Source organism: Aspergillus brunneoviolaceus (assembly GCF_003184695.1).
Source record: "Aspergillus brunneoviolaceus CBS 621.78 unplaced genomic scaffold BO95scaffold_30, whole genome shotgun sequence".
NCBI classification, from domain to species: Eukaryota; Fungi; Ascomycota; class Eurotiomycetes; order Eurotiales; family Aspergillaceae; genus Aspergillus; species Aspergillus brunneoviolaceus.
The window spans coordinates 1-255,707 of record NW_020290760.1 but is presented as its reverse complement, the minus strand read 5'-3'; the positions used below and the strand labels follow the sequence as shown (position 1 = coordinate 255,707).

At 50.9% G+C, this 255,707-nt stretch overlaps 92 protein-coding genes and 1 non-coding gene across 93 annotated transcripts in view, besides 1 other annotated feature; 42 read left to right on the top strand and 51 right to left on the bottom strand.

Moving 5' to 3' along the window:
• The window catches only part of BO95DRAFT_481829 (LipA and NB-ARC domain protein), a 4,305-nt gene extending 3,205 nt beyond the window's left edge, over positions 1-1,100 (bottom strand). The window contains exons 1-3 of the mRNA XM_025590225.1: positions 486-1,100; positions 377-416; positions 38-302 (exon numbers count right to left, since the gene is read on the bottom strand). Coding sequence (XP_025442744.1) covers positions 38-302; positions 377-416; positions 486-1,019 — 839 coding nt within the window. The 5' untranslated portion in view covers positions 1,020-1,100. The remainder of the gene's footprint in view (positions 1-37; positions 303-376; positions 417-485) is intronic.
• A 397-nt stretch (positions 1,101-1,497) lies between these two features.
• On the bottom strand, positions 1,498-4,189 carry BO95DRAFT_473204 (Zn(II)2Cys6 transcription factor). The gene is made up of 4 exons (XM_025589711.1): positions 3,999-4,189; positions 3,873-3,909; positions 2,149-3,823; positions 1,498-2,101 (listed from the first exon to the last, which is right to left on the bottom strand). The coding sequence occupies exons 1-4, from the start codon at positions 4,082-4,084 to the stop codon at positions 1,950-1,952; spliced, it is 1,950 nt and encodes a 649-aa protein (XP_025442743.1). The 5' UTR covers positions 4,085-4,189; the 3' UTR covers positions 1,498-1,949.
• Positions 4,190-4,589: 400 nt separating this feature from the next.
• BO95DRAFT_481827 (class II fructose-bisphosphate aldolase) lies at positions 4,590-5,649 on the top strand (the record flags this gene model as incomplete). The annotated part of the gene is made up of 4 exons (XM_025590224.1): positions 4,590-4,672; positions 4,721-5,100; positions 5,141-5,270; positions 5,318-5,649. 4 exons carry the CDS (start codon positions 4,590-4,592, stop codon positions 5,637-5,639), a joined length of 915 nt encoding a protein of 304 aa, XP_025442742.1. The 3' UTR covers positions 5,640-5,649.
• BO95DRAFT_120290 (arabinan endo-1,5-alpha-L-arabinosidase) lies at positions 5,543-6,936 on the bottom strand. Its single transcript, XM_025580437.1, has 4 exons — positions 6,647-6,936; positions 6,056-6,532; positions 5,923-6,008; positions 5,543-5,877 (listed from the first exon to the last, which is right to left on the bottom strand). The coding sequence occupies exons 1-4, from the start codon at positions 6,911-6,913 to the stop codon at positions 5,742-5,744; spliced, it is 966 nt and encodes a 321-aa protein (XP_025442741.1). The 5' UTR covers positions 6,914-6,936; the 3' UTR covers positions 5,543-5,741.
• A 2,579-nt stretch (positions 6,937-9,515) lies between these two features.
• BO95DRAFT_412649 (transcription factor domain-containing protein) lies at positions 9,516-12,484 on the bottom strand (the record flags this gene model as incomplete). Its single annotated transcript, XM_025584252.1, has 4 exons — positions 9,516-10,892; positions 10,958-11,741; positions 11,800-12,024; positions 12,306-12,484. The coding sequence occupies 4 exons, from the start codon at positions 12,482-12,484 to the stop codon at positions 9,633-9,635; spliced, it is 2,448 nt and encodes an 815-aa protein (XP_025442740.1). The 3' UTR covers positions 9,516-9,632.
• A 405-nt stretch (positions 12,485-12,889) lies between these two features.
• Positions 12,890-15,285, bottom strand: BO95DRAFT_514067 (putative copper amine oxidase). The gene is made up of 4 exons (XM_025591651.1): positions 14,816-15,285; positions 14,181-14,757; positions 13,159-14,129; positions 12,890-13,107 (listed from the first exon to the last, which is right to left on the bottom strand). Exons 1-4 carry the CDS (start codon positions 15,151-15,153, stop codon positions 12,972-12,974), a joined length of 2,022 nt encoding a protein of 673 aa, XP_025442739.1. The 5' UTR covers positions 15,154-15,285; the 3' UTR covers positions 12,890-12,971.
• A 495-nt stretch (positions 15,286-15,780) lies between these two features.
• BO95DRAFT_362108 (family 31 glycosyltransferase) lies at positions 15,781-17,279 on the bottom strand (the record flags this gene model as incomplete). The annotated part of the gene is made up of 2 exons (XM_025582563.1): positions 15,781-16,143; positions 16,197-17,279. 2 exons carry the CDS (start codon positions 17,277-17,279, stop codon positions 15,781-15,783), a joined length of 1,446 nt encoding a protein of 481 aa, XP_025442738.1.
• A 2,977-nt stretch (positions 17,280-20,256) lies between these two features.
• BO95DRAFT_463270 (uncharacterized protein) lies at positions 20,257-22,020 on the bottom strand (the record flags this gene model as incomplete). The annotated part of the gene is made up of 4 exons (XM_025588977.1): positions 20,257-20,968; positions 21,023-21,138; positions 21,190-21,491; positions 21,546-22,020. The coding sequence occupies 4 exons, from the start codon at positions 22,018-22,020 to the stop codon at positions 20,257-20,259; spliced, it is 1,605 nt and encodes a 534-aa protein (XP_025442737.1).
• A 660-nt stretch (positions 22,021-22,680) lies between these two features.
• On the top strand, positions 22,681-24,513 carry BO95DRAFT_120097 (histidine phosphatase family protein). The gene is made up of 3 exons (XM_025580436.1): positions 22,681-23,179; positions 23,235-24,145; positions 24,222-24,513. Exons 1-3 carry the CDS (start codon positions 22,826-22,828, stop codon positions 24,379-24,381), a joined length of 1,425 nt encoding a protein of 474 aa, XP_025442736.1. The 5' UTR covers positions 22,681-22,825; the 3' UTR covers positions 24,382-24,513.
• Positions 24,514-26,121: 1,608 nt separating this feature from the next.
• BO95DRAFT_442332 (uncharacterized protein) lies at positions 26,122-26,681 on the top strand. Its single transcript, XM_025586396.1, has one exon. It carries the CDS (start codon positions 26,160-26,162, stop codon positions 26,418-26,420), a length of 261 nt encoding a protein of 86 aa, XP_025442735.1. The 5' UTR covers positions 26,122-26,159; the 3' UTR covers positions 26,421-26,681.
• Positions 26,682-27,861: 1,180 nt separating this feature from the next.
• BO95DRAFT_431470 (GIY-YIG nuclease family protein) lies at positions 27,862-29,365 on the top strand (the record flags this gene model as incomplete). Its single annotated transcript, XM_025585009.1, has 2 exons — positions 27,862-28,783; positions 28,851-29,365. 2 exons carry the CDS (start codon positions 27,862-27,864, stop codon positions 29,363-29,365), a joined length of 1,437 nt encoding a protein of 478 aa, XP_025442734.1.
• A 3,898-nt stretch (positions 29,366-33,263) lies between these two features.
• BO95DRAFT_473197 (putative MFS multidrug transporter) lies at positions 33,264-35,645 on the bottom strand. Its single transcript, XM_025589710.1, has 6 exons — positions 35,288-35,645; positions 35,143-35,237; positions 34,763-35,086; positions 34,554-34,712; positions 33,643-34,502; positions 33,264-33,364 (listed from the first exon to the last, which is right to left on the bottom strand). Exons 1-6 carry the CDS (start codon positions 35,439-35,441, stop codon positions 33,346-33,348), a joined length of 1,611 nt encoding a protein of 536 aa, XP_025442733.1. The 5' UTR covers positions 35,442-35,645; the 3' UTR covers positions 33,264-33,345.
• Positions 35,646-36,771: 1,126 nt separating this feature from the next.
• BO95DRAFT_495585 (fasciclin domain-containing protein) lies at positions 36,772-38,391 on the bottom strand (the record flags this gene model as incomplete). Its single annotated transcript, XM_025590833.1, has 3 exons — positions 37,833-38,391; positions 37,167-37,761; positions 36,772-37,088 (listed from the first exon to the last, which is right to left on the bottom strand). Exons 1-3 carry the CDS (start codon positions 38,052-38,054, stop codon positions 36,772-36,774), a joined length of 1,134 nt encoding a protein of 377 aa, XP_025442732.1. The 5' UTR covers positions 38,055-38,391.
• A 305-nt stretch (positions 38,392-38,696) lies between these two features.
• Positions 38,697-42,046, bottom strand: BO95DRAFT_481817 (uncharacterized protein; the record flags this gene model as incomplete). Its single annotated transcript, XM_025590223.1, has 4 exons — positions 38,697-40,156; positions 40,256-41,313; positions 41,697-41,867; positions 41,915-42,046. The coding sequence occupies 4 exons, from the start codon at positions 42,044-42,046 to the stop codon at positions 38,866-38,868; spliced, it is 2,652 nt and encodes an 883-aa protein (XP_025442731.1). The 3' UTR covers positions 38,697-38,865.
• Positions 42,047-43,286: 1,240 nt separating this feature from the next.
• BO95DRAFT_514058 (M24 family metallopeptidase) lies at positions 43,287-44,183 on the top strand. The gene has a single exon (XM_025591650.1). It carries the CDS (start codon positions 43,411-43,413, stop codon positions 44,116-44,118), a length of 708 nt encoding a protein of 235 aa, XP_025442730.1. The 5' UTR covers positions 43,287-43,410; the 3' UTR covers positions 44,119-44,183.
• On the bottom strand, positions 43,930-45,339 carry BO95DRAFT_119856 (uncharacterized protein). The gene is made up of 2 exons (XM_025580435.1): positions 45,032-45,339; positions 43,930-44,972 (listed from the first exon to the last, which is right to left on the bottom strand). Exons 1-2 carry the CDS (start codon positions 45,062-45,064, stop codon positions 44,289-44,291), a joined length of 717 nt encoding a protein of 238 aa, XP_025442729.1. The 5' UTR covers positions 45,065-45,339; the 3' UTR covers positions 43,930-44,288.
• Positions 45,340-45,874: 535 nt separating this feature from the next.
• On the top strand, positions 45,875-46,569 carry BO95DRAFT_388225 (uncharacterized protein). The gene is made up of 2 exons (XM_025583554.1): positions 45,875-46,435; positions 46,495-46,569. Exons 1-2 carry the CDS (start codon positions 46,198-46,200, stop codon positions 46,530-46,532), a joined length of 276 nt encoding a protein of 91 aa, XP_025442728.1. The 5' UTR covers positions 45,875-46,197; the 3' UTR covers positions 46,533-46,569.
• A 314-nt stretch (positions 46,570-46,883) lies between these two features.
• BO95DRAFT_442326 (NAD(P)/FAD-dependent oxidoreductase) lies at positions 46,884-48,808 on the top strand. The gene has a single exon (XM_025586395.1). It carries the CDS (start codon positions 47,298-47,300, stop codon positions 48,633-48,635), a length of 1,338 nt encoding a protein of 445 aa, XP_025442727.1. The 5' UTR covers positions 46,884-47,297; the 3' UTR covers positions 48,636-48,808.
• Positions 48,809-49,630: 822 nt separating this feature from the next.
• Positions 49,631-50,742, top strand: BO95DRAFT_452804 (NAD(P)-binding protein; the record flags this gene model as incomplete). Its single annotated transcript, XM_025588176.1, has 2 exons — positions 49,631-50,012; positions 50,075-50,742. The coding sequence occupies 2 exons, from the start codon at positions 49,631-49,633 to the stop codon at positions 50,740-50,742; spliced, it is 1,050 nt and encodes a 349-aa protein (XP_025442726.1).
• Positions 50,743-50,894: 152 nt separating this feature from the next.
• BO95DRAFT_495579 (cytochrome P450) lies at positions 50,895-52,733 on the bottom strand (the record flags this gene model as incomplete). Its single annotated transcript, XM_025590832.1, has 2 exons — positions 51,387-52,733; positions 50,895-51,319 (listed from the first exon to the last, which is right to left on the bottom strand). Exons 1-2 carry the CDS (start codon positions 52,492-52,494, stop codon positions 50,895-50,897), a joined length of 1,533 nt encoding a protein of 510 aa, XP_025442725.1. The 5' UTR covers positions 52,495-52,733.
• A 24,175-nt stretch (positions 52,734-76,908) lies between these two features.
• BO95DRAFT_388217 (lipase family protein) lies at positions 76,909-78,052 on the top strand (the record flags this gene model as incomplete). The annotated part of the gene is made up of 4 exons (XM_025583553.1): positions 76,909-76,990; positions 77,043-77,208; positions 77,265-77,601; positions 77,662-78,052. The coding sequence occupies 4 exons, from the start codon at positions 76,909-76,911 to the stop codon at positions 77,965-77,967; spliced, it is 891 nt and encodes a 296-aa protein (XP_025442724.1). The 3' UTR covers positions 77,968-78,052.
• A 2,117-nt stretch (positions 78,053-80,169) lies between these two features.
• On the top strand, positions 80,170-80,508 carry BO95DRAFT_335933 (uncharacterized protein; the record flags this gene model as incomplete). Its single annotated transcript, XM_025581936.1, has 1 exon — positions 80,170-80,508. A coding segment is annotated over one exon (339 nt), but the record flags the coding sequence as incomplete, so codon positions are not given.
• A 1,367-nt stretch (positions 80,509-81,875) lies between these two features.
• Positions 81,876-84,634, top strand: BO95DRAFT_119655 (isochorismatase family protein family). The gene has a single exon (XM_025580434.1). The coding sequence runs from the start codon at positions 82,036-82,038 to the stop codon at positions 84,520-84,522; it is 2,487 nt and encodes an 828-aa protein (XP_025442722.1). The 5' UTR covers positions 81,876-82,035; the 3' UTR covers positions 84,523-84,634.
• A 38-nt stretch (positions 84,635-84,672) lies between these two features.
• On the bottom strand, positions 84,673-85,473 carry BO95DRAFT_361790 (rhamnogalacturonan acetylesterase RgaE; the record flags this gene model as incomplete). The annotated part of the gene is made up of 2 exons (XM_025582540.1): positions 84,673-85,310; positions 85,359-85,473. 2 exons carry the CDS (start codon positions 85,471-85,473, stop codon positions 84,673-84,675), a joined length of 753 nt encoding a protein of 250 aa, XP_025442721.1.
• Positions 85,474-87,550: 2,077 nt separating this feature from the next.
• BO95DRAFT_442324 (enoyl-CoA hydratase/isomerase family protein) lies at positions 87,551-88,695 on the bottom strand. Its single transcript, XM_025586394.1, has 2 exons — positions 87,894-88,695; positions 87,551-87,822 (listed from the first exon to the last, which is right to left on the bottom strand). The coding sequence occupies exons 1-2, from the start codon at positions 88,516-88,518 to the stop codon at positions 87,713-87,715; spliced, it is 735 nt and encodes a 244-aa protein (XP_025442720.1). The 5' UTR covers positions 88,519-88,695; the 3' UTR covers positions 87,551-87,712.
• Positions 88,696-89,401: 706 nt separating this feature from the next.
• On the top strand, positions 89,402-91,927 carry BO95DRAFT_514050 (Zn(II)2Cys6 transcription factor; the record flags this gene model as incomplete). Its single annotated transcript, XM_025591649.1, has 3 exons — positions 89,402-89,447; positions 89,503-89,849; positions 89,922-91,927. 3 exons carry the CDS (start codon positions 89,402-89,404, stop codon positions 91,620-91,622), a joined length of 2,094 nt encoding a protein of 697 aa, XP_025442719.1. The 3' UTR covers positions 91,623-91,927.
• A 179-nt stretch (positions 91,928-92,106) lies between these two features.
• On the bottom strand, positions 92,107-93,682 carry BO95DRAFT_514049 (isoflavone reductase family protein; the record flags this gene model as incomplete). The annotated part of the gene is made up of 4 exons (XM_025591648.1): positions 93,249-93,682; positions 92,893-93,174; positions 92,485-92,814; positions 92,107-92,412 (listed from the first exon to the last, which is right to left on the bottom strand). The coding sequence occupies exons 1-4, from the start codon at positions 93,339-93,341 to the stop codon at positions 92,107-92,109; spliced, it is 1,011 nt and encodes a 336-aa protein (XP_025442718.1). The 5' UTR covers positions 93,342-93,682.
• A 2,118-nt stretch (positions 93,683-95,800) lies between these two features.
• Positions 95,801-99,934, top strand: BO95DRAFT_495558 (ABC transporter ATP-binding protein; the record flags this gene model as incomplete). Its single annotated transcript, XM_025590831.1, has 4 exons — positions 95,801-96,274; positions 96,325-97,725; positions 97,768-98,659; positions 98,698-99,934. 4 exons carry the CDS (start codon positions 95,801-95,803, stop codon positions 99,912-99,914), a joined length of 3,984 nt encoding a protein of 1,327 aa, XP_025442717.1. The 3' UTR covers positions 99,915-99,934.
• Positions 99,935-102,751: 2,817 nt separating this feature from the next.
• On the top strand, positions 102,752-103,843 carry BO95DRAFT_495551 (O-methyltransferase; the record flags this gene model as incomplete). The annotated part of the gene is made up of 1 exon (XM_025590830.1): positions 102,752-103,843. One exon carries the CDS (start codon positions 102,752-102,754, stop codon positions 103,841-103,843), a length of 1,092 nt encoding a protein of 363 aa, XP_025442716.1.
• Positions 103,844-106,327: 2,484 nt separating this feature from the next.
• Positions 106,328-107,509, bottom strand: BO95DRAFT_495549 (Ldh family oxidoreductase; the record flags this gene model as incomplete). The annotated part of the gene is made up of 1 exon (XM_025590829.1): positions 106,328-107,509. Exon 1 carries the CDS (start codon positions 107,417-107,419, stop codon positions 106,328-106,330), a length of 1,092 nt encoding a protein of 363 aa, XP_025442715.1. The 5' UTR covers positions 107,420-107,509.
• A 1,498-nt stretch (positions 107,510-109,007) lies between these two features.
• BO95DRAFT_335754 (fungal specific transcription factor domain-containing protein) lies at positions 109,008-110,695 on the bottom strand (the record flags this gene model as incomplete). Its single annotated transcript, XM_025581934.1, has 4 exons — positions 109,008-109,306; positions 109,391-109,755; positions 109,808-110,394; positions 110,447-110,695. Coding segments are annotated over 4 exons (1,500 nt in total), but the record flags the coding sequence as incomplete, so codon positions are not given.
• Positions 110,696-114,138: 3,443 nt separating this feature from the next.
• Positions 114,139-115,212, bottom strand: BO95DRAFT_514048 (enoyl-CoA hydratase/isomerase family protein). The gene is made up of 2 exons (XM_025591647.1): positions 114,783-115,212; positions 114,139-114,683 (listed from the first exon to the last, which is right to left on the bottom strand). Exons 1-2 carry the CDS (start codon positions 115,163-115,165, stop codon positions 114,242-114,244), a joined length of 825 nt encoding a protein of 274 aa, XP_025442713.1. The 5' UTR covers positions 115,166-115,212; the 3' UTR covers positions 114,139-114,241.
• A 708-nt stretch (positions 115,213-115,920) lies between these two features.
• BO95DRAFT_473184 (FAD-binding oxidoreductase) lies at positions 115,921-117,723 on the bottom strand (the record flags this gene model as incomplete). Its single annotated transcript, XM_025589709.1, has 3 exons — positions 117,430-117,723; positions 116,457-117,376; positions 115,921-116,401 (listed from the first exon to the last, which is right to left on the bottom strand). The coding sequence occupies exons 1-3, from the start codon at positions 117,457-117,459 to the stop codon at positions 115,921-115,923; spliced, it is 1,431 nt and encodes a 476-aa protein (XP_025442712.1). The 5' UTR covers positions 117,460-117,723.
• Positions 117,724-117,953: 230 nt separating this feature from the next.
• On the top strand, positions 117,954-118,406 carry BO95DRAFT_442317 (uncharacterized protein). The gene is made up of 2 exons (XM_025586393.1): positions 117,954-118,077; positions 118,128-118,406. Exons 1-2 carry the CDS (start codon positions 118,037-118,039, stop codon positions 118,294-118,296), a joined length of 210 nt encoding a protein of 69 aa, XP_025442711.1. The 5' UTR covers positions 117,954-118,036; the 3' UTR covers positions 118,297-118,406.
• Positions 118,407-119,143: 737 nt separating this feature from the next.
• On the top strand, positions 119,144-120,654 carry BO95DRAFT_119559 (uncharacterized protein). The gene has a single exon (XM_025580433.1). It carries the CDS (start codon positions 119,232-119,234, stop codon positions 120,432-120,434), a length of 1,203 nt encoding a protein of 400 aa, XP_025442710.1. The 5' UTR covers positions 119,144-119,231; the 3' UTR covers positions 120,435-120,654.
• A 222-nt stretch (positions 120,655-120,876) lies between these two features.
• Positions 120,877-122,708, top strand: BO95DRAFT_442315 (uncharacterized protein). The gene has a single exon (XM_025586392.1). The coding sequence runs from the start codon at positions 121,255-121,257 to the stop codon at positions 122,527-122,529; it is 1,275 nt and encodes a 424-aa protein (XP_025442709.1). The 5' UTR covers positions 120,877-121,254; the 3' UTR covers positions 122,530-122,708.
• A 1,176-nt stretch (positions 122,709-123,884) lies between these two features.
• On the bottom strand, positions 123,885-124,473 carry BO95DRAFT_119541 (uncharacterized protein). Its single transcript, XM_025580432.1, has one exon. It carries the CDS (start codon positions 124,291-124,293, stop codon positions 123,961-123,963), a length of 333 nt encoding a protein of 110 aa, XP_025442708.1. The 5' UTR covers positions 124,294-124,473; the 3' UTR covers positions 123,885-123,960.
• A 3,433-nt stretch (positions 124,474-127,906) lies between these two features.
• BO95DRAFT_473181 (uncharacterized protein) lies at positions 127,907-129,203 on the bottom strand (the record flags this gene model as incomplete). Its single annotated transcript, XM_025589708.1, has 3 exons — positions 127,907-128,049; positions 128,071-128,577; positions 128,645-129,203. The coding sequence occupies 3 exons, from the start codon at positions 129,201-129,203 to the stop codon at positions 127,907-127,909; spliced, it is 1,209 nt and encodes a 402-aa protein (XP_025442707.1).
• Positions 129,204-130,174: 971 nt separating this feature from the next.
• BO95DRAFT_361900 (uncharacterized protein) lies at positions 130,175-131,401 on the bottom strand (the record flags this gene model as incomplete). The annotated part of the gene is made up of 4 exons (XM_025582550.1): positions 130,175-130,750; positions 130,808-131,005; positions 131,065-131,172; positions 131,225-131,401. 4 exons carry the CDS (start codon positions 131,399-131,401, stop codon positions 130,175-130,177), a joined length of 1,059 nt encoding a protein of 352 aa, XP_025442706.1.
• A 951-nt stretch (positions 131,402-132,352) lies between these two features.
• BO95DRAFT_361802 (chitin synthase) lies at positions 132,353-135,308 on the top strand (the record flags this gene model as incomplete). Its single annotated transcript, XM_025582542.1, has 7 exons — positions 132,353-132,674; positions 132,754-133,115; positions 133,181-133,850; positions 133,917-134,099; positions 134,154-134,337; positions 134,411-135,071; positions 135,171-135,308. The coding sequence occupies 7 exons, from the start codon at positions 132,353-132,355 to the stop codon at positions 135,306-135,308; spliced, it is 2,520 nt and encodes an 839-aa protein (XP_025442705.1).
• A 591-nt stretch (positions 135,309-135,899) lies between these two features.
• Positions 135,900-137,738, bottom strand: BO95DRAFT_431440 (uncharacterized protein; the record flags this gene model as incomplete). The annotated part of the gene is made up of 4 exons (XM_025585008.1): positions 135,900-136,307; positions 136,558-137,292; positions 137,464-137,530; positions 137,668-137,738. The coding sequence occupies 4 exons, from the start codon at positions 137,736-137,738 to the stop codon at positions 135,900-135,902; spliced, it is 1,281 nt and encodes a 426-aa protein (XP_025442704.1).
• Positions 137,739-138,045: 307 nt separating this feature from the next.
• On the bottom strand, positions 138,046-139,176 carry BO95DRAFT_463232 (oxidase ustYa family protein; the record flags this gene model as incomplete). Its single annotated transcript, XM_025588976.1, has 6 exons — positions 138,046-138,209; positions 138,276-138,363; positions 138,422-138,452; positions 138,524-138,605; positions 138,677-138,838; positions 138,912-139,176. 6 exons carry the CDS (start codon positions 139,174-139,176, stop codon positions 138,046-138,048), a joined length of 792 nt encoding a protein of 263 aa, XP_025442703.1.
• Positions 139,177-140,417: 1,241 nt separating this feature from the next.
• BO95DRAFT_327610 (uncharacterized protein) lies at positions 140,418-140,767 on the top strand (the record flags this gene model as incomplete). The annotated part of the gene is made up of 2 exons (XM_025581874.1): positions 140,418-140,474; positions 140,546-140,767. Coding segments are annotated over 2 exons (279 nt in total), but the record flags the coding sequence as incomplete, so codon positions are not given.
• A 249-nt stretch (positions 140,768-141,016) lies between these two features.
• BO95DRAFT_463230 (oxidase ustYa family protein) lies at positions 141,017-141,721 on the bottom strand (the record flags this gene model as incomplete). The annotated part of the gene is made up of 4 exons (XM_025588975.1): positions 141,017-141,173; positions 141,226-141,262; positions 141,318-141,408; positions 141,464-141,721. 4 exons carry the CDS (start codon positions 141,719-141,721, stop codon positions 141,017-141,019), a joined length of 543 nt encoding a protein of 180 aa, XP_025442701.1.
• A 545-nt stretch (positions 141,722-142,266) lies between these two features.
• On the bottom strand, positions 142,267-142,953 carry BO95DRAFT_362066 (oxidase ustYa family protein; the record flags this gene model as incomplete). Its single annotated transcript, XM_025582559.1, has 3 exons — positions 142,267-142,575; positions 142,644-142,777; positions 142,839-142,953. 3 exons carry the CDS (start codon positions 142,951-142,953, stop codon positions 142,267-142,269), a joined length of 558 nt encoding a protein of 185 aa, XP_025442700.1.
• An 850-nt stretch (positions 142,954-143,803) lies between these two features.
• On the top strand, positions 143,804-145,196 carry BO95DRAFT_463228 (uncharacterized protein; the record flags this gene model as incomplete). The annotated part of the gene is made up of 3 exons (XM_025588974.1): positions 143,804-143,878; positions 143,936-144,139; positions 144,192-145,196. 3 exons carry the CDS (start codon positions 143,804-143,806, stop codon positions 145,194-145,196), a joined length of 1,284 nt encoding a protein of 427 aa, XP_025442699.1.
• A 43-nt stretch (positions 145,197-145,239) lies between these two features.
• BO95DRAFT_514042 (amidase) lies at positions 145,240-147,131 on the bottom strand. The gene is made up of 4 exons (XM_025591646.1): positions 146,102-147,131; positions 145,924-146,050; positions 145,754-145,873; positions 145,240-145,697 (listed from the first exon to the last, which is right to left on the bottom strand). Exons 1-4 carry the CDS (start codon positions 146,987-146,989, stop codon positions 145,333-145,335), a joined length of 1,500 nt encoding a protein of 499 aa, XP_025442698.1. The 5' UTR covers positions 146,990-147,131; the 3' UTR covers positions 145,240-145,332.
• A 794-nt stretch (positions 147,132-147,925) lies between these two features.
• Positions 147,926-148,378, top strand: BO95DRAFT_431433 (uncharacterized protein; the record flags this gene model as incomplete). Its single annotated transcript, XM_025585007.1, has 1 exon — positions 147,926-148,378. The coding sequence occupies one exon, from the start codon at positions 147,926-147,928 to the stop codon at positions 148,376-148,378; it is 453 nt and encodes a 150-aa protein (XP_025442697.1).
• Positions 148,379-148,758: 380 nt separating this feature from the next.
• BO95DRAFT_361828 (uncharacterized protein) lies at positions 148,759-150,160 on the bottom strand (the record flags this gene model as incomplete). The annotated part of the gene is made up of 2 exons (XM_025582546.1): positions 148,759-149,359; positions 149,460-150,160. Coding segments are annotated over 2 exons (1,302 nt in total), but the record flags the coding sequence as incomplete, so codon positions are not given.
• A 965-nt stretch (positions 150,161-151,125) lies between these two features.
• Positions 151,126-151,971, top strand: BO95DRAFT_361969 (oxidase ustYa family protein; the record flags this gene model as incomplete). Its single annotated transcript, XM_025582553.1, has 4 exons — positions 151,126-151,270; positions 151,335-151,465; positions 151,525-151,600; positions 151,658-151,971. The coding sequence occupies 4 exons, from the start codon at positions 151,126-151,128 to the stop codon at positions 151,969-151,971; spliced, it is 666 nt and encodes a 221-aa protein (XP_025442695.1).
• A 676-nt stretch (positions 151,972-152,647) lies between these two features.
• Positions 152,648-153,552, top strand: BO95DRAFT_361817 (oxidase ustYa family protein; the record flags this gene model as incomplete). The annotated part of the gene is made up of 3 exons (XM_025582545.1): positions 152,648-152,984; positions 153,041-153,189; positions 153,253-153,552. The coding sequence occupies 3 exons, from the start codon at positions 152,648-152,650 to the stop codon at positions 153,550-153,552; spliced, it is 786 nt and encodes a 261-aa protein (XP_025442694.1).
• Positions 153,553-154,430: 878 nt separating this feature from the next.
• BO95DRAFT_361814 (uncharacterized protein) lies at positions 154,431-154,947 on the top strand (the record flags this gene model as incomplete). The annotated part of the gene is made up of 2 exons (XM_025582544.1): positions 154,431-154,565; positions 154,672-154,947. 2 exons carry the CDS (start codon positions 154,431-154,433, stop codon positions 154,945-154,947), a joined length of 411 nt encoding a protein of 136 aa, XP_025442693.1.
• Positions 154,948-157,003: 2,056 nt separating this feature from the next.
• Positions 157,004-157,076, bottom strand: BO95DRAFT_t128. Its single transcript has one exon. It is a non-coding gene; the product is annotated as a tRNA-Lys (tRNA).
• A 363-nt stretch (positions 157,077-157,439) lies between these two features.
• Positions 157,440-159,701, top strand: BO95DRAFT_412583 (uncharacterized protein). The gene is made up of 4 exons (XM_025584251.1): positions 157,440-158,749; positions 158,798-159,072; positions 159,166-159,419; positions 159,515-159,701. The coding sequence occupies exons 1-4, from the start codon at positions 157,489-157,491 to the stop codon at positions 159,597-159,599; spliced, it is 1,875 nt and encodes a 624-aa protein (XP_025442692.1). The 5' UTR covers positions 157,440-157,488; the 3' UTR covers positions 159,600-159,701.
• A 1,257-nt stretch (positions 159,702-160,958) lies between these two features.
• Positions 160,959-161,313, top strand: BO95DRAFT_361895 (uncharacterized protein; the record flags this gene model as incomplete). Its single annotated transcript, XM_025582549.1, has 2 exons — positions 160,959-161,087; positions 161,176-161,313. The coding sequence occupies 2 exons, from the start codon at positions 160,959-160,961 to the stop codon at positions 161,311-161,313; spliced, it is 267 nt and encodes an 88-aa protein (XP_025442691.1).
• A 1,184-nt stretch (positions 161,314-162,497) lies between these two features.
• On the top strand, positions 162,498-164,701 carry BO95DRAFT_495510 (uncharacterized protein; the record flags this gene model as incomplete). The annotated part of the gene is made up of 1 exon (XM_025590828.1): positions 162,498-164,701. The coding sequence occupies one exon, from the start codon at positions 162,498-162,500 to the stop codon at positions 164,277-164,279; it is 1,782 nt and encodes a 593-aa protein (XP_025442690.1). The 3' UTR covers positions 164,280-164,701.
• A 49-nt stretch (positions 164,702-164,750) lies between these two features.
• On the bottom strand, positions 164,751-166,664 carry BO95DRAFT_119501 (uncharacterized protein). Its single transcript, XM_025580431.1, has one exon. It carries the CDS (start codon positions 166,432-166,434, stop codon positions 164,833-164,835), a length of 1,602 nt encoding a protein of 533 aa, XP_025442689.1. The 5' UTR covers positions 166,435-166,664; the 3' UTR covers positions 164,751-164,832.
• Positions 166,665-167,439: 775 nt separating this feature from the next.
• On the bottom strand, positions 167,440-169,309 carry BO95DRAFT_361838 (MFS general substrate transporter; the record flags this gene model as incomplete). Its single annotated transcript, XM_025582547.1, has 9 exons — positions 167,440-167,532; positions 167,589-167,705; positions 167,759-167,845; positions 167,914-168,029; positions 168,086-168,211; positions 168,262-168,662; positions 168,716-168,810; positions 168,864-169,058; positions 169,115-169,309. 9 exons carry the CDS (start codon positions 169,307-169,309, stop codon positions 167,440-167,442), a joined length of 1,425 nt encoding a protein of 474 aa, XP_025442688.1.
• A 1,268-nt stretch (positions 169,310-170,577) lies between these two features.
• BO95DRAFT_412582 (uncharacterized protein) lies at positions 170,578-173,132 on the bottom strand. Its single transcript, XM_025584250.1, has 5 exons — positions 173,018-173,132; positions 172,861-172,964; positions 172,128-172,785; positions 171,335-172,068; positions 170,578-171,278 (listed from the first exon to the last, which is right to left on the bottom strand). The coding sequence occupies exons 1-5, from the start codon at positions 173,087-173,089 to the stop codon at positions 171,062-171,064; spliced, it is 1,785 nt and encodes a 594-aa protein (XP_025442687.1). The 5' UTR covers positions 173,090-173,132; the 3' UTR covers positions 170,578-171,061.
• A 921-nt stretch (positions 173,133-174,053) lies between these two features.
• Positions 174,054-175,481, top strand: BO95DRAFT_495509 (intradiol ring-cleavage dioxygenase; the record flags this gene model as incomplete). The annotated part of the gene is made up of 5 exons (XM_025590827.1): positions 174,054-174,300; positions 174,356-174,511; positions 174,576-174,718; positions 174,787-174,952; positions 175,039-175,481. 5 exons carry the CDS (start codon positions 174,054-174,056, stop codon positions 175,479-175,481), a joined length of 1,155 nt encoding a protein of 384 aa, XP_025442686.1.
• A 347-nt stretch (positions 175,482-175,828) lies between these two features.
• Positions 175,829-177,550, bottom strand: BO95DRAFT_388176 (uncharacterized protein). The gene is made up of 3 exons (XM_025583552.1): positions 177,415-177,550; positions 176,514-177,327; positions 175,829-176,430 (listed from the first exon to the last, which is right to left on the bottom strand). Exons 1-3 carry the CDS (start codon positions 177,484-177,486, stop codon positions 175,934-175,936), a joined length of 1,383 nt encoding a protein of 460 aa, XP_025442685.1. The 5' UTR covers positions 177,487-177,550; the 3' UTR covers positions 175,829-175,933.
• A 790-nt stretch (positions 177,551-178,340) lies between these two features.
• BO95DRAFT_495503 (glycoside hydrolase family 131 protein) lies at positions 178,341-179,785 on the bottom strand (the record flags this gene model as incomplete). Its single annotated transcript, XM_025590826.1, has 4 exons — positions 179,556-179,785; positions 179,368-179,504; positions 178,536-179,309; positions 178,341-178,427 (listed from the first exon to the last, which is right to left on the bottom strand). The coding sequence occupies exons 1-4, from the start codon at positions 179,662-179,664 to the stop codon at positions 178,341-178,343; spliced, it is 1,107 nt and encodes a 368-aa protein (XP_025442684.1). The 5' UTR covers positions 179,665-179,785.
• A 340-nt stretch (positions 179,786-180,125) lies between these two features.
• BO95DRAFT_495498 (S53 family peptidase) lies at positions 180,126-182,058 on the bottom strand (the record flags this gene model as incomplete). Its single annotated transcript, XM_025590825.1, has 5 exons — positions 180,126-180,456; positions 180,514-180,814; positions 180,864-180,957; positions 181,003-181,135; positions 181,190-182,058. 5 exons carry the CDS (start codon positions 182,056-182,058, stop codon positions 180,126-180,128), a joined length of 1,728 nt encoding a protein of 575 aa, XP_025442683.1.
• A 3,535-nt stretch (positions 182,059-185,593) lies between these two features.
• On the top strand, positions 185,594-189,071 carry BO95DRAFT_495497 (pyridoxal phosphate-dependent decarboxylase family protein; the record flags this gene model as incomplete). The annotated part of the gene is made up of 6 exons (XM_025590824.1): positions 185,594-185,779; positions 185,830-186,229; positions 186,285-186,647; positions 186,706-187,246; positions 187,318-187,426; positions 187,479-189,071. 6 exons carry the CDS (start codon positions 185,594-185,596, stop codon positions 189,069-189,071), a joined length of 3,192 nt encoding a protein of 1,063 aa, XP_025442682.1.
• Positions 189,072-189,796: 725 nt separating this feature from the next.
• On the bottom strand, positions 189,797-191,185 carry BO95DRAFT_463211 (putative O-methyltransferase; the record flags this gene model as incomplete). Its single annotated transcript, XM_025588973.1, has 3 exons — positions 189,797-190,306; positions 190,367-190,885; positions 190,955-191,185. 3 exons carry the CDS (start codon positions 191,183-191,185, stop codon positions 189,797-189,799), a joined length of 1,260 nt encoding a protein of 419 aa, XP_025442681.1.
• A 1,185-nt stretch (positions 191,186-192,370) lies between these two features.
• BO95DRAFT_495489 (monocarboxylate permease) lies at positions 192,371-193,657 on the top strand (the record flags this gene model as incomplete). The annotated part of the gene is made up of 1 exon (XM_025590823.1): positions 192,371-193,657. The coding sequence occupies one exon, from the start codon at positions 192,371-192,373 to the stop codon at positions 193,655-193,657; it is 1,287 nt and encodes a 428-aa protein (XP_025442680.1).
• Positions 193,658-193,788: 131 nt separating this feature from the next.
• Positions 193,789-195,027, bottom strand: BO95DRAFT_412573 (uncharacterized protein). The gene is made up of 2 exons (XM_025584249.1): positions 194,770-195,027; positions 193,789-194,707 (listed from the first exon to the last, which is right to left on the bottom strand). Exons 1-2 carry the CDS (start codon positions 194,975-194,977, stop codon positions 193,884-193,886), a joined length of 1,032 nt encoding a protein of 343 aa, XP_025442679.1. The 5' UTR covers positions 194,978-195,027; the 3' UTR covers positions 193,789-193,883.
• Positions 195,028-195,186: 159 nt separating this feature from the next.
• BO95DRAFT_452775 (cysteine hydrolase family protein) lies at positions 195,187-196,052 on the bottom strand (the record flags this gene model as incomplete). The annotated part of the gene is made up of 5 exons (XM_025588175.1): positions 195,187-195,205; positions 195,312-195,377; positions 195,431-195,451; positions 195,518-195,637; positions 195,700-196,052. The coding sequence occupies 5 exons, from the start codon at positions 196,050-196,052 to the stop codon at positions 195,187-195,189; spliced, it is 579 nt and encodes a 192-aa protein (XP_025442678.1).
• A 590-nt stretch (positions 196,053-196,642) lies between these two features.
• BO95DRAFT_442309 (S-(hydroxymethyl)glutathione synthase) lies at positions 196,643-197,594 on the bottom strand. Its single transcript, XM_025586391.1, has one exon. The coding sequence runs from the start codon at positions 197,447-197,449 to the stop codon at positions 196,874-196,876; it is 576 nt and encodes a 191-aa protein (XP_025442677.1). The 5' UTR covers positions 197,450-197,594; the 3' UTR covers positions 196,643-196,873.
• A 354-nt stretch (positions 197,595-197,948) lies between these two features.
• BO95DRAFT_495485 (uncharacterized protein) lies at positions 197,949-199,676 on the bottom strand (the record flags this gene model as incomplete). The annotated part of the gene is made up of 3 exons (XM_025590822.1): positions 199,061-199,676; positions 198,966-199,002; positions 197,949-198,910 (listed from the first exon to the last, which is right to left on the bottom strand). Exons 1-3 carry the CDS (start codon positions 199,268-199,270, stop codon positions 197,949-197,951), a joined length of 1,209 nt encoding a protein of 402 aa, XP_025442676.1. The 5' UTR covers positions 199,271-199,676.
• A 668-nt stretch (positions 199,677-200,344) lies between these two features.
• On the bottom strand, positions 200,345-201,394 carry BO95DRAFT_442308 (glutathione S-transferase family protein). The gene has a single exon (XM_025586390.1). It carries the CDS (start codon positions 201,192-201,194, stop codon positions 200,496-200,498), a length of 699 nt encoding a protein of 232 aa, XP_025442675.1. The 5' UTR covers positions 201,195-201,394; the 3' UTR covers positions 200,345-200,495.
• A 78-nt stretch (positions 201,395-201,472) lies between these two features.
• Positions 201,473-202,833, bottom strand: BO95DRAFT_412563 (MIP aquaporin). The gene is made up of 2 exons (XM_025584248.1): positions 202,021-202,833; positions 201,473-201,961 (listed from the first exon to the last, which is right to left on the bottom strand). Exons 1-2 carry the CDS (start codon positions 202,645-202,647, stop codon positions 201,728-201,730), a joined length of 861 nt encoding a protein of 286 aa, XP_025442674.1. The 5' UTR covers positions 202,648-202,833; the 3' UTR covers positions 201,473-201,727.
• A 238-nt stretch (positions 202,834-203,071) lies between these two features.
• Positions 203,072-204,841, top strand: BO95DRAFT_412562 (glycoside hydrolase family 16 protein). The gene is made up of 2 exons (XM_025584247.1): positions 203,072-204,282; positions 204,340-204,841. Exons 1-2 carry the CDS (start codon positions 203,489-203,491, stop codon positions 204,623-204,625), a joined length of 1,080 nt encoding a protein of 359 aa, XP_025442673.1. The 5' UTR covers positions 203,072-203,488; the 3' UTR covers positions 204,626-204,841.
• On the bottom strand, positions 204,342-206,818 carry BO95DRAFT_412559 (uncharacterized protein). The gene is made up of 5 exons (XM_025584246.1): positions 206,708-206,818; positions 206,563-206,642; positions 205,901-206,510; positions 205,143-205,846; positions 204,342-205,078 (listed from the first exon to the last, which is right to left on the bottom strand). The coding sequence occupies exons 1-5, from the start codon at positions 206,789-206,791 to the stop codon at positions 204,823-204,825; spliced, it is 1,734 nt and encodes a 577-aa protein (XP_025442672.1). The 5' UTR covers positions 206,792-206,818; the 3' UTR covers positions 204,342-204,822.
• Positions 206,819-206,998: 180 nt separating this feature from the next.
• BO95DRAFT_495484 (uncharacterized protein) lies at positions 206,999-208,252 on the top strand (the record flags this gene model as incomplete). The annotated part of the gene is made up of 4 exons (XM_025590821.1): positions 206,999-207,053; positions 207,117-207,193; positions 207,291-207,859; positions 207,883-208,252. 4 exons carry the CDS (start codon positions 206,999-207,001, stop codon positions 208,250-208,252), a joined length of 1,071 nt encoding a protein of 356 aa, XP_025442671.1.
• A 634-nt stretch (positions 208,253-208,886) lies between these two features.
• Positions 208,887-210,128, bottom strand: BO95DRAFT_431407 (putative transsulfuration enzyme family protein; the record flags this gene model as incomplete). Its single annotated transcript, XM_025585006.1, has 2 exons — positions 208,887-209,921; positions 209,976-210,128. The coding sequence occupies 2 exons, from the start codon at positions 210,126-210,128 to the stop codon at positions 208,887-208,889; spliced, it is 1,188 nt and encodes a 395-aa protein (XP_025442670.1).
• Positions 210,129-210,387: 259 nt separating this feature from the next.
• Positions 210,388-212,083, bottom strand: BO95DRAFT_463198 (Zn(II)2Cys6 transcription factor; the record flags this gene model as incomplete). Its single annotated transcript, XM_025588971.1, has 4 exons — positions 210,388-211,093; positions 211,143-211,599; positions 211,654-211,734; positions 211,813-212,083. The coding sequence occupies 4 exons, from the start codon at positions 212,081-212,083 to the stop codon at positions 210,388-210,390; spliced, it is 1,515 nt and encodes a 504-aa protein (XP_025442669.1).
• A 1,564-nt stretch (positions 212,084-213,647) lies between these two features.
• On the top strand, positions 213,648-215,684 carry BO95DRAFT_473169 (putative serine peptidase; the record flags this gene model as incomplete). The annotated part of the gene is made up of 9 exons (XM_025589707.1): positions 213,648-214,005; positions 214,056-214,213; positions 214,270-214,392; positions 214,442-214,614; positions 214,677-214,764; positions 214,818-214,923; positions 214,976-215,135; positions 215,176-215,394; positions 215,449-215,684. The coding sequence occupies 9 exons, from the start codon at positions 213,648-213,650 to the stop codon at positions 215,663-215,665; spliced, it is 1,602 nt and encodes a 533-aa protein (XP_025442668.1). The 3' UTR covers positions 215,666-215,684.
• Positions 215,685-216,082: 398 nt separating this feature from the next.
• Positions 216,083-216,880, top strand: BO95DRAFT_473168 (nuclear transport factor 2 family protein; the record flags this gene model as incomplete). The annotated part of the gene is made up of 2 exons (XM_025589706.1): positions 216,083-216,272; positions 216,357-216,880. The coding sequence occupies 2 exons, from the start codon at positions 216,083-216,085 to the stop codon at positions 216,878-216,880; spliced, it is 714 nt and encodes a 237-aa protein (XP_025442667.1).
• Positions 216,881-217,036: 156 nt separating this feature from the next.
• BO95DRAFT_495483 (putative extracellular exo-polygalacturonase) lies at positions 217,037-218,317 on the bottom strand (the record flags this gene model as incomplete). The annotated part of the gene is made up of 2 exons (XM_025590820.1): positions 217,037-217,844; positions 217,905-218,317. The coding sequence occupies 2 exons, from the start codon at positions 218,315-218,317 to the stop codon at positions 217,037-217,039; spliced, it is 1,221 nt and encodes a 406-aa protein (XP_025442666.1).
• A 955-nt stretch (positions 218,318-219,272) lies between these two features.
• Positions 219,273-220,377, top strand: pmeA (putative pectin methylesterase; the record flags this gene model as incomplete). The annotated part of the gene is made up of 3 exons (XM_025590819.1): positions 219,273-219,715; positions 219,779-219,891; positions 219,948-220,377. 3 exons carry the CDS (start codon positions 219,273-219,275, stop codon positions 220,373-220,375), a joined length of 984 nt encoding a protein of 327 aa, XP_025442665.1.
• An 841-nt stretch (positions 220,378-221,218) lies between these two features.
• On the top strand, positions 221,219-221,644 carry BO95DRAFT_431401 (uncharacterized protein; the record flags this gene model as incomplete). Its single annotated transcript, XM_025585005.1, has 1 exon — positions 221,219-221,644. The coding sequence occupies one exon, from the start codon at positions 221,219-221,221 to the stop codon at positions 221,642-221,644; it is 426 nt and encodes a 141-aa protein (XP_025442664.1).
• Positions 221,645-222,360: 716 nt separating this feature from the next.
• On the top strand, positions 222,361-222,891 carry BO95DRAFT_431400 (uncharacterized protein; the record flags this gene model as incomplete). The annotated part of the gene is made up of 1 exon (XM_025585004.1): positions 222,361-222,891. The coding sequence occupies one exon, from the start codon at positions 222,361-222,363 to the stop codon at positions 222,889-222,891; it is 531 nt and encodes a 176-aa protein (XP_025442663.1).
• Positions 222,892-223,970: 1,079 nt separating this feature from the next.
• BO95DRAFT_452764 (rhamnosidase B precursor) lies at positions 223,971-225,997 on the top strand (the record flags this gene model as incomplete). Its single annotated transcript, XM_025588174.1, has 4 exons — positions 223,971-224,069; positions 224,091-224,975; positions 225,199-225,498; positions 225,563-225,997. 4 exons carry the CDS (start codon positions 223,971-223,973, stop codon positions 225,995-225,997), a joined length of 1,719 nt encoding a protein of 572 aa, XP_025442662.1.
• A 1,015-nt stretch (positions 225,998-227,012) lies between these two features.
• BO95DRAFT_481786 (P-loop containing nucleoside triphosphate hydrolase protein) lies at positions 227,013-232,088 on the top strand (the record flags this gene model as incomplete). Its single annotated transcript, XM_025590222.1, has 15 exons — positions 227,013-227,272; positions 227,331-227,555; positions 227,623-228,451; positions 228,518-228,667; positions 228,721-229,502; positions 229,529-229,691; positions 229,746-230,081; positions 230,134-230,257; positions 230,310-230,381; positions 230,429-230,479; positions 230,537-230,601; positions 230,654-230,693; positions 230,743-230,868; positions 230,937-231,343; positions 231,400-232,088. Exons 1-15 carry the CDS (start codon positions 227,048-227,050, stop codon positions 232,086-232,088), a joined length of 4,284 nt encoding a protein of 1,427 aa, XP_025442661.1. The 5' UTR covers positions 227,013-227,047.
• Positions 232,089-232,628: 540 nt separating this feature from the next.
• On the top strand, positions 232,629-234,921 carry BO95DRAFT_481785 (acetoacetyl-CoA synthase; the record flags this gene model as incomplete). The annotated part of the gene is made up of 5 exons (XM_025590221.1): positions 232,629-232,739; positions 232,789-233,804; positions 233,866-234,320; positions 234,369-234,709; positions 234,762-234,921. The coding sequence occupies 5 exons, from the start codon at positions 232,629-232,631 to the stop codon at positions 234,918-234,920; spliced, it is 2,082 nt and encodes a 693-aa protein (XP_025442660.1).
• A 3,730-nt stretch (positions 234,922-238,651) lies between these two features.
• BO95DRAFT_388137 (MFS general substrate transporter) lies at positions 238,652-240,434 on the bottom strand (the record flags this gene model as incomplete). The annotated part of the gene is made up of 3 exons (XM_025583551.1): positions 238,652-239,455; positions 239,514-239,882; positions 239,943-240,434. Coding segments are annotated over 3 exons (1,528 nt in total), but the record flags the coding sequence as incomplete, so codon positions are not given.
• A 590-nt stretch (positions 240,435-241,024) lies between these two features.
• BO95DRAFT_452760 (glycoside hydrolase family 95 protein) lies at positions 241,025-243,526 on the bottom strand (the record flags this gene model as incomplete). The annotated part of the gene is made up of 3 exons (XM_025588173.1): positions 241,025-242,712; positions 242,757-242,989; positions 243,048-243,526. 3 exons carry the CDS (start codon positions 243,524-243,526, stop codon positions 241,025-241,027), a joined length of 2,400 nt encoding a protein of 799 aa, XP_025442658.1.
• Positions 243,527-243,733: 207 nt separating this feature from the next.
• On the bottom strand, positions 243,734-245,628 carry BO95DRAFT_119185 (Zn(II)2Cys6 transcription factor; the record flags this gene model as incomplete). Its single annotated transcript, XM_025580430.1, has 2 exons — positions 243,734-245,424; positions 245,505-245,628. The coding sequence occupies 2 exons, from the start codon at positions 245,623-245,625 to the stop codon at positions 243,941-243,943; spliced, it is 1,605 nt and encodes a 534-aa protein (XP_025442657.1). The 3' UTR covers positions 243,734-243,940.
• A 229-nt stretch (positions 245,629-245,857) lies between these two features.
• Positions 245,858-246,705, bottom strand: BO95DRAFT_412533 (uncharacterized protein; the record flags this gene model as incomplete). Its single annotated transcript, XM_025584245.1, has 3 exons — positions 245,858-246,270; positions 246,333-246,528; positions 246,577-246,705. 3 exons carry the CDS (start codon positions 246,703-246,705, stop codon positions 245,858-245,860), a joined length of 738 nt encoding a protein of 245 aa, XP_025442656.1.
• Positions 246,706-248,493: 1,788 nt separating this feature from the next.
• On the top strand, positions 248,494-250,910 carry BO95DRAFT_473162 (uncharacterized protein; the record flags this gene model as incomplete). The annotated part of the gene is made up of 4 exons (XM_025589705.1): positions 248,494-248,638; positions 248,666-249,107; positions 249,181-250,107; positions 250,163-250,910. 4 exons carry the CDS (start codon positions 248,494-248,496, stop codon positions 250,908-250,910), a joined length of 2,262 nt encoding a protein of 753 aa, XP_025442655.1.
• Positions 250,911-250,998: 88 nt separating this feature from the next.
• On the bottom strand, positions 250,999-251,643 carry BO95DRAFT_361809 (DUF899-domain-containing protein; the record flags this gene model as incomplete). Its single annotated transcript, XM_025582543.1, has 1 exon — positions 250,999-251,643. One exon carries the CDS (start codon positions 251,641-251,643, stop codon positions 250,999-251,001), a length of 645 nt encoding a protein of 214 aa, XP_025442654.1.
• A 519-nt stretch (positions 251,644-252,162) lies between these two features.
• Positions 252,163-252,411: a sequence feature (Protein overlapping with rRNA (BO95DRAFT_362010, RAH46132.1) was converted to a misc_feature.).
• A 328-nt stretch (positions 252,412-252,739) lies between these two features.
• BO95DRAFT_463183 (uncharacterized protein) lies at positions 252,740-253,194 on the top strand (the record flags this gene model as incomplete). Its single annotated transcript, XM_025588970.1, has 2 exons — positions 252,740-253,042; positions 253,111-253,194. The coding sequence occupies 2 exons, from the start codon at positions 252,740-252,742 to the stop codon at positions 253,192-253,194; spliced, it is 387 nt and encodes a 128-aa protein (XP_025442652.1).
• Positions 253,195-255,707: the final 2,513 nt, after the last annotated feature.

The window sequence follows — 255,707 nt, the reverse complement described above, 5'->3', positions numbered from 1 at the left end:
CCCTCCCCCTCCCAATCTCACCCCCCCGAACACCTACCAGGCCCCAACCACCCCCGCAACAGGAATGTCAATCCCCGTCGTGTATGAACTGCAATCACTCAACAGATAGACATAGGCGCCGCCCAGCTCGCGCGGGTCGGCCAGCCGCGGCATGCCCCCGTAGTTCTCCATCTTTTGAGGCCAGTCCGGCGCCGTCTCCACGTAGTAGGTCATGGCGGTGCGCACGAACCCGGGCGAGACACTGTTGACCCGGATGCCGTGGGGGCTCCATTCCATCGCGAGGGTGTGGCACATGTTGCGCACTGCCCCCACCCACACATATTCCCGAATTAGCTGGAGTGGACTTGACGACGGGATCTGGATTGAGGGAACTCACCGGCAGCTTTGGTAGCGCCGTAGGGCGCGGACGGGGCGGCCTGCAAACTCAGTTAGTACAGTACACTTATCTTTTTCGATGACGGGGGGGGGGGGGGGGGTAGATGTACGCGATTCGGTCGATAAGAGGTCATACTGGCCGTCATGACGATGGACCCCTTGATGCCCAGCTCGATGAACTTGCGGGCCGCGATCTGGGCGCAGAAGTAGGATCCGTACACGTTCAGCCCAAACAGCCGCTCCACCTCTTCCCTGTTGAACTGCAACGCAGGCTGATGCTGCGTCATGCCCGCGTTGGCCACGAGCCCATCGATGCGGCCCGTCTCCGCCACGATGCGATCGATCGCCGCCTCCACGCTCGTCTGGGAGGTCACATCCGCCCCGAGGCAGTGGAAGTTCGGGTAGCGCTGTTGCAGCGCCCGGGTCTCCTCCTCGGGTTCCATCCGATCCAGCGAGTAGACGTGCTGGGCCGCGTTGGCGAGGCATACTTCCGCGATGCCGAGGCCGATGCCGCGGTTGGCGCCGGTGATGGCGATGACTTTGCCGGAGAGGGTGATCTGCCAGTTGAAGTCGGCGGGAGGCATCGTGCTGACGAAGGGTGGGGCCTCGTCGCGAGAGGAATTGGTGTTGGAGGAGCATGCCATGATGGTATGATTCTGCGAATCGGTCAGTCGTGAGAGGGTGATAAGTAATGGCTGTTCGAGTAGGGAATAGATTTAAAGTACTGTACCTGTAGGACCGGGATGACATCTAAGATCTGGAATCAGCTAATGCGCTAACATGGTGGTCCGACCTTTCATAAATATCCCTAGACGTGGCGACATCAGCACCACAGTCGACTATACAGTATGGCATGTCACATCCAGGATTTGACGTCACGTCGACTGGGTCCTTGTTCACGTAGCTCTGGCTCGGTCCAAAAATGGGGCCGTGGCCGTAGCCGTAGGGCGGAGAACGCAATGCATACTACCTAGTTAGTAGCTTGAACCCCCGCGATCGCGGATCGACTCCGGGACTGCGGCCGCCTCGGCTCGAGGCAGAAACCCCCACGATCTCTAGCCCTACGAAAAACCCGCTACCATGGATACAGTGACTTCAGTGACTTGATGCTACTGATTTTTCCTTTGGTCTATCCCGTATGTTGTGCGTCAAACAAGAGGTCTCACTTCAAGATGTTTCAGTCCATGACGTCCACCCCCATGACCAACGCGCGACTATGTTCAATACGGGTCTCTCCCTTTCATCATACATCATAGCTCATTCTATTATACAATGGATCATGGGCACAAACTTTCATCCGCAGGACCACGTAACACCTGCGCGGTCAGTGTCGGCACAGATGGTCTCGGTCTCAAGCCGAGTTTGGCCCGGAGATCTCAAAAATGGGTTCGGGAAGAAGGTCAGATCAGCCACGATCAGATAACCAGAACCCACTGTTTAATTCCATTCCCTGGCGTGATGGGTCTTCCTCTGGTATGACGGCGTGTCTATCGCAAGCCATGTGGGGGAGTGGATAGCCGAGGATCGGCCTTGGTGATCAATTAGGGAGATTGCCGAGGTCCAACCCGAAAATTTCATCCCACGGACCCAGCCAGGCTTTCTTTGGCGTACTCCGCCTCGACGGTATCCCGAAGCGAATAACTGGGCCAGCACACTAGCCGCTCGAATTTATCGATCAATTCCAGTAGTGCGGCTCGTTCATCAGGGGCGTGAACGCTCATTCCCGCTACATGAGTCAGTGAGTCGCCCTTCGCACCTGGGAGGGGAGCTTACCCCCAAATAAGCATTGCAGCGCCGTCAGTCCACCGGCAAGTTCGTCCTCCGCTACGGTCCGCGCAATGCCGCAAATGGTGTTCACAGCGGTCGTCAGGATCTTTTGTGCCGCCCGGTAGTCCTGGAAGTCACCGGTCGGGGGGCGATTGGAAATCACAAGGATTCTAGCGAGGCTATGGATTTGCAAAGCAGCCGCGTACGGGGGAGGATGGACCCATATGGGTGGGAAGACATCCGTGTACTGTACAGTGGGAAGGGGGTCAAATTCCGCCGGCAGGCAATCCTGCCATTCCTGCAGCATACAGAGGAGCTCGTTACCTCTTTCCAGCCGGCTCTGTATGTCATTCGACACCGTTTCTTCCTGAGAAGCGTAGTTGATGCATTGGGCAAGCAGATAAGATGCAAAGCAAGCTAGCTCCGGGGCGGTCCGGGAGGAGATGGGCCGCTCGGGTTTCCAGAAACTGAACAGACGCCGCCGTTGACGCATGGCCACCCAGGCATCTTGTCGCAGCCAAATCCACCAGATCGCTTGGCGCAGGCCACCGCAATCGCCGTTGTTGTTTTGGAATCTTTGTATCCAAAACACCCCCTTCAGATGTCGTTCCCAGTCACTGTTGGATCCATCCACCATTTCGTACGTGCTGATCAGCAAGGCAGTCGATATCAGCTCGCGGCTGGACGCGTAGCTCGGGTACTGCATCGCTTTGTTGAGGTAATTCAAGGTTTCATAGTAATACTGGACGGCCAGGTGGCGATCCACGGCCGGGAAATCCGCAAAGCTCTTCGACGATCCAGGCATAACAAAACCGGCACCCCGTCCTTGGTCTTTTCTAGCATGCCAAATTGACAGGTGGCGGGCTGAAAGAGCCAGAAGGGCTTTCATCAACCCCGTGTTCCTTACAGCAAGCTGAGGGACTATCGATGCTGTGTGGCGCCCGGGGTCGTAGAAGTCGAACCAGCGGCTTACATTCCGCACGAAGTGGCTAAAGAGCAGGTGCTCCAATTCTGTCAACTCGATTGGAGCCGGGGTGGACCATGACGAAGGGTGATCGGGGCGGACGGGCTGCTGGTTGGTGGTTGACGTGGGTAGGCGATTCTCCAGCTCGGGGTCGCGTCTGAAAGCTGCAGCCTGAAAACTCTCACACTCCCTCTTGGAGCGTGGAAGGAAGTTGGTTAAGGATACGGCTCCGGCGAGATGGTCCCCTGGGGCAGGAGACAGGACCAGACTGCGATCCGCATTGACGGCATCGTTGGCCAATAACTCGAACCAGCTGAGAGGGGCCAGTCTCGAGGAGACAGAGGAATCTGTTGCAGGAGACGGTGCTAAATCGTGGGTCGAGGGTGGCGAAGTGAGATAAATACTCTGATGGGATGGAAAGGCCGGTGTCAGTGTCTGGCTGGTCGAGACACCTGGCGATGCTGGTATGGAGGCGGAACGAGCCAAGGGCCGTGTTTCGGGTGCGGGAGGTTGATGCTGACAAGCATCGACCAGGACTTGCAGCGGCTCATGCACTTGGCTTCGCACCGGCAGATGCTCTATTGAGGGAGGTTTATGGATGGCGAGAGCAGGAGTAGTGATTGGCCCAGAGCCAGGAGCTTGAGGATGACTCGTGGTGCCAGTGCCATAGACACAGTCACGCTTGCCTTTGGCACACGGACCGCATTGTGGGCGAGCCTGCGTTCATGTCAGCACAAGCAGACTGTAGATTGGTCGGAAGACGAACCTCGTCGCATTTGACATGACGCTTTTTGCAGATCAGACTTTTACCATCAGTACAGTCGGTCGGACAGGCGGCAAGGATTGAGAAACAGTGCTCAGACGGATCGGAAGGATTATTGGGGAGACTGACCATCCAGTGGTGGCCCGCAATCCACGGCCCCGGGATTTTCGCGGCTTCCGAATGCCACGCGAACTCCCTTGCGTAGCATCGGCCATGTTGCCTCACTCACATCATCCGGGAAGCATGAGCGGCAATATGCAGCGTTTGCGCTACCGTATACAAAAATAATAATCAAGGGCAAACAGGGGGTGGAAGCTGGAACAATTTGGGGGTGGGCTGCGGTGACAGATCGCGTCGAGGTTCAACGATTGCCGACTCACGCGGGAGTGGAGCCAGCGAAAAAAAGCCGAACAGGAATCCACCTTTCGTCAGCCAATGCAGTGGTTGGAATTCGCTCAGTGGAAGCCCACGGAAGGGGTAGGGGACTGACTCGTATCGAGGCAGGGGTGGACCATGGTAGGGGTGCATGCACGATGTCATGCGGTCGGGGGGGTTGCTAGGTTAGCAGTGACCGACTGACTAAGTGTGGCTGCAAATAGTTAAGCATAAATTTAAAATGGTTCATACCGCCTACTGTGCGACGCACTGGACAGGGACAATGAGCATTGTTGGTCCCGGCGAAAATCTGCCGGTCATCGAGGGCGATCACCACCAACCAAAATGACTTGGCAAGGGAAGAATCGAACGCTGCAGATCTTGGCATCGGCTGAGAAGGGTCGCTACGGTGTCCTGGCGGCCATTGTGTGAGTGGTGCGGGATACATATTCCGGGCAGGAGGCTCACCATGCCAGCTACAACGTTGAGCACATTACAGCGTTTGTGCGGGCGGCCGAGAATCGCAGATCACCGCTGATTCTGCAGTTGTTTCCTTCATCGCTTGAGCAAACTCCGTCGCTGATTTACGCGGCCGCCGCTGCAGCAAGAAGCGCCTCGGTGCCGGTCTCGGTCCATCTCGACCATGCGCAGAATTTTGAGCAGATCCGTTACGTCGCGGATAACCTTCCATTCGATTCCATCATGGTGGACATGAGTCATCACGAGAAGGAAGAGAACCTCGCCAAGACCAGAGCGCTGCGAGAATATTGTCACGGGCGGGGAATCGCGGTCGAGGCCGAGACCGGGCGCATCGAAGGAGGAGAGGATGGGATAGTGGGAACGGACGACCTAGAGGGTACCTTTTCAGGTTGGATTGTTATTCCATGCTAATGCAGCTGTAGGAATTCTTACCACCTCAGAAGATGTGGAACAGTTCATCGATGCGGGCGTTGATTTTCTGGCTCCCAGCGTGGGAAACCTGCATGGAGATTACGGGCCACGAGGGCCAGAGTTGGACATGAATCGGTCAGTCGCTGAGAGGGATGATTGGCGTTCTGGACTGACTCGTGCAGGCTCCGCCAAGTGTGTCGAGCGTTGAACGGACGGGCACGACTCGTCCTGCACGGAACGAACGACTTTCCCCCGGAGCTGTGTCGGGCATGCGTTGAGGTGGGAGTAAGCAAGTTCAATGTCAACAAGCTGTTGTTGGCTCCCTGGCATGAGCATCTTCGCAAGAATGCACACAAGCCGTTGACGCAGTTGATTGGGGAGGGGATCGAATTGTTGACGAGAGAGATGGAGAAGTGGATGGATGTGGTGGGAAGCAGCGGCATGGCTGAAACAAGCGCGACGGCGACGCCTCAGGCAGGGACAAGGGTTTTGCTTCCACACTGATCTACTCGTCAAATTGGCACTTATAACCAGAGCTAAACTATTTACATCTGCAGTTCCACCTATTTACAATCATATTCACCCCGTAGTTTACCTAGTAGTCACCTACACAACAGGCCAGCCACTCGAGAAGTCAATGGTGTTCCACCCAAACAGCTTCTGGTCATCGGCGTAACCAATGGTGGTGTCGACATAGTGGTAGTAGAGCACAGGGCCGTAGGTCGGGTCGTCATACACGCCCCTATTCCAGTTAGCGATTTTCTTGTGTCTGTCAGGGGAGTCTTACTGTCCACCCGGTCCGTAGACGGTGCCGTGACTGGCGAGCACAATCGTGCCACCACTTTCCGTGCAAGCATTGCCATTCTTGTCCACCTACGCGGGTCAGCTTCGTCTCAAAGTGGTTTCCGTCGACAACTTACAAATCCGCCGGTCGCGCTGGTGGAGCGGCAGACCATGATCTTGTACTCCTCGCCCTGGGCCGGGCGGGAGGTGTCGTAGCCGCAGCAGGTGCCCGACGAGAAGAAGAGGTAGTAGTAGCTGCCGTACTTGAACAGGTAGGAGCCCTCCTCCGAGTGGGTGCCCGTCGCGTTGTAGGCGATGTTGTAGGAGGCCGAGCCGGCCGTCTTGAGGGGCGAGGCCATCTTGACCTGGTAGATATCGCCCCAGAAGGAGCCGAACTGGAGGTAGTATGAGCTGCCGTCCACGAGGAGGTTGCCGTCGATGGCGTTGTAGTTCTTAGAGGACGAGGAGGCGACGCCCACGGACCCGTGGTCGGTCCAGGTGTTCAGCTCCATCGTGGTGGACGAGGCCACTCCAATGGCAGAGTCCTGGGAGCCAAAGGTCGAGACGGAGTAGAGGCAGTAGTAGGTTCCATCGACGTAGCTAAGATCGGGGGCCTGCGCTGGTTAGCATGGATACATTGTGCAGTGTGCAGTGTACAGTCATGCAGTCATGCAGTCATGCAGTCATGCAGTCATACACTAGGACACTGATTCACGGAGGCGACGTACCCAGAGGTCAGTGTTGCCGGACAGGTCGATCTTAGATCCGGCAGGCACCACGGATCCAATGGCGGTCCACGGACCGTTGATGGAGGAGGCAGAGGCATAGGAAATCTCGTTGCCGGTCGAGAAACGGAAGTATTTGCCGTCCGACTCGCGGACGATCAAGGCTGGGTCATGGACGTTGCAGGAACCGGAGCAGGAGCCGGGGTTGGCGTAGCCATGAGCCAGGCCTGCCAGGAGCGGCACCGACAATGCAGTGAGGAGGGAGTACATGGTGTTTAAGCGTCTGAGATGTGACGATCGTTTCGTGCTTTGTTTCGGCCATTTTGGATGTTATATAGGTTGTCGATTGTTCGGTGTTCAGGGGTGTCGCCGTGCCGCCGGATCGGTGCGGCGTGTGTAGACGGGTGCAATAGTTGAGACGTTTGCAGATACGGACCTGGCTCCGTGATACTTTGGAGGTTTCAAAACGCGTAGAGGAAATAGCAAAATCCCGGAGGGATGCTGCAGGTGACTGGTGGAGAAGTGGTGCTGATGGCAAGTGACGAGCGACTAGCGAATGCCGGCACTGCTTAGTGTGTGGGGTAACCCGGAGTAGTGGCAGTCTAAATTACACACAGCCTTGCTCCCATGTCTACAGAATTCTGCAGGACTCTGGGGTATTTTACTGAATTACTGTGACATGAGTCTGAAAAACAAAAATCTACATCCACAATACTACAACACTCAGCACGAAAGTGCTATTGAGAACTTATACGCCTCTACAAATTGCTCGCATTGACGGTCGTAGGGGTCCGTGTGCCGGCATTTTATCCATTTTCGGAAGCATCCGTGCAGATTCGAGTCAGCAAACTTCACTGATGAAACACTTGGACCGACTATTGTGCTGTCAAACTCACCGGATGTTCCATCTTTAAATAGTTGCTGTGGGCTATAGTTCTCAACATGAAGCTGCCGAAAGATTGACAGGATGGGAGGCACCCGAAAGATTAAGCATCCAACTAATTCCGAGAATTATTTGCACGACTGAAATGGCCTTGTAACTACGGGCTTAAGGCACTACAAGAGATCGGAATCCTGATTCTACCACCTGGGACATCAGCTTGGTAGCTTGCAACCGAGTTCAACAGATAGTGGAAATAAAGGGGTTTGTCACAACAACGTGCCTGTCGGATGGATGGATATGGCACCAAATGTGTCCGCAGAGGCATGAAACAGGAGTATGCGCCACAAGCGCAGACGGCAGGTATCGTAGCCATATCATGCATTCGCTGTCCGAGCACACGTTGGCTGTCATCCTGCAGAGCTGTGCATGCGCACGTGCCTAGAAATGCCCGATGATATCATCAGCTTATACCTCGCGGAGTTTCCGAGATCGACAACTCGGTTGATGGTGACTGGTCATCCCACCGGGACAAGCATTGGGCAGAAGAGAGTTCAAGATTGAGTTCCACCAGTTGTCGGCTTACAGAGTGAAGTGTGGGGTGCAGCAGTATGGCTGTAGTAGTTAGGTACGTAGCTGCAGCTCCGGCGGAGTCTGGCTCTGAGCATACCTAGTAGGGAGGGGGGTGCGCAGATATACCTCGGGTATATTGATTCCATGAATCAATCTAGATTCCAGTCCTTCAGACTCTCTTAGGCCGGATGACAAGCGTACCTGGGATATTTTTCCCATTCCACAGGAAAAAACAGGCCCGTGGCTCTGGTCTTGAAGACATAGCGGACTAGTATTCTCCGTTTGACACACATTTCTGAAATGCTGAAGAAAATGATATTGTTGTCGAGAGTATGAACGGAAAGAAAAAAAGATTGATATCTGGGAAATCCGGGAACGACTAGGTAGATTTGACTTGGCGACATTTCATATACTTCTTGGAGACTGCAACAAGCTTCCTACGAGGTTTTGGTCGTCGGGTGGCTCGTGATCAGCCCTCGGTCATGGTACGCGAAGCACGTCAAATTCGTGGGGTTAGGCCTATGAGATTGAAGACATATATAAGAAAGAAGCATTTATATAAGGAAAGGGTTATGCGAGGAACTACGTGAGCAAGGTGGTTTGTGCGAACGAGGACTGCGCGAGGATTGCTCAGAGCAAGGCTGTTTATACAAGCATGGCCGTTGTGCGAGGAATCGTATAAGGATTCCTGCAAGCAAGACTGTTGATGCGAGCGAGGAACTGTGAGGACCCGCGTAAGCATCCCCGCAAGCGAGGCCATTGATGCGAGCGAGAAGCCGCATGAGGGATTCTGCAAGCAAGACCGTTGATGCGAGCAGGGAATCATGTAAGGACTCCTGCAAGCGAGGCTGTTCCTACGAGGAACTGCAAAAAACCGTGAGAATTCCTGGGAGTCCTGGAGGTAAGGCTGTTCCTGCGAGGAACTGTGAAGAACCGCGTAAGAATCCCTGCGAGCAAGGCTGTTCCTACGAGCGAGGAACTGTGAGGAACCACAGGAGGATTTCTGGGAGTAAGGCTGTCCCAGCAGGGGACTTTCAGAGATCCTGTGAGGATTCCTGAGAGTAAGACTGTTCCTGCGAGGGACTGTCAGAAACTGTGCGAGGATTCTGCGATCAAGGCTGTTCCTGCGAGCGAGGAACTGTGAGGAAGCGGATGAGGATTCCGACCTCCAGCTGCAAGCAAGCCTGTTCTTAAGTTGTAGAGCCAGGCCTCGCGGGAAAAGAAGCGGTAGATAGCGGCAGAAACAAAAAGCAGCTTATACAATTTCTGCTCGACAGCCAATCAGCGGGCTTTAAAGTCTTAGTACTACGGTAGGCAGGCTACTGTAGCCCAGGATCAGCACATACCTGCTTCGCCACCATCTGGCTATTCGAAATTTGATACTTACACAGACTGTGCAAACAATCGCGACATAAAATTCAGATATCCTGGGGGCAGAGCCCCCGGATCTCCCTCTGTCTCACAATTCCTAATTGATGCAAAGAATCTAAGTGGAATGGCAGATACCCTCCCGAACAGAAGGGTCTACTGAAAAGGTCACAAAAGATCCGCCATCACCCTTGTCAAGGCCTCATCCTCTGCCGCCAACTCGCCGCCCAACCCCTCCGCCAACACGGCCACGCCCTCGCCACCCGCTTGCACCCTCGGGTCAAAGTACAGCCCACCCGCCATCTCAAAGAAAGTCGTCAGATCCTCGCACCCGTTATCCCCGGCGGGCGCAGGATCCGTCGACGTTGCGGCCAACGACCACAGTCCATTCGACGAGCTCTGCATGGGTTGAGAGGGCGGTTGCGTTCGCGTCAGGCCTCCTGTCGCTGTTCGCGAGGGGTGGATGGTGTACCCTTGTGCATATTGCCCTGGAATCTCTCTGCGGGTGTCTGCGGACTGGTGGGGCTTCGCCTCCTTCCCCAGGTTCAAGCGGATAACCTTCAAGCTGCGAATGATCTTCTGCAGGCGACGTGAGGTGCGGGCTCTCGTCGACGAGCGCCGGACCATCTCGACCGCTTTGTAGAATTCCGGACGACACACCTGGGAGAACCGCGCGGGGCCGTGCAGCACCGCTAAAAACAGCGCGGCCAGGGCCGAGATGAGGAAGTAGTTGAACGGCTCCGGGCGCTGGTAGTAGATCTCCGACACACGACTAAAATAGTCCAGCATGTGGACGGTGCTCTTGGCCGTCTCGACGGCGATGGAGGCGCCCGCGACGCTGTCTTCGATGCTCTCGCCGCTCAGCAGGTACTGGCGGTAGACGAGGATGCGCAGCTGATTGGCCTGCAGCGCCAGCAGGACCTGAAGGGTCATCATGCTGTCCGCGTGGGTCGGCGAGTCGCCGCGCGCCGTGGAGCGGTGGGCCGGGTCGAAGCGCAGCTCCGGTGGGATGGACTGGATCCATTGCTGCACCTGGAAATCGAGGTAGGCGCAGTAATCGGTGGTGGCGGCGCGGGGCCGCGTACGCCAGCCCATAACTAACCCCCAGATCTTGGAGCTCAGACGCGCGTAGGAGATCATGCACGTCAGGTACGGGGTGGTCGTGCCGGGCTCGGGCAGGTTGGTGTCCATGTCGGCGTCCTGGATGGCGAAGGGGAGCCCCGTGCCGAACGACCACTTGCGGTCCAGCACGTAGATGCACCAGAACAGGCGGCTGGCCCAAGTGCGGTGCAGCTCCCCGGGAAAAACACCGCCGGTCTTTTGCCAGGTCTCCTGGCAGTGTAGGCCTAGTTGCATGGAGCCGCGCACGGCGAGTCCGATTGTGCGCCAGGCGATGACTTCGTCGTCGCGGTAGGAGTGGAAGATTGACTGCCCCAATGCCCAGCATCAGCATACCCTGCCCTAGCCCTCTCGAGGGAAATCAAGTAACTCACGAGTAAAGCCAAAATCAACAACTCCTTCATATCGACCTCCGGCACCTTCATGCGCATCCCGAACTGATCCTCCACGCGATCGGCCAACAGCGCCGCGCGCTCACTCCTCCCATGCGACTCCGCCAACAGCGCCGTGGCCAGAAGAATCTTCAACACCTCCGCGTCGCGCGCAAAGAACCAATCATCCTCCGCAGCGCCTCCTGCCCCCAAAGCTGGCGACTTCGACAGCCCATCGTCGCGATAGTAATCCACCACATATGCGCGAACGCTATCCAGATCCACGCACGGGTAGATCAGCCCCACCGTATGCTCGTAGACCGTCACCAGCCGTAACGCCTCCGTCAACCCCAGACACCGTAGCGGATCGCCCTCGCCATCAGCAACGGGGATGGGACTCGGCGCGGCGGTGGATTCTAGATCCTCACCCTCATCTTCATCTTCATCCTCATCCTCATCCTCGACCTCAACCTCGCCCCCATGCGGCCGCTTTCTGTCTGCAATCCCAAACTCCGCACTCGTCGGACCGACATACGTCGGCGATTTAGGCCGGTTCATGATCCGATGAAGGCCCGCGCTGGCCGAGGTGGAGGAGATGGTCGAGACGGCGGTTGGGATGTGATTGGCGGGGGTTGTCACGGCAGGACCACCACCAGCACCACTACTAGCAGCAGCTCCCCCAGTCCCCTGCCCCTCCAACACCCTCATCCTCCCCACCAAAGCCCGCATCTCTCGCTGCAGCGCCTCAATCTGTGCATCCACCGTGCGCAACCTCGTCGACAGGATCCTACCCGAGTCAGTATCAGCAACCCACAACCACCACGCGAACCAAACAATCAACACACCGATCCGTGATACCATCCTCCTCCCTAGGTCTCGGCGTATTCGGCAACGAAGTATACGCCCCCGTCCCAGACCCAATAACATGCATCGAATGAGCCGCATGCAAGGATGGCGCCGCATGCACGGCGTGCACGCTGGGCGTATAGACGCAGCGCACCTGGTCGCGCGTGCAGCGCGAGCAGACGGTCTCGCCGCTGCATTTGAGTTTGCGGCGTTTACACTCGTTGCTATCCTTTAATTAGCCATAGTCTGGTATGGTTTGATTTGTGGGGAACTGGAAGAGGTGAGGGGTGGGAGGTGGCTGTGATGGCATAGTAAAGAAGAGTGGAAGAGTGTATTCAGTTTGGGGGTGTGTGTGTGTGTGTGTGTGTGTGTGTGTGTGTGCGCGCGTTAGGGGCAAGGCAAGCAAGTATGCGTATGTGTTGTGCAGTAAAGTACATGCTACCCTTGGTCAACAGGAAAAAAGAACGAGAAAATCAAAATCGAAGAAGACAAAGAAGAAACCCACCAAGCAACCGACGTATATTTAGCCCGCTTCTTACTCCGAGGGGGTTCCGGGGACTGTTGGCTGTGGTCTTTCCTTTCTCCCACCCCTCCTCCTGCTCCTCCTCCTTCTCCTCCTCCTCGGTCTAGTTCTCGCTTAGCATGCTGGTGCTGCGGGTGCTGCTGGTGCTGCTCGGTATCCATCGGATGGCTCAATCTCTTTCCAATAGTATCTATTTCGCTATGACGCTGTAGCGTTGATCTCACAAAACTCAAAACGAAGATGCCGAATTCCGAGTAGTATGCAGCAGGGTCTTGCATGCAATCTAGATGAGAAGTGTTAGGGTGTGGAAGAAATGTTCGGAAAGCGATTCGAGGCGCGGGCGACGGGACCGCGGAATGGAAATTTTGCCTGCCCGCTTTCATTCCGAGCAAATCCGAGGCAGGCGGGAGAGCTTGCTTCATTCGCATTCTTTTCTCAATGCCGCAAACAAACGAGGATCAATTTAAGTTGCTCACAAAAATCGAGGCTCTAGGCAGCAATCTTATCTCCGCCCTGCTTTGATCGAAACTACTAACTACGTACTAGGAAACCTCTTGGAAACGTGCCAGTAAACCAACTTAATTAGATACACAAATACACAAATGCAATATATATACAGTTCGTATCATAATTCATGCACACCCCACCCTAAATGTGAGCCTTGCGGCAACATTCCTTATCCACAATGCGCGACGAGACATTGCGATCCGAGGGCACGTCCAGTGAGGGGTTGGCTGTGAAAAAATCCGCAGGGCGGATCATCAGCTGGAAAATCTCGACCGGCCTGTCATTCGTTAGTATCCACAATCCCCCAACATGTTTAGATCAAACTTACATCACGGGCCAGTCCTCAACGCGTGGGTTGTGGGTAATGCCAAACGTGCTCCAGACAACCACATCGGTGTCCTTGACCGAGTCGCCCCGCTTGACCGCGTCGGAAACACCCTCAATCTCCTCCTGACTCTGCAGGGTGTACCGGCCTCCAGCGTACAGCTCTCCATCTCGGTACTTGGTGATCCAGACGTGGTGCTGCGCGAATTGCGCCCGCCGAGCCTGGATCGAGTTCGGGTCCGCCAACAGCCGCTGCGTCGCCAGAGGGATGAACTTGTAGCCCACCGGCTTCTGGCTGATGGGGTTGATCTTGTGAGGGTTGACCATCTTAATCGTGCGGTTCAGGTCCGGAGCTGCGTCCAGCCAGCCCGCCCGCTCCACCGTCTCGTTGGTGACTTTGTAGTAGTTACCCATGGGGTTGGTGGCCTCGTTCATGGGCACCGGGTGTGACTCCTCGACCTGCACCGAGTTGTTGTTTCCGTCAATGGCCGGGTCGATGCGGACACAGAAAATGTGCTGGTGATTCTGCGCCAACACGCCGCCGCTGACCACGTTGCCGTAGTCGCTCGTCTTGCCAGCATCGATGTTCACCACATTCAGGATACCCGTCGCGCGAGATTCGACGGTGATGCCGCCGGACTGGTCGAACTTGTAGGCGAAAATGTACTCGTAGTTGGCCAGTGTGATAATAAACTGCACCACCAGCTCGCGGTGACGGGTGACCACAGCGCGACCCGTGCGCCAGTTGGAGTGCTTCCAGCCGATGCCGTTGTCCTGCTCGTGCAAGCAAATGGCATTGGGCAGCTTCTGCGCCTTACCATCCGCACCAGTCATGACCGCATCAAAGTACTTGATCACACCCAGACAGTCGCAGCCAATGGAAAGGTTGTTGGCCATGTTGCCACCACCACCGTCGCCAAAGTCGAAGGCCTGTTTGCGGTGGAAGGGAGGTCTGGGATCGGCATACGGCACAGTCTATCGCAGTCAGCATGTGGAAAATCTTCAGCATCCAGCCAATCGACTCACCATCTCACTGATACTCAGACGGTGCATGACACTGCGACCATCGTACCAGACATCGTGGATGGTGGCACCCTCGCGAGGGTTAAAGGCGACGCGGAACCGCCACTTCTGCCACTCGACCAATGACTCGTTGGTGATCTTGAAAGAAGGACCCTCCGGCTGCACCACATTCAACGGCTTGAGGTCCTTGCGCATGCCGCCAGGGACCAGCTCTGGCACGTAGTCGGAATCCTTGCAGTGGCCGATGATGTCACGCTTGAAAGTCTGTTGGGTGAGGCCGTCGCCCTTGCCACCAGTGGCCGGACGATCGACCCGGATGATCTCCTGGGTCAGCGCATCCATCACCGGGATCAACGGCAGTGGGTAGGAGTAAAAATTGGCATCGGGGTTATTCGTGCTCTTGTTGGTCGCAAAGCACAACCCCTGGAAGTAGCGGCGCGGCTCATCGGTGTAGTCCAATCCACCATAGGGCCAGGGCTCGATTGTCACCTCGAAGCCAGCAGGCAGATCGAAGTCCTCGAGGGCTTTCTGGAAGAGAGGGGAGGCAAAACAACGCTCGACAAGGGTATCAAATTCGCTCCTGGCAACAAAAGGCGGTTAGCATGGCCCACCAGCAGGACAACCGCCAAGAGTCTTACAGAGTCAACGAGGCATGGTGCTTCTTGCCCACAATCTTGTGCTTGATCCGCTGACGCGCGCCCACGTCCACGACGGACTCGTTGAAGGAAGGAATGTGATCGGAACCAATGACATCGTACTGACACAAGGCCAGACGAGCCGGACGAGGAGAGGTCGGGCTCAAGCGACCGGAGTGTTCGAGGGCGAGGAACTCCAGGAGTTCAGTTTTGGGGGGTTCCGATAAGTAGATCTCCCGGAAATCAATGACTGTGTTGGGGTGCTGGGCAAGAATGACATCGCGGGCGATGTTGGTCTCCTCCTCGGAGAGGATGGCCAACGGATGGGGAGTAAAGACCATGATGTGAGTTATGTGTGATGAAGAAGACGGAAGAGAGTGAGTGTGAGAAGAGGAAGCGAAAGGGAAGCTCGAGACAGCAGAGAATGCGGGGAAGCTGGAGGGATTTATGAATTGTAGGAGTACTTCTTGTCGGCGCATCTCCTTCCCAGTTCGGAACCCGCTGTGAGACCTTCAGTGCAGTTGAAATGCAGTACTAGGTACTCCACTTGCACTGCACTGCATCGGAACCTCGGAAATGGCGGAATGACAGCCAATAGTCCGCGGAACCGCACCGTGCTATACTGACTGGTCCGATGTCGCCTGGCAAAGGCGATAAGCGAACAACCGCAGACGATAAGATATGCAATGCACCGCGCAACTTTGTCCCCTTCCGGTCAAGTGGCAAGTGGCGCGCGGTGCGATAAGTTCTTACCCCCCTCCCTTGCTGATTATCCCCTCGAAATTGGTCAATTCGTCGGACAAATTGATTGATTAGTGTGCGGTAGGTATCAAATTAGATTATCGTAAGATGTACACATGTGCAGTGCTGAGGTATCAGTTCATATTTACATTCGTCAAAGCCGTGAGAAACCCCATCCCAGAAATGTCCCAACGCCGTTGCCTCCCTGATAAGACTCTCCCCACCATTCAAAACTTGCGTGTCGTGCTTGGCTTCACCCACAGTGGCCTCTCGCACTGATGGGTATTGCGCCAGTGCTGGATCTTCTCCAGGTCCCATCCCGAGGACAGCCGGGTGTTGGCGTCCCCCAACAACTTCTTCGCCCCCAGTCGCACAGTCCGCACGAAGACGCAGTGTCCGGTCGAGTCATACGTGAAGCTGAGACAATCCGGGTGATCGTGGCACGCAGCCCGACACGCATCGAAGGAGGCATGGCCGGGGGACTCGGGAGGCTCCTGCCAGCCACCCCAATCCCCGTTATCCCAGTCGAGACGTTCATCGAAGGTGCCCAGTTTCAGGTACTCGAGCAAGTCGGCATACAGGAGAGGTCCCTTTCAGGCAGAGATTAGCCAAGATCTCAATCGGAGAGGAGGCGCATACGTACACTGCGATCGCGTTGATTTTCAAAGTGCATCAACCCAGCCATGTCCGAAATCAGGGTCTTGTGCATGCTGATGACGGGCTGGCACCAGTGCACATCATCGAACGGAATGCCATGCAACGGATGGGGGTTGAACATGGGCCAGAATCCCGAGAGCTCGACACCCTTCTCGTGCAGAGCCCAGCCGAGGATCGAATCCCCACAACAGTCCGCCTTGACCAGATCTTCATATTGCTCGCTGAGGGGCGGCTGTGTATACTCTCCGTGTGTTCCAGTCTCTCGTGCCACCAATTTCTTCACCGCCGCCGTGGAAACCACGAAGCCGGATCCGCCGTAGGCGAAGTAGGAGATTTCGTCGTGGTCCAGTGGTCGGCCTGGGGACGGGGATCCCATATACAACGGAACGGAGGGGTTGAATTGATCGAGCAGACGGAACATGTTGTCCCAGACGACATAGGTGTCGGATTCGATGAAGACAAACCAGTCGGCGGTCGGGTTGATCTCATGCGCCCGCTCCACCATGGGCAGGAACTTGAACCGGTCGAGTCGCCACCCCTGGGGACCAGCCACCGACTTCAGTCTTCCATTCTGCAGTGTATCGTACGCCTCAAAGTCGGACACGTTCGCTCGGAAGGACTCGGGTAACGTGGCCAACACGTCGTGCACATGGTGGCCTTGCAGCTCCGACTCCCGGTCGGAAACCACAATCAGGTTGGAAATACACCGCGTGACGGTCGACAAATGAGCGTTAACGCGGTCCTGCGGCTCCGAAGCGCCAATCTTCAGGACGATCTGAATGCGCGGGAGCAGATAGGTCGGGAACGAATCGCAGATATGGTCGTCGTCGACTTTGTAATTCTGTGTGCGCGAGAAGCGTGTCGTAGTCTCCCAATCCCAGTATCCAGGCTCTTTGTGATGACGATCCAGGCGATAGAGCGATCTCGGGTCGAAGGGACCGTTTCCCAGCTCGACTTTGAAAATGGAGGCGCCAATGACGAAGAGTAGGATCAGCGCGAGGAGGTTGGCGGGTTTGCGGGCAAACATTGTCGGGTAAGGGCGCCGTCGGTGGCCGGTTTCTCGCCCCATGGCGAGATTTGTGTTTATGTTCCGGGACGAGCGCGGGGAAGAGGTGCTGATTAGATTTTAGGACTCGCTAATAATGCTCGAAGATGTCAGGAAGACATGGCAGTGCAAGAAGTCAAGGCAGCCCAGGGTGAATGCGACGATCGAGTGGAGACGGGCTGCGGCGCTGAAAAATGACGACAGTCGGAAAAGAAAGGCGGGCCAGTCCCAAAGCGAACGGAAAGTGATAGGCGGGCAGGCAAGCGATGGGCAGGCGATGGGCAGGCGATGGGCAGGCGATGGGAGAGAGTTTATGTTCTCTCTCCAACGCGGCCCAGAGGCGTTGATAGTGGAGAGGGGGAGGACCCTGGGTCAGTCTGGTCCCAGCCGGTAATGAAGGTTAATATCAAGTTATCAACAAAGAGATCCACCCGGGCTGAAGTCCGGCAAACCGTGTGGCAAACCAGAGTTGCTGAACTGCTGCCATTTCCACGCTATATTTAGTCGACTTATGGATATCGGGGATAGTTTCGTGCTTGCTTGTGTCTGGTGATGACCAGGCGCCCCCCAGATATGAGATGGTTGAATGTATGGCGGGAAGCTAGATGATGGTGCGTTGGTGTGAGTGGATGGTGGCTGATGATGATGATGGAAGACAACAGCCGGTGGAAGACGGCAGAAACCCACCGCCAGGTCAAGGTCGATCGGTGCAGAGCCAAGCATATACATTGATTGGCTGGCTAGCATCCACCGGTAGAGCCACTTTTCTGTTGGCGGCCAATCTCTAGCGGTCTGCAATCTGAAGGTGAGATTGCGACAATCGCAAATGACGAATCCCTGGCTTGTCGTCGCTTCCATGGTCCATGGTTCAACCCCAGTCAAGGGGCTTTTCGGTTGGCAACTTGGAGATTTGCACCATCCCTTAGTGCATCGTCATTGTTATCTTCTGCTTAGAACTGATCCTATCCATGATGGCAATTTTCGGTTCCTCCCCAGACAATCCCCCAACTACCACCGTTCTCCCTGAAAGGCGCTTTCAACATTCACAACTGAACAAACCATCATGCGGAAAGGGGGTCATGGCAAGCAAATTGAGGTGATAAGATTACAGGGAAGGCTGACGCGATCTGGATCCGCATCGAACAATCCCTGCCTGCCAGGTGCCTGCTGTCACTTCCAATTCTGGGCCTCCTTTCCGAACGAGCGAGCCTAATTAATTTATTCTTAGATCACTCCCTGCAACCTTCGTTTCCCTCCAGTTCCACCTGTCTCTCCCTACAACGGGAAAACCCCTCCCAATCCCCCTTCCCATCGACCTCCCGCGTTGCAGAAAGGTGGAGAATGAAACAGTCTCTGTCTGAAGCAATGAGCATCGCACTGAGATAAGGGAAAAAGAAAGTGGGACACAAGTTAGTGATCTGACATGCACAGTACTTGTACCTAAGTAGAAGGATATATCGACAGTCCCCGCCGGAGGCAAGAAGAAAAAACCCTCACGGGTCTCAATTACCCCTTTTTCGTCCCAGAATGCCCGTCTATGCCCGGAGCATCTAGCTCATTGCTGCATCCAATCCGCAACCGCTCTGATACAGTACTATTCCTTTTGTGACTAGAAGTAATCTCTACGCAATTCAGGGTCTCCTCGAAATAACTCTGGCGTGGCGCAACCCAGAAGACAGTGTCGTGGTTTGGAAGCCATCGCCCTTCAGACCTCTTGTCAGTAACTAAGGTTGTTGAACTAGAAGTGAAAGATGTACCGTACATACCTTCTGTCCATGATGTTCTCGAATGCCCTGTCCGATGGGTTTGATCAATTAGATCGTGGAAATCGGTGGTGCGCCAGGTGAAATTGCGCGAGCCATACAAAGCCATTGGACGGTCGCATTTCAACTGCTAGCGCATAAGAGCCTCCGCCTAAACCCGACCAGACGCTCGTAAGCACTAAAGGTAGGAAGTGCGCAGGAAGTCCGCGCTATCTGCACCGACAGTCGGAGTAGTACCCAAGTTGGGTCCGCGGGAAGAAACATTCGACCAAGTCAGCGCACGCTGGCCACGTTGTAGCAAACACTGACAACCACCCAAAGGCACCGGTCGGATGCGTAGTAAGAGATTTTGGTAGGCTCTCGAGGCCTCACTGGCTTTCCGGCGGTGGCCGGAAGTTGAGTGTTGTTGCGCGACTAGGCAAAAAACCGCACCGCACTAGAGAGCAGCACACCGCGATCCCGCCATCAATCCTTTTCCAGTAAGCGCCTGGTCGGACAAACGTTGGACTGACTCCGCAAAGCAGGAGAACAAACGCCGAGAATCCGCGCACTCCTCCGACACCTCGACGAGCGAAAGTCAGTGACCGAGGGACGACTCGGTTCCCGTGTATCCTTAGATCGCAAGCTCGTCAAGGTAAACATCCTGTTGTTCTTATCTCCAAGGTACCGGTAATATCGCAGAGGAGGAGATATGAAAGCTTGGAACTTTGGAATTCTGCGAAGTCAACGACGGAGACGCTTAAAAGTCGTCAATTGCTGACAGCTAGGGGCAGAATTGGCCCCCAACATGCCAGACATCAATTGAAACCACCCACCTTCCGGTGCTATGTTGCTCAAGGAGTATGGTCGTGAGTTGCTGTGAAAAGAAATTCCACATCCTGAGTTGGGGGATAGCGAGCCGCTAGATCTGCTTTGGCTTCGGATTCATCTCGCGACCAGACACTCGAAACCGAGAGGAAAAATATGCTGTGGTCAAGATAGTAGCTAAGAGAGCTAGCTGTTAGCGGGACTGGTTGGATTGCCACTTCCATTGGAGAGCCAGGTGAGCGCAAGAAATCGATCATACGTCGCTAGGCAATCGGTCGGCGTGGCTATTTTAGCGGCTGCAGCGCAGAACTGGAGTTCAGTTCTGGAGGGGTTGTAGAATCTGGAGGGTTCGTAGAATGAAGTCGGTGCTTTAGCTCTATACGGTCTTCGAATAGCTTCAGCTGTCCGTCTCATCGACGGTGGCTTGATTGTCATTGCGGATAGAATTCTTGCTCCTGACGCTGCTGAACGGCGTTCCAGAGATCCCGAGCCATCGTGTCTGCTGGCCGGTAAATGAAACAGAAGCCTTCCAGCAGGACCAATGCGGCATCCCAGTTGTACACGGCCAGTTGGCCGGCGGTGATGGAGAGGTAGGTCTTGAACCATGCGGATGTTTGGTGGCCCATTGAGGCGAGGCCTCCCACAAACAGAATCCAAAATAGGAGATCCGGCGCCGTTCTCTGCAGGAGGTGGAGTGTCGTGTACAGACTGTGTTGTAGCTCTTCAGACACGAATTTCATGCATGGCAACCCTTGAAAGGTCCAAAGTCGCAGAGCGAGGTAGATCCGCATCGCAATGCGCAGCGTATCCTGAAAGTCCGACGGGGTGAGAACGTAGGTCGTGGCGAGAAGCTCATATGCAGTCAGGAGGGCGAAGTTGTTCTCCGATGATTTTGACAAGGATGACTGCGCGTAGTTGTAGTGCACCATCAATTGTCGAAAGTGTTGGAGAAGGAGCCTGAGGCTGGGGTCCAGTCCCGCAGACCAGGGCGAGGCGAAGAAACGGTTACCAAAGTACGAGTGGTCTCGAAGATCCTCCTCGGACTTGACAGCGAAGACCTCTTGAAGAACTCTCTGCTTCCATTCTTCGGACATGGGGAACGCTGGTTCCGAGCTGGTGAGAAGTCCATACACATGTACCGCACTGAAGTCGGGTAGAGTCAGCAATACGGTCAGGTTCCACAACAGGAAGCCTTACGAATAAAAAAGCGAGACCATCGCATGGTCCAGGCCCTCAATACCACCAAGTAGATCGACCAGTCTCTTGAGCCCTTGAACATGAGCGTCTGCAGCCTGTTGGTTTCCGTCGGCCGCCTAGATAACTAAGAATCAGTAGCGTTCCGGATAAGGGTCATCAAGACTGACCTCAACACATATTAATGGGGCCACGACAAACGCGGTCGTCTCCAGAGCAGCAGTTTCCGACTCGTTCAAAATCTGGCGCACAAACTCATATGCCTTGACGCGAAAGAGAAGGGCGTGCTGGGTGGACTGCTGGGCGGCTACCGAGACGCCGCCTGCAATCGTTTCAGACGCGGACTTGTGGATGGCACTGGTGGTGAGAAGGATGAACAGGAATGCGGGCTGATTCATGGCCTGTTGCCACCACCAGAGACATAACTCCTCTGAGCCAAAGGGAAAACATGTGCGTGCACAAGAAGTGGAGACTTGCGGTAGTTAGGAAACCTCCATTCCATTTAGTGTGGGAGCAGGAGACATACAATGGTAGAAGTACGGTTGCAGACTGTCGCGCAAGGAGACCGGGAGCGACAAAATGGCATCCAGACTCCTTCCTTGCAGGGTTGGTTTCAGAAAGGTATCGTAAGGTAGACGAAGAGAGAGCAGAGCCTTGTCATCCGAGGCGGGAGTGGAAGAGTCGCTCAAGTCGGAGGTGGCGGGCGATATCGGTGGGCCTGACTGGAAGCGCGGCAGGGTGACTGTCAACTTCTGCATGGATTCCTCGGATGGGGACTGAGAATCTTCGTTTTTGATGAAGACGGGTTGCTCCTGACCCTGGGGAAGAAGTTGCGGTTTGTCTACATGATCCACTAAGAGGAAGGGTGGCGGTTGTTGCTGATGGGGATAGAGAGGCAGATAGTAGGGAGGAGGTGGCCTTTGGCCGATGGTCTGCTGAGGCTGAGTAGCCGGAGTCGCAGAGGATGAAGCAGGTGGAGGGGATAGATGGCTCCCATCCATGATTTGTTGGTAAGGGAGGCTGTGAACAAAGTCCATCAGTCCGTCAGTCCGTCAGTCCGTCAATCAATCCCTTCAAGCATCTAAGAAGGCCTGCCATCGTTCGTTGCTTTCTTTTTTCCTTTGCTTATCTTGCACCACGTGACTACCCACCATACCGTACCATACCAGATCGAGGCAGATTGGGGCGGGGTTCGTTGTAGGTTAACTAGAGTTGCGCGTGCAGTGCAGTCAGTCAGTCAGTCAGTCAGTCAGCCAGTAAGTAACGTTACGGAGTGTTCGGACTGGAGTTGGAATCGTCCGGCCCGTTCCTCACCTTCACCCGCCAACTGTGCCCGGCGCCCGCAGTGACAGTGCTCAGTTCCACTTCCCTTTTCCCTTCCCTTTCCCTTTCCCTTTCCCTTTCCCTCTCCCTCTCCCTCTCCCTCTCCCCTCTTTTTCCTTCTCCCTTCCCTCTCTCTTCTACCCTCTTCCATTCATCACCCCATGCATGGTCCGTGGGTAAACTAGCGTTCATCGCTAACAGCCGATGATATTCATTTCCAAGACCTAGCCTATCTGATAACTTACATCATGGACGTGCGGAATCCGATCTCCATCTCCTCGGCTACCGCCATGCCCACGTGGGGAATCGCGGTTTGGGAGTGGCAGCTCACTATCGATCCCCGCAACGCGCGCAACCTCCACCCTCAGAATCCGACCCCTTGGTGAATTCCCTCGCCAACAGCCGCCTGGTGAAGGGCTCTGAGGGACTCTGGTGGACGTGCTATAAAAAGCTACCATTTGCGCCCGTATCGACGGCGCGGCCATGTCTATCAGCATTTATGAAGGACTCAGCGACATGATCTCCCTTCTGTTTACCCTCTTGACCTCCTCGGTCGCCGCGCGCGACACTTTCTATCCACCACTCAATCACACCACCTTCATAACCAATACCTCGCTGGGAACCTATGGGGGTATCTACTCCGCGCCCGCCGATCAGGCCAGTCCGCCGTCTGCTGAGGAGGTCTACAATTATTGCTCAATGCCTCACCCCCACGCCGATACCTACACTTTACCACCTCCCATCGCCAATGGGTCCGTGTCTGGTCGCTTGGTCTACCTCGAATACTTGCAGCGACACCAACGCCGGACTCCCTACAATATTCTTCCGGGCGGCGAGGTCGGTGGCTCCACCTTGATACTTCTAGGTGCAGTAGTTGACTGACTCGGTGTAGAACCAAGCATACAACTGCAACAACGTGCAGCCCTTCCTCTACCTTGCGCCGACGTCTGGAAACCCCTCTCCACTCCCCGTATACGCGCGGTCATACTCCGATCCGACGAACCCGTTCTTGGACAGCTACGTCAATGGATCCTGCCAATATCCACAACTCACGGTCGGAGGCTTCTTGGACGGTTACCAACACGGTCGCGATCTTCGGGAAGTGTACCTGGAGCGATTGCAGCTCATCCCGTCGGCCCCAAACGAGGATAATGGCAGAAAGGTGTGGCTCCGCAGCAGTAGCTCCGCCCTGACGCAGGAATCTGCGGGCGGGGTGCTGAGAGGGATATGGCCGGATTACCATGGGTCCTTGCCGCTGCACCAGCAGGCATCCAGCATCGACACTGTCGACCAGGGGTTTTCTTGTTCCGCGCGGAGCGATCTGCTGTCCGCCATTGAGTCGACCCCCGTTTGGGAAGAGCATCTGTCGGTCACGGCGTCGCTTCGCACCAAGCTAGCCGACATGTTCGATGCCAACACTTCGAGCTGGACCTCCACCTTCGATCACTTTGCCGACAACTTCCAAGGCCGACTGTGCAACGGCTACCAACTACCATGTAGCCTTCAGGATGAGTCCCAATGCGTGACCCAACAGCAGGCGGACGAGGTTTTTCGGGCCGGTGACTGGGAGTGGAACTACTGGTGGAGACATAATGCCAACGCCACGCGGTACATTCAGCTTGTCGAGGGGCTGTTCATTGGCGAGATTGTGCAGCACCTGGAAGCGGTGGCCCAGGGCAGCTCGGCTCTGGTCTACAGCCACAATTTCGTGCATGACGGGGACTTGGGGCCGGTGCTGGGTGCTTTGGGGATCCGAGCGCTGCGCTGGCCGGGGATGGGATCGAACATCGCCATTGAGATCTGGTACGTTAGAGCATGATTCACAAACTAGCTTAGCTTGGATACCCGGGGCTGCAGCGAATGCTAACCATTAGAATAGGGAGACGGCCAACTCGGAGCATTACGCCCGCGTCTTGTACAGTGGGCGGGCTATCGAGACCATCCACGGCACGCTGGACTGGATCCCGTTGGCCTCTTTGATTGAAATTTTGAGGCCGTTCATCCCTGACGACATCATCACCTTGTGCGAGGCAGTTTGACCGGCCATCTGATGTTCTTTATTCGCAGTTCTAGACGTCAGGAATGGTAGCGAGTGTATAGTCGAACAACGAAATTTACATGGTTTCATCTTCATTGTTCGTCATTTGTTTGACAGGAGACTTTCCCGGTTTGCTCTACGCGAGATCCTGTCCACTACTGACTCAAAGCCTCACTTGAGATGACTTGGTCCATCAACTTGCTATCATGTGGTCCGAGAATCGGCAATTCCTATACTGACAGGTCATTCCTGCAAATCAAACTACATGTACTGGACATACCCAAAGGATGTTCAGATCAAGAACCCTATTATTTCACCGACAAGACTCTTCAATTGTATAACCAGGGTCTCATTATTATTACCATCCATAACCCCAGGGATAACTCAAGACCATCATAAATATCATCAACATCAGGAAGTAGGTCATCACCACCCAAGTCAAACGCAATCAAACCCAGCCCTCCTCACCCACCCACCAACCGCGCACAACCCCGCCTCAACTGCGCCCAATGCTCCACATGCAACGACCCATACAGAAAATACCCGCGGTCCTCGCGATCCTTACTCATCAGGATCCAGTCATGGACACTCAGCCCTATAAACCCCCAGAGATCGATCAAGCCGACAGCCATGCTCGCGTAATACGGCCTGGTCCGGGCCCGCCGCCGAAGCAGAGACTGTACCACGGTAGCTGGGAAGACGACGAGACGAGAGTGTTCGGGTGGTTCGGGTGCCGCAGGGCCGGCCCGAAGGGCCGCCACGGTCCCATGGCTGTGTGAGCTTGACGGCAGAGCTCCAGGCACTCCGGGGTGCGGACTGTTCTGACGGCGTCGCAGACGCAGGATGCTAGCATCAGGAGTCGATCGTCTTCATCATCCTCCTCCTCGTCGTCATCGCTATCGTCAAGCATGATGGGCTTGTTTGGCCGCGTCGGCAGAGGGATCGAGACTAGCCATGAGGTATTTTGGAGTTGCACGGGTTGGTCGAGGTGTCTGCGGAAGTTGTAGACGAATGCGATCGCTGCCGGGTGCAGGTGGGGGTATGCTTGCAGAGCGGCCTGGGTATTTTGAATAAAACCATCGTGTCAGAAGTTGCTCGCTCTGTGGAGGGAAGGGGGCAGCTTCGCACCTGAGCTATGATGGCCATGACGAGGTCGTGTCGCGTCACCGCGAGCCCCTGCTGGGCTGCACGATCGTGGAGGCGATCGACCGCCGCACCGGGGATGTGCATCGTGCGACGCGCACGAGGCTTGTATGCAAAGGTGGCGCGGACCCGCCAGTGCCAGAGGGCAAAGATGATATTGCCCAGCCATCCAGAGGCCCAGTGCTGGGTTGTCGACTCGTGCAGCCGGCTCCCGAGCGGTTCATTCGCGTAGAGCGCACTGCTCGTCTCCTCGAGTGGCTTGAATACGATCTTGTTCGGTCGCGGTTCTTCCACGATTGGTTCGATGGTCTCGCCCCGCAGGATTGCGGTGTAGGCGGAGAGGATGCATATACCACGCCTAGACCGGCACGAGGACTCATCTTCAGCAGCGGGGGGGATGACAGGAGTCCAAAAGTGTGCAGATCATATGGCAACGGTCAAGATGTGTAACACCACACTCTCCGCAATGAAGCTGACATGTGCAACAGCCCATTGGCTTGTGATAGACCAATTCTTAATCTGTGCATTGCACATACTGGAATATATACAATGGGGGTCTTCTTGCATCAAACCCGTCAAGCACAAGCCGCAAACCCCTCCTCAAAAAAACCCAAACCTCCTGTGGCAACGTCCGATATGCACCCAACCCACCGCCAACAACCAACTTCCTCAAACCAGCCTTCACATACCCCGGCACCTCCCAAACGTCCTCCGTCAACATCCCAACCGGCATCCCCACTCCCCAGATCCTCCGACAGTAGAACGCCAACCCAAACGGCTTCCCCGCCTGCAGAAACCCCTCGATCTGCGCGTCGACCGCCTCGATCGTCTCCGCCGCGCTCAGCGTGCGGGTTCCATGCCGCTCCGTCAGCGCGGCTGCGATCTCGTCACCGGTAGGCCGGAGCTCCGAGAGCGTGAGCGTGCGGTTTTTCAGCTGGTCGAGCGGTGCCCTGATCGGCTTGAGATAACAACTACCGTACTGACCCACCTTCCTTTTGCCAAGAACTATTTCATACTTAAAGAAGCTGTCCAAAGTCTGCTTTGGAGTACGTACCCCACGAGCGATATGCTCACCGATGCACCATCAACTCAAACGAACCAGGTCTTCTTTCAACTTGCTCGATACTCATATATGATCTGTCTCAGCCTTTCTCCATTCTAGTCATTCAAGGTATTTGTACTCTCTTTATCCGAAGGGATCCTTTAGCCTGATATATCCTTTACTTTCCCCGCTTCTAAATGTATCCGGTCATATGACCTACAGACCACCTAAATCGGTGAATACCTAGTGTCATAATGGGTTATCTCGTTATATTTTACTTAACCAAACTGGCTCATAGAGTAATCGGATCAATCTATCACTGTATCCATCCTAGGTAGCCCACTGGGTTGTATATTACTCTTTCCTACTTCAAGCCAAGGTTATCATTTTTGACGGGTTGCGAGCCTGTAAGTGCGCAGTTCGATGGTTGTTATCAGAACAACGGATGCGATTGGACCGGCCCAGTAAGAGCAAACATAAGTAGAATCGCCCCTCCCACTTCCCCGCTTATCAATAGTATCATCCATCATCATGATTATTTACGTGACAGAACGAGAACACAGGCAGAAAAAAAAAGTAGCGACTGCACACATTCCCCGCCAAAGATTAAATGAGGAGAATAATAAGGCTTCCATGGACTCTTAGTAGGCTTTGACCAAAACCCATCGCCTACTCTAGTTAGTGTCTTGAGTACCTTTGCCTTTAATCTTTCCACAGATATCAATTCGATTATCAGTCCAACCTCATCACAATTAATGTTCACCTGCACCTCCCACGCGTCTTTTCACATCCACCTTGATCTTGCCCTTTTCCCAGAATCAGCATCGTGCAGTAGTTCTCTTGAGAAGAAAAAGCAAATAAGACACATCAGGACACTTGGCTTGGCTTAGTAGGAGGAGCTGAATTAAAGTTCGACGGACTTACGACACAGCCCTTCTCCTCCAATTTGATACCCTGATTTCCAGGATCAAGGCTGTATTTCCAGCAGCGGCATGGACATTCCGCCGTGATCCGGCGATATCATTGAAGTAATTGGTACTTTGAGCAAACATTCCAGGCAGACATGTATTCAGTCGCCTGGCCTGGAACCCTGGCTAGCGGCTGGTGGCTTGGAGAGTACAATCAAGAGGAAAGCACAGCTGGTATCAGCGCACCTTTAAAGCCGGAAAATCATCCGTAAAAATTCCCTCGCAAGCACAAAGCGCAGCTTTGCCCGCTCTGTTGCGTCCACAGTAGCTCTAATAAGAGAAAAGGCGCCTCGCGCTGAGTAAAGCATATCCGCGACAAACGGAAAAGATGCATGACAAAACAAACCAGATACCACGACCCTCAAGCCCAGTACCAGGCCCTGCTCTCCCCATCACTCCGCCTTCTTCGCCATTCAAGTCCAAGACCGTCCGTGATAACGGCTTACAAACGCCTCAACAGAGTCGTGCTTCGCGAGTTCGGCGCGATCTCGAGCCCAGAACTCCTCCAACAAGTCCTCACACGCCACCAGACCGACGCCACACCGGAGAACAAGAGGCACGCCGCGCTACCTTTTCAGCAATCGAAACCTTGAAGAAGTGCCTACCTGTTCACCGAAAAGAATGCGCTGCCGTAGCAGAATCGACCAAAACCGCCTGCAAGATCACCTTACCCGCCAGGAATATCTCCCAATTTGATGAAATCCTTGCCCGGATATCAGATAATCTCAAGGGTGGTCTCTCGGAACAGACCTTGAATGACTTGGTAACCCTAGCTCTCTGCCATATTCATAAGGGGAGGCCCCGCTCTACCCTGGACAAGGTATCACGTCTGCTTTTTACAGCGCCCAGCATTGATACACCGAGCTGGTTGGTGGCCAAGGTCATTCAGAGCATTGTCCCCGAGCTTCGCGCCACGTGTCTTTCAAATGGCCACTCGCCGTATGATACCACAAGCATGGTCGGAGGTCGGAACGTGCACATCACACGCGAGATCTTGAAGCGAGTCACTGAACCGGACATCTTTCGGGACGATTTCCAGCTCCGCGCATACCTGGAGGTACTCGGGGAGAGCATGTTCTGTGGCTTGCACAGAGAGGAAGAGGCGCCGGGCCGCGTCGCGGAGTGGTTTTCGGAAATCCGAGTCATTTGCCCCTCCATTGAGTCGAACCCGGCAGTCCATCCCGCAAAGGACTTTCGAGCGGACATCGCGGCCATCAAAAGACTAGAGCACAGGCGGTGCGACTTGACAGGTAACATCAAACATCATCTGCCCCACTGCACATACAGAACTCCTATCACTAACCCGTTTCGGCCCAGGCTATGAAATCTCTCCATTTATACATGAGCCTCCTGGGAAGTCGAAAGGGATTCAGAATATAAAGAACGCGTTGAAGCCAAAATCAGGGCCCGCGAAGGGCCATGTCTACGCATATGAAGTCGAGGGGAATGCTGGCTTGGTTAAGATAGGTTACAGCAAGAACACGGTCCAAGTAAGGCTCGATCAGCACGCCTTGGTCTGCAATCGACTGCCGAAGAAACTCTTTCCTCTTTCCGAGAGCCCCGACAGAGAAGTCGACCATCCTTTGCTCGTCGAGGCATTATGCCATGCCGAGCTGAGCAGATTTCAGACCAAGGTAGACTGTGAGGCATGCTTGCGCAAGCATGAAGAATGGTTTAATGTCTCGCCCGAGTCTGCGATTGTCACCCTTCAGAAGTGGTCAGGTTGGATGGATCGAACCAAGTCTAAATCGAACTGGAGACAAGCCTTGGAAAAGGAGTTGAATCTCAGGGACACTGAGGGATTATTAATGGAGATATATGATAATATCTGATCGGACCATTGCGGATATCTCATTATATGTCTTGTGATAACCTCCATGGCGATGATGAGATTCAAGCATCTGAGAGACAGCCGGGCCACCGTCATCTTGCTTGTTTAGTCTTGGAGGTCTCGTATAAATCAAGCAAAGACTGTTTCTGTATTACACATGCCTTCGGTGGAGTAGAAAGAAAGAAACTTTGTCTGCAGGTTCGTCCCATAAACTGACGCATGCTACGTGACACCTTGTGCCAGGGCTGAAGCTTATCAAGATCTATGACATGCCAGGTCATCTCTGCACATCCTGTTGAACAATGCAGGAGTCTGAGTATCGCCTCAGGCAAACTCCAAAAAAGCTCGTTAGGCCATTCGTGCGCTGGTCGATGTGATCTCAAGGGACTACAGTGGCCTCAGAACCACGAGAAAGGTCTTGCAAGAGCACAAGCCGACACAGAACTTGTCATCCGGCAATCAGACCCCTCACAACCCCATAGTTTCTCCATCCCGTGCGGAGGCCATTAGAATCAAGACTGCCATCAGCAGACACGAGTGATGAAGCTAATACAAGCACTCAAGGTCAAGCTGGCACCGCTGGAAGCGATTTTCGAAAGCGAAACAATGGACAGGTCCGTGTTGCCGCTGTGTATGAAATTATTATGTATCGACATCTGCTAATGCCAAGTAGTCCCGCGCGACACTCCGTTTCGCGTTCTCTCTTTCCGAAGGCTGGGACGAGAAAGATTGGTCATCCATGTCCTGCCTGACACAGATCTCAAAATCCACGAGGAAGTATGGGGGGATGGATATGTTTATATCTATGAGGTCGAGGAAAATGACGGCTACGTCAAAATTGGCTACACCACGAAAGCTGTGACCGCCAGGTCAGGGGAGTTTACTCTCGTCGTCACGACTCAGAGAAACTGATCCGGAGTCCCGAGTCGATCGAGATTCTGTGTCACGCGGGTCTTAAGTTGAAGAGGATGAGGGTTGACTGCGAGGCATACCATCCGCATCAGGAATGGTTTCATGACACCCCTCACAAGGCAATTGATGTTATCGAGAAATGGTCACTCTGGATTGAAAGCAGCCAACATGGAGGGATGCGGTGAGAGTATTAGTACAGGAGAGCTCTGGTATCGAGCAATGTCTGGAACCACTGCTTCGCATTTGACAAGTATTGTCATGCAGCTGGTGGAACCACCAGGGTCCGCATTCGATCATATCATCTATCGAATTTGGTAACAACGGGCCCGAAATCTTGCACTGACTTCGATTCCATGCACGAGAGAAATGTAGTGAAGAGTAATAACGTTGGAACGTGCCTAGAAGGATTTTCCTGGAATAAATTCGTCAATTTGCAGCCAAGAGGCCTGAACCAGCGAGAACATACACTGTTATTCCTACTTTCCGCTCTGGACTAAGAAGCAACTTGGTCCTATCTCCAGTGCGAGTGGCGTTTTGTATGAAAGGGAGTCCCTACGACTTCGTCGAGCGTTAACAGAGTAAGCCCTTGGTAAAAGAGGGTACTTGCGAGATAAAAGTAAGCATGGGCCGAATACTCGCAGGGGAGTGAGTCAGGTTGGAAAGCAAACCGTGGCTTGCTGACAACTGTTTTTCATGAAGAGGTGTCGCCTCCCCACCAACGAGGAGAAGACAGTCAGCAACAAAGCCTGGCGTCTGTACAAGAATGTCCCTGCTCACGAACAGACATTTGACAGTAGATAGTTATTCATTTGAACCTCCCAGAGACCATGTTTCCAATAATTTTGATCAAAGCGACGCGAAATCCTGGTCTTGCCGGCGAATCGTCCGAAACACATCCACCTGACTTCGACGTTACCGAAGGAAGGGGGGAGGAAAACCTCGAGATACGACACCCATGCATATGGAATTCCCATTTGGGCGCCCAACGAACGGACCTGCCCGGTTCCGTGCTGAGAGATCCCGACTCTTTCTGGTGGCTTCCATGCCTTGGGTACGCAAAATCGCTGGCGGGCTGGCTGGCTTCTATCACAATTGGCCAACAGGCGTCCGTTAACCCCAATCAACTGACCTTTGCGCGTGCCGGTGGTTGGGCAGCAATCATCTGCATCTCACAGTACTCTGAGTCATACCCCCGCCACCAACATAACAAGGCTGTTCTGAGCACGAGTAAACCTATTTAAGTGGTCTGTTTTGCCTTCCTTGGATCAAAAAACCTTCACTTTCCAATTTCCCCAACAATTGCCCGGTCATTCGCCCTGGGCGTCTTTTCTTTCATTACTGCCAATCTATAGCGAACAGGGACTGCAATATGTGTTTTAAGTACCTGGGTCGGCAGGGCTTTCGCTGTCAGACGTGCAAGAGTGTCTTGCTGCCCCGGACAGTGGGTAAAGGAAACGATTTGGGCAACGCAGGTCGTAAGTATCTGACATGCTGTGACAAGTACGTTTGGCTCGACCCAATTGGGGTATGGGACTGTATCACGCCTTGCCGGACATGTCGTGGTCCGCGCCGTGTGCAGCTTTGGAGAGAAAACTCTGGCGTGGCTTTAGGATGTGCTTATAAAAGCTGTTACGTTCCCAAGCCCTTATCCGAGGAGAAGGCAGAGCGGCTGATCAGGCGCTGTCTGACCGAGGTAAAGAGAGGCTTGAAGTCTCTAGATTTGAGTCGGGGAATGCTGAGGGGGTTGGAGGAGGCATGTCGCCGTCGCGAGCTGGAGCGACAGTGGATTGAGGCTATCGAGATGCAGGAGTTTCTACGACTGTGATGAAAGTATCGGGAGCACCAGTCGCGGAAGATCCGGTGCAATGGTCCATCCCAAGTCAAAAGGTGAGGGGACCAAAAGCCTTTACGGCTGAGCAAGGTCTTCCGGTGTGTCCGTATCGCGTACGTGGGTCATGGATTGATTGAGGAACGAGGACTGGCACTGGGAATTTGTTATGTCAGATGTGCCTGATGGAAGCACCACCGGTAAGCAGAAAGCCGAAGCTTTGGTTGCATCAGTCGGCTGCAGTGGGATCTCTTGATTGTGATCTGGTTTGGGTAGTTTGATCTTCGGAATATTTCGCGCTTGGAATTTATGCTTTGTTATTGTCTCAACTGTGCCTGTCATCGCTAGCATTCGCGTTTAATTTATTTTTGCTTCTTGGCAGGTGGACGGCTTCAGGCTTCTCCTGCCTTATTCTGAGCTAGGCATGGTAACCAGTGAAATTTAGAATTCGTCAACGGCGATCGGGTATTACTGTTTGAGGATGCGAGTGAGTACCTAACACATTTTGATCCAACAGGCTAGTTGAGTGTAACTTTCCTACCGCAGCCTGATTAACAAGATTGTGTCAGCATAACTGAGTAATCCGGCCACGTGACGCACCGCGTTGCCAAGTTGCTTCCCATGTTGATACGTTAGTTCCAACCACCAACCACCAAGAGAATTGAGATCACGTTCCATACACCTCACCCCTGAGACCTTAAATTGTTGATAGATTGCAAGACCGTCATCAACTACAGATAAAGAAGCGTAGTCGTCAATTTTGCAGCGCTGAGTAGCACTAGTATAAGATATTGTTTCTTGCTGAGTTAAATATTTTCCGTCTTTGCACAAGCATATATGATTTGTCCGAACAGGAATATTCAGGGTTGAGGCTGTGGACTCTATGACAGGCGCTGGAGAAAGAGAGGCGTATTACTTGTGTGAAAAAGTCATCTGTCTGAATTCAAAAACAGGGCTCTTGGTTGTGTCCATCAAAACGAGAAAACAGGATGTCACAGAATGGTTCGCGCCTGACGCCAGTGTAAATGCTGCTTCGATATCATATCGATAGGGTCATATTGCAGGATAACTCTGAAAAGCTTTTTACCGTCAGGGCTCTGAGGGTTGTCCAAATTCCTCATCTAAGAAGGATTTACTATTAAGATTCTTTATATACTACCCCGCCTTCCAAGGTATTACGATTATGCATCAGAGGCGCAAGAAGTCGTCGTTCGCCCCGCGATTTCCGAGGCAACTTCTCATCAACTCCAATCCTGAGTGCTTGGGGGAACATACCGTTCCGGGGGAGAACCCCCGGACCCCCTTCTTTTCAGCTTCCCAGTACCGCAGCCCCAGTCCAGCACAATCTCAAAATCCACGCCCTCTACCCCCATAAGGACTGAGGTTGAGTGACACTGGGATGCTGAAAAGAAAGGGGGGTCCGGGGGTTCTCCCCCGGAACGCTTACCAGCCGCCCATAAGCCGAGTAAGCGCCGCACACCTACACCCGCTCCTGATTGCCCTCCTCGTCATCCACGGCCTTCCACCCGGTCCCATACCCCCTCCACCCGGTCCCCGCCTGCGCGACCGCAGCAACAAGAATCAAGGCACAACTCCCCAAGAACAACCGCTGCAACGCAGCCTGATAGCTCCCCACGGCGACCGCCCTCTCCACGCCACTCAACCCCTTCACCAACGCCGGACTGCCCACCAACTGCCGGACCAACTCCTTCTCCCTGTCCCCGCCGACCCCGTACTCCTTGAACCCCTCCACCAACCCGCGCCTCAACTCCCTGACAAAGAACCCCCCACCGATGGCGGAGCCAAAACTCCCCGCAAAGCCGCGGCTCATGCCCACCAACGCCCCGACCAGGTAATGCACCTCCGGCACGGTGAGATGCAGCAGATGCGAGAGGGTGTAGTTCAGGAGGGCGCCCACCGCGAGTCCGTGGAGGAAGGTGGCCGCCACAAAGCCTGGGACCGGGGCGGTCGGGGTCGCGAGGAGGGCGAGGAGGAGCGCGGCCAGCGCGAAGAGGCTGTAGCCCAGCAGGCTGGAGAGGTAGTAGCTCTGCGATTGGCGGATGTGTAGCCACCCCGCCAGCACGCCGCCTAGGCCGAACCCCGCGTTCGTGGGGACCAGGATTAGTCCTGCGGAGGCCGGGGTCCAGTCGCGCACGACCATTGCGTAGACCGGGCTGTAGAAGAGGACGGCCCAGCGGGCCATCATCGTTAGGAGGCCGGCGAGGCAGGTGAGGAGCACGCTGCGCTGGCGGATGAGGTGCAGCGGGATGATGGGTTGCGTGGCGTAGTGGGATTCGATGGCTAGGAAGAGGGCGGTCGAGACCAGGAAGGCGAGGATCGGGGTGATTTGAATGGTTGAGGAGGCGAGGCTGGCGAGGAGGAGGGTCACGGAGAGGGTCTGCCTTTGTGAGGATTGCGTTGAGGATGGGGATGGCAGGGTTGGACTTACTAGGGTCAACGCGCCCGCGTAGTCGACCTGGGCGAGCTTGCGCAGTAGTGTGCGCCCGTCCTGCTCATCCTGCGCGGCCGCGGGTGGGACGGGGATGGCGAAGAACATGATCGGGGCGAGGAGGAGGGTGATCGGGGCTTGGATCCAGAAGATGAGACGCTGCGTTGCGGTTAGTAGCAGGAACAGCTTCGCCACGAACGCATACCCACCCATCCGTAGACCGTGGTCAGTAGGCCCGAGAGAACGGCCCCGGACGCGATCCCCGTCGTCATGGCCGCGCTGATCAGGCCCAGGAACAGGCCCCTGCGCTTCTTGCTCGTCAGGTCCAGCGTCAGCACCAAGGCCGTCACGCTCTGGCCGCCCGCGCCACAGCCCGCGATGGCTCGTCCGACCAGAAACACGCTCAGATTCGGGGCCGCGGCGGTGACGAACAGACCCAACGCCAGCAGGCTCGAGGTGAAGAAGACGTAGACGCGGGGCGTGAAAATTTGACACAGTCGGCCGGAGAGCGGCGTGATGCTCGAGTAGGCGATCTGGTTGGTCAGCTCCGCATTGACCTGTAGTTGCACAGCTAGACATGAATAAATACCAGAAACACGGAGCTGAACCATGTGGCCACGGAAAAGGCGTCGAACTCGGTGGCAATGGCCGATTGAGCGGTGGTCATCGCGGTGATTTGGGTGGCTGCTCGGTCAGCCTCTGTGTATTCCCTGACAAACGAGTGTGTACTGTACCTTGAATAAACAACAGCAGACCCATGGCCACCATAATCGCCGAGCCCTGGAAGACAGTCACTGGGACGCGGGGCGCATCGGGCACATCTTCCAAACGGCCCAGAAGGGGCGTCTGTTCTGACGGTACGGGTTTCTGTTGAGTAGCGGCGGTCATTGTGATTCTTGTGGACGAAAATATCGGTCCATGAGCGGATTGCGCCTCCGGGACATTTTAACGGCGAGGGGCATCTATGATGTGATCTGCGGAGAAAAATGCGGGATGGACGGATGGGGTCTGTACTGCGTGTAACGAATAAGCATGGTTAATTCGCCCAGCAGAAACAGGCAGAGCGCGTCGCCATATCCTGGCACCGATAAGTGATCGCCGTCCAATGGCAAACGCCCCGAGTCGCTCGGACATGTGTCCCTGGGGTCGGCCCAGGCCGAGAATTGGCAGAGGGCGTTGGAGGAGATAGCAGATCCGACGCATCCGCTTATCTGCCATCATTCTGACAGCTCAGAACCTTGCCGGGAGAGATGGCGAGTCAGCGTGCGTGAAATCATGCTGGTACTCAATAAGTTATCACCAATGATGTCAGCGTTTTGTCATTTGATATGTCTGATGTCCGATCAGGTCTGGCTGGACCCTGGTGCATGGCAGTGGTGGAGAGCCTTGGCGCTGCGGCGAAGGTACTTTTGTGCAACCGGTGACTACACTAGTAACAGAGCGTGATCGAGCCGACTTCTGGGGTTGTGTAGATCGGGTTGATAAAGACCCTGCAGCCCAGTGATCTCGTACGCGAGGAAGCAGTTGTAGGCAGGTCAGTCGAGTCTGATAAGGTGGTGGAAGGGTCAGAAGGGCGGCTTCCCGGCAGATGACTTGCTCTGGGATGCATCACCGCACATGACCAGGACATCCTAGGTATTAAAAGGCTGGGATTAGTACTAGAGAAAGACTGAAGAAGCTCACACATGTCCCGTAGCTCTGACATGATCATCAACATGAAGACGATTCTCATTTCCTTATCGTTGGTGGGTTGTATATTCTCAACTGCCACTGCGAACGCCTTTAGCAGAACCAGTAAGCGCCCTTTTTCTGACGAGCGGCATCTGCTCACAATGCAGCCCTCATGCAAAGACCCGAAGACAAGCACCTCAATGCTTTTGACGCAGACAAGACCCCTATCGGAGGCCTGGAAGATTGTACGTCTCGTTCAGACCCCTTTATCCACGCAGTCGCAGATCCCACTGACCACTGGCCCCAGCCTGCTACGTATGCTCCTCGCCCTGCTCCTCAGCCGTCTGCTGCCACGGGCGATACCCCCAATGCTGCAGCGACGGCGTCTACTGCTACTGCTGTCGAGACTAGTTTCGCTGTCGAGGTTAAGATTCATATGTCACACAATAATAACAATAAGATTAATATCTGGCCCTGCACGACCCCAAACCATGCTAGAAACACTCCCACCCCGTCAGCCCAGACTGCACCGTACAGTATCTCGTAGCTACGCCCACTCCGGCTCCCCAAAGCGATCCACCGGCCCGAAGGCCTGGTACAAAGGATCTAGCCACCGATCCACGATCCACAGAAACCCATTCGCGGCCTTCACTTGCGTCACCAGCCCGGCATTCATCACGAAGACAGCCGCGTCCTCCTCCTCGCGGGTCACCGTGATATTCAGCCCCGTCACATCGCTGGCCACCGACAGCGAGCTCTTGCCCTTGAGCGTGCGACTGTCGAACTGCTCGCCGCCGCTATCGACCCAGCCGTACTGCCACAGCAGCGTGTCGAAGGGGCTTTTATACGGCGAGACCAGCGTATCTTTACCACCACCATTATCAGCACTCATCGGAGTATTCATTGCAGCATCCATCGCAGCATCCAGGAAAGTAAACTTACGAAACACAGGAAGGATGGTGGGCATCAACTCAAACGCCTCATTGCGCGGGACCACGAAGAACTGTTTCTCGGACGACTGGCGCGACAGGCGACGGATCGTGTCCGGGGAGTTGACCGACAGGATCTGCGAAGCGTTAACCAGACGGGCGTCGGATTGCACGAACGCCCCGATGGTCAGATCGGTGGATTCGTACGACGGCGCCGTGGTGCGGTTGCTCGGCCCCCCGCCGTAGACCAGGAACGGGTCGACGAGCTGGTCGATCTCGTGGATCAGCCCATTGTCCGCCGGGAGGTCGGCTTTGACGATCGCGGCTTGGTCGTCGATGCGCACGGTCCCGTTTGCGGAGGTGGTCGCGTCGATGTAGTACCCCTGCACTGTTTTGGTGAGCACCCCCCGGTGGAATTGGGCGGTGGTGTTGGAGAGTTGTAGGGCGGTCGCGATGCCTCCCACGGCGCTGTCGGCGGATACACTGGCGAGTTCGGCGGCGGTTAGGCGGGCTTCGATGATGTGCGTGCGCAGGAGGGCTTCGATGAGGGGGTACGCTGGTTGGGTTAGGAGGATGTCGTAGATCGCTGAGGGGATCTTGGCCCATGCCTGTGAGTACCATGACATTGGGTTAGATTGATAGCATGTGAGAGGCTGGAGAGGGGAGGGGAGGAAGGTACAGCGTTAGTCGGAGCCAGGAAAGTGTAGTTGCGCGTGTCGGTGTCATAGTTGAACCGCTTCGTGAACATCGGGTTGATCTCCACGATGCCCCCCGTCATATTGTACACATGCGCGTACGTGGAGAGCTCGGGAATCTCGAGCAGAGTGTCCATCAGTGGGGCAGCCACTGCAACTTTGGTGAGGATTGCAGCTAGAAATGCGATTGCTGGAAGGGATAGCATGGCTGCTGTAGAGGTGGCAAAAGATGGATGCTTCCAAGGACTGCATCTACATCCGACCCACAAGTCGGACTGATCAGCAGATATAAGATTCCAATCCAGGGGTATGAGAGTCTGACTGTGGAGGGGGTATATCTTCTTCCGTCCAACAACCTATGTTACTGTCATGGGTCCTACTGGTGGGTCACATCCCCGATGCGGCATGAGTGTGCGTTGGTCACATTAGTGGCGTCCTTCTCGGAGCTTAAAGCAAACAAGAGATCTCTCCAGAGAGAAATCTACTTGGCAGCTCTTAGGCGAGGTCTAAAACCGAGCGGGCCTCGGAGATAAAACTAGTTCGCCTCCACATGAAATTAGAGACACCTAAAGATCAAATTCATTCCTCATATGATCCATCCTCTATCTGGGTCTTTTGGGGTTCTCGGCCTTGAACCGATCATAAGATCACCAATGGGCAGTTCGATGTAGCTGACAAAAAGCAAACATCGCAAGCATGTTACGCGTCATCTTATGCTGTCAGACATTAGTGCAGGCCCGATAAAGCAACCTCGCCCGTCGGCTCGCTTAGACGACACCCATCGGACTTCCGATCGCGTCCAAGCCACCAACATTGCTAGAGATACCAAAGGTCCCTGAGACTGTCACCTCCTAGGTTGGCAAGAAAAGAAATCTGAGCCCCAGAGCATGCTTGAGTATCTATTCCTTCTCCTCAAACTCGATCTGGTAGCCTTGTTGGCCCAGAAGCTTCACAGCCAGAGATCCAGCCTCTGACTCGATCATGCTCTCAACCACACTTGCGGCGCACGTCATCATCTCACCGCTGAGTACCTCGTCCTTCTCGGCCAGGAATCTTGTTCAGCTGATGTGTCCCCCCAGCAGCCATGAAAAAATGCCCCACGAGAAACGGCAGCTCGGTCTCGTCCTCGAGGGAGTCGGCCCCATGTACCCTGCGCAGATGGGGATCACACATGTCTCGGACCATACGAAGTAGCCGCCAGCAGTTTCTGTGTAAGGCCAGATAATCGAACGTGAATTCCGGCGCTTCGTTGTGAATCGTGTCTCGCAAGGTCTCAAGTAATTCGACGACGGTGAGTTGACAAGTGGAGCACTTCTTGGTAGGCGGCTTGCCTCTATCGGTGCGAGTGGCACGATGCTTTGAAACAGATCGATCTACTTGTTGATCATTGTTCCATGCAGCCGACTTCGCGAGAATTGTCTCGAGATCGGATTCAGTGAATCCGCTCGGCGTCAATCCTTCACAGTGTCGACTGAAGAACATCCGCGAGACGGGAGCGACAGGCTGCATGCGCCTTGGCCCGGCCTTTGATCCAGGTAGCCTAACGCTATGACGCCGGTTGCGAGCGAATGCTGCCGCGGAAAGGCCGATGGAGAGACTGTATTGCTTAAAATACTCGCTAGGCTGACAAGGCGGGGTACCGACGAAAATCTCATTATGCCAACTCAGGGCAAGTTCCATGTCAGCCCAGTGCCTCGTCAGTAACCCTTCCTGCCGCAAAGCGTTGCAGAGATGGGCCGCGTACATAATCGCCCCCCATGTGCCCTGAAAAGCCATGGCGAAGTCCTGGAAGCGAGCCTTGATATAGTATGTCAGAATCCCACAGAACAACGGGTGCCACTTCATAAGTTTGAAGCACTCAGAGGGCCTCCAGACATGGTTCCTCTCCTTTGCGGTCTGCGTGAAGTCGGAATCCACCCACGCGGAGATGAACTCGAGAAAACGCTTGATCCGTGCGTCATATTGCTCGGGCCACGATACAATGCGGAGGTGCGCAAAGAATTCCTGGCTTAGCTCGAGCCAGCTCTGAATAGATTTGGCTGTGTTGGCGAGATCCGCAAACCCACTTTCCACATCCCCCCCAAGGCAATGGTGAATGTCAAGAAAGATTTGACACGCGAACGCCAGCCAGAGCGGAACCTGGTGCGTGTCGAACATCTTTCGTATCCCCCGCGTGACTTCGTCCTCGTGTGGCTCCGGCTGCCGGAGGAGGAGATGTAGATACACGAATTCGGAGAGTACCTCGTTTATGACCTTCATGTCCTCCTCAAATCTGTCCCTTGCACTTTTCCGCGCCCAGTCGCTCGCCCTGTCGCAGGTGGGAAAGGACCTCTCTTTTCATGGAAGAAAGCTGTGTTTGTCGACGAGAGGATGGAAAGAATTCAGGTAGACAAAGGTGGGTATAAACAGTGACTCGGCAATGTTGTAGGTTCGGAAGTTAAAAGGGTCTCCGGGCCGCTCCCGGTGCATCGGATCCTCGCCGACCATGTCAGTGATCCCCTCAGAGAGACTGATCAACAGTGCGATCGACCCTCCATGTTCATTCAGAAGGGCCTGGATTTCCTCCTCCAAATGTTGGGCGAAGTCGATGGCACAATTTGTCATGAGGGACACCGCCACCAGATCGAACGTACGCAGTTTGTAGCCCTTCCAGGTTCGTGCGATGACGGCTCGGATCTTTCGCAGATCCTGAAGCAGCAGGATAAAGGCAAAGAACACTTCTTCGTAGTCGTGGAGGCGCTCGGCTTCATAGTTGACCTCTGGCTTTTCGGTTGCTGGGGCGGGGATAGCAACATCCGGGGCTTGCAAGAACGCCTCGGACGGCTCATGAACTTCTAGGCCTTCGAATCGATTCGCCAGGTTGTTGGCCTTGTGGTCTGTGACATTGTCAATCGAGGGGTCTTCTACATTCTCATCTGACATTCGAGGCTGTAGAGCCTGCCGGACGTGTTCCAGAATCCCGATAAAATACTCGTGTCGGTAGGAGGATTCTCGCGATTCGAGGTTTGTTGAGAATTTGGCCCGGGCCTTGTTGCCATGCTCGCGTCGCACTGAGATGGCTCGGTCAAGGACCGTCACAAAACTTGCTGGCACGCGAATCACCGGCTTGGTTGATGCAGCGATATATGCGAGGTCGACGAAATCCTTCAAGGCGAGAATGTGTTTAGCAGCTTCGGATGTTGTCGATTGAGAGCCAGTGGATGCAGCTTTGGTGGCAGCCTCGCGAGCCAACTTCCTTGCTTTTCCTTCGAGACGCTTAGAAGGACCTGGAGTTGCAGCCGAGGGTGGGTTGTTGGTTGTAGAGGTTGGATTGGCTGTGGCTCCAAGTTTATCCACAGGGAAGCCACAGCTCTTGGCAGTCGCGACGAGCCATGTCGCTACTGTGTCGGTGTCCGCTTTGTATTGCAGATAACTGCTTTTCATGAAAGTGGAGACCATGTCTGAAGTTGTTTGTTGTCTTTCTTGCTGCAGACAGAAATTTCATCATGCATGATGGAAAGTGATACGTGATGAGTATGTGTGAGTGGAATTGTACTCCCTGTTAATGTAAACATAGATCCGTGAAAGCGGTGTATGCTATTCTGCCAGGATCAATCAGCAGGCGGTAAGCGGTGACACGCGGCGCCAAGCAGTGAATAAGCCACGGCTGCCTCAGGACACAAGGCCCCAGGCACCAGGACACCCGCGGAGATCTTCAGTCGCGCCGCTCCGTTTCATCCCCCAACCACTCTCTCCCTTGGTGCAACACCAGTCTTCTTTAACTTCATCCAATTTCAACACAAACACCGCCATCATGCCACGCGCCGTCCGAGGTAATGACTATCACCTCTTCTGTATCTGGCTCTCACGTCCCAGCTAATCACCCCATCCTCACAGGAGTCCTCATCGAATGCGACCCGTCCGTGAAAGCCATCATCCTGAAATACGACGAAGAGCGCCACGACTACATCGTCGAAGACCTCGATGACGACCGCCACCTCGTGATCAAAGAGAGTCAGCTGCAGAATCTCAAAATCCGACTGGGAAAGGTAGGAGATGTCTTCAATTTTGTGTCGACCTGTCGTACTAATGGTCCTAGGAACTCGACGATAAGGTCATGCAGCCGGAGGAATCGGAGTCGGAGTGATCGTCCACCTGTTTGTACTCGGATATTGGAATGGCGCTTGCGGCTGGTTTGTGATGGTGTGAGGGCGGGCATACTAGGAGGGGAGGGTCGGTTGCGCTTAAGGGTTCCAGTTAGCACCCCACGCCAGATGCTTGTGCTGTGGTGCTTGTCGGAACCAGGATCACTGCAATGTCCCCATGGGAAGCAAAGAATGGGATGGCAGTGGTCGATATGGGAATTTTATACGGTCGGCTCCCTCCGCCGACAGGGACCTGGCACCCGTGAGAGACACCAAGTCCCGGAGCCAGGCTGCACACGAATCCACAACAGCTGGCACTGTTGACTGTCACTTGGATTGCGATGCTTGGAAAGGTCCAGTCTCGCTTACGTCGGTCCCAATCGGCGACAGCTATCTGTGACGGGGGTATATTCGCCATCGCCATCGAAGCATTGATCCTTGCCCCGGGGCTTTTCCCCAATTTGTGATTACCGGAAGATCATTGAAATGAGTGGACAACAAATCGGACGGGTCTCCAGTCATACTGTCAGCTGAAACCTCATCGTCGAGTACCTGATGCACACGCGTTTGCTGGTGGTTCCAATCAGAGAACTTGATTCCCGAGACGATCAGCCAATATCGTGAGCCTCTCACGAAGACAAGCCGTCTATTCACATTCAGCGTTAGCGGTCTATAGTTCAGTACTAGGAACCTATCAATCGCAAGCTGGCAGTGGAAAACACCATAACTGCTTCCATCCGTACTTTGCAACCTTTTCTGATATACTAACACAGTCGTCGACCCAAACTGGAATCTCTCATCAGGAAACAGTGGAGTTTTTCATGGTATGCCAATTTGTCGATGCTGACAGCTGTCGGGAGTCTGTCGATCACTTGACAGAAACGCGGAGCCACGCTAGTCAGTGTGATTGCCTGTCCGACTCTCAGCCGAAAGCTTAGCCTCATTCGCTGTATCTACCGAGGCTTTCAGGATCTACGTAGTGTACAACCACTCTCATGCCGCATTCATTTCCATCATAGAAACAAACCTCATGGACGTTTTGAGACGGCGATCTCGTTACAGAAGGAGTGGAGGAATAACATATCGTATAATATAGGTAAGTTACTGTGTACATCGCAGTCTGTAGTCTAACTCGATATCACGAACCCCACACCACGCACCGCAGCCGGCCCGACTGCCCAATAAGCCAGCCGCCAAAGCCGTGGTAATCACCCCAAGCACCAACCCCGATAAGCCCGGCGATCCGATAACGGCACGCCATCCCATCGTGCGCCCACTTTACCCCACCGCACGTACATCACCGCGCGGCGTATACAAAAACCCCCACACCCACACCCCACCCTAAACAAATTTCTCCCATCATCACCAGGCCAAAAGCCCCCAATCACCAATCCTCCTCTTAGGCAATCATCACCACAAAATCACACGAACGAAGAAAATGACCACCCCGGAGGAAACCCACCGCGCGACCTCCCTCCAAGAAGCCCAAGACCAAGCCCTCACGCTCTTCGCCGCCATCGAACCCCTCATCGTGCCCGGCATCACCGAAAAGGCCCTGAGCGACAGCATCCACCGCCTCGGCGCGGAGCACCACAACGTGCGCACCCACTGGCACAAGCGCCTCGTGCGCAGCGGGCCCAACACCCTGCGCCCCTTCGCCGACAACCCGCCGGACCGGACCCTTCTCGCCGACGACATCCTCGTCATCGACCTAGGCCCGGTGTTCGAAGAGTGGGAGGCGGATTTCGGCCGCACCTACGTTCTCGGCCATGATCCCGCCAAGCTGGCGCTCCGCGATGCACTAGAGGGGATCTGGGTCGCCGTGAAGGAGGAGTTCGATCGGCGGCCGGAGATCACCGGGGCGGAGTTGTATGCGATCGCAGAGCAGAAGGTCAAGGAGGCCGGGGAACGGGAGGGGTGGGGGTGGGTGTTTGGGGCGGAGATCGCGGGTCATATCGTCGGCAGCTTTCCGCATGAGCGCATCCCGAATGATCGCATCAGTCTGTATATTACCCCGGGCAATGGGGAGAGGATGCGGGGGAAGGGAAAGGGGGGGTGGGAGAGGCATTGGATCTTGGAGATTCATGTGCATGATAAGGAGCGCGGGTTTGGGGGGTTTTGTGAGCGGTTGTTGACCGTTGGCTGAACTTGGTTGGTGGAATTTGTGTTGTGCTTGGGCGGTTGGTATGTTATAGATAAAATGGATGAATGAACGGATATATGAACGACCCCTATGAGATGAGCCTCCTTGTATTCTACACTTGCATTGTATTGTCCGTAAAAAAGGTGACCCACCAGAAAGAAGGCGACGGTGGCTCAACCCGAACCATCCCGTCGCGACTGGAAGTCCCGACGAATGCCCGCCACCGACGGCGCCAAATACGCAGGAATCGGGCCGTGCCCTGTAAAGGTGTGGTCGGTGCAGGGATCGACACGCAACCCAGGGCCAGGCGGGAACAGTCCCATCAGATCGAGCTCGTCGAACATCTCCCGAAACTCCGCCTTGACCGCGTCCGAGAATCCGTCCTGGTCGTAGAACCACAGGGCCTCGCGGAACAGGCTCAGGATGGTGCTGTATGGCTTGATCATGTTGCGAGGTTGCAGGTCGACCTGGGAGTCTCCATTCTGGGACGCGGACGGGTGGTCGTTGTACCAGAACATGGCGATGTGCTTCAGCTCGGCGTGCCAGTAGGCCTGCGGCACGCCGGCGCGCGTCGCCAGGTCGCGGCTCAGGTTGATCAGCACCGTCTCCGCCCACGTCCGCTGCGTGTAGGTGACCACGGGGCAGTTCCAGAGCCGGCAGATGATGGGCTCACGCGATTCAATGTAGCAATGGCTGTTTTCGAGCTCGGTCCGGCGAGGCGGGGTGGAGAAGAACCAGAAGAGGTCCTCCTGCGGGTAGAGGAGGATCGTCAGGCCGTAGGCATCGTTAGGAGCGCCCGCACTGCCTGGCGGGGGGAAGGAGGGGATATCCTCATCAAGATTCATTGCATCCGGGTCCTGTGGCTGGGTCAGTTGTGTCTGGTCCACCTCCATCGCATCGGGGTTCGGTTGCTGGCCTTGAGCGCCCGCACCGGCTGGCAGAGCCGCATGGTAATGATCCGCCGAGCTGGGGATCTGGGCCAGTGAGCGGGTCAGCTGGCAGTCATCTCCGTAGGGGCATGCGACCAGCCCATGGCGAGTGAGTACTTCGCAGGCTTGGTCGATGAGGTCTTCGGAAATGAGAAACTTGACGGGCATGTTCGTATGGCGGTTAGTGCTCACCAGCCAATACAGTTCGGCGACGGGGGTGTGAAAGTAGCCATACGGAATGCTCTCCTCTTCAAACCACTTCACCACGTTGTCGTCGGGGGACAGGACCTTAAGTGGGATTGCCATGTTGTAGTCTGGATGCTTATGATGCGTTTATGGTAAGTTTCAACTTCAGGATGGGAGGGCGCTTTCTCTGCGAGAAAGCAGCCTGTCTTGCTTTTATAGATCTGTTCATAAGGTCCCAAGCGATGATCTTCGCTAGCCCTTTGTAGATGTCGGAACTTTCCTTCATTTTTGAATGTGCTCTTTGTCATATTCAGTAGCATGTTGCTGTAACAGTTCTCAGAGTAGGTTTCTATCCATTGATCCATTGATAGCAGATAGGTCAGAAGAAGAAAAACTTTGCGCCGTCAGCATCACTGCAATAGTCGTTCCCCCAAGAATCAAGTACCTCACTAGCCAGAGAGAAAGAACATCCAACAAACAACCACCTTCCTTACACACTGGCCCTCAGCATAGACCCAACCCTGTCCAAGTGCAATGCTTGGCATCACTCTCAGGGCTGGACCCTTAATATCCAACCGACTGCTAAACATCCTCCCCACGACCAATCTCAATTGACATCGCACTCACACACTCAAGACCAGTGAAAATAGCTCAAACCTCGGGCACAGCTCGTACCCTGAGGTAATGTGCCCCCCGTCCTTCTGCAAGGTGTCACCTGGCCTCGTGCCGCACCAATCCCGCCTCCGCATTCACTGCAACCACCCACGGTTCGCCTCTTAAGTCAACCGCATTGATCGCACCACGACGTCATGCAATCCGCTGCATCTTCATTGTTTCGATTTCCCCGCCTTACTTAAATCCCATCCCAACCCCAGATTCTGCACGACTTTATCCAACCCATCCAATGCAGCCTTGGTATACATCCTGAAAAATCATCTATCAACCACGAGCCCACAATCTCAGAAATATGGAATCCAACCCCCGCAAACTCTCCGGATCCTACCACCTCACCGGCGCGGACATTGTCGAATCGATCGACGATCTCGGCTCGGACGGCCGATGGGAGGAGCTGACTGCCAAGCGCGCGGCCCACCAGACCGCGGCCGCCGACATGCCGCAGGGCAGCGAGCGCACCGGCTTCACCAGTAATAAGGTGCCCGATCGGGCGCAGTCGTTCCGGCCGTACGATCCGAAGGGGGCGATGGGTATGCCTGTCTGTCTGCTGTCGTATTGACACTATGGCTAATGTGGGTGGTCGGAATAGGCACCGAGCAGAGCGAGGATATTCATCCTCATGAGTAAACCAAACCGCTGGTGGCCGGGTACGGAGCGTCGCGTTCTGGTGCGTCTAGCATAGGACTCTACAGATCCCGCGCAGGTGGAGATGCTGGTTTGGAAAATTGATGATTGATGATGTAGTATATGTGCGATGTGTGTAGTCAGATTAGTCAGTGAGATGTGAATGCTATTCGAAATCTGAGTTGTGTTGCGCTTGCTGGGTATTGTTCATTCTGCTCGGAAAACCACTTGGTAAATCTCCTGATGCATCCCGCATCCGCCCTGTGGATTGCCCGCGGTCATACGACAAACGCAACACACAAAGATCCATCCCACCACAATATCAATCTTCTAGTAGATCATACTCCACCCGCTCCTTAACCAACTTACACAATGGTCGCACCCTCACCAATCTAGACCCCATCCTTGTCAACCCCAGGGCGTAGACAGGGAACGGATTTCCCAAAGCAGACTAGGGTAACCCTACTTTCCCCGCGGTAAACTCCACACTGGGGTGGAGCAATCCTCGCACCGTCCCCCCGAAATGGGCCAAATCTTCCGAGGCGCCGGAAAACTCCTGCCACCGCCCACGAAAAAGAGGGCGAGTATATAACCGCGCGCTTGAGGCTGGATTCTTTCCCAGTGCAGCCCCCGGTATCTTCAACAGCACAGCATACAATTACCCTGCCACTCCTCAATTGCATTCGCACTTAAACAAACCTAGCACAAAACCGCCACCCGGCCATCACCATCAAGTTCAGCTCCAAGCACCGAAAAGAAATAAAAAAAATGTCCCTCATCATCCTCGGAGGCGGCATCATCGGCCTCTCGACGGCCTACTACGCCTCGCTCGCCGATCCGACCCGCACAATCCAGATCGTCGACTCGGCCTCGGCCCTCTTCCAGTCCGCCTCGGGCTTCTCGGGCGGCTTCATCGCCAAGGACTGGTTCTCGGACGATGTCACCTCGCTCGCCGACCTCTCCTTCCGCCTGCACCAGTCCCTGGCGGATGCGCACGGCGGCCGCAAGAAATGGGGCTACAGCGCTAGCCAGGCGTTCGGCGTGACGATGGACGAGCTCGACGCGCACGGCCGGAAGACCGGCGGGAAGGTGCGCGGGGAGGACTGGTTGCTGTCGGGCACGAGTCGCGCGGAGGTGGCCAAGCAGTTTTCCCCGTCTTCTAGCGTCACCAGCAAGGGCAAAGGGGAGAAGGATGGGCGGTTGGATGGCAAGGGCACGCCGACGTGGATGAATCGCCCGGCGGAGTGCGTGGTGGAGGAGATCTCGAGTGACGCGGGGTGCGCGCAGGTCGACCCCAAGGCGCTGGTGGAGTGGTTGCTGGTGCAGTGTCGGGAGCGCGGGGTGGAGATCCTGCTGGATACCCGCGCGACGGGGTTCAAGGTGGACCGCGAGGGCCGGATCGAGGCGGTGACGGCTGAGCAGCGCATGTCGGTGCACAGCACCCCCGTCGAGATCTCGTTGCCCTGCAAGGATCTCGTCATTGCCGCCGGGTGCTGGACCCCCCGCGTGTTCCAGACGCTGTTCAAGCGCAAGATGGCGGTCGGGATTAATGGGCTCGCCGGGTATAGTGTCATCGTGCGCTCGCCGCGGTATACCCGCTCCGTGGCGCAGAAGGACCATTCGATTTTCTGCGCCCCCGGCCCGCAGTGGGAATTTGCGCCGGAGATGCTCGGCCGGGTGAATCACGAGGGGGTCCCTGAGATTTACATCGCGGGGCTGAATAGTGATCAGATGCCGTTGCCGGAGGTGGCGGGCGAGATTCCGAAGTTGCGGGATCAGAAGCAGGTGGAGCGGTTGCGGGAGGTGGCCCGCCTGTTGACAGGCAGTGATGCATCGACGAAGAGTGATTTGGAGATTGTCAGTGAGGGCTTGTGTTTCAGGCCGGTTTCGACGACAGGCTCTCCGATTATCTCGCCAGTCACGGGGGCTGTGAGCAGCGCTGGAGGCAGGGTGTATGTGGCCAGCGGACACGGCCCGTGGGGCATCACTCTGGCCTTGGGAACGGGTCAGGTCGTTTCCGAGCTCTTGACCGGCAAGACCCCCAGTGCTGATATCAGCAAGTTGGCGCTGAAGCAGGATGTGTCTTTGCTGAGGAGTCAGTTGTAAAGATTTGGTGTCTGTCTTATTAGCGTGTTTTGTTCGTACTGTCTTAGTCTTCTAGACCCTTTGCACTACAACTGTACTCCAGCGCTAGACCAGGGTCGCGCTGATTTATGATAGAATGTCATCGATTTTGAAATGTGATGCACATAGCTCAATTCTCTTAGGCCTAATCAATGGAGCAAGTCGCGTTCGAAAGTAGCTGAATGTACAATACAACTTGGTAATACCCGCAGAATCAAATAATCGGCCGGGTTGAAATTTCGATAAATCTAAGGGTTTAGTATGACAAGGAAGCGCCACGGAGACCTGCTGGCAGGGCTAAAAATAGAGTGTCACTGCGGCCTATGTTTTGGGAAGCAGAAGGTATCCCGACAGAACATCACTGGCCGGCTATAGTTGCGATGAGATGGCTAGTCGGCCTTCCCAGTATTCTATGCACGAAGACCCGTAAGTAGTTTGTTCTGAGAATCAAGTGCGCATCAATAGGTGGGTTCAGAACTGCCTGGTTGCGTAAAGAGCTATATCATTGAATGATGTGATTATTTACAGGAATATTGACATCTTGAAACGCATGACAACCGAGGCACAACCTCAGAGCATTTGATGATCAAGCCCTAGAGTAAGAGCTGACCTGGTCGAGTTGAGATATTGAAGCAGGTCAGACCTAGAAGTCAAAGCCCCTATGCACTAAGAACCGAGGGTGTAACGGTCTATGGGCTGCCGTGATCCACGCCATCCTGGAACCCTGAGCATAGGCTCGGACTCCGACAATAGCAACAGCCACCTGCTATCCTTCCGAGGGCTCACCCAAATAACTAAGTCGCACAAAATGAATAGACCCTTATTCATAGATTTGCAACGGCACCAGCCCTAATCACAACCCCCGACCGAGTTAAAAGGAGCATCCCCTCCCAGGAACCGATGCCCATTACCCTCTGGCATATCACCACGGCTCACATTACAATACTGCTTCACAGCACGAACACCCTCAAATGACGATGCCGACTTCACTGATTACCGGTGGCACAGGCTTCATCGGCCTGCACGTCGTCAAGCTCCTCCTCGAGAAGGGAGAAGCCGTCCACACCACCGTCCGCAGCCTCAAGAACGCCGCCAAATGCAAGCCGCTTCTCGATCTCCAAGCCCAGTATCCAGGCAGACTTTCTCTGTTCGAAGCTGATCTTCTCCGGGATGGCTCCTTCCGCCCCGCGATGGAGCGCTGCAGCGTTGTCTACCACGTTGCATCGCCATTTCTGGCACCCCCTCAGATCAAAAATGGTCTGAAGGAATGCGTTGAGCCCGCTCTGCAGGGCACTCGCAACGTGCTGGAGTCGGTGAACCAATGCGAGAGCGTGCACCGCGTTGTCCTGACCTCTTCAAGTAAGCCAGCCAGCCCCTCCACCTTGTCTGTTTGCCATCTAACACGCAGTAAAACTCGGCAGTCGCAGCAATGTACAGCGACAGCATCGAAGTCACCCAGATGAAAGACAGCACCCTCACCGAAGCCTACTGGAATGACACCGCTACCGAGACCAACAACCCCTACCACTACTCTAAGGTCGCCGCTGAACGGGAAGCCTGGAAGCTGCACGACGGCCAGCTTCACAAACGATGGGATCTCGTTGTCATCAACCCAGGCCTTACCCTGGGGCCCCCTCTCACCACAGAGTCCACCTCGGGTAGCTTGTTCACAATCGAGAACATCTTCTCCGGCCAGAACAGGCAGGGCACACCCGAGCTATACTACCCCGTCGTCGACGTGCGGGACGTCGCGGCAGCCCACGTCAAGGCCGGGACGAGCAAGACGGCCAACGGTCGGTATCTGATTGCGGGCGATCGCACGGTGGGGTTGCTGGAGATGGCGGAGATCGTGCGACCGATCCATAAGGATCCCAAGGTGTTGCCCACACGCAATCTGCCGAAGCTCATGGTTTATCTGGCGGGGCCATTCATCGGGCTGTCGCGGAGCTGGGTGTCGAGGAACATCGGGATTGATTTCAAGGTGGATAATGGTCGGAGTGTGAGAGAGCTGGGAATGGAGTATTTACCCGTCGAGCAGGTCGTAAAGGATCAGTATGAGGCGTGGGTGAGGATGAAAGGGCACCATTAGGGCCAGCTTCGAAGTGTGGTATCACTTCCAAGTCAGGAGAATATCATTCCGTTCTTAGTAAGTATGCACGAACTCTGAAGAGATAGTTCCTAGGAGAGATTTATACTCGCTAGGCTCTATGCCCATATAGCTCCATTAAGCGAAATAGAGAATCAGGCCGGCCTCAAACATACTCTGGTCCCGTTGCGCGAACACACCGTCAGCGTCAACGACTCCTCCCACGGGCCCAGATCCCGACTCTCCAGCCCCTGAAACTCCTGCGCCAGACGAACCGTCACATATGCCACCTCCGTCAACGCATACTGCTGCCCGATGCAGATCCGTGGTCCCCCGTTGAATGGCAGGTACTCCCATCGCGGCTGCAGCCGCCCATCCTCCCACCGTTCCGGCCGGTAGACCTCCGCGTCGTCACCATAGAAGTCCTTCCGCCGATGCATGGCGTACACGTTATACGCGACAATTGTATCCTTGGGTACAAAGACCGGCGAGAGCCCATCCTTACCACCTCCAACCGGCAAAACCGTATCCCTCACCGCGACGCGATCGTTCATCGGGACGACGGGGTGTAGTCGGAGCGCTAGCATCACAAAGCATCAGCATCAGACCACCTTTCCTAACCACCCACCAAAAGGAAGAACACTCACATTCATTAGCACAATACCTCAAATACCTCAACCCCCTCAGCTCCTCATACGAGGGCAACCGCCCCTCCAACTTCGTCACCACCTCCTGCCTCAATTTCGCCCACACCTCGGGATGTTTCGCCAGCATGAAGAACATATTACTCAGCAGACTAGCCGTTGTATCCCTGCCCGCGAGGAGCACATTCATCAACTCATCTAATATCCGACGCTTATCACTCGTCCGTGACGCCAACTCATGCAAGAAGATATACTTCTCGTTCTTCCTGCCACTACCGCCACCACCACCGCCATCCTGAACAGCACGAACCGCCTCCTCAACGAACGGCATCGCAAACTCCCGACAAACGCGATTACACCGCTCCGCTTTCTGATCGTAGTAAAACCGCCCAAACGGCCCCAGGATCGCGCGCACCGTCATCGCCTCCTGGGCATAGTTGAACGCCTCCGCGAAATCCAGCTCGCTGCGCTGCATCTTCAGACTGCCGACCGACTGCCCAAACAGAAAGTCCGTGGCCGAGTCGATCGTGTACCGGAAGAACAAGTCCTGGAGGTCGACGGCCGTGGCCCCGTCGCGGGGGATGTGCGCTAGTAGGGAGGGGATCAGCGATTCGAAGGCAGCGAGGTCGGCGACCTGGTCCTTTGTGAAATTGGGGCGGATGAGCGCGCGCGAGGCGGCCCAGTGCGCGCCGTCGGTGTCGAAGATCCCTTGCCCCAGTAATGACTGGAAGATGGGGAGGCGGTGGGCCAGCCCGTAGTCTTTGAAGCGGGTGGAGAGGATGGTTCTGATGTTCTCGGGCTCGATGGTGACGATTGTGTATTTCAGGAGGCGGCGCGAGGCGAAGGTGTTTCCGTGGAGTTGGAAGCGCTGTGTGATGGATTCCAGGGCTTTGTGGCGCTTCGCGGTGGTGATGCCTCGGTAGATCTCGTCCAGGCCGAGGATGGGGTCTTTGTTGTTGTAGTGGGTGATGGGTTGGCAGCCATGCTGGTGGGCGAATCGGCGGCGGATGTGTGCGCGGTGAATGCGGGTGAGGAGGAGGATGCTGGTCAGGGTGAGGAGGAGGAGACAGAGGACTATGCGGGTAGGCGGGACGTTGAGGAGGGACTCCATGCTGGGCTTGGAATGGTGCCAAGGGGAGGAGGGAGTTATGGTGCTGGGCAGATGAGATGGTGGAAGTACTTATCATTATGACTAGAGCAGGGTTCGGAGACAATTGCTGTCTCGACTGGAGGTCATGCAGGGGGAGTCAGTCGACGCTACGAGGATATGCAGGGATGTCGATTTGGAGTTTCGACGTCGGCCGGGGATGCAGGCCACCGAAGTGAGATGTGATTGACAACCTAAAGGCTACACGCAGACAATGGATCTGTGCTGAACATCATGCCCAACCTCTTGGTTAAGTTCAGATCACCACTACTGCGGGAAGGGCTAACACATACCAGGTTGGAAGTAAACTCCGGACAAACTCATTATCAAGCGCTTTCGTAGGGATCAAGAGGCGGCCTCTTGATCCACATTCAAATATAACTCACTTGACAGAGAGACAAAAGTGAAGGCTCAGTTGGAAAGGTAGGTTACGGAAAATATTCTAATAAAGTCTCGGATTCGGACGTCCGTTTTCTTGGCAGATCAGCTGCGTTCGAAATGTGTAACGTGAGGTACTGAACAGGGTGAGTTGCATCCTCCATTGGCAGAGATTATCTTGTCGCCCGAATGTGACACATTGGGCCAACTGTGATGACCTCGACGTCATAGCAGCAAGGCCATCTCGCATTTCAGTGAAGAAAGCTCGCTCTACCACCCAATTAGCCTGTTCGAGGCTTGTGGTGACTGTGATAAGCACAGATATTCATCATGCGAGCTGGCCCCTGCGAGTATAAATTACTTGGAGTCTATGTGCCGAAGCAATGGGCGTCTGAGGGTTAGGGCTTGAAGAAACCCTGGAGGCATAAGAACACAACTGCATTGCGCCAGCAGCTGGTCTGACAGGTAATACTGGCGATCTTTTATAGTAGGGCAATGTCAAGAAGTATTATTGATATTAGTATTGGTATAAACCACGCTCCTGCAATCGGAATGATTAGCAAGATACAATGCTGTTTGAGTAGAGCTTCTCTAGGATGAGCAACATTAGGTTCGGCGGGATATCTGTAAGCTTTGCCATTGGGATGAAAGGGAGCCTTTCTTGATAGTGATCCACTATGTATGGATGGGGAGGTTGATGGAGATCTGTGTGATCTTAGATTGAGACGAATTGAGAAGTGATAAAGGCCAAGTCACTTGGCTCGTAGCTGGAGACTGTGTTGAGTAGCCTTGGAGAAGTGGTATCAAGACTCGATGAGGTGACTCACATGCAGTTTCTCTACCTTCCGTCGATGACGATGTGCACGACCAAAATGGATGTCATTTTTCTGCATTAGAGCACTATATATACCTGTCCGTATTCACCTTCCGTAACGCTCGTCCGCACCACGCTTTGTAGTATACGCTTTGTATCTGTGCGCTTTGTATCTATAAGCTTTTTGTCTAGGATAAAATCTCCCTTCGATGCAGCTATGCGCTTTTTATCGAAAATTCACTCTTCATTCGACTCATCCGCATAGTGTAGGTGGAGTACAAGCAGCAGCTCGGGGTAGTTCATTCTTCTCGGGGTTTCCGGATTTTTGACATCAGATACGATTAGATTCGCAGCTCACTCGACTGGTTAGGCCTCCAATACTACCTCTGGCTACAAATGACAAGTTGTTGATGCGTTTCAAAAGTCTAAACTAGTGGTCCCGAAATACTCCCCCACCCCCCGGGACAGTGAATCACAACTATACAGAGAGGAGAGAATTATAGACTTCCTACCATTACCAATAGAGAAGCTTGTTGCAGGGAACCAATATGTCAACGCTCAACGCTCTTCTTTTAGATACGTGTATGTATTTGAGCAGTGTATTCTATGTAGTGTAGGTCTATAATCACTAGTACATAGCAGGCCAAGGGGGTCTGTATAGAGCCTTTTCTACTGTTAATAATAGTAGTATTTAGTTATAAAGAGTAATTATTGGTTATTATACAGTTGTGATACAGTTATAATACAGTTATAGTACAGTTAGAATACAGTTGTAGTAGTAAAAAATAGTCTTAAAATAATAAATACTATTATATAATAGAAAGAGTATATTACAGAACTGTATATAACTAGTATTAAAAATAAATTATTTAATAATTAATTTTAATACTAATAGTTATTTTAAATGTTATAGAAGTTTCTTATAGTTTATTTCTATATTAGATTAGTTATCTTTCTATTCTTTAACTGTAGGCTAAGAAATAATAACAGTACTATTAAAATTTTTAAATATATAAAATAGTATTTTAAAATATAAAAATAATAGAAATCTTTATAATACTTTATATAAAGTCAATATTCTATATACACTGTATTAAAACTGTTAAGATTAAAAAAGTATAAACAGACTTCTATAAAAAATCTAATATAAATACTTTTTTAATATTAAAATTAGGGCTTATTAGAGCCTATTTATTTAAATATTTAAAGTAAAAAAATACTAATAAAGAATCTTTTTAAATTACTTATAAAGATTTTACAAAAAGAAATATAGAATATTAATAACTAAGATAGTATATAACCCTACAAGAAAAATAAAATAAAGTAGAATAATATTAAATAAATAATTAACTATAAAGTAGATAAGAACTAATAAATATTAATAAATATAATATAAAGAATATAAAAAATTATAGACTAACTATTTAAAAATTCTAATATAACTCTAAAAAGATAATATTATACTATTATATTAAATTAGAATACTTTAAGAATACTCTATTAAGTATACTAGTAGAAATATCTTAAGAATTTGATTTATTAAACAGACTTTTAGTCTTCTAAAATTAAGTTATTTAGACAGAATATATTTCTTAATTATAAAATTATATTCGTTTAGTAGAATATAATAATTTAAAAACTATAAATATAACTAGTAAAGCTTCGAGATTAATTAAACTTAAATAAAAAAACTATAATTTTAAGTACTATTAAACCCAAGTCGCAGAAACTGTCGAATCTGATTTATTTAAAAAAAATAGATTATAAGATTATATAACAAGACCTGATCTGCCCAGATCTTATAAATTCTAAAAATAAAAATAAAAATAATTAGAGTTAAAATTCTAAATAGTAAAAAAATTATTTTATATCTATTTATATTTCTATTCTTTATTTAGTATATTATAGTTTATTAATAGCCTATACTCTATAATAAATAATAAAAAGTATATTCTAATATAAATATTTAAAACAGCAAGATTTCGGAGCTATTTATCTTTTAAAACTAATAATTTATTTATAAATAGTTAGCCAGTTATTTATATTATAGAAAATAAAATATATTACTATCAGATATAAATCTTTTTAAATCTTAAGATTTAAGTAATAAAATAACTATAATAAGATATTAAAAAGCTTTTCGACTATATATAATAAGTCGGGATATTATTAGAATTAGAATAATATAATATATTAAAGTTGCTAAAATCTCTTAGATAATAACAGCACAAATCCGGATAATATATTTTAATAATAAATTTAGTTTAATTTGCAGATAAAACATTAGAAGTAAAACTAAAATATATTTAAAATATTTTTAATAAAATTAGGTTTTATTAGTCTTATATTATAAGACTAGCAGAAATAGAATAAGTACTTATTTAAGTTTAAATAATATTTATATCTAAAGATATTTAAATACTAGCAGACAAGATTAATAAATAAATCTAATAATTTTCTAAAGTACTGCAGAATATTTCTTTATATTTTTTAGATTTAAAATCCGAAGTATAAAGTTCTAAAGACGGAGACTAAAATTCTTTTAATTTAAATAAAAAATATTATATAGTTAACTAAAAACAAGATCTAATAATAGTGCAAGTAATTTAAATAGTAATAAATAAAATAATAGACTTTTTAAACTAAAAAACTAAATCTATTTAGTAGATAAAAAAAAACTTTCTATATATTTTCGGAATAACTTAATCTTAAAATAATACCGACCGTATAAAAGAGAGTTAAACTTTAAGTTATATCTACTATTTTTTAAATAATAGTAAATATAATACCTAAACTTAATACTATAACTTTAAATATTAGAATTTTTTACTTATTAAAATATATTACTGGTAAATACGATAATAAATATAATAATAATTATATATACTTTATAAAAATATATATAGAATTTTTAAGAAAAAATCCAGATCTTTTTTTAAAATATCTAGATACTATCTTCTATTTTTGTACTATAAAAACCTAGTATTAGAATAAAAAAGTTATCTAAATAATATTATTCCCGGTAAGTTAATTCTGCTGGAATAAGATAAAAAGTCTTTAAAGCTTTATATATATTTTAATATATTTTAAAGTTATTAATAAATAGTAGAAATAGGATTAACCGGATATTAGACTGTTTAGATAACTACTAAAAGTAGCTATATTTATAATATTTAATCTTCAACTCTATTTAAAAAAAATATATCTTAATATATTATCGAAACTTGCGAGTAGGTAGATAAAGTATATAAAAAATAATAATTAAATTATTATCTAAAATAGTCTAATAAAAAAGTATAAAATTAACTTATTTTAAGACTAATAATATTAAGATCTTCAGATATTCTTAATATTCGACTAAAAAATAAAAACAGTTATAATCTGGTTTAGAAAAGCTAAAATAGTTTTTATAAAGCCTAGATAGTTAGTATTATTTTAATACTAGTTATATAATTAGAATAATCTAGTTGCCGGTAGAAGAAAATATTTATTTATTAAATTTTATAAAAATAATCCAACTATATTAAATAAAAATTTTATAGTCTTAGAGTATCTTGCAATTCATCTAAATAAAATTACTTAACAGTAATAAATTTTTATTAAAAAAAGATATATATTTATTAGATATAATTACTAGAGAGAATCTCTATGCACGAGAGTATTAAAGCTTAACTAGATTATTAAAATACTCAGCTATTTTAAAATATAGCTTTTTCTGGCTAAACTAAGATAATAGAATATAGTAGAACAGCTCTAGAAGATTATATATAATCTAAAATTCTTTTAAAATTTTTTTAGTAAGATCTTCTTTAGACAATAACCGAGAAGAGAACTATGTTATTAGATTAATATTAATTTTATATTTTTTAGTTAAAAGAAAAAATAAGAATCTTTTAACAATTTATTTAAAAATATCCAGCTTTTTTAAAAAAATTTAAACTAAAAGATTATTAAATAACTAAAATATTTCTACTAAGCTAGTATAGTTCTCTCAAAAAATCTCTGTACTAAAAACCCAGATTTTAAAAATAAAAAGAAAATCAGATAGAAAGTCTGTAGATAGAATTAGAAACTATTTATAAAAAGCTAATTTAATAGACTTCTATCTATTATAAACTTAAAATAAGAAGAGTATTCTAAAAGAAAATATAATCTATCTTAAAATATATATATTTTTGTTAAATAAATATTATCGGTATTATTAAGAAAGATATTATTAAGAAAGATATTATTAAAAAAAATATTATTAAGAAAAATATTATTAAAAAAGATATTATTAAGAGAGATATTATTAAGAAAAATATTATTAAAAAAGACATTATTAAAAAAGATATTATTAGAGTGGCTAACGGCCAGGTCAGGTCAGGTTAATTGGAATTTTTATACCTGACCGCCAGATTATAGCCAGGTTAAGGAAATTTTTATACCTGACCGCGGTATAGCTAAAAAAGGGACAGTTAACTATCTTAACTATTCTTAGCGCCAAGACCTGCTTGCTATACCTATTTAGACTCTAGCACGGTTAAGATATATCCAGATTAAGCAGTTATTAACCTGACTATCTTAACCGTTGTTTAAAAATATATAGAAACAAGCTTTTAAAATCAGAAAAAAATAACTAAAAGAAATATTAGTATTTTTTTTATCTCTATCTTAAAAAATTAATCAGAGATTTCTGATGGTATTAACAAAATTTAGCTTTTTATAAAATTATAGTTCTTACAGCGAGAAACATATATAAAGATATATAATTATAGTTCGGTTTAAGCTATACACCTTAATTATAATATATAATATCAGAAAAACTGTATATTTACCAATAATCAGACTACTAAAAATAAATATACTGTTTTTATTTTACTATTCTTTTTCTTACTTTAGCTTAAATAGTTTATTATATTCTTATTTCCATCTAAAAAAGCTAAATTATCTGTATAATAAATTAAACTTAAAGAAAAACCCGTATAATACTATCTATATAGTCTTTCTCAGCAACTATACTTTTTAATAATTATCTTATTAAATACCAGATACTGTAAGAATAGTCTACTATTTTTATTTTTTTAATCTAGTTAATCTTTTTTATCCTTTTTACCCAGTTGACCTTTTTAATCTATTTAACCTTTTTAACTCTAAGTATTTTAAAAACCTGCTATTATTTATACTAACCTTACTTTATTTATTTAGTTTAACCGACTTCCCCGCATAATAATAATATACATCCCGAAGTCTTTCTATATTTTTCTTCTTTTTTCTTTCTCTTTTTATACTTAAAATTCTTATATCTTAGCACTAAATAGATTAGTTTTTAATTATTTAAATAGCTCTTACAGATACTACATCTTTTATAAAAGGCTTTATATAAGCCTTTTTCAGATCTTTTCTATAAATATTAGAGCAATCTGACCAATCTAACCAACCTAACCGACTAAAATAAATAAGATGCGGCAGGCACCTTAGCTGTATTTAAAATATAATAAATTATATTTACACAAAAGCACATTTTAAAATAAAACAAACTGCCTTTATAAAATTTTCTACTTTTTTCTTTCTATATCTATTATTTGCAGAGTAGTCTTAGAATTATAAGTTAATTATAATTATCTAACTTATTTTTAAAGAATACTATCGAGCTCTTTTTTTTTATTTCTCAGATATTTACAAATTATAATAATACTTAAACTAAAATAAGCTTTTTAAGCCAGATCTTTTCTCCTTTCTCAAATCTCTAGATTACGCGCGTTGTAAAGAATCGAAAGATTATTTTATATCTAACTTGCAAAGAAAAGTACTCTACTTTTTAGAATTAATAGCAGAAAACAATCTTTTCTAAAGCCCGTACGCAAGCTTGAAAACCGCTATTTTACTTTAGTTGAAAGAAGATATTAACAATATAAAACAGCTTTCAGAAAGATATATTATTTTCTAATAAAATCCCTTACATCTACTATATTACCTGTCTTTATATTTTACAATATCCGGGAATTAAAAACTCAGAAACTAGTTCTATAAGCTACCATCTTTGCAAGAATTATAAAAAGAAAATACTATTAGTAGTATTTAAGCAAATAATTAGTTAGATACTAAATAAAAAGCTATTACAGATATTTATTTATTTTTTTAATATAAATTTTTTTTAATTATTATTTTCTCTAGATCTCTACAGTCTATAATAAACAGAACTTTCAGAATTAAGTTCTACGCTTTATAATTGCCTGTCGCCTACTATTTTAAACTATCGAGCATATTTAATTCAAACAGATAATTAATCTTACAGTTTTATTTTTCTGCTGAAAATCAAGTTCTTCTAATTAAGCGCAGATTAAAGAACGTCTTTTAGAGTTGTTAAAAAATATATATATACAGCTGTTATTAAAGTTCTTAGATACTAGAAGAATATTAGTTATAGTAGACTACTAGACCAGTTCTAATCAGAAAGTATTTTTTACTTTAACTAGATATTTTTTAATAGAAAATATAGATTATTATAAAGTTCTACTGGACTTCCGACCGGTATCTGAATTTTATACTAATAAGAATCTAGCTATAATTATTCTATTAATCTTATATAAACACAACCTATCCTATCGATTATTAAATATAACAACTAATAATACTAGTAACAATAATTTAATATTTAATATAATCTTATCTAAACTCCGGACTCAGCTCAGCTAAAGTATCCAACTTTATAATATTTTACTCAACCCCGATCTTATAATAATTATTTAAAATCAGTATTATATATTCTATTTTACTTATATAATTTAACTTATAGTTAATATTCTTCTGCAGAAACTTCAGATTAAGGTCTTAAACAGTACTGTCGAATATATATAAAAGAATTATAATAAAAGTCTTAAAGCCTCTTCTGGTATTTTAAAAACTCTTAAAAAAATATATTCTAGAAGCTATTTATAAAAGACTAATACAGAAAGCTCCTACTATAGTAGAGACTATCTAAATTAGTCTTTTACAAACGGATTTTAAAGATCTTCTTTTAATAATAACTAATAATACTAATTCTTAATTATAGATTCGGAAAATTATATAATTTGTAAATATAAGCTCTTAATACTATAAAAAGTTTCAGCTTATTTAACAACTTAAATCAGACTCGGTCTACTATCTTTTTCTTAACTATAAAACTTACTGAAACTTAATCTATCTTATAATTCACCGGATATTTAATCTTTGTTAAGTAATTAACAGTTTTATTCAGTACTATAATTATAATAATATTAATTATCTTTACTCTATTATAATTAAGTAAAAATAGATAAAGTATCTTTTTAAGCTTCTATACCTTTTTTTTCTTTTTATATTATATCTATCTAAGAACAGTAGGCCTACTGTTTATAAGATTTATAATATTTATAATAATCTTTTCGATTATCTAAATTACTTAATCAACCGACTGGTAAGAAAGCAGGCACTCTAAAAAAAAAAGATTTTTAAAAACTTGCAGAATATATATTAAAAGTTTTGAAAATACTACTATTATACCTACCAGACAGAAGACTATATCTATATAATTACAACTATTCTAGATCCAATATTAAAGCTTAAAAAGTTTAAAAAGAATATCTAGCTGGATAATAATACTAACTAGTATCTTAAATACCGAACTATTTTTAAAAAAATATTCTATTTCTATCGCAGTTAGAATCTGGTTATTAATATATTATTAACTATCTCCGGGTCACTGTCAGGCCTGGATAAAGTCTTTTATAATATTTTTAAACGCCAGAAACTCTTACCGGCAGCCGAAATATTTAAAAAACTTAAAATATATCTAGATATTAAAGATATATAGCTTATTAAAATATCTTTAATTAAACTAATATTATTCTAAATACTATAGAATATACTAATATTCTTGCTTACTAAAAGTCCCGTTATAATTAGTTTTCTATTCTTTATTAAATAATTAAAGATTTTCTTTCAGTTACTACCAACAGTATTAGTATTAAATATCTATTTAATAGTTTTTAAGATATCTGCTACTATCGCCGGAGCCGTCTCTATTCTGACATAATTAAAATAATAATATTTCAGATATATACCGATTATTTTACTATTAGTAAGAAGTACCAGAATATTCTTAATAATCTTAATCCGGATTCGATCATCTTTATATCTAAAAAATAAAAAAAAAATAAAATAATTACTACCTTCTATATTAGTAAAAATAAGAATATAAATAATCTTAAAAATAATTCAGAAAATAAATTATTATTAAAAATAGAAGAGCTAGCTTTACCTAAATCTTTAAATATTATATATACTTAAATAAAAATAGAGATCCGGCTTTTTCGATTTCTTCGCCACTATAATCATCGTTCTAAACAGTATAAAAAATAGTATAATCTTATCAGTTTATCTAATATTAAATTTTATATTTTTTATACTAGATTCTGTAAATATTTTTTTTAAAATATAGTATACTTCTCGGGACTATAAAAGAAGAGATCGAGCAGGTCGAATAGATTAAATAAATTAAATAGATTAAATAAGTTAAACAGATCGAGCAGATAAGCTAAATCTAGATAATATTACTATACTATAATTAAAAGTATATTATACTTTATATATTATCTGTATAAAAAAAATATATATATTATTAATTAATCTGCGGTTATTAACCTACCTGCTATATCTAATCTTTCTAACCGGCAGATATAAACAGTTAAAGTAATAATTATACCTTAATCTGATTATAACCGTACGGTTAAAATTTTTTTATACCTTAACCTGACCGCCAGGTTATGGTCAGGTTAAGGTTAAGGTATAACGGTCAGGTTAATCCACTCTAGATATTATTAAAAGAGGTATTATTAAGAAAGATATTATTAAAAAAGATATTATTAAAAAAGATATTATTAAGGAATATATTATCAAGAGATATATTATCAAAAAAAATATTATTAAAAAAGATATCTAAATTTATTATATATTAAATTATTAGTAATATATAAAATATTAATAGAAAGAAGGCTTAGTATTAGTCTAATACTAGAATATCTTTACCATCAGATTTCTGTTTATTAAATAAATAGAAAGTCTTAATTTCTAAATAAACAAAAAATTAGTTGAATTATAGATATAATAAAAAAGAAGATATACTTAATAAAACTGTTTAATTAGATATCTCAATTTCTAGACTATTAAACCAGTAAAGAATATAAAAGTCTAATTCTTTTATTTAAGATATATTTTTAGCCGTAAAAAGAATTAATATATAAAGCAACTAAAAAACTTAAAGTAATAAAATAAGAGAAAAAGACTACTAGTAGTATAATATCTACTAAAAAAAAAGAATAGAATTTATAAAAAAATAGAATTAAATTTTTTTTTTTAGTAGACTGTATAATAACAATAATATAAGTTAGATTACTATTATAAAATTAGTAAAGATATATTATTATAAAAATATTAATAAAATATTAAGTTTAAGAATTATAAATATTAATTCAGAGATAGAAAAAATAGATATAAGATATATTTATAAATATCTTATAGTATATTTAAAAAATAGACTTACAATATTATACTATCGATTAAGATTAAGATATATTTATATATTTTAGTATACTAAGTAGTAGTACTAGTAATTAAAAAAATATAAAAATATTTTTAAGTTATTAATTATTACTATTTAGTATTATTAATAAGTAGTATTAAGAATAATTATTATATTCTTTTTAATTATAATATCCAGAAGAAGTCTACTTATTCTGTTTATATATTATAATATGCTTTTCTAAAAACTTATCTTTTCAATATAGAATTAAAAAAAATAATTCTAATATTTTTATAAAATAATTTAAAAGAATTGCTGCAGAAAACTATTAAAAAGATATAAAAACTATCCGTTCTATTTTCTAAATTATAAATATATATCTTATTCTCTGTATAATCCGTGTTCTTTGTATATACTATAATTATAATATAATTATTTATTTTTATACTTTATTTTTCTATACCTAAATTCTTATATTTACGCGAAGATAGAAAGGCAAGAATAAGTATATAATTTTTTATTAGGCTTAATAAAGTAGTAAAATAAAAAGAACTTAAGATTTTCAGTAAAAAACTACTTAATATAAAAACAGCAGATAATATTAGTATTTTTAATTTTAACAGTCTTAAGAATCTGCGGGAGTTTATTAGAAATATACTATTATTAAAAGCCTTCGGAAAAAAAGCAGTAGTAATAAAATATATATAAATAAAACTAAAACAGATACGGTAGTAGACAGCTATATTCTAATAAAAATTTTTAACAATTTTAATACAGTTTATTTTATAAAACTTTTTATATATATTATATAAATATTAAAATATAAGTTATAGCAGAACTAGATACTAAAATTTTTAATCTTAAAAAAATACTTCTTACTAATTTAAAAAAAGATTAAATATTAACTAATATTTACTATTAACTTTTTTGCAGGCGGATATTATAAATATATTATATTAAAACTAATAATCTTATTATTAGTTTTTTTAATTTTATAAAGCTGGATTAGAAAGTACCAGAACTATAATTTAATAATAACAGTATTAGACATAAAAATATATATATAGTACAGTTTGGGCGTGGGATTAGCTTTAATAAATAGATTAATATCCGATAATCTAATATTTTTAGAAATATTCTATTAATTTTAGTTAGAAAATTAATTTAATAATTTAAATTAAAAAGCTGCTTAACAGAGCTATAATTTAATAATAATAATATTAAATATTAAAATATATATATACTAAGTATAGCTTAAGTATAGGATTAGTCTTATTTAATAAACAGATAAATAAAGTTAAATAGTAATATTTTTTTTATAATAAAAAACTAAGTTTAAGAACTGATTAGAAAAAAAATAAAAAAAAAATTAGATATATTCTTTAACAGCTTTTTTAGATTTTAAATTAAGCTTATTTTTTTGTTCTATTTTTTAAACTGTATTAAAGGCCTTATTAGAATTACTAATATTAAAAAGATTATATATAAAAGAATTTACAGTTATTTCTTTATTTAACTTATTATTTATATTAATTTAATTTTAATAACTTCGGATTCGTGTATTTAGAACTGCTCGAAAAAAAAAATCTGTAATAAATAGTTTTTGATACTCTTTATATATATATAAACTATTAAATATCTTTATTAGATACTTACAGTCTTATTTGTATATTTAAGTAATATAATTATATTTTTTTTTTTAATAATTTTAAATATTAATTGCAGCTTGGCATACTGCTTTATTAGATAAGTCTAAATTATAAATTAAAATATACTGTCTAAGAATCTAATTAGTCGATTTATAATAAAAAGATTAGAAATTTTTAGATTTATATTTAAACTATTTTTATTCTAATTCTAAGCAGTTATTAACAGAAATTATTTTTTATATCTAGATAAAAATGTCTGCTGACCAGTAAATTTTATAGATTAAATTAAATATCTAGTATAGTTAATTAAAATTATTATACTATTTAATACAGTTTCTCTGCTTTAAAAATAGACAGTCGAGTTATTTATAAGCTTATTACTCTATAAAATATAAGATTCGGAATTTTTATATTTTAAATAGTTTCTGAATTTATCTTTCTATCTCTCGGTATATTAAATAACTTAGTTTTAATTCTTTAAATATTATCTCTATTAGCTATTAAAATTAGAAATTATTAAAACTTAAAAGAAACTACCAGCAAGTAAATTATATTAACTTAGTTTAAGTTTTAGAATTTTTTAATTATTATTAGTTATAGCTTTTAGGTCTTAGTAGAAAAGTCGGAATCTAAGTAATAAAATCTAACTTAAATTAAAACAAAAACAGAGAATTATTTTGAAAAAAAATAGAATTATAAACAGCCTCAGATATTTAGATATTCTAAACAAAATATTAAAGTTTCTAATTTTTTATTTCTAAAAGTTCAGAAGAGTCTTTCTAATAATTAAAAAAAAATACAGAAACTCTAGACCTAATAATAAATATTTTATTAATTTAAAACTAGATAATACTAAACTTAATTAAGTAGTTCTCCGAAGATTTTTTATTCTCTTAATTTATTATAATATATGCTGGAAAGTAGATTATAATATAATTAAAAAATTTCAAATCTCTGCTGCAGATTTTAAAGACTAATCTTATTATTAAGATTAAGATAATTTGTACGGATTAAGCTTTTTTAAAAATCTTAGAATTTAAGTAAACTTTTTATTAAAAATATAAATAAAAGTAGTCTTTTATCTTTTTATTTTTTATAATAGTAACTAATTTTAAGTATTTTTTAGATTGGATCTTCTTTCTAGTTGTTATAACTAATTAGTACTATATACTATTTAGCTAAATATTATTAAATATTATATATTTATATATATTCTAATTTCTGAGAATTGTCTATATATATAATATTAACTAATAATTATAATTTAAAATCTAAACTAATCTTAGTATAAAATCTAATATTAAAATAAGTAAGATATATTTATTTTATTATATAATAGATTCTGATAGTTAGACTATCTCTTTTTAGTATTTATTTTTTTTTTAAATCTAATCTACTTACTAGTATATTAAGTCAGATTTAAAACACGCCCAGTTAATATTAGAAAATTATTTAAATTCTAATTTTTATATATTATTTTATATTTTATATTTCTAGTTATATAATTTTTTAGATTTTATAATATAATTTTATTTTTTATATTATAAATATATACTTATCCGAGACATATTTTATATATAATAAGTTGCTATATTTTAGAAGCTTACTTCTACTAAAAAAAGTATATATTAGGCTAATATATTTCTCTCCGAATAAATTAATAAACTAAAAGAAACTTAGATTAAGCTAATTTAAATATCTTTTAGAAAGTAATCCGTCTAGATATATTTCTAATAATCTATTTAATATTTTTTTTTTAATACTAGTATTTTTTTTTTTAATATTAATAGTTTTTTTTTTAATAATAGTACTCTCTTCTCCAGCAGCAGCAGTCTTTTTAATATTACTAGTATTCTTTTTTTTAGTATTAGTAGTCTTCTTTTTAATAGCAGTATTTTTTTTTTAAATATTAGTATTTTTTTCTTTAGTATTAGCAGTCTTTGCTCTAGTCTTATTATTTTTTTTTATCTTTCTATATAAATTTTATTTTTTAGTATTTTTAGAGTTTTTAAAAGCTATATCTTTAAGTAAAAAAATAAAAATTTTAAGAACTTATTTAGAATTAGTAATATTATTTTTTTTAAAAAATATTTTATCTTTGAGATATATTATCTTGCTATTTTTTATAATAATTTTAAATATACTAACTAGAGTGGATTAACCTGACCGTTATATCTTAACCTTAATCTAACCATAACCTGGCGGTCAGGTTAAGATACAAAAAAATTTTAACTGTACAGTTACAGTTAGATTAAGATATAATTATTATTTTAACTATTTATACCTGCCGGTCAGAAAAATTAGATATAACAGATAAATTAATAACCGCAGATTAATTAATAATATATATATTTTTTTTATACAGATAATATATAAAGTATAATATACTTTTAATTATAATATAATAATATTATCTAGATTTAGCTTATCTGCTCAATCTATTTAATCTATTTAATCTATTTAATCTATTTAATCTGTTTAATCTACTCGACCTCTTTTTCTGTGGTCCCGAGAGGTATATTATATTTTAAAAAAAATATTTATAAAATCTAGTATAAAAAATATAAAATTTGATATTAAATAAACTAATAAGATTATACTACTCTTTATACTATTCAGAATAATAATTATAATAACAAAAAAATTAAAAAGACCGGGTTTTTATCTCTATCTAAGTATATATAATATTTGAAGACTCAGATAAAGCTAGCTTTTCTATTTTTAATAATAATTTATTTTCTAAATTATCTTTAAGATTATTTATATTCTTATTTTTACTAATATAAAAAATAATAATTATTTTATTCTTCTCTTATTTTTTAGGTGTAAAGATAATCGAATTTAGATTAAGATTATTAAGAATATTCTAATACTTCTTACTAATAGTAAAATAATCAGTATATATTTAAAATATTATTATTTTAATTATATTAGAATAGAGACGGCTTCGGCGATAATAGTAGATATCTTAAGAACTATTAAATAAATATTTAATATTAATATTATTAATAGCAACTAAAAAAAAATCTTTAGCTATTTAATAAAAAATAGAAAACTAATTACAGCGGGACTTTTAGTAAGTAAGAATATTAGTATATTTTATAATATCTAGAATAGTATTAGTTTAATTAAAGATATTTTAATAAGCTATATATCTTTAATATCTAAATATATTTTAAGTTTTTTAAATATCTCAGCTGCCGGTAAGAATCTCTGGTATTTAAAGATATTATAAAAAACTTTATCCAGGCCTGACAGTAACCCGAAGATAGTTAATAATATATTAATAACCGGATTCTAATTATAATAGAAATAAAATATTTTTTTAAAAATAGTTCGGTATTTAAGATACTAGTTAGTATTATTATTCAGCCAGATATTTTTTTTAAATTTTTTAAGCTTTAATATTGGATCTAGAATAATTATAATTATATAAATATAGTCTTTTATCTAATAGATATAATAGTAGTATTTTCGGAGCTTTTAATATACATTCTATAAGCTTTTAAAAATCTTTTTTTTTTAAAATACCTGCTTTCTTACCAGTCGGTTAATTAAATAATCTAGATAATTAAAAAAATTATTATAAATATTATAAACCTTATAAACAGTAGGCCTACTGTTTTCAGATAAATATAATATAAAAAAAAAAAAAAAGTATAAAAGTTTAAAAAAATACTTTATCTATTTCTATTTAATTATAGTAGAATAAAAATAATTAATATTATTATAATCACAGTACTAAATAAAACTATTAATTACTTAACAAAAATTAAATATCCAGTAAATTATAAGATAGATTAAATTTTAGTAAGTTTTATAGTTAAAAAAAAAATAGTAGACCGAGTCTAATTCAAGTTATTAAATAAACTAGAACTTTTTATAGTATTAAAAGCTTGTATTTACAAATTATATAATCTTCTAAATCTATAATTAAGAATTAGTATTATTAATTATTATTAAAAAAAGATCTTTAAAATCTATTTATAAAAAACTAATTTAAATAATTTCTACTATGGTAGAAGCTTTCTGTATTAGTTTTTTATAAATAGCTTTTAAAATATATCTTTTTAAAAGTTCTTAAAATACTAAAAAAGGCTTTAAAATTTTTATTATAATTTTTCTATATATATTCGACAGTACTGTTTAAGATCTTAATCTAAAGTTTCTATAAAAGAATATTAACCACAAGCTAAATTATATAAATAAGACAGAATATATAATACTAGCTTTAAATAATTATTATAAGATCGGAATTAAGTAAAATATTATAAAACTAGATATTTTAACTGAGCTGAGTCCGGAATTCAGATAAGATTATATTAAATATTAAACTATTATTACTAGTATTATTAGTTGTTATATCTAACAACCGATAGAATAGATTATATTTATATAAAACTAATAGAATAATTATAGCTAGATTTTTACTAGTATAAGATCCAGATATTAGTCGAAAGTCTAGTAGAACTTTATAATAATTTATATTTTTTATTAAAAAATATCTAATTAAAATAAAAAATATTTTCTAATTAGAACTGGTCCAGCAGTCTACTATAACTAATATTCTTTTAATATTTAAAAACTTTAATAACAGCTGTATATATATATTTTTTAATAACTCTAAAAAATATTTTTTAATCTGCGCTCGATTAAAAAAACTTAATTTTTAATAGAAAGATAAAACTATAAGATTAATTATCTGTTTAAATTAAATATACTTGATAGTTCGGAATAATAGGCGACAGACAATTATAAAATATAAAACTTAATTCTAAAAGTTCTGTTTATTATAAACTATAGAGACCTAAAAAAAATAATAATTAAAAAAGATTTATATTAAAAGAATAAATAAATATCTATAATAGTTCTTTACTTAGTATCTAATTAATTATTTATTTAGATACTACTAATAGTATTTTTTTTTTATAATTCTTACAAAAATAGTAGCTTATAAAACTAGTTTTTAAGTTTTTAATTCCCGGGTATTATAGAATATAAAAATAGGTAATACAGTAGATATAAGAGATTTTATTAAAGAATAATATATCTTTTTAAAAGCTGTTTTATATTATTAATATCTTCTTCTAACCGAAGTAAAATAGCGGTTTTTAAACTTATATACAGGCTTTAAAAAAGATTATCTTTTACTATTAATTCTAGAAAGTAAAGTACTTTTTTTTATAAATTAGATATAAAATAATCTTCCGATTCTTTGCGACGCGTGTAATCTGAAGATTTAAAAAAAAAAAAAAATCTGGCTTAAAAAGCTTATCTTAATTTAAATATTATTATAGTTTGTAAATATTTAAAAAATAGAAAAAGAGGACTTAATAATATTCTCTAAAAATAAGCTAAATAATTATAATTAACTTATAATTTTAAGACTACTCTGCAAATAATAGATATAAAAAAAAAAAAATAAAAAATTTTATAAAAACAGTTTGTTTTACTTTAAGATATATTTTCGTATAAATATAATCTATTATATTTTAAATATAGTTAAAGCGTTTGCTATATCTTATTTATTTTAGTTAGTTAAATTAATCAGATTAGTCAGATTATTCTAATATTTATAGAAAAGGCCTAAAAAAGACTTATATAAAGTCTTTTATAAAAAATATAGTATCTGTAAAAGCTGTTTAAATAATTAAAAACTAATCTATTTAGTACTAAAATACAAGAATTTTAAGTATAAAGAGAGAAAGAAAAAAGAAAAAAAATATAAAAAAACTTCGGGATATATATTATTATTATATAAAAAAGTCGGTTAAACTAAATAAATAAAATAAAATTAGTATAATTAATAGCAGGTCTCTGGGGTGCTTAAAATCAAAAAAATTAAATAGATTAAAAAGATTAACTGGATAAAAAGAATAAAAAAGATTAACTAGATTAAAAAAATAAAAATAGTAGACTGTCCTTATAGTATCTAATATTTAATAAGATAATTATTGGAAAGTACGGTTGCCGAAAAAAACTATATAAATAATATTATACAGGTTTTTCTTTAAGTTTAATCTATTATATAGATAATTCAGCTCTTTTAAATAGAAATAAGAATATAATAGACTATTTAAGCTGAAGTAAGAAGAAGAATAATAAAATAAAAACAGTATATTTATTTTTAGTAATCCGATTATTAGTAAATATACAGTTTTTCTAATATTATATATTATAATTAAGATATACAGCTTAAACCGAGCTGTAATTATATATTTTTATATATATTTCTTACTGTAAGAACCATAATTTTATAAAAAGCTGAATTTTATTAATATTATTAGAAATCTCTAATTAATTCTTTAAGATAGAGATAAAAAAGATATTAATACTTTTCTTAGTTATTTTTTCTAATTTTAAAAACTTGTTTTTATATATTTTTAAATAATAGTTAAGATAGTCAGGTTAATAACTGCTTAACCTAGATATATCTTAATTATACTAGAATCTAAATAGATATAGCGGGCAGGTCTTGGTATTAAAAATAGTTAAAACAGTTAACTATTTCTTTTTTAGCTATACCGCGGTCAGATATAAAAATTTCCTTAACCTGGCCATAACCTGGCGGTCAGGTATAAAAATTCCAATTAACCTGACCTGACCTGGCCGTTAGCCACTCTAATACTAACATCTTCTTTTTTAAAATCTAGAATTAATATTAAAAATTCTAATAGTTTAATTATTAAACTAGAAAGAGCTTTATTACTCGACCGGTTATTTAGTATTATCTAAAATATACTAAAAATATAATACTTAAAAATATAAATAATCTTTTTTTAATCTAACTACTAAAAATATTCTATAGCTTGTTTTTTTTAGGCGTATAACAGTAGTATATTAAAAAAGTATATATTTTAGTAAAATCTCTAAAAATTAAGACCGGTCGAGTTAAGTTAAAAAAATATAATTAGAATTATATATTTTTTAGACTTTTTTATAAAGTATATAATAATATCAGCTTTTTTTTTTATTATTAGACTATTATAAATTATTTCTATGTTAAATCTAATCTTTTATAAAGTTATTAGAATATAGAGCTTTTTCTCCGGAAACTATATTTATATAATTAACTTCTTCTTTTTGAATTATATTAATATATATAAAATTTTTAATATAATTTGTATTTTTAGTATTTTTTAAATAAGTATAGCTAATTACTTTATATTTACTTATAAATTATTCCTGCTTTTCTACTAAGATTTAGACTATATATAGAATATTTTAACAGTAATAATATTTTTAACTTATTTTTGTTTTTATAAATATTATATTTATCTAGATATCAGCTTGTATTTTTTTTATAAATTAACTATTTTAAAGAAATCTGCCTCTAGAAGAGTCGGCTTAAACAAAATTATATTAAGTTATAAGACTTCTAAAACTAATTAATAAAAATATACTATAATCTATTAGTATTATAGATTTTTTCTATCTAACTGGTTAAGCACTATAATATAGTAATTTTTAATCTAATAAGTTTTATAAGCTTTTTATTTCTTAGAATTAAATTTTATATTAAATATCTTATATATTATAGAAGAAATATTCTTACTAATTATCCAGCTACTTTTAAATAAGATTATAAATATAAGAATTCTTCGGATTATTAAGTATTTTAGAAGAGTATAAAATTGTACTAATTATATCTTTTTATTTAAATCTATATAAATAATATATCTTTTAAGAAAAATCTTACTAAAAATAAGATTTATATAATAAATATTTAAAAATATAATTAAAGTTTTTTTTATAACTGCCGGCTCTATTATCTCAGATATTAAATATTTTTTAAAAAATAATTATAAATATCTAATAAAATTACTATTATAGTTGTTAAAAAAAGATATTACTATAAATAAAAGATTAAAGTTACTTCTAGTCTATTATACAGTTTAAAATATTTCTAATATTTTATTATACAGATTATAGGCCTTATCTAGAATAATAAACCCGAAATAATCTTTAATATTATTAGAATAATTTTTTGAGCAATTTTTTTTATTTTTAAACTTATTTTTATACTTATATATATATTAGGTTTTAATATCTAAAATACTATAACAGCTTTTAAATATATTATAACTATTTAATATAACTATTAAATATTACTTTTATTTAGTAAAGATTTTATAGTCAGCTGTTAGCTTATTATTAATCTATTTAATATTCGTCTAGCTTTATATTTTTCTATAATATATATATAATACTAACTATTTTATAATATTTAAAATCTCGGTCTGCTATTAGTAAATTAAATATAATAATATTAATATTAAAATCGGCTTTTTTAGTTTTTCTGCAGCAAGTTTATCTCTAAACTTAGTTTTTTTTTTTAAAATATATTATATACTTCTAGAAATTAGTTATAAAAGTCTAATACTAAAATCTTTTAAATTACTTACTGTAAAAATAATACTAATAAATTACTATATTTTTTTTAGTTTAACTATATTTACTAGTAATACTTTCTATACTACTTTCTTAATTATAATCTTAATAATAGCCCAGATTCCAACAGATTACCAGAATTTTAATATTATAAATATAATTATATCTAATAAATATAAATACTCCGGATCTTCGATCCCAAGATTTTAGCAGATTTTTAGATAATTTTTTCTTTAATAATTAAAATTATTAATAAATTACTAGATTTACTCCAGCTTCTCAAGCTTTTTAAAAGTAATTTCTATTAGATTATCTTTCTTATTTATTATTAGTAGAGTTTTAAAATCGGATATAACTAAATACTTTAATATTTTAAAAATATTATTTCTAATATTTTTAGCAAACTTCTTAAAATTATTCTTATTCTTATTTTTATTTATCTTTTTAATAAGCTTTTCGGCTTTAATAAGATTTTTTAACTTATTTAAAATTAATACTTGATTTATTTTTACTATCAACCAGAAAAGTTTAGTTAGATTATAAATATTTAATTTATAAAAAAGTTGCAATTATTTTTTTTTATTTAAAGCCTCAGCTTGCTACTAAAACTTATTTTTATTAAGATCTAATTTAGAAACTCCGATTTTTAAATCTTTTATATTATTAAATAGCTCTGTTACTATCTTTTCTGTGTTTATTTTTTTCTTCTTCTTAATATAATAATCTGATTTTCTAGTTTTATACAGATTTATATCTTCTATAAAGATTTTTTATATTAGTCTAATACTTAATATTTTTAGTTATTTTACTTATCTCCAAAATAAATAGTTCCAAAGATAGAGGTTTCTTCTGACTTTTAGTTAATTTAACTAGATAAGTATATTATAATAAGAATAATATAAATTTTTTAAATAGTTTTTTCTTTTTTATTATCGCTTATATTCCGCCGAAAGAAAATATCTTTATAATTTATCTTATTAGTATATTTTACTGTTTATAAAAAATAAATAAAATAGTCAGCTTTATTTTAGTTCTACTTATTTAAAATAAATACTAAAAATTATTATTATCCGTCTATCTTACTACGGACCAGATACTTTTATATTATTTTTAGTAAAACATCTTTTTTTTTTTTTTATATATTTCAAGCAGTTATTTTATAGTTTAATCTAATATAGTTTAACTAATAATAATTTCAGCCAGTTAAGCTATAATTTATATAAAATTAAATATAATATTTTCTGTAATTCTATATATTTTTTTTTAAAATTAAGTTCTGTTGCTTGCTTATTTTTGTTTTTATTACTATTATTTAAATATATATTATCTAGAAGCTTTCTATATATAGTTAATAGGTAAGTTAACTTATTATACAACCCGGCTATATTACTAGATATTATAAAAAGTTACTATATATTATAGAAGATTACTATATATTATAATTAAAAAAAAAATATTATTATATATTATAAAAGATTGCTGGGCGTTGCTTTATAATTTTAAAAACTACTTATAAAAAAATATTAAAATTTTAGTTTTAAAGCTAAAATAAATATTAAAACTTAGTTTTACTTACCTTACTTACAGATAAAAAAAAGTAGATATTAAAAATATTAAGAATATAGACTTTAGAATATGTTTAAAAAGATAAAAAGATTAGTACAGAAGATAAGAAAATAAAAAAAAATTAATAAAAAAAATAAAAAAATAAAAAAAGATTAGTATAAAAAATAAGAAAATAAATAGTAAAAGATATAGAAGTTAAGATATATTATATAAAAAAAAGATTTTAGCCTCTAGTAAATAATTATATATATAAAAAATTAGAAAGACTATATTAAGGAAAAAGTAAATAGTAAAGTAAGATTTTAATAAGATAATACCTATTTTTAATAAGATTTCGATGAGATAATATCTATTTTTAGTAAGATTTAAATAAGATTATACTTATTTATATCTTAGTTTACAGAGTAGAACAGTTATAACAATAGTTTAAATTACTATTATAAATAAATATAAATAAAAAATACAACAGTTAGTATAACTCTAAGATTAAAGTATATTATAATAATAAATAGTATAAAAACTACTTTAGATCTAATAAAAAAGATATAGTTTTAGTATAATCTATTATTTACATAAAGATTAGTACTTCTAGATTTGAAGGGCTTATAATTAGTTAGAATTTTATACAACTTTATTATAACTCTATATAACCGGAGTAAACCGCAGTACAACCACTGTAACTTACCCCCTCGGCCCGCTATGTAGTTAGGATTAAGGCGAAGTCGTTATTAAGGTAACCCGAAAACGTATATATCAGATTTGGATTGAAATCGGGAAAATGATGATGAATCATACAATTAGTTTTCGCAAGCCACTTCAACGAATCTTGTCGAGCTACATAAGCAGACTAAAGTCCATACTCTGACGCTACATTAACCTCATCTGAAAAATTTTAGAAGTCCCTCAAGAGATAAGATGCAATGGATAAGTTGGATCATTGCTGATGACTTCGGAACGGGAGAATTGGTTGATCCGGCCTCATTCCAAGCAAAACATTATGCCTCAGGCACCAAGCCCCTGAAAATTACCTTCGATGTTCGAGGCCAAAACAACCTTCTCTTCAGTATCGCGATCATCGAAAATTGGTGGCGCAGTGTCCATGGGGCCGGTCACTTTCAGGTAAGTATCTTCCTCACAGCGGGAAACATAGCGTCAAGCCCCTGACCCCAAAACACAGTCAGACGGCCAGCGTGCGTCCTTAATTGGGAGAAAATTCGATTATCCTGACTTTTGGAGCGGACTTTAAATTGCAACCTACCCCGTGATCACTTCACTGGTGAATAAGAAGTGTCCGCGAGGACTATAACAATTGTCGTTATAGAAGACTCAGAAGACTCAACCCGCTAGACGCGCCCAATTAAGCCGAACGAGGTGGGTCTTTCGAGAAGAACGACAGTCCGCGCCAAAGACGCTAACTCATAGGGATTTCTTTCTGATTGCTTCTGCAGGATGCACACTCCGGCCCGTTCATGCAGGTCAGTCACGCTGTTCCGGCTGAAGAGCAATCAGGCTTGAACAAGCATCGCGCTTTAGCCTCGAATGCCGGGCGGGTCCATCCGGAAGGGGTTGACACCAATGCTCAAGAAAATTATCCCGTCTACCAGTGCATCTATCTGTTGTAGACGCGTGGCAATTAGCAAAGAAGAAGCAAATGCGCTATGGATATTAGGCCGTGTGCACTCCAGTGGCATTCCCCTTCTCCCGTGGCCTTGCCCTATCTTCCTCCGACGGAGCAACGTTTGTTGGGGGCCGCCCCTAGAGCCCCATCAATTCCACCCCATTGTCAGTCCTTGGCTTCAAGCTAGGAGCAATGGGTATAGCCTTCAATTGTCTTCTTTCTCAATTTGGCCATGGGGTTTGCTTTTCCCCCGCCCTCCCGGAGTGGCTCGTATCACTCGGACTTTCTACGCCAGAACCCCGACGAATTCCCCTCCCGCAAGGGATAAGGGGAAGAATTTCTATAAAAGGATGGCTGATCGCCACTCTCTGTGGTATCCCCAGGATCCAGGCAGATCATCTCCTAACCCAACTTCCCCGTTCTTTCTCTTCCACTCACGATGCTCTACACCCGGGAATTAGGGGTTATCGCGGCTCTCGGCCTGCTGGCCCAGGCTGCCCCCGCGCCGATCGAGCGTCGATGTACGTGCTCGTGTCAATCTAGTCTTATTCCACGATGCTAATGCTGTCATAGCTGTCTCCACCACCCTGCTGGACCAGATGGACCTCTTTGCGCAGTATAGCGCGGCCGCTTACTGTTCGACCAACATCGATTCAGCAAGCACGGCGCTCTCCTGCTCTGCTGACAACTGTCCGCTGGTTGTGGCTGCTGCTCCCACTGTCCTCGACGAGTTCAACGAGTAGGTTTCCTGATCGCATATTTAACTTGGTCGAGTCGACTGACAAACCACCTCAGAACTGCCGAGTTCGGCGACACGGCGGGCTTCGTCGCTGTCGACTCGACAAATAAGGCCATTGTTGTCTCCTTCCGTGGCAGCTCCGATCTCTCTAATTGGATCGCCAACATCGACTTTGGTCTTACAGACGCAAGCAGCATCTGTACTGGCTGCGAGATCCACAGTGGCTTCTGGAAAGCCTGGGAGACAGTTGCCAGCACTATCGCCTCCAAGGTCGAGGCGGCTGTCACCACCTACTCGGATTACGACCTGGTCTTCACCGGCCACAGCTTGGGTGCTGCCCTCGCTGCAATCGGCGCCACTGTCCTCCGCAACGACGGGTACACCGTTGACCTGGTATGTTCCTAACCCTATCTCACCCACATTAGACTCGAACTAAGGACTGATAATGAATAGTACAACTTCGGCCAACCTCGCATCGGCAACCTTGCCCTGGCAGACTACATCACCGACCAAACCAAGGGCAGCAACTACCGCGTCACGCATACGGACGACATCGTCCCCAAGCTCCCGCCGAAGCTTCTCGGCTACCACCACTTCAGCCCGGAGTACTGGATCACCAGCGACACCGACGTGACCGTCACGACCTCGGACATCACCGAGGTGACTGGAGTGGACTCCACCGCAGGCAACGACGGGACGCTCCTGGACAGTGTCTCCGCCCACAAGTTCTACTTCGAGTACATCAGCGCGTGCGATTAGTCGCCCTGCTGCGCCCGGCGATGTGGACCATGGCCGCAGTAAATAGGTATAGGAGTAATAATTGACGCGCTCGCGTCGCATGTACATACTTCATATCTCGGATATAATGTGAATGAACATACGTTACGACATCTGTCTCCTACCATTGCCATCTTCCCAACAGAAGAGAAAAATTTCCAGTGGCAACCGTCCGCCGAAGTACCCCCGACCCACGTTTCGCGGGTTGTCGCAGATTGATAGCCGAAACCACGGCTTGGAGCCTGGTGGGGGACCCACTCTTAATTCTTAACAGTCATAGACTTAAATCGGTTTAACTTAATTGAGGTCTTCGAGAAGAGAAAAAAAGGGGGTAAGTCTCCGTTTGGTTTTGCCCTTGCCCGCAACTTTTGCAAGAACTGCTTCAAAGTTACCAACTGTCTGATCAACTTTGATCGCGAGTCTAACATACTGTGACTTACTCCCACAAGTGCGCTTAACGCTTGGACCCCCACTCTCGGCAAAGCTCTTGCTATTCGACTGCGCTAAGCTTAGCCGATTTGCACCTGCGAGCACCAAAACATGTGAAAATGTGCCCAAGGCCATCACGAAACTTTGCAACGGCCCGGTTTGACAATCTATTAGGGCAACCTGCAGCAGGCGCTAGCAAGGGGGAGGGAACGTTGACACTCTAGTCTAGACTTAGTAGTCTGCAGTCGAACAGAGGGGCACTGCCGGAGATCCGGACCATTAGCCCTAACGGGCAGCTTCGCCGAGCGCTCGCAAAGCCGCCCGCTGGGTTTCTTCACACCTCGCAGTGCCGTACACTTAGTTTAATTTACGCGTAGCCTAAACAGTGGTCTAGTGAGTGTCGATCGGAGGGGTAACGGCCAACACGTGGGAAGTTCTATCAGGACTGATTTGTGGAGAATCTCGGTACTTGCGCTGGGAACCTTGATTTTTGGGGATGGCTCACTTGTCGCGGTTCTTGGCTTGCGAGTCGGTGGTTTCTGAGCCGTGGTGGTGGGCACGTGGTTGGATGGATACTTTCAAAGGAAGCAGGATGAATGAAAGCTTGCGCTTTCACATGCTTGTTGAAGTGTGGGGGGGCGTGTTTTCCTTTTCGGGATGGCAGCGCAGCGTGCAGTAGTGGGATATGATCCTTGTGTTCGTACTCTGTAGAGAGTTTGGAGATAGCTGTGCCCTCGGAGATGGTATTTGATGGTCAGCTCTGTGCCGGGTCCGTGTTGGATCCGTCCTGTTTATGCGGGGTTATTATATGGTTTGAGTGGGACTGGGAGTTCCCTAACCACTGAAGAGCTTGCGCTGCTCGAAGGGAGTGTGGATAGTGGAAGTAGGAAATTGCAGCTTGAGGAGAGGAGGGAGTCATAGGTATCCATAAACGCTGATACCTAAGATATGGATTACTCAAATGTCTACAGGGTCACCCATTCCTGCTGGCGTTATCAGTCGAACCTTGTGATCGATGTTGTCTACATTCGTCCGACGGCCGTCCGCGGGAGCACCGATACAAACAAAGAAGCAAACATCTGGCTTATCATTCGGCAAGGATTATGATAGCGCTCATGACCGACCTCTGCTACTGTTCTACTAGGAAACTAAGGAATGAATGCTCCGAAGGAGCTTGTTTTTGAGCCAAGGTATGCGAGGTTCGTACCTGCGTCCGACCGATTGTATGCATAGAACAATCGACACGACTTCAGCAACGAGTGCGATATTCCCTAGGCACTCAAAAGCTCCATCGCCACCCGGCAAATTATGAAATGTGAGCGACTCAATTGTCTGTCTTCTTCATCCGAGCTCTAGTGGTGGTCATCTGCGACTAGATAAATGCGCCACAGAGCTACTTGTGGTTTTCACGACCAAGATGAACTCGAGAGTCGCAGTCGCGACATACTTCCATGTTCGAAAAGCGCAGTTTCGTTGTCCTTATCCTTAAAATTTTTTCAAGATGTGCTCATCGTCATCATGAGTGCATCACAGTTCTGCATCAACGGTACTGCTACCGTAGCCAAGTCTATCGATGTCGGAAGAGTGACGCCGAGGATGACTCTTGCGACCGCGCTTCAAAGCTATACTTCCCAGCACTCGTTGGCCACGAGGAGACTTTGTCTCATACATTACCGAGTCATCTCATCGCTATAATCACTCTGAACGACGAAAGCCATGGCAGAAACTACACCTCACCGGATTTTCTGCTTCCCAGAGCTGGTGAAGCAAATCCTCCTCCAAATGGATATGCAGACTTTACTCGTCACAACACGAGTATGCTACCTCTGGCACGACCTGATCAACAAATCGCGAGCCATCCAAACCGCATTGTTCTTCCAGCCGGCCGAAAACACCCCCAGAGGCGAGCCACGCACCGCCAACCCGCTTATCATCGAGAAAATCTGGCCCGAATACTTCAGTCGATGCTCGGGTCCCTTTCATAAGGAATATTACGAACGCCCCGAGGCCAGTTGGAGAAGGATGCTCCTCCATCAGCCTCCAACGACGAAACTGTGCTTTCTGGACTACGCGAGAGACCTGGCCTGCCCCATCACTCCCTTTGAGGCTGGGTATCGGTGCAACTTACGGTGCCCGCGCGTTGGGTTTCCTCGCCTGCAAGACCTGCAGGAGGAGTTAGAGGCCCGCGTGCTGAGGACATTTGACGAGCGGATGATCTTCGTCGAGGGGTCGCCCCTGTATTCTCAGTGTCGTCCGTGGGGTATCATTCAGCCGAGACCTAGCTTCGATGCGACCGCAGCAGGTGCGTGCGAGACGTGCGATCTGGTGACCTTTCGGGATGCTTCACGCGTGGTCGGGGGTGTCTCGGAGTGGGATGGGCAACTGGTAGAAGCCACTGCAGGATCACTTTTTTGGATCGCCTTTCCTACGCTCTTCTTTTGCCTCGAGAACCGCCGACCGGATTGGTCCCTAAAGAACTATCATCACTACGTCGGCTTGGATGAGGTTCCGATCTTTCCTTGTGCGGAGGGTTGGCGACGGTATTGTGACACTATCGAAAGATGCCATAAGGTGGAGCAGAATGGCTGAAGAGAATCGCGCAAGGAACCTAGGGTGTGTGAGGTGTTCGAGGAGATTAAATGCGTGGAATAATACTTGCTCACAAAAGAGGCAGCAAGTTTGAGACGAACGCGACATGGTATAGTAGAGGGTATGATTGTAGCCTTACTCGTCTTTACTTGGCCTTGTGAGTATCACTCAGGAAGATTTCAATGATTTAGTGCTACTTCAATTACTCCGTTCGTCGCACTTTGATCAGCATGAGAATACTTGGCATCGAACGCAACGATGTTGCGGTAGATTGTTTCGCTAGCGAGAGAAACGGTCTGATTACTCGGTACTGGCGTTGATATGGTCGTCGTTTCAAGTTATTATGAGTTTCTTTCGAAAGAGAAAAACATAGTACACACCTTCCACTCTTAGCCCTGTTCCGTCATACAGACGAGTTAGGTAGTTATTTGGAAATTCAAATTTCATTGCCTATTGTCCTCAACTATCTCGTGTCGCGTTGGTACCTACCTTGACATTGTGGCTTGTGACTATCAGTAAACTCTTTTTCACCTTGCTCTATTCGACAAGATTGTCCGGGGTAGCTCTTTTTCACAAGTCAATAAGCCTCACCTTCATCCGAGCCGAGTACCAACACTAGAGACTGGGGGACATGCTGGTGTTTGCTATGTTTGTTGCATTTGTCTTGTTGGGTGTATTTGGCTCGTGTGTCTTGTTTGGTCTGTTTGACGATTGCTGTTTGTTGTTTGCTTCAAGGTTCGCTACACCGCTTCTCTATTCGGCCGACACATCGGAAAAGTAATCCTGCTTAATGCCTCAGCAGTCAGGTGTCGACGGGATTCTTCGCTCGTTGGATTTCCCCCTCCGCATCATTTCTCTTCCTGACATTCATTCCTCCACTCTCTACCGTATTATCACCATTCTCAACCCCGCCTTCTACAATCCCCGCATCTGACCCACGATAATTCTTTTTTCAGCCCTGCTCTTTCCAGCTATATTCCTATCGATCTCTTTTGCGATAATCCCCCTTTACCTCCTGATCATGTTCCTACAATGAGTTTCATCCCCCAGTCCGGCAATCTGCCCACCATCCAAACCCGCAAAGCTCTTCTCCTCCTAGATCTCCAGAATGACTTTGTGCGATCGAATGGAGCCCTACATGTTCCCAATACTGCCGATTTTCTAGAGAACATCGCTCAACTCGCCAGCGCCTTTCGCCGGAATGGGGACGTGATATGGGTGCGCTCCTACTACCAGTCCCCGCAACCTCTAATCAGCCCATCGGACGGCCAAGACCTCGTGGTGCTCAGTCGACAGGACCAGGACGCTCGAGCCAAGCGTACGCCAGAGGATGAATCTGTAGTTGGTGACCCGAAGATGGACGATGGCCACACCATCGATGAGGAGGCTTTTCTTTCAGCCAAGACACCGCGGTGCTGTGTGCCGCAAACGCCTGGGGCGCAATTCCCCGCACCCGTCTTCGCGGCCATCGACTCAGAATCAGATACCCTGATCATCAAATCGGGGTACTCCGCGCTCAGCGACCACAATCTCATCCTCTCCTTCCGGACCCGGTTTATCACTGAGCTATACCTCTGCGGGTCGCTATCTAATGTATCCGTCTACGCTACCGCTCTCGACGCCGTGCGACATGGCTTTTCAGTCACTCTGGTCGAGGACTGTCTTGGGTACCGCAGCTTCCCCCGCCATGAGGAGGCGATGCGTCGCATGGCAGATATCTTCGGCGCCAGCGGGATCACCACGCAGGAGCTGCTGGAGGAGCTGGATTGGGAGGAGACCGATGCGATCGCCAAAAGTAGCAATCCCCGTCCGGTACGAACAGGGAATCGTGCTGAAATCGAAGGGATCATGGATGGACTAGGGTTCGGGTCCAAATCCCGATCGGCGGCCAGGAATGAGAGCCCCGAAGCTTTAGTGGGCAGCGGCCGGCGCCGCAGGATTGAAGATCTCATGGCGGAGTTCTCCGATCACGACAACCAGAGCCTGCAAGAGCTAGCTAATATCGCCCGCGCACGAGTGCGGAATGCCTCGGAGGCACAATCCACGGATCCTGGCGCAGTCAAGGCCCGTACACGTGTCCGTCGCACAAAGAGACCGAATGCCAAGGGCGAGTCAGGTGCGCACACAGAAACGCGGCGAAGCGAGAAATCGAGGAAACGCGATGTGTACAGGCCGGGCGATGTAATCGGGGAGGGCGACTCCAGGATCTTATACGATTTGGAGCTGCCAGAGAAAGCCTTTGAGAAGATCCGGGATGAGGTGGCTTGGCAAAAGATGTATCATCTTTCTGGGCAGGTCCCGCGGTTGGTGGCGGTGCAGGGGCGTGCGCTGAATGATGGATCAATTCCGATCTACCGTCACCCAGCGGACGAATCGCCGCTACTGCAACCGTTCACTCCTACGGTGGACGAGGTACGGGTTGTGATTGAGCGTATTCTGGGCCACCCACTCAATCATGCGCTTATCCAACTCTATCGGGACGGACAAGACCGGATCTCGGAGCATTCGGACAAGACTTTGGACATTGTGCGGGGCTCTTTCATATGCAATGTCAGTCTTGGTGCTCAACGCGTGATGGTGCTGCGAACCAAGGGGAAAGAGTCGGAGGGCACTGAGAGCGGTCGCCTTACGCAACGCATACCTATGCCACACGAGTCATTGTTCATTCTTGGGGAGCAGACGAACATGCGGTGGTTGCACGGCATTCGCCCCGATAAGCGGGCCACGGACGAGAAGTCTTCCGAGGAGCGAGCGTATGGCGGACAGCGGATCTCCCTAACTTTTCGTCACATTGGCACCTATCTCAACCCAACTGGAGACGCGATCTGGGGCCAAGGTGCAGTGTCCAAGACCCAGGACCATGCCCATGCAGTGATCCACGGGCACCCAGCGGAAACCGAGCGCTTGATTCGGGCGTTCGGACAGGAAAACCACGCGACCGAATTTGACTGGGACGGGGTCTACGGCGCGGGTTTCGATGTTGTCAACTTTGTTACGGCTACGACCGCCAAGCTTGTGGTCGGGCCGGACCCCGTAGCTAACCTTCGGGTTCGTTTGTGCCTGGGCGAGAACGGACTTCGCTACGATGCGACCACTGCAACGGGCGCCGAGACTATGGATCTGCCGCTTTACATTGGCCATGGAGCTGAGCTTGCTAACGATTCCAATATCCTGAAATATTTTGCCACTCATGCCTCGGAGCTCGTGCAACCGGGCGTGGAAGCTTTGCGCGGGGGTAGCCTCCTGGTCGAGATCGACCAACTCCTAGCCACCTGGCGCAATCGGATGGATCGATCGAGGGGCATCGAATATTTAAATAGGTGGGAAGCAGCGATCCAGACACAGCCGTTCGCAAGTGGTGCCTCCTTTGGAATTGACGACTGTTCCCTCTGGCCCGTTCTTTGGGAGATTCAGGCAGCCGGGCAATTATCAAGCACTCACTATCCGAACCTGGTGCAATATTACAACCGAGTTGAGAAGCGTGGGATAGTGAAAGCCACGCTGGAGGAGATATCATAGAAACCTCAAACCTGAACATAGAAATGTCCAGTTCTCGATTATGAGCATAAGCGAGCCGAGTTCAGATACCATTTGCAATGCACAAACTACCACTATACATGACAACTCCTGTCCTTATCCGTCCACTCCTTTGTCTATCCATCTGCTCAATCACAAACATGTCCCCTCAAAGCTCGTCGTCGTCAACACACTCTTCAACGACGTACCCGTGCAAACAACCGCCTTCAAGAACGCCTCAGCCACGACCTCCGCGCCCGCAGGACTGGTGTGGGTGTGATCGATGGGGAAATACGAGTTGACGGTGGCATTGCCCAAGGTCTCATAGATGCTAACCACGTAGGACCAGTGGTCGACGTACTCGACGCCAGCGACCTCGGCGGCCAGCTCGGCGTACTCAACGAAGCGCGTGGGGGAGTCGACGAAGGTGCCGGTCTCCCAGGGGTTGTTGGGGGTCTGGCTGCTGAGGATGACCTTGGCGCCCTTGGCGGTGAACAGCTTGGCGGCGTTCTCCAGGTAGGCGGGGAAGGTGAGGATGGTCTCGTTGACCCCGTCGTAGACGCTATAGCAGACTTCTGCCCCGGTTCCGGAGCAGTCGGTGCGTCCATTGTCCGTGGACAGCGAGCCACCGTCGTTGTGGCCGAACTCGACGATCACGTAGTCGCCCGCCGTCACTACATCGGCGATGTTCTCGAACCGACCCTCGCGTGTGTACGAGCGCGCGCTGCGGCCCGCGACCGCGTCGTTAACCACTGTCGCGGAGAGGTAGCTAGCGAGGTACTCGCCCCAGCCTGATGTCTATCAGCAGGGCCGTTAAGAGAGGGATGTCCTACACATACCGTTGGTTCCCGACCCGCCTCCATTCTTAGCCATGGTCGAGTCACCCGCGAGATAGACCGTCGTGGCGAGGGCAGAGGGGAGGAAGAAGAGCGGTGCGAGAGCGGCGGTCTTCATTGTGGTGGTGTTCTTGGCTGTCAATCTTCTTATGGACTGTCTGAATGATGAATCGAACTCAATGCCGGCTACTCCCTCCCTTATATACCCCTGACCTCCAGACCAATACGTGGAAAATCCCATTCAACCCATCCCACACGGACAATTTCCCTCTCTTCCTCTTTCTCCCACCGACCTCGGCCATCGGACCAGAATCAGCATGTCAAACACCCCCAGTCTCAGGTTCAGTATGGGGTAGATGCACTCCAACCTTGGCATTCTGCACGCAGCTTGCAGCTCGGGGGAATACTCCCAAACCGCACCCTTTCGACGTGGAGGTTCGGGGTGTTTGATCCCGATGCTCGGATACTTACCCCCCTCGTGGACTCTAGCATCCTTCCACCTACGAATAGAGTCATCGAACGGAGACAGAAGCGCAAACAAGCCCGCCGATCGACAGGGTTCAAGGGTACAAAGTGCTATATCTTCGGGTCTACGGAAGCGGGCGAGCAAGGGGAAGGGGGGACCGTGCGGAGCGCAGAGTGTATTCTGGAGGATTTTTCCCACCTGTGAGGGTGGGTATGACGTGAAGGAATGAGCTGGAGTTCTGCAGGATGGGATGTCGAGTGGATATTGGCAGGGTGACAGGGTCGATGTCAAAGGGTGTAGTTCCGTTTCGATCTGGGATTAGCGGGGCGGGAAATGAGATGCGTTAGTTTGTTAGTTTGGTAGTTTGGGGGGGGCGTGACGGAGTGAAAGAGCGGGGTACAGATTGTGGATCTTACTTGGGTGGTGCTGGGCGTCAAGCGCGGTGGTTAAATCCGAAATCCGATTGTTCGCTTGCTTACCCACGACAGGTAGGGTGTGTTGCTCGGATTATCTTTGACGGTGGAGGATATGTTGCTGTGCGGGCATGAGTGTGTCGTGGTGTATCTTCATGCTTGGTACTTGATCCCAGTGCTGCTGAAGCTTAGTCTCGGAGATAAAATAGCACGAACATCTTCAGCAGTTGACAAGTCCGTCCTGATCGGTCATTTCTCGGTGATGCAGTCCTTGGCGAACGAGCAACGACCGCGCCGATGATGCCAGAAATGACGTGCCCACAGGATTCAATCCCAACTCTTGCAGAGTCACAAAGCCAAGTGCACAACACATTCTCCTTCCTGGAATGATTCTAACTATGCCAAGCTCTTGGAACCCCACAGCTCTGCACAAATAGAGGCTGTCCTCCGCCAGCTCGGGACTACTCAGGACTTAGGGCAAGCAGCAGGAACGCCAACTTGCCGCTACTCTACCTGCCACAAGTTCCGTGACACATTCCCTCACTCGCGCGTAGCTGTATGACTCGAGACATATCTCTTCTGTAGACTTTCCATACCCGCAAAATACAAATTGTTTTGAATCTGAAACCTTGTTGCCACCACGACAGTCTGGCGGCTGGGCTGGGTGGGACCAAGCGTTTCAGCCTCCTCCTGCCCGGGTCTCTCCAAAACAGTATTCTAGTCTCCACCTCGGAGGATCTAGACTGCCATGTGAGACCTGTCAGGCACTGCTGGAGCTGGGGACGGTCCTTGTGGAGATGGACTAGTCACATTCCTCCGTGTATGCCCACTTTGGCGAGTCAGTTTGTGTATAGGAGTAGCAACGAAGTTTGAGATATGGTGCTCAACTATTTGTTAGGACTCAACTTGTCTGGATAGTGATTTTGGTTGGGAGGTTGATCTTGCTGATTCAAGGCTTGAGGTAGAGGTCATGGGTAGGTTGATTACTTGGTATTTTCTGTGCCTCAATCCATCCCAATCCACGCACAGGCATTTTTCTCTTGTATCAGGATAGTTGTATTCAAATCTCTGGACGTCGGGAACAGCAAAAATTGTCGTGCATCAGCGGTCTTCAACTCCGTAGTGTACGACAAGCTGTGACCATCTGAGACTGGTTACATCATATAGCCATGATGGCTATCATGACTAGCACCTCGACGTCTGATACACGATCGCTACATATCTGCGTCAGCAATTAGAACGTATCACGATAGACCAGACCAACTGTTGAACATCAGAAAAAGCTTCCAACCATTAGTTTCATCCTAATGATGAGCCCCAGACCATACAGAGAACTTTCTCACCAGAAATTTGAGTCGTTGGCAATACCTTCTGTCCGCAAAAGCCACTCATACGGTCAGGTTCTAAGATGTACTAAGCCAGCAGTACCAGAATCTAATATACACATCGAGAGCACCTCATTTAAAAGGAACAACAAGCTACAACTTCTCAAATGTCGGCTTCCGCTTCTGAATCCCCGACAACAGCGCCGCCTCAACATCCTCCGTCTGCAGCGCCGCACTATTCCAAACCGCCGTATACCGCAGCCCTATCAACGCGTTAGCATCATGATCACTCCCCGATCCCCACGAAAACGAAACAACAAGGAAAAGAACATACCATCCTCAACCCTCCGATCCCGCGACCAATTCAACAACTCCTTCGTCCCCTGCACAGCAACAGGACTCTTCCCCGCCATACGACTCGCCAACCCCAACGCGCCCTCCACCGCCGCCTCCTTATCCTTGTAGACATGCGTCACAAACCCCACGCGCAGCGCCTCGTCCGCCCCAAACTCCCGCGCCGTCAAACTCACCTCCTTCACCCACCCAAACGACCCCACCACTTTCGGCAATCGACTCAACGTCCCGATATCCGCGGCCAACCCGATATCCACCTCCTTGACGGCGAAGCGCACGTCCTCCGTGCAGACGCGCACGTCCGCCGCGACGCTGAGGTCGATGGCCAGCCCCAGCGAGAAGCCGTGCATCGCCACGATGACGGGTTTCTCGCATTTCTCGAGAGTCGAGATGCAGTGCTGGAATTCGTGGATGTGGCGGCGGAGGTGGGTCGCTTTGCGGGCGGGGTCGATCTGTGCTGATTCGGGCGAGAGGGTGCCTTCCGAGGCGGCGTGGACGTCCAGGCCGGCGGTGAAGGCTTTGGGGCCTGCGCCGGTGAGGACGATGGCGCGGACGGCGGGGTCCGTGGAGAGGCGGGTGAAGATGTCCGAAAGTTCGAGCCACATTCTGTTTGTTCTGGGTGTTAAGACTGGGGATTGTGGATTGTGGATTGTAGGGGTGGCAGAATCGCGGGGAAGGGGGGAAGGAGAGGCGCGCACGCTTCGATGAAGGCATTTAGCTTGGAAGGACGGTTGATCTCCACGTGGGCGACATATTCGCGGTCCGGCGGGAAGGTGATGTTGAAGTGTTTGTAGGTGTAGGGTTGCGACGACATGGTGGTTCAAATATATGGTGGGTGATGGTGGATGGAGAATTGATGGCAGGAAGCTGAAGTTGGAGAAGGAGGAAGAAATGAGGGGGTCAATTAAATTGTGGTCGGATTCTGGGGTAGCGGAGGTTGAGCCGAGGTAAAATCGCATATGGTGCGACCGATAAGCTATCTATGGTGCGTAACTTATAGTACAGTATGGTGAGTTACAGTACAGTACAGCAATCATTCTGCTGTGCTGCGGGTATGTTGGTCAGCAGCTGTGACTGTTAGTTGCATGTAGACACACTGTACTCCAGTTGAAGCACAAGCGCGACCTGCACAAGTGGAATTATCTACCAAGTAGAAGGGGATGGCGCTTAACCAATTCAGGATTTGAGATCTGTAGCCAGGAGCGCGATCATATTCACATAGCTACCGAATAGCTGGAGTGCTGGCCTCATTCCGGCCTGAGGCCGGACGAGCTACGAATGACTAAGCGATAACATCAACCAACTAAACTGAACCGGGCGAATTTGAGTCGTCCTTGTCTTCCTCCTCTCGTCTTTCTTTCCTCCCAACCTGTCTGACCACCAAAGGCCCCCAAAGGGCTAAAGGGGACTAATTGCCCGAGTTAGTCACCTGAAAGGTCGCTCTGAGCTGTCTGGATGGCGCATTTCACACAGGCGAAGGTGAAAAGGATGCCGCTCAAACCAATGCGCAAAGGCACGCGCAATTGCTTGGCCTGTGAGTTTAAGCCCCACACAGGGAAGGGAGGATCTAAACTTTTGTCCCCATTTAGGCCGCCATCGGAAAGTCCGCTGCACTTGGACCTTGAAACAGTCGTCGCAGTCGAACGCATGTGATCAGTGTGCGAGACGTAACATCGCCTGTCGACCCCAGGGGGAGAGCCGGTCGTCCCCGCCGGGCTCTCCCCGGCCCTCCACCACCACCCCACATGCGGAGGTGGATTATGGCGGTCCTACTGCGATACCACCGCGGTCCTTTTTCAAGGCATTGGACTCCCTTCATCAGTGGCTCGCATCGCCGCGAGCCGTCGTGGGGACTGATCATGCAGGAGCTACGGCGGGTCACGACTTGGTTCAGAGTAATGATGCCCCCGTTATGAAGCTGTTCAAGGACCACAGGGTGGGTTAGACCCCCGGGGAAGCTGCACTCGTATCTCAATCCAAGGCAGGCAGATTCTGATTCCACACCTAGATCGCTGGGCAAGCCGATGCGGCACCGCACACGCAGCCCCCCCGCGCGATCGACCGCCACTCTGATGCGCGAGTCCGCGAACTCATCCGGAGCAATCTATGCACAATGGTAGCTGTGCTACCCACAGCCGCCGAGATCGCCACCACTTTTCAAATGCGGAGCGACTGGTGGGCGACCTGGCGCGCCTCCTTCGGGTTAGGATGGGGCGACACCGAAGACAAAACCCTGGAGAGCTTTGCCACCCGCGCCGTGCGCTCGCGCAATCCCTCGCTGCTTGGGAGTCTGCTGGTCTGCTTGGCACTAAGCACGGGCGATCACGACCGCTATCTAAAACCCGTCGAATCCTGGATCCTGTCCGAGAGCAGCTTCACTGGCCATGTCTATGATTACCAATGCATGATCGCCCTCGGGCTGTGTCTGCTCAGTGCCCTGCAACCATGCCGGGCCTGGTCCGTCTTCCGGACGGCCAACACCCGCCTGCAGCTGGCCGGGCTTCACAAAACCCATCGCAAAACCGAGGCCTACGACGCCGTCTTCTGGCAGATCTTCGGTGCCGACCGCTGGATCAGTCTGATGATCGGGCTCCCGTACTCGATCCCCGACCATCTGTGCGATCTCCACATCCCCGCCCCGACGGAGTCATCCCACATCCGGTACCATTGGCGCCACTTAACTGTACTTACGGGGCGCGTGATTGACAGCCTGCAGGCCCAACCGCCCGTGCCACTGTCTCAGCTGATCGCCGTGGAAGAGCAGATTGATGCCGTCACCAGCAAGTTGCCCCTGGGCTACTTGGATTTCCTGGAGATTGCCGCCAGCCCGGACGGATCGGACAAGAGCGCGCGGCTCTATCGATTGTCTCATATTCATCAGCTCAAAGCGTTCTTGTACTTGCCGTATTTCCTGCAGAGCCTGGAGACAACTACCACCACTACAATGGCGGAGCCAGGCCACTGTGCCGCCTACGGGCGGACAACGTGTGCCCGCAGTGCGCGAGCATTCCTGCAGGCGTTTGTAGCGCTGTACGACCTCGATCCCCGGACCGCGCAGGTGGACAACAGCATGAAACTGACCGCCTTTACCGCACTGGCCGCTGGCGTGGTGCTGTATCTGAACCTTCCCTCCACCCAACGGTCCCCCGTCACACCAAGGCCCCCGCCGCCGATGCCGGAGAACCTGGAATCACCCACAGAGGCCGTCGATTGGACACTGATCCACCGCACCATCGCCGTCCTGCAGGTCTGCGCCGAGGACAAGGCCCATTCGCTGTGCGGCCAATGTCATAGAGCCCTGCGGGACCTGGTCGTTGGCGGTGGGACGTGCGACGAGGGTCATCCGCGCAGGATCACCGTCCCGTACTTTGGTGTCATCACTATCACACGCCGCCAACATGGGGATCCTTTCATTCGTTTGAGCCAGGGACTGCCCGGGGAGGAGAATGTGGTTCCTCCTGCACTTCCTCTCACCCCTTGTGGCAGTGACAACAATAGTGGCAGCAATCTCCCGCCACTCGCGCCGTTTGAGGGTATTCCGTCAACGCTGCCGGTATTCGACGATATCGCCTTCTCGTATCACGGCCCATGGGCGAGTCACCAGATGGGTACAGACTGGCTGCAGTGGAACCTGGCGGGCGATCTGTACCACTTCGGTCTTCACGCCGACGCCGCGTGGAGTGGCGAAGCGAGCCAGATCCTCCGATGAGAATCACCTAGATTTAGAACTTATCCGGTGGCATCTTCATGCATCGCCCAAAATGGTGTGAGGATGTCGCGCTTCACTCTCAGTGTCCATCTCATCAGTCAATCTCCTGATGGACAGCATCTAGGCTTGCTACGCGACTGCAACTGAGCGGGTGTGTACTACTTGCATACACTTTCATCCCACGAGAGGTAGCAGTACACAGTACATGGTACCGTGAAGAAGAGAGAGAGGTAGGGTTACTTGATCAACTCTGAATCATTTATGTAAGAGGCATTTGTTCTCGATTGAGCTCAAGCGATAATGGCAGGCATAATACTTCATGACGAAAACCTGGGTGGCCATCACTGCGGTCTCAAAGTCCCCATCCCAGCCAGCTACGGGAAGCATCAAACACAAAACCAATCGACTTGCCAAGTTGCAGCAGTTCTTCCCCCCGCGCCCTCCCTTTGGTATCCCTTCCACCCCGCATGCCACCGTCGACACTTCAAGCATTGTTCGGCATAGGAAGCATCCCTGTTTCTGTCGTGCGTCCTTCGACGATATCCCGGTAGAAGGACTCGAGACTCCGCCCGCGGGGGAAATCGGGGAACAGCTTCCAGAAATCCAAGCACCCCAGATAGTCGGCATACTCGGGGGTGTTATCGCCGCGCACGCACCAGGAGATGCGGTACTGGCCCATGTTGAAGTTGGCGATGTCGAGGATGTTGCTCGGGTGCATCACGCTCTCGGAACTGGCGGCCAGTCGCTTCCGGCATTCCTCGACGATGACGCGGATCTCGGCTTCCGTGATCTAGCAAATCCATGTTAGTGTGCGTTTGTATGTGTGTGTGTTTGGGCGGGGCTCCTGGCGTCCTCAACGTACATATTCCTTTTCAGGCGTCTCTCCACTGGCACGCGCCATGGTTTCCCAGATCTCATTCATGCTCAAGACCTCGGTGTAGGCGAAGACATGGCGGTTCACGGTGCGCGGGTCGGTGATGATCTGCGCCACGTACCGGCCAATGTCTCCCATGTCAGTTAGGGCGAAGCGCTGGTCGCCGGCCTCGACGATGCGGTGGTCGATATAGACGCTGTGGTGGGGGTCGGTGCGGCCCGAGGGGATCTTGGGCACCCAGACCTGGTACCAACAGCCCACGTCAATGAGCGTATACGGCAGTCCAACTCGCTGGATCAGACCGAGGATCTCGAGTTTCTGTGGCCCATCAATCGTCGTGTTAGCTGATCACTCGTAAGGCGATAAAAACAAAAAAACGAAAACGAGAGTTCCGACCTTATCCTTGATATCGATCACCCCGCGGGGCGCGGGTCCGACCCATTCTGATGGGACGAAGCGCTTTACCCCCGCTTCTTTGGCCGCCTTAATCCAAGGGATTTGGAGCTCTAGGTGCTCCCACGTGATGCAGGAGATCAGCGCGTCGATTCCCTTCAGCTGGTCGACCAGGACCGCGCGGGGCTGGCTGAGGTCATATCCGGTGATGTGCACCCCGTGTGCCCGGAGCTTCTGGTTCGCCTCGCTATCGACGGAGGTGTGGCGTGTGAAGGATGTGATCACCTATTGGGCGTGGACATGTTAGCCAGTCTGGGCATGGATTTCTCCCCAGATCAAGAGCAATCGGATTGACATACAAAATCGAACGGTGACGACAACAGTCCCTGGACCACCGACTGACCAGCCTTGCCGGTCGCGCCAATTACACCAACACTAATGGGAGAGCTCATGGTTTGTGGTTTTGGGATCTGAGAGAGCCTGTCAAATTGAGGTCGAGAAAGATGAGATGCGACAAACTCGAGTCGTACGGTGTACGTGTTTATCTATATATCCGGTCCGCGGAGCTCACGTGGCGAATAGTACCGCCTGGTTGAATGTTGGAAAATAGGTTTCAACCGTGCAAGTGAATTCGGAGTGGGATATGGATTAATTCCCAGCTTAGTCAAAGTATCATCCAAGACCCATGGGAATGCAGTCTGTGACTCCACTTCGGACGAATGCCGGCCCAGTTCCAAATGGTGGGGACAGGGTGTCTCGTCCGACGATCCAATCAGCAGTGGCAAAAGGGGATTCGTCCGATGCCTTCAAGGTTGCTTCGTCCGATGCCCTTGGTCTGATGCTCACATCGCTCAAATCCCTTACCCCTATTCCTCACTTTTTCAATCATGAGTCCTTCTGGATGTTCCTCGAGTAACTCAGAATTACTCATAATGATTGTAGCCCCACTTCAACAAGGGGTATGACGACGGGTCGGGAATCCAAGCGGCTGCACAATTGATCCAAGAGCGCGACGACCTAAGCGAAGCATTTGAGCATCCAGGATATAAGAACCTTTCGTCCATCCGCATCTTTCCTCTGTCTGCATGCTACTCCCTCTGCCATTTCGGTCTGCCATTTTCCCTCGACGTAACGTAATCGGACACCGAACCGGCGCGACACCGAACCGGCGGCCGCGCCGGCCCACCAAAATCCTCAACATCCTCCTCACATATGAAGCTTGAAAACCATACCAAAAAGGTTATATACATTAATTCTTGGTGTTTTCAACCGGGCACTTTAACCGATTATGTTGTTCACTCCCACATACGCTACAGCGAGCCCGCCGGCGTGCCTTGGGAGGCCTTGCAGCCGAAGCCTGAATAGCCTCGTTTTCACGCGCCTGCGTAATATCAAAGCCTTCTTAACCTGTTAAAGTGCCACCGTTCTGTATAAACCGTCGTGAGGTCTTTTTCTTCTCTTGTTTACGTGCCTCCATTGATTGTAGCTGCTTAACTTGGTATTAAAGCAAGATTGCCGACTGCATTGACTGTTCTGCTGCCTTTATCACTTTTTCAATAACTTCATGTGTAACCATTGATGAAAGGCCTTGGTCTGCGAGTTCCTGCAGTTCTTCCCTCTGCTTCCCCAGCTCGTACAGATTATTAGGTGTTTTCCCGAGGTAGAATAACTGATTCGAATACAAGGAAGCCGGTGGAGTTGATGTCTTTAACTGTATATGAAGCTCTGAAAGAACCTTCTGAGAATTAAACGGAACAAGGCCTGTAATTCAAAAACCGCTGAGAATATTGGTTTTGGTGAAGGCCTTGGCATGTACGTTAGTATAGTACTGCAAGAAATCAACCTTGGTAATCGAGCTTTCGCCACCGCGAATAGCTTCATAAATCTGCTGACCATATAGCTTTTTTAATGGCCCAAAGCACGTAACATCAAGCGGTTGAAGCTTATGAGATAAGTGAGGAGGCATATATAGAGGTATAATCTTGTAAGCTGTACAGAACTGGTCAAACTGCTGTGTTGCATAACTGCCGTGGCCGTCAAGAATCAGTAATCGGTATAAACCGACTGTTTGTAAGACTGTATATCGGTTAAACACATTTTGAAGCCATTCAAAACCAAGCTCATTAGTAGTCCACCCATTTTCGCTGACGCTGATATAGTAAGACTTTGGGCAGACCTCGTACCAAGTCGATTGGTGATGCTGCGCTGCAAAAATAATTTGTAGTAGTAGGACTATTCCTGAGGCTGAAATTCTAACAATTGAAGTTACCCATTCGCGGTTTCCAGGCTGTATACACTTCGCCCGTGATTCTCGTGTTTCGGAGCCGCAGATTACACGTACGGTTGAAGCTATTCCCATCTGGAATCCAGTCTCGTCCATATTCCAGATATCTTCATAGAGAATGCCGTATTTCTGAATTGTAGAACGGACTAATTCAAACCATTTTTGGATCAGCTGGGGGTCCTCGCATTTAGCACGTTGATAATCATATTTCGAGGTGAATTTAGACTTCAATTCAGAATGGCGTTTAACAAAGCAATTGACCCAGCGTTCTGATATAGATTCATATTGGTTTGGCTTCATTTTTGCTTGGAGAAGCAGTTCGGCTGAGAATCGAGCATCGCAGATTCTAAGAGATAATCCGCGGCGTGCCATATCAAGAAACCACTGCTTTAACATGTCCTCTTCAATTGAGGATAGCTTCTTGCAATTAGCACCTCTTTGAGTACGAGATTTGACGCCATTTAGGCGTTCTTTGAAGGTGCTAATCTTGACGTCAAAAGCTGCAGCGCACGCGGCCTTTGTAGAGAATTTTCCGCGTTGAAAAGCCTCAACAGCGAGGGCCATACGTTCATTCTTATCAGTCATATTATAGAACACCAAGAATCAGGGTAATTTGGCAATCCAAGCATGTTTTCCGGCTTCAAGATGGTCAAGGTGGTCAAGTATGTTGAGGATTTTGGTGAGGGCCGGCGCGGCCGCCGGTTCGGTGTCGCGCCGGTTCGGTGTCCGATTACGTTAATGGCCTTTGCTGATGACAGCAGCGACCAGTGTGCCTCTGGCAGTGCGGACACGCCTGCTGAGGGCAATGACAGCAATTCCTCTTCTCTCAGTCAAGATAGGGAGAAAGCGACTACCACACTGAGCCAAGCTCAGGCGCAGATTGTCGCGCGCCAGGTCGACATCCCCGTGCCAAATGTAGGATACACCACCCTGTTTCGCTATGCAACGCGCAATGACTGGCTATTTATGGGGCTGGGGACCGTCGCCGCCATCGTCGCAGGCGCGATGGAGCCTTTGAGTGTGCTGGTGTTTGGTAACCTCTCCAGCACGTTCGGTACCTTTCTCGACGACAGAACGGAACCTCCACGGCCCACCTGCGCAGTGAGGTGAATCGCTACAGCCTGTACTTTCTGTACATTGCCATCGGCCAGTTTGTCTTTTCATACATCGCCACCACCACCTTCATCTACACCGGCGACCACATCGCCACCCAATTTCGCGTTCAGTTTCTGGCCTCGACCCTGCGGCAGAACATCGCGCTCTTCGACACCCTGAGCGCGGGCGAGCTAACGTCGCGGATCACCACCGACACCAATCTGATCCAGGAGCGGATTTCCGAAAAGGTCGGGGTGACCCTGATCGCCGCCTCCAGCTTTATCGCCGCCTTCGTGATCGGCTTCGTAAAGAGCTGGAAGCTCACCCTGATTCTTTCCTCCACCGTGGTTGCATTCGTGCTCACCCTCGGCATCCTGAGCCGCTTCATCGTCAAGTACCACGTCGAGGCCCTCGCGCGGTACTCGAAGGCCAGCACAGTCGTCGAAGAGTGCGTCGGGGGCATTCGCACGATCCTGGCCTTTGGAGCCCAGGACCGACTCACCCGCCAGTACGACGAGCAGCTGGCGCGCGCCGAGAGCTGGGGGTTCAAGGCCAAGGCCTCGACGAGCTTGTTCAACGCCTTCATCATGTGTTATGTCTACCTGACCTATTCGCTCGCTTTCTGGCAGGGGTCGCGCTATCTGGTGCAGGGGCTGTTGGACTTCGGATCGATCCTGATCGTCGTCATGTCCATCACGCTGGGCGCCTTTGCTATCTGCAACATCACCCCGAACCATCAAGCCTTTATGGCGGCAATCGCCGCCGCCCATAAGGTCTGCGCCTTGATCGATCGCGCCTCCCCTATCGACCCCTTCGCGAACTCCGGCCACCCCGTGGACGACGTCGTCGGCGAGATCATCTTTGAAGGGGTATCGCATGTCTACCCCCAGCGACCGGAGATCCCGGTCCTGCGGGATTTCTCACTGCGCATCCCTGCGGGGAAGACGACGGCGCTTGTTGGCGCCTCCGGCTCGGGGAAGAGTACAGTGATCGGGCTGATTGAGCGGTTCTTCGAGCCGGTGGCCGAAAGCATTGCCCTGGACGGCCAGGACATCCGCGGGCTGAATCTCCGCGGGCTGCGTCGCCAGATCTCCCTAGTCGGCCAGGAACCTGTGCTGTTCGCGACGACCATCTTCGAGAACATCCGCTACGGGCTGATTGGCACCGAGTACGAGTCGGCCCCGCGGGCCCAGATCCTCGGGCTGATTGAGTCGGCGGCCACCCTGGCCAACGCTCACGGCTTCATCACCGCCCTCCCGGAAGGGTACGAAACGCACGTCGGAGAACGTGGCTTTCTCCTCTCCGGCGGCCAGAAGCAGCGCATTGCCATCGCCCGCGCCATGGTCAGCAATCCACGAATCCTGCTGCTGGACGAAGCGACCTCAGCACTAGACCCCGGTAGCGAGGGCATTGTACAAGCTGCGCTGGACCAGTCCGCGGCCGGCCGCACCACCATCGTCGTCGCCCACCGCCTGTCCACCATCCGAAATGCCGACTAGATTGTGGTCGTCTCTGAGGGCCGCGTCGTCGAGCAAGGGACCCACGCGGAGTTGATGGGGCAGGTTGGCGCCTACGCTGCCCTGGTGGAGACTCAGGCAGGTGTTCGCGCCGGCGCCGGCGCCCAGGAAGAGGGGAAACAACCCCAGGGCCGACCGGACGACGAGGAGGCCGAAGAGGAGGAGGCCTGCCACCTCGCCGCCAAGGCCCAGGGCGAGATCACTCCAAGTCTAACGTCTAACGTCATCGCAGAGAAGCAGCAGGCTGGTAAGAAGGAGCTCGACCGGGAATCTGGCCCGGGAACTACGGGACTTAGCACGGTCCCGACAACCGCTCCTGAAGTGGTCTCGGCGGGTGCGTGGGCAACGATGCAGCTGATCCTGCGCCTCAACCGGCGCGAATGGCCGTGGATGGTGGTGGGCCTGGGCGGGGTGCTGGTCACCGGCGGGGCGAATCCGACTTCCTCGGTCTTTTTGGCGAAATCCGTCGCCAACCTCGCGCTCCCGCTCAGCCAGAGCCACACAATTCGGCAGGAGATCAACTTCTGGTCGTGGATGTATTTCATGTTGGCAATTCTCGTGTGGCTGGGGTTCGTGGTGCAGGGGACGGCGTTCGCGTACTGCGCGGAGAAGCTGATTCGCAATGCGCGCCGCCATGCCTTCCGGTGCATCCTGCGGCAGGACGTCGCCTTCTTTGACGAGGAGGCGAACTCGTCCGGCGCGCTGACCTCCTTCCTGGCGACCGAGACCAGCAATCTCAAGGGGATGTCCGGCGCGACGCTAGGGACGATCCTCTCCGGGATCATCACCCTGGTGGCCGCCTGCGCCGTCGCCCTGGCGATCGGGTGGAAGCTCGCCCTCGTGTGCATGGCGACCATCCCCTTTCTCATCGCCGGTACCTTCCTGCGCTTCTACATGCTCGCCCGCTTCCAGGCGGCCTCGCGCGCCACTTACGAGAAATCCGCAGCTTCGCATGCGAGGCGACCGCCGCCATCCGCACCGTCGCCTCGCTGACGCGCGAGGCCGCGGTCCTCGCCGAATATCGGCGCCAGCTGACGGCGCAGAGCCGCCGGGCGCTTCGCTCCACTCTGCGGTCCTCCATTCTCTTCGCGCTCTCGCAGGCCTTCATTATTGCTTCTATGGCGCTAGGGTTCTGGTACGGAGGCACGCTGATCGCTGCCGGCGAGTACGACCTCTTCCGCTTCCTGCTCTGCTTCGGCTCCGTCATCTTCGGTGCCCAGACCACCGGCTACGTCTTCACCTTCGCCGACGACATTGGCAAGGCCCAGCACGCGGCTGGCTCCTTGCGCACACTGTTCCGTCGCGTGCCCGCGGTCGACACGTGGAGCACCGACGGCCGGACGGGGCCTGAGGGTGCGGCCACAACGTCGATGGGAGCGCTGGAATTCCGCGGCGTGCGCTTCACCTACTCGACCCGCCGCGAGCACGGCCCCGTGATGAAGGCGCTGGACCTGACGGTGGCAGCGGGGCAGACGGTCGCCTTGGTCGGAGCCAGCGGATGCGGCAAGTCGACGGTGTTGGCGCTATTGGAGCGGTTTTATGAGCCGGACGGTGGTGCAATTTACCTGGACGGCACGGACATCACCACGATCAATGTGAATCGGTATCGGTCGCGGATCGCCTTGGTCAGCCAGGAGCCCACCCTGTTCGAGGGGACGATACGCGACAACATTCTGCTCGGAGTGGAGGGGCCGGAAGAGGTTGAGGAGAAGGTCCTCGTGCAAGCCTGTCGCGACGCTAACATCTACAACTTCATCACCAGCCTACCCGACGGGTTCGAGACCGTGGTCGGCGCCAAGGGAGGCAACTTCTCCGGCGGGCAGAAGCAGCGCCTGGCCATCGCACGCGCCCTTGTCCGCAACCCAACTATCCTGCTGCTCGATGAGGCGACCTCTGCTTTGAACACGGCCTCGGAGCAGATCGTCCAGCGCGCCCTTGACCAGGCCGCCACCGGCCGCACCACTGTCGTTGTTGCCCACCGCCTCAGTACCGTCCGCAACGCCGATTGCATCTTCGTCCTGGATGCCGGCGAGGTCGTCGAAGCCGGCAGCCACGCCGAGCTGCTGGCCCGCGGCGGCAGGTACGCTGAGCTGGTGCGTCTGCAGGCGTTGGCCACGGATGCCTCCTGAATTCTAGCGAATTCCTCCCGCAGCGTTTCATTCCGGTCTGTTCTGTTGCCTGGTTGTGGTTGTGGTTGCGGTTTTGCGGTTGCACTGTGCCGCTTTGTCGCAAGAGCATAACCTGCGCGCGAGCCATAGAAGACCCAGGAAATGAAGACAGTATTTACGATCTTTCGCTCGCGTCCCGGCATCAGATGCACTGTGTGCGATGGTCGGAGATGCCCGAACATCTTATTGTTATGCGAGGTGGTTCCCGACTCGGGGATTGCGCAGCCGGGAGTCTCGGACGACAAGCGGCAATCCCAACGCCACCTGGCGATGCGGAGAGTGAATGTCCCCTTGGAACTCACCTGAGAAATTTTCCCGCTGCGCATCTCCGGAAGGAAGCCCCTGCGGACCAGGGATAATTTTTCCCACTGCATGCAGGGCGAGAGCATGCATAGACCGGCTGGACACAGTAAGCGCGCAACATGGCATCGAGCCCAGCAGAAAGTATAAGCAGGATCAAAAGGAGCTCATCCACGCCCAGGTTAATTCAGCGTGGCCCTTATTGAATCACTAATAGAGATGAAGCTTTTCTTTTTCCTTTCTTTTTTGCAGTATCACTTTGTCCATGTGTAGCGACTGACCTATTTGGGGAGGATCACTACAGAATCGGGTTGGTCGGACAAGAAACTAATGCTAGATCCTTTGTGGACAGTGTCTTCAGCTCTTCAGATAAACTCCTTCCACCGCTTTATAGCTGATTCTGTTTGAAGGCTTTATGCGGGAATGCGAACATACGTTCTACTCTTCTGTTGTAGGACTTTCGGCCAAGACAGGATAGTATCTGCGAGGGGAAATCAAGTAGTGAAATAGCTAAGAGAAGAAAACACAAAAGTGACGAAAGGTCTTTCTTATAAGTGCTTCCTTTAGAGCGACACCAGTTGGAAAAAATAATGGTTCCCACGGGAAGAGCTATTAAGGGTTGGGGATTTTCACGGATCTACTAACTACAATCCAAAGGCGAGTTTTGTTTGATTATAAACCCTATATCCAGATTGTCGATTACTGCACATCAGTGGAAAGCATCCACAGCACCGTATTGTGACGGGATCGGAGGTTCTTGGTAATTTGGCTTACAGATATGGTCTCATGGCCGCCGCATGCGCTTGGAACCCTATTCTAGGTACAGAATTCGCATCACGATCATATGGAGCGACAGGCAGTAAATATTGATGATCATAGGGGAGAGGGTATCCGACGGGGCCTTCGCATACGGAACCACATTTGACTATCTTGGGCACAAAACTGCTGCGCATGGACACCATGGCCCTACTTGAGTCGGAGGGCCATGCAATGTCCCACTCATTAGATATAGCTACGCATCCATTCCAGCACAAGAACACTCCACCGATGAATGCCATGCAACGCGTTCCGGGCCCATAATAGGCCGTGATATCACGGGGGATTGAAGTGACTGAGTAGATCTTGGGCAACCGGTTGCGTGTGATGAGAGTAATCCTGGTTTGTGAGAATAAAAAAAGATGGATCGGACCGGTAGATCACCTCATGGTTAAGGATTGCGGGGTGAGGTTGAGATCGGCCGCCGTAGCACCGCGCGAAGCCAGGTCGACCTCAGAGACAAGGTGCGGAATTCCATCGTATCTATCTTTCTGAGTAAACCGTTGGTCGGCCCTGTGCGGGTGAGGGGGTTCTGAAAAGACGGTTTCAAAATCCGCTCAATCCTCCCTTGCAATATGGAAGCTGAGTGTATGAAATGAAGTTCCATATGCAACATGTGAACCTGTCTTTCACCCGGCTAATAATAGCAGACATGCAAAGTGACGATATATACATCTGTGAAGTGTGTCTAGGTGGGATTTTGTTTTTTTTCTTCTTCTTCGTTTTTAGGGTTGCGTGGAGGAAGTGGGGATAGACAAGCTGATAACATATTTTTCTCTCTTCATCTAGCTGACCTGAATGGAATCCAGCGTTGTGCTAGAAGATGTCGAGATAAATCCCAGGAGTCGTACACAGTTTGTTGTTGGACACGACTCACGCCAGCATCAAATTACACATCGCAAGAGGAAGCCAGAATCACATCATTGCCAATACGAGATTCCGGCTGGGATAGGAAGGGCTGCGAGGAGGTCAAACATGGCCCGTATCCAGCGGGTGGTGCATGCGAGAAGGTGCAACTCAAACCCTTCTCAACACGACATAGAAAGCTGAAGTAAGAAGCAAGCGAAGGGCTCTAGAGGATCCAGATTGCTATACTAGAGACCCGCACATATTAGAAGTGTGATTAAAGTGCTGCATGCGGAAATGACCAACACGGATGTGGGGGCGGCATTGACAACGGGTAGTGAATTAGGTTTTATGGGGTGTGTGAAGGTTAGTGGATCGACGCAATACGAGTACGGCCCGAACGTTCGCTACGATCTGGCCACCAAGGTCGTACCATGGACAGCATCCGTCACATAAGATGTACAGATCGACTGGATGTGAAGAGACGACAAAGAGATCTTTGCTTCTCCGTCATTGATATACGAACCTGCTGTAGTGAAGGTTGCTTGGGAGATCTCAACACTCGAAGACCAGCCTTTTCTTTGTTCGCGCTTTCCTTGGGACAATACGACAGTCAGCCGATAGCGAGTTCGTATAGAAGGCATGTATCAGCGGTGATAACAGAAACCCAGAAAATGGTGAATTAGTGTTGTCAGCCAACATCCTGTGCGTGATGATTTTAGGAGATATAAAAATGCTGTCGAACTCTGACATGGAACCTTACCTTCGTCACATTGCATGCCACTGACACAAAAATTCCAATCTACTTTTATCTTCATACATCTTTGGTAAACACAATGCCGGTCAGGGATTACGGAGTTTGGAAAGCCCTTCCGGTCCATTATGAGTTTGAAGATCGCTACGAAGACCCCGAGTCTCCCCATCTCTCATTATACTACCATGACAATAAAGCAAACCCCCCTCAGTTCGACCCTGGCTATCGACGCAACCACAGGGGTGGGCCCCGAGATCCGAACAGACCATCAGAGATTCCTGGACTTTTCCGCGCAGCAATCAACATCAAATCCAGAGATGAAGAGACCAGGCTTGCCTATTTTGTGAGGCATGATTTTGTCAACCACCCCATTGCCGAGAAGCTCGCCAAACTCGATTTTGGCTTCCACCCGATGAGAAAAGTAGACGAGTTGGACGGTAAAGGCCTTGATTACATCCGGGGGGCTCTTTTCACGTCGCAAAAAGGCCGTGTTCTTCCCCACGACATCCCTGGAGTCAACAATGACCTCATCGACGTCCTGGAGCCCGAAGTCAAGAAGGCCATTCAGGCCCAAGCAACCATCTTTGTGTTCGGCTCCATGTTTAAAACAAGAAACGGCATCCACAATGTTCATATGAACCAGGGAAATATCTTGAACTTCAGGAATGATGATGGGGTGTTCCAGGACGGGGGTCTGCTCATTCGGTACGACGATCACTGGACAGGTGTTCTCCTTGCATTCGCCTCACAAGCTGTCCACACCGATGATAATGATGGCCACGCATTGGAACCATTAGTGACATGGACAGACGTGCTACCCGTCGATCGCGTGGAAAATTCGGTAACGATCACGGAAGCACTGGTCAACCCACAGGGCGCAGACGATCGAGCGGCACGGACCAAAGAGTCCATCACGCTGGGGAATCTCACCAGTCACGAAGTATCCTTGGAATCATGGAGCTTCCACAACTCGGCGGGCCAGACCCAAGACCTGCCGCGAAACGCGGTCTTGGCTCCTTGGGCCATGCGGAAGTTCGAGGTACCCAACTGCCCTCTTTCCAACAGCGGTGACACCATCACTCTACTCAATGAAAAAGGCCTGAGGGTCGACGGTGTGAGCTATGGGCGGCGGCAGGGGCAGCAAGAGGGCCGCCCCATTGTATTTGCTCATTGAAATTCAAGGCACTCTGCAAGCTATACGGTTTGTTCTCCGCCGCTGGAATTGAAATACGCTCAAGCAGACGAGGCATTGGAAGAGCCAGTTCTGGAAAGGGGCAGCACTGATTTCACATTTTTTTCTCTGTTCGTCACTGTGTCATCTCTCTGCACTTCGCTTGTGACTGGATTATAGCAGTCAAGGGGAGAAAAGTGATTGTTCCAGACTGTTGAAACTCGCCGTGCTTTCTGAGTCTGATTGACTACGTTAACAAAGATTCTATTATATGCGCTCTGAGATAATGTACTGATTTCATTATTGACCTGTATTTTGTCTCTCACGGTGAGAATCTCATTCCCGAGATTCATCTTAGTCCTATAACTGCATAGCCTAAGTATACCGCCCCCTTGTTGTTGCGTGCTTAGAACGATGGTAAGCAAAACAGCGGGCGAGGAATACAAAATGAAGTGAAGTGTCCTCACTGTTATGTCCACACAGAATACAATCTATAGGATGATTCGCTGGTGAGAAAACCCTGTCTGTTTGCTAAGATTTATTCTCGTATTTCGACCCCTAAATTACTATACGTAAGAGTTTTATAAGGCTTGTTTGTCTCTATTTATCCTACAGCTTAAATTAAAAAAATATATATATATTTTATGTAAAATCTAATAAACAACATCTGCTGAGCTGTTCCGAAGATAGTCCCTGTGGAATATGAAACTTTTGTACTCAACGTTCAGCACATACGACCACAGGGTGTGGAAAACAGGGCTTCCCGTCCGCTCAGCCGTACTTAAGCCACACGCCGGGAGGTTAGTAGTTGGGTGGGTGACCACCAGTGAATCCCTTCTGTTGTATGTTTTTGCTTTTTTGTCCTTTTCTCCAAAAGGAACCTGGAATGCGGTTGACAACTCTGCTTTATTTGTTTATATGGTTTGAGCAGCAGGTTTTAGGCCGACAGGGTCGATCGACGAGTCAGGTTTTGTTCACACTGACAAACCGTGAAACGGAGCCCGAATCATCTGTCTCAAATCACCAACAAGATCTAGTCTTAATTTCCTGCAACAGCAAGCTTGTCAGCGCGGTATAGCATAATTTCATCAAGATAGCCAGATACTTCAGGGCCGTGAAGGCGTGCAACTCAACAACGGACGCGCCTCGTGAAGACATAACAAAACCATCAACCCCTCTACGACCATAGCCCCATGAAAGCTTTATTCATATCGCGTGCCGTCTCCCCAGTATCCCACAGCGGAGTATCAGCAGGCCCAAGACTTTGAAATAGGCCGGATTTGATACATCACGCCTTCCATCAAGATACCTTCAGAAACAGGACCATCAAGATACCTTCAGAAACAGGAGAAAGGAAGCTGCGCTCCGTCCCGAGCAGCGCCTGCTCTCTCCGCGGAGTACCGACCATAGTTCCGGTGCGCAGTGAACACGGATCCATCGGCTCGAGGTCAATCAAGACACAGTCGGCACTGACCGCGAGCGTCTGAAACCAGTCGATGATGTACCCCAAGCGCTCGTAATGCTGGGCGGCCTCGTGGGAAAAGTCCACGTACCACTCCACACGCGCGTCCGCAATCTCAACCAGCTGCTACCAGCGGAGAACCGGATAGTGTCCTGGCCAGTGCCGGCGCCCGGCGGCTGATCTTCTAGCGCGGTGACTCCGTCTTCGTGGAATCCTTGATCGTAGTGGTGGACTGCTACATCTGGCGGGAGACGCACATAGATGCTGGTCCAGCCAGAAAACGGCGACAACATCGAACTGTGCGAGGATTCGATAAGGAACCTCGGGCATCAGCGGAGTAAGAAAGAATGAAGAAAGACGTACTATCGATATCGGTAGTATGCATGCCAGAGGAAAGTATTTCGGATCTTTTGGACCGCGCCCCAACAACATTCTGCGGTGTGAAAACCTGATGTTACAGCAAGATCAAATTCCATAGACTGAAGCCCTTTATTTTCGTCGACTTTATTCAAATCAACTATAGTACTCTGAGAAAAGTATCTATCTTATTTATATATATCTGTCTTAAAGTATCTTTCCAGCTATAAGAAAATCCAAAACAAAGTTCTGCTATAAGTTTCTAAAGTAAAAGAATAATATAACATAAGACAGCTGTCTTGATATAATATTTTTCAATGATCAAAATTAATTCTTTTTACAGACAGATAGGGCTGAATATCTTTTTGCTGGAATACCCACATTAGAAACATATAAACTGTTTATAAAAACAGTCTTGTCTACAGGTTCAGCCTATCGAGCTAAAAGCCCGGTAAGAAACACATTGGGTTTGGACCCAACCCATAAACCCACGGGCCTTGGCGAGGCCTAGTGGCTGCTGAGATAGACTTCTGTTGTATGCTCTTTGGTTACAATCATACGTCTTCTTGATTTAAGAGATGATGGAATACGTTGCGGCCTGCCATTGTAGGAATTTTCAAGTATTCACAAAAACTATTAGCAAAGCGCCTGCATGTGCTCGGAGATTTCTACCGGTGTAGAGATACAGATCCAGCCAGCAATACTTTCGATCCAGCCCGTCGGGCTTCTTCATTCAAAGCTTTAATCTCCTCTTCCACATATGGGATACCGGTCTTCAGCCTAGACTCTTGGTTTAGCTGCTCAATCTCTCCTGGGAAGTAGACTCGCCCTACGCCCGGCGCCTTCTCGGACTGGGTGATTTTCTGGAACAAGAGGTCCATACGGCCCTTGAACTCATCAATACTCAGGAAGACGTCAGGCTTGATGGCAATCATAAGATGTCCCACATCAGACGCCTTAGAGGGGTCATAGGGCCCAGTCACGCCGCCGGCGAATTCCGATCCGGATAGAACACCCGAGAAGACATCCATCATAATGGCCAAGGCAGACCCCTTGGGACCGCCCATCGGGAGCATGACTCCCTTGAGAGCCGCAGCCGGGCCATCAGTCGGAAACCCATTCGCGTCCAGAGCCCAGTCCAAGGGGACGTTCTCCGACCGTCGAACTGCCTTGTAGAGCTTCCCGCGCGCAGCTGTCGACGGCGCCATATCCAAGATAAACGGTTTCTCGACACCCCCCGGGGCGCCGCAGGCGAGCGGGGATACCCCGACGATCTTTTTCTTGGAGCCCCAGGGCGCCATCGCCGGGGACGAGTTGGTAAATATCAGGCTCGTCATTCCCTCCCGGGCAGCCTGTAGGGCGTAGCAGGCCCCCAGGCCGAAGTGGTTTGATCGCTTGACCGAGGCCATGCCGATGCCATATGTTTTGGCGGCGGAGATGGCGAAGTCCATCCCCGCCGTGGCGGCGAGAAACCCAAAGCCATTGTTGCCGTCGACCAGCGCCACAACAGGGGTTTTGATGTCCAGAGAAGGGGTGGCTTTCGCATTCATCACGCCTTGCCGCAGGCGCTCCATGTATGAGGGCAGTCGGTTGAGGCCGTGCGTGTCGACGCCGCGGAGGTCGGCCTCAACCAGACATCGCGCAATTGTCGCGGCGTTGTCCGCAGGGACTTGGTTTTCGACGAGGAGAGATTCGGCATACTCCTGGGCCTGCTTTGCAGGTATGTATACTTTGGGAAGCTCGCCTTCAGTGGATGCCATGTCGGTCGTGTTCGAGATTGAGTGCGAGAAAACAGAAAGAACAGTTAGGATTCGCTCTGAAGCTGATTTGGCACAGTCCCTGGTCAGCGGGGTGTACGGAATATACTAGTATACTCTATGCGGTTACAGGCTCTGAATGGTCGGCCACTATTAAGTATACGGTTTGCTATTCACTATTCACCGCAGTCGCCGGCGGAGAGCTATTCTGACCCGTGTGGGGTCGCGGAAACTTCCGTCACTGCAGGATTTACCAACTGTAGGCCTCATCAAAAGGCGCTCGGAGGCAGTGGAGTATTTAGAGGTCGCTCTAGAAATTCCCCGATGACTTCGGAAGACGCGTCCTATTGCCGATCGATTCTGGGGTACGCGGGGGGTCTGACCTCGGTACGGGTACGGCTGATTGTTAGGAAGGAGATCTGAAACACTCCGTGCTGTTCATTGTCATCGACCGTAATAGTTATTCTTAGTAGTGGTCGACTTGGTTAGATAAATGAGTCATTCGTTGAATAGCAACGTGCAAATGCAGAGATTGTCCCATGTGCAATTTACTCGTGGCTTGTGAGGTGGTGTTGTTCCAGTCGGCTTCAATTCAGTAAATTCACCCTTTGTCGACAAGTTAGGGTCAGCCCATGTAGGACTGCTTTACAAATACAGTAGTGGTGTGGAGAGCGGGGTGATCCTCTGCTTCGGAGCTATCTTTGGAGAACTGGTAACTACAGCGCTGGTTGATGGTTGAGCAGACAGACCGCTCGAGACGGGCCCTTCCGGGTCCAGTGTCCCGTGACCGGGGGATTCCGGCCCTCGTTACTTCGAGTGTGCAAGTTGTGAATGACATGCTAAGTTATACTATGAGCCACCCCTCGAAGCCCGTTGCTGCCGCTTCCAAGTTCCGTGATGACCTGCCCAGTTGCGGGCTGGCCTGGTACGTAGCAAGATTGAAGTGATGCACCAATCATGCCCATGTTCTTAATAAATGATTACACAGCGCTCCTAACAATAGTTACATTCATTCGATCTCAGAACCTCGGGTTGCCGCAGCCCCAGCAATCTTGTGCATGAAAGATAGTCCCCCACAAGACCACGAAAACCATTATATATCCCCCAGCAGCTGGATACTCATCATCGTGTGGCCGCATAAATTGCTTCAAGCGCAGGACAAGACTTTTGCAAACCAAGGATAATGCTTGGAATCAGGGCAGCACCTCCAGCAGAGTAAGCATGAAAGCACCCGCATCATGCATCAGATTAACTGTACAAGCTCCCAGAAAGGGTCATCATATACTTCCGCCTGGTGCGGTATTGGGTTACTACAGCCGGGCGCGTCGGACTGCGCTTGTTCGTTGAAAATCTCCGACGGTTGTGGCATCCCTCCATCTCCTTCGGCTTCTGTGCCAGGTCTGCGGGGGGAAACCACCGGAAAGGTTGACATGGGTGCCGTTCGCCGTCTCGACGGCTGAAAGAGGCCGGCAATATCAGGAAACTCCCAGCTAGGATAGTGGGGTAATGGCTCGCCCAGCTGAGTGGTACCGAGCCCGCCGTTCATATCTGGTGCGGCTTGCGACGGCAGCGCCGCAACATTGACGCTATAGAGCTTATCTATCACGATGTCGGCCACCCTTTCCAGTCTTTTCTTCGCTTTCTTCAGCAAAGGCCACCACTCACCGCCCGTGCTCAGGAGGTTTGAGCACAGGCGCATTATTTTGGAGACCTCGGGAAGCGAAACCGACTGTCGTATAAACGGCAAGCCGTAAAGCAAGTAGAGAAAGGTCACCCCCGAATGGAATATGTCCCGCATGCTCCGCCAACCGCAGAAAAGCTGCTCGTTCTCATATAGCTGAGAGTAGATCATGAGCCGTTTGACGGCCGATTCGTAGCAGATCTTGCATGCTTCGACATTGGGCCTCCGCAGGGCTTGTGAGGGCTGGAACAAGAGCATCATAGCTGCATGGTATCAGGCTTCGAGCTTGAGACGGAGCTTGTCCCGCAAAGGTTCATTCGGAACGATTAGTTGGCTCACGATGTTGGGAATCTCGAGATACCAGGCCTGAAGCTTGCCTTTGAGGATCGCCTGTTGTTTTTCGAGGTCTGGAGGCCACATGAAAAGGTTCTGCTGGCAGGACGACGGACACCGATAAAGAAGTAGTTTGATGGCTGAGATCCAGCGGTCTAGGGCGAGATGGTGTGTTGTGTACGGCCATAAGCCCTTGGGATCAAAGCTTGGCCCGAACGGGCTGCCGGGGGTTGCGGTGCTGCCAGGAAATTCTAGACCGGGACGCGATAGGTCGAATGTTTCGTCTCGTATTCCGAGGGGTCTTCCTTGAATCGTGGATATTGACCTGATCTCTTAGCACATGCTGGACATGGTTCTGGAATGCATAGCGGGCTCACCTGTCTAATGAATAAACCGTCCAGAACACCATTCTCCTTATATGAATTGGGAGACGATTATAGGGACTGGCGGCCATTTCACGGTGTAGCCCGATATCAACACAATTTGCCATGTAGAGATGCACCATTGTCCAGGTATTGACTCCAGATGGTGCCATTAGGCTGTGTGCAATCAGAAGCACGAGAGACTGTATGCCGACGAGGGAGGGTCTGGGTAGGACATGATGGGAGAAGGACATAGCCGCTCGGTAGAGTCGCTGCGGAGAGTCCTCCAGCTGCCTCCGACGCATTTTGAGTGTGGAAGCAATGCTAAAGATCATAAATAGGTGGAAGGCCGCAGCATAAACTGAAATTGATGTTTCATATTGCCCGTTCCGAATTTCCATCTCGCCGTTGTAGGCAAATCCGGGTCGATCTACGGGCCACCCTTTGCTCCCAATCTTGCAAGGATTGGTCAGTGAAGATAATGCGTAGAGCGCTTCACAGATGCTCGAGACCGACGCCGGATCAAGAATTGGGAAGTCGGGATGGATGATACGGAAATACTCATCCAGCAAGTCTTGACACCGATCGCGGGGAGGCAACTCCTGTGTCTTGAGTCAGTTCACTGCGAGCACCATCACGGGACATCACTCAGACCTGTAACAATGTGGTTCTCAACCTCTCGAAGGAGACATCCCCCTGGGTATTCTCTTCTTCAATGACTACCGGCCCTGAGGGATCACGAGATCCGGTTGTACTGGCACTGATAAGATGCGCGAAAAGGACACCAGTTGAGGTACCTAGATAGTAAGTCTGCCGGGAGTCCTCATGGAGGGAAACTTGGCCAAGGCTCTGTGCCAGCGCACGAACTTCATCGGCGATATCTGAGTCGCCCGGTGGCGACTCCCAACAATTAGGCTGAGGCGATTCGTTGTTGGTGACACCGGGAAAAGAAGGTGTTTGGGAAGAGTAATCTATCTCAGGAGAAGGAACAAACGAGCAATCGTCATTTTCACTCGTGAAAACAAGAGGAGTTTGCGAGGAGCTGGTCGACTTTGGGGGCGCGACCTCGAAGGCCGCCTTAATCGACGCGTCAAGTTGCGGGCCAGCTGCGAGATCGATATGTGTCAAATGTTTCTAGTATAATTCTAATGCTGTACTAGAAGATATCAACTCACCAACAGCCTGGAAGTGATGTGGTTACACTTCTACATGGGTCCCTCGAATGCATATTGCACAGTACGTTTTCCTAGGGATCATATCTAGTCCGAGCAGAAGGCCTTCGTCAGTCTCCAAAGTTCCAGGGCGGCAGTTGGAAGCCGTCAAACTCTTCAAGCTAGGATCCAGTAAATGAATTAGCACAGTAGCATATTACTGCTCGGTGTGCATAACCGCATCGGCACAACTGGTGCGCTCCGCCAAGTGCCAGGTGAACTTTACCCAATAACTACGATCTAAGAAAGCAATGCCAATGTGCGGGACGGGCCCCCACCTCGGCTACGCAACCCCGGGTCGGACCCACCCGCCGCAACAGCATATAAAGATGAGGCAACCCCTCCCCTTCCCTCCCCATGACTCCCGCTCTTTCCTCATCATGACCATCCATCCTTTCGCTGCGCTACACTGCCGGAAAAGAAGAAAACAATGCCCTTCAAAGGGCTCGAACCCCGGCCTTTTCCCAGATAAGCCAAACAACTAACCACACCACCATCAAGGGGTTCCAAAGACCCAGCGCACCGCAAACAGCGAGTGATGTAGTCACCCCCCCCCACCCCCATTTCTCGCCTTCAAGGTCCTGTACACCCTCGTAGCACTCGTCCAGTCTATCCATCACGAAAAACGAGCCAAATCATCCCTATCCATCGGATTTTTTCGCTTTAAAAAAGCCCATCGCTGGCGCACACCCTTCAGCATGTTCTATCTGCATCTGAGACAAATCGCATGGCGCGGGGGCCCTCTACAGCGACAAAACGGTTACGGCTGCTGGGTTATACCCCCCTGTAGCTACTGTACTTTTAATAAGTCTCCGTTGTAGTGTTGCGGTAGCACGGCGAGACGCTAGAACCCTCAAGTAGGATCACGTACCTGCTTGGGCCTCACTTTCATGGAGCGCAGGGCCGGGTTCGACTCCCGGCTTCGGAGACTTATCTTTTTTCCTGGTCTTTTTCGTGACCAGCCGCTTCAGCCCCTCTCTTGTGGCTTTCAGGCACTCGTTTCTGGCCCCTTTTTATCGGGTTCCATCGTAAAAAGCCTAGATCGTTGCATGGATCTTGATCCGATTTCATTCTGATAAGTGTGGGGTGGGTTGTGGGGCTTTTCGATACGGTGGGGGCATTTGGGCTTCTATAAAAGGGCAAGCTCCCACGCCCCGGTTCGAATGGGTTCAAGGTCTTGCTAAATGGTCATACAACCGCATTAGTCGACTAGGAGCGTATGAAATCTATATGTCGTGATTGATGACCTGAGTTAAGATTGCCTGATGAGTGTTTTTATTCTCCAATCAAGTTTCAATCGCCCGTCTATCTTGAATTGGTGGCCTACGACGCATATTGCTCTCTCCTGGGAGAGCTCGCCTTGCCTATCCCAAGGTACATCAATTCTTGACCTGGGAATTGGCGGACTGGGGAATTGGAATACTACATGTCTGGCAGATGAAGTGGTAGGCAGTCAGAGGAGTGTCGCTTGCGAGATAGACAGCAGTAAGGCTTTGAGGAGTTGCCTGGTGTGCGCTCTGACACAAGAGGTGGGTACGACACCAACAAGAAGAACGGTAGGAGGGCGACAATTGCGAAAATAGAAGCCTCGTCAACTTGCAATTGCGACCGCAATTGTCCCAAGCTCGGAACTGGAATTACTTGTAGGGAAGCTAGCTAAGGATAACCAAGGCAAAGAGGGTGCAACAGGGGAAGAGCCAACGGTCGCTTCCACGCGGCGAAGCGAATTCACCCTTGACAATGAAGTCCAGCATAGAAGGACCTACAAATCGTACGGAAACGGAACGCAATGAAAACAGAAACCTCGGCTCAGATATGGCCCGGGGAATCTCTAGTAAAGACGGAGATTAACCAGCCCCGATTTCAATCGTTGAGCCAGTGTGGCCAGCGACTAAGCAATCGATCCAAGAAGAGCCTACGGCCAGCCCACCGAGCCTCAAAGACAAATTGACACCCGGTTGTAAAGCCAATTTACCGATCGGAATTCCCACTCAAGAGACTGCGCCATTGGGCTCTTCGAATCAGCTGATGCCGGGATGCTGCTGATACAGAAAGTCTGTTTTCCAAACTTCCTGCTAAAGCGAACAGGACCCCTCGCAATTGACATTCTCTTAGAGGATTTCTCTTCCGGACCCTGTTGTGCAGCTCCTTGGACGCCATTGTCAGTAGAACCATGTATCCCTCCCATCTGCAGCTCTCGACCCCGGTTTTCCAAGCTTTTGATGCGGTGGATGTTGTGTCCGGCTTAATACACTCCTTGGGGGCTATCGCGAGTGTGATGAGCTCAGATGACCTGGAGGCATGTTGAAGACTGTTAGGTACTTAGAGTCCGGGTTTGACTTGCATTAATTAACTGCATCGGTCCATGGCAGGAATGAACATCTCGTTTATAAGTGGAAAGACACAAATCGAGGTTGTACTCATTCGTCTCATGTTTTGTCTAGTGGATAGAAGAGTTCCGCGACACAAAAGAGGACAGCCTCAAGTACCACTTCCGGGCCGAGGAGTTGTTCTTTCTATCCAGCCACCCAGCACTGGGCCTTGCAGGTCTGCCACGTGCGAGATTCTATGGGCACTGCGGACCATTCGAGGATCTCGCGGTTTGTTCCAGTACCGCGATGTGAACCCGAAATGTACTTTGTCGAAGTCTTCGAAGGAAGTGTATCCGCTTGGAGCCATCCTTTGTCCAGTCTAAGAGTCGAATCAGCCATCTTGAAGATAAGTGAGCGGGTTGTCAGACACCGCCTGCTTTTTCATATTCTGTAACCCTTGAAACACCGTTGCTCAAATGCAAACTCATGAGCCTGTTACTGACTGCCAACGATGTCGGCGCGCGACCAGAATCTCGGACTGGCTTTGGGGAGGGAGTAATCGGCTGCGGGACGGTTTCGCTTGTTCGTCGTTAATACTGCTACATTAGAGCTGCAATCTTGATAAAAAAACACACGCGACAGGGGACAAAAGCGGCGTGAAGAAGAAATGTTGAGTAGAAGAACTACTAAAGGATGGACTCAGCAGAAGTAATTTGTTCCCATATAACGGCAGACTAGCAAGGAGGAAGTCACGATCCCAGTGCCCTCAAACATTCATTGCGAACGGGCCATATTCTCTGGTCAAGTGATCACTGATTCCTCGCTACATTTACTCGCTCTACACTCCGTCAAGTTCATTCCTGCCTTCGTCATCTTTCGTCTCAAGATATGCAAGAATCAAACACAAACGTCTTCAACCACACTGATCACAGCTTCGAGTCCACCCATTTTGGTTTCTTCTTGTTCGCATACGCCTCCACGCCAATTCGATAGTTTTCGCCCCGCATGAGAGCTCTTCCGTATTGCTTCGTCGTGCGGCGCGTGAGTCGTTCGATAGTATCAACCTCCATAGCTTCGTTCAACCCAAATCGACTGACAACAACCGAGTCCGGCGAGACGTTGACAATTTGTGTCGCCAGCGTGATCACTTCATCCACCACCGTCTCGGGCGATTTGGCAATAATGTTGACCAACCGCAGACTCTTTGCCTCCTGAGCTGACATTCGTCGTCCAGTCAATGCTAATTCACTCCCGATCTGCAGGCCACACGCCCGAACAATCTGAGCCAAGCCCCCGCCGGCCGCGAACGCTCCAATGCGGACTTCCGGCAGAGCATATTCGGCCTCTGGGGAGGAGATGACGAGATCACTACACATTCATAATGGAAGATGATTAGCCGTGGTCATTGCGTTCCTGCTTCTCCAACTCTTTGGATTGAGGGGCGCGTCTACCCATCAATTCAGGCACGCTTCAAACCCCCCGCCAAGCGCCATTCCGTTCACCGCCGCGATCACGGGCTTCTTTCCCCGACGCAAACTGAGTCCCATGAACCCATCTTCGGGGACGGGGGCTGCGAAGTTGAAGTGGCTAGGCGGGTCTCGCTGCTCCAGCAAATCAGCGCCCGCGCAGAAGGCCTTAGTGCCTTTTCCTGTCACTATCCCCACGCGGAGCGACGGCTCGTCATCGAACCAGTGCCAAATCTGCAAGCCCTCCGAGTGTCCCACGACGGGAACGGAGTTCCTTTGCTGCTCACGATTGATAGTGACCAGCAGGACTTTGGGTACGGGAAAACTGAGAAGGAAAATGGATGTCTTGGGTGGTGGCGTATTGAATTCGGAGGCGTTGTTCATGGTTATACTTCTTTGGAGTTCGAGATGCTGAGGGCCACTGACTGTAGGGCAGCTCGTGTTTGAAGACACTCGCTATATACTGTCACCCGAGCCAAGCTTGTTTGAGTGATGTGTAGCCATCGCCTCGAAAAGTCTTACCGTCGTATGATTCCTTCCGCTTGTTGCCAACATCGCGAAAGTTTAATTGCCCTGTCCAAGAAATTCGGGGCAAATACCGGTTCCGACCTCGAGAAATCTTGACACTGTCATTCTCGGCGATCACTTCCGTTGTACACAGAAACTTGAACCGATTCCCTTCTGTCCTGATTGTAGTAAGTATACAAGCATTCATTGCAACCTTCTTCTGTATCTCCAGTTGGGCGAAATGAGTTTGCGTTCCTCTTTCTTTAGTTCACAAAGGTCACACTGCGCGCCCACGCACCCCTATTTGATCTCTCCCCTATACACAACCTCATGAAGGACGCCTCACTGTGAATCTGCTGACACTATCAGTATGTAAGTAGTCCTAGCCAAATGACCGCCATGAAATACCCTAGAGAGTGGCGTGCAAAAGGTTCTCCGGTGATTGCAAGTACATCTTGTACAGCACGTAAAACTCGCTGGTATCCCCGCCGCCGACAAGCAGCGAACAGAAGTAAATTGGTTCTCAACTTATGCTCTTGTATAATTATATAAGTGACCTGCTATGTACCCGTCTAGCGTCTCGATACCATATCTTAACTATCAAGTCTAGGCCGCGTGTCACAGGAATGACTTCATCGAACAGGAAGCTTGAACCCACCCGGGACCTGGTCCTGGAAGGCCAAGTCGGGATCCACTGACCAAGCAGCTCGCCACAGTCGCTCGACACTGTCAGCGCCATAGCTGAAGATCGGATCCTGCCACTGGGCTGCATAGTTCAGATACTTAAAAGGATGGTAAGCCTTCTGCTCGCGAGCGTCATCCTCAATTTCTTTAATGAGGTCACGAGCGGCTTTCTCCACTCGCGCATCATCCGCCTCGTCTACCCAGCTGGCACTCAGCAGTGCGATCATCAGGGATCCGGTTGTCTCCGATAGCCCCAACGAGTTAGCACTGCTGTGTCGGGCATAGATGGCGGGCGGCAACGGCTCCAGCGACAACGACCATCCTACATTAGCCACATCCTGAACGGCGGTCAGACTTTCGTTCCAGTGGCAGTAGGTCGCGTTGAGCATGGGGACACTGGTGTAGAAGGTCGTGACGAGCCATAGCTGACTATTGACGCACACTTCAATTAGTCCCGACCCAAGAAAAGGCAAAGAGAACCCACCGTTCGCCATTCGGCTGGAATGAGCCCTGCTCCGTGGAGATATCGGACATATTAGTCAAGCGCAACGTGTTGATCGCCGAAGGTATCGCAGTGAAGGGCTGAAACGCAGGCGGATTCGCCTCCGGCTTCGTGTACACCAAACTGTTGACAAGCGCGGCGCCTTGTGTGCCTGAGAAGCCAAAGCTGACGATCAACGACGCGAAGTCGTCGTAGGTATCAGCGTCGCTGAAATCAGCCGTCGCCTGCAGCTGCTCGTCAACCGTGTCGAAGGAGTAGTAGGCCAACCCGCCCCATATCTGGCCCTGCTCGATGGCCGTCAGCTGGATGTGCGTTACAACTCCGAAATTGTTCGATCCTCCACAGAGGGCGACGCGAAGCTCGGGGTTCTCCTGTTCATTGGCATGAACGACAGATCCATTTGCCAGCACAACTTCAAAGTCGACGACTGTGTCGCAGGTCCAGCCGTAGCGGGGTGAGAAGTAGGAGATGCCGCCCCCGGTGGTCAGTCCGCCCACGCCCACCTGCCCGACGCGACCGCCGGCTACCGTGAGGTTGAGCGGGTCGAGCGCTTTGTAGACATCACCCCAGGTGGCACCGACTCCAACAGTCACGGTGGACCGCCCATCACTGACTTCGATCGAGTCGAAGCCGCTCAAATCGATGGTCACCCCGTCGGCGATATTAGCCGCCCCCTCGACTACGTTGTGGCCGCCTGATCGGATTGCAAAGTCGCAGGTGGCATTGGCGGTCAGGTATTGGACCGCAGTGGAGACATCATCGACAGTGGTCGGGGCCACGATGCAACTGGGGTACAGTTGCGACTCCTGCTGGGCAAAATAGGAAGCAAGGGAGGCGTTGTAGGCTGCGGTGCCTACGGAGAACGTCTGGTTTGCGCCGAGGAGTCGATGAAGACCCAGGCACTGATCCTCATTCCGTCAGCAACAAGAGATAACAATCATTCAGGGCAACTCACGCATGCACCGGTCCAACTGCTAATACCCATGATTATTTTCTTGGTTGTGGGAGAATTATGGAAGCAGAAGTAAGCAAGCAGGCTGACGTGGATTTTAAAGAGGGGGTGTGGCTGGAATGTGGCTTCAAAGGAAGCGTCAATCTGACCGAGTCGGGCCCAGTGATCGACATGCTTGAATGAGATCTATCGATTTCGCTTATCCGGGTGAGATGAAGCCGTAAGTTTTGCTCACAAACTCATCTTAACTCATTAAGGTACTTTTGTATGTTTTGACAAGGCCAAAGTGACACAAGGACACATGCCACACCCGCCCCGGATCCCACCCATGGCTACATCACCACCCGATTTCTGGTCCAGACCTATAACCAAAATCTAATGATGTCAGACTCGTACCTCACACAAAGACTCCCCTCCAGTGTCCTGGTAAGTGGTACGTAGTGGAGAGTGGCAACTGTCAACCGCGTGATCCCCGCCCCAGACATATATACGCAGCTCCACCCTTCCCCTTCTTCCGACACCGAGTACACCATGTCAAACCTGTCCCCATCTACGCAACGAACTTCCCACTGACCCACCCCAAAATAAGTAAGAGGAGACTACAGAAGAAATGGCAGCATTCGCAGCAGGCGGAATGCCCCCCGTTCTTCGGTACGTCCCGCACCAAGCTCTGCCTATTCTGCTGATGAAAGAGTCGAAAGTGGCGGCCGCAACAACCGCACCATCTACACCGTCTGCGCCGTCATCGCCGGCGGCCTGATGCTGCACCGGTACTACACGAGTGCGCCCGTCGAGAAGGATGCTTTGCCCTTTCCCTACGGCGACCACAAGGAGCCCAAGGGCCGGGCGGCCCCGAAGAAACAGCCTTGAGATATCCTCGAAAGCAATAGTGTTCCCCAGAGCCCATCTTACAGGTAACTGATGGGGTCACATATTTTCATAGTTTAGTCTGTTGTTGAAAATAACATCTTGTGTCTCCGCATAACTTTTCATAGCTTTGGTAGTTAACCGTCTACCACGTGATTTGTGGTCTTCTGTCACCACCCGATCCGTCATTCAATCTCGCTAGTTTCAAGGATGTCCAAATATAGATCCAGGCTGAGTGCAGTCTAATCAAAATTGTGTATGAGTGCTGCTGTTGACCTATGCGCGTTAGCCTAAATAGCACCCGCTTTAGAAGCACCTATCAATTCGTCCCTGGCCAGAATTTAGCACCCTCTACCAAAGTATGCCACACTAATGCTTGTCTAGATCCGAGCTCCGAGACCTGGCCGCCCCCATATCTTCCTTGCTGGGCAATCTCGTCACCTCAAAAACAAACAGAAAAAGAAAGAAACCAAAGGCAAAAGACCAAAAGACCAAGAAAGCAAAAAAGCAAAAAAGCAATTCAGTCAATTGTCAAGAACCATGGCCTTGTCAACTCCCATCTCTCCAATGCAACCAAAGCTTCTGGGAAGAGCGCGCTAGGACTGAAGTTAAATGTACACAATGAGGAGGGGGGAAGGGCAGTCGACTGGCCGCCTCAATACTGGGAGGTGCGCTGTGATCTATGATCCCTGCTAGCCGATGGACGGCGGCTACTAGTCGTCCACGCTGCATGGTATCTTTTTCTTGACTTGGTTAGCACTGTGCAGTTGGAGGGGAGGTTTGTAGACCCCTGCGAGGTGGGATCGAAACTTGCCCTTATATTGTGCTGGCTTCTCCTCCTCCCCCCACCTTTCCTTCCATCCATTTCTACCGTCTATATCCCCGGCCTCCCTCCCGATCTCCGTTTTCAATCAAAGCACCACATTTATCCCCCCAGAATGGGCTGGTTTCCCACGAACCTCGACTCCGACTCCGACGGCTGGTCCTTCGATATTGTCGGATTACTGGCAGTGATTGGCGGGTCAGCGACGGACAAGCATCTCCCAGCAATCACCGCCTCTCCGTTCAGCCCGATTCCGCGGCTGCTTCCCGCACCCGAAACTCTCCTGCGCACCGACCGCGCGCACCGACTGCCGGCAGTCAAGGACGTCAAAGTGATTGGGATTCAGTCCGGAAACTTTGTGACGGAGCTCAACTACTTCACAAATTTATTGCACGACGATGTCACCAGTCTGCCACCGTTTACGGTCAAAGTGTATTGCATCGGACACCGGGACCCTCGAGTCGCTCATAACGATAAGGATCACGGTCATGTTCGGCTCGAAGGCCAGGAAACCCCCCCTCTCCGTCCCATCAAGATCCGATCGCTTTCGTGGCTGAATGTGGTGACCTTGTTGTCCGTCGTGATTTCCGCGGGGCTGTTAATAGCCGGTGGGGTCCTCGGGGACGGAGTGGCCCTAGTGGCTCTGACAGCCATGTGCTGCTCGACGAGTGCGGCGACGCTGTCGGCGCAATGGTCGCCGCGGGTGTCGCTGCGCACGGCCCGCAACGAAGTGCCGCCCGCGGATGTGGCCCTCGTGACGCGGGCGGGGGCGTTTGTAATTGTCCACTGCGCCGACGAGGATGTCTGCCGCGAGCTGTACACGGGCATGGACGACTGCCAGTACCGCTTCTCCGGCTTCCGCCACCGCATGCTCCTGGCCTCCAGCACCCTGCTGCTCATGGCCGCCGTCATCCTCTTCAGCAACTGCGGCTGGAAGATGCAGATCGCCGTCGGCAGCGCCTACGTCGTCCTCAACGTCCTGTACTGGCTGCTGGCCCTGCTCGTTGAGCCGCGCGACATCTGGGACCTGACACGCTACGACGTGTGCGAGGTCCCGCTGGATCATTTTCCCGTCAAGAACTTCACGCAGGCCCTGTGGCTTGCGATTCACCATGCTGGGGACACGAGGTGGGTACGGCGCGGGGATGTGGCTCCCCTGACGGAGGCGTGGGATCAATGGTTGGCCGAGGCCCTCCAAAACGTCAAAAATATCGAGTGGGACGCGGTCGGTTGTAAGGACCGGCTGATGAAGGCGGTCGTCGCCCAGGGGCAGCAGTCGAAGGAAGTGCGCGCCAGGGCTATTCCCATTGTTGAGTAGATGGCGGCCGGTGCAGTCGATGTTGTTTTAGGGAAAGGGCTCATTCACTTCCTACCACTGTGCCCTTATATTTATTTTCATTTCTTTTTTAATTTTTTTGGGGTTAGGTTGTATATGGCTGACGGAGGCTAACGCCCTCGGCCGGGTGTGTGCACCTCTCTGGCAGAAGGGTAGATATGATGCATTAGACTACGTGAAATTTCAACGGAATGGGCTAAGGTGCAATTCTAGTATAGAATACGAGGTTTGTGCGTTTATTACTTAGAGATTCGGTGCTACCGATGAGCGATAGGTCCGGATAGCCCGCCCGCTGACTGATTAGTGGGTGGCCTAACTAACTGACTAATCTTAGTTAACTGTGTCTGAGTCAGCAGTCTAGTCCCAAGTTGATTGCAATTCGTCATAGCACCTCAAGCTAGTTAACTAATTTGACAAGGCTGATCTCTCACGGCGCGCATTCCCCGCCATGAGGCTGGCCTTGGGCTACTCTCCGTGCCTACCAGCCAATCCTCTTTATTAAGTCTTCATTCGTCTTTGTGTATGTTCTTTCTTCGATTTTCATATTTTTTCTGTTACGCGATGCGTCTAGATGATTTTCCCCAAGTTGATGCATCTCAAGCGCTGGGGGTTACGCACGATGACAAGCCTGCAATCGTCGTCTTTGACAGGTATCGTACAGCACGGCGAGTTAAGTTCTCTGGGTGATGAGGCTCTAGTGCGGCTACTGCACCAGGAATTTGCCCCTGAAGTGGAGCGGTTGAAGCGCGTTCCGCGGCGCCAGGGAGAAGGGGAGGATGGGACAGTCCCGGCTGGCACCATAATGGTGAAGAACGGGCGTGACGTGGCGCTACTAACACCATCCCGCCTCCTGTTCGGCGAGGATTTCTGTGAAATTAACCGGACTATCACCAACATTCTCTCAGTCAAGTGGTTGATGGCCGATCAATATGATGTGTTCACGGCCCACCAGTCCCCCGCAGTCCGTCTCTCGGTCGGAACTTTTCGGCAGTTTCGTTTCCGTGCAGACCCCATTCTCACCGATGCTGAGCAGTTGATGGCTTTGATCGTGGCGCTATTGGTGGGTGACATTGGCAAAGATCCTCAGCTGGCCGGCGATATTGCCGCCCGCCGCGCATCAATGCCATCATCCTCACCATCACCATTACCCAAGGCCACCAGGGACACCAACACGAACACGGGCAACCACGACGAGCTTCTCGCCGACGCCGTAGGCCTGGGTCTACTCGACGGACCACTGGAGCTCCTGTCCCCAGCCCGCCGCGAGGATGTGATCCTGGGAATTCACGTCGGAGCCACGCTGAATATCCCCCAGCTGATGCAAGGGGAAAACGTGCCCGGAAGCCTGCAGCGGATTCTTCGGTTCCAAGGCCACCCTTCAGCCTTTCTTCTCAAATACATGGAGATCATGTTTGACGTGGCCGGTGCTGCTGCGCACCTGGACGCGGGCGGTGCCACCAGCATGACGGAGCCGGTATGTCAGTCCTTTCTGCAGGCCTTCCCCATTCTCGAGCGGGTGATCGCGGGCCGCACTTCCCTGCGGGATGCATACGATGAGGTTCTGCACAACCGCGGCCGAATTCTGGCGGATCAGGGCTTCCGGGATCTGTCGGTCGCGACCTCCCCCTCCGATCGGGCGCTGCTTCGCCTCTTTGCCATGGGCCGCGTCGCGGATCGGCGGACCGCGGAGCGGTTTCAGCAGGCGTTTCATGGTCTGTCCCATGCAACCCGCGACGCTCTCGTGCGCGGACTCAACGTCGACGGCTGCGACGATGACGCCGACAACGGTCGGCCCGCGGTGGTGCTGTACTACATGCCGTCCGTGTTTGCGGAGGGGCTGCGCGCCTTGAATGACGCGCCCGAGGAGGATCAGGTGGCTGGGCTGCAGAGCTTGATGGGATTTATGGCCCGGAATTTCGAGGCATCATCCGAAGACGCGGATCGGGGAGGGTCATCTATCCGGGAGCGCGACGTGTCGCCAGTCAAGGAGATTGTCTCTAGCCCGCAGTTCCGTGCGAACCCGCATATACTGGATTCGTATGCGTTGCCGGCGAGTGAAAGCTGTGTGAATGGATAGGCTGGTCGTTTCGCTAGGTCGTGTCTGGGCCCTCAGAAGCTAGGAGTTTCTTTATACCCGTACATAATGAGTATATGACATGATGTTCCATTGGTGTCTTACTCGGTTGGTTTTGTTGAAATAGTCCTTAATTCTTCTTATCTGCCTCGAAATTGAAAATTGTAGATGTTCCGAAGGGCTGAGAAACAGGGTGGGTGTGACAGACGTTGAGATTTGATCCAGTTCCAGCGGCGACTGGTATGAGTGACTTTTTCTATAGTTGCTTGGATTGAGATTCTGTCTACTTATCAGTTGCAAATCCACCCTTCAAGATGTGTATCCACTGGGCTCGAGGTGCGGTCCACAGTGTCTTTAATTGCATCATGGATGTGCGAAAGATCCCACCACCCAGCTCCAAACTCCTACCGTCCGTGGCCACCAAATTTCACGATTCCCCAAAGTTGATATGCAGCCACATCCGAATAGTGTCTTATAAAAGACCTGTAATATAGATACAGTCTGCACCGTAAGCAATGTCTCTTCTACATATTCTGTATGTAAACAACACAGTAGATTACAGCCAGATTTACTTATTGCTCCCACCAGTGGAGCGCGGAGAAGTGTGAAATTCGTGGCCACGGAGGGTGCCTTAGTCATCCCCTCTTCCAAATTCACGGGCACTGAGAACGGATGCAGTGGTCTTTACTCATTTACATTGTGTGACGATACTGACCCGCAGTCTCCGCTAAGGGGCTAGTTAATTACAGTCCGGTACTGTAACGCATATTGCCGCCTGCTTCTGGCTCGCTTAACCACTAGCGCGACCGCGAAAAATCGAGCAGGTATATAATCCGCCCGTCCCCCGACCCTCTTCTGAAACTCAAGCGACTCTACGTGAGTGATCCCTCCCCCTACCTTGGTGGTTTACATCCCGAACCACCAGATAACCTCCATGATGAACAGTCTCACTAACCACTTCCTCGCATGCAGTTCAAAGAATCACTTTAGAGTAGACGTCCCACCTCTGAGCTCTTCTAAAGAGCCACAGAATCCTCACCCTTGCTGATGACTTCTATGTCCTCGATGCCCTAAAGTGAAGCCGTTTTACTCCCGACTCGACCGTGTCTGCGCCGATGGCTGGGAATCTTCCGTTCGTCGGACTGATTCCCGCCATCTGGACGGGCGCTTTGGTCCAGGGAGTGGTGATGATCTTTACCTTGTCGTGACGTCTTGACCTCGGTCGGTCTGACTTGGTGGGCGTCGAGGAGGTCTGAAAGGTGCCCTACTTCCTTTTTTTTTTCGTTCTATTAGCTAGGAATTGAAATCCATCATCTGCCCATTGAAATCTTCTCCATTCTATAAGACCGTATGATCTCAAGCCTCTCATTCTCGGTGCTTCTATTTTGTACTGTTTGTTCCTTTTTTGTTTTCCATCTTGATAAATGCCAACGTCTAATACAAAGGCGGCACATCCCGCCACGACTCGCGCCCGTAGCCCAAACACTCCTTCTGGTACCCCACAAACCACCGCTCAAACCTCTCCTTTTTGTACAGATGCTCCGGCGGCGGCCCGCAGTCGTCAATGAAGTCGATATACTCAAAAAGGACCTCATACCGCGCGTCATTGAGACGTAAACCGACGCGTTTTCGGGTTGAACGTGAGGCTTTTCCCATGACACGGTTTCGGAGGCGTTGGTAGTTCAACTCCTGGTTCCTTGCGATTTCGGCGATTTTGACCCTTTCTCCGGCTTCAATTATATGATGGACTGATAGGGCAACGGCCATATAACTTGCCTCTTCAATTTATAATCATCGGCCATCGTTTCGGTGGAAAAATGGGTGGAATTGGATGATTCTTCGTTGCGTTATCAAAAAGGTGGTGGGGCGCCGCAGCGACGAGTAGTATCTTATCGTAGGTGCTTCGGAAGGATACAAGTTAGCGGCCACTCTGCAAAAACAGTTTCCCTCACGATTAGGATATCTAGGGGTCGAAAGTACTGTTGTTCGGGATCTTAAGTAGCGGGCACCTGTTGTTTCTCATTTTCTCTGAAGGTTGTTGGGGTTTGTACGTGGGCTTGATTGTCCTGCTGGCTATTCTGCCGGCAGAATTTGTTTGTGCAGAGTGCAGTGGCCGCTATATCTTTTCATATTAGGTACAGAAGATCGGACAAGAACAAGCATCTTGCAATATCGCAACATTACAACACCGTAACCCGATCAATGCCATGTGGTTGTTATCCGACGGGATAAATCCGCTAGTTTCCTGTCTTGACCTTTGCTCTTAAAAAGATCGGTACAAGCGGACATCCTCATCCTCCACCCATCGCTCACTTCCCGCTGCAGTGCGGCCATAGAAGATTTGGTCCGCATCGGAGTTGACCTTGACAGACCGGAGCCGGTCATAGTTCGCGGAATAAAGATTGATTGCCAATCCGGGGTGTGGAAGCTGGCCTCGTTGAGATAGGCACTTGCATGCTCGCCGGGCAACATGAAAGTGCCGAGCTCGGAGACCAGCACCTGGGTCATCAGCTTCTGTTTGTCCAAATTCTATTGGGGTTTGTGCAGATCCTCAAGTCGAAACACACGTAAAAGTTGAGTAGATTCAACCTCAGTCTTTCACAATGGCCCTGCTTTTAAGTCCTTGACCGTAGCCAGATGCGCAGTGGTGGAATAATCATTAATAAAACATCCTGCCGACCATGTGGTCAAATGGCATCGGTCAGACTCTTGATAGCTGTCACGGGGGCTACTCCCGCCGCCTTGCTGGGCCCACTCCCGGGGGTATCCTATCAATTCGCCAATGCCCACGTGAATCCTGCCAAGATGTGGAAGGCATAGAGGGTGGTGACATCCTTGAAACTCACAGTGGCCGGGGTGTAACCGAGGGCAATGGCGTCATTGTGCTTCATATTGACTGCAACCGACAGAGCGACCGCTTCATCCCGTGTCTGGACTGCGGATATTATGGCTGTAGGCGGTGTTTAAGACTGCCTGGGGAGTTGGAAGCTCTCCTGAAACCCAGCAATCAAGTTCCTTGACACCTCCCACTTATACAGCACAACCCTTTTCTGCCTTGCGATTCGCCTGCCACCGGTGCTGAAATTCTTGACGGAGCGCAGTCTCTCTTTTAGACCACTGTGGCTGCCAAAGTTGGCCGGAGCGACCAAGCACTACGCGGCTGGGCACATGTCCTGGCCAACCTCTCCGTTTGCTTTGCGTGGAAGAGCCAGAGGGATAACATGGAGGTGAGAGAGATTGGGTCCGTTTGCCACCTCTCTTCCGATAATTCAACGCCGAACTCGACACTTTCCGCGCTTCCATCGACCTCGACCGGAACCCGCCAACGAAGTTGATTCCCCACAAGCTCACTCGTCTCGGACATCCGCAAGTGTCTTTCCATCATGCTCGCCAGATATTCTGTTGCCAATGCAACCGCGCGCGCTTTGTCGGTCGCGGGGCAATGCCAATCGCAAGTTCGCCCTAACCAGTTACGATGGCCTTTTGAGTTGGTTCGTTCAACTGGACCCACCGTTAGATCCTGGCTCGATTATGCACCTCTGCCATCTGGTCGCCCCATGCAGAGCCCATCTGAGTAATGTATTTCCCTGGACGCCTGAAATATGGATGGTGCCAATGGCTTTGATGAGAGTTAACCAGTCTATTTCATGTTCATGGTGTGTCTGAATTGCGCGTAGCGGGCGAGGGACCTATCGAAGTGCCACTCGGATATAGCCATAACGACCTTAAGCCCCGAAAAGGGCAACCTGTCTTATTTATTTTTTTATTTTCAATCTATACGTGTTTTGTCATCTATCTATGTATAACCAAAATATTCTGTTATATTAGAAACAAAATCTAATTAAATAAGCTCTATTTTTCTAAATAAGTTCTATTGCTGGTAACTGTCAGCCATTCTAATGATAATTTAATAACTAAAAATAAAAATATCAAAGTAGTCGGTTTTGATATTTTCGATATAATACTAGTTAAATACTAGTATATATTAATAGCTATTACAAAACAAATTTTATTATATCTATATTTTAAACAACTTATTTGTTTGTTATAATATTTCATTCGATATATATATACAGCAACGCAATGCCCGACAGCACAGAGGACAGATAATAATGTCAAGAGAATACTACGGCATTTCGCACCAGCCATCACAATGATAAGCCTCTTCACTCAAACTATGTCGGCAGCTCTGTAAAGAGCATGCGAATCTCCGTTGAGCCGAAATTGAAAAAGCTCCAAAGACATTACATTAACTTGCTCTAAGTCCACTGGTGGGACTTTACGAAGTCTGTTGAGGAGGTCATGCAAGGCCTCATTTCTTTGATTACTGTTTGATTACTGCTGGAAAAGTCCTGTACCTGGCGTCTTCGACACCCCTGCCTGGATTGTTGTCAAAACAAACGATTACGCTCGGGCAAACGGTATGTGCCCGTTCTTAGTCTACCAGGGCAAGTGGAATGCTGGTTTTCTTGACTTAGAGGGCGACATTATTCAGATGCGTCGCGACCAGCAGATGCCCATCGCTCCTTGGGCCGCATTGGGCCAGGGGAAGTTTAAGTCAACCGAAGCTCTTCAGCAGGCAGACCAAGGGCTCGTCAAGAGCCTCGGCCGTTAGTGACCGTCACGTCAAAATATCTAAGATCCTGCAGAAAATCGCAATCCGAAAGAAGACAAACCTCCATGGGATCGTACGTCTTTTCGCCTATACTAAAGACAATATGCAAAGTCCGAGAACATTGATCTTTCTTGACGTCTTAGGCGATCGTATACGTTTGGCAGAGAACATCACAAGTAGATCAAGGCAGCAAACTCCGTTCCACATCACTCCTGGCCCTTGTCGTGCTCAGCACTAGTGTATGTACTGTACGTGCTTCGCAGTCAGCACTAGCGCTTAATATAGCAAGTAGCCTCAGAATAGATTAGTCTGCTCCTCTTCCTGCAATTGGTACATACTAATAGCTTAGTAGCTAAGTAAATTTAGCACATTACATACCTACCATAGTCTAGACAATCTCCTACTCAGGTGTGTTCTCTAGATCTGACTTGCCTGAACGTAAGCTGACTCGACTATCAGCCCCGAGACCATTCCTTCCACCAGTATGGCTGTCTGATGTCTCGTCGACCACCAGGAAAAGCCGGTTGCTGCCTGACCGTCGAAGGCAATTTTCCACCACTTGGGCCTCCTTTCTGATCTCAATCTTAGGAATCTTGTTCGGTAGTATCCATATTTAGAGACAATGAAAGGGAAGGCCAATACATCTTCACCCACCATCTTATATACATGCACTCAAAGCAGTAGTATCGTCTACACCCCCATTGACAACCTAGCCCTCCTGGTGTAAATAAAAGAACCACAGAAACATCCACATCTCCATAGACCTCACCCAAGCACAAGCACACCAAGAAGCACAACAAGCCCCAACCCCCTCCACGAGCCCTCCGTCCCCGGCGCAGCCAAATTGCTAGCCACCTTCTGCGCGAACCCCGTCCCAGTCCCAGTCCCCTGCACCGCGGCCGCCGTCCCTGAAGCACTACCTCCCTTACCCCCGTGCCCCCCGGACGCTGAACCCTCATCAATCCCGGTATCCAACCCCGTCCTCCCCAAGTCCGCCAAAACAGTCCCATTATCCGTGATCCTCACCGAACCCTCCAGCCCCGCCCGATCAACATACACATACGACCGGCTTCCGGACCCGGAATCCTCCGGCGGCGCATAGCTCTGCACCGTGATATTCGCAAACTCCGCGGCGTAGAACCCTTGCTCACGGATGTCGGTCGAATCCCAGTCGATATTCCCGCCGGCCCAGTCGATGGTTCCCTGGGCTGCGCCGGTGCGACCACCGGGCCACAGGGAGAGTTGGAGTCGGGAGGGCGTCTGCGGGTACTGATAGCGGTTTGCGGTTGCGTTCCAGGTTGACGATTTGAGCAGGGTGCGGATCACCGTGCCGTCGACGGACCAGTGAATGGCGGACGGCGTCCAGTCGATTTCGTAGTGGTGCCATGTTTCGTAGCTGTTTCCGCCTTGGAGGGGGGCTTTGGCGCCGTTGGTGTCTTTTTTTGGGGTCAGTATCGGTACTCTATGGTAAGTGGAAGTGGAAGGGAAGGAAAGGGGAAATACAGTTGGTCACGCCCTGGAAATAGAAGTTCGTCTGCACTTCCCTCAAATTAGAGCCCACCCACTCGAAGTCGATCTCGTCTTTCACGTCCGACATCAGGATGAACGCCGTCACGACCCCTGGCCCCCGGCTGGTCTTGATGTCCGCCGCCACCTTCCCGTACCAGATGTACTGTGTGCTGGAGAGCAGACTGCCGCCTGTGTCCTTGGGCATGGTCAGGATGACGTGGCCATCTGAGAGTTTGGGCGTGCCGCTGAGCTCCCAGTCTGCGGCGGACGCGTTGCCGAGGTACTTGCCGTTGGCGATCGTGCGGTTGAGGTCCGGCCAGGTGTAGGTCTGGTTGTGACCAACGGGTTTGGGCGTGCAGGCGGCCAGCGAGTACGAGAGGAGCGGCTCGCAACCGCCTAGGCAGTAGGTGCCTGTGCCGCAGGTGCCGCCGATGCAGCAAGGGTATTCCTTCGGGCAGAGCTGGGTGACGCTGCAGGACGGCGGGCTGGCGGTGGTTGCCCATCCTGGTACCGCGGCCAGCGTGAGGAGGAAGACCTTCAAGCTGGTCCGCATAGTGTGGTCAATCTAAAGAATGTTCGGAGTTGGACAAGCGAGTGACAGTGCAGAGGCATGGGATAGAACTCGAAGGAGCGAAACACGACCTCTAGTTTATGAATTAGCTAGACAGAAAAGAATGTACGTGTGCATTGAGCAAACTACCTAGCAGTACGAAACAACAATATATGCATCCGACCCTCGCGGCCGGCTTTGGAAAATTGACCCTGCAGTTAGGGTTCCGCCAACCGATGTTCCGCCCCGCAATAGGCAGCGCCACCGCGTGCGGGCTTGGCGGAGCCTTATACCGACCAAAAATAGACGGCTGAGTCTCTCATTTGTCCCAGCATTTTTTATTTGCCCCTATTCATGAACTGGAGGGCCCGGAACCTTCGGCTTATGGGTATGACGCTGTCTAAATTTCTGGAGCTGGCACCCGCGGGTCCCGGTTGAACGAAAGCACCGGGAGAGCTGGCTCCACATGGACCAGCTCGTAGGATTACATTTCAATTTATCTGCTTGTTCTATTGGCTTGGGTTGTGGAGGAAGTTCGCTCGGAAGTTGATAGCTTTTCCAGGGGCTGCCTCCTTCTTGGTGCAGATGGCTCTAATATATGCTCTGAGACCCTGCCAGTAAGGGCTCGACATAGAAAGCTCATTGATGCGATTTTCATGGTGGTGGCCTACAAGTGAGTTAAGGGGTCTCTACAAATGCAGATGTTGCACCTCTTGCTTCCGAGGAGAGGGGCATAGTATGGTAGAATTGGTTGAGAGACAGCCGACCATGCCATATCAATGGAAAGATCTAACTACCTGGCTGTAACAATTCCTCTCATTGCTTCATATTCTTCCAATGTACGCCCTCGGGTAAGGACTCCTCCCGCCTTGCACCGACTGGCGGACTGGTGGGAGGAAGCGACGCGGAGGCTATCGCCACGACCGAAACAGGAAACTCGATTTCAAGGATGCGTGTGTGTACCTGAGCAAGCGTTAGATGAGCATGGCAACCTGTAGACCCTCCCCAGCATAGACATACGACCCCGAGGAGGATTGGGGCGGGCCTACCTTTTCCGGACCACTGTTAAACCCCAATCGTATCTCCAGCTTATAACTGCGGTGGATCCGAGACGTCTCGAAGCCCGGAACGATATTCGCCGACAGAGATTGACCACCCCATAAACTGTCTGACACACACACTGTGCTCCCAGCCGGTGTGTCGGCGAGGAATATTGTCTGTTGCAGATTACTCACCGTTCGCAGAATTCGAGAGATGCGCTGCACTTGGGTCAGATTCCTCAGTCGTGTGACAGTTTCTTCGATCAGCATCGCTTGGTAATCGTTGAGAACAAGGTTGTGGTCTGCGGGACCGGTCCGGGTGACTTGTATGCTGATCGGAAGACTTTGGCCTAGGCTCAGAGTTGCTCCTTGACTCAGTTCGATGGTAACCAGGTAGGCGGTGTCGGGAATTGATGCGCCAGTGCAGGGAAAGACCACTGCACGGCGTAAGGCCATGGCTGATGGAGGTGGCTGGGGACTGATTGTTGGACTGTAGAACACTCGGCGAGACTGTTGAGACTGTTACTGGGTCATGCTCTTGCTTGGTTGTGGTCTGTCGTGGCGAACCTGCTGGATGGACTGTTTGAACACATTGCCCACTACCACGCTTGCGTTGAGCGTATAGACTATCTCCGTGCTGCTGGATGGATTCCCAGTCGAGGGTGGAAGTTGTCCCATTCTGCCGGTGGCAGGTGGCTCTCCCTGGGACTTGCTCTCCCAAGAATCGCTTGGGTGCCGTCTGTGGCAGTCGGGATCATGAGGGAACTAGGAAGCCAGTCAGCTGGTGCACATCTTCCATGGAGAAGGGCTGAGCGGAATAATACCGAGACGTGGAAGGGAAAGGCGTATCGCTTGGATCCCAAGGTCAATGACTTAGAGCCGGCACTGAACTCCCCATATCTATGGAGCACTTGCCGTGTCTCTTTAAAAAGCTGGGATGGGTCAGCATGCTGGTCAGGATTGCAACATATTGCTGCAACGCACCTGAAGCGACTCGCTATGGCCGGAGGCCTCTATTCTACAGATCGAGTGTCCTGACAAAGTGACTGTGATCTGGGAGAGATTGATGGAAGCCTGGGGCTCTAGAATCACGTGGCCCGTAATATGGTCATGGTTTGTATAGACTGGCTTGCTCTTCTCCAGTTCAAGATTGAGCGTCATTGGGGGGGCCGGTAGAACGTGACGCAGAAAATAGGCCATGAAGAATGAATCCACCACAGCAGTTGCTCTTACTCAGGAAATAAGATGGCGGCAGGCTGAGAGCAAGTTCGACTTAGTGAACATGGAGCAAAGCCACCAACACGAGCCACCGGGGTTTTATCGAGTCTGATTTTACCACGCTCGATATGTGCGCCCGGAGCATAAGAGTGGGCGAGAGCAATTTGTCTTGGCATGCCTAATTTTACGCGGTTTTGCACCGGTGGCAAGAAACCCGAGGCATACTCTTCGGGGTGAGTTTCAGGTAAGTTGAGCAGAGTCAACGAGAGTGAAGCGCCGAGCGTGAATATAGATATCCCTAAACACACTTTATCCCTCAACACACTTATGGTTTATCGCCCCGGCCCAAGAGCGGGTGCCCGGCAAACCTTCGAGACAGGACTTCATTGGTTCGGCATAAGGGAGGGGGCTCGCTTCACCAATGAATACTTACTGCCTCGGACCCGGTGGATCATCAAACCAATCGCTAACCTTCAATCATAATTCCGTACTTCGTGAGAGAGTCCAGGAAAGGAGGATGCTGATCAGAAGGTACATACCTGGGTTCCGGGCACAGCTGAGTCTTCGGAATCGAGCATAGTCTCGATTAACCTGTTTCTCAGTCTCATTGCTCTCCATCGAGTTTCTCACTCAATCCGCTGTTTGTTCATACCCCCGTTCCTGGGATTGCAAGTTGCTGAAGAGATCATGGACCACTCCCCGGAGCACAGCTATCCACTCACCCTCTATCCGGGATCAGGAAGAGCTGGCCCATCCAGTACCTACTCCGCGGACGAGCGTGATTCTCAAGACCACGGAGACCATGAGCTGGCCACTTCCGCGGAATCCGACTACCCCCCATCCTACAACTTGGCGGCCAGCACTTCGTCCACGATACATCCCGGCGGTTATAGTATGGTCGAGCAATACACAGACGACGTCAGTGGAAACCCCTTTGTGAAAGACACAGACGAACCGAGCCGAGAGAACACCCCGGCTCCGCCTGTCTCGCCATCGCCGAGCAATGTACAGGAGACCTCTTTCTCAATCGGATGGCAGCAGCGCCAAACAGTCGGGGCGAGTCGACTGCGACGATATCCAACGCGCAAGATCAACCTGGTCAAAGGGACGGTGCTGAGCGTCGACTACCCCGTTCCAAGTGCGATTCAAAATGCAGTCGAGCCGCAGTATTCCAATGATGCCAGTATCTCACCCGAGGAGTTCACTCACTTACGATGTAAGCCCTGTCGGGACTATTCATACAAGCAAAGGGAACAAGGCTATCGATATGGAGGAATATTGACGTATCAAACTAGATACGGCAGCGACATGCGATCCCGACGAATTCACCCTCCGCAACGGCTACAATCTCCGCCCAGCGATGTATAACCGGCACACAGAGCTATTGATCGCCATCACATACTACAATGAGGACAAGGTCCTCACCGCGCGAACACTCCACGGAGTGATGCAGAACATCCGTGATATTGTCAACCTGAAGAAGAGCCAGTTCTGGAACAAAGGAGGCCCCGCGTGGCAGAAGATCGTGGTCTGCCTTGTATTCGATGGAGTCGGCGCCTGTGATAAGGATACTTTGGACGTCTTGGCCACCATTGGCATTTACCAAGACGGGATCATGAAACGGGATGTTGATGGTAGGGAGACCGTCGCCCATATTGTTTGTTCTGTCCTGAGTTCTCACCCTGCCTGATATGTACCTGCGACAAGCTGACGCTCTTGCAGTTTGAGTATACCACGCAGCTGTCCGTAACCCCAGCGCAGGAGCTCGTCCGGCCGCGCATCGACGACGACCAGGCCCATAACCTCCCACCGGTCCAGATGATCTTCTGTCTGAAACAGCAGAATAGCAAGAAGATTAACTCGCATCGCTGGTTGTTCAACGCGTTCGGCCGGATCTTGAACCCGGAGGTGTGTATTCTCATCGATGCGGGCACCAAGCCGGGCCATAAGTCCTTACTTGCGTTGTGGGAAGCATTCTACAATGATCGCAATTTAGGCGGTGCCTGCGGCGAAATTCATGCCCTCCTGGGCCAACAATGGGAAAAGCTTTTAAACCCGCTGGTAGCCGCCCAGAACTTCGAATATAAGATCTCGAATATTCTGGACAAACCGCTGGAGAGCGTCTTCGGGTATGTAAGTGTTCTCCCGGGGGCGTTCTCGGCGTATCGCTACCGGGCAATCATGGGCCGCCCCTTAGAGCAATACTTTCACGGTGACCATACATTATCTGCCAAGCTAGGTCCCAAAGGTATTGAGGGGATGAATATTTTCAAAAAGAACATGTTCCTTGCGGAGGACCGCATCCTTTGCTTTGAACTCGTGGCAAAGGCTGGGTTCAATTGGCACCTAACCTATGTGAAGGCTTCCAAAGGCGAGACAGACGTACCCGAAGGTAGATTGTCATTTCCCCGATGGTGATCGGTGCTGCAAGATCAGAACTAATGCATCATGAAAACAGCACCGGCCGAGTTTCTGAGCCAGCGACGACGGTGGCTCAATGGATCCTTCGCGGCCGGCCTATACTCGATCATGCATTTCACTCGCATCTACAAGAGTAGCCACAACGCCCTGCGGTTGGCTTGGTTGCATGTCCAGCTCCTGTATAATCTCTGCCAGCTCGTCATGACCTGGTTCTCTCTCGGTCAGTCTCGCCAGAAACTCGACAGACTGGGAAGCCAACGCTGACTGTTTCAAGCATCGTACTGGCTAACGACCTCGGTCATCATGGACATTGTTGGGGTCCCCAGTTCGACCAACAAGAACCGCGGTTGGCCGTTTGGCAACAAGGTAACCCCAATCGTCAACAATGTGATCAAGGCGACGTACGTGATGTTCTTGATCCAGCAATACGTGCTAGCCCTTGGCAATCGACCGAAAGGGTGAGTAAGCGCGTTGAACCGCATTTCTTCGCGTCAATGTCAACTGACGCAGAGTGATCTGTTTCTTGGCTAGATCGAAAATGGCATACCTCTTAGCCCTGGTATACTTTGCCATCGTGCAAGTATACATCCTAGTCCTCTCCTTCTATCTCGTGGCTCAGGCCTTCGCCGGAGGTAGCCTGGACATCGACGTCGACCACGGCGCGGGGGGCTTCCTGTCCTCGTTCTTCACATCGACCAGCGGGCTCGTGCTGATCGCGCTGGTTTCGACGTACGGCATCTACGTGCTGGCCAGTGTTCTGTATGCGGATCCGTGGCACATGATAACCTCGTCGTGGGCCTACTTTCTCGGCATGCCCTCGTCGATCAACGTGCTCATGGTGTATGCATTCTGCAACTGGCACGACGTGTCATGGGGCACCAAGGGCTCCGATCAATCGTCCGCTCTCCCATCAGCGCAGACGCACCACTCCTCCGCCACCGCGGATGATCCATCCTCGGCCACGAACTTTGTCGTCGAGGCCGACAAGCCGCAGGCTGATATCGATACCGAATTCGAATTGACTGTCAAGCGCGCGCTCACGCCCTACCAGCCGCCGGTCGAGCATGGGAAGACGGAGCTGAGCGACTCCTACAAGACCTTTCGCACCAATTTGGTGCTACTGTGGTCGCTGTCTAATGCGTTGTTGGTGCTGCTGATTAATAATGCCTCTGTCACGAACTTGTGTCTGACCGTATGTTTTTCCCTTCCTTTGTTTATTTCCTTTCTTCGGCTTTTCCCGCGTGCGGGATTTATCCTCGTCACCCAGATATAGTGCTGACCATCCAAACAGAGCACATCAACCGTTCGCACAGCCTGGTACTTCAAGATCATCCTCCTGACCACCTCAGCCCTATCGGTATTCCGCTTCCTTGGCGCGTTGTGGTTCCTGGGTAAAACCGGGCTGTTGTGTTGTTTTGCACGGCACTGAGTCTTCCAATCGATCGAAACTAGTCGGGCACGTGAAACTTTGTCCTGTGTGGCGCCGCGCAGTGATCGTCGGAAATATGACTTCAGAATGTCTTTCTCTTCAGGAAAAGAGTGACCCCATGAAATGCAGGGGTCGAATCCAGGATGGTTCGTAGCTTATCTGGCAGTGTTACCCATTGCATCTAGCACCAAGAAGAATCAGACCTTGAGGTTGACGGAAACAATGCACAATTTGCTGTGACCGGAATTCTGGGATCGTGATCGGGATGTAAGGGCGAGATGATATGCTTTTTTGCTGGCTTGGGAAGTTCTTATTGTATGTAGACTTCCATCACCGGTTTGCGTTTTAAGCTCTACATTGCTTGCGGAACTCTGTGTCAACCTCGTTAGAACTTAAGCGTCTGTTACACTGCATAAGCGGAAACCAGACGTAAGATTCAACATCTTTACAAGGCTTGAAATAGCAAGTGGTCGCAGGAAGATCCATCAGCAGCCCATCAGCAGTACGACTGCTTGGCGAGAGAGAATTATAATGAAGGCAGCAAGAGGGCGGATTTACACAACAACGCTGAGGATATATACACATAATCACTCATCTTAAACCAGAATCCCTAGCGATATCGTCATCCCAAAGCCTCCCTTTCAAAGTGCACAAATACTTAATGAACCGACCTGAGACATCGAGAATAAGCTGCAGGTCGGCACGGGATAAATCCTTGCCATTGAATTTGGGCAACTGGCGGCTCGTCGTGATGGCATTGCGGATCTCGCGGCCGTTCAGCGCCTGCTGAGCCAGCTCGCCAAGGTAGCACTCGACGTTGTTGAAGTCGATTTGCGCGCTCTCCAGCCGCTTGAGCCGGGTGAACCAGTTGCGCCTGATCTTGTAGCGCTGTGCGCGGGTCAGATTGGGGTAGTGCAGGGAGACCTGGATGCGGGATTTGAAGGCCTCGTCGAAGGAGCCGAGGCGGTTAGAGGTCAGGATCAAGATGCCATCATAGTACTTGTGTCATAGCACTCCCTGGTCCGCATCAGCTTTCTATTACTTCAATGCATAGGATTCCCTTACGCCTGATGAGAAAGCCTACAACTCTTCTACGCTCAACTATCAAGCAGTATATAGGGTTCCTCGTTTGATCCGTTAGACCATCTCATAGTGGCATTGAATCTCAATCCTCTATATCAATATAGCGCAGCCTAACTTTCAACCACGACCCCCCTCACTCCTCCGGTCTTCCGCACGAATGCCACACCATATGAAGCGGCGAATACCCCATCTCAGGCAGCCAATGATCCCTGACGGTGCGCGCGCAATGCCGCATGTGCTCCATGTCCAGCGTGGTGTTATCCCAGACGCGCCGCTGCCGGAACCCGCGAATGGACATCTCGAGGAAATACGCGCAGTGCGCCATGTGGAACTCCTGGTTCGAGAACACCACCGGGTGAATGCCGCGGCGGACCTCCGTCAGAGTTGTTGGTTGCTGCAGCGCGCGGTCGAGCCAAAAGGGATACTCGACCTCAGCGAGGTAGCTCTCCATCAGCTCCTCGTCGAAGCAGTCCGCTGGTACCCAGGCGACGAGGATCACGTCGTAGCGACAGCCCTTGGAGATGGCTTCCTCGGGGGAACTGCCGCAGTCGGTCCAGTGTGCGGATGGCCTTGGTAAGTGCCCAGCATGGGGTAAAATCGACGAGGAAAGCTGTGGAGGGGAGAGAACTGGGCCCGGGGCGCGGAGCTGTTTGACAAGGTGGTCGTGCTGAAGAATGACAATGTAGGCGATGAGGAAGGCGATTAAAGTTGATAGGAGGATTAGGTGCAGGGCCCTAGACAGTTGCTGTCCACAAGAAAATCCCCACCAGAACTTTCTTTCTAACCTGTAGTAACGACTCGATCTCGAGTGGCCATCGAGTAGGCTTTCAGTCGCAGCATCCGACATGCGCTCGTTTGCCTCTTCTTTCTGGGGGCGTACCATGACTGCGATCTGACTGTACTGACGATATATGCTTGTAGACAGAGCTCAAGAAGAGAGTATGGGAATAGGCCTGGACGACAGATGCAGCACACAAGACAGAATCACGCCGTGCTTCAGGGGACGTCCAACGTTCTCGCGTGTTGGAGGGCCAAGAACTTTTTCCCCCGCAGGCTGCCGAGTATGATTTACCTTGGGCACGGCAGTTCTACAAAATCGATTACCGATCATATCTCTATCTGTGCTATTAATCGCAATCCTGATTTCAAGTTTACCTAGTGCAAGCCTGAAGTCAGTCCGACCTTGCATCCATCCATGCATGAGAGCCTGGTACACTACCTATGTGGTAATCTGAGAACGCGGCGTACTGTATGAAGTGGACCTGTACTGACTTACCGCATGTCACATACAGCTGGTAATCTAACCGTCACTCTTACGCGTCTTATCGGGTACGAAAGATACCACATTGACGCCCCACAGTTGTGAGGCGATCACTTCGATCGAAGTCGGAGTGACATTAATACAGGCTCTCTGGCAAACATCGGCTTATGGATTCGGCCGAGTTGATGGAATGTCTCAGTCGATGGTAACTAATGCGAGCTGACATAACTGCTGCGAGGGCTCATTGCGAGGGCTCATGGAAAGCTTCGTTTGGCGGTACACTTTCTATTCGAAGAGAGGTTTGCTCTATCTTGCACGCAAGTGATTGTTTGTGCATAATTCAACAGTGAAAAATTTCATCCAATTGCTTTCGCATTATTATTCTGTTGCGATCTAACGACTCTCCGTCCATTCGAGAATCCGCTCAAACTTGCGACAGGTATGCGTGGCCTCAATATCAGCTAACAGTTGCCCCGCATGTTCATTCCACACCTTAGGCACCGGGGTTAGATCCCCTGCGCACTGAATCTCTTGTCGCAAAGTTTCGATGCAATGGTCTAGTTCGACCGACTGCTTAGCTTCAACTTTTCCCCTGCACTCAAAGCTCGACGCGGGTAACTTACCCACATGCAACCAGTATTCGGGGATATGCGGACGAATCTCATGAATGGAAGGATAGTAATCATCGTAAATAGCTTGCCGTAGGTAGTTCTGGAGGGTGTCAATCATTGGCAGCTGGTGGGGAACAAGGGGGGTTTGCATGGCCTACCAGGCAGTGAAGACTATGCTGAACGGCCGTGCTTTTTCAGGGCAATCAATCGTCAGCAAACAAGGTGCTCTGCTACCCGGGAAAATTTGGAACTCTGCTCACGCAGCCAAGTAGATGCCATCGTGCTCCGATATATCTCCCTCCACACTCTCGGATTCCTCTTGCGTGAGAGGAATGAATTGTCCTGCACAGTGGCGGAGAAGTCAGTACTTTCAACTTTATCACCTATATTTCCGTGTCAAAGGCCCGACTCACCAGCCAAACGATCCCAGGCCGCATCCAACTCGCGCGTGGGCTTCCCAACGTATCGCACGTTATCGGCGGGATTGAAATGCATGTAGAACGTACCGTTCTCATCGGCTTTGATCCCGCCCCAGAATCGGACTCGTTCCAGCTCGATCTGCGGTATGGCAGCCTCTACGGATTCAGTCAGCGGCCCACCCAACCAGATATGTTGTGTTTAAAGTGCACTTGATGGGCAGGAACTCACGCATCTCGGTCGCGTATCCAACCTCGTAGCTCTGACCACCGGACGCCGGATATGCGAGCAGAAGGAGGACGAGGAGGCATGCGCCCATTGTGAAAGTGGAAATCATCCATGGCAGCGCTTCGGGTCTTGTCTCTTCGAAACGTCTCTTCTCGTGGGGCTCAGAAGGAAGAAAGAGTTCCTCCTCGCCGTCCTCATCGCTCGTAGGAATGATCATTCGGCTGGGCTGCGTACGTCGCCAACCCAGTAAATGTTGGAATCCCATCATCTTGGTAGATGATCCTGCACAATTCAACCTTTGTAAGCTTCTGGGCAGTGGGAGATGTTCAGTTCAGCACGGGCGTGCAATGCAGTAAGGCACGATTGAAAGTTGTGAGAGACATCCAGTATCATAGGCTGTGGGGAGAGGGTCTTCTCGTTTCCGCTTCACTTGGACTCGGGACCGAGCCGATGTGTCGTTCTCGCACAGCAAAACTTCAAGACGTAAATCGAGCCCTTGGGCAGTTACTCCTTCGGGTTAATGCCATGCCATGACAACGAAGCAGGGTTGCATTGCAGTGGAGTTAGTATTTTTTTTTTTTGCAGCTTGTCCCGTGTTTAAAGTATTACCCCGATGTGGTAAGACGGTAATAATACCACCCCCGGCAACAATTCTTCTGACAGATAAATACAGGATGCTTAATGCAGGGTATTATGCAGGCTCGGACATGCATGGTGTCAGACACAGTAAAACAAGGCTTTTGGCGAAGCTTGTTATCTCTAGCAAGCACAACGTGCGGGGTCGATTTGCGCACAGGAGTGAGGGTAGTCGATAGCCTCCCCCTGTTGCCCCCGGCGAGCAGGGAGGGAAAATACTCACCACGCACAGTGACAGCCTGTACCTGGGTGCATTGTATCTATTCGAGCTTTCTTCTCTAGCAGAGGTCCATGCCCAAGGAAAGCCAACCACCGCATAATTAATCATGTCACTCAAGATGTCCATTGCACGCCCTTTCACCAAGACCGATTATCACCGTGCGCCATCCACCGAGGATGCTGCAGACGTCCTGGACACATCCGAACGGCGTTCCCCCCACCGTAAAAGGCTGCGGGGAGCGGCCTTTACACTTATCAACATAGTGTTTCTCGCGATGAATCTCGGCTTCTTTGTATTGATCTACAAGCACAGAAATGGCAAAACACCGGAGATTGACTTCGTCATCCGTACGTCCCCCAGGCGTGACGGGTCGGGGTGCGAGACTAACTGAGTATCATATAGCGCAATTGCAACGGGTTCTGAATCATGAAGTCGAAATGACCGATGTTGGGATCGGACAGACTTCGCCGTACGCCCAGGATACCCCGGAGGCCGATCGACTGTGGCGTGAGATCAGTCAAGATGGGCCATGTACGTTCATTCCTGGGCGAGAACCGCTCTGAACAAACCCCATTAACACCATTTCTCCAGACGGATGGATCAAGGTCGACAAGGCAGACCTTGATCGCATCAACCAAACGTCCGTGCGCTTGGAGGACGGATCAGGGTATCTTGCTGGGCTGGAAGTCTATCATGAGCTGCACTGCTTGGTGGGAATGTCTGCGTTGGCCACGTCAAGCAACTGCTAACCATATCAATCTAGAACTGGTTTCGCCGCAAGATTCTGGGCCGGGAGATCAAACTCCAGGAGGATCCGAACCCCGAGTACCATCTGGGCCACTGCCTCGATATTCTGCGACACAGTATCCAATGCCACGCGGATCTGAGTCTGATGCCCGTTCGCTGGGTCGAGGGCTATCCCTTCCCGTGGCCGGTTTTTCAAACCACCCGCACCTGCCGGAACTGGGACGACATTTTCGCCTGGACGAAGGAGCACTCCATCGGCGCTGCCGGGCGTGTGGTGCATCCCCATCTCGGGCCCGTCGACGGGAAGGACTTTGACCCGGAGACGTTGCCTCGTCCGGGCCATATTGTCTACATCGATGAGGAATAACTGACAGGGGAAGGTTGCAGAAAGTAGTGCTGGTGTTGGTTGTCGGACTGAATGCTAGAATACACCCTTCGCCACGATCTTTTCACTAGTCACATGGTTTTTTCTCCACGCGATCAATATCCCCATTCCCAAGAACTTCTAGTCCCTCGTAAACACGGCTCCCGTAGCAGAATGTTTCCGACTCCAATCCAGCAGCGTCTCATAATTTCTACACTGATGCAACACACTAAAGTCCGCCTCGTAGCTCTCGGTATCATTCCCCCATGCGTACGTCACGATACTCGCATCGGCATCACTGTCGCTAGATTAGATAGAGCGGATCACGACCGGTGAAGGACAACACATACCACATAAGCTTCTGCCTCAGGATCTCCGTACAGTGGTCTCAGTCCGTCGTCAGCCCAACGCAACCAGTACAAATTGCCGGGGAAACACTCACCCAGACGGGCGTGATACTTCTCCGGGTTGTGGAGCAGGAACTTTCTTTCTGGTTCATAATAGTCCACATGCGACGCGCGAAAGAGGTTATACTAGCTGGAATTAGGGCGATGCCGGCATTTGGGCCATTTGAGCGAGGTAACCAACCAAGCAATGTAACTGATGGGTCGACTCGAAAGTCGCGAAAAAGCCCTGGCTCGTTGACGAGACACCGTACACCCCCGCCCGGCGGTCCTGGGGCTGGGAGAGCGCATACTCCTGCTCGGAGACCAGCATGTTGTCGGCCCACAGACTGTTCCACATTTCGTCGACGGCGGGAGAAGGTGGTCCTCTGAAGGGGCTGGGGGCGTCGGGATGACCCACAAAACGAGCGAACTCATACTCGTCCTCTCCGTACACGGGCATCTCGAGCGTCGCTCGTCGACTACTGACTCGGGCCGTGGGGAGCTGACAGGGAAGTCGATTCGACGCCATCCAAGTGCCGCACAGAATGGAGAATAGAAAAAATGCCAAGTGGAATGCCCATTGTACTGGCGACACGTGGGGTGGGTTGAGCCAAGAAGGAGTTTTGAGGTGCATGGCGAGGTGGGATCAAAGGCTCTGCGGGTGAGGGTCAATGGTTGGAACACGCAGATTGACAGATATGTTTCACTTCGCACAGAATAATGCCGCTATTTATGGCCAACTGCAGTAAGACTGGGCCTGACTGTGACTACGGCCCACTCAAAACTCCGATGTCAATGTCGGTATCACCTTTACCACTCAGAATACAACTTGCTCCTTATGCTGTTGTTCCAGTTTTTCAGTGGGCTATCTCGTCATCTAAGTGATGGCTCTTCCAGTCACCTGATGTCCATAATGCTCAATTTACCGAATCTAACTATTCATACTGAAATCACTGTCAAACCACAGCTCGAACTATCTACTGTAGTACCTATGCTGAGAAAACATCAGGAATGACCGTCATGCGCAGACGCGGGATCCACCGTTCTGAAAACCTCATGCTGCTTGGCCCAGTCCACCAACCTATCCCACTTCCGGCACTTGTGCAGCGTATTGAAGTTCGGATCTTCGCCAAGCTTTCGATTGGGATTGAGCTGGATCAGGTATGGGGTCACGTCCGCCGTGCACATGAGATTGATGCGCAGGGTCTCGATGCAGTGATCCACATGGTGCCGCACCAGCTGAGGGGTCCCGTCAAAGGACGGAAGAGCGCTATAATCCCACTGGTCGCGGTATGTGTATTGACGGATCAGATTCTACGTAGTGTAGGAACACCAACTCGTTAACTCCCGTTTTCGACCAAATCGCTGGAGTCACCACATACCAAGCAGTGAATCTGATGGAACCCCTCCAGCAGGCCAGCCACACCGCCGCCTCGCTCGTGCGATATCTCACGCCACCCCGTGGTGGACTTGTTGAGTTTGGGTAGCATCTCGTGCGGAACGCTGAAGGCGCCGTCTGGAGATTTGTGAGGACATGTGTCAGAATACTTGGACAAAGAGAAATTGTGGAGACCTACAATCCCAGAGCTCATCCCACGCCTTCTCCAGCTCGACGGAAGGAGGACCGCGATAGACGGACTGGTGGAAGAAATCATTCTCAAACGTCTTCCATTCATACTCGACGGCCTCCATGGCAGGTGCTGGGACGTGTTCAGCGTTAGTCACTCACATTCGTTTAAACAACGGAGCATATTCTTACAAACAGCATTCATATGCTGCGCGCATGTCCGATCGTTGACACGATACTTGGTCGCTACAAACAGATTCACAAGAGACGTCAAAAAAAGAACGACGGGCAGAACCAGACAGATCCAGCCGCGATAGCGAAATTTCGCCCGCCAGCCGGATGTGGGAATAGAGGTCTCATCGCCCAGGTCCGAGTCCTCGGAGGGGACTTGAGAATAGCGTTGGGATTGTTTCGACATGATCTCGAGGAGAAAGGGGAATGGAGGATGAGGTGGCCGTTGAGAATGAGCAGCAAGCGGGGAGAACGAAAGACCCTGTGTTCATCTTGACATTAGGGCTAACTGAAGTATCGTGAGGTATATCCACTCACAAATGAGGCATAGGCTCCTCGGACGGCTCGGAGTTAGGCTGCGTCGATCAATTCTGCACCGACGGAATCCGATGCATGGCCCGGACCCTGAAACTACTAAGGTGAGCTCCAATCAGGGTCCGCTGATAAGGTGTTTCTTTACAAAGCTAGCGGATCACGTCAGAACGAAGAAACACAATACCTGTGTGTATCAGTCACGTCTCGTCTCGTTGTAATACTGTAGACCGCGCGGCTGATCCAGACCGAGTACGTGACTGTCACAGATGCAGGTAATAGCTTGCTCACTACTGCTGAATACCAACCGAGGCTTGCATGTAGACACGGATTCGGACGTTGCAATGGCAAGGAAAACTTGTAAAAGGTATATGAGATTGAGCCAACGTGGGATACCCCAAAGCATTGCAGCGTGCTAAGTAGAAGACAGCCATGCATCACCTCACACTCTGGCTCTCCTTGATCCTCAACATTGCTGATGGTGCTATGGCACAGCGGTATCAACTGGTACTTTCATGACTAGCACTTCCGGGCTCTCGACGGCATGATTGCTAACTATACTAGAATCAATCGCACTGGAGACAGTGTGTGGAGGCCTTCGGACCCGCCAGCCTTTCGCCAGGCACCTTGACCTCCGGGGCGTATCCGCAGTCTGCCATAACTCTCAACTTTGCCAACCTGGTGACAGCGGAGAAAGATCCCATCGTCAGCGTTGCTATTTTCCGCAAGAGTGACGGACAGTTGGGCGGGAAAGTCATCAACGGAAAGGTGAGTGGTGCGAACCATGAATCAGTATTGAACAATAACTAACCGCTGATAGATGCACTATGTCTGTGACAGCATAGCAATCGAAGCTGGCGCATGCCGCCCAGAAAGCTACGGCGCCTTCATCGGCCGGTTAGAAGACGCAAAGCACCCGATCTTGACGGAGGCTGTACACATCTCACAGTACCCTAGCACCATCTATTTTCCTCTCACGGGGTCTGGCTCATACTGCGTCGAAGCAATTGGCTTCACGGCGTCCACTTTTAGCGCTGTCATGCGCTTGCATTCCGCGCATGGCTATCTTCCCGCTATACAAGTGGGAAAATGGCATTTCATGGCGTTCTGCTTTCTGACCAGCTTGTGCCTGAGCGTTGCGGTCGCAATCAACCATTTCAAGAGTCGACCGTCGATGGAAGTGCACAGATCTAGACTGTTCGTCTTGGTAATCTGCTTGGTTTGCCTCGACGCCGCGATCGCCTGGGCGAACCTCACTTACATCAACCGCCACGGTTACCCGTATGCCTGTGAAACGATTTGGACCCTGAATATCATACTACGGGCGAGCCGGAATGCAGCCGTTGTATTCTTTGCTCTTCAGTCCTTGCGACCCCGACCCAGTCAAGACAGGTCGTCTCCGTGGGTGGCTTACGTCCTCGGCGCAGCTGCATTCGCCTTTACCGTAGGCCGCGAGAGAGAGATGCTACGCGATCGGAACGAGTCTCGCGACGCGCTGCAACTTTTGTGGACTCTCGGAAGCGGGGTCGTCATTGTGATCTCCCATATCGAGTGCCTCCGGAAGACGATGAGTCTGCGCCGGCAGCCATTCAGAGAAGGGAAGGTCACCGGATCTCGTGCAGCGCACTGCACATCGTTGGGGATGGCGATTTTCACATTTTGCTTCCTGGTACTCGATGCCGTGCTTCTACGTTCGTGGAGCAGAGCCGACGAGTACGGACACGACTTACTAACCCGACTTTGGTGGGCGCAATGGTTTCTGGTCGATGAGTGGCAAACCATCTCTTACTTGGGCTTAGTAGTTGTTCCTGCTTTGGGCGCTTAGCTGCTCTGGATTTGGAATATCAAGAGCATGAAGTATAGTCGGGCCTTGATTGAGATGTTGACTGTGTAGTCTAGCTGATCAATTGACATCATGGTGGACAGCGGCGCGACAGCGGGGAAGTCACAACATTCAACCCTCAAGCCAGTAAAGGGGGGACCTTCCAGTCTCCTGCTATCTCTTTCCACTGATGCATAAACTGTAGAAGCTTTTGTTCCCCCCCAGCGCGGCTTATCAACATCAATCCTTGAGGCTGACCCAACCCACCTGGCCCTTCCAAGCGCCCGAGAGGAACCATACCGGTAGGGTATCCCGCAAGAGCAGCAACCGCGCAGATAGCGCAGTCTCCCGGTCCGATGATAATATCGACTCCGTGCTTTTCAAGCGTTGCGTCGATACCCTCTGGTCCCGCGAGTCGTTGAGCGTACGTCTTTGCTGCGGCTGCTTTCTCATCATCCATGGACGATTTTAGCGTCTCCAGCAGGTCATTTTGATCAGTATGTGCTATAATAAATTAGCTCCAGTATCAGTCAAGGTACCAAGTCTGTTAGTTTTCTTACGTGGCGGCATCGCAATTGAGGCATGATCCTTGTTCCATTCGATCAGTTCCGGAACCGATTGCACTTTTGGCTCCTCTAGCATGGAGCAGAATGTCTCGAACAGCTTCGGAAACTCATAGACTGTCCCACATTAGTTCTGTATTCAGAAGTTCCGCAGCAGGTGTTCTTACATGCAACGGAGTAGTTCACACTCTGGCCCTCGTAGTGCAGCCTCTCCATCGTCGGCAACTCTACCGGGTAGACAACGCGGCCTCCTCGCTGCGCAATCTGCGATCTCGCCCACTCATAGCTACTCAACTGTGGAGCTTCAGCAGACAGCACATCAAGTCAAACAGGGACATAACCTACAATTTGCCGCTCTACATCCGGGTCTGGTGACTTCTGAAACGCGAAAGCGTCCCATACGAGAGGATCAACGAAACCGACCGACACGTCCGTCCATCCTGCCGGCGGTGTATACTCCACTCCACTCAGAGCGTGTGCCACCACCGCGAGGTCCCCGGGACACCGCGCTATAGCCCCTATCTTGTCAAAGTCCCTACTCAAGGAAAAGACCCCCTCAAGGGGGACCGAGCCCTGCGTGACGGTGATGGAATACAGCCCCGCGCGGTTGGTGGGCATGCAGACAGAGCCCGAGGTCTCTGTGCCCAGAGCCAGCGGCGCAAAGCCCGCGGCAACGCCCACGGCCGACCCCGACGAGGACCCGCCGGGCCCCGAGCGACCGATAAAGAGATCGTCCGGGCGGAACCCCCCCGCAATATAGGGGGACTGGGTCTGGCCGTTCACGGCCGACCAGCCCGCGGTGATACAGGTCGCCTTGAGGCCGCAGAACTCCGTCATACTCGCTTTGGCGAGGATGATCATTCCCTGGTCGAGCAGAGACTCGATAATCGCTGCGTTGGCGCGTCCGTAGGTATCCTGGAAGGCCACGGCCCCGGCGGTGGTGGGGAGTCCCAACGCGCGCGACGTGATGATAGCATCCTTGACAATGATTGGGACCCCGTGGAGGGGGCCGCGGATGCGACCCTCGGCTCGCTCGCGGTCGCGGTCGGCAGCCTGGGCCAGGGCCGTCGCGGGGTTGACGGAGATCAACGCGTGCAGCTGCAGGCCGGCGCGATTGTGCTGGTCGATCTGTGCCAGATAGGCCTGGACAATGTCGTGACTTGTCGTGTGGCCCTCCTGCAGGAGACGGCTCAGCTGCGTTGCAGTTGCGGTCAGTACGTTCCACTCGGTCATCTTGCTCGAGCAATTAATTCGTGATTAGCGGGAGGGTAAGTCCAGAAGACTGCGAAGTGCGCTGATGGAAGTACGTCACTGGTTTCACAGAGAGGGTGAATGGAGGTTGGTGCAGCTATTCTCGTATCTGACATGCTTGTTTATGTGTTCGACCCCGCATCGGAAGGATCTTGTTGTGATTAGTCTAGTGCTTATTATTGTTGCAGGTGGTGCCATCGAAAGATAAGGTTAGGAGGGTAAGCTGTAACTTATGCATGAAGTGTACTGTATTGTCCCGTGGGCTGGCACGTATCGTAATACACGACGTACAGTACATGTCTTTTATACGGTCACAAACCTCCACCACAACCCTAACTTGTCAGAGGCACGACGAGCTTGAAACAGCATTTGGCTTGCGGAAATCGTCATGAAAATCCCTCATCAGAAAGAATTGAACTTTCCGTGGGGATCATCACGAAGCTACCTACTCTGTAACGGAAACCGACATAGTGCGGCCGTGGGGGGCTAACCCCGCCGCCTGGATTGCTCGTGAGTGCCACGACACTGTCTGCGGCCGTCGATGATCACGCAAAACATCACGGAAGATAGCAGAGTACGAGGGGACGAGATCGCAAGTTTTACTCATACCAGGACTGCACCGGATCCAGGTTCGATATGGAAGGCACACACTCCCTGCAGTAGAACCAAGTAGTTTCCTTTGACCAAATCTCCGAGCCTCGGGCCCGTCACCCATTGCCCGCGTGCTCTGATACCTACCAGGTTGTCATGTCTCCATGATCCCCGTATTCTCTTGAAGCTTGGAAATATAAAGTCCTGTGTCTGCCACACCTTGGTGGAGAGTATCATCCATCCTGAAAAGGCCGTGAAGCGGATTCATCTTAGACTTGACCTCATCTTCGAAGAACCCAACCGTATTACCCCTCGTCAGCCTTCGATATGCTTGCTAGAACTCTTGTTCTCCTCTCGATCGCCTCTTTGGGTGCTGTGGGTGCCCCGGTCAAGCGCGACGAAGAGGGCACCGTCGTCGACCCGGCGCGTGAGATCATTTGGACGAAGAACTACGGAGAGTATGAGAAGCGCGAGGAGGATAGCACCGTTGTTGATCCCGCTCGTGAGATCATCTGGACCAAGAACTACGGAGAATATGAGAAACGTGAAGAAGACGGGGCTGTTGTCGACCCCGCCCGCGAAATCATCTGGACCAAGAACTACGGAGAATATGAGAAACGCGAAGAAGACGGGGCTGTTGTCGACCCCGCCCGCGAAATCATCTGGACCAAGAACTACGGAGAGTACGAGAAACGCGAGGAGGATGGTGCCGTTGTTGATCCCGCTCGTGAGATCATCTGGACCAAGAATTATGGAGAGTATGAGACCAAGAAGCACTAAGCTCAGCCACCATCGGTAAGACCTGGTTGGAGTCTTGGAATGACAGCTTGCTGATGCTTTCCAGAGTCAAGGTGGAAGGGCTCAAATCTGGAAACTGAACCAAGAAATGTAGGAGACGTTGTGTGGCTGTTTCGCTGGGTGTGCATCAATTCGATAGTCAGAGTTGTCGGGAGATGGTGTGTTCAGGTAGCCGTCGATGAATGTATGCAGTGACGGCCAGGAATGTGCATAGCGAGTCATGCAGGCCAGCGTACATAACTGTGCATAGATTCTAGTTTGCCGGAATCCACTATGCAAGGACAGACTTCTCCACTAGTTTGCTTTATTGTTGGCGTAAATTGACTGAGATCAAGCAAGCAAGCATTTCGATTATACCAATATCAGACCATTTTGATGGTAAGATAGGCCGCTATCAGAGGGCCTGCCGCTCCCAGTCTTAAAACCCAGCCGGCACTGTTCTGGGACCCCATTTTCCCCGCGGCCCAGATGATCCCCCCATCCAGCACGGCAGCAAAGACCTGTGGCAACGATATGCAGATGTTATGTACACTCAATACTACTCCGATGTCAAGGTTTCGCGCCTCTATACCCTCTTCGCAGCCATCTGGATCCCCGTTCAATCCCGCAAACTCACTTCCGATAATCGTGTAAGGTGCCCAAAGCAGCAATGACCAAGGTATACCGCAAAGACAGAGAATGACTGCTGAAGGGATCCACTGGTCTACGAGTATAGTGGCCAGCAAAATACACCCAAAGATCACATGGCTTCCGGCAAGAAGCTTCCATATGCCGTACCTCGCAAGAGCTTGCTCATGCTTGCTTTTTGACCGATTCATGAGGCCGTGCAAAGTGAGTGCGGTGCACAAAGCCACGATGGCAAAGGCGAGTCCGAACACAGCTCCTTGTTGCATAGATACAAAGATGATGCTGCTGGATTGGAAGGACATCTTGTCTGGATGAAGGTTAGTATAGAGAGGCTGTCTCGTTGACGATGTACGCACTGAGCTTTTCAATATAGCTTTCCCCCGGTGTCAGCCACGCAGTTCGACATTTTTTCATTCCACTAAAGGAGATAACTTACATCGTGGAATAATACAAGTAAGAGAACCATGCTGTCCAAGCACATACTTGGGCTTGACAAAGGAGACGAACACCAGATGGCAAGGCACGATAAATCGAGAGCCAACGTCTAGGCGACATCGCTAACCTCGTAGAAGTGGCCTGGGGAGTATGAGGCGACTCTTCGATCACCGCACAGCAGTAAGCGACTGTAACACACAGGCACAAGATTGCTATGAGAGCCATCGCCTGAAACTGCTCGGCAGGCGTTGAGCCAAGCCCGACACTGTATGCGGAGACATAACCAAGGATTCTGCCGACTCCGATGCAATTTGTTGCCCACGCATTGGCTCGAGCTTGCTCGGCCCCGGGACAGACGTCCACACTGAGAGCGCGCAACCCCATCTGAAGGGGCTGGATGGCAAAGTTCAGCAACCAGATCAGGACCAGTGCAGTCACTAGGATCACTCTCTGCAGCATAGATTCATCCACTCCCAAAGGAAAACAGACAGCACGAGTCACAGTCTCCACCCAGGCCAACGAGGCCAAGAGTAGGACCGCCCCGACTGCACCGAGCAGGATGAAGGGCCGGCGACGACCGTAACGAGACTTGCATCGGTCGCTCAGGCTTCCCATCCAAGGATACACAAAAGTACCCGCGAGAGGGGCGGACACCCAGGCAAAGGCTGTGAGGGGGGCGGGCAGCCCGAGAGACAGGAGGAAAGACTATCCGGGTCAGTAACAGATTACAGACGCTCTGGATTGGAAATCTCACCGTGCCACTGGATTGCATCATCGTCCAGAGCACCTGGAGCCTTGAGAGATTGTCAGGAATGGCTTCGAGGAAAAGAGGGGTACGCGCACCCTCCAAGGCCACAAGTCAGCGCCAGCATCCACCACGGGTCGGCGGCTGTCTTCATCTTCGATAGTGGTAGTTCTTACACCTGTCGCGGGTTCATCCGCTCTCTGCTCTGCCGGGGAATTTATTAAATCTCGCCATATCCGTACTGAACGCCAAACCGAGCAGATGAGACTGGATTCGTTGGTAGGTGCATCTAGCCTGGTGCTTGATTGTGCGGCTGCGATATTTTTCATGGCCAGACTGCATGTCTCATAGTTCAAGCAGTGCTCCGGGCCCGTTGTTTAGTCCGAAATTGAGACTCGGAGCAAGGTATGAGTATGCATGCTTACATGACCTTAGTGGAAACAACCCTGTAATTTACCACGTATGTAATTAAAACAGACTGGTTGTGCGCATGATACTTACCAATAGCTTCATGCATGGTTCAGACAGTGTGATGTGTCGGAATGAAGCGGCTGGTCCTGCAGGATTGGCGCCGTCATGAACCTCGTCTCTTCTGAACATCCATTTATTTACCGAGGCGAAGATGAACCCGACCTTGGACAGCATCGACAATGCAGACAGACACCATGAATCCTCCAGCCCTCGAAGAGGAAGAAACGCTTCTTGGAACGAGAGATGGTGAGGTGGCTTGCCCTCAGTGTGATCATCCCCCCAAGCAGAGATCTGTCTTCCAACGCACCCTACCCTTAGCATTGCCGTGGTGTCTCGTCACAATTCTTCTCATTCTGCTCGTTACACCCAGGCTCTGGGTGCCCGAACAACATCCAGAACTTCTTCTCTATTGTATGTAACTTGTGAAAAGAATGAGTGTATCTTGAGTGCCATGCTCACATCACAAACAGCACCGGTCAACCCCCTAGTGGAGTACGAGACCCGCACCTTCTACCGCAGCCGCGGGGACAACAAATCCCCCTTCCAAGGCTGGCCCGATGATGAGAAAGACCGACTCTGGCTCGAGTCCTACCACTGTGAGCCCACCCCTTGTCACCCATTGTGTGTGGAATGCTCACCACCAGTGTCTGCGAGAAACAGCTGGCCTGTTCACATACGTGGACCGGGAAGCGGCCATGAAGCTCCCCAATGTAACCTCTCGCGTCGCCGAACCCGGACTCGAAGACCAGTACATGGTCGTCCTCGATGTCTTTCACCAGTTGCATTGCCTGGTATGTTGGTTCGTTGCTGCACGATAGCGAGGCAATCTCAATTGCTCATTCGTCGCTAGAACTTCATTCGCCAGGCCTTTTATCCAGAGCGCTACGGCCGGAGCATGTATCACAAAGATGGAACGCTGGATTATTGTACATGGCTCCACATAGGTATACATTTCAAGAATACGACAAACCCTGCGTGACAAGCTGCTAACTTGCGCCTGCCAGATCACTGTATCGATCAAGTCCGCCAGTCCCTCATGTGCTCGGCCGACACCTCAATTATCCCGGTGCAGTGGAATGACGCCACCAAGAGCATGCGACCTCGGGTGGACACCATTCATACCTGTAAGAAGTATGACCAATTGCTTGAGTGGACGATTGGGAGGAATCTGAGCGATTTTCGCGGGGCGGCGCTAGTTGTGGAGGATGAGGTGGGGGGGTTGCGCATTGAGGACTATCTGGAGGACAAGGCAACCGGGAAGATCCAAGTCGCAGAGTCCGAGTGTCACGCTATCTAGTACAGACCGAAGAGTTCACTTGCATAATTGCAGTTTACACAGTCTGCCTCCTTTGTGTGTTCCTTTTGGCTCAATCCTGCCTTGCAGATCAAAACTGTACGTACTTTAATGCCAGCTGGGGAGAACCCAACAAGAGGTAGTAGATAGGGCCTCAGCCAAACAATTGTCTGTAGACATTCCCGAATGCGATGACAGTGTGACTCCGAGCATAGACGGTGTATCTATCTGCAGCTCCAGATTGCACCGATTGGCTGCTTCTAATCAAGAATTGGAGGTGGAGAACAGGGACATGACCAAAGCTTGATTTTCTGCAGTCGCAGCGGCTCTCAGACCATGAAGATAAGCTTGTCGCATCTTCCTCCTATCACGGAAAAGTACTTTACCGTACCGTCATTAATACCTAGCGCCAGTATGATACTTTACATCTTTCAAGGTAACTTACCAGGATGTATCGTATTGCGGCAATACCAGCATTATGCATCAAGGTGGATATGATGCTTCAAACTGGGAACCTCGTACTTGCTCATGTCTCCTCAATCTAAGACATGCAGAAAGACACGCAATTGATTTCAAATCAAGACCTTCTGACCAGAACCCATTCTTCTTCCCAATAAGTCATTTGGGGCTCGGGACGACTGCTTCCTGATCGCTTCTCATTCGAAGCACAAACACCACGATGGAGGACTCGAAGGCCAAACAACCCTTTCTCTCCTCCTACGCGGAAGGGGGTCAAAATGAAGAGATCGAAGCAGCGGACCTCGATCTGGAGAAAGCATCGGAATCCTCTACAGCTCGCTGGACAACGGTTCAGTGTGTCCTCTACTTCCTCTTGGTGGTGGGATGGCTCCTGGCAATCACTCTCTGGTTTCGGACAGCACCCGTGCAGACCGCAGACCGCAAGTCCCCCCTGCCGGCCTCGGTGTTCAAGACCGTCAAACGCAGCTTTCAGATGGATGGGCGCTATGTTGGACCGTCCGAGGAGACGAACGACCACTGGGAGGCTCTGATCGCCGGTACATTCAGTTGACGACCGTGGTAATCAGAGCGATCAATGCTAATAGGTTGGTAGCTCACGACGTTCTCTATATGACCGAGCAGGAGCAACGGGACTACAATCTGCCGCCGGGAATGCCGTCGCCCTACTACCACCCCAATCGACCGAGTCCACCCCCACAAGATTTCTACGTCTTGTCCATCATGCACCAGATGCATTGCTTGGTACGTTTCCTCAGTGGGCAGGTCTGAGTTCATTAAGGCTAATCGATTCAAAAAAAAAAAAAGAATCACATTCGCGCCCACTACTGGCAGATCAAGACCGGCGGGCCCAGCACGCCCCAATACACCGAGAAGAAATGGAACGTGCATATCAACCATTGCTTTGAGTACCTACGACAGAGTGTCCTCTGTGGCAATGCTATTTTTGAGATTGAAGGATATACACCGCTGTTTGTTCCAGACGAGGGCGTGGCAACGACGGTGTCTGGCTGGGGGGTGGAGCATGAATGTGTCGACTATGACGCTATTAGTCGTTTTCAAATCGATCGCGAGCGCCAGTACAATCGCACCTGGTTTGATTATTGAGATGTGACAGAGTCGCTTACAAGCGAGTAGGTTGGGGATAGCATTGTTCTAATTTTTGCGTACTCCGGAGTTATATTGGGCTTTAGGCTCGAGATCGTGATCTTTATCGAGACTAGGTCAATGAGCATGATCAGAGGACTCGAGATGACGCGTTTTGAAATATACGCTAGTCAGTAGGTTCTGATTGATAACCTCCCCTCACTGCGCAAGATGGCCCTCCGTATCAGCCTACCAGGTTATAAATAAACGTCCCTGCCCACCAACAATCACACGAGCGTAGGTCGACCTCCCACATAAGCACACGGCTCTCGCTCGATGCAACACTTGCCGCCAAGACCTCAACTTCGTTGCTTCTGAAACCGTCACAATGGAGTTCCTGAATCAGCCCTCAGAGTATTCGAAATTGTCAAACGAGACTGAAACCGATGATGCCCTCGGTCCACGATCCCCGTTTCACCGCCCGTGGCTCTCCGAAGTGGTTCACGAATTCTGGCGCAACTACCAGCTCGTCGTAGTGAAGAGCATACTCGTACTCGCCCTGATGCTCGCCTCGGCCGCCCTTGGGGCGATTTGGTCCCGCAGCTTCCCGCACAAACACATCCCAGTTGCACCGCCCACGGTCGTGCCCGATGGTGACTTTCCCTCTTCTGCACATGCGGCCAGGCAGTCTTTTCCTACGCTAAGAGGATGCTGACATCTTCTCCCAATTCCAAATCAGTCCCATACGTATTGGAGAGCTTCAAGCACGATGAGGTCTTTGGCGTTGAGCCTACCCGTGATGGTGGAATGTTGAACGAGACATGGGATGCACTACTCCCTCGTGAGTGACTACCGCAGACAGCCTTCCCCTTCCCAGAAATGCCACTAACATGCCCTGGATGATACTTGCTACAGCGGGCCGCGGTTTCGTTCTCATCCGCGACTACCAGAAATACGAGCTCACCCCCGGCCTCCCCACTGGCGACGGGTATTCACGCTTCTCGATTTCGATGTTTCACCAGCTCCATTGCCTGGTAAGACCTTTGAGCCTCGTCTCCGCATCGGCTAGCTCTTTTCATTCATTTTTTTTGCATGTTTCTAATGCCGTGATGCTCATTGACCTTGTTCCTTGTGGTGCAGGACTACGTCCGCAAAACGATCTACGAGATCATCCTCAAAGTCCAGGAGGGGCGACGGGAGGAAATCGACATCTCCGAGCTCGATCAGGTCGACCACCTGCCCCACTGCATCGACTACATCCGCCAGGGGATCATGTGCGCCGGGGACACGACGATGGAGGGGGCCGTCTACGACCGGCATCGCACCGTCGTCTTCGGGATGGGGAACCCGCATCTCTGCCGCGACTTCCGCGCCATCTACGAGTTCACCAAGGACAATTTTGAGACCGTCTTCTAATTTGTGTCGCGCACCGAAGTGGATGTTACCTCGAGTGTGTTTGGCTGAGTTCTGTGGCTGGACCGGTCGGACGGAATGGGGAGAGGGTAGTCACCTCAGTTCACGCCGTGGTTGTATTCTTGTGTGCTCGAAGGATTATCCCGGCGGGCTTCGGCCGATTGCGTGTTCTGGTATTTGTCTCGACTCATGGACTTGGCCGGTGCACATTCTGCATAGTGGTCGCTGGTGCTAATTTAAAAAGTGGATTAGTATGCCTATTCATCCACCGTTGGGTTTTAGGACTACAAGGCTATCATCACTCTCATTGTTGGTACTTGTTAGCTTTATCATCTAAATCAAGCACATACGACCACAGGGTGTGGAAAACAGGGCTTCCCGTCCGCTCAGCCGTACTTAAGCCACACGCCGGGAGGTTAGTAGTTGGGTGGGTGACCACCAGCGAATCCCTTCTGTTGTATGTTTTTATTCTTGTCGCTAGGTCTTGTCCTCGGCTTTTTGGTCGATTGACCAGTTGCGCGCGAGGATAGAATCATCTTGACAAGCATCGACAAGTCCATGGCTCCACAAGGTTATACCAAGTCCCTGCGTATGTTGGAGCATGCCAGATTGCTCATCGTCATTTAGCTAGAACATGTAGATCAGTATTATTTTAAGTCCGGGTATGATATGATCTATCTTTCTTTCTGCTCCCCCCTCTTGATAGAACTATTCTATCCTTGCGTGTAGAGGTGGTTCTGTGATCTAAACACTATTTGTCTCCATGATTGGGTCTAGATTGTAGTTCGGACTTTTCGGACCTTCTTTTACTATCAACAACCCTTCGATGTACAGTTGCAAAAGCCAAAACGCCGTCCGAGTTAGAACACGTTCCCAAACAAGACTCTGGCCTCCCTTCGACGAAGGCGGACTCTTGAGTTCCCGATTGTCACCTTCTGCAGACTTGATGTGAGAAAGCCTCTTTCAGACAACTCTCCATTCCTACCTCATAGCATAGACAAAACTAAGTTTCTGCTATCAGTCTCGTACCCATCCATCGTGTCCACTATAGCTACGAACAGAACGTTCGAAGGAAGGGGGGGGGGAACAGTGAAATCTGGCTAGCGACACGGAATTTAGCTTCGACTCCCAGTCCTCCTTGCAAGGGACCGCACCTCGATCCACGCGAGGTCGATGCTCTCGTGGGCGCGGACCAAACCAATAAGAGATTACCTCTGACCATTCCCGCACCGCTGTGGATTCTCTGCGAATGCATATGCGCGAAGCCCGTCGTTGCACGCGTCCATCTGTTGTACTCACGCATGCCGAAGCGGGTGCGGGGTCGCGGGCGAGTGTTGAGGCAGGGGCGGAGGTATATGCGCGGCACAGTAGACTTACAGAGGATCAGGGGCTTTGATCATAATGCCGGGGCTTGGATTCTGGGGGCTTGTAGGCGGGAAATTGCTTTGATATGGATGGCTTCAAGCGCGACCGGGCGTTGAAGACTTGTAGGAGTTCTTCTGGCTTGGGCTTGGTTAGTTGCGCACGTTACCAAAGCATGAGGCATTGAGATAGTCCAATCAAGCTTCTTTTCCTCTCCTTTGTCTGTTTGCCTGTTCCCCCCTCCTCACCGGCCATGTGGGTGCTACGGTGCGGGTGCTATTCTCTGCATGATTGCTGTCACATATTGTTGTTGGATGCTCCTTTTGATCTTCGGGCCTAGGGGTTGGGCGGTATATAGACACCGAGATCTGAGCTTCTCGTATGTATGGATAGGCACTCTGTGTATGAGGCGAGGTTCCCGGAATATTGATGGTGTGACTTCGGAAACTGGGAAGTTAAGATATGTTTTTAAAGATCTGTGATTGACGGGCTGCTTAACTGGTCGTCTCATGCTGCCTGCTAAATCACACGTAATCTTAAGCTTGTTTTATAGCAGATGCTTAGAAGCGGTCTTCTTTGTGGTTGATTTCTCACATAGGGGATGGATGGTCCTACCGATTTATTTTTCTCTGGTTCAGCGCTCAGGAGCAGGAATTGCTATGAAAAAGTTGGGGTGAAAACGATGAGCAAAAAAGAAAGCCCAACGCGGGGCTCGAACCCGCAGCCTTGAGATTAAGAGTCTCACGCTCTACCGATTGAGCTAGCCGGGCTAACTACGACGGGAAGTGCAGATTGTGGACATTATATTGTAAGGAGTTCTGCATAAATCTAAATAGCCCCCTTATCTCACCATGTGTCTATTATTGCAAAGCCAGTGTGGATGTCCAATGCAAACTTTCTTAACGAGAACCCTGCAATGTCTTACTTCTACCAAGCTTCGCCGCCTTGTCCTTTTATTACATCCATGTTTCTTTTCAGTCCAAACTTCATAGACAACTTCGACCAAGGACGAGTATAACATCCAAGGTAGGCAACCAAGCCGTCGATCTCATGCACACTGCCGTCATCTCACCCGTCTCCATCACATGGGAGAGGACGAGCAGAATTGCAACATCGACCAGCTCCATATAAAGCCCAGCTCGAGTCAACCCAACAGCTTGGAACATTACCAGACTATTCGAAATGCTCGATACAAGCAACTCTATTGCTCTAACCGCCTTTATCGTCTCCTTGGTCGCTCTTACAGTGACTCTCCTCCAGCTCCTCCAGCAATACTTTGCAACAGCGCAGGGCTACAACCGATGTTCCAGACGACTGATCGGCGACTGGTCGCGCTTCCGGCATCGCCACTATCTGTGGCGCGAATTTCGGTTTGAGGTCACCTTCGTAAGACCATATATCTATCTTGGGAATCTTAATCCTTCTCACCCCATTCCGGATACTGAAGGTCCATCGGCAACATGGCACAATCTGTTTTCTCCCTCCCGAAGAGACCAAAAGTGGCGAGCGAAGTATCTTGGAAGGTCCATGAGCATAAGCGAGCTACCAGGGGAGTTAACTGATGCCTGCACGCAGGCTTCCTGGACTCTTTTTCTGAAGCACTTGCAGGAATACAACAGACATGCTGCAAGGCGTATGCAGCATGCCTCTTACGAACCACCATCACCATCAACAACGACACATTCTCCCTCATCGACCTACGGTATCTGCATCAAATTCGAGCCCTGCACGTGGGACGACCTCCCAGGAAACCCTGGCACACTGACAGGCTCGGTGTCCCTCCGTGACCTAACCATATTCACTCGCCTTTTGGGCTTGAACTGGTCAGGTGGGCCATTTATGAGTAGCCTACAGAGATCAGCATCTAAAGAGGAGAGTAAATCGAGCACGAGCTTGTCTCCCAGAGGCAGCCTCCAGGCATCAGGAAACACCCTCATCCTCGCAGAAAGGTCCACTCCGCTGCTGCGCTACGAGCAACAAGACTTCACCCCGCCCCGGCTCCACCTCTCCCGCAGGGAGACCTTCATCATTCATCCCGGGGCGGTGGCAATGTTCTACGGACGGATTCTCCTAGACCCCGTTCTCTTCCCAGCCCACTCCCAATCCGTCGTTCTGGACGGTGACCAGGCCTGGGAGACCCTCTCCAGCACCATGTGGCTTCCACTCCCACCACGAGCAAGTCTAGTCAACATTCTCCCAGCCTTGTGTTCCGCGATTCTCAGCGAAAGAGATCTCTACTCAGTGCGCGTGCCGAGACCGCACCGGTACCTCCTTGGTCCGTTCACCAGACCCAAAATTGCGATGATCTTCAAGCGCGGTGTAGAGGGTATACAATCCCAGCAGCAGCAGCAACAAGAAGGGAGTCCTTCGAGTGTTGTGGACGGAATCTTAGAGGCTATCAACGAGCTAGAGCAGTTCCCTCGACCACAACAACACCCCGCCCGTCCTTTTTCCACCTCTTCTTCCCCTTCTATTACGACGACCACTCCAGCCCACGTATCAGACTACTGGACCGTGTCGCAAGGCGCATATCCAGCCTGGGCCACAGACTTAGAAACCTCCCCCGAAGCCAGCTTCTTCAACGAGAGGGTTCACCACTGGTTATCCTGGATCCAGCAGGAACTCAGCCAGCTTGTCTCCCGGGAAGATGATTATATCAGACCCTACAGCTTCTTCCACTGGGATCTGGTCTCCTCATTCCTCGAGTTCATCGTCGCCTTCGAAGGCGGTGGCGAGGAGGCGGCAGCGCAGGACGACCATGATGAAGTCGAGCAAGGCACGACAGAAGCCAGACCGACAAGGCAACGACAGCCGCATCCGCAGCACAAACCAAAGCAGCGGCCCCACACGAATAGCAAGAACCCCGTCGCCACCTGGCGCCGAAACATGCACGCCCTCTTCGACCACCTCCCCACTATCGAAGCCCATGTTCGCAGGCGCGGGAGACGACGCGCCGAGATGTGCGCCAATGGATACCACATGTCCCCAACCACCGGCCTGGGGGACCAGTTCGATGTTGTGATCTCGTGTGAGGGGGTGGTGGGGTATGACCAGGTTGGTTCGGAGGAGATTCGCGATGCGTGTCTGGGGATGATTTTTCGGGCCATGTGTTGGTAGGTTGCTCTTAGCGTTTCCTTCTCTCTATGTTTAAGAGACTTGCGGTACGGTTTTGTGGAGGAAACGCTGCTGACAGGATCATCTCTGCCAGGCATCGGTGTCATTATATGAGTCCGGAGGATGAGCCGTTCCGGTCCGACTTTTATGGCAACATACAACAGGTGGGGATTGAATAAGGTGACTTGTAGTCTGAAGGGATAAGGTGGGTCAGTTTAGCATGGCTCAACCTGCATGGTGTTTCCTCAAGCTTGGGATCAGAGAAATCCGAATAGTCGCGGTATGGAATGGTGAGGCAAATTGAAAAACTCAAGTGCTTTCAAAACCCGCGAGAAATGCAGATATCGCCGGGTACTCGAGCCGGCCATGCGATCCCGACAGTTTGCAGTATCCATTTTGACAGTATACAATAATCAAGCATTGAGACGGTGCCCAGAGTGTAAGACTAGCTAAGCATTCCTGAGCCACAATCTCATTTGGACCCGCTGGGCTGGGGCTCGGGATGACCTCTTGGCTTTTCCGGTCGCTACGGAGGGTCCGGACTTGCTCAGAGACGATCTCATTCCCTGCAAGTTCCGCACAATGCAATGAAGGGTCCGATCGAAACGCATAATAAGAGGTGTCTTGCGCGGTCAGATACCCAATTCCAGTATTTATCTCTGAGATTTCAAATTATTTTGTTCAGAATCACGAGTCTAGAAGAGTAAGACATCTAAGGAAGATCAAACCTCTGCGCCGATACTTAGGTTGATTACTACGATTCTTTGCCGTGATGCTGGAAGGAGTTCCCTGTTAGATGGATATTACTGGTGGAAAATCAATTTCATACAGAAGATACGGGTCCTGCATGGAGTCGAAGTGACCTCTAGAAGAGTAAACACTGCATGATTAAAGGCCCACGATCAGGACAGATGATATTGAATGGAGCAATAGCAGGTTAGCCCTGTAGCTAGTTGAATGAGGTTAATCCAACCGATTTGGGCAAGCTCTGCGAGCACGGGCGAAATGAACCTCCTCCTTCATACGGACTAGTCCCAGCTATTATTCTATGCCACGTGAGCTGGAGCCTGTGGAAGGATGCCCCGCTAACCAAACCTGGTATTCTTCCCTGCTCACTAAGGCTTGAATTGATCAAGCTTCGGCCCCCACGCCGCTCCAACAACCCCAACTAACCCCAAAGCGCACAAGCATGATCCTGATGGTGTGGATCGCTCACCACCTCACAAGATCAGATCACTGGCAAAGAACACTTTCATTCACGGATTCAACTCCATAGTCCCGCTCACCATTAACACGGAGCTGAAAAGCCGTAGGACAGCCGAGTGCCGTTGTGAACAATCATCTCCGGGAGAAAGGATAACCGGTTGGGAAAGATATAAAATCAACAGGCGAGGCAAGGGAGGAATGGATAGCATTGGAACTGGATCTCGTCATCTCCGTACAATTCCATCAATTTGATTCCTTAACCCAACACAACAAATCGAATCTCTGCTCCTCAGTCACCGCCACCTCTCTCTCCCATAACTCTCCCATAGAACATGAAGCCCATCTTCGCCCTCTGTGCCTTCGGCCTCCTTGCAATCCAGGCTCGGGCCGCCTGCTACAAATCCGACACTTACTGCTCTGACTGGGGAGCCAAGGTGTGCGAATGTGATGAAGGGTATCTGGTACGAGATTCCATTGAAGTCGGCGCAGCCTTTCTCAGCAGAGAAAGTTGAGATGGTGTAAAGCTAATATTCGTTGTCTTCTGTATAGATGGAATGCGAGGAATACCTCGTCTCCGAGGTGGATGGCGAGGGCGGCGAATCGTACGCCTTGTGGACAAGGATCAAAAATTGTCCCGTCCCGGCCGACGGAGGGCTTCAGTGTGTCGATGGGGCATGTACCTCTTGAATGGCTCGGGTACGGCATGTTCTCTTCGTGTCGTTTGTTCACGGGTGACTGGGCGTGTCTGGACGAGCCCTCGGCGTGGAAGAAGAGGGACGAAGCCACCGGCAAGGAGAGGCCGGGAGGGTAGAATAGTTAAAGCCCAGAGGTCGAAGCTTTTCGAGATGCGACAGATGGAATATCAACAACTTAGTCTCTCGGTGGATAATAGGGATTGGTAGTGAGAATTATCAGAAGACAAAAACTTCTTGACATCGTCTCCGGGTATATTAACATAGATCTCGACAAACTTAGTCATATCTATAGTTGTTACGAGTCTGATACTAAGATGGTCTTTAAACTTAATGCATCATACAAATATAGTAGCATCTCTTAAACTTTCATCATAGAACCGTTGTTGCTACTATGCTCCTTCTCCAGACGTTAACTAACAAGAAGACCTAAGCATGTCTGAACAGGACTAACAACAGCACAGAATCAAAACTAGATCGCCCACCGCATGCTCACACTGCGACTCACCTGTCAAAGCGATGCTATATATCACAGCAAGAAGATGCGAACTCAAGGCAGCAAGAGATCTCTATAGATAACAGATATATTCGTCGAGTCGAGCACGTAGTTTTTACTTATCCTGATGGTGTTCCAATCGATATCAAGAGCTTTATAAAATATGATTTAGACCTTTTGGGCTGTCCAGGGACAAAGATAAACTGGGGATAGCTATTCTGTGACGACAGGGCTCTCAGGCAACTCATGTGCTCTTAACTTAAGATACACCGCTTGGCTTGAATGTAATATCAGATAAAATTGGTTTGTACTCTACAATTTATTATCTTGTTGAGTCGTAGATTCGGCGATAGTGCAACCCGTTCTGATATGATAAACCCCTCTCCGAGACGGGGCTAAGATATGGTCATATTCACTAGAACAAAGAAAAGATCAAAATCCTTCTTTCCGGAACCTTAAGCCCAAATTCAAGGTGAATAGTACGCAACGTTTTAGGTCAACATTCACAAGAACCAGGTTTCCAGATAGTTCCATATAGTGGAAAGGCTATATAAGAATCATCCTCCACTTATGTCAACCTCAACTGAACTTTTCTTTCATCCCCATCCACAACACCCACAACGCCCACAACGCTCACAACACCAACATCACTTCCTCTCATCCAACCACCAACGTCTAGCACCATGTCATCGTCAGAGACCTACGAAACTCGCTACGGCCGATACAAACGATCGACTCGAAACGTGGCGATATGGCTGGCGGTAACCGACCTGGACTTCAAGCCTCCCCAGCAGGGCGAGTACATCCTCACAGCGAGTCAGTTCGTGGAGCTGGCGAACAACATCGTCGCTTTCAAGTATGCAGACCACGTCCCCAGACCGATCATCAGCGACCTTCGATACACCATGGACAGCCGTCGGGCCCAGTCCAAATTCTATCAAGATGAGGGCTCGGCGTCGTGCAAGTCTCACCAGCACTTCATCCAGCAGCTTGAACAACTTTACCAGACCTTGCGTCCTCTTATACTAGACGACGAGGAGACACCTCTTGACGGAGACAATGAGCCTGACACGGCTGCGATGGCGAATCGGTTCGATGGACTTAAGATTGAAGAACCCTCGAAGGAGTTCCTGGATGCTCCAGACGCTCCCACGCGCTCCACCTGTCCTACTGAGAATCTCACCGTCGAAGATTCTACCGATCGAGTGTTTGGAGTCCTCCTCCTCCTTCAAGGCCTCTGGTCGATCCGTCATTCCACCCAGAAAACATGGGTGGATTACCGCCAGGGAAAATGCACCCTCGAGGCCGCGGCCGTGACCACCGATATTGCGCTCCACGTCGCTGCCGAATTATTGCAGCAGGGCCTGAAACCTTTCAGCGAGGTCCTCCAGGGCTTCGAAAAGATCATGACCAATATATTTCAAGAAATGTACCGCACTGCGCCGCAGGATCGACCGCACTGGCACGAAGTGGTGAGGAACTTGCACATGGTGGCGAAGAATCTACATTTCGTCGTCGGAGGCTGGAAGGAGGATGGTGATGGCGTGCTGTCCGAGGGGACGGCGCCGGTCCTCGATCTCAGCCGAGCCCTCGATGAGATGACGGACAACGAGCGAAGTGTTGTCGCCTTTGTACTGCTAAAGGAGGTGGTTCGCGAATGCGGCTTGTGGGGCCTGCATCACCCGCGTCTCTGTGCTACGATGGACTGGTTCACCATGATGCTGGGCCACGGATTGTCGCAACGCGCGATTAACTACGAGCTCGCATTTGGCGGCATTGTTTACATTGACATTCGTCTCGCGATGGGTGCGGAGGTCGCCCAGCCCCGTCTGCAGCTTCAGGAGTGGACTCAGTCGACCACCGCTCTTATCAAAGCAACTCTCCAAAACAGGCGCTCCTGGCTTGGAACAGCTGGAAGATTTCATCAGGATTACCAAGAAGACACTCGGGAAGGACCTTGTCAACGCTCGACGCGAGTCGCTCGGCATCCCAACGGAGCAGCCTTTCGGACTCTTCTCGAGTCAGCCCCTGCTCGCCGGGAAACTGCTGTGGCTCTGGAAGGGCTCCCTGTATCGACACCTCCTTATTTTGACCAGATCCCGGGGTGTCCTCTTGGGGATGTTTCATCTCTACAACGCCGTCGCCTGCGAGGGCCTGCTGCCAGACGGTTGGACCTGGCCCGCCCTGCAGCAGCTGATCGACACTCTCAATCCTGTTTTTCTTGGAGGGAAGCTTCCCACAGAGCGTGCGCGGTACAGACCCTCCCTGCAATTCAGCCTCAGTCCGAAGGGCAGGGCGCGCTGGGTCGACGACGGTCTCATTCCGCTGATGAACCAGATGGTGAGCAGCCTGCAAAATCTCCAGCTGCACTGGACGTCCCAGGATATCCAGCGCGTGCTCGCCGACTCCAACAGGTCCACCAACACAAAGAAGACCGATCAGGGTCCGCCGCCGCCGGTGTATGAGGTCCTGGACCAGCTGCGTCGCAACCTCAATCTCGAAGCCAATCGACTCAGTCTACACTGGCTGCAATGCCACCTCGACGCCACCAGAATTCTCCAGCAGGTTCTTGAGAAGGAGAAAGAAATCCGCAGATCCCCGCTTATCTCTCAAGATGTTTCAGTTGCAAGGTGGAAGTTGGGAGAATCACCGTCTTGGGTTCGTGCGGCGGGTTTCCCTTTTGGGTAATCATATTCCGCTCCGAGGTCAGTGCCGTAGTTAACCGGACAGTATGACATGCGCCATACAATTCAGTGCGGAGTCCCCAATGGGATATCCGCTTCAAGAATGGTTTTGTCTGTATTGGACCTTGAGATAAAAGGAGTCTTGCCGTGTTCACATCCGACGCTACGAGCTAGCACAAATATTCCCGTGCAAAGCCAAAGACACGGACAGAACACGGTCATACATGACAGCAATCACCGATTCAAGATTCATAGACACCCTCATATTCGGCATACCTAATACTAACGATAAATGTACTTGTTACAAGAAGAAGACAGACCCTCCACCACCCGCTCAATTCAAGCAATCCACAGTAACAGTCGCAGTCACGTAGATAGTCGAGACCACCTCGTCAATCTCCGACGCGGGCTGCGTCACTGCCGGCGCCACCGCCGACGAGACCGTATGGGCTGCAGCGGTAGCAGCCGAGTCACCCGCCGACACGGTCGGTGCAGGCACGACGGCCGTTCCGGTACCTCCAACCCCGGCACCCGTAGCGGTGGGTGCCGCGGTTTGGGTGGCGGTGATCGGGCACACCGTCGTATAATCGACCAGAGTCTCGGTGATCACGTACGTGCTGTGCGCGGAGGCCGGGCAGTTCGGGACGGTGGACGGACAGGCGGTGACGGTTGAGGTGCGGGTGGTGAAGACGGTCGAGGTGGTCAGGAGCTCGCCTTCGGGGCCTGCTCCGGCAGAGGCTGTAGGCTGGCCGGCGGGGATCGTAGCGGGGCAGATGGTGGTTCCGATGACCACGGTCTCGGTCGTGAGAGAGGTGGTGCGCTCGCGGGCTGGGCAGTTGGCCACGCTTGACGGACAGGCTGTCACGGTTGCGGTGCGGGTGGTGAGAAGCGTGGAGGTGATGAATGCGCCGGTGTCTGCGGATGCAGATCCGATGGTGGTTCTGCTCTCGTGGCTGGAGATCGAAGGAGTGACTGCAGGGATGCTGGATTGAAAGGGCCCCACATTGGGTGCGCTGGACGGGATTCTGCCCGGTTGGGAAATCGAAGTAGCGAATGTCCGCACTGGAGATGAGGTGAGTCCGGGTGCTGAGGACTGGCCGGCCGAACGTGTCACCACCGGGTGGGAGGAGGCAAAGGAGGCAGCTGGGCTGGATGATGGGACGAAGGAAGACAATGATTGTATGGGCGAGCTGCGTGGCGGGATCAGGGAGTCGGCCGTGGATTGGGATGGTCGTATAATAGGAATGGAGACACTTGGACTGGCAGAGATGATTGACTGAGACGAGACAGCAGGCGTTGATGCAACCACACTTGAGCTTGATGCCACGGACGCTTGGGGAGTCACTAGAGCAGAAGATGACAAGGTCGTGGGTGTATATGCCGGACTGCTTGGTACTACTGGAGACGAAGTCGGGATAGCAGTACTGGAGATCACTGCCACAGACGAAGCAGGCGACACGGATGATGGCGTTGGTGTGGCGCTCACGGCACTACTCGGAGGAACGCTGGATGGCGAGATGGCCACCGCACTCGTGGTTGGGGTAACCACCTCCGCAGAGGTGGTGCACACCTGCTGAGTCGACAGCGGCAGGACAAAATTGTCCAGATCAAAGTTGAACGTAGTATAGCCGCTGCAGGCAAAGAGGAACATCATGGTGTGCGAAGAGCTGGTGGGGATGAAGGAGTAGGTATAGGTCTCCCACGATGGGTCTAGACCACCGAGGATCGCAGGGACGGTGATTCGATCCAGCAGGCTGGACCATCTATCCACCATCCAGCCCATATAACACGTGTTGTAAATGGCGGGAATACTGGCGATTGCAGCCGTGACTTTGTAGTCCACCGACAGGGTGTAGGTCTTGCCCACCTGCAGCCCGGTGACGGGTTGCTGGATGTATTTCCATACCGAGTTTGCTGCACCCACGGACCTTTTCATTCAAGGTCAACCCTGCCCGTTCCCAGCTCCAGGCCCACATGAGCAGATGACTTACAGGTAGTAGTTGCCGTCCGACGCCTCCCCAGAGAGGACATTGCCCATGGTCGCGGGCGTTGCCGGGGCGGTCCAGGCGGTCCAATCCGTGGCATCGCCAGTCTCGAAGGACGGGTTGGAAAAGGCATTGACAATCTCGGTGCTGCAGGTTACGCTGGCGGCTACCGGGTGCGCCAAAATGCCCGCGACGACGGCGCCTGTAAAGAGTGACCTTGCCATGGCCTGTTCAGAAAAGAGTGACAGAGCAGTTGGAGATGACGGCAGGCATGAAACAGGGAATTGGGCCAGCAGAGAAAAGGCACACAGGCTAGAACATCAAGAAGCACAGAAACTCGACAGTCTTATATAGGGGCGAAGTCTTTCTTGTTGTCTGGACCCTAGAGATCTCGAGGCAGTAGATATAAGCGATGCCAAGGCGGACCCTGATTGGTGAGCGGAGACCCCGAGACTCTAAGCCGAGGGAATACGATCGACTATTGATTTGGAAGTGGAGAAACGTGGTGCCACAACCCACTTCGCAGTGGCAGACTGTGCCTGGCCAGAGGGAAATTTCCTAGACAGGCATAGTGGAGGCTGACCTCCCACTAAAAATAATACATAGGACGAGGGGGGGGTTTGCTCGGTTTGCATGTGCCGTGCCGGCTGCGATTCCACTCCGATGCTCGCTCGGCTCGGATTACCGCCAACGGGCCCCGAGTCACGCTACTCCGACACCGGAGTGATCATGCTGGGGATGATTTTGGTCTCTCCGATTCCACCGACACCACCACTGTTGTCATCCCGTAAAGAAGCGTCGCTGACCCCAGATCCGGGGTACTCTCCCACCTCGGCTCTTGCGGCAGCAGCCTTGCGATCTCGCGCTACCAACCATTGAATGACGCCCGTGACCCCAACTGTACGCAGAGTTATCAGGTTAGCCCGTGAATCTAATACATCCACATGCTGCCGGGTTCACTCACTGCTCAAGACCTGCAGAATAATGCACCACAGATACCCTTTCTTCGCGGCGGGGAAGTCGGTGGTCTTCCACACAAAGTTCGGTGCCTGGGGCATCAACCATCAGCATCTGAATATTCCACGCTCTGATCCATAGGACTTACGACAGCCTGCACCACATACGCGAGGTCGTTCGCGAGCACAATCACCAACGCTCTCTCTTCGGTATCGGCTGTGCAGATCTCGTTGGCCCAGCTGAGAATCAGAGGACCAGCGCCCAGCTGTGGTGATAGTGTTAGAACGGTATTCTTAAGACTGGACTTAAAACACCTACCCCGATGTTACTGAGCCAGTACACGGCCATCCGGCCTGTGATATTCGTATAGAGCGGCATCTGTCGCAGAAGCGCGCAGAAGACGATCTGCGTCACAAAAGAAAACTTATTAGCCGCACTGAGGTCCATATAACCGCAAAGGGTCCAATGCTCACCGTAATCACCGCGCCAGCGTAGATGAACGGCCAGCGAGCCCCTCGGAGCGGTCCGTCGGACAGCCAGCCCCAAGTCAGCGACACGATGATGAACAAACCGGTCGTGAGCAGCGGATCTAAAACACTAGGTTAGTCCACACTGGCATTTGTCCAAACACTCGAATCAACTCACAGTCGTTGATTTGCGGAACAGTGTAGCTTGTTCCTGGGACAGGCGCGGGGTCCGCGTTGAAGCTTTTCAGCCAGTAGCCCATTCCCGCCTGAGGGTATCCGTTGTTCCACACGATGTAGAGCAGAGCTGAAGCAGTCAGCAAGCATTCAATTCGATTAGACAGGGTGACGGCGTACGCAGAAGGTAGATGTGCCAGCTGAGGAACATCCGCTTGACCTTGGCCTTGGTCCAGGGCGACTTGCCCGCGCGGTGGACGGCATCCATGCGCTTGACGGAGAGGAAGTGCTCCTCTTGCGTGATCCACCACGTCTTCCGGCCGTCTTGCGGCAGATTCGGGAAGAAGATGTATCCCGCCAGCGCGAGCGGCAGGGTGATGATTCCGTCGATGATGAACAGCCATCGCCAGCCGGCCAGTCCGTTCACGCCGTTGAGGTTGGTGTAAGCGGCGGCCTGGAGAAAACCACTGAACAATGTCCCCATGGAACCCGCCAGCCAGAAGATCATCGCGCGTTTGCCGATCTCCTGCGGGGTGTACCAAGATCCAAGGAGGTAGTGGATGCCGGGGTAGAAGCCCGATCTTCAGCACGAGTCAGCACCATATTGGAGGTGTATGCAAGGGGCCATGCTTACTCGAACAGTCCGACCAGGAATCGAATACCATACAGCGCGTGGTAGGATTTGACCGTCGATGTGCATATCGTGGCAATTCCCCAGCCCACCTCCAGCTAATGCCTGAAGTCAGCCATCGTGGTTTAGCAGCACCGCGAGAACGGCATACAGTAGGGATGACCCAACGGGGCGAGACACGAGTCAGCAGCAAATTAGAAGGGATCTGTCCGATGACGTATCCCACGGTATAGATCGAGGTGCTGGTCACCAGCTGGTTGCCGTACATCTTCATATCCTCCTCCATGCCACTGAGATAGGCATTATTGATGTTGTTCAAATCCAGATTCTTCAAAAAGTAGCCGATCTACCAAGCCAATTAGCCAGCCGCATCGCAGCCCAAAAGACGAGACGAGCGCGTACCGACGCGAACGTAAGGACAAAGGCATCGACCTTGAACAACAGCCACCGTTGGTCCCGGGGAAGCTCCCAGGTGTCCCAGAGGTACCCTTTCCAGGAGCGGAGAGGCCGGACCTCGAGCGGCTCGCTGCCATGGCTCACTCCGGACTCCTCATGGGGGCTCTCAGACCGGCTGGAATCTTCTTTCTCGTACCCCATGGTTGCGGATGTCTGCTTGCCGTTGAGATCGCATGTTGAGATATGACAGCAGCAGCGTATATGTACCCAAACCGGCAAGGCATGGTCTCATTAATTGTGGTCATGACGCCATCAGCTTATCTCTTGATCTGTGCTGCTCTTAGCCCCACGCTTCATACCTCGTCCCCTGTCGCACATTTCCATGGCGCACGTTCGGCACGTACCACCTCCCGAATTAAGAATATTACCCAAGAGGAACAGCACTCTATTTTCCGTGGACAAACAGCCGTAGTCCATTCCTGATGGTCTGCTTGCTTTTGCAATGATGGTGAGCGCGATATGGTGGGAAACCGATGTTCTGCATGGTTACTAGTGACCCAAGGGATTGCGCCATCGTGTGCATGGATGGTCTGCTCCGGTGGCTAATGGCTAACCCCGACCTGCGTCCTGCATGTCGTCTCCTCGCCCGTCTCATTGCCACTGCGTAAACTCTCAGTCCGTGGGAAAGCATCCTGATTCATGATCCGATCCATAGCCTGCTTCCCTGAGAGATTCTCAAGTGCCGGGTTGCTGCCTCAGGCATCAACTCACCATACTTGGTATCAGCAGTAATTCGGCATGGGAAGGCGGAGGTTAGATTCCTGTCACTGCTCTGATCTCTAAGCAGCTTCACTATACAGAGTGACGTATTTACGAGTATCCATATGGGGGTGTGAACGTGGAATGGTCGATGTTCTAACACAAGCAACTACGATATATTCCCCGCACAAGGGGTGCAGAACAGCAGATCGACCACACCAGACTAAGTTTTAACGCCAGACAGATTGCACAACAACACCATGCTTGAGATAGAACGCAAAAATGATGATCAAATAAATCTATTGACTTTCTAGGATCTATGTATGTGTGAACGCCAAATGCCTGCAGACCGCCTTGGTTACGCTCCCAAGTGCCGAAATTCTGCCGGATCCACGGACCATTATCGGGATTGCATTGCGCTGAGCCCTAGGATCAATCAAGGGCGGGTCTTCCCCTCGAGCTTGGTTCCATTACCGGTATGAATTGGCCAACCTGATGAGCTGATTGGAGGGCACACGCAATGGCGAAACGGAATGGTGAGTTTATGCCGGTCGGAAGCTTAGTGCTGACGGTGGACCGTCCAACCAGTCCCGTCCAGGCTGGATACACGAGTTGATAATCTAGACCCGGGTGTGCGATCATTTTGCTCCAGTATGATGACATAGCTTAAACTGACGCCCTCCCCGCCCCCCCCGCCCCCCCCTACATTCGGCCAAATTAGTCACACTCTTATTCCCAGATGCGCATGGACCTCATTTCAAAGCGAACGAGAATTTTATGCGGATAAGACTCGCCTCAAGTCGAACGAATGGGCGTGAACAGGGTCTTTTGGCCCCTCATTCGCACAGTGAAGTCAAAGTTGGGCCGGATGGATCATCTTCCATACGCGCAGCTAGCAGCGTTTGTCGGAGCAACGCGGAGCAGAGCCCTAAGCCGATAAGATAGTGCTCGGCTCATAGGTGGTCGGACCAAAGGTGCATTGCTTGGCGTAGTAGATGTAGCACAATCAAAATACTGACTCGGATCGTCTTCACGCTGTGATATCCATACTTCAAGTATGCATGCTTAGCTCTCGGCTGGGGCTTGGGTCTGCGGAGCCATGAAGGCGGGATGTATACGCATCCAGGATGCAGCCAAGGTGGTATGGGGCATCGTTCGTGGATGTTTGAATGCCTGTGGTGTCGGTGGCGAGCCTCAATGAGCTACAGCGGCGATTAACCGTTGGATGAAGTTGTCCATGATGTAAAAAGGCGGAAACTTGCTGGGATCTGTCGTTTCCTTCAGCTTAGTGAACAGGCCCCTCGTGTGCTGGATGAGATGGAGGTCGCTGGCGGCGGACGGGTGGTTGGGTTCGGCGACGAGCTTCCAACCCAGAGAGACAACAGCAGAGAGGATGAACTGCGCATAGATCCTAGACACAGAACACAAGTCAATATAACAGTTAGAGAAACGAGAGCAGATGCATACCAGAAGGTTTGGGGGATAACGAGATGGCGTAACCGATGAATGTAGAGCAAGATCGACCGCGCAGCCTGATAACACAGCTCCCGACTTGAAGACAGGGGCGGCAGGTCGTCCAGCGAGGGGAATCCTCCGCCAGCGATGCGACACGCGCCATGGATCTTGGCGAGACAATAGTAGTATTCCAGATGCATGTTGATTCCCCGCAGACTGAGGTCGAGAACCAAAGAGTCCGGGATACCCCCCGGGGACAGGTTCTCCGGGCGGCAGTCGGCGGGAAATTGCGCTCTCAAATTACTGAGCTCCTCGTCCAATTCGCGGACATACTGCACGCGAATGGAAGCGGGCTGCGCCAGGCCGTAGTCCGAATACAGCAGACGGTAGATTTTGGACTTGATGACGCACATGCGAAGGTCGGACGGATAGAGTAACTCGTCCTTCGACAAGGGGCCCAGGCGGAACTGGTTCTCGGACGAAGCTATGACGTATTTCTCTGGCAGGTCGAGGTCACAGTCGGTATCATGAAGTAAGGGTGAATGTGAATTTCGGATCGACATTTCCCTGTCCACAGAATAGCAGAGCCAGAAGAGAGCCCGAAGATGCCGGCCGTGATGGTCATCAACGCGAGAACCAGAGGGCATAGGAGCGAAATTGCCACCGAGATTGGTGAGGAGCCGGATTGCCATGGCCAGAATCAATTCGGCGGACTGAGGTGCACCGAGGGGGGCCAGGTACAGTACCTGGGGACGTGACGTCAGAGAATGCATCGGGAAGAGATATGAGGAGGCCAGCTGCTCACCACCAGGATCAGGGCTTGTAGAGTCCAGAGGTCATTATCCCCTGACATGACCAGCTCCGGCAACTGTGCGAGCACGGATTGCAGGAAGGCTTCAGAGTCGACTTCACCGAAAGCGGGCTCATCATTCCGCAAGCGAGTGACCAGGGCTGTCAAGGCCACCAAACAGGCTTGGACACTTTTAGGAAGATGAGCTAGATCTGGTGAGGATGAAAAGAGATCCGAGTTCCGGAGTGATACCAAGGTAACCGGGTCGATCACGGGAAAGACCGAGTAGAGGCTGTTGGTTAGGAAGTAGTCGATGACGGTGCAGATCAACGCGGGTGGGGGTTGCTGTGGATGAATTGTCCTGGAGGCATGGTGGGGAAACTCCGACTTAAATGAAGAGGCCACATCCTGAGCGAAGCGATCCAGGTCGACGAGAGAGGGCATGCGATGCTGGTCGGTGGGGAAGAGAAATGGGGTCGACTTAGGGCCGAAGCCACAGAAGTCGAGAGTCCGCAGGAAAGCGGTTAGAGCCGCGTCGAAGCCGTGCAAATCCGCCAATCCCCCTTGAAGAACAAATGGGCTGGGGGCATTCTTCTTGGTCTGGCTTTTGGCTCGCTCCACTCGCAGTGCTTCTTCCAACTCCTGCACTTGGACTTTGCACTCGGCTAGTTGTCTGTTGCGTGCTCACAACAACTGTCAACTCAACCTTTGACAAGGACAGTGCAGCACAGGTCGGGGCAGAACTTACTCTCGAACTGTCTTGCGAGGCACATCCGGTGGCGGTGTAAAGACGCAAGGCACACCGGCAAAATGGCATGTCTCACATGCAGGTTTGACTTGGTCACAGCGGATCTGGCGTTCAGTGTTAAGTCATACATCGAAAGGCCGGAGATCGGAAGGCTTACCCTCCGAGACCTGCACAAATCACAAGCAGTGCGCGCCCGGCCTGCCCGAGGAGCAATTGCTGAGTCGGACATGGATGAACAAGTGCCACTGTACTGACTGCCTCTCTACTTTGCCTATATGGCTCGATGGAAGGCACGCAGCACGCGCTCGAAGTGGCTGTTGCCTGCTCAAAATTCAGGGACTCCCGGACCCGGAATTATTCCGGGGCAAGTGACGTAAGCTCTTTGCCTTCTACTCATACTCAGTACTAGTGAATTTTTTTGCTCTCAGCGCTGCCTGAGGCGAAAAGTGGATCTGTCCCTGAGTTTCTGCTCGGGTCCCTGAATGCAATTTTAGCAATTGAGGGTCTCCCCGCCATGTGAAATCTCCGCTCTCTGATTGGTTCCGAGGCTTGGAGATGGAAATTGTAGATCCCGCTGACTCAGCCATCTCTACACACAGACTCATCAACTATACCTTGAAACTGTATTCTAGATAATTCTCCGTCTCCTCTCAGCCAACCGAGATCTTCTGACACAAGAGACTTCGTCACGCATGCAGATCGTTCCCGGCGGCCTTCTTGGCTTCCGCTTGGCTTATTTTTGGCGAGCTCGTTTTGTATGAGGCATACCGTTGATGCGTATGCCCGCGCTATCTTATACCCAGCAGCTCGGCCCAGCAGCTCTCCACTTCGATTTCTCTAACACATGAAAGCATCAGGTACGCGTGTACTCAATATCTAGTTTCCAAAATTTTGAAGCACTAGTTGACTATCTATTTTACTAAGCGGAAGGAAACACCTTGTCCATGGGAGAAGAACAATGCAGCGGGTGGGGATGAGTCGGCGTTGATGCCAGGATGTTGATGAAATTGCAAAGACGGAACATGCTCTGGTCACTACATCGAGAGGGTATGTGAGAGGGTAATTCTGTGGCCAAGGTATAAAAGCCCCTTGTCTTCCTGCTCCAGTTCCTCGTCCATCAACAGCTCAAACTTTCCTCCTCTCCGGTGCCGCAGCGACTTGCTTCATCAGCAGCTTCCCCCTCATTCTTCAACATGGTTCATCTGACCTCGTACCTGACCACTAGCGTGGTACTGCTGGCCTCTCTGGGTTCCTGTCATCCAGGCCACAGTGTCCAGGAGGAGGCCGCTGAACGCGCCGCCTTCCTCAAACGGGCCCCCGTGCATTCGCGCAGCTTGTCTCACTGCGCATCCAGCCTGAGAGCTCGCGAGGTTGAGGATGCCAATGTTGCTCGTCGCGGGGACGCCCTCGAGCACTTGCGTCGGGAGAGGGGCTTGTCCAGTATGTTTCCTCGAATGTGCAATACCCTTACTGTCAACCTCAACTAACAGCGCAGACAACCAATACCTCAAAGCCCGCGATCTGGACTCCGTTCTGGGTACAGATCATCATTCGAACCTGACTCATGTTGACCCGTCAACCGATCCCCGCATCCTCTTCGCGTCGGGAGGCACCTGCATCGTGCAGCCGGAGGTCACCCAGGGGCCGTACTGTACGTCTGCCACATCATGCTGTTCAACCACCTTCTACAATCTAACACTGGTATCTACCCCTAGATATCGCTGGAGAACTCATCCGCCACAACGTGGCCGAGGACCAGGAGGGCGTGCCCTTGTTCCTGGACATCCAGCTCATCGACACCAACACCTGCGAGCCGCTGCGGAACATCTACACCGACATCTGGCACTGCAACGCGACCGTAAGCTCTTACCCTCTTTCTTTGAAAATGAGCTACAACCACTAACCCTTTCTCTTATACTACAACAGGGTGTTTACTCCGGAGTCGTGGCAAGCGGCAACGGCAACCAGAACGACTCGAGCAACATCGACACGACCTTCTTGCGCGGCGTGCAGCCCAGCGGCCCCGACGGTGTCGTGCGCTTCGAGTCCATCTTCCCGGGACATTACACCGGCCGCGCGGTGCATATCCACGGTACGTGCCTCGCCCACCCGGCCTTTTCAACCTAATTCTTTCTTTTCATCTCAATCATGCATAGTTCTGACTCAATGGGGGAATAGTGGCAACGCACCCGGCCAACGAAACCAAGATCCTGCCCAACGGCACCATCGCCGGCATGTACGACGGCCGCTCCTCCCACGTGGGCCAGATCTACTTCGACCAGGCCCTCATCACCGAGGTCGAGAAGACGACGCCCTACAGCTCCAACACGCAGGATCTGACTCTGAACGCGGACGATATCATTCTGAAAACGGAGGTGGATGACACCGATCCGCTCATGGAGTATGTTCTGCTGGGGGATAGTGTTTCGGATGGTATCTTCGCGTGGATCTCGATTGGGGTGGATGGCACACGCGATGACTCGCTTTCTCCGGAGGGGTTCTGGACCGAGGATGGGGGCGAGGTCAATGATGATTTCGTGATGAATATGGCTGGCATGGGGGGTTTCGGTGATTTCGCTTCTTCGAGTGCCGTTGCTACGGCTACTGCTACCTCTGCGTGAGTGCCAGCATGGTGAGAATATTGGCAAGTACGTGGAGGATGGTTACTATTTGGGTTTTCTTTCGGTATACCTCATCCCGGGCGCTCGATTCGGGGGATTCAAGTCTAACTTGGAGTACTTCCTAGAACCTCTACACCTGCAGGAAGTTGTTTTATTGCTAAAGATATTATTAATGAACCGAAGCGGTGAGAAAATGTCAAATCGAGAGCATGTCTCGCCGACGTCACTCTTCGCTAAGTGGTTCATTCTTTTATTTCTGGTGTGCATCGCGATTCGTACGGTTGTAAGTGCAATGCTGGTTGATAAGGATAGTTCAGTTGAACACAGTAGCATCATATTAAATAGTGGTTTGCTTTCATAGATAGTTAAACAATTTCTTCATGGTTCCATGTGCCCTGGTCTCTGTAGGTGGTAGTATGCGCCGTACGTACAAACTCCGGAATTCGGCGCCGCTACTCCTCACCATAAAGGTTGTTCCTCGGATCCATTTCCTCACCCCAATAGAGACTTTTCCACTGTCGCACCAGTAATTCTTTTGCCCCAGTCTCGAATTTCCCAGCATCCCAGAAGACGTATCCCCAGTTTCGCAGCGCGCTCGGAATCCAGCAGCCCATGATGTTGCTGTAGGTATCGTGCCAGAGTAAGGTCCAAGCGAGTGGCGGGAACTCGCCCTTGGGGTCTGGGACATGATAGCCCCGGAATGGAAAGGCCTCGCGGGCTTGCGACCTCAAGTCCCGGTCCGTGAGCCCGTCGTGCATTAGACGTCCCTCAATCATAGAGGGCGACAGAATTTCATTGGTCCCGATAAATTCAGTCTCGTCACAACAAAGTCTTGCCTGCATGGCTTGGAAAAGCTGGGCTTGATCCTTCTCCATTTCACACAGGGCTCGATGCAACAGCGAGAGACCCTGGGACGCTGTGCCTTCGAGGTAGGTTTCTGTCATAAGAACTAGGTAGTTGTTTTAGCTTCGGATTAGCAGAGACGGCAAAGAGGTCGGGCAACCGCGGATAGGACAGAGAGACTGGACTTACATTCACTATCCATGTCAAAGTTCATCGGGTCTAGATCCTCTCGGACCGCATTAAAGATGTCGTGATGTTGATCCTGCACGAAGGTGTAGATGCAGAGAATCTCCTCGATCTCCCAGGCGTAGAACATTCTTTCCAAGTGCTGCAGGATGTCCATGGACACGGTTCTAACACGGCTGTTACCCCATGGTTTATCAAGACTTCGATTTCCAAACAGATGACAGCAGAGCTGGAATCGATAGAGCGCGCGGATGATTCGACTCTCCTCGGTGGAGCTGATCATTCTTTGGACTGACGATGATGGCGGTTCAATCTCCTTGGCCAGGTTCTCGAGTACCCAAGTAGCGAATCGCTGGAACATCGGGACGATGACGTTGTGATGGTATTTGAAGATGTGTAACAGATCATCAAGTGTCAATGATGTGGTTCTCGGTGGCGACTCTTCCGTCAGAAGGCGACATTTCCGATACTCTTCGACCGTCTCCGCAATCCTCTCTTTTGTGCGTGCTTTGGCAGACTTCAGCTGACCAGAAGCGTAGACGGCTTTAATCTCGGGTAGTAATCCTTTCATGGAGACAGTGAGTAGATTCCATAGCACATTGTGGCCTTCCGCTCGCAGATGTTGGAAATACACGGGCGATGCCATTGTCAGGGCGGTCAGATCCTGATAGGACAGAAGTGAGAGAATCTTGCTTCGAAGCTTAGCTGGCAGCGTTTCCATAGAGAGCCCTCTCTGGAGAGTTGCGGTCGTCGACAAGGTCTTTACTAAATGCGCAGGCGGCCGAGGAGACAAGGTCTGTGGGCAAGATGGAGATGACTGCGAACCGTTTTGAATCACATGCCAGTGAGCAACAGCAGGGTCCTCTGGGGTTATGTGTGTGTGAGGCTTGAGATTATACCAGACCTTTTTAGTTTTGATTTTGCTGCCATCGACCCAACGCCGCCATCGAGACACGCGAGGCTTGGACGAGGACATGATGGATTGAATGAAGTGTGAAGAGGTTGACAGTTCGTAGAATGACTAGCAAGAGATGAGGGTGGATGAAAAGGACGAGAAATGAAATGGATAGAGGAAGAGAGCGAAGATGGGGAAGCATGGAGGTGAGAGGAAAGGAAAGAGGAAAGGGCAGGAAGAACTCTGATCCGGTCGGTTTGTAGGCAGTCATGTGCTACTGTATACAACAACAACCGCCCCTGCCCGAAACAGTGAATGAAGTGAAGGTAGCCAGAAAAGGAAATCGCAAACCATGCTGCCCAAGTTTAACGGTGAGTCCGTGGCTTCTTCCACACTTTGTATCCAGCAATGACTGACACTCTTGGTAGCGAGATGGTGGCGACATCGGAATCAGGTCAATCCTACAGTCTTCTGCTAAGGTATCTCTCGAGACACGCATGGTATCAGAGCGGAAATGGATTGGAGACAGTGGAATCTAAAGGTGGGGAATGTGAGTGAAAAAGTCCTACGCAATGAGCTTGAGGATTCGATAGCAGTTCAATAAGCTTTGACTGACCAGAAATTAAACATTACTATCCAAGTTATTACCGACAAACCTACAGAACCCGGTCCGAACGATGCTGCCCAGGGGATAGACAAAAGTAGAGCGCACTAAGGGGTGAGATCTGTTGCAATAGCTAGCAGCGTGGATTTCTTCGTACGTGGTATACTCATACTCTCACCCACTAGAAGCGTCACACAGCACAAAATAAGACACTGAATTGACTAACAAATTAAGAATCCAAGATATAGGCTCCCGCAAGACACCCGCAACCACTCCCCTCGGTCTTCTCATTCTCACCATCACCCAGCAGGAGCAAAGGCATTAACAGAATCTAAGCACGACGAGCAAAGTCCCGAGCATGCACACCGCTGGACCGAGAGACAAGCGCACCGAAGATAGCGCGAATATCATCCAGAACCTCAGTCGGGGTAGTGGGAGTAGCCAGCGCCACTGAGGCAGCCGTGGCCGTCGTCGCAGCGTCTACTGCCACTTCCGTGGTCACTGAGGGAGCGCGAGCCGAAGTCACGGCCGCAGCGGCAGTGGAGACGGAGCTAGTGGCTGCGGAGGAGACAACGACGGGTTCAGCGGTGGCAACAGTCTGAGTGGCAGAGGTAGTGGTCGAGGCAGCAGTGCTGGTAGTGGCAGCGGCGACGGTGGTGCTTGAGGTAGCCTCGGCGGTGGACTTGGGAGCGGAAGAGGTCGACAAGCTGGCAGAGCTGACAGAGCTAGATGTGTCCGCAGAGCTGGAGCTGGAGCTCGACGCGCTACCCGACCCAATCTCCTTCGTGATCGGCGCCTCCTCAACATAAACACCAGACCAGAACCAATCCTCCGCCGCATCGTTCGAGCTTCCGCTGCCAGGCAGACGCAGCTCGCCGACGTGCCAGTCGGCCGAGTTGGACGAGGCGGACGCGCTGACGGGCGACACAACCTCGGTCAAGGGGTCGGAGCCGTTGGACGCCCACAGACCCACCGTCTGCGCGTCGAAATCGATATCATACGCGAAGTTGTACCAGTTGCCGGCCTCCAGCTGCACAGACCAGTGGGTGTTGCCGCCGGCGTTCCAGCGGAGTGTGTTGTCGGAGGACCCGGATGCCCCAGAGGCCAGACCGTACTGCAGCTCGGTGAAGTGGCTCTCGAAGAAGGCGATCTGGTGCTCGAGGGAGCCGTCGGGCGCGTTAGTCGTCTTGGTCGACAGGGAGAAGTGGTAGTAGAGGTGGCCGGAGCCGAGGTCGGCCTTGGTCTGGGGGATCAGTTCGGAGCGCTCCATCGTTTGACCTTCCCAGTAGGAGGTGCCGTCCTATCGGAATGGATATGTTAGCTCGCGCAATCCCGTCGTCAAATGGAAACTGGCATACAATGCTGATGCGCAGCCCCTGGGCGTCGCTCGTGTCGGCGGGGTTCTTGAAGTCCGTGGACAGACCCAGGTAATCCGACGTGTTGCCGGTGCCATGGATGTACCATTGCCACGGTTCGATCTGGTTGGACCATGACCCTATCTTGTCAGCTCGAAGCCCTTGGCGACCGGGGGAGAGGGTTGAATTACAATCATCAAAGTCCTCGACGGTAGCAGAAGAGTTGAAAATGCCGCTCCACAACACGGTTCCAGCCAGCGAGGAAGCGGGAAGAGCGAGAAGGGAAACGAAAGACTTCATAGTGAGTCAAGGGCGAAGGAGTGACGAAGAAAAGTAAGAGAATGGAATGTGTGACCGGCACAGTTGGTTTGGAGAATGAGTTGTGGGCTGAGGGATCTTTTTATCTTGACGGAACTGGTTGCGGTGGGGAGGATGGAAAGTGGAGCGGGTGTCGGGGTTAGATTGACGGGCGTGTGCTGAAACACCCGCACGCTGGCTCTCCGTTTCACCTTAATCCAAAGGGTCTCAGTCTCGACCCTGACAGCTCGACACTGCAATTAAACGCAGCTCTGCCAACTGAGACCTTGCCTGTCATTGCTGGTTCATGGCCAATCCAATTGTCCTTCCGGTTGCACTCAGTAGCATCTCCACTGAAATAGAAAATTGAGGAACGTTTCTCGCATTGACCATCACTTGTCTCAAACATATACTGCCGCCAAGCGACATGATCACTCAGTAGATACATAATCATGCACAAATCCTCACAAAGCCAACACGGCCGCCTTGAGCTTGGCGAAGTTAGGAGTTCCCAAACCGGTGGCCGGATCCCAGCCCGCAGTGGCATTCCAGCTGGCCCACGGGATGTAGCCCGTCCCGGCCGAGCTGCCATCACATCCACCCGCCGTACCCGAGGTAATGTCATTCAAGCTCTTGTATCCACTAGAGTACAACCAGGGGTTTAGGAAGCCCAAGGACTTCTTTCCCGCGCGCAGACGAGCGTCGTTGAGCAGCGCGACGATGGCAGCAACGACGGGACTGGCGCCCGAAGTACCGCCGATGAGCTCCAGTTCACCATTCACATAGGTTTCATAGCTAATTTACCCGTCAGAGTCATTTCGGCATATCAAGAAGTCACGGAGAGGAACTTACTATGGTGAACCACCATAGGCGGCAATATCCGGGAATGCGCGCCCGGTGAAGTTGACATACGGAGTGTAGTACTCCTTAACCGCCGCGGAAATGTGCTTGTCCAGGTAGGTCTCGACCTGGTCAGCTTGGTAGGACGGGCGCGTGAAGTAGTTGCTAAAGCCGCCGCTGCTGTCCACCCAGGCGATCTCGGGGATGTCCTGGGTACCACCCACGGCAGTGATGTAGGGGCATGTGCCGGGGAACTCGGGGGTGAATTGAACGGTGTCGGTGCCGTCGTTCGAGAGACAGGCCTCGCCAACACCTGGACCATGTTAGTCGGCGGCTTGCACGGCTGAAAGCAGACAACTCACCCGAATCACCCGACGACTCCAGGACCGAAATGCCGCGCAGGCCGATCAGCCCGATGAGGTTGCAGACGCGCGTGGCATAGGCATACGGAACAGTCTATAGGGTCAGTCGAAGCACTACTATGAGGGTGATCAAACGTACATCCTCATCGTCACCGTAGGAGTTGGTGATAACCTGCGGCAGCTCGTCGTTGGTCTTGTTCAGCAGGTACTCATAGTACTCCACGTAGGGCTCGTTGGTATCCGTGGTCTCCACCACGTTAGGGATGAAGGGACTTTCGTCTCGTTAGTAACCACTTTCAAACCCGATCCATTTTGGGATTACATACGGAGATCCAGCAGTGATGAACTCAACCACCGGCAGGGGATGCGAGAGGCCCACAATGTTCTGCACATCCAGATCGGCCTCACCCCCGTCTTCCTCTTGGTTGTTGACGCCACCGTTGATCAACTCCACGGTGAAGTTCTGCTGCGGGATGCCGAAGCGCTCGGTGAACAGGTCGAGGTCCGAGTACAGGGCGGACTCGCCCAAGAAACTTCCGAAACCGATGCGGCTGCCGGACGAAGCCTTGGGGGTGTAGTCAATGTTGTACTGCTGCTTCAGCAAGGTCGGGGTGATGTACTGGCTGGCGCTGCTGGACCGTCGGGCCACCTTGACGGCCTGGAAGGCGGCGGCGCGCTCGGCGCGCGTCTTGCCGAAGAAGACGGTGGGAGCGATCAGGTCGATCGACCCGCTCAAGCTGTCGGGCACCGAGTACTGGGTGGTGCGCACCTTCTGGGTGCCGGCCTTCTCGTAGACCGAGAAGGTGGTGTTGAGCAGCTTGTTGGCCGTGCCGACGGTGGTGGCAAAGCTGATCAACCCGCCCTGGTGGGAGATGTCGGTGACGCCCGCCTCGGTGAGCCAGGAGATGACCGTCGAGTGGTCGGCCAGAGGGAACTGGGCGTTGACTTCGTCCGCGTCGAGGTACTGGCCGTAGGTGCTTTGGCCCGGGGTGGAGACGGACAGCAGCTTGGACTCGAGTTGGTCCAGGTTCTGACGCGTCAAGGCCACGGAAAGAGTAATGTTCGAGCTGGTGTCGGCTTCCTCAACAAGCGACCAGCTGCTGGGCACGGCCTGGATCTTCTCCAGCACCACGTTGCCCCAAGCAGGGGCGGCCACGGCCAACAGGCCGGCAGAGATGCGCGAGAAGGCGACCATGATGAGGGGAGATCCAGCAACGGGGAAGGAGACACCGGGGGAGAAGGGCGAGGAGCAGACAGGCAGCGACGGGGCCGCCGCCTGTTATAAATCTTTTTGGCGTAGTGATGAGGCCATTGCGGGTGGATTAATTGCTCCGACGGGGAGCGGTGCAACGCCGGGGATGGCGTGCACCGTAAATGAGGTGGGATGCAGGAACCAACCCAATCCAACTCTCGTTCTGCAGATTCGTCATACTCCTTGCCGAGTGCCAAGCCGGATCTAAGCTTCCTTTCCGCTTGCTTATCAGTGAAGGATTATCTTCGACAATGTGGCTTCCTCGGCTCGGTTCTGTCATCTTTCTCGAGCATTGCAGACAAACTCTCTTAATCAACATCTAGAAAACCTTTGACATTGTGGGAATGAGGGAATCTGTCTGTCTTCACTTCTTCCATGTTGGTCACTTGATTGAACACCCGAGACAGCAGCAGGCAGTTATCTTGGCGCGTCGGAGCGAGGCCGGAGTCCGGTGTATCGCGCCATTGCGAGGCGGGGTCTCCAGCAGCTAGTGTGGGACACCTGCAGGGGAGGTTGCATTGACGCACATTCAGGTAATCTATTCTTCTGCAAGAGATAATGGCCTCAGTCTGATGGCATCTGACGCGAGGGACTGATTTTCTGTTGGTCGAAATCACCTGATCACAGTGCAAACGTTGCAAACAAACAATATTGCCCAATTGAGCGCAGCCCGGACAATTCTCGGAATACAATGTATGTGTTCCTGAGGTACTGCTGGGAAAAATTCTTTAGTCGGATAGTCGAATAATGGTTGGGGCAGAAGATAGGGATACACAGTTGGTATTGATTGTTTGGATGGGCAATATGGAAACAATCTCTCCAATCTTTAAGAAGTGGGTGAACTCGTGGCGGGAGGTGGCTTAATGACCGGGAGTGGAAGGGAGTAAAGTCATATATTAATGTTTTTATGAACATCAATCACGTCAAGTGCCGAGAACATAGAAACCAATCCAGCAGGGCTGCTTCTGCATTTATATGTACATAGAAAATCCCATTGCACGGCCGGAGAAAGTGAGAGTTGCAAGTTAGAGATATCTACCCCTATCAACTCCGCAACATGTCGCGCCTTGCACGATATATCTGTCTGACACGCTAGTCAAACACAAAGTCATAGGCATCTAGGATCTGCATCCCTTCCAATGCAGACTTTCCATAACCTATGATGCATAATATTTCTTTCGTATTGTTGCCATTCGAACTATTGGGAATAGGTGCATATTTCGAGAAGTTGGATGGCCATACACTGCGGCCAGTAGCGCATCTGATTCAATTCATAGTCGGGAAGATTTCTTTTTTTTTCAATGCGAAATTCTGGAACCCCCTGCCGCGTATTCACGTTTTGCAGCTGTTCGAAGGCCCTCTTCAGTGTACGGCACAGTCCGGAGAGCATGCATTGCCCTCGAGAACGAGAAATCCGGGGTTCACAGTCATCAAGAGATAGATGGAGCCTGGTAATCGCTCGGCGGGACGGCAAGGGCATACCAGCAGGCCCCAAATATTGCAAACCTGTTAATGGCCGAGAGCTCTGCAGTTATGATACTTATGAACACTATTCCACAGGGCAAATCTCAAGGGTTTGATGTTCCCATACTCAGTAGTTGGTTAAAAAAGGTACGACGGAATATCGTACCGTGAGTACGTGAATGGACCCAATGCGAAAGACAGCCGGTCAGGGTACAATCCAGACAACCGATTCCTCTCTACGGCGGATCTTGTAGAAGCAATCCGGTCCTCAACATGGCCGTGCCAGACAAAGGCAAGCCTCGACGTTTTCCATGTTCGCAGAACCATAAAAGCCACATCAGAATCCCAAAAGAAAAGGGGAAAGGCGGCGAGTTCACCCTGGCTCCAAGAGTAATGGAGTTCTACCACTCGTAATACGTGAAGTGAAGAGCAAGCAAATATAGGGCCGCAAAAGATTGCATGGTTTGGAGGGTGCAAGCAGGAAAAGTATCAGTTCAATGCAACAGACCAAACACACCCTGTCTACGTAAAACAAGTTATTTCAAAAGAAGGCGGTTACAATTTTTGTTTCTGGCCAACCATAGAAAGCTTTAGAGTATGGTACTAAGTATCTAGTGGCGCACTCTGGCCGAGGCTAGAAGCCTCCCATGTCTGCGAGCGACGCGCCAGCGCCGCAGGCTTACCAGGCAACAACGTAGCAGTTTAGAAAGTGCTCGGAGGTTCAAGGTCAGATCTTCAAACCTTGCCGCAATCACCCTCGCCAAGCATCCGCATTGGTCATTCGCTAATAAATTACGTAGTACATACAGCCGGCATGGCGGGGTGTGCAGATTATAGGCGTCGGGAGGCAACCTTGCATAGATTAGTAGTTCGGGGAGCGTGCGGGGTGTGGCGCCCTTAGGAACTGGGTGCAAAGCTCAGCGAGGTTCAAGCATTACATAGAAGGACCGTATTTATCTGTTGGATGGCTTGCAAGATGAACGAATAGAATACAACAGCTGGGCAACTCCCGGCGATCAGACAGTGGCGAGCTGAGTAGGCCTTGAATGACCTAGTGGGGTAAAGTGAATGGGTCAGTCTCGCACTAAACTAGACATCGTCACAGCCGGCTCACCTTGTTTACTCACACATCTGCGATCTACAAGCTGAATCGAGGGGTCCTGCACAGTATGAAAACATGCAGCTGCGTGAGCTATCACAGTCCAATCCAGTGCATAAAGGTGGGGGGAGCTGAACAGGACCCGCAGATCCCCACCCCACTCAGCCGAATCCTGTAGAGATCTACAACACCTTGTCAGCCTTTGACGATGTCATGCACGAACACGAATTACTCCTCGGCGAGTCGGATGGCAAATCGATCCAACATGGATCGACGAACCATCCAGGAAATGGAGTAACCTGGTGTGGGGGCAGGGGCCTTTGCGAATGCATCGCTAGACGCATCGAGTAAAGATCATTGGTCTGTCAGCTAGCCACAGTGGTCTGTCCCTCTTTCTGTAAGGCATCCACACCTGGTGTAGGCTAGGTATGCTAGGCGGAAATAATGTTGGCTGTGACTTTTATCGTGAGGAATTGAGTTTGTACGCGAGGAACTCTGTAAATCGGGAGATCCTTTAGTAGTACAAAACTTTAGCCATCGAGATGGGGCACGTGGCATAGAGGTGTGATGTGCAAGGTCAAGAACTGAGATCCGAGAGTGTGGAGGAGGGGTAGTATCGATCTGCAACTCCATCAGCCACGATTGCAATGGAGCTTGAAGGAGAATGACCACATCATGCAGTTTCGCAGCCCACCATAAGCTGGCTCGGGTGGAGTGGGTGTCAAGTCGGACGCATCGAGGCACACCGGACAAGGATAACCCTGATAGACGATACGAGGCGACCTGAATAGAACCGGCTGAGCAGACCCCGAAAGATCGGATATTGTTATAAAAGGCCACATCCAATCCAGTCCAGCTAAAGGTGTTCACCATCTTTCCAGAGCCGGCAGAGTCTTCGATAAAAACTCATCCATCATGGCTGATGCACCTCCAGTCCTAGCTCATGCTGAGCGCGGCGAAGACCAAATCACCAACCAAAATGTGATCAACAACTATTTCATCGGCCCACGGGCTGCCAACATGCCTGATTTCAGAGCAAACATTAACACCATTCTGGATGAACTGCTTGAAACCAGGCTTGATTACTACCCCGAGGATCATGTACTCGCCTTCCCCCCTCTGCTGTTTCGCGTCGACTGACCCGTTGAAAGAGCCAGAAGTTCATCACCAAGGAAGTCCGGAGATCGCCGGAGTTCCAGAAGGTGAGGGACAACTTCGGTGATGTCGTCCGAAAAGTGGCCCAGCTCCTCGGAGAGCACTCGGTGCCTTTCTGGTCTCCCCGCTATGAAGCCCACATGTGCACTGACTTGACCATGCCGTCCTTGCTGGGGTACTTCATGACGATGCTGTACAATCCCAACAACGTCGCCCTCGAAGCCAGTCCCATGACCACCGTCGCGGAGTTGTTGGTCGGACAGCAACTGGGCGAGCTGTTCGGATACAAAACTCCCCTGACAGAGGACCCTCATAGAGAAAGACAGAATGAGCCGATGTCATGGGGCCATATCACCTGCGACGGCACGGTCGCTAATCTGGAATCGATCTGGGTCGGTACGTACTTACTTCCCTTTCAAACGTCCCAAATCATGCATTAAGACATGACCAGCGCGAAACCTGAAGTTCTACCCTTTGGCCCTTCATCAAGCCATCGTGAACGGGAACCTGAATTTCATCGCGGATCGGTTCGAGGTGGAAAACTGCAGGGGCGGAACAGAGAAATTTGCACGGTTAGCAACCTGGGATCTTCTCAATCTGAAGCCCAAGACTGTCCTCGATCTGCCCGATCGTCTGTACCGAGAGTTTGGCATTTCGAGCGACTACCTCAAGAATGCCTTGGAGCCTTATAACATCCAGTCAGCGGGCCTCTTGCATGAGGAGACCGACGAGACCCACCACTTTTATAGGAGTCTCAAGGCGATGAAATTCATCGTGTCCAAGACCAACCATTACTCCTGGCCGAAGGGACTGGGTATGTAAATTCCCAAGTCGGCCAATGTCACCACGGACTAGAAGGCTAACCTGTCCAGCCATTGCCGGGTTGGGATCGGCGAATCTTCTTGAAGTCGAGGTGGACGACGACGCTCACATCGACCTGGCGCAACTGAGGGCTACTCTGAACGAGTGCCTTGAAAACGAGATCCCCGTCTATGCGGTGGTGGCCGTGATTGGATCCACCGAAGAGGGGGCCGTCGACCGGCTGTCGGAGATTGTGCGAATTCGAAACGAGATGCAAGAGAACGGCCTGTCTTTCCTTGTTCATGCAGATGCTGCCTGGGGAGGTTACTTTGCTACCATGCTGCGCCGAGGACTGCGGGGTCCTGAAAGGGGCGACGCCGACAGAGGCGCGGTGCCAGCCCTGACTCTGCGAAAGGAGACTGAAACCGACCTCTTGGCTCTTCGCCATGCGGACTCCATCACGGTCGACCCCCACAAGGCTGGCTATATCCCGTACCCGGCAGGGAGCTTGGTCTACAGAGACGGCCGGATGCGATACTTGGTGACTTGGTCCAGTCCCTATTTGTCGCAGGGGTCGGCAGAGAATATTGGGGTATATGGGGTAGAGGGAAGGTGAGTTTCTTCCGTGACTGCTCCAGCTCAGGGTGCACCGACTAACCATTCATCCATGATGGCTCTTGCAGCAAACCCGGCGCAGCTGCCATGTCAACGTGGCTCTCCAACCAGACAATTGGTCTGGACCCCGACGGATACGGAAAGCTGCTGGGTCAAGCATCTTTCACCAGCTCCAGGGTAGGTTCCTCGCGAGCGAGTTTCTTGATTCTCTGGGCTGACAATTTGGCAGCTATCGGTGCGCTATGCCGTCCACAGTGACTTCAGGCAGGAGAACAGAAAGGACTTCATCTGCGTCCCGTTCAATCGACTGCCCCGGGAGCAGGAGGGACACGCCTTCAACTCCCCAGAGGTTGAGGCCGACCGGGATCTCATTCGAATGCGCATCCTGGGACAGCAGAACGAGGCCCTCCTGCAGGACCCTGTCGCAATGAACCTGCTGCGCCAACTGGGCTCCGACACCAACATCAACGCCTTTGCCCTCAACTTCTACGTCGACGAGGCGAAGACAACCCTGAACACCGACATCGAAGAAGCCAACTACCTGATGAAGAGGGTCGTTGACCGGCTTTCCATCACGGGGGTGGACACCGACCCAACCAAGATCCCCGTCTACCTGACCTCGACCAAGTTTGAGCCCAAACATTACGGCGCGTGCGCAAAGACCTTCATGCGCAGATTGGGCCTCACGGAGGTCGACGAAGACCTGTTCGTCCTGCGCAACGTAGTGATGAGTCCCTTCCCCACCAAGCACTACTTCATCGGCACGCTGTGGGACGAATTCGAGCGAGTCGTCAACGAAGAAGTTCAACAAGTCCGAAAGCGCAACGACCCCGCGGCACACAAGGCCCAATTCCTCCTGCAAGGCATCGAAGAGTCCGGAAAGACCTTCCTGGTCTTGCAAACCTCGTTCCACACTGCCACTCTCCGCCAGCAGCTGATCGTCCGCGCCACCCTCAGCCCCGACCTCGAACAGAAGTATCGGGATTGCAAGAACCAAAGCCCAGAGACATCTCTCCTCCTGGTGTCCCAGGATGTCATCAACCTTCAGCAGGGCATTCGCGATCTTCCCCACACGGACTTAACGTTCAACGCCGAGATATACGCGAAGGTGGACTATCTCCGCCAACACGAGAATCCCGACTTGTATGTTCCCTACCTGTTTAGCCCATCTCGGAATCAAATCCCAATACTAACATCACACTCCAGGGACGTGCGCGCCTTGTCCACAGGAGAGGTCACAATCACTAAGGACGATATCATCAAGAGCCGGCCGTTGAACGTGGTGAACCGAGACCCGCAATATCCAAAGATGGACACCCCGTTCTATCTTTACGGCACGCCGGCGCAGCAGCATATTTCCCACGTGCTGGTCCGGTCTCCGAACGTCGCCCTGTCCGCCGCCAACGTCTCCTTATCCCCCGACCCGGGAGTAGAAGACAGCATCAGTGCCGACGACCTCGCCAACGGCTTGATCCTCGCCTTGGCCGAGCACCCCGAGGTGGCCATGCAGCCCGTCACCGGAAAGGTGTCCGCGACCGCAGATGTGCCCGGCGACTTCTTCTTCAGCAATGGAAAGGAGTTCAAGGTCAACATCTGGAGGGACCCCCACGCTGGCGACGCTCAGGGCCCCGGCCTAGTGGACGGTCTGGGAGAACCCTTCTGGACTGGCACATTGACTCTGCGCGAGGACCTGGACTATGATTCCGACTGGCCCAACAAGGACCCGGCGGCTGTTGCGAAGGTCGATTCGGCTCACTGGCGCGAGGAGCTGCTGAAGATCGGCAATGTGCTGAATGCCAAATACAGGGATCCCGCTGAGTAGCCTGCGACGCAGGAGGGACCGTAATGCTGAGGTCATTGGTGCTGCGGGCGATAACCTTATATCGGAAGGATGAGACTATCTGTGATGCTATAAAGGTGGTCGAATAAAGCATTCAGACGATGGATTCGCCCAAGGTTATTTCGAACAAGAGAGACACGAGGGTGGTGAGAAAGGAAGAAGTGACGTGGAAGCAAGAGGGAAAGAAAACGCCACCGTCTTCCAACCAAGGAAGACACAGTCGCTTCCTCGCCCGTGCCGCCTCAGTACTTACAGTTCCAAACACCACAACATTAAGAATAGTGGTATGTATGGAATGCGGTCTAGATCACACATTCGACTCTTTTCTTTTTCGGTTTCGCTTGTTCGTGATCAATCTAGGTTGTCAGTGGTTCTGATACTTTGCCCCTTCTTTATACCAAGAAACAGTATTCCCAATGTCCAGCCACAACATGGATTAATGCATGGCCACTTATGACATGAACGGGCTTTTCACCAATGTCAACAATGTTTCATGTCCGCTGTCCCCGCGTAATAGTTCTGATGGTGAATAATAGGATCTGATGCCCTACCATCAGCGTATGACTGATAATTCTACCGTGGTTAGGAAACCTATATAAGGGGAGTCGTAACCCGCCCCAGCATCGCGAAGAAGCAATGCACTCATGTGATCATCATCATCAAACTCAGTCTCAAGATTCGCTACCAGCTACGACAACAAAAACAGCTCAAACACACTGAAAAGCCAGAAAGCTCGCCATACTCCCCTCTGGCTGCGTGCAGGACTTCCACGCCAGCCGAGTATCTACCCCCTGCACCAGCGCGACGATATCATTCTTGGTCCGCTCCCGACCCCCAAACAGCGCCAGCATACGGCAGTCCATGCACCGCACGATTGCTTCTACCTGACCCGAGGATGACCCTATCTCTGGGACGGCAATGTCCGCGATGAGAACCCACATGCCGGGCCGCAGGGCGGGCGACAGGTTCGCGATTATCCGACAGACGTCCTCATCCGACCAGTTATGCAGGACAAAACGCAGAAGGAAGTAGTCCGCTGAAGCGACAGGCTGGGGCTCGAAGAAGCTATGGGTCAGGTACTCGATCTTGTCCGCGTAGGCTGGGGGTAGCGTCTGGCGGCTCTCGCTAATCACGTCGGGCAGGTCTTCGAAGATGCAGTGGAGGTGGGGATGTGCTTCGGTGAGTGCCATGCTCACATGGCCCGAGGAGCCGCCAATCTATGAGCATCATCGTTAGCGCATCTCAGTCGAGAAGCTGGAGATAATTTCACTTCTTACATCAACGACAGTCTGCACGCTCGACCAGTCGAATCCCCGCACGGCGTGCAAAGCTGAGTAGTACGCACTCCGCGTCGTTGCATTAATATAGTCATGAAAACCAAGCTCCAGCTTCGGGTACGATCGGTGATAGTCCCAGATATTGGTGATTTGCTTCTCCGGGGAGGCGTAGGCCACACTGGCGGCGCAGCGCGTGTTGTCGCTGGCAGACGGGTCGACCTTGAGCCCTTCGTAGATCTTGCTCGCGACCGGGAAGGTAACATTCAGGTTCCACATGCAGCTGCGCGTGGCAACGGAGTCGTGCACGCACAGGGCCGACAGCGGAGTGTGACCAAACATCTCGGGCTCGACCTCCTGCAGGAAGCCGTAGCTTGCCGTATATCGAATCAGGCGACGTAGGGGGTCTCTTCCGAGACCGGAGAGGAGTTCGAGGACGATAGCTGCTAGAGGCTCATGGAGGGGTATCAACTGGGGAATGCCGAAGTTCATCAGTGCCCGGATCGCGCCGACCTGGAAAACCTATCAAACGTGATGCATTAGCATTGGGAATTGTTGACCAGTGCATCCGATAAGGAGGCTGTGGGCTACCTCGGACATCATATCGTAAAAAAGATCGTATGGCCCAGTCACCAGACGGACCAGCCGCTTCGATGCGTCAATGACAGCCAAACGCGCCTTGGAGGCATCCCCGTTCATCCGACATGGATCAGCCAAGCAGTTTTCGAGCGAGTCGTGGTCTTCGCGTCGCACTTGCTGCTTCAGGACCTCCCCATTCACCGCGATCGTGTCGATGAGTTGCTCGAGGGCTCTGCGGGTCATGGTCAAGTCACGTCTCCAGGCAGAAGCTGTGGGACGGGGATGCGTCGACGAAGAAGAGCATCCCACTTCTTCTATCGTTCTGCATGCCACCTCTATAGATCCACGAGAGTACCTGTTAACCGGTGAAGTGGCTCAGCGATGAATCACGACTAGAGTGAGGTGTCGGAGTCGCATAAGCCACCCGCATCATCGACCCGTCCAGCCGGCAGTGATGCTGGCCAATGGCTCATCCCACCGCCAGCTCAAAAGCCAATTTGTGTCGAAGTCAAGGTACAGCAGATCTGGAAGGCAATCAGAAGCTTGGAGGACGGGGGGAACGGGGAGGACGTCGACCGGGGGGAACGTCGACCGGGGGTCTCCTGTGGAATCGACTATCATTCAGCAATCGATCTTGAAGTCAGTTAAGCCACATAGGATGGATTCATTGCACGGTTCTGGGACCTACCAGGCAAGGATGAACAAAGTCGTCTGGTGTTGAGTCTGGTTATCTTGTGACTTTCACGACCACACTCACCTACTATCATGGATGGGGAAACAGGAAAGCACTCGCAACCAGGAATCGGCTGCCGAGGAGGCGTCTGACATTTGAGTCGAGAGTCGATGCACGTGCAATCAGACTGTGAAGGAAAGCAGGAGGGTGGAAGCGGCGGGGTGAGATGTTTGAGAGTTTGAGGAAAGTGATGAGAAGATGAGAAGGTGAAGTGGAAAGCGCGACAGTCACGTGGCGATCTGCTTCAGGGTGTTCCACTGTCACCATGAAAATGAGTCAAAGTATAGGAGAGGAAGAGCGATAACAGCACAACCACAATATCAGTGTTATTGCGATAGGCAACTGCAGACTAAGATTGGTAAGTAAGTGCTACCCCACGCTGCATGGTATGGTATGGTAAGATACAGTAAGCTCACGTATGCGTCGCCATGCTCAAGCATAACGGCCGGCCATATTGGTAGTGATTAACTGGTAGCTGCAGTACATCGGTAGGTATTGGCCTCGGTAGTCGGTATTTGTTGGACTGATCAGTAATCAAATTTGTAATATTGCGTCTCCTGCCCGGATGAGCTGGACTTGGGTGGTATATGGGGGTGTCTTCACCATTAACCAATCTCCACAAACCATTTTTACCTGCGATAGGCAGTGAACTATCATTCTTTGGGGTAGTCATCTAATCTTCAGGTTGATTCAGAATGAACTGGACGGACAAGCCACTTCGAGCCCTCGCTCGTCCCCCAAGCCTAGGCCCCGGCCCCAATCCAGAAGGCAGCGCACCGCTACCACCCCCGCCCGACGGGGGCCTCCAGGCATGGACGCAAGTCCTCTGCATGCACTTCGTCTTCTTCAACTCCTGGGGCGTAAGCAACAGCTTCTCCGTCTTCGAGCAGCTGTACACCGCAACCCTGCCCCAGTCCGCCTCGACCATCTCCTGGATCGGCAGCGTGCAGGTCTCCCTTCTCTTCTTCGCCGGGGCGGTGGTCGGCCGCGCCACCGACGCAGGCTACTTCCGTCTCGTCTTCGCGCTGGGGGTCTTCCTCCAGCTGCTCGGCGTCTTCCTGCTCTCCCTCGCCAAGACCTACTGGCAGATCTTCCTGACGCAGGCCGTCTGCATGGGTCTGGGCAACGGCCTGACCTTCAGCCCGGGACTCTCGATCATGGCCTCCTACTTTGTCGAAAGACGCGCCTTCGCGGTGGGAGTAGCCGCGGCCGGGGCCGCGACAGGCGGCTTGATCTACCCCGTGCTGGTGAACCAGCTGCTGTACACGCAGCAGATCGGGTTCGGGTGGACGATCCGCGCCGCGGGGCTGCTGATGCTGGTGACGCAGATGCCCGGGGTGGTGCTCTTCCAGCCCCGTCTTCCGCCCCGACGAACAGGTCCTCTGATCGAATGGGGCGCGTTCACCGAGCGGCCCTTCCTCTTCTTCACAGCCAGCATGTTCCTCAACTTCTGGGGCCTCTACTTCGCCTTCTTCTACCTCGGGACCTTCGCGCGCGACCGCCTCGGGGTGACGGACACGCAGGATTTAATTCTGGTGTTGAACGGCGTGGGCATTGTCGGACGTGTCGGACCTAGTCTTGTCGGGGACCGGCTTGGGAAACTTAATGTCTTGGTCCCGCTCAGCTTTGCCTCCGCAATCGTGATTCTATGTTGGATGGCGGTCGACACCGTTGCCGGGCTGTATGTGTTTGCGGTTGTCTATGGGCTGGTGGGCGGCGCAGCGCAGTCGCTCTTCCCCGCGACTGCCACGACGATGACCCCGGATATCAAGCGGACGGGGACCAGGATTGGGATGATCCTGAGTATTGTGGGCTTTGCGACGTTGACAGGGCCGGTGCTGGAGGGGGCGTTGATCTCGCGCGTTGGGGGCAGCTATATCGGGGCGCAGATCTTTGCGGGGGTGTGTGTTGTACTCGGTGCGGGGGCTGCGTTGGCTGCGAGAGTGGCCAAGGTTGGTTGGGAGTGGGGGGCGAAAGCTTGACTGGTTTGGAGGTACTTGGGTTTCAATATATGACAATTGACAGGGTTTATAGAGTTGGCGAGGTGAGAAGACGCCGTATTCACCGGGTGCGGTAGAGGATACTAGGTAGACTTAGAGGGCAGCGGAAGTAAGTCGACGACAGCTAGAATTGCCAATAAACCAAATCATGTCTATGATTACAAGTTCAGACGCCCGACAACAAAGACATCCGAGTTTCCGTATGCGTTCAGCTCCCTAATAGCGTAGATAACTTCGCCTTCCAATCACTCACCATCTCCTTCGCCTCAACCGCCTCCTGCCTCGACCGCTCCAGCTCCGCCTCCAACGCTTCATTCCGCGCCCGCAGTTCCTGCACTTCCTTCCTCGCGCTCTCCAGCTGCGCCGCCGTCGCGCGCAGCGTCTCCATCTCCTGCTCCGACGACCGCCGATACTCCACCTCGCGCCGCAGCGCCGTCAGGCTCATATCCCGAATCTTGATGATCTGCTGGCACCGCAGGTTCTCCTCGCGCAGGTCCTCGTTCTCGAGCCGCAGCGACGCGTTCGACTCTAGTTCGCGGTAGAGGACGTTCAGCGAGGCGTCGACATCGGCGGGGAGGTTCGTGTACCGGGACTTGCGGTTGCGGCGGGCTGGCGGGGGGGATGGGTCGGGGTGCGGGGCGAAGATAGTGCTGTCGTTGGCTGGATTGGGTTCGTGTAAGAGGCTGTGTCCGGGGAGCGGGGAGAAAATGAGCGGCTTGGTATGAGATAGACTGCCATGAGGCAAAGGAGTAGAGGACAGTGTGCTCGGATGGAGGGCGGGAGAGGCGGCGGGAGCTGCACCTGATGTCTCTACCCCCGCCGGTCGTGGGGAGGTAGGAGGTGTCAGTGTCGGAGGAGAGATATGCCACTCGCGCCGGACACAGGCAGAGCAGAACATGTGGTGGTCGGTATCTCGCATCCACCCGGTCGGCAGACAGTGGGCGTGAAATGCCAGTCGACAGGTCACACATGGCTCCAGGTTCTCCTCGCGGAAGCAAACCCGACAGTATGTTTCGTGGATCGAGCCATCTCCTAAGCTCGGCATGGTAAGAATGTAAGGCAGTCGATGCAGGAGGCAGGGAAGGAACACGTACGTTTCCACTGTTTATGCCGCTGGATCTGCGATGCCATGGGTTCTCGCTCTAAGGCGGCGAGGGTGTCCGCCCACGAGATCCGTGATGGGGTTTCGGGATGAGCGACCGGCGACTCCGACATTGCCTCTGCGTGGGCGGTACGGACACCAACTCGTCGGTTATCTGAGCCACGCGTAGGGCGTTTTGAACGTGTCTTCCGTACGGCCATCGGTGTATGTGGTTGTGGGTTGAGGGGCGATGGATTGAAGATGTTCGCACGTTTCTCAGCTGTTTCCGTCAACAAGCCGAGGCGGGAGTAGATTAGTCAGAAGAATGGGCAGACAGTCTCTCCGCACGTGATCGTGACACGCAGTGAACGCTTTGCAATTGGGAATGATGACAAATTTGACATAGCAACGAAACAATAATCTACATTATTCAGTCCAAATTAACTACTCTGGTATAGCATCAGCTAGATTGATTGTAATGTCAAACAACATTAAGTCTTTTCCTCTGCCTTCAAAGATTCCACCCATCCTTCCACAGACTTCACCTGCGCAAACAACGGCCAGACCAACTCGGTCGCCGCGTCCGTCAGCTCCTTAGACCACCCGGCCGTGGCATCCTTGCTACGAAAGCATTCCTATCAGTGTGTGCAATCTCGGAGGACCAAGTAACTTACAGAAGAGTCACATTGTAGCCTCTGTGTAGTAAAACAATATCATCAGCGTCTACCAAGTTCCTTGTCTCATATACCCCAGAGACTTACAGCTCAAAAGCATGCCGCGCAGTAGCTTCCAGACATGTATTGGCCGTCAGCCCGGCCAGCACCAGATTCACTATCTCGCGCTGGCGCAGCTGGAAGTCCAGGTCGGTGTTCTGGAAGGAGCTTCCCGGTAGATGCACATTAGCAACAGCGCAGCTCTATCATGTCAAGGCGAGAAATCTCACTCGCTATTCCAGTGTCGACTCACGACCACATCCCCATTGCTGGCATCTGGTTCCAAGCCTTGGTAGATCTCGGCACCAAACGTGCCTGCTTCGAAGAACTTGATCTTCTCCTGCTTGACGTTGTTGGGTGTCATGTGCCGCCATTCCTGGAAGGCAGATGGGGTCCAGTGCTGGTGTAGTCCGTAGTAGACTGGGATGCGATGCAGGCGGGCGGCAGCCACGGCTTCCTCGATGTGTTTGATGGTTTCTTTCTCCTCGAGGTCTTTCAGCAACGGGGTGAGCTTGCCGTCAGGGTGCAGGAAGTCGTTGTAGGGGTCGACTAGTACGAGGGCGATTTTGGATTTTTCGGCCATGCTGGGCCAGAGTTATCGAAACTGATTGAAAATTGGACTGTCACTTCAAGGAAGGTCATTCAAGGAAGGTTGTCTTACGTGCTATTAATCTTCCCCGATCTACCAAACCAGGTCCTCATTTATAAGTTCCCGCTGGGGGAGGGTACTTGCTCAGCCCAGGTTTGCTCTTGAATTGGTCAGCAACAACGTCTGCCAAGTCACTCAGAATCCGGTTGTAGTCTCTGGAACAGGAAAGAGCCAGCAGGTCTATCATGAATGACCGTATTTGTGCGTTGTCATGAGTTTTCAGTACAAAACAGTCACGTCTGGTCACCTTCCGGGTGTGAGATGCCGCTTACCAATTTACTGTCCCGACTGTCCGGCAGATGCCAAGACCTCTCATACGTGCTGACAAATTTGGGCGCCATTCCTTATGCGAATCTACCGGCGTGGGACCAAGTAGTGCCTGCTGCCTCCTCACCAGTTACCCCCAAGGTACCCAAACTCCTCATCTACAAAAACAGTTAGCCCTCCAACTCTACGTCCACTGATCCATAAACAGCATCCATGAGGGTAAGAATCTCAATTCCTGTCGTCATATCCCAAACCAACCACCATCGACTTTCAACCGTCACGTCCTGACATCTAAAGCGCAAGTTTACCACAAAAGATGGCTAGTTCACAACAGCAAACCCATCGCAAATTCCTCATCGCCATGCTGTCAGCCGGGCGCTAGCATTGCTATTGAAATCTAACACAGTTCTCAAAGTCCCTCGCTAACACTGTCACAAAATTCATTTCCCAGAAACCAGCGATCCACCCGCGGACACCCCAGAGTGATTCTAAAGCGAAGCCCTCAACTTCCCCTCCCTCTCCGCCGTCCACGCCGCAATAGCATCCATCAACGCAGGCGCCAGCACATCAAACGTCTCCAGCCCCAACGCGCGCAACCGGCCCCTCACGTCCTCCATTTTCTGGGGCGGAAACCCCTGCTCGATGATACTCGACACGAACCCAGCAAACTGCACCTCCTGCCACCCCTTCTCGTCCGACAGCTCCACATGCACAAAGTCCAGCCCCTTGAAGGGGTGGTCCTTCTCGATGCGCCCGAACATGTGCACCCCGCAGGCCGTGCAGGCGTGGCGCTGGATGACGGCGGCCTCGTCCACGATGGCCAGTTTCTCGGCGTGCGAGGACACCGACACCTTCTCCCGGGGCACGACACCCACGACCGAGAACAGGGCGCCGCCCGGTTTCCAGCATTTGGAGCAGCCGCACGCGTGGTTGTGGGCGACGTTGCTGGTCACGGTGACGGTGACCGGGTTGCTGGTGCAGTGGCATTTGAGGGTTCCGCCGGAGAAGTTGGGGTTGCCCTTTTGAATGGGTTTGGCGAGGAGGGGGTGGAGTAAAATGGCCATTTTGTTCGTGAGGTGGTGGTGGTGGATGGAGTGTTGTGTGTGAGGGGATGAGAGAAACAGAGGTAAGTCAGAGATGGGAAATGAGAGGAAACAACATTGCCGACGAGCGCGCCAGACTATTGACAGCGGTTATATAGCCCAGCTTCCCCTCAGAAGATGCAGAAAATGCCTGCAGCAGCATTCGCCCATCTCCTCGTGCGGGGACATGCACTCCGGCCAGCCAATGTCGCCATTTGCACGGCCATCCGTGCCCACAGAATGCGGTGCCGACCGGGTAAGTTAACCCGTTTAGGCGGTTGAATGCGCGATCGCATGCTGAATCACCAACAGGATCTCGTTGCGATCCCCACTGCCGAGGCCCGCGCCGCGGGAAAAGTAACGCCCTCGCGCGGTTGGGCCTAGCCTTACTTGTCGTTGATCGTTGGTATTCCTCTTAAGTACCAATACTGCACGCTTCATCGCTCACAAACTGTTTTATTGCTAGTATATACAAATCCAATCAAACAATGTCGTCTCTACCGCCGCACGGGCAGCTCTTCTCCGCCGCCCCCTTGCCCAACTCCCGCTCTCGCTCCTCTCCCTCCCCGGACGGCGACGATAACGCCTCCAACTCTATCATTCTGGGATGCTCATCCCCAGAGGCAGTCTCCATGGTCACCAGATACTGGTCCGTATCGCCGGACTGCCGACCACGCGTCCGCTCCCGATTATGCCCCCCGTGCGAACCGGACTGCCCCGTCGGCGTCCGCGTACTGTGGCTATGGCTGTGGCTCAGCTTCAACGAGCGCAGCTTCCCCGCCAGGCTCGACGGCACCTGGTACCAGCGGAAGAACACCTTGACGGCCGGCAAGCTGGCCGAGGTTGCCGCCAGGGCCACCTCCAGCAGAGCCAGCACCCAGCAGTACCAGGCCATCCAGGACCCGTCGTACGAGGCGTAGAACATGCGCCACAGGAAGTAGATCCGAATCCCCGCGACGACGGCCGTGAGGTACCCGACAGAGAAGACGGCGGTGAGGGCGACCTTCTGGCGGCGGCGCATGTGCAGCCGGATGCAGAAGACGGCCGGCAGGGTCGTGGCCAGCAGGTCCTGCGCGAGGCTGATCGAGGTCGCCGCGATCAGGTGCGCGCCCTCGTCGTAGCAGCGGTAGTGGTGCGTCAGGGCCCAGGCCGGGTCGACCTGGCGCCAGAAGGCGCGCAGCGGCCGGCACGAGAGGAACAGCGCCAGCACGAAGGCCACGCTGTACGCCACCACCGACCCGATGCTGACCCAGATCAGCGCGCGGAACCGCGGCGACACCGTCCGCTGGCTCATGCGCCGGTAGAACAGCAGCACCGAGGTCTTGATCAACCCCGACGCCAGCACGTAGAACAGCTCCGACGCCGCCGCCACCTTGCGCTCGCCGATCAGGTTCGCGACGCTGTTGTCCCACGTGTGGTGTTTCTCGCCGTAGACTTCGCTGGCTGTGGGATTCGCAGTCAGCCGATTGTCCCCAAATAATGGGAGGGTGGTGCTTACCAATCGGGACGGAGATGATGAGGCCGAGGGTCGGTAGCTGGAATTGGTAGTGGTCAGCTTTGAGCCGAGAATGAGGACGTCGCGACGTCACATACCAGAGCCAGCGCAATCAGGATGTCATCGATGCCGCCCGTGTGCTGAATAAGACACCGTGCGTACAGCCGCACCACCACCGTGACGATTGCGATCCCTCCGAAGACGGCAGCGACCACAATGGCTGCCGGGCCATGCGAGTCGGGGTTGACGGTGTTGGGTGCTGGCCAGGACTCGATCACCGACAACGGCGGATTCAGCCCTCCAGGCATGGCGGTTAGGGAGACTCAGTCTGGCTGAGTGAATTTCGACAAAGGAAAGAAAATAATATTGACAAGGAAGTCAATGTTAATGTCAAGATCCCGCAAAGACAGACAGATTGTACCAGCCCTGTCTGTCCGGAACAGCAATGCGGACATGGCGCCATTTAGATACCCTCAAACCCCAACCGCCACTGCAGGGGAAACCCGCGGATCAACGGGGAAGCATCCTAAGTCAAAAATCTAGAAGAGGGATCGCGACCACAGGCAAGACTTAGATTAAGCCGACTCCACTGATGTGAGCCATCGGATCCCTGGCGGGCTGCACGGGGCGGAAGCGGGGGCCCTCGCCCAATTTTTGCGACCGAGCCTTAAGGTTGAGCAGGTGAAACGGTCACCGTTTGAGTGGACGACGCATGCACCTGTGAACGGCACCTGTCACAGCGCACCCCAACCAGCAGCCAGCACTGGGAGTAAAGTGGAGATCTTGATGCTGCACGACCCATCTTTGTGATGTGTCCACCACTGACAGCCTCATGCGGCAGGAGGGTTCCTTCGGCCGAACCAAGGGAAGAGGGCCCGTCAGAGTTTCACAGCAGAGTCGAGACACCCGACACCCAGAATTTCCGTCTGCACGACGGGATCCAATCCGTACTAGAGCCGGCAGATCGTCCGTATGGGCCCTGTATTCCCTCTGCTAGGGGAAATTGGCGGCGCAGTGCAGTTCTGATAATCGGGGCTGATGTGCTGAAGTGGTCGGTCGGGCCTCCCGTACCACATATGAAAGGAGTTTCGTCAAGACATTCCCTAAGACTAGCCCTGTCAATCATGCCCAATCGGGCAATTGGAGGCCTATAACGGCTGGAACTATACTTCCGTAGTCCATCCAGGATTGCTAGGGATCGTGACGGCGCCGATGGTGAAGTCATTGGGTCTTCTTCCTCAAACCCCCGGCCCGTGCGATTCGATCCATCACTTCTGCCTCCACAATCAATCCATCCATCCATCAATCATGTCAATCAATCTCCACATATACGCAGCCGGATGATAATTCGTGTTACAGGTATACAGAGACTTCAATCCCCTTTAAGGCGATGGGAAGCACGGTGGTATTCGGAGTATAATAGCAACACCGACTAAGCTGGATAGATGCGTTCCTGACCTGGATAGCTCACTTGCTCCTCATTACGGGTACATCCCCAGTCCGTCACCGTCACCGTCACCGTCACCGTCACTATCACCGATCCCTAGACGGAGGCCAATCGGACAAACCCTCGCGACGACAGACCTCCTTCCAGGAAGGCAAGGCCGTGAGGCGATCCACGTACGAGGCCAGATGCGGCCAACTCGTCGCCGGTCGGGGCATGTCGCGCGCCCAGCGCATCAGCATCACGGCCAGGAAGTCCGCCGTCGTCAGGCTCTCCCCGACGAGATAACCTGGAGGTTTGTGCGACGAAGGCGATCCGCGGGGGCTCGCTGGTCCGGCCAGTCGCGCGTCCAGTGATTCCCAGGCCCCCTCGATCCGTCGGCGCGCCAGGGCACGCACCGCGGCCGCCCCCTCGGCCGGGCCGTCCGTGTCGGCATAGAACCAGTCGCGCATCGCGGGCAGCACCGTGTTGGCCAGGTAGATCATCGTCTGCAGCCACTGCGGGCGCGTTGCGGCCTCCTCCACGGCCGGCATCAGCCCGCGGTCGGGATGGCGCTCCGCCAGCAGCATCAGCAGGGCCGTGCTTTCGCCGTGCGCCTCGCCGTCCACGATCAGGGTGGGGACGCGCCCGGTCGGGTTCAGTCGGCGGTAGGCCTCGGTGTGCTGGGCGCCCGTGGTGAAGTCGACGGGGATCGCGTCGAAGGGCAGGTTGGCCTCGATCAGCATCCAGTGCACGCACAGACTGGCCGTGCCTGGTGCGTAGTACAGCGTGTACGGGTTGGACGCCATGGGCCGCGCGCTATGAGTGGGGACTAGCAGGGCTTGATCAGCGGCGTTGGGATAACGGTCCTGCAATAGTTACCGTTTGGTTGGCGGGGGTAGATTGATTGCGGTTGTGATCGTCGAGTCAATTGAATGTCGTTGACAACACGCAGGGTTTTTCTAAGTCGAAGATGAGTCACCGGCGAAAGAGCTGGCGCAGGGACCTGATCCCGCTCTTATCGCGGAAGCCGACCGGAGACAATCACCGAATCTTGGCGGGTTGTAGGTCTCTATCCAACGCAGAACCGGTTCGTTTTGACTCATTTGTGTCATTTGTGTCTATAATAACCGTATTCTAGGATAATCATCTACCATCTACTCCGTATGGCCCATCGTCTATCCAGATCCAGTCTATCGTTTCCCGTCATCCAGGTAGTCTTCGCGCCTCGGTCGTCCAGACGATCCGTGGGTTCATTGTCGTGGTCATTCATGATAAAACATGGCAATCATCGATACTCCAGTCCGCTCATAAAGCATGGGAATCATCGATATCCCGGTCACTAGTGCAGGCGCAGCTCTCCATCCACGTCCTCGGCCTTGTCCAGCGCGTCCGCAATGCGCGATCCATCCCCCTCGTACAGCAGCGAATCGTAGACCGTGGCTCCCACGAAGCAGCCGACGACGGGAGCGAACAAGGGCACAACAAAATAGTAATTGGCGGCGGTGAAGACCTCGCGACCGTAGAGGATGGCCGAGAAGAGGCGCGGGCCAAAGTCGCGTGCGGGATTGATCGCCTAGGAGACGCCATCGCGGTTAGCATCCGACACACAAATCAAATCGCGAGGGCACCTACGTAGCCAGTCTGCCAGCCCAACGCGGCTCCAATGGCGAGCAGAAGCACAAACATGGAGAACTGGGGGGAGTGGAAGCGGTGGGCGTTGGCCGGGTCCGAGACGCTCAGCGAGCCGAACATGAGCACGGCCGATCCGAGGACTTCCGAGAAGACCGCCTCCCAATTGGAGGAGAAGAAGCTGGCGGGATAAGTGGAGAAGATGCCGGCCGAGTGGTGGCCCCGCGGGCTCAAAATCGACCCCCCCGGGATTGTATATTCCGGGTCCCAGTCGAGGATGGCCGACCGATAGTTAATGTAGACAATGGCCGCGCCCACGAAGCCTCCCAGGAACTGGGCCAGCAGCTTCCCGGGCAACTTCCTCCACTGATCGGGCTGCGGGCGGACAAAGGCCATGACGAGGGAAATGGCGGGATTGCTGGCGGGACTCGGGTCGGCGATGTAACCGGAGAGACAGACGGCGGCCGCCCAGGCCAGGTTGATGGAGAGCCAGGTGCCATACTGGTAGTCGGAGAGCAGGGCTTGCGCCACGACGCCGTCACCGATCACGATGATGAGGGCGGTGCCGAGAAATTCAGCAACGTACGGTTTCAAGGCTCGTCGCGAGAGACCGGAGAGATGGAGACGCATCTTGAGAGGGAGTATCAGTCAGTCAAACAGGCTGTTGATTGAATTGCGTGGAGGGAAGAAGGAGGAGAGGAGCGAGGAAGGAGAAAGTGAGGGAGAGGAAATTGATACCGTGGACAACAGGTGGAGCAGGTGGGGGCCAGTCTATCGAGTGATAACGAGTGATCACCTTGGGAGAGGAGAGGAGAAAGTCTAAGGGTTGAGACGATGCCGTCATTTCCTTGGAGACGCTCCTGCCTTCCCTCACCGCCATCTCGGCTGTGCGAGTTTGTCCTGTTTGCATCTACAATCCCCACCATGCCAGTCCAGGCTAGCGCAATCATTTGTCCGCTTACTCACTCCCTACCATGCCAATTCTGGTAAGACGTCGGAGAATTCCATAGATCGACAGTTGCTTCCTGATCAACTCCATAACCTCCTATCATACAAATTCTCCCATCACACCGGAAGTCCATGTTATCTGAGTACTGCATTTGGATTTACAAGGAGCAATGCTCGACGCCAGCGCGGCGGCTCTGATGCAAGGTGTCACTGGCCAACACCCAACCAGAAGAATAATCGAAGCGACAATCCATAAGCGATGCACTCCATGTCCACACACTTCACCACCGAGATGAGGATATCTTGAAATAGAATCCCGGTGAACCCTTTCCCCCAGTGTCTTACTCTACGCAGCCGGTTGGCTGTCGCTTTTCGCCTTTTCGCCCCTTTTGCCATCGAGACTCATCACCAGGATCTGCGCCGGGCTTTATATTCCTCGACCCCTCCACCTTTCTCACACCAACATGAAAGCCAAACACACGTGCACTGCGCCTACAGGGGGCCTTGATTCCGACCCGCCACCATGCTCCTTCTTCCCCTCCTCTTCATCCTCGCCACCCTCACCCGGGCAGACGAAACCGACTGCGACCCGCTGAACCAAACCTGCCCGGCCGACGCGGCCCTCGGCACGGCACACACCTGGTGGTTCAACAGCACGCTGGACAGCACCCTGTGGAACATGACGACCGGCACGCCGGAGTACACCTCGGAGGGGGCGAACTTCTCGAACCGCAGCGTCAACGGCTCGACGCTGCTGCAGTCGAACTTCTACATCTTCTTCGGGGTGATGGAGGCGCACGTCAAGATGGCAGCGGGGCCCGGAGCCATCAGCAGCGTGATCCTGCAGTCGGACGACCTCGACGAGATCGACTGGGAGTGGGTGGGCTACAACACCAGCGCGGTGCAGTCGGACTTCTTCGGCAAGGGCAACACCACCACCAGCGACCGCGGCGGGATCCATGCCGTCGCGCACGCCGACTCCCAGTTCCACAACTACACCTCGTACTGGGACCGCGAGCGGCTCGAGTGGTGGATCGACGGCCGCCTCGTGCGCACCGTCCACTACTCCGAGCCGCTGACCCTGTACGGCCGCAATTACCCGCAGACGCCCTGTCGCGTCAAGGTGAGCGTGTGGCCTGCCGGCATTCCGTCGGAGTCGCTAGGTAATATCGAGTGGGCCGGCGGCCTGGTGGACAGGGATGATCTGCCGTTCACCATGGCGGTGCTGCAGCGCATCCGCGTGCAGGACTTTCATACCGGGAGGGAGTATCAGTATACGGATCGCTCGGGGTCGTACGAGAGTATCAAGGTGGTTAGGTGAGTGCCTGCTTGTTCTGCTTGGGTGAGTGGGAGTAGCCTAACGGGTGAGCATAGTGGGAACTCGACGGCGAAAGCGGAGATCAACAAGACCCCTAAAAAGACTCTGGCGCAGAAGTGGGCGGATCTACCGACAGCGGCCCATGTCGGGGTGTACTGCGCCGCCGCGGCCGTGGCGGCGTTCGTGCTCTACTGCATACGGCAACGGCGTCAGGGGCGGCTGGAGCGGGCGCTGGCTGAAAGCCCCCGGAGCCCAGTCCAGTCGACGGAAATGGATACGTACAAGAAGCAGTGGCGGCAGAGCGAGTGGGGACGACGGGGGTACCAGAATGTCGAGCAGTAGTTGCTGACGGCGCACTCGTCCTCCAACAGGGAGCTTAGATGCATAAGTTGGGAACTGCATCGGCGAGGCTCTTTCGCCCCATGACAGATATATTCACCTCGCAATAATAGCTAATGTGTACACATACAAAACATCTCGAAATCTATCCTTCATGTACAGGAATAGAAAGCAACTTCCGCTCCACCCAATCACCGCGACTACGTGGTGCTCACCTCCCCCCTCGCCTTGACAATGGCACACTCCGCTAGCCGCCTCAATTCCAGAATAATACCCCTGGCCGTCTCGATCCGCATGATATAGCAGCGGGGATGCTGTTGGTACCCCGACCGGTGAATCAGCTCCGCGATCCGCCCCATCAGCCCCAAGACCGCCTGACTATCGGCCTGCAGCGGCTGCGAGAGCACATGGCAAAAAAGCACGATCGCAGCCTGGATGAAATAGGACAACGAGAACCTTTGACTCATTAGCACTGTCGCACCCACACCTTCCAACCAGAGGACGGAAAATCAAGACATACAGGAGATTCTCCGGCCCCAACTCCAGCCGCGACTCGAGGAACTCCTCCAGCAGCGCCCGACTGGCCGCGACGGAGATCGCCAGGCTCGAGCTCGTGCCCCGCGTGTCCTGGTTCCGGGTCCACGCGGCACACCGGCTGCTCGGCTGGTGGATCAGCACCATGCAGTGGTGGTGGTACTGCACGTGGAAGATCGAGAACCGCATGTCGCGGTGCGGCGGGGTGCGGCGGCCCGCTGCGAGCGAGGGCTGGTTTACGGGTGGCAGGGCCGCCTTCCATGCTTCCAGGGCGTGGTCGCAGTCGCGGATCGTGCGCAGCAGGTCTGCGTCGGACTGGCCGACGGCCGACGGGGAGTAGAGGTCGCGGTAGATGCGGGATTGGAGGACGGCGAGACGGGCGTAGGTGTGCAGGTAGCTTCCGGGGCAGGGGTCGCCGCGGATCTGGGGTGGTTGAGTGTTCGGTGAGAGGGTCAGATCGCAGTGGCTGTCTTCGAGGCGTGGCGGGAGGCCAGTCACCATCGTCAGGCCCTTGTCGCAGACGTAGATGACCCAGAAGAGCTCCCGGATGTGATGGTCGATCGGTGATGCGGGGGCGGTGGCAGTGTGTGGGGATGTGTTGCCTTTCAGGTAGTAGATGAATCGCGCGGCGGTTGAGAGGAAGTGATCGACTAGATGGAGGTTCCCTGCCAGACCTTGGCAGCAGATACACTTGTTTGAGGTTAGTTCGTGGGGACTCGGTGGGCGTAGTAACATGAGGCGTACCAGTAACAAAACGGTCTGCAGCCCGTCCACGGACACAGGCTCGCCCAAGACAGCAGGCATAAGCCGTTGCGCGGCTTCGAAATATTGGTCACTGTATCGGAGTGGATAGCCCTTCGGCCCATGCACCGTCAGCGAGGTCAACGCGAGGAAGGCGAAGATGCACGCGCGTGCGCTGTTCACCCCGGGGGACGCGGCCGAGTATTCCCGGCTGTACGCCGCCTTGATCGTGCTCTCGAAGAGGCATGCATCAATGACCGGGAAGAACAGTGCAAAGGCGGATGCTTGGTAGTGTCTGAGCTCGCTGCAGAGAAATTGGAGGTCGGGTAGAGGGAGCTCGGCTGCGCCTGCCACCGGGGTGGGTGGTTGCTGCGCCAGGGTTGACTCAGTTGCTGGCTGATGGAAGCGGAATTGGTCTCCCGTGCAGGCAGCGATCCATTCGCGCCCGCTGGTAGAAAAAAATGGCACCCCATCGAAAGTGCAGATATTCCCCAGATGGCGACCGGCGAAATGCAGGGCTTGGGCGAACGTGGGCGCATACGGTTGGTATGGTTGCGCGGGGCTTGGGCTTGGGTGGTGGATGTTCCGCTCCGGTGGATTGGTGAGATTCTTTCTGTGCCTGAGTAAGCGATGGGTCGTTGGGCAGATGTGGTATTTAAGCGTACTGCTTGTTTCTATCGAAGGTACATGGAAGGTTTTGATGGGAACACCAGTCGCACCGCGGGCTTGCGGCATTGCACTTGATCTGGGTGACAGCCATTAGCCCTTAGCTCTGCTCAGGAACCGGCGCGCTGCATAAGGGTGCAATACCTTGCGAGTGAAACACGCGTCACACGAATGCGCAATACGGCCCCTTCGCCTGGGTGGTTGCCCAGGCTGGCCCTCGAAGGACATTGAAATTCCGTGTTATGAAGCAGGAAGTTCCTTGAGATAACGGTAGGTATAAGGAGATGCCCAGTGGCGAATTGGAGAAATTGGAGAAATGGTGCAGTGGATCCGAGCCTGGAGACTCCGCGGCAAAACTGATGATTGGCTGTTTGTCTTTCCATCCTGGAAGTGTGTGTGTATGTGTGTGTGTAAGTGTGTGTGTAAGATGTCGCCATGCTTGAGACTACTGGTAGTATATTCTCTATTCCCTTTGAGATTCATCCAGTTGGTGAGTGTGACGGGCCCTGACCCTGAGTGCCTACCAGGTACAGTACCTACTACTACCTAGTAGGAAGGATGGCCTCCTGCAAAAAGAAGGGACTTTCTTCCCGGCCAAACTCGTTTATGAATTTGCCCTTCAGGTTCAAGGTTCGGCGCAAAACCACTGAGTCGTTTTCACCTTTGAAAATCCCCGTCAAGATTCACCTGATCCTCCACGGCTAGGTACTCCTGACTCGCTGAGCAGGTAACTGTCGAATATTATCCCGCTCCAAGAGCCACAGCGATATTTCAACTCCACCCCATCGACACGGTCGTCACTATGGAGTCGTTGCGTGACCTCAATCCAACAGCCGCAGACATCGCAGCGATGGCAGCTCACACCCTGGACAATTCCGGCCCCATCCCTTACCTACTTTGGGGCCGGTTGGCTGTGCGACTGGCCGGAGGCCGCGACCTGAACCGCCACCCACACCTACCTGACGATGAATGTTGCTTCATTGTCGACAAAGCCGATCTGTGGCGGGCTTTTCAGGTCCTAGGGTCTGGCGGCTTCTTTCAGTGCATGCCCAGACCGGACTGTCGCTACCTTCTCGGCACCCCGGGCGTGCGGCTGCGATTCGACGCTCATCTGCACACTTCCGCGCGCAATGGGCATGACACCTGCCTTCTGCTCTACAACAAGTCCCGCATCATCCCCGATGTGAACGGAGCGATGATCCCGGGGCTCCTAGGCCCACCCGGGCCCCTGGTGCCGTACATGCTTTCAAGCGATCCGAACATCGTGCCTCCGCGCCATGAGGATCGAGGCAGCGGGTACTGGCGCGGGCTGTGGCCAGTACGCACGCTGAAGCCGAACGTGCTGACCGCGGCGCTGCTGGACTGCCTGCTCCGGACGTATGGGGGAGTGCCGGGAGCCCAGGGGGGCCAGATTCTCGTCGAGTGGATCACTCTGCTCGTGCCGATGATAGAACCGGCCTATCCCCCAACGATGACGCTGCCACGCACCTTCGAGCCCTGTGGAGAGCGTGTAACTCCCGAGTGATCGAGGAGGGGTGGCGACCGACCTTTCTGATGCAGCTGGTGTCCCGAAACTACGAGTACATCTGGAGCCTGGATGCTGAGGAGGAGAATGACGACGATGTAGCCCGGAGCGCGCACTTCATGGCTTCCAGAACGCAGTTTGTAAACGACACCAGATGGCAGTGAAGAGATAGGGATACGATGGGGTTGACGCAATTGATGGGGACGACGAGGATGACGGCGCATAGAATTGCGAATGGCATTCTTGTGTTTCTCTAGTAGTATAGCAAGAAAAGCCGACTCCACATAGCCGTCGAGAAAAATACGTTTGTGTCAAGTTAATCGCTATGGATACCAAGTGGGAAATCACTACAGGTGGCATTCTCTGCTGGAGGCCCGGCCTCGCCCATCTTCCATCCAGGCGGACAAGGTCTTGGCAGGAAAGCGCCACTCACCAACTCCCTCAATTGTGATTGAACTCGTGAGAGAGGCGGAAGATGCTTGATTGTGACTACGTCGGGCTATCCTGGAGGATCTAGCTGAGGCTACCGAGGTTTGCAGCCTGGCCACCAAGGCCGCAGGGCCGCCGTCAAAATCTCAAACTCAATGGAGGCGTTACACCTATTTCTCGCGATTCAGCCATGTCTCCAAGAGCCCTGGTTCCAATGGTATACGCGGGCGCTTTGCACGAGAGCTTGAAATGCAGAAGGGAAGGCAGTGATGAACAAAGTGATTAAATCCCTAACCTGACCCTATAAACTCAAAGAACACGCGACTGATGGTGAATTTTTTTCCACAGCACCAGAAAAGAACTATCCAGCTAGATTTGTGCATTGATCAACACCTTGAAAGCTTGCAGCAAATCGTTCTTCAGGTCCTGCCAGTGCTCCAGACCAACACTGATCCGCAGCAATTTCCGATCCACGCGAGAATCAGAAAGCGCGCGCCACTCGATCAGCGACTCCACACCACCTAGACTGGTCGCATGCTGGAAGAAGCTCAGCTTGCTGGGCAGGCTACGCGCAAAATCCTCCTGATTGAGCACAACCGCGAAGACCGGGCCGAACCCGTTAGGCATTTGTTTCTGCAGCCATGGCTCGTCCTGCAGGCTCGCATGGTATATTGTGCCCACCACGGACTGCACTACGTTCTCTTCGCTGCCGGGCGCGGGGTTGGCGGACTTCATGGCCTGATCCAGCCAGGAGACCAGCTTGCCGCAGGTCTGGCTTGCGCGCTGCACGCGGACCTCCAGAGTCCGTAGACTCCTCACCCCCAACCAGGCCTCCAGGTTTCCGATCACGTTGCCCACGGCCAGCCGATCCTCGATAAGCTGCTTCTTCCACCTGCTGTTCTTGGTGGCGAGCACACCACACAGCATGTCACTGTGTCCGCCAAAATACTTGGATCCCGAGTGCAGAACGAGGTCGGCCCCCCACTGGAAGGGATCCTGCAAGCCGGGTGGCGCAAATGTGCTGTCGACAATCAGGTATGCGCCGCGGGAGTGCGCCTTCTTGGCATATGCTTCAATGCTAAAGGCCGTGCCTAAAGGGTTGATCGGCGTCTCCAGAAGAACGACGTCGCCTTTCTCCAAGCTCTCAGCAGGGCAGTCTAATTCGAGTTTCTGCAGCCCCGAAAGGCGGGAGATCACGGCGATGACTTCATGGCTGCCGTGGTAGCCTTGTCCCACAGCAATTTGTCGAGGATTCAACAGAGTCAGCGCTGCGGTGAGAGCCGCGAGGCCGGTGGCGTAGCTCACGGCATGTCCCCCGATCAAACTCGTCAGGATGGATTCGAAGCGGGTTGCATTGGGCGCGAATTCGCGGGAATAGACGTAGTTCTTGCCGGTGAACTCGTCCTGGGGAAGTTAGCCGCGTTATATGAACCCCAGGAGCCACAGGTAGCCACATACAACAGGGTCTACAGACGGAATCAGGTCATCGGGGTTGTCTGGGAAGCGAAAGGTGGTCGAAAGATGAATCGGGGGAGCGACGTCGGTCACCAGATGCAGAGGGTCGTCGGCATGAAGTGCCAGTGTCGCAGGATGAGCTTGACCTGGAGCCATGTTGGAAAATGTAAGGGAGCGATCTGGAAGTGGTCGGTCAGGTCGAAGACCTCCTCGTGTGAAGATCTCGACATGAAGCATCTTATATGGATCTGATGGTGATGGTGTGGCGGATGACAAAAGGCCCCACTCCCCTCAATTTCCGTATGCGGAAAGGCCTCTTTCGCCCGGGCCCCGCCACATCCACGGCTCCCGAAACAGGTTAGCCCCATTCCAGCCTGAGCTTCCCAGCCACAACTTAACCTGCACGAGCCACAGGTTAAATCAGAAGCCAATCACGCCCGGACAGCCCAATGTCAATGACCCACGGCGAGGAGTTCTGTGCTTGACGGCCACTGCGCTGCCAATGTCCTTGCAAGATCTTGGCTGCGTTGATCACGTTGACGCATTTCGTTTTGTCCCAGAATTGCTCGAGCGACTGAATCAAAAAATCTCTTTCCCTGGCCTGGTGGCACTCCAAGCCTGCAATACAGATCGGCCAGAGTGCGCATTTGAGGAGATTGTCGCTGGCGCAGAGCGCTTCGATGGACTGGATCAACTGGGTCAGAAGATCGGTTATTGAAGTGGTCGTGTGGCATAGCGTGTCGAGAACGCGCTGCCCGTAGATCTGAGCCCCCAACTTGTAGGATGCAGCTAACATGCAAAGATCATTTATCGCATTCTCTTTGGTGCGATCAGACTGCGGCAGATTAACAGCCCAGGCCCGGCAATCAAACTCCGTCACCATTTGGACGACCGATGCCACGTTGTACTGATGGTACTCCAATGTCTCCTGGTCGCAGGGGTCGTGGATTGAGTCGCGAGAGAGCGAAATGCATCGAATAGCAATCAACAGGTAGTCTGGGCAGCCAAGGAACGATTGTTCTACGGCCTCCGTTTCCTTGGACACCACATGCGCTTGCTCTAACGGGCTCGAGTCCGGTAACAGATTGGGACGCACGAAGGTCGCACCAAGCGTCTCAATGCTGCCAACATCAGTCGTGGGTACTGAGGATGTCGACGGTAGTGACTCACAGGTATATCTGGCTATTGATAAAATCTCGGATGAGCTTCACCGTCTCCCCAGGCTCGTGGGCTTGATGCTGGCTGAAACTGATCAGCTTCTTCGCACCCCCCAGATGGAAATTCCACCGATCGCTCCCAGACTCCAGTAGGTCGAGAAAGATCAACAAAAACACGCTGGCCACGGTGCTGTCTTGGGTACATAAGACAGGATCACTTAGTGCATTCGAGATTGCTTTGATTGCGCGATGTTTGTATCCCAGGGCATCCTGATGCACATTGAGGTCAGTGGGAGGCCTTTCTTCGTCGTACCGTTGGAACGAATAGCCCAGATTCGCTCTGTGGCGCGCTGCCAGAGCGAGAGCAGCCTTCATCAGAGTGGTGTCGCTCAAGGCTAGCGACATGAGCTTTCGAAACGGGTTGCTACTGCTATCGTAGACGATGAAGAGGCTGCATATGCAGTCCTCATCTGTGAGTTGGTAATGAGAAAAATACACGCAAGCGAAGTGGAGATTTTACCTACAGTAGCTTAAGTAATATTTCGAAGTTGAGTCTAAGCAGGTGATTGAAGGATCTCCGAGCTCGGACGACATCGTGAGAGGCGCTGGTGGTCACGCACTGGTTAGTTTTCAGACCCTCAGTTTCCCTAGAGGGCGGGCGAACCCATCCACCGTGATCTTACCTATCTTGCGTACATGATCTATGGCTGAAGCAGGGGGTCTGGGGCGTACGACGAAAGGGATGATGGCCGATCCGGTCGAAGGGCCTGCATCAGAGTTGCTGAGAGACAAGCCTTTTCGCTTGCCTCGGATGGAGATGCCCTTGACCCATCGGATGGGTCTCTTGTCCAGGCATTCCACCCCCGCCTTCTTGCATTTTCCGCAGGGTCTGGCCGCCTGGTCGCATTGAATGCGCCGATATCGGCAGGTATAGCAGGCCTGCGGGGGAGTCATGTCATCGGGGTTGAAGACTTGATGACATTGGTGTTCTGTTTCTCATCACCAGTCGAAGCAGGGACCGTGCCATGCGATGTTTGTGATAGTTGATAAGGCTTGACATCAGATCATGGCGCAGCTGGTCACGCCCAGCGTCTGGAGAGGGACTAGCCACTTTCAGCCAGTCAGTCAGGTGGCTTACTGTCATGTGACGCTGCTCGCTGCATTTTGCCGTACTCCGCCGCCTTCTCGCCCGGCGCTTTCCGTCCCCACATAGTATGAGTACAAAGTGATCAAACAACCTGGAAGGACACTGAAACCACCGCTTAATAGAGGCAAGCACACGTGAGCATGCGCCAGCGACGTCTCCGAAAGCACTTTCTCAACATGAGCCTCATGGAGTACAGCTCACATACTCAATGCCGGTTTCGCCAGGTGAATAGGGGCTGAGGCGTGCACCCGGACTCGGTTCGGCCTCCCCAGCTCATGTTCGGATATATATGTTTTCCAGGGAAACCACGAAACAATTTGTTACTTGTGTGCAACCGGCACTACATTGCAGCAATACAATCGTTCAGGTCGAGCATGGTGCCATGCCAAGTTGGCAAGAAATATTCTCCTCGAATTTGGATGTCGACCGCACGGATGTTGTACATAAGCTCTGCCGAACTGCGGCATTCTGGCTCCTTCCCGTGTCTGTATCCTCCAATCCTTCTCTCGTGCAGAACGTTGACAATTATAGGAAAACCGCCGAAACTTCTTCTCACTCCCATAACGAATACAAGAAAAAAAAAGCAGAGTTGACATGGCTTAAAGCACTGTGTTCAGGTCACGTTGAGAGAAAGCGGCAAGGGAGAGCCCGGTCAAGTGACCGCCGCAGCCCTCACCTCACCAGCATTAGGGGCATGCGTGGAAGAGATTCAGACCTCAACAAGGAGCAACAAGAGTATCAATATCCATGCACAGAACGCCACTGCGAGAATAAATGGATGTGGAATGAATCTACCCCGCCCCTGCAGATTGCATTGCGTGCTGGACCGATAAGAGTGCAAATTGGACCGATAAACAAATAGATTGCCAGTTATCTAGACGTGCCGAACCACCGCCCTAACGCTCACCCACCCCCTCTTTCTTCTCGCCCTGACCTTGCAAGTTGCGCGACCGGCAAAGCCCGTTCCTGCAGACTTACCCCCCTAGAAGGTGAGCCTAATGCCCCTTCCGGTATTAGCTGGCACACCGGTTCTCGACGATGTGTGCAACCCGGCTCCACCACGGGCGCGGGCCCGACGCTGTCCGACGGAGGAAGGCGAGGAGATCCGCCTCGCTGCATCGACCGTCAACCGGCGCCCTCGCCAATTCACCTGCAGATACCACCACCCAGTGCGCAATCTTCCCGGCCAGAGCGTGGCACAGGGTTGCATTGTGCGCGCCATGACCGGTTCATTTCTTGCTGGGGCGACGAACAGACCCCTCGACGCACTCATAAATTGCTCGCAGCCCCCCCAACGACTTTTGCACAGGCCGATCGTGCGTCTTTTCCTTCCTCAATCGCTCGTGCTCCCGGACTTCGGACACTGCGATCATGCGGTTCTGTTCCCCTGTCAGTCTTGTGGCCGTGACGGCTCTGTGGGCATCACTCGCGGCAGCTGTTCGGCCTCCCCGTCTTGCTCCACGCCCGATCGCTGCCACAAGCCAAGCGAGTGAATCGTCTGTGGTAGAAAGCACGTTCGAGCAGTTGATCGACCACAGTGATCCGTCCAAGGGTACCTTTTCCCAGCGTTACTGGTACAGCGCCCAGTACTGGGGTGGCCCGGGCTCTCCGGTTGTCCTGTTCACCCCCGGCGAGGTCTCGGCCGACGGGTATCAGGGCTACCTGACCAATTCCACCCTGACGGGTGTCTATGCGCAGCAGCTGCAGGGTGCGGTGGTTCTGGTCGAGCGTGAGTTGGCCGTGGTCCAACCACGTGTACTGCCCGACTAACGTGGATAGACCGCTACTGGGGTGGTTCCTCTCCTTACACCAACCTCACCGCCGAGACCCTCCAGTACCTCACCCTGGAGCAATCCGTCCTCGATCTGACCTACTTTGCGGAAAATGTGAAACTGGGGTTCGCGCGCAACAGCACTAGCAGCAATGCGCCCCACGTGGTAAGTGGCCTGGCTGCTTGATGGTCTGGATGACACCTGTTGATGATCCGCTACAGCCGTGGGTGCTCGTCGGTGGCTCTTACAGTGGAGCCCTGACGGCCTGGACCGAGCATCTGGCTCCTGGGACTTTCTGGGCGTACCACGCGACCAGCGCTCCGGTCGAGTCGATCTATGATTTCGTGAGTAGACCTGCGCCGTGGCTAGGATGCACCGTAGCTGACCGAACAGTGGCAATACTTCCGACCCATCCAGGACGGCATGGCCAAGAACTGCAGCAAGGACGTCTCGCTGGTGGCCGAGCATGTCGATAAAATCGGCAAGTCTGGCACCAAGGCTCAGCAGACGGAATTGAAGAAGCTGTTTGGCCTCGAGGCTCTCGAGCATTTCGATGACTTCGCAGCGTACGTCGTTCATGTCATTCCTTGCGTGCGAGTTTGAGTGCACGGCGTACTGACCATAGCAGTGTGCTGCCCGTTGGGCCTTACCTCTGGCAGGACAACACCTTCGCGACCGGCTACTCGGGCTTCTTCGCTTTCTGCGATGCTGTCGAGGTATGTTGCAGCATAATCGTGCCTCGTCTAAGGAGAGTGCTTACCGGTAACAGAACGTGGAGGCCGGTGCCGCCGTCACCCCCGGGGCGGAGGGAGTCGGCCTAGAGAAGGCTCTCACAGGCTATGCCAACTGGTTCAAGAACGAAATCTTCCCCGGCTGTAAGTTACCCAAGCCAACGCGACCAGCGCGCAGCTAACCCCAGAACCCCAGACTGCGCTTCGTACGGCTACTGGTCCGACGAGTACAGCGTGGCCTGCTACGACACTTACAACACCACCAGCCCCCTTTTTACGGACACCTCCGTCGACAACGCCGTCGACCGCCAGTGGCAATGGTTCCTCTGCAACGAGCCCTTTTTCTGGTGGCAGGAGTACGCACCCTCCGTTGAAATCCGCTACCCCAGGACGAAGTAAACTGACTGAAAACAGTGGGGCCCCCTCGAGCGAGACGACGCTGATCCCCCGTCTGGTGAGCGCGGACTACTGGCAGCGACAATGCGCGCTGTACTTCCCCGAGGTCAACGGCTTCACGTACGGCAGCGCCGAGGGCAAGAGCGCTAGCACCTTCAACGCCTGGACCGATGGATGGTTCCTGAACGGCAACTCCACGCGGTTGATCTGGACGAATGGGTAGGTCCAGCACTAGAAGATGCACAGTTGTAACGTAACTAACGATGGATCCAGTCAATATGATCCCTGGAGGGACGCCACTGTCTCGTCGACCTTCCGACCGGGCGGCCCCCTGGCCAGCACCCCCAGCGAGCCGGTCCAGATCATCCCCGGCGGCTTCCACTGCTCGGATCTCTACATCTCGGACTCCGTGGTCAACGCAGGGGTGAAGAAGGTGGTGGATAACGAGGTCGCTCAGATCAAGGCCTGGGTGGCGGAGTTCTATGCATAATTAAGTTGGAGAGAGGGAGAGAGAGTCGCGGAAGAAGACTCAGCCGGTGGTGTCGGCTAGGGTGCGGATTGGATATTCTGTCCATGAATGATGTCACGTGTAATGTGTTGGCAGCTGAGCAGAAATGTATATACTCTAAGCATTGCAAATACAAGCTTGGTTCATGACGCGGTGATGTCTCCAGCTGAGAATGGTTCCGTACATGTCATCACCAGGTGGATATCTTGGCGCAAGTGCCGAAGGCCTTCCCGAAGACGGAACTGTTCGGAGCACCACGCAATGGCTGGATATGACATCACAGATCAATTGTTCAGACCAGCGGAGGGTAAAGGAAGTATAAGATAGAGAAGAAGAATTTGTTCGAAGGCCATAGCCCATCTCATTTGAAACAAAAAAACGAGAATACACCCCGCAAAAATGGTCTACAACATCACCGAGAAAGAGACCCAGCCGACGATCTACAGCCACATCAACGGCTCCCCATCCGAGATCAACGACCGATACTGCGTCTCGGAACTGTGCAAAGGCTGGCCGGTCTATCGGGACGCTTCCGAATGGAACCACTACCGCCACCTGTTCGCCAAGGAGGGCGCCTTCGTCTTCACCAGTGCGTCTCTTCCCCACCGACTCCTGTTCCGTCCCCCTCCCCCTCCCTCAACCCCTGATTCGTACTAAGACAAGGAAATAAAAGCATGGAGCGGCGGCCTCTCGATCGACGACTTCATCCAAACCTCGATCAAAGGCCGCGCCAACGGCGACTTCATCATGCACCGCGAGAACGGCACCCTCGTCGACCTCAACCCGTCCACCCAGCGCGCCGTCGGTAAGATGAAGGCCACGATCACGCAGCGCTTCAGCTGGGACGGGGTGGCCTTCGACGTCGAGTGCGACTGCCGCTTCATCAACTTCTGTCTCAAAGAGGAGGGCGAGTGGAAGGTCGTGTATATCAAGCTGTTCTACGAGAAGGACCGCGTGGTGCCCGTCGACGGACGCACTGTCCCGCAGTTCGACCGCACGGAGCTGCTCAAGTATCCCCCCGGCTACCAGTATCTGGCTGTCGCGCAGTCGCGGCTGGGCCATCCGATTCTGAACGATCTGCCCACCTTGGATAATCGGGCGTTCTTCGATTTGTACGCCGCCATGGATGCCTGGTTGGAGGGCCGGCCGGTGGGGGATCTATTGCAGATTCCGAAGGAGGCGGTGCCGCGGTATTGAGCGGTTTATGGCGGGGGAATGGGTGGCGCGTGTAATGGGGACTTATGTAATAATATACGGGTGAATGTTATCGGCATGTGCGATGAAAGGGGAATGGAATTCAATTGATGGAATACATGGGTAGATAATGCAGAAAGTCAACCCCCTCCCCCGAGTCTAGCCCGAAGCCCCAGAGGTACAAGTCACCCCCAAGCTCGAAGGGGTGTTGGCACACAACACCTGCGACTTGCCCGAAGGAGCCTTGACGCTCCACCCGCTGATCGTCACATCGCACGTCCCCCCCGATCCGCAGTTCAGGTTGGCCACGGTGGGATCGTACTTCGAGCTCGTGGTGCCGCTGAACCCGGTGACCTTGATGCCCGACAGCTTCGCGTTCCCGGGGTATGTGGTGCAGTACGAAGCGTCTTCGCCGTAGCAGCTCTGAATCTGGAACGCGTAGTCGGAGTTGTCGATGGTGAAGTCGTTGAACGTCACGTTCGACACCGTCGACACGCCATGACTGCCGCCGCTCGGGTAGGTCTTGATCCCCGCGGCCTTGGTCGAGTTAACCATGGTCGCCCCCGTGACGTAGATGTTCTTGACGGTGTCGCTGCTGGACTTGCCCAGCGAGCCCACCGAGATCCCGTGCGAGCCCGTGCAGGTGATCGTGTCGACGGTGACATAGTTCGAGCTCGGCTTGAACGCCACGCAGTCGTCGTCGTTCTTGACCGTCGTGTCCGCGATGGTCACATAGGTGCTCTCGCCGATGTCGAACCCGTCGGTGTTCTTGGGGTCGTTGTCGGACTTGGACGTCGCGTCCATCCGCAGCTTGGAGAAGACGACGTTAGTCGCGCCCCCCTTGACTGAGTTGAAGACGTTGGGCGGGTTCTTCTGACGGAAGTTGGAGAACTCGAGGTTGCTGCCGCCGGTGATGTAGAGGAGGGTCGGTCGGGCGTAGCTACTGTCTGAGGCAAAGACGTCCCAACTGACACGTTGAGCAGAGTCAGTACTGGTAGGATTGAAAGGTACGAGGGGGTTGACTCACGCATCCTGACCATTTCCGTCGATGACCCCCGACCCCGTCAGGGACCGCAGCTTGAGTCCGTTGATCTTGGAGATGCTGATCATGGCAGTGCGCCCCTCCCAGTAGTCGGTGTCACTGGCGAACTTGAGCAACCCCTCGACCTGGAAGTCACAGCCCGTGCAGCCAGCGAAGTCGAGGACGCTGTTGAGGTAATAGGTGGTGCCTTCGGGAATGACGATAGTGCCACCGTTACCACAGCTAGCAATCGCTTTGGTGATAGCAGGGACGTCGTCGATAGAGGAGCTGCCTCCTGCAGTTGGAGTGCAGACCGCACGAGGCCGAAGCGCAGCATCCGGACTATGTTGCACGGGCGAGGGGGCAGCCCTAACCAGGCCAACGGCCGCTAGCAGCAACGACGTCCAGTGTGGTGCCATATTGAAGGCTAGAGGCACAAAAGATAATTGAGATTATTGATGGAATTTACTGAGCTGAAACATTCGCAAGCCTAGATATATAGCAGAGTGAAGCTCAGATGGACGATCCTTACCTGAAATGCGAGACACGGCGTGCTATTTTCATCACGGACGGCGGTAACAGTAATGCCTGTTTCAGGCTCTCGTCTCGGGGCACTACCTCCAACGAACTGCATGCTTGACATATGAATGCGAAACAACAGTGGGGCTGGCTGGACGGAGAAACTGAAGCGGTGCTAGGGCTCCTGTCTCCAACGGTCCGGGCCACGTGCGGCAACTCCGCTGCCTCGCTTGCGGATAAATCGGAGGTAGAAGGTCAGAGGGAAGTTATGGAGGTGCCTGGTAAAGTATCCAATGCATTACTTCGACTACCAACCCAAGACCCTAGTGTGACAAGCGGGGCAATTTAGCCAGGGCCGAGAGGAGCCCTTGGCAATCCAGCGTTTCAGCTTCCCGCTACCACCCCGGCTAAATTGAGCCTGTTCCTGTGACGGACACCGGTAATTGTCAGGGGCACTCCAGTTTCTGCAAACCCAAACTGCCGAGTGTCTGAACAGAGCGCCTAGGAAGGCTATTGGAGAACTTGATCCTATTCATGGAAATGTGGATTTTCCTGTTCGTCTGGGCTGCATTCCTCCGGACTCTCCGCACTGTCGATGCCAATCTTGTTCCCACCAAGCCTCAGCTCGCGCCAGTCAGAATCAAACCTCGTGCCTCGGCCTTGGCACTTGCAAAGTAACAACGGATTGAGAGGTGGAAAATACCCCCAGGGTTGCAGAAGTGGCTCCTTCGTTGCATGATCGCATTTCTCCTTGGCCGAACCCTATATATCTGCCTGCGCCCAGAACCGCCAACTGCGGGATCAGCAGTGGAAAGATTAGCGCTTCCCTACGAAATACTTTCCCACATTTCTCCCATGCATTTCTCCTCTGCTCTTGTCGCCCTTATCGGGCTCACTGCCCCAGTGCTGTCAGCTCCGGCGTCATCCCTTGAGAAGCGGACGAGTCGCACGAGCGCGCCCTCGGGCTGCCTGAGTGTCGGCTCGGGGCAAACCTACTCGACCATTAGCGCAGCCCTAACTGCTCTTGGTTCCTCAACTGCCGCAGCATGTATCTATATTGCCAGTGGCACCTATTCTGAGCAGCTTACCATCAAGTATGCCGGAGCCTTGACGCTGTACGGGCAGACGAGTGACACCGGCTCATACAAGAACAATGTCGTCACCATCACCCACACCATCTCCTCGCCCGACGCTGGGTCCTTGGACAAGAGTGCCACTGTCAACGTGGTCTCCGACAACTTCAAGATGTATAACATCAACGTCGCCAATGGATACGGAAAGGGCGCTCAAGCCGTGGCGTATGTATTATCTTCTCGACTTCGATTTGATTTGACGCTTGACTCTGACTTTGTTGTATATAGACTGGTCGGCAACGCGGATCAACTGGGCTTTTACGGCTGCCAGTTCACGGGATACCAAGACACTCTTTACGTCAAAGCCGGCACTCAGTATTACTCCAACTGTTTGATCGAGGGTATGGATACACCAAAGCCAAGACACAGGCATATCCGCAATGGCTGACACAAATAGGTGCCGTGGACTATATCTTCGGAGATGCCTCTGTCTGGTTCGGCGAATGTGATATCGTCTCCAACGGAGCGGGAGCCATCACCGCCTCCTCTCGCGAAACCTCCACCGACGATGGCTGGTATGCCTTCGATAACTGCAACATCAAGGCCGCGTCGGGAGTGTCCCTGACCGATTCGGTCTATTTGGGCCGTCCTTGGCGAGTGCTGGCTCGGGTCATCTACCAGAACTCGGTTCTTTCTGATATCATCAACCCCAAGGGATGGACCACGATGGCTGAGGGAGCGACTCCGCTGTACTATGAATACAACAACTCGGGTGATGGATCGAGCACATCTAGCAGACTCTACGAGAGTTCGATCTCGGCGGCTGTGACCAAGACGACAGTGTTGGGTTCCACTTGGGGGGATTGGATTGACCGGACTTACTAACGGTCTTACTATGTTGGGTTGTAGGTAGTGGGTCAGAATATCTTCGATTTATTTAAGCATAATATCCGGTGTTCTATCATGCTATACAGGAGACGTAGTTAATAGGCAGAATTGCACTTGAGCCTAGATGAAGAGCAAGTTCTTGCGCATTCGCGCATGATGCCTCCGGCAAGGGGGCTGCGTTTCTCGAAGAAGTCTCCTACAGGCCTAGAGAGTGCATAGCACATTGCATCATAGTAGACTTGTTAAGCAGTGTCACTGTGCTTTGTTACCGCCCAGCCAAAACAGTTTGTGGCGTACTCGATAGCCTCGACGGTATTCACCGTCTGAAACAACAGAGTGAAGAGTCCTGCTATTCACTTTTAGTGAAAAGGACTTGTTGGCGGCCTTATGGTCTCGATATGGACTGGTCACCGCCCGCCCCGGCCATTCTGATATATGTTCGCTCGAACAGCCTCACGTAATTGGGTACATCACTCATCCACGTCACCGACAGGGCTATCACCGCCATCAATATTTTCAGATTGCTGATAGGTCAAAGCTCCGCTGGATCCAGGAAACCCGGCAGAGAAAGCAGTGAAAAGGAGATATCAATATGAGTTTCTTTCTTCCAAATGTTTAATGACATCTTCCAGTTCACTAAGCCACACAAAAGCCATGGGTTGATGTTCGTACATCTCTACATCAATATCTACTATCGGTCGAAATACATCTTTGGACCAGATCTCAATCATCACCAACTTTCCTCACCACTACAACAACTCTACCAGTGACCAGTACTCTGCCTCCATCACCCCATCATCTCACTATCAAGCCTCTGCCACTGATGCCATCCTCGATATCATGTCCGATGCAACATTCGTCGTCCTTGTCCTCGGCCTCATCCACTTCACCAGAGGCGCGACAGAGCATTGGCTCCGCCGCCACGTCTTCCACGATCGCGTCTGGTCTGGCGTTTGCCTGTCGGTGCTTTCCACCTTCCTGATAAAACACATCGTGTACGGCTACATGATCTACATGCTGGAATGGCAGTCGGATGACTACCTCGCTGCGGAGGTTGGGATCGGCGAGCGACAAACCCCAACTGCTCAATCCAGTGCGCTACAGGGCCTGCACGAGATGTTCCGCCGCGGCTACATCTCCGATGTCGACATGATGATCTGGCTACAGAGTCGGGGGAATCGGTTCGAGCTGGCACTCATCTGGTTTGCCTGGACCTACATCGCTATGGTCATCTGGTTCCTGGCCCGCGAGGGGTTCTTTCCCTAAGTCGCGGAGGGCAGCAGCTGTTCCCACACGACATGGCAAGACAATTTATCATAGAGGAGGCTCAGCTACATATTTCGGCAAGAAGATTCAGGGGGAGGAGAACAAACGGGGGGAGTTGTTTTTACGTGGATCATTTGACCTTCTGAACTAGATATTCCATTTACCTCCTGCAATGCACAGGTCTTGCTGCACACAAACTACTTTCGATGACCTGGAAACAACTGTGAGGAGTAACCAGCCTCTCCAGAAAGGGCCTGAAGGATGCGTTTGATGGTGAGCACTCTTGATCTTGTGAAGATGAACTAGATTGTGACTGCACACATTAATAGCATAAAAGACCTCAGTATCAGTCTTTTGCTTCACTGCCCTTTCAATAAACATTATATAAAATGGTCTCCGTAGAGTATGAGTCAAAGCTGCGAAAGTAGGGAAGTGTAGAGTGCAGGGGGTTCTTTGAGTAGCGAAAGAACTACAGGCGAATGTCCTTTCACTACCGGAACTCTTTATCACGCCTCTCCAAGGCCACCTAGTTCTCGCAGTTGTCGTTCTTACAGGCAATGCATAAATAACAGCCTAATCTCTTCTTCAACATACCACTTCTCGAACATACACTTACCCTCGGTCAACCAGCAACAAGGCCCAGAAACCCTTTTATCAGACCGACATCACATATCCTGCTAATTACAACCCCGCAACTCCCTCCGATCATCTCAACCATGGCGGACTTCATAACCGAGGCAACCCTTGTGATCCTATTCGTGATAGGCGTGCACCTGAACAGTCACAATCTTGTCCCCCACATCCGTTCATCCTCTGCCCGCCATCCCACCCTCACGATGTACGTCGCGATCCCCCTCTTCATTCTTATGGCCAAATTCACGATTGTACACTCGATGTACATTGACCGCCTCGCCTATGACCACCAGCAAATCCAGGCCCTTATGAAAAGGACCGCTTTGGCACGCGATATGGCATGGACGGAAGCGGAAATAGTGGACTGGTTGCTCAGCACAGGCCATATCAAGGGAATTCGAAACCCCTGGGTTGCGCTCGCGCAGCGGCGAACCCTCATCGCCATGATCCTCATCGAGCTGGCCTACAGCAATCTAGCGATTTTCATGTGTGATCTCGCCTACCGATGCTTGTTTGTGCGGTGGCGGTCCCCGAGGCGTAAACTGGGCCGTCGACCCGCGCAACGGGCGAGGGGTAATCAGGGCCGTCGCCGACGTCTTGTGCATCGCCGATGAGAGGGCTTCTAGTTTTAAAAGGTCTGTCTCATCTTGGATTGCAGGGAGGCGTAAAGAGTATTTGAGGAGAGAGGTAAGATTTGAAAAATGCTCTCCTATTAAGGGGTCCGTTATTACAGCGGATCTTGAAGATCAAGTAAACAAGCAATGTTTTGGTTAAGCTGTAGCGCTTGTGGTGCAGTCTTGATATCATCAGCCTAGATCATTAGATGAAAGAACGAGTGACAAAAGCCAGGATAGCGAGCCGAGACAACAGCAAGATTACTACAAGAAGATTTAATCGACAGCTTCTTTCGAAGAACACTCGGAGGGGTAATGTTCTTGTAAGGACTGGATCACTAGGTGGCTTGACACTTTTTTATGCAACCAACTGCGTCCCCATTTATCGGTGATATGATCCGTTCCCGTACACATGCAATGGCTGGCACAACTGCTACAAACTTTCAGCCAAACCATCGCCAGTCTGTTTTGTGGCTTATCTTGTTTAGGAAGTGCAGATATTAGACTCATGTCATTTACTGACATTCCTTTGAACTCTACCTTCAGTGCATACTTCGTGTCAAGATAGTATCAAGTCATAACAAGAGCTATTACGGAGATAAAAAAAGGACCAACCCGAATTCCGGATTTCGGCATTACCACCATATTTGCCTATGTAAGGAATATCTATAATTCCTGCTCACCCACTATCAGCTTCCCCCCTTCTATGAGTTCCTTTACGGCCGAGTTTCCGGCTGCACTGAGGTATTCTCGGACCACACCGAGCTACATGTTTTGGATTAATTGCGGGATGTGGAGATGGGGGCGCTCCCGACCAGACCCTGTGGCTACCCCGCACGCATATCCAGGAAGATCCGGGGTAATATCATCCGCCCTACAATTGATCATAGAGTTGGCCATCTGCGAGAGGACTATCAAAGTATTTGCTCGGAATACAACATCCCGAGACCCATAAAGTTGTATCCTGAATGCACGAGTATAAAACTCAGTCATCAGGCCTCTGCTACCCATTAAAGAAAGCACTACCTCGACTGAGAAGGACACAGCAAAGTCACAGGAATTTCCACCCATAATTCATTATGCACATTATCACTCCTTTGCTGATACCAGCAGTGTTAGTGGTCGCAGCCCGGGTCCCATACCGGGAGTATATTCTAGCCCCATCCTCTCGAGTAATTGTTCCCGCCTGAGTTCGTCAGGTCAACGGGTCTGTCACTAATGCGAATGGCCTGACTGGATCCTCATTGGGCACCGCCGTCTTCCATGGCGTTTCATCGGTGACCTACGACTTTGGAAAGAACGTTGCAGGCCTTGTTTCCCTCACGGTTGGATTTTCTTCCTCTCCATCTGCCTTCCTGGGGGTCACCTTCTCTGAATCAAGCCTGTGGGAGAGCAGTGAGGCGTGTGATGCTACTGGAGGTTCTGGCCTCGATGCACCTTTGTGGTTCCCGGTTGGTCAAAAGGCGGGAACATATACCCCTGACAGCAAATACGTTCGAGGTGGTATCCGGTATCTGACGGTCGTGAGCAACACGAGCGCGACGATCCCTCTCAACTCCCCCCACATCACATTCACAGCTGCTCCGGATCAAGATCTGCAAGCGTACCAAGGCTGGTTCCACTCGAATGACGAATTGCTGAACGAGATTTGGTATGCGGGCGCATATACCAATCAGCTGTGTACAATTGATCCAACATATGGCTCCGCGAGCTCGGAGACTATCTCCACCTCCGGCCTGAATTCCTGGTACAAAAATCTCACTATCGCCAATGGAACCAGCACAGTGACCGATGGCGCAAAACGAGATCGCGCTGTTTGGCCAGGCGACATGTCGATCTCTCGAGAGAGTATCGCGGTCAGCACCAACGATCTGTACAGTGTAAGAATGGGATTGGAGGCCCTACTCGCTTTGCAATCATCTGAGGGACAACTGCCTTGGGGTGGCAAGCCTTTCAACATTGATGTTAGTTACACTTACCACCTACATTCAGTGATTGGAATGTCCTTCCTATATCGGTTCTCAGGCGATAAAGTCTGGCTTTCCAACTATTGGAGTCAATATTCGAAGGGGGTCGAATGGGCTGTAAGGAGTGTTGATAGCACTGGTCTAGCGAATGTGACATCCATTGTCAGCGCTGACTGGTTGCGAGGGGGTATGGGAGGCCACGTACGTTTTGCCACATCCTAGACCGAAGATCCCTTGCCGGTTTACTAATGAGGATCAGAACATCGAGGCTAATGCGATTCTCTACTTCGTCCTCCAAGAGGCGCAGAATTTAGCGCGCGACCTCAACCGGAGCTCCGAGTACACGAACTGGGCCAGTATTGCCGATGGGGTCAAATCTGCAGCCAACCAGCTACTCTGGGACGACCAAGCAGGACTTTACCGAGATAACCAGACAACCGAGCTCCATCCACAGGACGGAAACGCCTGGGCTGTCAAAGCCAATCTGACCCTTTCCGGCAGTCAAATTCGAGCTATTTCTCAGGCCCTCAAGGCGCGTTGGGGTCGTTACGGTGCCCCCGCGCCCGAGGCCGGGGCAACCATCTCGCCTTTCATCGGCGGCTTTGAAGTTCAATCTCACTTTCTGGCTAACCAGCCCGATGTGGCTCTGGATTTGATTCGGTTGCAGTGGGGGTTCATGCTGCGCGATCCCCCGAATGACCCAGTCGACATTCATTGAGGGATACTCCACGGATGGCTCGATCTATTACGCCCCGTACGCTAACGACGCACGTATCTCGCATGCTCACGGTTGGTCCACCGGCCCAACATATGCCTTAACAGCCTATGCCGCTGGTCTGCAGCTACTCGGACCGGCTGGAAACAGTTGGTTAATTGCTCCGCAACCTGGGGGTCTGACTAGCATAGACTGTGGACTCGCTACTGCTCTTGGAGTCTTCTCGGTCGTCTTTGAAAGAGATTCAGTTGGCCGTTATGATTCTTTCTCTTTTGGCGCGCCGACTGGGACTACCGGCAGGATTGAGTTACCAGGGGTCCGAGGCACGTTGGTCTCCACCACGGGCCAACGCGTGCAGCTGGTTAATGGCACAGCTTCCGGTTCGAGAGGAGGAAAATGGAAGCTGATTGAGTCAGCCGACTGAGGTAGCGTTGCCCCCTGCTGGCCGATGGCTATGGGAATTATGGGTTTTCAAACTGCTGATCCAATACAAATGCTATAGTCTAGTAATTAAGCCCATCTTGTGCCAACAATATAGGCATAGTTTGGAGCATACTAATGGCAACCATCTTAGTGCCTGATCCGGAAGGCTACGGGTGCATATTAATCTTGATTGGTAAGCTTTCTGCTCCGTTCTCGGCTCACCTGGAGTTGGGAAGCTTTCCTACATACAAGTAGTCTGATCTGAGTATTTCACAGTACCCTTTGTCGCTGACGATGTGCAAACTGTCTTCTGAGTCAATCTACTGTAGGAAAGGCTAGAAAGAAAGCGAGGAGATTTAGTGACACGAGTTTAGTCGAAATGCGTAGGACCCTGATACAGAACAAAAGGAAGCGTCTCAGGGACACGGCCCTGGTCGTCCTCGACAAGCCGGTGGCCTCCCGGATAGGTTTGACCTGGTGTGATGTCAGACATGGCTTTCAGACTCGGTACGGGAAAAGGAATAGGCGTCTCGGGTAGTCTGAATGCATACCGTATTTGGGATGGTTCAACACACCCGTCTCGTAGATATTCACGTAGCGCTCTTTAAACCATTCCTGCAAGCGATCCCAGTTGACGCACTGATGATAGCCAGAAAGGTTGTCTCCGGCACTCGACTACCATCGGTCCACCAGTAGAGTCCACGATTATAATTCCCAATAAACGATGAGAAATTGCAAATAACTATCGATTTGTGGATCAATCGCGCATTTCATATCGTCCGAAAGAGTATCAGTCATCGGGCATTACATGGGTATCTTGGTCAATTATTTCCGTATTTCATCACATGACTGAGATCCCTGCGAGTAAGCATGCATTGATTGGCATAGAACCGGGAGGTCCCAGGGTCAAGATAACAATCACACAGCTGCTTATCAGCAGCACATTGGTCGCACCTGTATTATAACCCCCTGACGTTCCCCGCCCATCTGTTCCTGCGCCTTTGTTACCCCTTATCCTTTTCTCCCCCTCCCCGTACGGTACGCACGCCGTATGAACTCGATCAATCAAACTGCCCCCTGCGTTCTGGCAGATCGCCAGCTGGGTCCGCAGGTCTCCGTGCGCTGCCGAAGTTTCGACTTTACGGTCACATTTGAAGAAAGTATTTTGTCAGTTCTCCCATCAGTGCTCTTCATTAGTTCCGCAACCTTTCGAATTGCTCTTCTTTACAGGCAAAAGCCTAAGGTTGGGGCGCGACTTTCCCAAAGGCTGAAGCTGGTTGGTATCCCTCATAGTATGCAACTCTACTAGAGATATGTGGCTTATCCGGTTGCAGTCTCTGGCAGGCGTCTTTGGTTTGCTCCAGTTGTCACTTCTTGTCATTTACGCCCGACCGCAGTACCCGGATCATCAGCCGTGGGGAATTGCAGCATTGGCTCTAGCAGTGGCAGACTCCATCTTTGTCGCTCTACTCTCGTACTTGGAACATGAAAGGGCGATCTCCCCATCCGGCATATTGCTGTCTTATCTTCTGTTGTCGACATTGCTCGATGCCGCTCGCGTGAGAGCTATCTGGCTGCTTCATCATGGCTGGTTGCCTTTCCAAGTCATCACTTCACTCAGTCTAGCTATTAAAGGGCTTATTCTTTTCGTTGAATCAAGGGCAAAAGACTGAGCACTTTCTCGACTCACAAGATGCTGCACGATCGCCCGAGGAAACGAAAGGACTGTTTAGCAATGGCCTGTTTCTGTGGACAAACTCTCTCCTTCGGAGGGGCTTCAAGAAGGTCCTTTGCTTGAGCGATCTCTACAATGTTCCAGGGGAATGCATTGGCGTTGAACTAGACCAGAGGTTTGAAGAGGCTTTCGAAAAGAGCCAGGCAAAGAATTATAGGCTTGTCAAAGCCGCGTTGAGAGTCTTCATGTTCACGTTGTTGCGTCCAGCCATGCCGCGAATTTTCCTTCTGGCATTCACCTTATTACAACCGATTCTAATGCTGGAGCTTCTTCGCTGGCTGGAACAGGCCTCCCATCGCGACATGAATATAGGCTACGGCTTATTGGGAGCCAACGCCATAGGATATGTAGGCCTGGCTATCGCCACTGGTGCGTATTGGCGTCTTCAGCTCCGATTCATCACGACCCTCCGGGGAACATTGCTCTCAGCGATCCATCGAAAGGCACTCCAACTCAGTGATGTCGAGGCAAAGAAGGCTACTGTGGCTTTGATGAGCACCGATGTGGAGATGGCATGCACTGGACTAGAGCAGCTCCACGAGGTTTATTTCAGTCTGTTGCAGATCGGCATCGCAACCTGGCTGTTGGAGCGGCAAGTCGGGGCGGCCTGCGTTTCACCTGCCATCGTGGCAACGACCTGCGCCATTGCTACGTACAAATTGTCCCAGCATGTGGGTCAAAGTCAGAAAGCATGGTTGATGAGCGTACAGAAACGGTTGAGTTTGTGCTCCAGAACAGTTGGTTCTGCCTTGTTGAATCATTGCTAATGTTTCGGATCTTCGATAGATGCCACTACATCAGTTCTTTCAGATATGAAAACTGTGAAATTATCCGGTTTCGCGAGAAGCCTTTCTGATAGGCTTTCTGATCTGCGTGATACCGAGCTTCAATCTGCCTCGAAATACCGTAGGATCTTGGTGTGGGTTATGGGCTTGGGTGAGTATGGGCTACCACGCCAAAATACTATGATCTGATCATGCATTCCGCAGCGTACGCTCCTTCGGCAATATCCCCCGTGGTGACTTTGACCATCTACGCCGCCATTCAATCAAACGCCTGGACTTCATCCAGTGCATCTCATATCTATACTGCTATCTCGCTCCTAGGTCTCATCGCATCCCCCTTGGTGGCTGTGTTCCAACTGGTTCCTATGGTTGTAGCGGCACTGAGCTGTCTAGACCGAATTGAAGATTTCCTCGCGGGTCCAGCCCACGCGGACTACCGAATTCCACCCCACGCAACAGGTACCCTGATTGATTCCGAAAAGGAGGCAATGGAGTCTATCAGTCCTTCATGTCCTTCATCAGATCAGGAACCGGGGCACCGATCTCGATTTGCCTTGACCATCCATAATGCAAGCTTCTCTTACCCTGGATCATCTTCTGTCGTGCTTCAAAGCATTACGGTCAACATCCCACTGTCGCAGCTCACACTAATCTTAGGACCTGTCGGCAGTGGAAAGTCTGCACTGCTCCGGGCTATGCTGGGAGAAATGGATCTACTCACAGGCAGCGTGGAAAAGAAAGTCCGAAGTCCTGCGTATTGCCACCAATCACCTTGGCTTCTGAACAGCTCTATCCGAGAAAACATCGTTGGGCCCGATCAAGACCTTGACACTGAGCTCTACAGGAAAGCACTGTGGGCTTGCGAGTTGGATCACGATCTTCGCGAGATCATTGAAGGGGATCACACCAAGGTCGGAAGTAGCGGCGTCACGCTGAGTGGGGGACAGAAACAGCGCATTGTAAACAATTGCCCTTGTCACGGAAGTGTATGCTCTGACAATATTTCTAACAGGCGATGGCCAGAGCGGTATATGCGCGAAAAGAGCTTTTTTTTCTCGACGATAGTTTCAGTGCGCTTGATCCCCGCATGGAGGGGAAGGTTGCGCGGCGCCTTCTCGGACCCAAAGGCATGATGCGAGAGAACGGACAGACTGTGGTTGCTGCTTCCAAAGGAGGTCAGTGAAAGCCTGATAGACTCTGATTCAATAGTTGACACCTTGCTGCTTTAGAATGGTTGTTACCGTACGCCGATCTGGTTATTCTTCTTGACATGAATGGCAGAATCCGGGCCCAGGGCTCGCCGGAGGAACTGACATCACACTTCACCATTCCATCCAAGGGTAACGACATGGAAGACGACGAAATCTACATCTCACACCAAGAACCTTTGTCAGTGCCGAATACATCTTCCGATAAGAAAGTCCAACAGACCGAACCAAGGGACCATAGACTCGAACATCGCAATGTTCCAGTTTATCGTTCCTATTTCCGCTCCATGGGTTTCTGGCGAGGCATGGTATTATGTGCTCTTCTGATTCTCCAGACGGTATTTTCCAGGTTTCCCAGTATGTCAGACCTTAATGAACCAGAAGCACAGTGGCTCACAGATAGACCTAGCTGTCTGGCTTCAGTGGTGGTTGGATAAAGACCCTTCGAGCATGGGGCCTTCATACGCGACGTACATCGGAGTCTACAGTCTCTTTCAGGCTGCATCCATGATATTCACCCTTCTTGCCGCCTTGTAAGCATGCATATATTATGTCGGGTACGCTCAAGACTGACATTGGATCTAGCCAGCAACTGCGCATTGTCATGCCACAAACCAGCCGCTATTTCCACAGTCGTCTCTTGACAGCTACTATGGGGTGAGTCTTGAGACTCGGAACCTGGTCAATGGTACTGATGTTTTCAGAATGCCAATGCCGGCTTTCAGCAAGATTGACACAGGGTCAATCATCAACAAGTGAGCCATTCTTTTCATTCCAGTGGGCTTGTTTTGGATGAAACTGACATGGAGCAGATTCAGCCAAGACTTGCAATTAATCGACTGGAACCTACCAGTCACGTTTCTGAATGCCTCGGAAGGTAACCATGTCGTCTCTACGCGCGATGATTTGAGCTCTAACCTTTCCATCAGGTGCTCTCGTGACATTGGCACAGGTCATTATCATCGCAAGGTGCGGGCTGTCGCTGCGTTATCTGTTTCGTTATTAATATCCGTCACAGCTCCTTTCCCTACATCTTCATCGCATTCCCAGTTCTCTTCGCCGTTGTGCTCGCCATTCAGAGGTTTTACCTGCACACATCGAAGCAAGTACGCGCGATGGACATTGAGGCGAAGAGCCCGCTGCTGTAAGTTCGCAACTACAGCTTGCCCAGCACTTCAACCGCTTCTGACATTCGTGCCTTTCAATATCCAGCGATCACTTTCTCGAGACCATAAATGGCCTCCATACAGTTCGTGCATTTGGCTGGCAGCACCACATCCGCAAAAGGCACGACGCGCTTCTTAACGCATCACAAAGACCCTACTACCAGCGAATCATGGTCCAAAGATGGCTTAACCTCGTGCTCGACATGTTAGCTGCGGGAGTCGCGATTCTTGTCGTCGGACAGGCCATCAGACTGCAAACTCGGTCGACGCTGGTCGGACTCGCACTGGTCAATGTCATCTCCCTGAATGAGACCCTGCAACTGCTGATCCTTCAATGGGCGGTGATGGAGATTTCACTCGGATCCATCACACGTTTGGAAGAATTCACGGTCCAAGCCAGAACCGATCGTCTCCTCGAGCAGCAAAGCAACTTTTCTGTCCAGGCAATTGGAGGTCTGTTGACCCGCATGGCTCAATTGAATACAAAAATGTGACTGCCCGATACCAAGATGATGGTCCCGACGTGCTCAAGAACATTTGCTTGTCCATCCCCGCCGGCTTTGAAGTGGGAGTCTGCGGTCGAACGGGCAGCGGAAAGAGCACTCTGATCTCTGCACTGTTTCAGATGATCGACCTCACCTCTGGGTGTATCGTCATCGACGGTGTTGACATCGCAGAGCTCGATCTCGAATCGGTCCGCTCGCATCTGATCGGTATATCCCAGCACAGTTACATTATGCCGGGAATTTCCGTTCGAGATAATCTGCAGCTGTGGTGTGTCAACCCATCGGAGGATTCTCAACTCATCGCAGCCCTGCAGAAAGTCAATCTTTGGGGTTTGGTCTCGGAACGAGGAGGACTCTCGGCTATCCTGGACAATGAGACAATGTCTGCCGGACAGAGTCAGCTTTTTACTTGTGCGCGAGCCCTCCTGCAGTCTGGGTCGGTAGTGGTGTTGGACGAGCCGGCCAGCAGCCTCACAGCTGAGACGGCGGATTCAATCCAACGAGTAATTTTGGAGGAGTTCAAGGAGCGGACGGTAATTGCTGTCATGCACCAGATTGAGAGGTTACTGGATTTCGATATGGTGGTGGTGATGGAGGATGGTCGAGTGGTGGAGATGGGCCAGCCTCGGGAGCTGCAGGATGGTAATGGTCTCTTTCGAGGTCTTCTCGACGCAAGTCAATCAAATCGATGAATATGGTTTACCTCGGCTATGAAATGCTGGTGTGGAGCTGAGATTGATGCTCAAATGTCGGAGTATTTTGACTTTAGCTCTTTTGCTTTATTTGTTGTGGCCTGGTATACGAGTTCTGGCTGATTACTCTTGGAATCGGGCCCGAATGATATACATAAACACTGAGGGCAACTTTGACCCGTCGAGCTTGAGCTATAAGATAGCTCAGTACCTACTGAACGAAGCTCGTAGTTTGGATTCGAAGAACCTCGCACCTAAAGTATCGATTAACAGCTCCGTAGAGCCAAGAGAGTCGGTCTTTCTGCTGGGAACAACCTCGGCATCTCCTCTCGTGCGAGTGCGGGGAGACATGCGGGGAGGAGAAAGGCGGAGAAAGGCGGAGAGGAATGGAAAGGGAAACACAGCGCCTATCCATGCAAGGGGTCCATTACCTCTTGCACTTCCACCACTCCTTCCTCCGTCATCTTCATCTTCATCTTCATCCCCCCATCAGTCTCCCCTTATCGAGATTCGGGTGAAATCGTCACGAATCATCTCGCCATGGCCTCCCCGTCCATTCCCCGCAAGCTCTGGGAGCATCCCAACCCCGAATCATCCAGCATGGCTCACTTCTGCCGAGCCTGGGAGCAGGAGCTGGGCGTGTCAATCCCAGTGGGTTCGTTTCTCAGCTCCACAAAGCTCGACCTGCTAATTCTGCTAGACCTTCCATGATCTCTACCACCACTCCGTCACGAAACGCGCTACATTCTGGGACTTCTGCTGGCGATACTTCAACGTTCTGCACCAAGGCACCTATATCTCCGTTGTCGACGAGACCGCCCCCATCGATGCAGTCCCACAATGGTTCGACGGCATCCAACTCAACTACGCCGAAAACATCCTCTTTTCCGGACACGGGACACAGGAAAGCACGGTCGGGAAGGAGGATGACAAGGTCGCCGTCACCGAGGTGCGCGAGGGGGGCCACAAGGAGGCCAGACATCTCACATGGGGGGAGCTGCGCAAACGCACCGGTCGCTTAGTGCAGGCGATGAAGGCGCACGGAATCCAAAAGGGCGACCGCATCGCGGTCTGTGCCGGCAACAGCATCGACACGTTGCTCGTCTTTCTGGCCACCACGGCGCTGGGTGGGATCTTTTCGTCGAGCTCCACAGATATGGGCGTCAAGGGCATTCTCGACCGGCTGCGACAAATCAGGCCCCGCTGGCTGTTCATGGACGACCAGGCATTCTACAACGGCAAGGCCATCGATCTCCGACCAAAGATGCGGGACATCATCGCCGGAATGGAGGGTATCGCCGAGTTTAGAGGCATCGTGGCACAGCCCAGGTTTGCTGCGCAACCGGCACCGGTCGGTCACCTGCCGCGGACACTCCCGTTGAAGGTGTGGGAGGCTCTTGCGATCGGCGACACCCTTGTTTTCGAGCAGGTCGACTTCCGAGACCCCTTCCTCATCGTGTACTCGTCCGGCACCACGGGCCAGCCGAAATGCATCATGCACTCCGTCGGTGGGGTCATGCTCAACGCGTTTAAAGAGCTGTTCCTGCACAGCGAGATGGACTCGGACAGTGTGAATTTGCAGTATACCACCACCGGGTGGATCATGTATCTCTCGGTCATCAACAGTCTGCTCGTCGGGGCGCGGGCGGTGCTCTACGACGGAAGCCCTTTCCTCCCGGAGGTGGCATCTTTGATCAAATTGGCGGCACAGGAGCGGTAAGACACCTATTTCCGACGATGTGAATCCATCAAAGGCAAGTTGTTGATCAGTGCATAGATTGACACACCTGGGAATCTCCCCGCGATACCTCCTCGAACTGCAACGAGCCCACATCCAGCCCCGAGACCTAGCCGACATTTCATCCCTGAAGGTCGTCACCAGCACCGGCATGGTCCTTCCTGAGAGTCTGTTTGAGTGGTTCTACGACACAGGGTTTCCGCCTCACGTGCGACTCAACAACATCTCCGGTGGCACCGACATAGCAGGATGCTTCGGGATCTCAAACCCCTTGCTGCCAGTCTACTCTGGCGGCTGTGCCGGCATGAGCCTGGGCGTGCCGGTGGAGGTCTACGACTCCTCGATCGAAGGCGACGGTGTGGAAGGTTCCTCCGTGCCACACGGTACACCCGGGGATCTGGTCGCAACTGCCGCGTTCCCGAATGTCCCTGTGGGATTCTGGGGGGCGGGGGGCGCCGAGAAGTTCCACAATGCGTACTTCAACCGGTTCAAAGGTATGCCCCAAATGATATCTGAGGTCTGTGCGCTGACATCGGGAACAGGCGTCTGGACACACGGAGATTTCGTATCCATCCACCCCGTGACACAACAGCTGCTCTTCCACGGTCGCGCAGACGGGGTCCTGAACCCGTCCGGCGTCCGCTTCGGATCGGCGGAGATCTACCAAGTCATCGAAGACGAGTTTGCGACCGAGGTGGTTGATTCTATCTGTGTGGGCCAACGGCGACCGTCCGATACGGATGAGAGAGTGATCCTGTTCCTCCTTTTGAGGCCCAAAGTATCGTTCAGCCAGGATCTGGTGCAGCGGATCAGGACGACGATTCGTCGCAAGCTGAGTCCCCGCCATGTGCCAGCGTTTGTATTTCCGACTCCTGAGATCCCGGTACGCCTCTCCCTGTCGACACTTCTTGGCACTTACTAACGCAATGGTGTAGACAACGGTCAATGGCAAAAAGGTCGAGCTTCCCGTCAAGCAGATCGTCTCGGGGAGAATCATCAAGCCCTCCGGGACGCTACTCAACCCCCAGAGTCTGGAGTACTATTATAAATTCGCGAAAGATGAGGCGCTGCAGCCACGAAGCAGCAAGCTGTGAGAACATATTCTACTCAATTAGAGAAATTGCGGCATGGTTGGAACAAACAAATTAAAAATGAGATGAACTTGATCCGTAAGGAACTAGTCTAATTATAAGATAAATGCAGCGAAAGATGCGGCCACTGCTCCGAGCATGAAAGAAGGAGCGCGAGCCACGGCACCGCCAGTAAATAGCGCGTTCACAGCGCTGGAAGTAGAGCTGCTAGTGCTGGATCCGGTGCCCGTGGACACCGTAGCAGCCAACGTAGCCGTCGAAGGTGACGAGGCCGCATCGACGACGCTGGAGCTGCCGCCCGCCGGTGGACGAGACGCAGTCTGCATTGCGATTGCGGCGTCCGTGTACTTGCCGACCATTCCATGCACGGATTGACCAGCCGTCTCAGCGTTAGGCGCAGCAGGGACTGGGACGGCAGTGCCGACGGCAACGAGCGTGTATGTCTTCGTTGCTGTGCTCGTAGCAGAACACCCCAGCTGGCCAGCCGAGCACTCTTCCACCGTCGCTGCGTTGCCTGCCGCGTATCCCGCACTCGTGGTAGCGGGGAGAGTTGTAGTTTCTCCGTGGACGTGGATCGCATCGACACCCTCCGGCCCTGAGCTAGTACCAGTATCCACACCGGTAGATGTGGCATGCACGGGCATCACGAGTGTCTCGGTGGTATAGTACGTGGTCCGTGCGGGGGCATCGCACACTTGCCCCGGAGGACAGGCGGTGATAGTGGCGATGCGCGTGCTGAGCGTTGTGGATGCCGGAGCTGTGGCAGTCCCCTGGCCAAGATTCACAGCCGTGCCTGTGGAGCCTAGGGCGTTCGAGTCGGCGACTTGGCCGGCGGAGCTGAGAGTTTGCCCGGCTGAGCCAGTCTTCGACGCTTCGGCAATGGGACAGATAGTAGTAGACACCACGAGGGTCTCGGTGGTCAGGTACGTGGTCCTGGCGCGGGCTGGACAGTTGGTGACTGAGCCGGCACACGCGGTGATGGTCGCGGTGCGGGTGCTGAAGATCGTCGAGGTGGTGTATTCTTCGTCGAACTGGGTAGAGCCACTCGCGCTGTGGATGTTGGGAGCGAGACTGGTGGAGGGTGTCTGGCTACCGGAAGCAGTGGGGATGGTGGCTTCGTCGGTGCGTGTCACGGTACAGATTGTCGTGGATGCAACGATCGTCTCGGTGGTTAGGAAGGTCGTCTTGGAGCGAGCGGGGCAATCGGTCACTGAGCCGGGGCAGGCGGTTACGGTGGTTGTTCGCGTGCTGAAGATCGTCGATGTGGTGAACCCTTGCCCTTTAGCGGATGTGTCACTGTGAGCTGCGCTCGCTCCTGCGTTGACTCCAGTGGGCTGAGGGATGCTAGTCTTAGTCACCGGGCAGACTGTCGTCGACATGACGATAGTCTCTGTTGTTAGGAACGTGGTACGCGATCTGGCGGGGCAGTTGGCCACAGAGCTAGGGCAAGCGGTGATGGTAGCTGTTCGCGTGCTGAAGATTGTCGACGTGGTGAAGCCCTCCTCCTGAGGACTTTCGCCGTGAGCTGCGCTCGCCGCATTGGTAGCGGTAGGCTGTGTAAGACTGGTCTCAGTAACTGGGCACACTGTCGTCGACAGCACGATAGTCTCTGTTGTTAGGAACGTAGTACGCGATCTGGCGGGGCAGTTGGTCACCGAGCTAGGGCAAGCGGTGATGGTCGCCGTCCGGGTCGTCAGTACCGTTGAGGTGGTCATTGCAACTTCGCTGGATGTCGTAGCCTGTCCCGTGCTGGATGCTGCCGTTTCAATGGGAAGGGAAGTCTGTTTTGTGCCTGCAGAGCATATCGTGGTACTGGAAGTGATCGTTGCGGTGACTGAGATAGTCGTGGTTCGGCGGGTGGGCCGGCCAGAACTGAGCGCGGAGCTTGACGGGATCGAAATCCCGCCAAGTGAGCTGCTGGGCCTGATAATGGGAGTGCTTGAAGAAGCATGGGATGGAATGGATGAGCTGCGAGCGATGGAGGATGCGACCGACGAGGACGAGGGAATGACAGGAGCCGTGGACGAGCTAGGACGCGATGATGCAGATGGTAGAATAACAGCTCCCGAGCTCGGAGTTAAAGATCGGACTGGTGAGGACACGCTGGACGGCGCCACAGACGCAGATGAAGCCCCCACACTAGAGTTAAGAGCAGACGATAAAGTCGAGACAGAGGAAGCGGACGGCGAGGAGATGGCCACCGAAACAGCAGCAGATCCGGTCGAAACACGAGCGATCGATGCACTTTGGCTAGGAAGGACCACCGACGAAGGAGTAGCATTCGTCGTCGGGGAGGGCGTCGGGGTGCTGGAGAATGTCACTGTATACGTCGTGGTATACTCGGTGGTCACATACTCGGTCGAATACGCAGTCTCCAAGGACGCAGTCACGGTGCCCACACAAGGGTTGGTGGTATGCCACGTTATCGCCTGATACCCGGCGCCGGATCCGAGGGTCTGGCTGGCGGCCGCCGAGATGAAGTAACAGGTTCTCGCCGCCGGGTCATAGTTGATCGCATTACACATGTTCGGTACCAGTCCGCAGACTTGCACGCACTGATTGATATTGTTGATGTACTGACCCAGCGCTGACAGCTGCGTTGCAGTAGAGCCTCCGACGACCGAGGCATCCGTGCAGTATTCTTCATACCAGGTGCCGGAACGCCACCAAATGTAATTCGAGCACTGGGCCGAAGACGGAGGGGTGGTTGTGGCAGGAGTGCAGGTAGCGGCGGTGGACAGGACAGTGGATGTGCTTGTAACGACATTGGTGAGGGTGGTTGTGTAGGAAGACGTGAGGGTTGCAACAGTCTCACCTCCGACACTCGCTCCAGGTCGAGCGATGGTCAGGGCTAGACTGCTCGGGGCCAGTGCTGACAGCAGCAGCAAGCCATTGGCGAGTGAAAGGCCCATTGTGAGCAACGAGTGACGATTCCTCGTGGGATTGAAAGAACGACAACGAGGATATGGTTGCAAGAATGAGGGAAGGTTTGAATGAAGATCGCAGAGAAATAAGAGCAATCGAGGAGCAGATCCCGGGGCCTGGGTAGATTTCTGCTCATGTGGAGGCCATCGTGTCTGGAAAAGAGCGGGACTCCACCTCGTCCAATCCTGCTCCGATGCAAATTCGTATAAACCCTTCTTCTCAGGAACCGGTGGAGCTATTCTGAGTCTGGTGAATAATAATTACTCGGTTGAGCTAGAGTCATAACGTGGCGTGGGCTAGAGACTGGAGCCGAAGGCAAGTAGGGCAAATTAGGCCGACAAGACCGATTTCCAGTCTTGGCGGGATGCCTACCAACACAATCCCTTGAGTTCGATAGGGGACCCGTTCCGTAGCGATTGATCAAAGCCCAGTGATGCTTTTTCTAGAACAACGTCTTGACTTCGTGGTTGGACAGTTGAACTAGCTAAATCCTCGGCGTAGACAACTCGCCTGGTGAATCACCTCGGATCAACCTCGGATCACGTGGCCTTGTTTTCGTAGCCATGCCGACACCTTCCCGGTGTCTGAGAATGGTTCTACAATCAAGACCTTAAATATTATCTCGTCAGACTGCAGCACTGCAATTTCACCAAGGATTCGTTCAATCGTTTCATGCATGGTAGAGAACGTTAGTAAATCTTCTTGTTTCACCCGGATATATTTATCGCCTGTATACAAGCAAAGACGAAGCCTGAGGCGAAGCCCTATCCCTTGTCTGCTAACGAACATGTACCTTTAGGCAGATTCTCCCGAAGGGGGAATCTGCCGCTGCGTGATGCTGTGTTTGGGAAGATGAAAAGAAGGGGGGTCTGGGGGTTCTCCCCCAGAATGCTGCTGCTGCTGTGGCTGCCACCAAGGATGAAACCAAGGCCGCATTGCATTCAAATCAAACAGCTTTTGTCTCGAGCCCGTCCCGATGCGCAGTCGCAACCCCCCACTGCACATGCCCGTACCCGTTGGCAGCCATATAGTCTTTCCACTCCTGATCTCCATTGTCCAGCTCCGCGCTGGGATCCTCCAGCACAAACCACGCGAGCAAGGCCCCAACCACCGCAAACCCGGACCCGATAAGGAACACCGCCTGAGTCCCATGGAACTCGTCGTCGCCCCAGCTGGCCAGGATCGGCTTGAACACCTGCGTTCCGATAGCCGCGCCGGCCTTGCTCCACGCCGCGGCAAATCCGACCCCGTGTCCGCGCAACGCCGTGGGGAAGCTCTCGCTTGCTGTCAGCACAATCGTGGAACCGGGGCCAACCTCCCCAAGCGTGAGGAAGACGCCATACAACACAATAAAGAGGGGAAGGGAGCTCTCGATGTACTTCAGTGCGCCGCCGAGGATGAAACCCAGGATCGCTTGGAGCAGGAAGCCCAGCGCCATCGTCTTGCGGCGACCAATTCTGTCCGACAGGAATCCGCCGATGAAGGCGCCCGGGATGTAGAAGCAGTTGATCAGCGTTCCCCAGGCCATGGTCAGAGCCAAGGACGAGGTTGGGTTCACGCGACCAACGATCGTGGAGGAGAATAGCCCGAAGGGGTAGGAGATGTAATTGTACCTGTTGTGGGTGTCCACCGTCAGCATGTGTATGGGTTATGAAAGTTAGGGCTGCTCACAAGAACCACGATCCACACACCCCCAGCAACGGCCGCCAGTATTTCTTCAACGCAAGCGTATAAGGTATCCTTTGCTCAACCATGGCACTTTTCTTATACGCCGAGCTGACCGCCATGCGATAGCGGAACCAGAAGATCGACAGCGGCGGGATAGCACCCAGCGCCAGAGAGATGCGCCACACAGCATTGTAGTGTCGCACCTGCTGATGGAAACACAGCAACAACAGCAAGGGAACCAGGGCGCCGAATGCGAATCCCAACGACGCGGATAGATCGGCGATCATGGCGAAGATGAAGCCTCGCTTGCTACGAACGGCGGATTCCTCGTCTGTTGCTTCGGCTGCGCCGGCGCCGGCTACGGGATATTCCCTATCGGCTCATGTTAGACCTACCTTGCACGGAATATGGGTGAAGGCGAGCAACACTCACCCTCCAGCACCCACCCCCGCAATCCCCCGAGCAATGATCAACATCCACAGTATCCCGTCTTGACTCGTCCCACTGGCCCCAGCACTCAATGCGATGCCCACGACCAGAATGGCAGTTGTCAGGACAGCGCCGGTCTTGCGGCCCAGCTTGTCGGAGATATAGCCAAACGACAGCATCCCGATGATCATCCCGACCATGAAAGCATTCGACAACCGCGACGCGACAGCCGTAGTCAGAGCGTTGGGGTAGATGACCCCCATGATGAGTTCGAGGTTGCCGATGATGGATGCGTTGAACCCATCGGAGCCGATGGCGAGCCCGGAAAAGATCACCATCAGGACAACCGATAGTTTCGAGGCTTTGGGGCGCAGAGCCACCTCTGACGTGGCCGGGACGTCATGGATGCTTGCTCGAACCTTCTCTTCATTTGCGTCGTGCTTCGATTGGGACGGCGAAGGGCGAACCTCTTCGGATACTGTAGGTGTGTCCATGGCCATCGGTTGGGGTTCAACAGCCGTAGGAGCGCCACGGTAAGTCTGTATTTATGCCTCCATCCCGACCGTGCCGTGCCTTGGCCGACGCCAGATAAGAAAGACGGTTTGGGAAGGGCTGCATGATGGTCGAGGATTGTGACCAACTACTCTGCGCGCTGATAAGACTCGAGGCTATAGGACGGGATCTTCCCCGCACGAGAGGACGCGGCCAGAGGTGGCGGCATTAACTAACTTGGCGAGCGTGAGGGGAAGTTGCTATGATAAGATACGCTGAGGAGATAAGAGGCACTACACTGGAGAGTAGAGAACATGCCACCTTTGCCGATAGGTCTCTGGCTCGGATTGAGTCCACGGTAGTCCATCTCATTTGATATCAACTCAGTAACCATATATCAGGTCAAAACATTACACAGTTCTTGACTTCTTCATAGGTCTCCGCGGAGTATAAATAGTGGACACCCGTCGATGGAAATTTAAAATCTATGCAAAACACAACAAAGGTTCCATTTACATGGTGCGATGCCATTAGCTGTTCAACTAGGTGCGGGGAGCCCAGTCGTGATTGTTTGATAGCAAACATCGCGTGTATCAGACCGGCGTGACAACATACGTCTCCCCAACCTTCGTCCTGACCGGCCCCGTGTAACCCTGCCCGTTAATCGCAACCGAGGAGCCATTCATACACCGCAGCTGCAACTCCCCACCAGCACGCGAGGTGATATTCGCATGAACCAACTTCCCCGCCTCCCACTGGATGTCAACTATAAAGTTGCCCCTGGCCACCAACCCCGTCACTGATCCCTTGGGTAAGGCAGATGGCAAAGCCGGCAGCAGATGGGTGATCCCGGCATGGCTCTGCAATAGCATCTCCGTGACGCCACTCACGAACCCAAAGTTGCCGTCAATCTGGAACTGGTACGGGCCGACCGGGCCTTCATTGGTGTTGTACAAGTTATAGGGAGTGGGGTATACCGCAAACCATTGGGTCAATTGCTCCCACGCGTCATCACCGCGAAATACCCAGGCATACTGATTGATCAGCCAGGTCCGAGACCAGCCGGTTGTCCCAGACCCGTGGGAAACACGTCGGTCCAGGAGCACTTCGGCCGCAGTCCCAAGGGTGCTGTTCAACAGCGGACTGAATTGCCGACCGGGCATCAGAGCCCACAGGGGTGAAAGGTGTTTCTGCCCGATGGCCTTTTCTTTGTACTCCTTGCGCCACTCCAGGATCTGTCCTAAAGAGCCGATCAACGGGGTTTGGATGAGGGGCAGAAATGCTTTGGCCGTCTGCACGGCTGTGCCGTTTATCCCTAAGATCGAGGCTGCATCTAAAAGGCTTCGAAACACCTCGGTCATCAGCTGGTTGTCCATGGCGGGGGCTACGTCGACGCTCTGCGCCGCGCCAGCGACAGTCTCATCAGCAGGAACATAGAAGTTATTCTCCGGCGATAGAGATGGCCCCGTGACTTGGTAGCCCTGGTAGGGGAAGGTGTAGCACTCGTAGAACGCAGCAACTTTAACGAAGAACGGATATGCCACTTGGCGGAGGAATGTTGTATCCCCGGTGAAGCGATAGTGATCCATCATGTGCCACGCCAGCCATGCAGCCCCCATCGGCCACATGGTGGACGCAGTGTAGTTGTCCGTTGGCGCAGGGTCTCCCCACAGATCCAGGTTGTGATGGAACACGGTGCCAGGACAGCCATACATGCGCTTGGCCAATGACTGTCCACGAACATCGGCAAATGCCATCAAATCAAACAAGGGTCCCTGCGTCTCGATCAAATTGGTTGGTCCGGCGGGCCAATAGTTCATCTCAATATTGATGTTGATGGTGTATTTGCCTCCCCACGGAGCCGATGTGGAGTTATTCCAGATACCCTGTAGGTTCGCTGGCAGCGATGTCACATTGTCTGTATTGCGCGATGAGGCGACGAGTAGGTGTCGACCAAAGTTGAACACTAGCACAGTGAGTTGTACGTCGGCAGATGTATTGCGGGCAATGCTGATGCGCCGGTCGGTTGGAAGACTCGCCCACCCATTTGGCGACGTGCCCAAGTCAAGTGTAACCCGGTCCAAGAGTGATTTGGTATCAGCAACAGCTGCTGCTCTCACAGCGTCATACCCAAGCGTGTAAGCATTGTTTATCTTCTTGCGCATCTCCTTCTCTCGCGCATCTCGTGATGTATATCTGAAGTTGGTTTCCACGTCGAAATACATCTCCAGGGTTGTTGCATTATGTATGAGTAGAGAGGAACCGGATACGTTGAACATTCCTGCAAATGTTAGCAACTGTATGTGCCTGTCAGAATGAACGTACCTGTATCGGATTTGAAGCGAGCTTCGCCCGTCCATTCAATTGGATCCTCACTCTCGGATTGTCCACTGGTGCCGATTAGAGTAAGAGAATTGTTGCCTTTGGCCACATTGGCCGAAAGCGACTTGATATCCTTGATCCGGGTCATTGTGGCGTTGATGTTCAGTGCTCCCCGTCGGCTGGCCTTAAATCGCGCCACCAGAACACCTTGCGGGTAGCTGGCGACATACTCTCGGCTGCGAAGTCAGGTATCAGTGACAAGTTGCATGAAGCACCTCTTGTTGAAAAGCTTACGTATAGTTCACCCCGTTTATACTGTAGCTTACCCCGGCAATTCCTTCCTTCGTGTCAAGCCAACGGACATAATTTGACATGTCCACATCAGGATGGCCGAAGTCCAGATTGACGTTGCCAAAGTAGCTGTAAGCCCGCGGCGAGTTGTTGGTTGGGATCATCTGGGCCATGGTCAAGACGTTACCTTCAGTAATGTTGCCATTCAGCAGAAGCTCCCGAACAACAGGCTCGATTTCCGTCGCATTGAGTGGTGTCCGATCCTGAAAGGGCCCCGTCCAGATGGAGTTCTCATTGATGCCGACGACCTCTGCTCCGCCACCATAGATTGTCGCTCCGATTCGACCATTGCCAATCGGCATCCCTTCTTCAAAGGTAGGCCATCGGCCGGGTTGGGTGAACCACATGTATCTGCTGCCATCGAGGGCAGCACTCACATGAGCGCATGCAAGCGAAAGAAGTAGGAGTACTCGACAGGACATGCTGTGGGCTCTTGTCGATCCAAATTGAGATCAAAGCGCTGCGGCCATCGCATCGGTTTTCGAAACATCCAATCAATCATTTATATACCATCAAGAGGAGCCCGTATTCTCGCAGCTACCCGGAGAGAATGTCGAGTTGCGGTAGGTGGACTAACGTAACCCCGCAGTACTCCTGAAGATTCGACATACTGAAACATCTGCAGGGTTCGTGCAATTTAGGCTGAATCGGGACAGCCCCATCCGGTGCGATCGGCGGGGGCGGCGTGTCCTGATGCACGGATATGCCGTCCCTGCAGCACTTGCCCCGATCTATGTGCTACCACACCAAGCCCACGTCTGCTCATGCTGTGTTGATTGTGGGCTCAGGGATGTTGACCCTGTCACATGAGTCTGGTCTGAGGGGCTGCAGCTCGCTCAGAAAAGCATGAACGGGCCGATCTCGCTCTCATTCTCCCGAGCATACCTGATCCATTGCCCCATACCCCAGTAGTCCGGTCGAGCCCAGAGGGCCCGTAAGAACTGCAGTACAGTGTGGTTACACCATGCGCCCGTCGCGGCGATTAGTTCCACGAAGGCTCTCTGGATTGTGCTTTGTCTGTGCTCATCGCCCCAACATTCGGTACCCACAATGAATAGGGGGAAGAACAGTACATGCGAGAATACATGCGAGGTGTCTTTCACGAGGCCTTGAAGGTCTTGGAACAGGATGGACAGGTGGAGAGTGATGGCCCACTCTGCATGTCCGCGAGGCGCCAGGGCTTGTTCAACATAAATTAGAATAGCATAGTAATGAGCTTTCACCATAGCATTAAAGTGGATGCGGGTGGCCTCATCATGCCGCGAAGCAGAAGCCGCAGTGACACAGACCTGCCTGTAAGCTTGTTCCACTCTTTCTCGCCACATGCCCATCTCGTGCTCGCCAAGCCCGTACCCCTCGCCATGGAGCTCATAGTTGGAACGCTCCACTGCGGTGATTTCACTAATCAGAATCGTAAAGGCCCAGAGACGGTCTTCGGGCCTTGACTGCAGGGGGCATTTGGTTCTGGGTTGCTGCGTCGAGAAAGACACGAGATTCTTGAAGATCTCGAAATCTTCCACCTCTTTGACAACGAATCTCGACAAAGCATCGTTGGACTGCCGGCCACTGTTTCGCGACTGGTTCCATTCTATCATCGCACGGCACGCTTGCAGGTGCACATTCCAATTTGTGGACTCTGGGATTAACATCTCTTCGTAGCAGAGGGCGACTGCCGTGGCAAGGATGATTGTGAGGGCGGAACACCCGCCGCCTCCGGCCACGGTATCCTTCCGAGGATGGTGACTGACTTCGCGGGTGATGGCTTGATTCAGAGCCTGGAGAGTGCGGTTTCTTAGAATAGGGTAGGCTCTCTGTGCCACAAGTGCCTGTGCGCTGCCAGGGGCGGATGTAACTGACAGGTGAGCGGCTGCAAGGCTAAGGAGCGACAGTCGGAGAGAGGCGGAGCGACAGGTAAGTGGAAGAATGGCCTTTCTCCACGGGTTATCCACACTATCCAGCCAAGTCAAACGAGGAACCACGATAACGTGAAAGTAGTGGAGCAGTTTGTCACAGAAGTCCGTCGACGAGTGGTGTTGTACGAGAATATGATCACCGGTTGGAGACGGGGCGCGCCAGAGAGCATCTTGCGATGACTTCGCATCGGCCTCGGGGCGGATTGCGACCGCCAGCTCATCTGATAACCTTTCCGCTGTTGTGCTGGTGTCTTTGATGGAAGAACTAGGCTTATGGGTAATCGTCTGGGTCCATTTCAGCTGAAAGGCGTCGAAGCCGGGACAGGAGAGACTGCGGGAGGTGCATTTGTGACAGTGAGGGAGAGTGCGGTCGCATCGGATGCGCCGCTTGGTGCAAAGGCGACAGTCTGCGGCATTCGTGGTCGTGTCAGGTCGAAGACTTCAGCAGTGGCTGGGCTGGAACAATCCAGAAAGCAGGAACACTCACCTTTGGATGCGAGTGAGCGATCAGAGGGAAGAGAAGTGATGCGAACGTTTTTCATATCGCCAAATTGGTGGCCTCTGCAAGGAGAAGAGGAGGAGGAATGCTCAGGCTGACAGAAAAGCATCAGCCGGACGGAGTAGGAGAGGAGGAGGACTCAGAAACAACAATCACAATCTCCCCGGTCGGCGATAAGCACACGCCGCGCCCCCCCCCCCCCCAACCCGGCACGTGCCGCCCAAAAGGGAATAGTGTCTAGTGCCTGAGGCATGCAGGCAGGGACCCAGAACCTGCTCGTTCTAGGGTGATTATTGGTACAGTACAAAGAATCCTACCCATACTAGACAGGATTCACACCACTAGTTCATCTTCCTCTTCTTCCTACCAAAGTAGCGTGACGTATCTCCCAAAGGCAAGTCCACAATCGAGTCTTGCAACAGTAGATGAAACACAATATACCACCCGGCTAACCCGGCCACAAAGCACGACGCTCCTCCGGTCTTCTTCAGCGCAATTGAAGCCGCATGGTGTCCGTCCGCCTCGGCAAAGTAGCTGGCAGCCACGGTCAAGAACCCCAGGTCCACCAGGAAGAACACGGCAATATAGGCGAGATTGCTGGGTAGAGAAGCAATGAGGAAGGTAAACACGAAGACCGTCCAAAGAATCATGAAGAACCCTAGCGCATTGTTGTACTGCACAGTATCGCCGCCATATGCTTGCTCAATTCCGAAAGCCGGAGTCAGAATGGCTCCATACCCTGCATAGAAGAGTCCTTCGCTTAATTAGTATATATTGCACTTGTGGTGGGTCCGGTCCGGTTGGGATGATACTCACCAAATGCACTAAACACAGTGTAGGCAAATCCATTCCCGATGGAGAATTCCCACTGGGCCGTTACCACCAGGCCAAAGGCCGCAATAAAGAAGAAGTTGGCAACAAAGACGTTGGTCGTGGTCACTCCACGCCATTCCATCAGGCTCAAGGACAGCGTCGTCAATGTCGTGCCGAATGCGCCCAAGGCGAGAGCCGACTGCAGGATGGTTAGAACTATAGCTTTTGGATGACGGGCGTAACCCACTCCGGCGCCTAGAGACCTCGCTGGCTTGGACTCGTCCAGATGGTGGGAGCCTTGTTGCTCTATGTCCACTGCCGATGAGGTGCCCTTGGCTTCGGTGGTGATGTGGTCGATTGAGTCGGTAGCAGACATAGTGACTGATGTCCACAGCAAGGTGGGTGATTTCGATCGTTGTGTTGGTATGGCTTGGGCAACGACCACCTGCGGCTACTTCAAGTATGTGTAGCCACCAGTACCCGTATGAAGACTTGACGTCCCATGTTGCGGTTTAGCACATCATTGGTAACTGCAATGACGAGAGATGAACAGACGATCTATCCTTGGTAGTGAATCAAGTCGATTTACACTTTGGGGGTCTATGGATGAGAACGAATTCGCTAATGCGGTCTTCCGGCCCAATACGTGTGCAATGTATACATCGCATTGGAGCTGTCGGCCGATACCGATCGCCTAAGAAAGTCTCGGATGAGGTGCTTGGCTGAATTTCAGGGCAGATTAAGCTTATTTGCCCGCCCTCGGTGGCCCTCCCGAAACTCGCTTCTGCAATGCTGCAACTTGAAAATGCTAAGCCTTCGATTTGCGACCGACGCATCCTCTTTTCGTGTCCGCCGTAGAGAGAAAGACCAATAGTGATCGTGAATGGTGTGCTATACATCTGTGCGTGCTGGGCTCCTACTTCGTGGACATGGAAACCAGGGGCGATCTTTGCCCGGATCCTTGGGGAAGGTACTGTACTCAGCGTAGGCGGGAATTGCGTGCTCGAGAGCCGGCTTACCTCATCCCATGCGATCTTGAGCTAGCATCAAGCAGTCTGCAATTTATCCAAGTCACCACGTCTTACCTCAAGACGAACTTCCAAGATCGCTTCCATTGCAATGACTTCTTCAGAGAACCTCCTGTATACGAACGGGACTCCTGACGGAGAGACAGGGCCACAGCCTCGGCTTTCATCGCCCGGCCATGTCTTATCAGCCTTATCGTCCCGTTGCAGCGCAAATGGCCTGACTGTCGCCTTACTTAAACCTCATCCTAGGTTAACATTTATTGTGAAGACGATAATCAGTAAGTTTCCCTGTAGAGGTATGCCTAAGTAGCACTACGTCAGATCAACGCGCGGTGCGCCTTGCAATGATCATCCATCTTGATGCGCTTTGGCCTAATCCTAGACGGACGGGGATATGTATCTTGCTTTCGGAGGAAGCCCACGACACTCAACCAAAATGACGGGAGCATTATGATAAAGCTCAGGGATGGATGATATCGAATGATATCCTGATTCTGGGTGGTCGGATGGTTGGTCAAATTAGCTGAGTTCTTTGCGTGTAAACAAGCCTGGTGAATCGCCTTGGATCACGTGGCCGGATCACTCAGGAACGCCGACGGGTTACTGGCAGATTGTCGAAAAGTAGAGCCCTGACCAGGTTGAATAGGTATAGAAATCCGAGATATTTTAGGAAACCACTTATTTATCAGTTGAGCGACTGAGCAGATAGTTTGGGCAGGCGAGACTCAACCCCGGGCCCGCGTACGGCCCGGGGAGCGAGGACAACTGCCAAGAACGCGATCAAAGAACAAGCCCAGACAGAGGGGTCTTGGCATTGTGAGTTGCAAGCTGCGCCTGGGCGAGCCCATACTCGAATAGAGTCCCAGGCTCTCAGCTGCAAGTGGAGCACAAGTGACGGGATTTGAGGTCTCCGCCAATCACCGGTACCTAGGCAACGCGGCGATATTCTTAGCATCGACCGACTTGGCGCTAAACAAGTCAGGACGGGAAAAGTGGCCCACCAGCAAAAGTGGAGGGGAGAAATCGTTCAAATCTCCCCTCGAGCCAGATGGTCTCCTGGATGGTCTCCAGGTTATGTCTCTACCCCACATAACAGGTGGTCGGTCATGTCAGATTTGATGGCCTCATAGGGAATCATGACTATTGGGGCGCGGTGGGGAGGACAAAAGAGTCCGTCTGTCCAGACTGCTGATCTGGGAGACTCCCAAATTCGGAATTGGTCGTCTGTGGCTGGTTCAAGTTATCCGACTTGGAGTCCATTTCGCTCGTTTTCTAGGCAGCGTATAACCAGACAGAGGAGAAATCGAGGTGGGAGATCGACGCGAGTTCAGCGCCCACCGGGTCAAGAATGGATGCAAGGTGCTTTGCTCTGTGCTTACATTGCCACGGCGATTGCATGTGTGAATTTAATCTTTATCCTTATCGCGATGGGAATCGGCTATTCCAAACGAACCACCGCGCACAGCTTCTCGCGACTCCGATTGTACCACGGTCACTGTAATCGAACCAGTCACTGGGCGACCGCCATCCACATCATCATCAACCTCTTTTCCACTGCCCTACTTGCGGCCAGCAGCCATGCCCTGCAGTGCGTGGGAGCCCCCACCCGCGAGGATGTGGACCGGGAACACAAGCAACGCCGCTGGCTGGATATAGGAGTTGTGAGCTGGCGCAATTTCCGCATCATGAACCCTAAGCGGAAAGTCCTGTGGCTGTTGCTTCTTCTCAGCTCAACCCCCATCCATATGCTGTGTGTCAATGATGCCCGTGCCCTATCCCTAATCACGCTTTCCCGTATCCCGCACTGACCTGCGTCTATACAGCTACAACTCCGTGGTATACGCCTCGATCGTGACCTACAACTATGCCATGGTTTTGATCCCGGACGATCTGTCTCCGACCGAGTCGCTGGTCCAGGCGAACCATTCGGCCAACTTCTATGCGGCAGTGGGGAGCACCCCTGAGGCGATTCGCACCGAGATCTTCAATGGAACTTTCACCAACATGACCAACGAAGAGTGTCTCGACAGCTATGATGTGCAATATAACACTCAACAGTCTACCCTGATCTTTGTGGCCGACCGACGGTCTTTCCGGAACCAAAGCAGCTTTAGCGCGATGATGGATGGTTATACCTCCATTTACGACTACACGAATGACGAAGGGACTGCGGTCGCTAAGACCGCGATAGCGAACAATACGTGGACAGCGCAGGGGCTCAGCTGGAATCTCTACTCGTCTGCCATCGCATACGAGAACCCTGATGGGTTCCCCCAAATCCCGATTTCCCACTGCATGGCCAAGCGTGCAGTCCAACGATGTGAGCTGCTTTTCAGCCCGTCGATCGCCCTTGCAGTGATTGTCAGCAATATCGTCAAGGTTGTATGTATGTTCTTGGCCGCTCGAACGAACCGTCCAGGGATCTTACTGCGAGTGGGCGACGCCGTCGCCTCGTTCCTCAACCAGCCTGATCTCACTACCCAGAACCGGTGTCTCATGTCGCGGGAAGATATGACCCATGGTCCTGACCCCTGGGAACTCGCACCCAGTGGTGGGAGTATCTTTCGGCGCTGGCTGTGTTCCCTGCGGTCGCAGAGAACGATGGACATCGCTTTGGTGAACATCTCCACGAATAGCTCCACCTCCCCAAGTGAAGGGGTGTTGGAGGGACTTCGTCCCAGGAAGTTGTCCGGTCGGAAGTTCTGGTTCCAAGCTGCGAGTTGGAAACGATGGGTGCTTGCTCTCTTCCTGTCAGTCTTTCCCGACCCAATGAGTTGGATTTATACCCTAACATAATCTTCCCAGGTTCTCCGCCTGTATCGGCGTGCCCAGCTGGCTGTATCACGCCCTCGTCACCGAAGCAGAATGGTCTCTGGAAGACCAGTGGTACCTGGGATTCGGGAGTCCGAACTACGAAACCGGGCTATATTTCGGCACCAGCAACATCCTGGCCCTGGTTCTCTTGACCAACTCCCCCCAACTGGTGTTTTCCATCTTGTACTTCGTCAGCAAAAACCTGCTATCGTGCATGCTGGTCACGGCCGAGTACAACGACTATGCGACGCAGCGCAAGCCTCTCCGCGTTTCTTGGCCCCGGGTCCACCAACGATCCTCCTACTACCTCTCCTTGCCGATCCGATACAGCGCCCCGTTGTTTGTCATGTCTGCCGCCCTGCATTGGCTCCTCACCGAAAGCTTCTACTCCGTCGACTGGAATGTGTACAACGTGTCTGGGGAGGTCGATTACGATGACTCCCCCGATGGATGTGGCTTTTCTCCGATGGCTATTCTAATGACTATCATCCTCCTCGGGGTGGCGTTGTGCGCACTGCTACTGCTGGGTGCGCGTCGCTTCAAGTCTCCCATGCCGTTGGCAGCGCATTGCAGCGCCGCCATCAGTGCTGCTTGTCATCCCCCGCCCGAGGATGCGGGCGCTGCTTTCCAACCGGTCATGTGGGGGGAGGTCAGTCATCCCCAGAACGCCACCCATGGTCATTGTACCTTTACATCACATGCAGTGGCTACCCCCTCCTTGTCCCGTCTGTATACTTAATGATATAAATGTCTTTATTCTGGAATCTCTCTTCGTGGCTGAAGCGTACAGTAAAGCCCTGTCCATCATCTAGATGACCGAAATCGGCTCATTCCATCCCCCCCCCCCCCTCCTCCTGCCGACCCAACGGCGTCATATTCAAGAGTTGATAGGTGGACAAGATCGCCTCGATCCCTCGATCCGACGTCTCATATGTGTGAAAGACCTCGTCTTCTTCCCTGATGAACACACTCACCCCGAAAAATCCATTGCTGGGCTTCCAAGTGATGGTCTCTCCGTTTGCCTCCGCATGCTTCCATGCCTGATGTGTTTTGGTCGAGCTGTGAAATGGAAACTTCCACCCCAGTCGGGTTGCATGCTCGGTGATCCCTTGCAAGGGGGTGGGCATAACAGCGACGAAGGAGGTGTCTCTGCTGTGCAGGTACTGGAGAGGGGGAATATGGTCCATGCAGGCGTGCGCGATGCCGTCGTGGCCGTCGGCCTCGGTCGCCAGCATCACGTGCCAGAGGATCAGTTGTTTGCGCCCGTCAAAGAGATCAAGGAGGGACTGTTCCCCGTGCACCGTGTCGAAGCAGAAGCGAGCTGGATCGTCGACCTTTACCATGGGAAGTCGGCGACGGGCCGCAGCGACGGCTTGCGAGAGATACGTCACGGCCTTTTCATCTTGCAGGAGTTGGGCGCGGGCGGCTTTGAACTCTTCGGGAGAGACAATTTCTTGTGGAGGCTCATCCATAGTCGGTCTGGACATCTTGGTATTGTGGGAAGCAGCGAGAGATCGATGGTAGCGTGAAATGTGGTCCCCAGGTACTCGTAAACCTTCTATAAATGAATGATGTCAAGGGATGGTTGCTTGTCATGGCATCCACAATCCTTGCTTGTAATTACATGTGATCTTGCATAACCTGTTGTACAAACTGACGTATCCCCACTGACTAGCTGACTCATGCACGATCTCCGGTAGCCTCAACATCCCAATTCGAGCTACATCTATGCTCCCTGGTGGCAAGATCAACGCAAGGACTTGCATAGCTACTTTGAGGCCCTTCTTCTAGCCCAAATGAAACTTAGATTGACGGTGCATGAACTACGTAGCCCTACAGTCCTAGGCGGGGTTGACTTCCGTGTTGACCCCCCGTGACGTGAACAGACATTCGTGTATGCTTCCAAGACCATGACATTCTCGGTTACTGGGCACTGTTTAATCCACTGGTACGTAAGGTAGTTTAGGCTTCGAACGAACACATACGACCACAGGGTGTGGAAAACAGGGCTTCCCGTCCGCTCAGCCGTACTTAAGCCACACGCCGGGAGGTTAGTAGTTGGGTGGGTGACCACCAGCGAATCCCTTCTGTTGTATGTTTTTGCCTTTTTGCTCAGCAAGCTATTTATAAAAACCTTGTCAGAGATATTCAATAATAAATACTCGCTGTTCTTGGTTTTGATCTGCTGTAAGAAGAGCACCCGTGGCAGCTCCGATGAGCAGGTAGAATCGTTTGCGTGAGTGATGGGCCGCCGGCGGCGGCATTCCCAAGACAAGCGGTCAAGATGTTTGATTCCATGCAAGAGAAAACCCCCTCATCGTTCCCACTGCAGATTACTCAGGCAAGCAAACAAGAGACTCTGGTCCAGAAGAAGAAGAGCATATGAGGAGCGAAGGGTTCAGCCATAGAGTTTGGAAGCCAGTATGGCTCCACTATATGCACCTGTCTCAGCAATAGTTGCGGCGATCATGTATGACAAATTGATCAAATTGCCGGATGAGTCGTAGCCTTATGGGTGTGTCCCGATGAGGTGACAGGTGTTAGGATGGGTCATGCGTGCCACTCTTAATGACTCCTACACAACAATATGCAACTTTGGAGGAAGGTTCACCAGTTGTCCAATTTGTCCATCAGGGCTCCCAATGTGCCGGAAAATTGGTATTTCTCACACCCCGTGATTCTGCCACTGGCATGGCTCGGGGGATGATTCTGGACGCCAACGGTACCCTTGTATGGAACCAAGCGGAATCGTTGAGGGAATTGAACCAGAGAATTCAGCATTTGAAGGCTCAGAAGTATCGAGGCGAGACGTACCTGACTTACTGGATGGGGAATAATGAACTAGACCCCCCTGTCGGAGCAGGATACATGGTATGCAAGGCGTCCCCCTCTAACTGCAGCACGCCAAGTAGCATTTTAATTCTAATTCAGCCATGCAGCTTGACAATTCCTATCGGGAACGGCATCAGATTCAGCCGGTTGGCTACCCAGCAGCAGACAAACATGAGTTCCACGTCACTTAGGATGGCACTGCAATCGTGATTGTGTACAGCCCCGTCTTAGGGGATCTGAGTCCGGTTGGGGGGACTTCTGGGTGGGTTCTCGACGGAATCTTCCAGGAAATCGACACTGAAACCGGAGCTTTGCTGTTCGAGTGGCACGCGCTTCAGCATTTTCCGCTTAACACTGTAAGAGCACATGAGTGTGTGTATTGGAGATAGATACAGCTATATAGTTCTTTCTCGAAGAGATGGTAAGATCCAAAGGTCACGTGACCCTATATATATTATATCTTCTATAAACAAGAAGATCGCTACTAAGTTATATATAAGAAAGAAAGATGTAAGGCTGCTTATATTTCTAAAATAAAAAAAAAAGAATATAAATATAAAAATGTTAAATAAGATCTACTATACTAAACTATTTAATAAAGTAAGAATAAGCAAGATGTTTAAACAGCTTTATAAAACTATTAACAGCTTAATTTATTGTACTAATATAAATAAATTTAATATTCTTAGTATGTACTTTATATTATATAAAATACTATTTAATAAATATATATTTAGTTTTTATATAAAATTCTGGATTTTTGGCTAGGATAATAGTAGATTAGTTATCTATATAAATTATAATAGGTTTTATTATTAATACTAGTATAGCTTTAAAATATTAAATATCTAATTTAGTAAAAAAAGTTATAGCTAAAAGATTTCTTAGATTATAACAGCTTAAGCAATATATTTACTTTTAATAAAGAATAATAAAATAGTAGTTTATTTTTTTAAACTTTAAAAAACCAGCCTGTTAGTAAGCTTAAAGATATAGCTGGAAGTTAATATAGTATTAAGAATATATAAACCGGCCCAGTTAGTATTATAATATCTAATAAAACTAAAACTACTATATTAATAAAAAAAATAATAGTTAAAAGTATTTATAAAATAGTATTAGATAAGATTTATTACTTAGATATAAAGTTTATTAAAATTTGCTACAAAAAATAATAATTTACTAGTTATATATATAATATTAGAATATATATCAAATCTAATCTAAATTAATATACTATTATATTTTTAATATAATTTAATATCATCTAGCTGTACTTGTTATGGGACCAAGGCCCTGATATAGAGCTCAGCTTTAGATACTAGTTGATGCCTGAGACCTCGCATACTATATACTAAACTAGCACTAGCTTAGTATATATATAAAAAAATTTTATATAAATAGATAAAATAGCTTTTCAGCTATTTCTTCTTGTTTTAAAGTATATTTTAATTAGTATAATCTATCCGTTCTGTAATATTAGAAATAGCTTATTAAAAAAGCTTTAGACAGAGCCCAACTAGATATATAAATAGAATAAAATAAAACTAAAAAAACTTATTAAAATAATAAAATAAATATATTAAAAAAAATTATAGCCGACTGCAGTGTCCGCAGCTATATATAATAATATATAACTTTTTTTATAGAAGCTAATCGGTTTTTATATAAAAATAATAAAATAAAAGCTAGCTTTCGAAGAGCAGATAAATAAATTATAAAATTATAATATAACTTTTACTACTAACAGTAAATTAGAAGAAAACTTTTTATAATAATTATACAAGCCGAACTATAGACCCCGTTCTTAACATTCTGATATAAAACTATTTAATAAAAAGAATAAGTATAATTATAAACTATTTAAATTGAATACATATATAAAACTTATAATTAATAAAAATTATTATTTTATCAAATTAAAATAAGTTTTTTATAGTTACAGTCGACTATACAGAAAGGTAATATAGTAGATACTTTTTTAAATTAAATTTTAAAATATTAAAATAATATAACTCGAAGATATGCTTATAATAATAAATAAAATATTTAAAAATCCTAATATACAATAAAAAGCCCTAAACCAGATAAATATAATAAAATAAAAAAGAATAAAACTAAAAAAGTTTTTAAATAACTTTGATAAAGTTTTATTACAAGCAGAAGAATATAATTAGTCAGATATAGAGTGGATTAACCTGACTGTTATATCTTAACCTTAATCTGGCTATAATCTGGCGGTTAGATTAAAATATAAAAAGATTTTAATCATATAGTTATAGTTAGATAAAAATATAATTATTATATTTACTATTTATACCTGCCGGTTAAAAAGATTAGATATAGTAAATAGATTAATAAGTATAGATTAATTAATAATATATATATTTTTTTATATAAATAATATATAAAATATAATATATTTTTAATTATAATATAATAATATTATCTAGATTTAGCTTATCTACTTAATCTGTTTAATCTATTTAATCTGTTTAATCTATTTAATCTATTTAATCTATTTGATTTATTTAATCTATTTAATTTATTTGACCTATTTAATCTATTTAATCTATTTAATTTATTTAATTTATTTAATTTATTTAATCTATTTAATTTATTTAATTTATTTAATTTATTTAATTTATTTAATTTATTTAATTTATTTAATTTATTTAATTTATTTAATTTATTTAATTTATTT

What these genes read in the sequence shown, in the direction of transcription:
- BO95DRAFT_473204 (XM_025589711.1), bottom strand. Translation starts at nt 4,084, where the DNA reads ATGGCCGATGCTACGCAAGGGAGTTCGCGTGGCATTCGGAAGCCGCGA. An exon ending in TTGCGGGCCACCACTGGATG is followed by an intron (nt 3,910 to 3,998) that starts GTCAGTCTCCCC and finishes TGATGGTAAAAG; the next exon opens with TCTGATCTGCAAAAAGCGTC. An exon ending in GTCATGTCAAATGCGACGAG is followed by an intron (nt 3,824 to 3,872) that starts GTTCGTCTTCCG and finishes ACATGAACGCAG; the next exon opens with GCTCGCCCACAATGCGGTCC.
- BO95DRAFT_120290 (XM_025580437.1), bottom strand. Translation starts at nt 6,913, where the DNA reads ATGTACTCCCTCCTCACTGCATTGTCGGTGCCGCTCCTGGCAGGCCTG. An exon ending in CCGGCAACACTGACCTCTGG is followed by an intron (nt 6,533 to 6,646) that starts GTACGTCGCCTC and finishes TAACCAGCGCAG; the next exon opens with GCCCCCGATCTTAGCTACGT. An exon ending in CCAGCGCGACCGGCGGATTT is followed by an intron (nt 6,009 to 6,055) that starts GTAAGTTGTCGA and finishes TGACCCGCGTAG; the next exon opens with GTGGACAAGAATGGCAATGC.
- BO95DRAFT_514067 (XM_025591651.1), bottom strand. Translation starts at nt 15,153, where the DNA reads ATGGTCTTTACTCCCCATCCGTTGGCCATCCTCTCCGAGGAGGAGACC. An exon ending in CACCATGCCTCGTTGACTCT is followed by an intron (nt 14,758 to 14,815) that starts GTAAGACTCTTG and finishes TTTTGTTGCCAG; the next exon opens with GAGCGAATTTGATACCCTTG. An exon ending in GTTGAGGACTGGCCCGTGAT is followed by an intron (nt 13,108 to 13,158) that starts GTAAGTTTGATC and finishes AACGAATGACAG; the next exon opens with GCCGGTCGAGATTTTCCAGC.
- BO95DRAFT_120097 (XM_025580436.1), top strand. Translation starts at nt 22,826, where the DNA reads ATGTCTATCAGCATTTATGAAGGACTCAGCGACATGATCTCCCTTCTG. An exon ending in ATATTCTTCCGGGCGGCGAG is followed by an intron (nt 23,180 to 23,234) that starts GTCGGTGGCTCC and finishes GACTCGGTGTAG; the next exon opens with AACCAAGCATACAACTGCAA. An exon ending in AACATCGCCATTGAGATCTG is followed by an intron (nt 24,146 to 24,221) that starts GTACGTTAGAGC and finishes CCATTAGAATAG; the next exon opens with GGAGACGGCCAACTCGGAGC.
- BO95DRAFT_442332 (XM_025586396.1), top strand. Translation starts at nt 26,160, where the DNA reads ATGCACCCAACCCACCGCCAACAACCAACTTCCTCAAACCAGCCTTCA.
- BO95DRAFT_473197 (XM_025589710.1), bottom strand. Translation starts at nt 35,441, where the DNA reads ATGACCGCCGCTACTCAACAGAAACCCGTACCGTCAGAACAGACGCCC. An exon ending in GGTTCAGCTCCGTGTTTCTG is followed by an intron (nt 35,087 to 35,142) that starts GTATTTATTCAT and finishes CTGACCAACCAG; the next exon opens with ATCGCCTACTCGAGCATCAC. An exon ending in TGACCACGGTCTACGGATGG is followed by an intron (nt 34,713 to 34,762) that starts GTGGGTATGCGT and finishes ACCGCAACGCAG; the next exon opens with CGTCTCATCTTCTGGATCCA.
- BO95DRAFT_514058 (XM_025591650.1), top strand. Translation starts at nt 43,411, where the DNA reads ATGACCACCCCGGAGGAAACCCACCGCGCGACCTCCCTCCAAGAAGCC.
- BO95DRAFT_119856 (XM_025580435.1), bottom strand. Translation starts at nt 45,064, where the DNA reads ATGCGGCTCTGCCAGCCGGTGCGGGCGCTCAAG. An exon ending in AGCCGGTGCGGGCGCTCAAG is followed by an intron (nt 44,973 to 45,031) that starts GCCAGCAACCGA and finishes ACCCAGCCACAG; the next exon opens with GACCCGGATGCAATGAATCT.
- BO95DRAFT_388225 (XM_025583554.1), top strand. Translation starts at nt 46,198, where the DNA reads ATGGAATCCAACCCCCGCAAACTCTCCGGATCCTACCACCTCACCGGC. An exon ending in CGATCCGAAGGGGGCGATGG is followed by an intron (nt 46,436 to 46,494) that starts GTATGCCTGTCT and finishes TGGTCGGAATAG; the next exon opens with GCACCGAGCAGAGCGAGGAT.
- BO95DRAFT_442326 (XM_025586395.1), top strand. Translation starts at nt 47,298, where the DNA reads ATGTCCCTCATCATCCTCGGAGGCGGCATCATCGGCCTCTCGACGGCC.
- BO95DRAFT_119655 (XM_025580434.1), top strand. Translation starts at nt 82,036, where the DNA reads ATGAGTTTCATCCCCCAGTCCGGCAATCTGCCCACCATCCAAACCCGC.
- BO95DRAFT_442324 (XM_025586394.1), bottom strand. Translation starts at nt 88,518, where the DNA reads ATGTGGCTCGAACTTTCGGACATCTTCACCCGCCTCTCCACGGACCCC. An exon ending in GGATCGGAGGGTTGAGGATG is followed by an intron (nt 87,823 to 87,893) that starts GTATGTTCTTTT and finishes ACGCGTTGATAG; the next exon opens with GGCTGCGGTATACGGCGGTT.
- BO95DRAFT_514048 (XM_025591647.1), bottom strand. Translation starts at nt 115,165, where the DNA reads ATGAACAACGCCTCCGAATTCAATACGCCACCACCCAAGACATCCATT. An exon ending in CTTGGCGGGGGGTTTGAAGC is followed by an intron (nt 114,684 to 114,782) that starts GTGCCTGAATTG and finishes ATGAATGTGTAG; the next exon opens with TGATCTCGTCATCTCCTCCC.
- BO95DRAFT_442317 (XM_025586393.1), top strand. Translation starts at nt 118,037, where the DNA reads ATGGCAGCATTCGCAGCAGGCGGAATGCCCCCCGTTCTTCG. An exon ending in GGAATGCCCCCCGTTCTTCG is followed by an intron (nt 118,078 to 118,127) that starts GTACGTCCCGCA and finishes AAGAGTCGAAAG; the next exon opens with TGGCGGCCGCAACAACCGCA.
- BO95DRAFT_119559 (XM_025580433.1), top strand. Translation starts at nt 119,232, where the DNA reads ATGGGCTGGTTTCCCACGAACCTCGACTCCGACTCCGACGGCTGGTCC.
- BO95DRAFT_442315 (XM_025586392.1), top strand. Translation starts at nt 121,255, where the DNA reads ATGGTGAAGAACGGGCGTGACGTGGCGCTACTAACACCATCCCGCCTC.
- BO95DRAFT_119541 (XM_025580432.1), bottom strand. Translation starts at nt 124,293, where the DNA reads ATGGCCGTTGCCCTATCAGTCCATCATATAATTGAAGCCGGAGAAAGG.
- BO95DRAFT_514042 (XM_025591646.1), bottom strand. Translation starts at nt 146,989, where the DNA reads ATGACCGAGTGGAACGTACTGACCGCAACTGCAACGCAGCTGAGCCGT. An exon ending in CGGATGTAGAGCGGCAAATT is followed by an intron (nt 146,051 to 146,101) that starts GTAGGTTATGTC and finishes GAAGCTCCACAG; the next exon opens with TTGAGTAGCTATGAGTGGGC. An exon ending in TGTGAACTACTCCGTTGCAT is followed by an intron (nt 145,874 to 145,923) that starts GTAAGAACACCT and finishes AATGTGGGACAG; the next exon opens with TCTATGAGTTTCCGAAGCTG.
- BO95DRAFT_412583 (XM_025584251.1), top strand. Translation starts at nt 157,489, where the DNA reads ATGCTCGATACAAGCAACTCTATTGCTCTAACCGCCTTTATCGTCTCC. An exon ending in ACCACAACAACACCCCGCCC is followed by an intron (nt 158,750 to 158,797) that starts GTCCTTTTTCCA and finishes CGACCACTCCAG; the next exon opens with CCCACGTATCAGACTACTGG. An exon ending in ATTTTTCGGGCCATGTGTTG is followed by an intron (nt 159,420 to 159,514) that starts GTAGGTTGCTCT and finishes CATCTCTGCCAG; the next exon opens with GCATCGGTGTCATTATATGA.
- BO95DRAFT_119501 (XM_025580431.1), bottom strand. Translation starts at nt 166,434, where the DNA reads ATGAAAAGGTCCGTGGGTGCAGCAAACTCGGTATGGAAATACATCCAG.
- BO95DRAFT_412582 (XM_025584250.1), bottom strand. Translation starts at nt 173,089, where the DNA reads ATGTCCGACTCAGCAATTGCTCCTCGGGCAGGCCGGGCGCGCACTGCT. An exon ending in CCTCGCAAGACAGTTCGAGA is followed by an intron (nt 172,786 to 172,860) that starts GTAAGTTCTGCC and finishes AGCACGCAACAG; the next exon opens with ACAACTAGCCGAGTGCAAAG. An exon ending in TACAAGCCCTGATCCTGGTG is followed by an intron (nt 172,069 to 172,127) that starts GTGAGCAGCTGG and finishes TCACGTCCCCAG; the next exon opens with GTACTGTACCTGGCCCCCCT.
- BO95DRAFT_388176 (XM_025583552.1), bottom strand. Translation starts at nt 177,486, where the DNA reads ATGTCCTCGTCCAAGCCTCGCGTGTCTCGATGGCGGCGTTGGGTCGAT. An exon ending in GCAAAATCAAAACTAAAAAG is followed by an intron (nt 177,328 to 177,414) that starts GTCTGGTATAAT and finishes AACGGTTCGCAG; the next exon opens with TCATCTCCATCTTGCCCACA. An exon ending in CTTTGACATGGATAGTGAAT is followed by an intron (nt 176,431 to 176,513) that starts GTAAGTCCAGTC and finishes ACAACTACCTAG; the next exon opens with TTCTTATGACAGAAACCTAC.
- BO95DRAFT_412573 (XM_025584249.1), bottom strand. Translation starts at nt 194,977, where the DNA reads ATGGCCGTACGGAAGACACGTTCAAAACGCCCTACGCGTGGCTCAGAT. An exon ending in GCGGCATAAACAGTGGAAAC is followed by an intron (nt 194,708 to 194,769) that starts GTACGTGTTCCT and finishes TGCCGAGCTTAG; the next exon opens with GAGATGGCTCGATCCACGAA.
- BO95DRAFT_442309 (XM_025586391.1), bottom strand. Translation starts at nt 197,449, where the DNA reads ATGGCCATTTTACTCCACCCCCTCCTCGCCAAACCCATTCAAAAGGGC.
- BO95DRAFT_442308 (XM_025586390.1), bottom strand. Translation starts at nt 201,194, where the DNA reads ATGGCGTCCAACCCGTACACGCTGTACTACGCACCAGGCACGGCCAGT.
- BO95DRAFT_412563 (XM_025584248.1), bottom strand. Translation starts at nt 202,647, where the DNA reads ATGCGTCTCCATCTCTCCGGTCTCTCGCGACGAGCCTTGAAACCGTAC. An exon ending in TGGGCTGGCAGACTGGCTAC is followed by an intron (nt 201,962 to 202,020) that starts GTAGGTGCCCTC and finishes GGCGTCTCCTAG; the next exon opens with GCGATCAATCCCGCACGCGA.
- BO95DRAFT_412562 (XM_025584247.1), top strand. Translation starts at nt 203,489, where the DNA reads ATGCTCCTTCTTCCCCTCCTCTTCATCCTCGCCACCCTCACCCGGGCA. An exon ending in GAGAGTATCAAGGTGGTTAG is followed by an intron (nt 204,283 to 204,339) that starts GTGAGTGCCTGC and finishes GGGTGAGCATAG; the next exon opens with TGGGAACTCGACGGCGAAAG.
- BO95DRAFT_412559 (XM_025584246.1), bottom strand. Translation starts at nt 206,791, where the DNA reads ATGTCCTTCGAGGGCCAGCCTGGGCAACCACCCAGGCGAAGGGGCCGT. An exon ending in ACCTTCGATAGAAACAAGCA is followed by an intron (nt 206,511 to 206,562) that starts GTACGCTTAAAT and finishes ACTCAGGCACAG; the next exon opens with AAAGAATCTCACCAATCCAC. An exon ending in TGCAGACCGTTTTGTTACTG is followed by an intron (nt 205,847 to 205,900) that starts GTACGCCTCATG and finishes ACCTCAAACAAG; the next exon opens with TGTATCTGCTGCCAAGGTCT.